Source organism: Choloepus didactylus, chromosome 8 (genome assembly GCF_015220235.1).
Source record: "Choloepus didactylus isolate mChoDid1 chromosome 8, mChoDid1.pri, whole genome shotgun sequence".
Classification (NCBI taxonomy): domain Eukaryota; kingdom Metazoa; phylum Chordata; class Mammalia; order Pilosa; family Megalonychidae; genus Choloepus; species Choloepus didactylus.
This window is the reverse complement of record NC_051314.1, coordinates 5,596,910-5,879,399: the sequence shown is the minus strand read 5'-3', so window position 1 is coordinate 5,879,399 and position 282,490 is coordinate 5,596,910. Positions and strand designations below refer to the sequence as shown.

At 41.8% G+C, this 282,490-nt stretch overlaps 1 protein-coding gene across 1 annotated transcript; it reads left to right on the top strand.

Annotated features, from left to right (window-relative positions):
- Positions 1–51,288: 51,288 nt before the first annotated feature.
- ATXN10 (ataxin 10) lies at positions 51,289–276,938 on the top strand. The gene is made up of 12 exons (XM_037847617.1): positions 51,289–51,451; positions 79,955–80,146; positions 85,563–85,645; positions 95,410–95,506; positions 97,446–97,604; positions 125,895–125,975; positions 135,611–135,776; positions 153,366–153,474; positions 155,179–155,348; positions 245,587–245,650; positions 273,629–273,816; positions 274,188–276,938. Exons 1-12 carry the CDS (start codon positions 51,336–51,338, stop codon positions 274,188–274,190), a joined length of 1,428 nt encoding a protein of 475 aa, XP_037703545.1. The 5' UTR covers positions 51,289–51,335; the 3' UTR covers positions 274,191–276,938.
- Positions 276,939–282,490: the final 5,552 nt, after the last annotated feature.

Here is a 282,490-nt window from a genome sequence, read left to right as displayed (position 1 = left end):
TGGCTTCAGCAACTGCCTCATGACAGCCTACTGTTATGAATGGAATTGTATCCCCCAAAAGCATGTTCAAGTTCCAACCCTGGTCCCATGATGAGACCTTAGTTGGAAGATGTGATTAGTTAAAATGAGGCCACCCTGGATTAGGATGGGCCCTGCTCTAATACGACTGCTGTCTAGAAGAGAAGGCCCAGGGAGATGTGACCACGTGAAGACAGAGGAAGCCGAGGTTGGAGTGATCCACAAGCCCAGGAACACCGGACGCTAAAAGGGGCAAGAAGGGATTCTCCTCTAACATTCCAGAGCGAGCGTGGCCCGGCCAACACCTAGATGTTGGACCACTGGCCTCCAGAACTGTGAGATCAAATTTCTGTTGTTTTAACCACCAGTTTGTGGGTACCACGGGAAAGTCAAGCAGCCTCCTTGGTAGACAGAAGAGAGAGTGAGAAACAGCCTTGCAGCAGCTCCCCAAAAGGCCCCCATGTTCTCACATTCCAGGAGGATCACAAGACACACAGCCAAGACCAGAAGCTGTGTTTCCAGCCATGCACCCATGACCTGTGTTGGATATGCACACAGGGGCCAGCACAGGGCTGTTCCCCTACAAGAACATAAGCAACTACGATAATTTCTTAAAAAGATAACTGCTACACTGGGTCTTAGTTTTTTTTTTTTTTTAATTAATTGAGGTTTAACACGCATAATGAAGCACATAAATCTTAAGTACAGCAAATGTTTATATTTGTATAATATACTGCAATAAACACACACGTATAGAACCTTTCCAATACCTAGAAAACTCCCCTGTGGTCCTTCCCTGCCAGGAACCCAGCCGCCCAGAGATAACCACTGTCCTGACTTCTGCCACGATTTTGCTTGTCCTTCACCTTCGTGTAAATGGAATCATATAGCATGTCCTCTTCTGTAGCTGACTTCTTTTTTTCAACATTATGTTTGTGAGATTCATCCATATTACCAGGTATAGGGGGGACGTCATTCTTTTTTATTGCTGTATAGTATTTCATTGTATGGATAAACCACAATTTATTTATTATAAGCGGCCATGGGCTTTCTTGTCCATGTCATTTGGTGGCTGATGCACCCATTTCCGTTAGGTATATATTCAGGAGCGGAATTATTCACTCCTAACATAGGCATATGTTTACTACCAAACAATTTTCCAGTTTATAATAACATAAGGACTTCAGCTACTCCACATCTTCACTGACACTGGTACTGTCAGTTATTTTCATTTTAGCCATTGAAGTTGGCTACATGACTTTGCGTACTGTCTTACCCTCTTTGAGTTGCATCTCATTTTTTTTAATGGCTAATGAAGCTTTGTTATACTTACTTTGTTATACTTACTGGTCATTTGAATATCCTCTTTTGTGAAGTGGTTGTTCAAGTCTTTGCCCATTTTTAATCAAGTTGCTTGTCATTTCTTATTGATTTGTAGAGACTCTTTATATGTTCTGGATATGAGTCCATTATTGGACAGAGGTAATGTAAACATCTCCCAATCTGAAACTTGCATTTTCACTCTCTTAATGGATTGTCTTGACAGAAATTCTTAATTCTGATGAAGTACAATTTGTCAATCTGTTCTTTTATGATTGATGGGTTTTGTGTCTAAGAAATCATTGTCTATCTAGAAGTCATGAGATATTCCCCATGTTTTCTTCTGGAAGCTTTATTGATTTTCCTTTTCACATTAGGAATAGGCTCCATCTTGAATAAATATGTGTGCATGGTATGAGGTGGGGTCAAGATGTACTTTTTTCCTCATTGATGGCCAATGCAACATCATTTATTGACAAGACCATCCTTTCCTCTACTAACTTGCTCAGGTAACTTTATTGTAAATTAAGTGACCATATATGTATGGATCTGTTTCTGAGCCTCTATTCTATTCCGTTGGCCTATATGTCTATTCTTATACCAAATCCACTGTTTAAATACCACAGCTTAACTATGGTTTCTTTAGAGTAAGTCTTGATATCTAGTAGTGTCTTGACACTTTGTTCTTTTTCCAAATTGTCCTGATTATTCTAGATTCTTTGAAATTCCTTATAAGTCACTATGTCACTATTCATTACAAAAATGCTGCTGGGATTTGGGTTGAGATTACATTGAATCTATAGGTCAGTTGGGAGAATCGGCATCTTAACAATGTTGGGCCTTCCAGTCCATGAATAAGGTATATCTCTCCATTTATTTAGGTCTTCTTTACTTTTTCTTGGGACTGTTTTATAGTTTTCAGTGTAGAAGTCATGCACATCTTTCAAAAGATTTATTCCTTCAGAGTTAGTATTTTATGCTATCATGAATTTTTAAACATTTCATTTTCTAATTGTTGCTAGTATGTAGAAATCAACTTAAATTGCATATCGACATTTTATCCCATGACTGCTAAACTCATTTACTAATTCTAATATTCTCTGGATTCTTCTGGATGATCTGTGTACATGATTATATCATCTGAGAATAAAAATGCTTATTTTACTTTCTTTTTTTCCAACCTATATACCTTTTTATTTTTCTTGCCTTATTGCACTGGCTAGGACCTCTAGGACCATGAACAGAAATGGTGATAGTGGACAACAGGGAGAAAGTGCTCAGTAGTTTCATTCACAATAGCAGTAGGCCTTTTCTATAGAAAATATTTAGTGGATTAAGGACATTTTTTAAAATTCTCAATGGGAAGAGGGTTTTTATCCTGAATAGGTGTTGAATTTTATCAAATGATTTTCTGCATCAAGTGGCAAGATCATATGGTTTTTCTCCTTTATTCTATTACTATGGTAAATCACACCAATTTTCAAATGCTAAACCAACCTTACATTTCTGGAATAAACTCTCTTGGTCATGAAGCATTATCCTTTTAATATACTTCTGGATTTGATTTGCTAGTGGTTTGTTTAGGATTTTTCATCTATATTCATAAAAGATATAATAAGCCTGTAATTTTCTTTTATTGTAATGTCCTTGTCAGGTTTTAACATCAGGGTTCTGCTGGCCTTGTTAAACATGTTGGGAGATGTTCTGTCTTTTTCTATCCTGTATAAGAGCTTGCGTAAGATTGGGGTTATTTCTTCCTTAAATATTTGGAAAATTACCAGTAAGCCATCTGGGTCTGGAGTTTGCTTGGTGAGAAGGTTTTAATTACAGATTTAATTATTTTTTGACAGTATAGGATTCTTTGGATTCTCTATTTCTTCTTGGGTTAGTTTTGTTAAATTGTAGTTTTAAAAGCACGAGTCCATTTCATCCAGGTTGGCACTTTTATTGGCATAAAGTTGTCCATAATATCTGCTTCTTACATTTTAAAGGTGAATTGGATGTATAGTGATGGCCCCTTTTTGTTGTTGTTGTTTTTTTTTTTTTTTTAATCATCATTTTATTGAGATATATTCACATACCACGCAGTCATACAAAACAAATCGTACTTTCGATTGTTTACAGTACCATTACATAGTTGTACATTCATCACCTAAATCAATCCCTGACACCTTCATTAGCACACACACAAAAATAACAAGAATAATAATTAGAGTGAAAAAGAGCAATTGAAGTAAAAAAGAACACTGGGTACCTTTGTCTGTTTGTTTCCTTCCCCTACTTTTCTACACATCCATCCATAAACTAGACAAAGTGGAGTTTGGTCCTTATGGCATTCCCAATCCCACTGTCACCCCTCATAAGCTACATTTTTATACAACTGTCTTCGAGATTCATGGGTTCTGGGTTGTAGTTTAATAGTTTCAGGTATCCACCACCAGCTACCCCAATTCTTTAGAACCTAAAAAAGGTTGTCTAAAGTGTGCGTAAGAGTGCCCACCAGAGTGATCTCTCGGCTCGTTTTGGAATCTCTCTGCCACTGAAGCTTATTTCATTTCCTTTCACATCCCCCTTTTGGTCAAGAAGATGTTCTCCATCCCACGATGCCGGGTCTACATTCCTCCCCGGGAGTCATATTCCACGTTGCCAGGGAGATTCACTTCCCTGTGTGTCTGATCCCACGTAGGGGGGAGGGCAGTGATTTCACCTTTCAAGTTGGCTTAGCCAGAGAGAGAGGGCCACATCTGAGCAACAAAGAGGCATTCAGGAGGAGACTCTTAGGCACAAATACAGGGAGGCCTAGCCTCTCCTTTGCAGCAACCGTCTTCCCAAGGGTAAAACTTATGGTAGAGGGCTCAACCCATCAAACCACCAGTCCCCTATGTCTGTGGTCATGTTAGCAACCATGGAGGTGGGGTAGGTGAATACCCCTGCATTCTCCACAGGCTCCTCAAGGGGGCACTACATCTTTTTTTTTTTTTTCCTTGTTTGTCTTTTTTCTTTTTTTTTTTTTTAACTTTCCCTTCTTTTTTAAATCAACTATATGAAAAAAAAAGTTAATAAGAAAACAAACATACAATAAAAGAACATTTCAAAGAGACCATAACAAGGGAGTAAGAAAAAGACAACTAACCTAAGATAACTGCTTAACTTCCAACATGTTCCTACTTTACCCCAAGAAAGTTACATAATATAGCAACATTTCAGTGAACTTGTTCCTACTACATCCATCAGAAATTAACAGACCATAGTCATTTCTGGGCATCCCCAGAACGTTAAATAGCTTATCTGTTCTTCTTGGATTATTGTTCCCCCTTCCTTAATTGCTCTCTACTGCTAGTTCCCCTACATTCTACATTATAAACCATTTGTTTTACATTTTTCAAAGTTCACATTAGTGGTAGCATATAATATTTCTCTTTTTGTGCCTGGCTTATTTCGCTCAGCATTATGTCTTCAAGTTTCATCCATGTTGTCATATGTTTCACGAGATCATTCCTTCTTACTGCCGCGTAGTATTCCATCGTGTGTATATACCACATTTTATTTATCCACTCATCTGTTGAAGGACATTTGGGTTGTTTCCATCTCTTGGCAATTGTGAATAATGCTGCTATGAACATTGGCGTGCAGATAACTGTTCGTGTCACTGCTTTCCGATCTTCCAGGTATATACCGAGAAGTGCAATCGCTGGATCGAATGGTAGCTCTATATCTAGTTTTCTAAGGAACCGCCAGACTGACTTCCAGAGAGGCTGAACCATTATACAGTCCCACCAACAATGAATAAGAGTTCCAATTTCTCCACATCCCCTCCAGCATCTGTAGTTTCCTGTTTGTTTAATGGCAGCCATTCTAACCGGTGTTAGATGGTATCTCATTGTGGTCTTAATTTGCATCTCTCTAATAGCTAGTGAAGCTGAACATTTTTTCATGTGTTTCTTGGCCATTTGTATTTCCTCTTCAGAGAACTGTCTTTTCATATCTTTTGCCCATTTTATAATTGGGCTGTCTGTACTATTGTCATTGAGTTGTAGGATTTCTTTGTATATGCAAGATATCAGTCTTTTGTCAGATACATGGTTTCCAAAAATTTTTTCCCATTGAGTTGGCTGCCTCTTTACCTTTTTGAGAAATTCCTTTGAGGTGCAGAAACTTCTAAGCTTGAGGAGTTCCCATTTATCTATTTTCTCTTTTGTTGCTTGTGCTTTGGGTGTAAAGTCTAGGAAGTGGCCTCCTAATACAAGGTCTTGAAGATGTTTTCCTACATTATCTTCTAGGAGTTTTATGGTACTTTCTTTTATATTGAGATCTTTGGTCCATTTTGAGTTAATTTTTGTGTAGGGGGTGAGGTAGGGGTCCTCTTTCATTCTTTTGGATATGGATATCCAACTCTCCCAGCCCCATTTGTTGAAAAGACCATTATGGCTCAGTTCGGTGACTTTGGGGGCCTTATCAAAGATCAGTCGGCCATAGATCTGAGGGTCTATCTCTGAATTCTCAATTCGATTCCATTGATCTATATGTCTATCTTTGTGCCAGTACCATGCTGTTTTGGCAACTGTGGCTTTATAATAAGCTTCAAAGTCAGGGAGTGTAAGTCCTCCCACTTCGTTTTTCTTTTTTAGAGTGTCTTTAGCAATTCGAGGCATCTTCCTTTTCCAAATAAATTGATAACTAGCTTTTCCAAGTCTGCAAAGTAGGTTGTTGGAATTTTGATTGGGATTGCATTGAATCTGTAGATGAGTTTGGGTAGAATTGACATCTTAATGACATTTAGCCTTCCTATCCATGAACATGGAATATTTTTCCATCTTTTAAGGTCCCCTTCTATTTCTTTTAGTAGAGTTATGTAGTTTTCTTTGTATAGGTCTTTTACATCTTTGGTTAAGTTTATTCCTAGGTACTTGATTTTTTTAGTTGCTATTGAAAATGGTATCTTTTTCTTGAGTGTCTCTTCAGTTTGTTCATTTCTAGCATATAGAAACATTACTGACTTATGTGCATTAATCTTGTATCCCGCTACTTTGCTAAATTTGTTTATTAGCTCTAGTAGGTGTATCGTTGATTTCTCAGGGTTTTCTAGATATAAGATCATATCATCTGCAAACAATGACAGTTTTACTTCTTCTTTTCCAATTTGGATGCCTTTTATTTCTTTGTGTTGCCAGATTGCCCTGGCTAGCACTTCCAGCACAATGTTGAATAACAGTGGTGACAGCGGGCATCCTTGTCTTGTTCCTGATCTTAGAGGGAAGGCTTTCAGTCTCTCAACATTGAGTACTATGCTGGCTGTGGGTTTTTCATATATGCTCTTTATCATGTTGAGGAAGTTTCCTTCAATTCCTACCTTTTGAAGTGTTTTGATCAAAAAGGGATGTTGGATTTTGTCAAATGCTTTTTCAACATCTATTGAGATGATCAATTGATTTTTCCCTTTCGAGTTTTTAATGTGTTGTAATACATTGATTGTTTTTCTTATGTTGAACCATCCTTGCATGCCTGGAATGAACCCCACTTGGTCATGGTGTATGATTTTTTTAATGTGTCTTTGGATTCGATTTGCAAGTATTTTGTTGAGGATTTTTGCATCTATATTCATTAGGGAGATTGGCCGGTAGTTTTCCTTTTTTGTAGCATCTTTGCCTGGTTTTGGTATTAGATTGATGTTAGCTTCATAAAATGAGTTAGGTAGTGTTCCATTTTTTTTTTCAATGTTTTGAAAGAGTTTGAGTAAGATTGGTGTCAGTTCTTTCTGGAAAGTTTGGTAGAATTCCCCTGTGAAGCCATCTGGCCCTGGGCATTTATTTGTGGGAAGATTCTTGATGACTGATTGGATCTCTTTGCTTGTGATGGGTTGGTTGAGGTCTTCTATTTCTTCTCTGGTCAGTCTAGGTTGTTCATATGTTTCCAGGAAATTGTCCATTTCTTCTACATTATCCAGTTTGTTGCCATACAGTTGTTCATAATATCCTCTTATAATTTTTTTAATTTCTTCAGGATCTGCAGTTATGTCACCTTTTTCATTCATTATTTTGTTTATATGGGTCTTCTCTCTTTTTGATTTTGTCAGTCTAGCTAGGGGCTTGTCAATCTTGTTGATCTTCTCAAAGAACCAACTTTTGGTGATATTTATCCTCTCTATTGTTTTTTTGTTCTCTATGTCATTTATTTCTGCTTTAATCCTTGTTATTTCTTTTCTTCTACTTGGTTTAGAATTGGTTTGCTGTTCATTTTCTAGCTTCTTCAGTTGATCCATTAGTTCTTTGATTTTGGCTCTTTCTTCCTTTTTAATATATGCGTTTAGTGCTATAAATTTCCCCCTTAGCACTGCTTTTGCTGCATCCCATAGGTTTTGGTATGTTGTGTTCTCATTTTCATTCGTCTCTATATATTTAGCAATTTCTCTTGCTATTTCTTCTTTAACCCACTGATTGTTTAGGAGTGTGTTGTTTAACCTCCAGGTATTTGTGAATTTTCTAAGTCTCTGATGGTTATTGACTTCTAATTGTATTCCATTGTGGTCAGAGAATGTGCTTTGAATAATTTCAATCTTTTTAAATTTATTGAGGCTTGTTTTATGTCCCAGCATATGATCTATTCTGGAGAAAGTTCCGTGAGCACTAGAAAAGTATGTGTATCCTGGTGATTTGGGATGTAATGTCCTGTAGATGTCTGTTAAATCTAATTCATTTATCAGATTGTTTAGGTTTTCAATTTCCTTATTGGTCTTCTGTCTGGTTGATCTATCTATAGGAGAGAGTGATGTGTTGAAGTCTCCCACAATTATTGTGGAAACATCAATTGCTTCCTTTAGTTTTGCCAGTGTTTCTCTCATGTATTTTGTGGCACCTTGATTGGGTGCATAGACATTTACGATTGTTATTTCTTCTTGCTGAATTGCCCCTTTTATTCGTATGTAGTGGCCTTCTTTGTCTCTCAAAACATCCCTGCATTTGAAGTCTATTTTATCTGAGATTAATATTGCTACACCTGCTTTCTTTTGGCTGTAGCTTGCATGAAAGATTTTTTTCCATCCTTTCACTTTCAGTTTCTTTGTGTCCCTGTGTCTAAGATGAGTCTCTTGTATGCAACATATTGATGGTTCATTTTTTTTGATCCATTCTACGAATCTATATCTTTTAATTGGGGAGTTTAATCCATTTACATTCAACGTTAAAACCGTGAAGGCATTTCTTGAATCGGCCATCTTATCCTTTGGATTATGTTTGCCATATTTTTCCCTCTCTCTATTAATATCCTTTATTGTACCCATACCGAATCTCTTTAGTACTGAACCTTTCTCCAAGTCTCTCTGTCCTGTCTTTGTTTCTCTGTCTGTAGGGCTCCCTTGAGTATCTCCAGTAGGGCAGGCCTCTTGTTAGCAAATTCTCTCAGCATTTGTTTGTCTGTGAAAAATTTAAGCTCTCCCTCAAATTTGGAGGAGAGCTTTGCTGGATAAAGTATTCTTGGCTGGAAATTCCTCTCACTCAGAATTTTAAATATATCGTGCCACTGCCTTCTCGCCTCCATGGTGGCTGCTGAGTACTCACTACTTAGTCTTATGCTGTTTCCTTTGTATGTGGTGAATTGCTTTTCTCTTGCTGCTTTCAGAACTTGCTCCTTCTCTTCTATGTTTGACAGTGTGATCAGTATATGTTTCGGAGTGGGTTTTTTTGGATTTATTCTATTTGGAGTTCGCTGAGCATTTATGATTTGTGTATTTATGTTGTTTAGAAGATTTGGGAAGTTTTCCCCAACAATTTCTTTGAATACTCTTCCTAGACCTTTACCCTTTTCTTCCCCTTCTGGGACACCAATGAGTCTTATATTCGGATGTTTCATATTATCTATCATATCCCTGAGGTCCATTTCGAGTTTTTCAATTTTTTTCCCCATTCTTTCTTTTATGCTTTCATTTTCCATTCTGTCATCTTCCAGGTCACTGATTCGTTGTTCAACTTCCTCTAGTCTTGTACTATGAGTGTCCAGAATCTTTTTAATTTGATCAACAGTTTCTTTAATTTCCATAAGATCATCCATTTTTTTATTTAGTCTTGCAATGTCTTCTTTATGCTCTTCTAGGGTCTTCTTGATTTCCTTCATATCCCGTACTATGGTCTCATTGTTCATCTTTAGTTCTTTGAGTAACTGCTCTAGGTGCTGTGTCTCTTCTGGTATTTTGATTTGGGTGCTTGGGCTTGGGTTATCCATATCGTCTGGTTTTTTCATATGCTTTATAATTTTCTGTTGTTTTTGGCCTCGTGGCATTTGCTGAACTTGATAGGGTTCTTTTAGGGTTTGTAGACCTATTGAAGTCCTTATCTCTAATTTATCAGATCTACAGCTTCGTGGAGTACACTTTCTCTAACTAACCAGCAGGTGGCGTCCACGAGCCACCTGTTCTCCACAAGCCAGATCTCCCCTGCTTAGCCTTTTTGGTGAGTGGGGGAGTGAGTCTTGTGGGGCCCAATTGGTGTACCAAGCTTGCGTGTGTAGTTGGTGTTGCCTGCCCTGTATGTGGGGCGTGTTTCTGGGCAGTCGGGGAGGGGGGGTGGCCCTAACAATCAAATCTCCCTGATGATCCTAGAGTTTTAAAGCTGCTGCAATAGTCTAATCCTTCAGTTCAGTCCTGCCACAGTTTGTCTCTGCCACTGACCCACAAGTCTTTGGTATTGGCGTATGGCTCCTGGGACTTGCAAGTGGGCCCCTCTTCCAGGCCGTGCACCCCGGGTCCTCTGTTGAGGGATGACTGTGCTATGTCACAGGTGAGTGCCGTCCCCCCAGGGCAGTTCTGGGCTGCTGGGCTGTGTAGGGAGGCTCCCAGTCTGCTCAAATGATGGCTGAATGGGGCTTTGTTAATTCACACTGCTCCACCTTCCCAGCTCTGGGACATTCAGCTGAGGTTGCACAGAAGGCTAATGTCCACGCCCAGTTTTGTGGTGTGTGCCTGTTATTTGAAGCACTTCCGTCACACTGGGTTGTCTGGGGCAGCTCTGGGCTTTGGGGCTGGCGATGGGCAGGAGTGTTTCCTGTCCACCAGGATGGTGGCTGTGAGCGGACACCCCCCTTTTCTTGGGAAGTTGTGTTGTTTAGTGAATTTTCTCAGCCACTGGATTATTGCCTTTTGTCTCAGAGCTCTCTTAGTTCTGCTCTTGACTTGACGTGCCCAAATTGCAATTCTTTGAAGCTTTCTGTATTGAGCTTCTTAGAGTAATTGTTTTAGAAAAAGCAAAAAAGGATTTAAAAAAAAAAAAACGGCCCTCCTCAGAGATCTAATGGGTTATTGAAATGCTAATAGACAAAGCAACCAGGGCCATTAAGGAAAGGTGCACAGGGCAGAGAGATCAGGTTTGCTTCGGGATTTGCATATGCGCCTCAAGGCCTGAGCTCCGCCCTTCCCCTTTCTGTGTTCACCAGAACTCCAAAAATCCTCTGCTTTTATTTTGGAGTTTTTCGTGTTGTTTTTTTTCTATGCCTGTCTCCTCTCTGCTGGGCTGGCTGCTCTCAGAGTCTCTGGTGTCTGGTCTCAGTCTATCTATGGTTGGAGTTTGAATCAGTAGAATGAGTTTCCGATAAGAGCAGCCACTGCAGTTCTCCCTTCTCCTTCCCGGAGCTGACAGCCCCTCCTCCCCCGGGACTGAGCCTGGCAGGGAGGGGCGCGGGTCCCCTGGCCGCAAAAACTTACAGATTTCGCTGATCTCAGCAGTTCCACGTTTTCATGAGTGTTGTATGAAGTATGCCCAAAGACAGATTGCTCTGTGGTGTCCAGTCCACGCAGTTCCTGGCTTTTTACCTACTTTCCTGGAGGAGTAACTAAAACTTACAGCTCACCAGTCTGCCATCTTGCCCCGCCTCCCCCTTTTTGTTTTTGATATTGTAATTTTTAAAATGTAAGTTTTTTTCCTGTTTCTTTTTCTTAATCAGTCTTAATGTGATTCTCAATGTTATCAGTCTTCTCAAAGACCTCACTTGGCTTTGTTGATTTTCTCTGTTGTACATCTACTCTCTTGTTCAATGATTTCTACTCTTACAAACTTCCTTCCACTTAGTTTAGGTTTAATTTACTGGGCTTTTTCTAGCTTCCTGATATACATGTCTAGATCATTACTTTCCAACCTTCTTATTTCTAATATATGCATTTAAAGCTAAAATTTTCCATCTAAGCACTTCATTAACTGCTCCCCACAAGTTTTGATATGTTTATTTTCATTATCATTCAGTTCAAAATATTTTCTAATGACCATTGTGATTTCTTTTTTGACCCACGAGTGATTCAGAAGCTTGTTGCTTAATTTCCAAACACTTGGGGATTCTCCAATTATCTTTCTGTTATTAATTTCTTGTTTAATTGCACTGTGGTCAGAGAACACACTCTGTGTGATTTCAGCCCTTTGAAATGTGTTGAGACTTGCTCTAGGGCCCAGCAAACGGTCTCTTTTGGTAAATTTTCCGTGACTCCCTTTATCCCCTGCCCACCCTTTGTGCTCTTGAGAGCATGCATTTTAGTATTTATTTACGTATTATTGCTATAAATAGTTGATGTTCTTTGATATTTACCCAATAGTCACCCTTTCCAGTGTCTTTGTTCCTTCCTGCAGCTCAGTGCTTCCTCCTTGGGCCTTTTTCCTTGAGTCTGAAGAGCTTCCTCTGGGATTTCTTGTATGTGGTTCAGCTGGTGATGAATTCTCTTAAGTTTTTGTTTGATGACATTTGTATCTAGCCGTCAATATTGAAAAATATTTTCTTCAAACAGATGGGCAGGGGTTTTTGCTGTTTTTCTTCTTTCAGCAATTGAAGGATATTATTCCACTGTGCCCTGATTCCAAACCCACAAAATGCTTCACAAATTTGCATCTCACCCTTGGAGACCATGCCGTCTTTTGCATGTCATTCTAATTGCAGTATATGCATCACCAAAACAAGCAGGTGACAAGGGTTTAAAAACATTTGCATCTGTTCTTAAAAAATAACCCAGCCTTTGCCTTCAGCTTCTCTGTTAGCCCCCTCTTCTAAATGAGGGGCAGAGAGGGACAGGACACACACACTCTGGGGTGTGGGGGTTTGGAGCTCTGTACCCCAGAAAAAAAGTTCTTAAACTTAATCCATTCCTGTGGGTGTGAACCCATCCTAAGTGGCACCTTTTGATGAAGTGACTTCAGTTAAGGTGTGCCCCCCCACACCCCCATCAATCAGGATGGGTCTTAATCCTATTACTAGAGTTGTTTATCAATAGAATGAAATTCAGAGAGAGAGAGAGAAAAAGCCGTGGGAAGCAAGAAGCTGAAGGCTAGTGGAACCTGGGAGGGAAGGGAGAGGCCAGGAGAGGCCGCACGTGCATGGCCGTGTGACAGAGGAGCCCAGGGCCAAGGATGGCCAGGAGCTAGCTCCGGAATGCCAGTCTTTGGAAAGAAAGCATCACTCTGATGATGCCTTGATTTGGACTTTTTCCTAGCCTCAAAACGGTGAGCTAATAAATTCCCATTGTTTCAACCAATCTTTTGCACGGTTATTTTGGGAAATGCAAGATTATTTGAGCATTTATATATAATTTGGGAGAGCTACAGCTTGCTGGAGTGCAGTTTCCCAATCCTACCAGCAGGTGGTGATCTGGAGGCACCGCTTGTTGAATGCAGTTTCCCTAACCTGCCAGAAGGTGGCCTCTCAAACCGGTCTTCCTCGAACTTCTGTGCGGTGGGTGGAGTCCAAACTGGATGGGAGCCAATCAGTGCACCGGCTCCCCTTCTGCTCTGGAGACTGCCTGCCCTGGGGCTGTGATGTGGGCCCTGGTCGGGCAGGGAGTCCGCTCAAGGGCACCTGCAGATCAAACATGCCCGGCATGGATATCTGGAACAGGGAGAGTTGTGACATTCGATGAGAACTTGCCCTGGCTCCAGCATCATCCTTGGCCTGTCCCACCCATGATCTCATTCAACTCAGAGCCCCTTCCTCCGAGGCAAGTGTGGTTAACACCACCTGACAGATGAGAAGACCATAGTTCTGAGAATGAAGCCGTGTTCCTACCCAGCTCACGAGCCACCAGGCCAGGATTCAGACCCAGGCTAATCCCAGACCTTGCTGCAAACAAGTGAAATGGATCCCGGTTCCCAACCGCGTGCTCGCCACCCGGAGTAGAAGATATTAGATATTTATGTAGGGAAACACCAACATCGAGCCCTCTCCCCCTTGCCCACAATGCTTCAGATCCATGGCTTCCCGTCATTCCTCAAACATTCCAAACACTTTCCCACCTCGGAGTCCCTCTGCACGCTGTTCCCTCTGTTATCATGCTTTTCCCGTCACTCTTCACCTGGCTAACACCTACTCTTGCGGGTCGTTGTTTAAATGTTGTCTGTGTTGAACACTTCCCTCCCCCTCCCATTTAAATCAAGTTTCCTTTAAGACCTTTATCAACCCCCTATGTGTTTTCTTCCTAGAGTTAGCATAATTTATAATGATAGAGGGATTCTCGCTGCTATTTGTGGAATGCTCGTCCCCTCCTTTAGATAAGAAGCTGGGGGCCTACTCCCAGCCCTCAGCGGCCATCAGGGGCACTCTGCTTGTGCCAATTGAATCTCCCCTCCTCCTCCATCCTCTTTTCACAACTTTCCTCTTTCTCCTTCTGGGGTGGGGTGGGAGGTGGGATGGGGGCTATGCCCCAGGGTTCTCTCCTTCTCTTCCACCCCGATTCTAGTGGAGACAAGCCAGGGAATTTTCTAGAAGCCGCCCAAGTGAGGAGACAGACAGCTGGCATGACTGAACTAGCTGGATCACCGCTCAGCCTGATAACATATTTACCTGAGTCATCTTTGGCCAAGGTGGCCAGACTCCGGGATGGAACACGCGCGTGCAAAACGCCTCTTGCCGGACACACCCACCTCTCTTCCGAGTTAGATGGGGGAGGGCGGGTGTGGCCACTCGGCACAGCAGCCTGGAGCACCAGGGTTGGATTCCTGTGCCAGATGTGGAGCCGTAGTAGAAAGTCCTGTTCTGGTTATAAGACTTCTGCCTCATTTGTCCTCTTTTATTTGCATCTCATCGCGTCTTCACCACTGGTTTTGACTCCTTCGGCATGAAGATGATGTTGTCGTTTTCTTTTGTCTCCCCCAGACCCCCAGCCCCATGCCAGGCGGAGTGAGAGCTCAGTGGAACAGGCCTTCCTTCCCCTATAAGAAGGCTGCTTGGTAAGTTCAGCAACGCGAAAAATCAGAACTGCTCGGAGCCCATCCCTGCAAGCATCTAGATACAGCGTCTCTCATCTTCACAGCAAACGAGTGCCTTTTCAAATTTCACTTGACAAATGAGGAAACCGAGGCACAAGCCTTGCCGTGCTCACACCTCCAGTAAGGGGAGCAGCCAGGATGCCAGGCCTCTCCCCTGGGCTACCACGGGGGAAGAAAACAAAACAAACAACTTAACGGCATGGAAACAATTACTTAAGATATCGAAATATAAAATTTTTTAATTCCTCACTTTTCTTTGCAAAGCCCGAGGCTTGCTGACAGCAATGAGGTCAAGTTTGTTTTCCCGCTGCCGTGGTTTGCTTATCTGCAGGTGCATCAGGCACAGACATTTCAGCGTGAGGGAGTGGCGGGCCTGGTTTTGCTTATGCTGGGTGGATCTCACCCTCGAATTCCTTTTCTTGGTCTGTATAAAACAAAACAAAACCCCAAACGTCTAAAGAAACAGGATGCAACTAATCCATGTAAATTCGGCAGCAAGGGGCGTTTGCTTCTGTGAAATACTTCCAGAAACCTGGGCCACTCACGACCCAGATGACTAGTTAACCACTGGGTAGGTTGTCCCGGCAGAGCTAACCCAAAAATGACTCGGGAACCAGTTGAGAAAGACTCATAGGTGAGCACTCTAACTTCAGCAAAGCAGATCTGTGACAGGTTAAGGAACCATGCTGGATGGTGGGAGTATATATTTAGCAAAATAAAAAATAATAAATGATGATTTATTAAATAATTATTAGTCAATAAACCATGACTTGGGTCGAAATGAATTGCCCCAATGTCCTGCAGCAACGGTGTTCGGAGCCCATCCCCAGGTGGACTCTTTTGCATCCTTAAAAGAGTCCTATTTTATTTGTTTTTTCAGATGCTGTTAGAGGCCCAGCTAGGAAAATTCAAAGCGTCCCTTTAGGAAATTCAGCATGCGTTGTTCAAAAATAGTGGCTCCAAGCAGTAACTTTCTACAGTGGAAAACACACACCCAGGCATCAGGGTGAGGCAAACCTGAGTCGGGGTGGCCGCTTAATAGCTGTGTGGGTTTGGGGCAAGTCGCTTCAACTCTCGGGTCTGTTTCCCGGTGGGTACGGTGGAGAGCATGATACATGCCCTTCCTGGGGCGAGGCAAATTGGGAAAACAGTGTGGCAAGGTGGGGAGCATCTACTCCACGCAGCACAGTCAGTGTTTTGTGAACACGAGCTGGCCGTGGTGATGGCCCTTTCAAGCCATTGGTATGAAACAATTCATTATATGATCTTCTCCATCTTAACTATAGATCTGTGTCTGAACCATACGTGTAGCAATGAAAGGAGTTAACATTTTCTGAGAACCTCCTAGATTCTCAGCAAGAGGTGGGAATACATCTTAAGGAGGTTAACTGGCTTCATCATGGTCTCAAAACTGGTAAAAAGCTGAGCTGGAATTAAAGGAGAGATCATTTCTTTTCCTTCCTTCCTTCCTTCCCCCCCTCCTGCCTTCCTTCCCCTCCTTCCTTCCTTCCTTTTTCCCTTTGCTTCCTTCCTTCCTTCCTTTTTCTTTCTCTCCTCTTTCTTTCTCTTGCCTTTCTTTCTTTCTTTCTTTCTTTCTTTCTTTCTTTCTCTCGCTCTCTTTCTCTCTTTTATGTTTAAATTCCGCCCCCCCCCTCCACGGAGTGTTAATGAGCTCGACTCTTTGAAATGTGACCCTACATTTCAGACAACTCTCAGTTTTTAGCATGAATAATTATTAGAAGGCGTTTTCTCACCCCCCTCCCCCCAATTCCTTCTCTGCCCTAGAATTTGTGCTCGAGGCAGATACTCTGGGGAAGGCCGTGTGCCGTCAGGTGACCCTCTCTAACTAGTCCAGCCAGGTGAGAGTGAGCTGGGTTTCTACACTTGACCCCCAATGCCTTCCTCATGAATTATGTTCTTCCCTGTCCCCACTCTGTTAGTCTCCTAACACATTCACACCTCCTCCTGGGGGTGGGGGGGTCTGCGGGGTAAAGTAAGCCATTGGGCAACTTAATGACCACAGGGGAAAGAGTGGGGCTCAGGGTCCAAAGTGACCAGAGCCTTATTTGGGGCCCTCCTCACCGGGGACTCCTACTAAACCATGAAACAGACTGTCAGTGTGCACGTGGGGAGGGTCCCACATCCATTCACTGATTCATTCCGCTGAGCGCATCAAGAACCAGGGATGGTAATTGTGCCACGGTTCATTACATGCACCTGAGGTTCCAATTAAAACTATAAATCAAAGCAAGGAAGCAGAAGGCGGCAGGTTAGGAAGCATTTGCAGTCCCCAGGCTACAGCTCGAGTGACTCAGGGAGGCTGGGCGGGAGCGAGCAGGCCTGAGACCCGAGCAGGGGCAGGTGACGAGTCTTGGTGATTCAGCAAATGTTTTCTGAGTGGCCGGCAGGTAGTGGCGGCCGATGGGAGAATACAAGCAGGTCAGCATCTTAGCCATTACCGAGGGTCAGGCACGTCACTTCATTTGGCACCACAAGGTCCCAGAGGCAGCCCCAGCCGAGGGGTCGGGGCTGACAAGGCCGGGGTCATGGCACCGAGGAAGGATGCAGGACCCTGAGTTAGCCAGGAGACATGGCACGAGACTGGGGACGGTGTAATGGTCTCCGCGACCCTGTGGAGGGAAGACAAAAGAAGCAGGAAGAAGCTGCAGACTGTTTGCCTTCCCAAGCGGCTGAGAGCTCCGCTGGAGCCAGACCAAGAAATGCTGGGGCCTCCCCGACAGCAGGCCAGCTTGGGGTGCCAGCTCAGCTCTCGGTTGCCCTGGCAACGGGGCTCCCTTAGGCTCAGGGCATCATAATGAAAAGAGCCACATGCAAATGAGGTAAATTGCAATTAGGGGGAACACCACGTGTTAGGTCCTCGAGGAAGGGCTGGGGAGGAGTCTGGGAGGGATTTGTGCGGCAGACAAAGGATGAAACCGTGAAAGGAAGAATTTCTCTTTGTGTAAGAGGGTCCTCCGGGGCCCTAACTCATGTCGCGGAGCCCATGGTCACCCCTGCTCTGTATAATGTGCTTTTGCTCCAGAGACCACAAGGTGCAGGGTCAGCAACTCTGCAGCCATTTGACTTACCCCAGAAAACTGAGACCTAAAGAGATCAAGGGACTTAGCGAAAGTCGCGAACTGTATGTGGTGGAGGCAGATTTGAACAGGGATCTTCCCGAGATGACCTGAAAAGTAGGTTTCTGGGAGGAACAACCAGCCCACCAAGAATCCCGGGTGGTTAAGCATTTGCTCCATGCCAAAAAAAATTCTCGAAAGAGAAGCTCCCATATTCTGACATTTGGGAAGCACTGCCCACCGGTTCCCTTCGCCACAGCACACCGATGCCCCAGTCCTGCCTGCTCTTAGAGAGGTGTGGATCAGCTCATTTTTGCCTCATAACAAAATGTGAGCAACCACCCAGGAGCATCAGACCTTCAAGGAAAGCCTCCAACCCTCGAGACCAAAGTAAACAAACAGAAAGAAACCATTACTGAGAATTAAGGGAATAAGAGAGAGCTTCAAAAACCACACTGATAACAGCCACAAAAACCTGTCATCAGATCCTTAGAAAGATTGAAAGCTGCATTCATAAAACAAGAACAGAACATTCTGAGAAAGGAACGTTCAGAGAACAGGAGAGAGATTCTGTCTACAGTGATTAGCAGAACAAGAAAGAAAAGAATAGAACTAAATAGAAAGTGTCAGCAGCAGAAGAGGCAGAGGAGAGAGGTATTAGGAGAAGGAAACTCCAAGCAGAAGAGAGAGCAGGAAATAAGATTTTCTGGGCACTTCTGGTATGTCTTTGGTGACTGACCCAGCAGCCCCAGCCTGGCTCCCTCCGCCAATCAGAGCGGACAGAGGCTCACGTGCCCCCCAAAGCCCCCACCCACAGAGCACACAGTCTGTTCTTTCCCCATGGGTCAAGGGGCAAGTTGTCTAATTTTCCTCTGGGTAACCTCACCTTGAAAGCAACTCCTTATCCCCCAAACAGGCAATGGAAAAAAGGCGGCATTGTGCTCAGCTTGGCAGCCTGGAGTCCCTGGCGTGGTGAGGGGCGGGGGTGGCCCAGTGTTTGTTTTCTTAACTGATCAATAGCCTGGGATGATGACCTAACTTTAAACCACCCAAGCAAGAATGCACTTCTATTGTTTTGTCTCCAGAAGTTACCTTAGTGTGTAGTTCAGGGTCGACCTGGAAAATGTAAGTCACGGAAACTCAGCCGTGGTGAGGGATGGACTGATAAACAGCTCAAACTCGAGAAGGAGCCAGCTCATCACTGGCTCAGAGGAGCAGAAACTCCGATCCCCACTGAAGAGGCTGAGGCTGGAGAAAAGCTGACGATGAGCCCAGCTTGGCCAAGCCTGGGGACAGCCGGCCACTGGGGTGAGGATGGGAGGGCCAGGCAGGGCCGAGACAGTCAAAATCCTACAACTACAGACAAGCACCCAAAAGCAAACTGCCTCTGGGGTCAGCGCTTGCTGATGCAAATTGCATCAGGCTGCTCTAGCTGACCGGAATGTTTTCCCGTGACCTCATGACCTGAATTAGGAAAGATTGTCTTAGATTCCTGAAGGGCAGCTGTGTCTTGTGTGCTGCTAACGTCCTGTTTCCTTGGGCAGCTGCGTCCCTTGGTGAGAAACGGGCACTGGAAGAGGCAGTCGTATTTATTGTATTTGCAATTGGCTTATTGTCCTTTCATCATAGATCGCTGTGTGAGCTGAAATGGGAAACAGTCATAGATACTTCCAAGTCACAGACTTGGATTTAATTTCTGAAACTGCCGCGAAGGGGCTGTGCGATCTGGGATAGAGCTCTGTTTTCCTCTAGTGCAAGAAGGGACACTGATCTCTACCCCACAAAACTGAGGTGAAGGTCAAGCAAATCTCCCTTCTCTTGTCCCTGTGCTCGAAGAGATCTCCCCTCCTCTAGAGAAGACCCTGTGCTTGAAGGATCCTCATTCCGATGACTTAACACCTAGAAGAGGCCGTGCTTCAAGAATCAGCTTTGTGATCACAGCAGACACCAAAACCCTTCTGATGTGTCCCACAGGCAGGCACGGTTCTGGGTGCGTTAAAGACATTCGTTCATTCAATACTGGCCGGTACTCTTCGCACCACCCCCTTTCACTGATGGGAAACTGAGGCACAGAGAGGTTGTGAGTGGACAGCCAGTGAGAACAGTGCGAGACCCTGCTCTAAACTTTACCCTGTGTCCCGGGGCCTCTTAATCCTTTCGGAAAAAGGTATCTTCTCAGATGGGAATCCCCCGTGTAATCAAGAGACTATATTCTAAAGTGACCTGCTTTGATTACATCGGATCATTCCTTCTTCAAAGGTAAGGTTGAAGTTTGTGTAACTGGAAAACCACAGGTAAACGACTTGGGAACTTGAGAGAAATCTGCAGTGAGGTCTGGGGTAGTGCTGCTCACAGCTGCAGCAGTAATTGTGAATTGCAAACTGTAAGCCGCCTTTGCGAGTGGAAGAAGATGACAAAGCTGCTTGATGTGTGTGTCTGCACGAGCGACAGGAATTTATAAACCCCCTCATTCCATGCATTTAGATGATTGAGTTAACATATTCTAATGGAGCCATCAGACTGCGCCACTGATGGAGTGATTTTAAGTGAGGGCTTTGGGCTCCTCTTTATAAACCCTTTCGGATCTGATCGCATCAACCCCGCCATGGCGGTCTTTCCAAGACGACACAGAGATGAGGTGCATTTGACAGAGTCGCAAAATAAGTTTGGAAGCCGGGGCCGTTGTCGGCTGCAGGAGCTCCTGCGCTGTGCCTGTTTGCTTGGTAGGTGGCGGGTCAGACGGGGAGAGGGGGTCCGGCCATGTTTGTCAAGGAGAAAGGGGCAGAGGTTCTGGTTCCTCCTTGTTTCCAGCCAAGCGTGATTCCCTGCTCCTTTGGCAGGCACCTGGCTGCAAGTAGGATGCCCTAGCAGGGGAGCAATTTCTAAAAAGCGTCGGTCACATTTGTACAGGAAGATCCGAGACCGCAGGAAGCACCACCTCTTGATTTCTCGCTCCCCCAAGGACTCGAGTCAAGCTGGGTGCATAAAAATTTCCACTGCCTCAAAGCCTCGGTCACATTTGAGACAAGCAAGGGCTAACTTTGGAAAAACAATGGAAAATGTGGATGGTTTCTTGTGGCTTTGGTCCCAGCCTAGCCCGATTCCACTCGGGAGGTTCTGACATTCCCAGTGTGAAGTGTCACACTCCCAGGGAGTTACCAAAAAACGTGACACCTGGCCACTGGCGATATGGGTCATTTTAAATGTAGCTTTCGTTGCTCCCACTGTGTTACCCCAATCATTCTCAAAACAGAAAAGGTGATATTTGGAACTCCTTTCCTCTAAATATATAGTCCAAACCCTCTCGACTGTATTTAAGACGTGAAACCTTCACTGGCCTTTACTGGTGTATCGGGAGAAGAGCAAGTGGGAGCTGAGGGCAGAAGGGTTAGTGCTGGCGAATTGGTGCTTCTAGTGGATCCCGCTCTCGGAGGAGGGAAGGGATTCTTTTGGAAACTGAAATTTGCCATCAAATGATGTCTTCTCCCTCCATCCGTGCCCCTGCCCAGACCTGCTCAATCACTGTGTCCAGGTAATGCCTTTCCAACCCTTCAGGCAGAAGGGGCTTCTCCTTCCTCTGCTCACCATCCTGCATTACAGACCCCCACTTCGTTGCTGTCGTATGTCTCTGTCCCACTAGACCCAGGAATGCGTCATACCCTCCTCTCCTAGGACACCCTCCTTTTGTCGAGTGAATAAGCAAACAGTTCCTTCCTCTAGCTGCCCTGATCACTCAGCCTCACCTTGATTGTGATCAGTGCTTCCCAGGCCCAAGATTAAGGCAACTACTGCAGACAAGGGACCTCAATAAAAATTAGATGTTCAGTGACATGGGGGAAAACCCTACCTCCCAGTTTTCTACATGGGGCAAAACATCAAGGTTCCCTTTTAGTTTTTCCTTGGCAAGAGGATTTCCCATCTCGTGTCTTCTGTTTCTTTTATAACCTATCCCCAAAAAGGAAAATTACAAAATCCTCTTCCAAGAATATTCTCAGCCACCGTAGCAAAGAAAACGTTGTTGAGTTGGGTGTGAGTCTCAATCTATATTCCTTCTGTTCTTAGCCATCTGTATTTATTGGTCTGACCAAATTCCTTTATAAGTATTTGTATGAAGGAAACTTGACCTGCTGCCATTTGAGCTATTGTGGGTAAATGGACTTTTCCTCGGCAAATCCAGAACCTTCCATCCTTGTCACCCAAGGTACTTAATAAGCCTATGACATAATCCCAAAGGTGGGCAAGGAGACATCGTAAGCCATGAGGTTACTAAAGTTTTAAAGCCAACTAAGAAAATAAATCAACATTTTTGTTTGTTGGTAAGAAGTTGGTGTGCGTGTGTGTGTGTGTGTGCACACACACATACATAAGTAAGTGATACACGTTGGTGAAAGCAATGTTATTTGGTTAAGGCTGAAGGTGCTGTTGGGAAGGAAAGTGGTGGAATTAGATGTTGATACAGTAGGTGTTTCAAATGTCAGATCTCAATGGTAATGGGAAGGAAAGGAAAGAAGAAAAATGGCTCCTTTAGAATATATCAATTCATCATTTTCCCTTTGGCAAACATTGAAAGAAGCGAGCGAGGCTGTGTGCCTTTCCTTGAGAGTGTGCCCTTTAGTTCCCAGATAGATGAAGTTGGATCTGATGTTTGCGTTGCTAAGGCAACAACGTGGGCATATGAATAGCAAAGCAAATAGACATAAAACTCGAGTAAATCATTAATTTATTAATATTATAATTGATGGGGTCTGGAGAGACTCACATATTCCTTCTTTATTCCAACTCCTCGAGTTTTCTTTCATCGCAAAGCAAACACTTGGACGTCCACTTTATGGATAATTATCCCCTTTCTGCCTCACACTCTAGAAAGGAAGAAGGGCTCACTCTCAAATTTTAATGGATCAAAGAAAATGGCAAAGCAGGCAAGAGAAGTGGGCTTCGTGTGTTTATCGGCGGCAGTGGTTTTTGTAGAGAATGGAAAATGCATTAAGGAGAGTCCAGCTCGAAAGCAAGGCACCTTTTTCTTGGACAAACAGATTTGAGTGGAGCCAAATCCCTGTTGTCCAACACACAAATTTCCTCGGGCCTTTTGCGGTGGGCAGATTTCGTGGGAAAGGGGCAGGGCTGGGAGGAGGTGGCGAGGCCCGGGGTGCTGGTGGGGCCCAGAGTGACAGGCCGGGGAGCTCGATGCCACCCGGAAGGCAGGCGGGCCAAGGCACCCCTGGGCAGGAGGCTGTTGAGCAGCAGATGTGGCAGAGAGAGTGGCCCAGCTCCTGACTGGGAGGCTGGACTGGGGAAGTCAGCATCTTCTCCTCTGCTAGCCCTGGGGGTGACTGCCGAGGGTCGGGAGCCGTGAGCTGTCCCCAGAGCATCATTCCCTGTTGCCTCGGCCCTCTTCATCGAGCCAGCCTGGCATTGCCAAAACCCTCCCTCCAAGAGGGCCTCTTCCTGCCCTTTTGACTGCAAACGCCAGGTCTGAAACAGGTTGGAGATGGCCCCTCTACTGCGTGGCCAGGCCTGGTGTGGCACAGACCACTGGCCAAGGACACACCGGCTGCCTGGGGTGGCTGGCCTTTCCAGCTGCGTCCCTGGGCAGGTCATGCAGCCCACCTGTACCCTGGTTTTCTCACCCATAACCAAGGGTGGTCGTAGCACGTGCCCCGGGGGCTCTCGAGAACATCGTAGGAGTGGATTTTTGCGCACAGTTAACATCACCACAGCGAGGGCAGCAGGGCCAAAAAAATGCACCCTGGGTCACAGTGCATCCTCCTCCTGGCCCTGCCTGGGAACCAGGTGCCTTCGAGCCTCCCCAGAGCATCCCCCAAGGAGGGCCTCAGGCTCACACCCCCTCCCCTCCATTTAGGCCAAGGAGCATCTCTTTGTCTCCGCTCACCACACATTTGTAGAGAATTCGCTGCTGTGGTCCCTTTCCTTCTGGTGGCTGAGCTTGCACGGGTCGGCGTGAGGCTCCGTGGGAGACACTGCAGAAGGAATGCCTAATAAAACGCCGGCTAGGCAAGGAACAGAAAGAATGTTTGTTGAGCGAATAAACGCAGTCCTGGCAAGGATGTGATTTTGAGACGGGAGATCCCAGCTGGAGGTGCTGGGCCACAAGATGGGAGCAGAGAGGCACGAGCAGTTGATACCGACAGAGAGCAAGGGGCAGAAATCAGGGAGAGCTGTCTGGAGGAGGTGGCTTTTGAAGTGGGTCTTGAAGATTTAAATGAAATTTGACAGAGGCTAAGGAAACCTGAAGGAACAAACGTTTCAAAGTGTGGGAGTGCAGGGGAGGGCAGGCAAGCAGTTCAGCATGGTAAGAGGCAGTGGAAAAGTGGTGAGGCCAGCCGGAGGGTCTCGGAAGGTGTGTGAGGCTCCTCGGGGACAGCGGGCATGGCTACTCAGTGGAGTTGGCGTCAGAGCCCATCTGGGAAGGATGACGGTGCCAAATGGCCGGGGCTGGGCTTCCTGCTGGGTCTGGGTGCGGAGACCACGAGTCTGGGTGCTGAGGGAGCAGGGGCTTTGGAGATGTGGGCAGGCGTGGGGGCTGCACCCTCTTGGCTGGAAATCCAGCACTGTCTGGGTTAAAAATAAAGTGCCCCTTCCATTTGCTGTGAACCAGGCCACCGAGCACATCCTAAGACATTTCAGAATCATCGAGTGACAGGGTTCAAAATCCAAATCCAAACTCTTCTCTCCTACTCTAGAAAGGCCAATCTGAGCGCAAATGTGGATAGAAACAGGTCTGTTCGGATTTGTTGCAATGAAACACTTTTTGCTTTGGTTTACGTTTTTAGGTTCGATATTTCCATTGTTCTGTTCATGGAAGCAACACATTCCACTCTGTGTTACGCTTTTGAGTGGCCCAAACTCCCCTGTGGGGAAGCCCTGTGTTTTCTTGGCTCGGCCACATGCCAGCTGGGGTCTGAGAGAGGGCCAGAGTGGGAGAGCCCTTTAGGGACAGGTGGGTAAACCGAGGAAGTGCCACGCAGCTTCCTGCACAGACGTTCCTACCCTCCAGGTAGATTACTACCTTCCCCTGCGTTGCCGAGCGCCCAAACAGATTCTTTCCACGGGGAATTAGCCCTCACACGACATGAACGGGCTCGTTTTATATCACAAGACTGAATTTTGACTGACAAATTGGACAGGTTCCCTAAGGCAAGGGTTACTAAGCTGTGTCATTCTCGCTAAAAATGTGATTTATAATATATTCCTATTTGCTAGACACTCCTTTCCCCAGGAATGAAGACCGAGCACAAAAACACGAGGTCTGCTTAATTTCTTGATCCCATATAAAAATAGGCTCCTCGAGACTCTTCATTAACATGTAAACAGATGTCCATAAATCAGTGTTCGGCACGGCCACGTGAGCGTCATTTCATCAGGTTTTAACGATATTTTAAGCAAACACTTAAAATTCAGGACAGGGCAAGGATAACCCACAATTTACTTTTGAGATTTATGTCTAAAGGAAAGACCTAAGGGTCTGATGAAAGAAATTTTATTGTGTAGCACTTCGTCCTGTTTATCAAATAAAAATAATATTCGTCATTCCCGAAATACTCTGATATTTATGAATGCAGAATACATCAGCTCTTAAGGCTCAGTCCCCACCTTCAGCCGAGTGCCTAGGAGATCCTTTATCAGAACCACACACACAAAAGCAGGTTAAACCATCTGACTTCCTAAAAGTCTCAAAGTTGCAAATTCATTTTGCCCAAGATAACCAGAAATCCTCTAAGCTAGGTTGGCAGAAACGGATTTGATCTCTGTATCTGATTGCCTAGCAGAAGTCAGGCAGCCAATTTTTAAACAATGTCTCCGTATCATGAAACTTCCTAAAAATCTTCAAGAGGGTAACCTGAGCTGGTGAAAAATGATCCTGAATGTCAATAAGACAAAGCTTCCCTTCCAAGATATAATTAGGGGAGCTCTGAGCACGCCTTTCATATTTTACTTGAAAAGCATCTTTTCCCTTTGTTCTGCCTGCTCTGGAGGGCTTTAGCAGGGCTTCGCTGTTTCTTTGTTAAGAGGCATGCTTAAAAAAAAAACACGTATGCAATAGTAACCATTTAGAATTGAATTCATCTGATAGGCATGTTCATTTCACCCAATATTTTTTGTGTGTGAAAATAATATTAGTTTCCCTAGGTAAGATATCTCTTATTTAATGAAACGCATGCTTAAGCTTATAAAGTTTTTGTTCAAAAACATTTATTCGGGGCACACAGACCACATGAGCAAGGGGCAGCTAAGGCGGCCGATGTGGTCTACAGGCTGCTCGGAGCGTCTCTGGAGACCAGCGAGGGCAGTGGACCCCACAGTGTCCAGGCTTGTGGGAGCTGGGCTGGGGTTCCGGCACGTCATGATGGAAACGACGAAGGAGCCGCGTGCAAGAAGGGGCCAGGGTGCTGAGAAGCCTTGGAACTCGAGCTCCCAACGCTGTCGGCATTTGGGGCCAGATCGTTTGGGGTCGCGGGTTGGGTGAGTGCCATCCTATCCATTGTGGGGTGTTCGGCAGTGTCTCCCGCCTCTGACCACTAGATGTCAGCAGCACCTAAAATGTCCCCGGGGCAAAATCGCCCTCGGTTGGCTCTAGAGGATGAAGGAAACTGGGCACATTTAGCCCCAAGATGACAAGGTTTACAAGGAGCACAAAAATTGTTTGCAGGCATCGAGTTAGAAAAGAAAAAGGAATGAAGTTATTCTGAATTGCTTCAGAAGGCAGAAGAACATGGACAAATGGGACAAAGTTGTAGAAAGCTGATTTTGACTATGGGAGAATTTTCTAGAAAGACCTCTGAGCAGGGAGCCCCCAGTCCCCAGGGTTTGGGCAGGGCTGGAATCTGACCCAAGACCCAGGGCTCTTTCTGCGGGCACTTGTGTCCATTGCTTGGCCTCCGTGATCTAATTTTGTAGTCCCCTGAGAGCAACAGAGAGCTTTAAAGACAGGGCCTCGTCGCCAGGGGCTCGGAAGTCACCTGTCCTCCCAGCTCACCCCGCTTCTGCCGGGTAGCAGATGGAGCAGCGGAGGCAGGTGTGGGCGCGGCGGGGCCAAGGGCAAGCGGAGGAGGGGAGTCACGGTGTTGGAGCAGAGAGAAGAGCCATCTCCCTGCAGGCTGAGTGAGGGTCTGGGCCCGGAACAGAACCCCAGTCCTTATGCAGAGCTCTCTCCAGGCCTGTCCAGGAGGGGAGTGAGCTGAGCTGCAGGAGATAAATGCCTGTTCCAGGTTCTCCTCGTGCTGGCGGCCCCTTCCAGAACCAACACCTGCACCCACCTGGGCTGACCGCATTTGCAGGCTGCATTTCCACGAGTGCCCACGAGGTGTCACTCTGTGGTCTCAGATCACAACTGGCAGGGGCTGCAGCCTTCTGCAAACTCACATCTTCTCTCTGCCTCTGAAAATAATTCAAAATTTTCCATGGCATTTATTTATTTTCTGCTAAATGGCCTTCCCTTTTTTCTCCCTGTCCCTGCTCCTCCATGAACTCCCTCCCCATTCCATGGACCCCATCATTGGCAACAGCCAGCTCCAGGGGCCCCTGGGGTTGAAAGCCCTTTAGAAGAACTCCATGGAAATGACCCACCGTGAGTGCCCAGAGGGTGCGGGAGAGGCAGCTGCCTGGCGCCCCCCACCCCAGGAATGAGGGTGTCCTGTCCCAGGCGCCCATGCGCGTCGCTCGTCCGTCCACACCCTCTTACGGTCGGCCTCGGGTAAGGCCTGCATCTTGGGCTGTCTCCCCTTCCGTTTCATGAACCTGTGCCTCTTCCATCTTTTTATTCCCTGCCAAGCATAAGGTAGGGTGCAGAGTGTTTGGGGTTGACATCACTGAAGAAGGAAGAAGAAGAAAAGAAACCTTTTTAAACATAGAAAACTGAAATGAGGAAGTACTCAAAACCAATCATGGCTCTAAGCACAAGAGTGAAGAAAGCGAGGAGGTGTGTGTCCACATGTAGGGAAAAGATAGGCTCTGGACCAACTCGGGCTGGGGGTGGTGGCTGGGGAGGCTCAGGCGTGGGGGCCAGCCTGGGCTTGCTTTGGAACAGAGGCCTTGGCAGGGTGCAGGGAGGGGATGGGGGGCCCTCCAGGTGCAGCGAAAGGGGTGCCATCGCCTGGAGGCAGGGGCGAGAGGAGCCTGGGTGGGAGCAGACAGAGCCTTTTGGCTGCAGAGGGGTAGCCAGGAATTTCTGCACCCCTGTGAGTTACAAGAGCCGTTCCAACACCCTTCCTGCCTCTGGCCTTGCTTCCCATTCCAGGTTGTGGATAAGCTTCTCCTCTCCTAGATGCCTAAGTGGGAAAATGTCCGAACCATCGATTAGTTAACATTTTTTCCATGATGGCACCACTGTGTGGTGGGGTGTGTATGTGGGGTAAAAGGTATGTAGGTTTAGAAGCACCGGGGAAGGGGGTGGGTGGTTGGTGGGTGAGAGGCTATCATGGGCTGGGGGGCAGGGACAGCCCAGGACATCAAGTCATGTGACCATCCTGAGAGAGAAGATGCCAGAGATCACCAGGGACTGAGGGGAAAAATGTGGACAACTGGGTGGTCGGTGAACTCACCCAAGGTCTGATGGCAATGCGAGCGAGCGTTTATCGAGCACGTACCACGTGCCAGACGCTGCTCTAGGAGCTTCCCTCGCCATCTCATTTAATGCTCACGATTGCTCAGCAAGATGGTCCCATCACCCTTTTCTATCCCACCCGTCAGATGCGGAGACCGAGTCCCACCAAGGCCATGTGGCGTGCCCAGGCCATAGGCCGCCGGAGCTGGAGGCAGGGATCTGGATCCCGCCTGGCCCTGCCCATCTCAGCAAGCCGCCATCATGGTGGTTCTGAATGATGCGAATAAAACAGCATTTAAGGCAGAGTTTTTGCCTTTGGACCCAGCTGGAGGGGCACGTGTTGGCGGCAGGTAAGTAAAAAGAGACTGGGATACTCTTTCTCTAGCTAAGCCAACTCAGCAGGTGAACTCACTGCCCACCTCCCTACGTGGGACCTGACTCCCAGGGGTGTAAATCTCCCTGGCAACGCAGGATATGACTCCTGGGGATGAATCTGGACCCAGCATCATGGGATTGAGAACATCTTCTTGACCAAAAGAGGGATGCAAAATGAAACAAAATAAAGTTTTAGTGGCTGAGAGATTTCAAATGGAGTCAAGAGGTCACTCTGGTGGACATTCTTATGCACTATATAGATAACGCTTTTTAGGTTTTAATGTATTGGAATAGCTAGAAGTAAATACCTGAAAACCAGTGGCCTTGACTCTTGAAGACGATTGTATAATAATGTGGCTTGCAAGGGGTGACAGTATGATTTTAAAGCCAGGTGGATCACACTCCCTTTATTCAGTGTATGGATGGATGAGTAGAAAATCGGGGACAAAAAACAAACTAAAAAATAGGGTGGGATGGGGGGGGTGATTTGGGTGTTCTTTTTTATTTTTATTTTTTATTCTGATTCTGATTCTTTCTGGTGTAAGGAGAATGTTCAAAAATGGATTGGGGTGATGAAGGCACAACTATATGACGGTACTGTGAATAGTTGATTGTACACCACAGATGATTGTATGGTATGTGAATATATCTCAATAAAACTGAATTTAATTAAAAAAGAGCCTGGGATGAAAGTTTGCTACCTTTCTCAAGACTAAAATTTCCAATTGCAAAGTATCTTCACATCCCTAATCACCTGGTTCTCCCACCAGGCCCATGGAGCAGGCAAAGCAGGTATTAGTTGCCCCATTTTACAGATGGGGGGACTGAGACTCGGAGGCTGTGGGAGGGCTGGCCCGGTTGGCACCTCATCCTGGCACAGCAGACAGGTGAGCCTCAGCTGGAGTTTCACAGGAAGGGGACTCAGGGGCACTTTAATAGCTCACCTCAGCTAACGGTCACAGTTTCCCTCATTCCGTAGCTAATGGTCACAGTTTCCTTCATTCCTCATTGTTTCCCTCAATTTATGGAGGCCTAGAGACGTGCCTCGCGTGCAGTCCCACCACCAGTGCTGGCAGAGCCACGCGGACGACCCGCATCTGTCGGACTGCAAAGTAGTCTTTCTGCCCCATCCGGGGGCTTCTTGCTCTTTGTCCTGCACTTGCCACCACTGACCCACCCATTTCCCCACCCTCACTCTTCAAATCTGTGATGCCAATTCATTGGTTGGATTTTAGCTCCAAAAACAGAAAGAAAGGGGCTTGGCTTGGAAATGATATGGACAAAATAATTCATGGGAATCTATGCTAGACTAGATGGTAGGAGCCAAAAGAGCGAAAAAGGAGAGGAAATGAATGACATAAAAATTGGGGGATTGGGAAGACAATGATAGGGTGGTTAGAAATGGAAGGGATTTGGTAATAAAGAAAATAAGTTCAGTTTGAGAAATGTTTAGCTGTGAGTGGTGTGTTCACACATTAGGTAGGAGTCCAAACATGAAAGACGGGGTCAGAGTGAGAGGTGAACGCCGGAGAAGCAAATCTGTGAGTCAGCTAGAAGACAGACGAGACCCCCAGAAACATGAGCCAGAGCCTCCAGAGAGGAGGGAAAGAAGCAGGCACAGGAGACGCAGAGGGGCTGCCAGATCGGTGCATCCTCCCCATGCCTCCTCCTCGGCCCGGTGACCTTCACCTCCACTCCACTCCAGCCGCCCACACCCTGGACCTTGTCATCACTCGGACGGTTCCAACTTAACAGCAGGATCCCACTCCCTGACCACAGCTTCCTATGCTGCCCGTCCTCTCACGCCTCCATCCCACCCTGCCTCCTCTTTGACCTCATCCTGAGCAAATCTGCCTGGACTTTTCCATGGGGAGCGGCCCCTCCTGCTTTCACAGCTCCAGACCTCCCAACCGCAGAAGCCATCATCTCAGCCCTTCGCTTGCCAGTACCCTCAACGGCTTGGCCCCTTCGCCCTTCCGCCCTCCTCATCCGGCATAACCCCAGCCAGGGATTTACACAACCACCTGTCTCGTCCACCCCTACAGCCAGCTTCTGCAGGCTGACGGAAAAATCCCCACGCTCAGGGTGTTTGGTGCCCCGACAGGGCTGTGGTGCCTGGAGGCAGCTGCTCCCCCACACGGCTCTCCCTCCTCTCTTCTTGGCGTCTATTCCAAACATCTTCCGCTCAGCAGATGGCCCCACCTTCCAGCTCACAGAGAAGAGAGAGGGTCTTCGGCATGCATGCCATTAGCTTTGGGCTCTTCTGCAGTAGGGCTAGGATACAGCCCACAAGACCACCCTCACTTCTGACACCAACTGCAGGTCCGGGGGTCCCAAAGACCACCTTTAGTTCCATAATTCATTAGGTGGACTCAGAACTCACGGAAAATCCTCCATTCTGGTGGTTATGGTTTAAGACAGGGAAAGGGTACAGATCAAAATCAACCGAGGGAAGACAGGCATAGGGATATGTGACAACATGCACAGAGTATTGCCAACCGGGGAAGGTCATCCAAGCCTTGGTGACTCGGGAGTCTCCTTGGGGCTCCATGACACAGTCCTGGTTGGCCACCCACATGGCTGACCTGTCTCCAGCCCCTCCGGGGGTCGAGTGGTATGAGCTGATACTCTAAACCCCCCACTCTAAATCCCACTGTTAGACAATCCGATGAGGCCAGCTCCACCCTAAACAAAGACATTCTATCAGGCACAATGTTCCCAGGGCTTAGAGACGATCTCCCAGAAGCAAGGGCAGAGGCTACCTGACCTCTTTGGACAAGGTTAAATTCTTCACCACACTTCTACCTATAAATGCCTATTTCTGCATGTATGCACCATGCTACATGCTTTATTGTTGTTATCTCATTCATCACCACAACAACCCTCCTTTATTCACATTTTACAGATAAGGAACCTGAGGCTCAATGAGATGAAGTGGTAAATGGTAAGGACATAGCGGTGAACATACTAGACAAATCTCCCACCCTCATGAAGCTTAAGTGTTAGAAGGACAGACAGACAATAAACAAGCAGTTGAATGCCGACATTAAATAATCATAGGCTATGTAAGTGCAGGCCAAGGAATTTGCAGAGCAGAGTAGATAGCACATAGAGGAGACAGGCTCAGAGAGGATGGTCAGCAGAGACCTCTCTGAGAACCTGACAGATGGTATGCTGGTTTGAGACCATTGTGTACCCCAAGAAAGACGATGTTCTTTTGACCCACTCTGGTAGGTGCAGACTTACTATGGGTGGGATCTTTCGATTAGGTTGTTTCCATGGAGATGAGACCTACCCAAGTGTGGGTGGGACCTTTTGATTGGATTATTTCCATGGAGGTGTGACCCCGCACATTCAAGGTGGGTCTTGATTAATTCACTGGAGTCCTTAAGAGAGCTCAGGGGCTGACACAGACCCAGATGCTGGGAGATACAGACAGAAGAACATCTGAAGATGCTAAGCTAAGAGATGAAGCCCAGAGTTTGCCCCAGAGAAGCTGAGAGGACCCCCAGATGCTTAGAAAGAAATGCCCTGGGAGAAGAAGCAAGGACACACAGGAGCTGAAACAGACAGAAGCTCAGAGACATTTTGGAGAAAGCCATTTTGAAACCAGAGCCCAGGAGCAAAGGACCAGCAGATGCCAGTCACATGCCTTTCCAGCTGACAGAGATGTTCTGGATGCCATCGGCTGTTCTTCAGTGAAGATACCCTCTTGTTGATGCCATAGTTTGGATACTTTTATGGCCTTACAACTGTAAATTTGTAACCTAATAAATCCCCTTTTTAAAAGCCAATCCATTTCTGGTATTTTGCATAATGGCAGCTTTAGCAAACTGGAAAGGATGGTTACGCTGAGATCTATGAAGGGAAGGCATGCTAACAGCCCCCATCCTTTCTTGCTGTCCAGTTGTCTCAGAAGAGACACATCCACCCATTCAAGGATGGTGCACTCACCCGTGCCCTGAAACCATCGTTAGCAAAATGGTCTCACCACCACTGTGAGCAGGTTATCTTTTCTATTGAGGATTAGCTTAAGGGGTTGAATTACTGGCACCCAAAGATGGGTGGATAGGAGGGTATTTCAGGGGTCAATCATTTAGGGAAGAGATGGGGCCTTGGAGAGGGGTCCAGGACAGGGACCATTAGCCTTGGGTTTGGATCTCAGGGGATTCCTCCACGGTGGGTAGAAGGATGGACTCACCACAGTGAAGGCGGTTTTGTTCAATTCCCTTCAACAAGTCATTGCTGAGCATCTTGTCCCAGGTGGGGTTCCCTACCTGGGGTTCCCTTGCTTCCCCAGGTGGGGCAGGAAGTCTACTGGAAAGCACTCTGGGAATCAACACCTGTGGGGAGCAAAGGAAGCAGGACTGGGCAGTGGGAAAAGCTGAGCTGGGGTGCAGTCCCAGCAGAGGCCCCACCCAACCCCACAAGGTCATCAGGAGAAGGTGGGGCACACAGACTTACCCCAAATTGGGGCAAGGGGATGGGCCTTCATAACCCTGTTTCAACCCCTCATTGGATGCTAACTGCTCCCATGGAGGGGCCCGGACCAGGGACTACAAGCCTCTCTTTGGCTGAGGACAATTGCTGGCGGTGCAGTTCAACCGCGAGCTGCCAGCTGCCAGCACTGCCAGCGGCTGCCTAAATGAGCGCTTCCGCCCTGAAAGGGGGGGGTGGGGGCTGGGCAGCGGGCCACCCCATGCACTGCTTGGATCTGACTGCTTTTAATTAACCCTGGCGGGAGATTCTTTATGACTCTGTTGGGTCTCCACTAGAGGACACCTGTAGGAGAAGGTTAGTGGCGGGAACTTCAGCCTGTGCCCCACACCTGCAGTCGGTCCCCAGGCAGCAGCTCACCCACATTGCCTCCTTCCTCTAAGGGCTGTCCTCGATCCCCCAGGCCCCCGGCTGGCCCTGCCGTCTTGGGTGGCTTACCTGGTGGAGGGAGCTCCCTGGTGCCCAGGTCAGTCTTGGGCTGTGGCTGTGGTCCATTTCCATCAAATTTGAAGTTCCAAGCTTGCTTAATGGATCACCTGGGTGCCAAACACATTTTTCTTCTGTCTCCTTGTGTCATAGTAGCCCCACTCGGGGTCAACCATCAGTAGGCTGACTCCTTTCCTTGCTTGCTCATCTCTTGGCACAAGTTGTTGGAAGTGTCCGGGTGGCAGTCACAGCTTGAAAGCCAACATGACTCCTGCCGTGTGCCCCAGTGTGAGCTTTCCCCTCAGGGAGCCAAGGCCTCTAACCATGCAAAGCCCAGAGCTGTGGGTCAGAGAATGGAAACTCCTTGGATAGTAAGAGGGCCACTCCTACTTCTCTGACCCCTTGGTCACCAGATCCATGTATTCTATCTGCTGGGGACAGGAGACCAGATAACGGGCACTGATTTAGATCCATTGGTGGTTAGAGGATGCTCAGGGCTTCGGGAGGTTTGTGAGGTTAGAGCTATTTTCCTGATAATGCCAGGACATTTGCCTTTTTCTTTTTCATTTTTCATTCTCTTATAAATGTTAAGGGTTAGATGGCATGTGATATTGCAACAAATTTAATGCAGAAGCAGATAATAGAATCGAACAGTCTTCTGTTAAGTTAGACATTAAAGATATTTGAAAAAAAATGCTTAGAAATGCCACTCTTCTCACTAATTGTTTGGTATTCAAAAATTTAATTATTTTTCATTTCAAATATATTGTTTATGTAAGCATGTAATAGGATTATTGTCATTTTTAAGTGAATTAAATTTTTTTCTCAGTTTTAATTTCTAAAATGGTAAATATTGATAAATACACATCACATAAACAGAAGCTCTTTGAGATCCTCAGTAAATTTTAAGAACACAAAGGGGTCTGGACCCCCAAAATTTCAGACCCACTGATTTAGACTATTTATTGCACCATTTCCACCGGCTGTAATCTGTGAGCCGGCACGTCAGCTACGCTTTCCACAGATGGTTCCATCGCCCCTTCAGGACAGCAGGATGAGTCCACCGCTACACCTCCCATGCTTCAAAGTGAGTCTCTTAGTCTGATCGATGTAAACTCTCAGATAGTGATGCCGACTGAGAGCTGATGGATAGGAAAAGCAAATCCATCATTGGAACATGTGTTGATTTAGTCAAGACAGACGGCTGCCTCTTCCAGTTGGATGGGTTCCAGTGGCGTCTCCTTGACAGCAGATGCCCAGTGGGTCTCCTCGTGGGGCTTTGCTGGGAGCTCATCACGGGTCTCGGTTGCCAGCAGCTTCAACACTTGACAGTGGCCGTAGGCAGATCAGCGTTAGGGAATGGGAGCCCCAATGCTGAGCCCTCAATCCCACTGCCCCTGCTGCGATGGATGAAGCCATTCATGAGAACACCGTGCCAGTCCAGAGTGGCAGGTGACAAAGGCTGGTGGCTTCAAGTCACTCTGCCTCCTTCGTTGCTTGGTGCCTCCTCTGAATTGTGTACGGTCTCTGATGGCCACTGACATGGGATAAAAGATCTTTACTCTTGTTGTCCATTCTCTTAGGTTTCTCTGCCTGCCTCTTCCCCAGATCTTTTTCTTCAAAGATAATTTTTTAATTCAGTTTTATTGAAATATATTCACACACCATACAATCATCTATGGTGTACCATTAACTGTTCAAAGTATTATCATATAGCTGTGCACTCATCACCCCAATCCATCCCTGAACATTTTCCTTACATCAGAAAGAAGCAGAAAAAGAATAAAAATAAAAGTGAAAAAGAACAGCCAAATCATCCCCTCTATCCCACCCTATTTTTCCTTTAGTTTTTGTTCCCATTTTTCCACCCATCCATCCATACACTGGACAAAGGGAGTGCGATCCACAAGGTTTTCACAATCACACTGACACCCCTTGTAATCTATGTTGTTACACAATCATTTCAAGAGTCCAGGCTACTGGGTTGGAGTTTGATAGTTTCAGGTATTTACTTCTAGCCATTCCAATATACCAAAACCCAAAAAGTGTTAGCTATATAGTGTATAAGAATGTCCACCAGAGTGACCTCTCAATTCCATTTGAAATCTCTCAGCCACTGACTTCACTTCACTCCATTTTGCACCACCCCCCCCCCCACCCCTTTACCCAGATCTTGTTTTCAGTCTTCCAGTATTTCTTCTTTTGGGCCAAGCTATTTGCCACTGCCTGTGAGTCTCTGTATATTCTACCTTTGGGCCACTGTCTTTCTACAGAAAGTGGACGACCAGGCACCCCTCTAGGCTCTGCCCCTTCAGACTCCCCTTCATTGCTGGCTTTCAGAGCCATCCCTGGATGCAGCCATAGTGCCGCCATTATCCACTTTGGACTTGCACCCACATTCCAAGTGTGGTAGGCAGAACAGTGGTCCCACAAAGCTGTCCATTTCCAAATCCCCAAAACTTGTGGATATGTCATACTATGTGGCAAAGAGAAATTAAAGTTGGGATGGAATGAAGGTTGCTAATCAACTGACCTCAAGGAGGGGATATTATTCCAGATTATCCAGATGGGGACAATAGAATCACCAGTGTCCTTACAACTGAAAGAGAGAATCAGTGTCCGAGTCAGAAGGAGATGTGAAGACAGATGTAGAGAACAGAGAGACAGTGGCATGGGAAGAACGCAACCTGTTACTAGCATTGAAGACGGAGGAAGAGGGCCACGAGCTGAGTAATGTGGGTGGCCTTGAAAGCTGGAAAAGCCAAGGAACAGATTCTCCCCTAGGTCCTCCAGGAGGAATGCAGCCATGTCGACACCTTGATTTTAGCCCAGTGAGACCCATTTTGGGCTTCTGAACCCCAGAACTGGTAAGATAATAAATTTGTTTTGTTTAAGGCCACTAAGTTAGTGGTAATTTGTTATAGCAGCCATCAGAAACTAATATGCTCAGCAATCCAATCTGTGAATGAAGCTTGCTCTGTGTCCTTCTCCATCTGATCATGGGTGACTCTGGTTCAAGGGGCCACAGGAGAGAGCTGAGGGACATTTGTCAGAGCAACTGGGTTGGATGACATGAGAGTTTGGCCACTTGCTTAAACAGCTTCCTCTTGCCCTCTGGCCCTGCTAGAAATCAATCCCAGATGAACCCAGACTCGGGGGCCCTGACAGAATCCAGCTCATGATGGGAAGTTACGGTCACATGTTCATTTGATGTCATGGTCAGGTGTGCCACAAATACCAGGATCAGGGCATGCCAGGAGCTTTATTTCTTTAATAGGTTTGATGAGTTTTGGTAAATTTATTCAATTGTGTAACTGTCACAATAATCTAGTTTTCAAGTACTACTGTCATCCTGCAAATTTCCCTCATAGAAAAGATATTTTCAGATTACAGGACAGTCACAAAAAAATACAAACCCCATGCAGAGAACTCCAACACACCACACCCTTACTCACCCCCAGATACCCACATCCACCAATTTTAACATTTTGCCACATATGCTGTATCATTTTATCTATCTATCTATCTATCTATCTATCTATCTATCTATCTTCTATCTCATCTAGATGTTAAAACAAATTCCATACAATGAGTTGTCTTAAACAATGGGAATTTTTGGCTCACCATTTTGAGGCTAGAAGTAAAAAATTCAGGTGTCACAAGGCAATGCTTTCTTCTTGAAGACCATGGTATTCTGGGTCTGGCTGCCAGTGATCCTTGGTCTTTAGCTTTTTTGTCATGTGGCAATGCACATGGTGACCTCCCTGGCTTCTCCGTCTATCTGACTTTCACTCTGCCTATAAAGGATTCCAATAATCTGAACTAAAGCCCAAGCTGATTCAGCATCTCTTGTATGGCTGATCTAGTGGTGACGAACTTCCTCAGCCTTTGTTTATCTGGAAATGTCTTAATCTCTCCCTCACATTTGAAAGACAGTTTTGGAAGATATAGAATTACTGGTTGACAACTTTTTGCTTTCAGCACTTTAAATATGTCATTCCTCTGCCTTCTTGCCTCCATAGTTTCCAATGAAAAATCAGCACTTAATCTTATTGAGGCTCCCTTGTACATGACACAATGCTTCTCTCTTGCCACTTTCAGAATTCTCTTTTTTTCTTTGGAATTCAACAGTTTGATTGCAATATGCTGCAGTGTTCTGGTTTGCTGAAGCTGCCACTATGCAAAATACCAGAAATGGATTGGCTTTTACAAAGGAGATTTAATAGGTTAAAAAGTTTACAGTTCTAAGGACATAAAAGTATCCAACTATGGCATCAACAAGAGGATACCTTCATTGAAGAAAGGCCAATGGCATCTGGAACACCTGTGTCAGCTGGGAAGTCATGTGGCTGGCATCTGCTGGTCCTTTGCTCCCGGGTTGCATTTCAAAATGATCTTCTCCAGAATGTCTCTGGTCTTCTGTTTCTCTTATCTTCTCTCAGCTCTCTGCTTTGTTCTCCTGGGGCATTTCTCTCTAAGCATCTGGGAGTTCTCTCTTTCCTTCTCTGGGGCAAATTTTGGGCTTCATCTCCAAATGTCCTTCTGTCTGCGTCTCCAAGCGTCTCTAAAGCATCAGCTTCTGTGTCGGCTCTTGAGTTCTCTCAAGGAGTCCACTGAACTAATGAAGACCCACCCTGAATGGGTGGGGTCCACACCTCCATGGAAATAACCCAATCAAAGGTGTCACCCATAGGTGGGTGAGTCACATCTCCATGGAAACACTCAATCAAAATGTTCTACCCAACAAGATTGGGTTAAAAGAGCATGGCTCTTCTGGGGTCCATAACAGTTGCAAACCAGCACATGCGTTATAGGTCTATTTGGGTTTATTGGAGTTCTTTGATGGTCTTGAATGTGTATATGCCTGTCTTTCATTAAATTTGGGGACTTTACAGTCATTATTTCTTTGAATATTATCTCTGCCCTGTTCTCTCTTTCTTTTCCTTCTGGGACTCTCACAATGTGTATGTTGGTGTGCTTGATGGTGTCCCACAGGTGACTAAGTTTCTGTTCACTTTTCTTCATCCTTTCAAATGTCTTGTCTTCAACCTCACTGATTCTTTCTTCTTCCTGCTCCAATCTTCTGCTGAACCCCTCTAGGGAATTTTATTTCTTTTACTGTGGTCTTCAGCTCTGCTTGGTTCCTTTTCATAATTTCCATCTCTATTCTCTTTGTATTCATCTATCATTTTCCTGATTCCTTTTAGTTCTTTGTCAATGTTTTCCTTTAGCTCTTTGAGCATATTTAGGACCATTAAAAATATTTCTCTGGTATGTCCTAGATATGGTCCTCCTTAATGATGGTTTCTAATGCTTTAATATTTTCCTTTGTCTTGGCCATCACTTCCTGTTTCTTTGTATGTTTTGTAGTCTTTTGTTAAAACCTAGACATTTTAATATTTTAATATTATTGCTGGAATTTAGACTCTGAAACCTCTGTTCCTTAAGCTTGTATCCAGCTAGTGTTATGACAGAGCTTTCTTTGAATGCCAGGAGCTAATGAAGAAGGAGAAGGAGAAGGAGAAGAAGAAGTAGTAGTAGTAGTTGGGGGGAGCAAGAACCTTTCCCAGTCTTTGCAGATTGACCTTTTGGAGTGCTCTCCTTCAGAGCTTATCCTCACAATGAGTTTAGAGACTAGCTTGAGGCTAAAGCATAAGGTCCTCTCTGCTCATGCTCTTGTCCTGTGCTTGCCTGTGTGGCTCCAGGAATTCCCTTGTTTTCATGGATATAAATGTCCCTCTTTCCCAGGAAAGAGTTTCCTCACAGTCCTGGGCACTGCATTGCATATCCTACAGCCAGCCATCCCTTGCCCCAGGCAGCCATGACTTGACTACTCTCCTATAACATTCTGTAGAACAGCTCTATGAAATGCCTTCTATATGCAGGGCAAGTCTGGGAAGGAGAGCCTGTGGCAAATGTCCTGGTTCAGTCCCTCAGGCCACCACCAGAGAGATTTGGCCAGACATACTTTCTTCCAGTTACTCTGCTCCCTCTGGAACCAGGACCGGGGTCCCTCACTGGTGAGCATGCGCCAAATCTGAGGCAGTAGGGGGTGAGTGATGAGCCTCTAGGACACCACAAGGGCCTACTGCTTTGAAGTTGCCTTCTTCTTGATTTGGCATTTCCCCAGTAACTGCCATCCTTTAACTGTTCCCTGGAGCTTTGAGAAAGATGTTTTTGCCAGTTCCTGCTGGTTGGTCAAAGCACTTATGGAAAGATGAAGCCCTGAAGCTTCTTACTCCACTATCTTGATCTGTCTCTTCCTTTAAGTTTTTATTCATTGGAGTCATATTGTGTTTTGTCTTTTTTTTTTTTTTTCATTAAGTTTAGTTATAATAGTTGTTTTAAACTCAATTTCTGTCAGTTCCAGCATCTGGTTCATTCTCAGCCTAGGATTCAATTGATATTATTTTCTTTTAAAAACGTGTTCTGTGTTTTTGTTTCTTTGTATTTCAGGTAATTTTTAGATTACACAATTATATTATGAATGGTAAATTGCAGAGATTATGGATTCTGTTATTGTCCTCTGATGGGTTTTGTTTCTTTTGTTGCAGCAGATAATTTTCTCAAGTAAGCTCTAATCTTACTTCCAATCTTTTGCTTTTAGCTTCACCATTTCAAGTCTGTAGGACATCTATATGGTTCAGTGGGTAGTCAAAGATATGGATGGAAGGAATTTGGTGATTCTCTCTGTCCTCTTTTGGGGTTCTTCCAGTCTCTTCAGTGCTTACAGTTTCACACATTACTTTTATGTTTCCCCAGGCCAGAAAGGATGCAGGTTTTCCCACATGCATCTCCATCACTTCCATTGAACCAATATATGACAATCAATCCGAAGCTAAAAACTATCGAGATGTGTGCTTTCTTATATAGTTCCCCATATCCCCCCCCCCCCAAGCAGGCATATACATATTCCTCATCAGAGTCTATCTGTTTCTGTTCACTCTCAAGAACCCTCAGGTAACGGCTTTTTTGTATTATGTCCAGGTTTTATGGTTGTTTCTCTCTCTCTCTCCCTCTGTCTCTCCCTCCCTCCCTCTTGCCCTCTGTGTGTGTGTGTGTGTGTGTGTGTGTGTGTGTGTGTGTGTGTGTGTCTTCTGAAAGGGTCTTAACCCATCTTACTGGGAAGTAAGACTTCAGTTCTGGTCATGAATTGCTTCACTTTGCCAAGCACAGGCCTAAAGTGCTTCCCATTAATGGCTCCATTCAGCACGGCATTTACAAATTTCTCTTCCAAAGCATTTTGCCAGATGTTTTATAATTGAAGGCTCAATACCAGACAATATCAATACTAGTGGAGAAATTCCAAGTTCAAACAGAGAGGGAAAAGGACTAATAACATCTGAATATTGCTTGATACTGACTGACTCAGCGGAGCTCACTTTATATGATGTAGTTCTGATCTTTAAGAATGTTCTCACTATGATATGTCTATGTGGGTTTCTTTTTATTAATCTTCCTTTGAATTCATTGAGCTTTTTGAATCTGTTGCTTGGAATCTTATTTTACCAGAGCTGTTATGACAGATACTACACAATGGATTGGCTTTAAACAACAAGCATTTATTGTTGGATAGTTTTGAAGATTAGAAGTCTAAAATTAAGACATCAGCAAGGCCATGCTTTCTCTTTGGGTTAAAGCCTTCTGGTGATGGCAGTTCTCTGTCAAATGGTGATCTCTTTCTCTTCTGACTTCTGACTTCTGGCTTCTGGCTCCCACTGACTGACTGCATTTCAATTTCCTCTCTTTATAAAGCCTTCAGTCATATGGACTAAGAACATCCTTGTTCATTTTGGCCATAATATCTTCAAGTTCCTATTTACAAATGGGTACACACCCACAGGGTTGCAGATTAAGATGTGAACATTTTAGAACATTTGGTGGGGTGCATGATTCAATCCCCAACAGAATCTTTCAGCAATTTTGGCAAATTATTAGCCATTATCCTAAATACTGCTCCTGTCCTATATTCTCCTCTCCATCTCATTCTATTCTCTGTCTCTTAGTTTCTTCTGTATTTTTCATTTTAAAAATTTCTTCTTACTGGATAATTTCCTCTGATATATCTTCCAGTTTATTTATTCTCTCTTTAGGTCTCTCTAAAATGCTATTAAATTCCATCCATTGAGTTCTTACTGTGCTGTTCTATTTTTCAGTTCTAAAATTTCTGTATAGTTCTCTAATAAATATGCTATTTCAGTTTTTATATTTCAGTTCAGGATTTTTGAAATTGTGTTTTATTTCTCTGAACATTGTACACATTGTTGTTTCATTGTCTATATCTGATAATTCTAATACCTGAAGTCTTGTGGGTCTGTTTCTGTTGTATGTTGCTTCTGCTGGTGTTTCTCTTAGTGTTTTGTTTTCTTGTAGATCTAGTTATTTTTGTGTTGGTCACTGTATTTGAGAATTATTTGAAAGAATAATTTGATACGTAGGATGTTACATTCTTCCAAAGATAGTTTTCATTTGCTTCTGCGGTATGTCTACATGCACTACCATTCTGAGTCTGCCTTAATCTCAAAGTGTTTTGGTTGCCAGAGATTTTAGAAAAAGCTCATCCTTTTTTCCAGAGGTTAGCTTTAATATATGCGTTTAATGCTATAAATTTCCCCCTCAGTAATGCTTTTGCTGCATCCCATAGGTTTTGGTATGTTGTGTTCTCATTTTCATTCGTCTCTATATAGTTAGCAATTTCTCTTGCTATTTCTTCTTTAACCCACTGATTGTTTAGGAGTGTGTTGTTTAACCTCCAGGTATTTGTGAATTTTCTAAGTCTCTTAGGGTTACTGACTTCTAATTGTATTCCATTGTGGTCAGAGAATGTGCTTTGAATAATTTCAATCTTTTTAAATTTATTGAGGCTTGTTTTATGTCCCAGCATATGATCTATTCTGGAGAAAGTCCCGTGAGCACTAGAGAAGTATGTGTATCCTGGTGATTTGGGATGTAATGTTCTATATATGTCTGTTAAATCCAATTCATTTATCAGATTGTTTAGGTTTTCAATTTCCTTATTGGTCTTCTGTCTGGTTGATCTATCTATAGGAGAGAGTGGTGTGTTGAAGTCTCCCACAATTATTGTGGAAACATCAATTGCTTCCTTTAGTTTTGCCAGTGTTTCTCTCATGTATTTTGTGGCACCTTGATTGGGTGCATAAACATTTACGATTGTTATTTCTTCTTGTTGAATTACCCCTTTTATTAGTATGTAGTGACCTTCTTTGTCTCTCAAAACATCCCTGCATTTAAAGTCTATTTTATCTGAGATTAATATTGCTACACCTGCTTTCTTTTGGCTGTAGCTGGCATGAAATATTTTTTCCATCCTTTCACTTTCAATTTCTTTGTGTCCCTGTGTCTGAGTCTCTTGTATGCAGCATATTGATGGTTCATTTTTTTTATCCATTCTGCAAATCTATACCTTTTAATTGGTGAGTTTAATCCATTTACATTCAACATTATAACCGTGAAGGCATTTCTTGAATCAGCCATCTTATCCTTTGGTTTATGTTTGTCGTATATATTTTTCCCTCTATCTATTAATATCCTTTAATGTACCCATACTGAATCTCTTTAGTACTGAACTTTTCTCCATGTCTCTCTCTCCTTTCTTTGTTTCTCTGTCTGTAGGGCTCCCTTTAGTATCTCCAGTAGGGCAGGCCTCTTGTTAGCAAATTCTCTCAGCATTTGTTTGTCTGTGAAAAATTTAAGCTCTCCCTCAAATTTGAAGGAGAGATTTGCTGGATAAAGTATTCTTGGTTGGAAATTTTTCTCACTCAGAATTTTAAATATGTCGTGCCACTGCCTTCTCGCCTCCATGGTGGCTGCTGAGTAGTCACTACTTAGTCTTATGCTGTTTCCTTTGTATGTGGTGAATTGCTTTTCTCTTGCTGCTTTCAGAACTTGCTCCTTCTCTTCCGTATTTGACAGTGTGATCAGAATATGTCTTGGAGTGGGTTTATTTGGATTTATTCTATTTGGAGTTTGCTGGGCATTTATGATTTGTGTATTTCTGGTGTTTAGAAGATTTGGGAAGTTTTCCCCAACAATTTCTTTGAATACTCTTCCTAGACCTTTACCCTTTTCTTCTCCTTCTGGAACACCAATGAGTCTTATATTTGGACGTTTTATATTATCTATCACATCCCTGAGGTCCATTTTGATTTTTTCGATTTTTTTCCCCTTTCTTTTGTGCTTTCATTTTCCATTCTGTCATCTTCCAGGTCACTGATTCGTTGTTCATCTTCCTCTAGTCTTGTACTATGAGTATCCAGAATCTTTTTAATTTGGTCAACAGTTTCTTTAATTTCCATAAGATCATCTGTTTTTTTTATTTAGTCTTGCAATGTCTTCTTTATGCTCTTCTAGGGTCTTCTTGATGTCCTTTATATCCTGTTCCATGCTCTTCTTGATGTCCTTTATATCCCGTGCCATGGTCTCATTGTTCATCTTTAGTTCTTCAATTAGTTGCTCTAAGTACTGTATTTCTTCTGATCTTTTGATTTGGGTGCTTGGGCTTGGGTTATCCATATCGTCTGGTTTTTTCATGTGCATTAAAATTTTCTGTTGTTTTTGGCCTCTTGGCATTTGCTTAACTTGGTAGGGTTCTTTTAGGATTTGTAGACCAATTGAAATCCTTATCTCTAATTTATCAGATCTACAGCTTCGTGGAGTACACTTTCTCTAACTAACCAGCAGGTGGCGTCCGCGAGCCACCTGTTCCCCTCAAGCTAGTTCTCCCCTGCTTTGCCTCTGTGGTGAGTGGGGGAGTAAGTCTTGCGGGGTCCAGTTGGTGTACCAAGCTTGTGTGTGTAGTTGGTGTTGCCCACCCTGTATAAGGGGTGTGTGTCTGGGCGGTCAGGGAGGGGGGCGGCTCTAACAACCAAATCTCCCTGGTGTTCCTGGAGTTTTAAAGCTGCTGCAGTAGTCTAATCCTTCAGTTCAGTCCTGCCACAGTTTGTCTCTGCCACTGACCCACAAGTCCTTGGTATTGGTGTGTGGCCCCTGACACTTGTGAGTGGGTCCCTCTTCCAGGCCTTGCACCCCCTGGTCCTCTGTTGAGGGATGACTGTGCTATGTCACAGGTGAGTGCCTTCCCCCCAGGGTGGTTCTGGGCTGCAAGTCTGTGTAGGGAGGCTCCCAGTCTGCTGAAATGATGTCTGAAGGGGGCTTGTTAATTCCCACTGCTCCACCTTCCCAAGTCTGGGACAACCAGCTGAGATTGCAGGGAAGGCTAATGTCCACGCCCAATTTTGTGGTGTATGTGTGTTATTGTAAGCACTTCCATCACATTCGGTTTTCTGGGGCAGCTCTGGGCTATGGGGCCGGTGACCGGCAGGAGTGTTTCCTGTCCACCAGGATGATGGCTGTGAGAGGACCCCCCCCCCTTTCTTGGGAAGTTGTAGTGTTTAGTGAATTTTCTCAGCCACTGGATTATTGCCTTTTGTCTCAGAGTTCTCAGTTCTGCTCTTGTCTTGACCTGCCCAAATTGCAAGTCTTTGAGGCTTTCTGTAATGGGCTTCTTAGAGTAATTGTTTTAGAAAATGAAAAAAAGATAAAAAAAAAAAAAAAGGGGGCCCTCCTGGCAGATCTAATGCGTTATTGAAATGCTAAGAGACAAAGCAATTAGGACTATTAAGGAAAGATCCAGGGGGCAGAGAGATGAGTTTTTCTTCAGGTTCTGCAAATGAGCCTGCGGGCCTGAGCTCTGCCCTTCTCCTTTCTATGTTCAACAGAACTCCAAAAAGCATCTGCTTTTATTTTTTAGTTTGTCTTGCTGTTTTTTTGCTATGCCTTTCTCCTCTCTGCTGGGCTGGCTGCTCTCAGATTCTCTGGTGTCTGGTCTCAGTCTATCTATGGTTGGAGTTTGGATTAGTAGAATGAGTTTCCGATAAGAGCTGCCACTGCAGTTCTCCCTTCTCCTTCCCGGCGCTGACAGCCCCTCCTCCCACGGGACTGAGCCTGGCAGGGAGGGACGCGGGTCCCCTGGCCGCAAAAACTTACAGATTTCGCTGATCTCAGCAGTTCCACGTTTTCATGAGTGTTGTATGAAGTATGCCCAAAGTCAGATTGCTCTGCGGTGTCCAGTCCACGCAGTTCCTGGCTTTCTACCTACTTCCCTGGAGGAGTAACTAAAACATACACCTCACCAATCCACCATCTTGCCCCGCCTCCCCCAGAGGTTAGCTTTAAATAATGTAGCCTGACAGTACCAGAAGTGAACCTTTTTCCAATTTCTGAAACTTCCTGCATAAGACAGGGATTATATCTATCCTCAGTGCTTGGTAGAATGCAAATATAAAACCATGTGGTCTTAGGTCATTTTTTAAATCATTTTTTATTGTAGAATATAACATATATACTTAGAAATAATAACTTTTCAAGTGCAATTTAACAAGCAGTTAAGAGAACAAATTTCAAAGAATGTTATGGGTTACAGTTCCACAGTTTCAGTTATTTCCTTATTGTGAAATATAACATATATGCAAAAAGGCAATACCTTTCAAAATATGATCTAACAAGTAGTTATATAGGAAATTTCCAAAAATGATATGAGTTACAGTACTATAGTTTCAATTATTTCCTTATCGTGAAATATATAACATACATATAAAATGGTGATGACTTTCAAATTACAATTTAACAAGTAGCTATACAACAAATTTCAAAGGATGCTATGGGTTACAGTTCCACCATTTCAATTCTTTCCTTCTAGCTCTTCTAATACCCTAGCAACTAAGAAGAAAATTATATAGCGATTCAGTGTTCATAATCCTTTGTTAAATTCCATCTTGTCTGTTGCTACCCCTTCTTCTAGTGTCATCACTTTCCCAATCTTCAGGGATGTCTAGGGAGTGACCACACTAACTTGTTCATGTTGAAAAGGGGTGTCGACATTATGGAAAAAGGGGACACATCTAGTTGATGTTCTTGAATAGGCTGTTGCCTCTGGGTGTTGGGACTTAGCTGGCATAGGAGTTCTCTGGAGGATTTAAGTTTCTGAAGAATAAACTTAGTGAGTGAAACTTTTATAGCATCTCAGATAGGGATCTGGGTATTCTTTAGGGTTTTTGGGACTTCTGTTGACTTGAGCTTATCACACTGTCTGTGGTCATTTGGCATATCTAGCTGAAGCTTGCATAGGCGTAACTTCCAGGACAGCCTCTCAACTCTATTTGAATCTCTTAGCCACTGAAACCTTATTTTGCTGGCTTTCTTTTCCCCCTTTTGGTCAAAAAGGCATTCTTAACCCATCAATGCCAGGGTCAGGCTCATTCCCACGTCAATCCATGTTCCACGTCACCAGGGAGACTTATTCATCTGGGGGGTTCTGTCCCACTTTGGGGGGAGGGTGATGAATTTATTTGCAGAGTTAGGCTTCAAGAGAGAAAGTCCATATTTGAGCAACAAAAGAGGTTCTCTGGAGGTGACTCCTAGGCATAATTATAGGTGACCTTAGCCTCCCCTTTACAATCGTAAGTTTTACAGAGCAAGCCTCAAGATTGAGGGCTTGACTTATAAAGCAGAGGGTTCCTAAGTTCACATAGCGTACGTCATGTTTAGGTCATTTTTTGATGCTCCATTTTCTGGAATGTTCATCCACCTTTTACCTACCTAGTGCTCATCTAGTCATTTAATATTCAAATTAAATGCTTTTTCTTCAGAGTAGTTTTTCTTCACCTCTCCAGATCTCTAGCTCTTTGTACATCTTTTGCTGGTACTATTTACTACATTGTAGAATCAGTAGATGGTTCTATGTCTACATTCCCTTAATATACTGACAGCTTCTTGACAGTTGAGGTAATATCCTATCATCTTTGTAATACTAGATTTTAATATAGCCCATAAAAGGTGGTCAATAAATGTGGGCTAAATTGAAATAATATGAAAAATAACATTAAAAAATGGATTGGTAGCAATCATAAGGAATTAGGTTCATAACTTTATGAACTATACAGAAATTACTGTTCCCTACAATGCCAACTATTACTAGTAACATCACAATTAATGCCTTGAATCCTATAAGTCTATTGCCAGTCACTTACTACCAATTCTATCTTGAGCCTATCCACAATTTCCTACTTATTCCCTAGTGTTTGTAATTTGCTCTACCACTGAACAGCTTTCTACCTCCTTGTCCTCTTTATTCCTCCTAATCACTCACTTTCATACCATGCATAGATCAGTGTTAGCATTAATTGAGCTAAGCTAAATATACAAAAAATATTGAATTAACATAGATTTTCCCAGTGAATCCTCCCAACAACTCAATGAAGTAGGTACTGTTATTATTCCATTTTACAATGCAGAAAAAAAAAAAAAAAAAAAAAAGGCGTCGAGAGATGATTACTTCTCCAAAGTCAGGTGCTAAGAGATGAAACCAGGACTCACAATATCCAGATATGTGTGTCTCCAGAGTCCATGCCCTTAACCAGACATTGGCAGATCTTTTTGATAAAGGACTGGGTGATAAATAATTTAGGTTTTGCATACTACACAGTCTTTTGTCAAACTAATCCACCCTGCTGTAGTAGCACCAAAGCAGCCATAAACAATATGTAAATCTATAAAAAAAGTGACTGTTTCCAAAACATTTGATTAACAAAAATAGGGATTGGGCCAGATTTGGCTTGTGGGCTCCTGCTCTTAACCATTATGCTGTTCTGTTATTTTTTTTCTCTTTTTTTCTCAATTTCCAAAGTTTTCAGTTCAATAAATATGAATAGCATTGCTTCTAAGCACAAGGCAACATGGAAGACAAAGTCCCTGCCTCGAGGGACCTCAGATGTGGGAGGATGGGTACACAAACATGGGCCAATAGTACAAGGGTGACTATGGAGAGTCGGTGTCACAAGAGAGGTATGAACTGAGAAGAGCTTTTCCTGATGGAGATAAGAAGTTCTGCCGAGTAGGTGGCGTATGACAAACCTTCTAGAGGGAGAATCATAGGCCTGGATGGTAAGGAGAACGATTCAAAGAGAGGTGCCAGCACCAGCAAGAACTTTTCTACCCATCTGCTACTCTTCTTCCTTTCTGTTTGACCAGTTTTCACTCATTTCCTCTCCTTTCCTTGCCCAAACCACGTGCACTTTGGTCCAAATCTGTTTTTGCCTTGCATCTGCCCTACTTTTCTCCTTTGCTTTCCCTTATTATTTTACTACTTCTTTCTTTTTCACTGACTCATTGCTGATCCAGTTCTTCTGCCATGGGCTCAAGATACAAATTTATATCATAAATGTCAACTGAAGTTTAATTCACGTCCATCGGTTCATCTGGTTCATCCTGGGCAAACAGCTATATAACAAAAAACGCCATTTAGTCCAAGTGAAATATTAACTTGGTTTTGTCAACTCAGCCAAGGTTGAAATCCTCTAGTTGTTTCTGAGCGGTCAATAACACCCACTGTTTGACCAACTTAATTTCCTTTTGTTTCTTTCATTTGTCCTTCTACTTCTTGTCTGTCCTGTTCATGTCTTTCATTAAAAAAAAATCTTCTTCCTCTTAATATTTTTCTTCTTTTCTCCCTCTTTTCTGCATTTTCTGGGTTGTTGTAATTCTTGCTCTGAAGGCATGTTATTTCCTTTCTTCTCTAAGAAAATATATTTTAAGAAATATTCTTTGTTCATTCATTCAATGGTATTTATTGAGCATTTCCCACATCCTTGGTCCTTTTCTAGGTGCTGGAGATCAAAATAAACAAAACAGAACTGTTTGCCCTCATGAGCTAGCTTACATTCTGGCAGGGGAAACACAATAAACAAAATAGACATGTAAGCCATGTAATACAGAAAGTGCCAAATGCTATGGGGAAAATCAGGAATTTGGATGGTGTGTTACAATTTCAAGTAGATTGATCAGGGAGCCTCATTAAGAGGGCGTTTGGGCAGGCAGGGAAGCAGCCATGCAGGTACCTGGAGGGAGAGTGGTGAAGGTGTTCCACGCAAGAGGAACAGTATGTGCAAAGCTCTGAGGCAGGAGGGTTCTTTGCCTGGTGGAGCACAACAAGAAGGCCGTGTGGCTGAAGCACAACGGAGGAGGAAGAAACTGGGAGGAGATTTGACCACGGTAAAAGGGGAGAGCAGGGAGGAGGGTGGCAGAGCACGTAGGAGCTTTGTTTTGGAAAGATTTTGGCTTTTACTCTGAGTGAAATGGAAATTCATTAGAGGGACTTGATCAGAGTCTAGTGTTGACTTAATTTTTAAAGCATCTGTAAAGGAGGGAGGTAAGAGCAGAAACAAGGAGTCTAATCAGGAGCATATTGCAATATCCCAGGAAAGGAATTTGAGTATTATGGGGAATGTTTTCTGTATGAATCAGAGTGCTTACTTTTGTTTCACACTTGAGGATAGAACACCAATGGTCGAGGTCTCAATACATGATAATATATAAAATATATTTTACTATCCCCTGATTTTCCAGTTCAGTGGGAGATTTTTGCCCTGCTAGCCTCAGGGTTGTTAAACATTGGGAATTGTCTTGGCACTGCCAGGTAATCTAATATCCGGCACAGACTAGGCAGTCAAAAATGTCAATTAAATGGATGAGACTGAATGCCAAAATCGAGTAACTTCCTTGTCCAAAATTCATTTCTCTTGAATACTCTAACTGGTGATGTTCCTGTTTTAAAACTGTATTTAGCAAAGAGCTCAAAAGGCTGTAAAGTGTACATGTGTATTTACATATTTCAAATGGTCCCACAGCAATTTGCACAGCAAATATGTGTGCCTCTCTCATGGTCTGTGAGCTCCTTCAGGGTTGGGATCATCTCTTACTGATCTCTGTATCTCTAGCGCCTGGCACAGGGCTTGGCAACAATACCTGCCCAAAGTCTATACCATACGATAAAGGCCAGTGGAAAGAAAAAAAAGTGAGTTACCAACACCAGCCAGAGAAGCCTTGTCTGATCCTGTAAATTAAGATCCTCATTTTCCTTAGAAAAAAACAAAAAACAAAAAACAATTTTTACCCTAATGCTGTGGAATTTAGCTTCCGGACTTCTAATTGTGTTTTAAATCCTTAATGGGCTGAAGCAATGCATTCTGTCACCCTAGGAAGAGTGCCTGGTGCTCGGTAAACCATCAGTTAAGTGTTAGGACCCGAGCCATCAGGGTCCAAGACACACAAGCTGGTGACAGGCAGTTCCCAGGGGGCCAGGCGGGCGCCCTACTCCACGCACTCCCACTGCAGGACCCAGGTCTTTCATCCTTCCCCTCAGGGGGCCCCTCTGCCTTCGGTCACCCCTATGGTCAGGGACACCCTCAGTCCCGCACTTACCCTTCTCCAGGTGAACCTCAGCCCCAAAGGCTCTCTCCCCTGGGGCCTGAGTTCTCACAAGCGCCCCTCCCCTGGGGCCCGGCCTCCTACAGGCGCCCCCTCCCCTGGGGCCCGGCTTCCTACAGGCGCCCCCTCCCCTGGGGCCCGGCCTCATACAGGCGCCCCCTCCCCTGGGGCCTGATTTCCTAAGGCGCCCCCTCCCCTGGGGCCTGACTTCTTACAGGCGCCCCCTCCCCTGGGGCCCGACCTCCTACAGGCGCCCCCTCCCCTGGGGTCGAAGTTCTTAAAGGCACCCCCTCCCCTTGCGCCCGGCCTCCTACAGGCAACCCCTCCCCTCGGGCCGGGCTTCCGCCGGCGCCCCCTCCCCTCGGGCGGGACTTCCGCCGGCGCCCCCTCCCGTCGTCGCGGCGTCCCCTCCTCCCGCCCGAGGCGCTCGGCGGCTCAGCCTCGCCTCTTCCTCTCCCACCTCCTCCTCCTCCACCTCCTCCTCCTCCTCCTCCTCCTCCTCCTCCTCCTCCTCCTCCTCCTCCTCCGGCTCGGGCGAGAGCAGCGGGCGGCAAGATGGCGGCGCCCAGGCAGCCGTCGGCCCGCTTGTCCGGCGTCGCGGTGCCGGCGCCCATCCAGGACCTGGAGGCGCTCCGCGCGCTGACGGCGCTCTTCAAAGAGCCGCGGAACCGGTAATGCCCGGCGCCCGGGCGGCGGGAGGACGGGCGCGGGCCCGGGAGGCGGCGCGCCCGAGAGGAGGGGCCTGCGCGGCCGCCAACGTCTCCCGCCGCGGGCGGCTCGGGGTTGGAGGGCCGCTGCGCGGGTGGGGAGGTCGAGCCTTCCGGGTCGCGGGCGCTGCCCGGAGCTGCGCTGCGTTCCCACGGGTCCCGGGGGCTGACACCGGCCTCCCACCCGCCGGCACGGGGGTGGAGCGGGCGCGGAGGGGAGAGCTGCTACCCAGTGAGCCCGGGGCCGCGCTGTGCCCGTTTATTGACTGGCACCGTTCTCGGCCCTGGCTGGGAGAGACCGACAGGGCCTCTGTAGGCGTAAAGCCGTGATCGTAGTCGGGGGGAGACGGACACCCATTCCCGGGCGGCTGCGCGAATGGCCGCGACGCAGTGCGGGCGGGGTGGGAGCTCCATTCAGTGTCCCGACGGAGCTCGGGCTTTGCCATCCCTGAAGGTGGAGGCAGCCTTTTGTGCAGATAGCGCGGCCACTGGTGAGCAGAGGCCAGTTCCATCCTGACCCTGCTACGGAGAGGCAAGATGGTGAGGCCAGAAGATGCCCAGAAGTCTCACAGTCCTGGATTTGGTTCCTGGGCTTATCCACTCACAAGCTGTGTGTTACTGGGCAGTTTCTCCAAGCCTTAGATTTCCTGCTTGGGAATACAAAATGGGAATAGAATACATAACTTTATCGCTGGATTGTGCAGAGGGACGAAGAAATAAAGCATGTAGAAATATAAAATATGCTAGGTCCTCAGCTAGTGTGTGTTCGATTTTATTCTGTTCCTCTCTGGCCCTCGATTTCCTAATCTATTTAATGGGAATAATGTGGCACAGCACTTCCCTCATGGGCTTGTTGTGAGGATTAAGTGAAGTTATGTCAATTAAATCCATAGTAGGAATACCTGAGACATAGAAAGTACTAAATAAGTGTTAGCCAGTTTTATTATTTTTTTAATTTATTTGTTGGTGGTTCACCATGGGCCAGGTATTGTGCTGGGTGATAGAGTTGAAAAGTGAAAAGTCTGTGTTTTCCCCTGGACTGGAGAGCCAGCAGATCGCTGTAATGCAATCATTGGGGTATGTACAAAGAGCAGAGGGCATGAAGAAGAAAGCGACTCGTAGATGTGGGTTAATTGGGATCATGGGTGGAGGGTCTCCTTTCCAAGTTAGACTCTTTGGTCTGAGCACTTCCTCCACCTCAAATCACAGTAGGAAGTGTGGAGATGCTGAAAGCCCAGGGCACTACTCCTAGGAGATATGCTAACTGACTTAAAACTTAGATATGTCTCTTCCGTGATGGACCCTCCTTTTAGTGTATAATCTAGTTATCAATCATTTTTTGGGCATCTACTGTGAAGCAGGCTCTTTGCTAGGGGCCAGGGGTACAAAGATGAATGTCCTGATCTTTTTATTGAACATGTTAGGGAAGTTGATATATAAACATTAATTGTAATGGAGGTCTGTACAAGAAGAGGTGGTGATATAGCAGGAGCACGTGGATCTGTTGCTTGGGGTACAGGTGGAGGGGGGGAGGCTAACTAGAAAGACCAGTCTGTACCAAGGGGCCAAATACCGATTTTGCAGAGCCGTTGAAAGGATTTAATGGAATAACACAGGTAAGATGTCTGGTACATAAAAGATATTCAAATATTAGTTCTCTTATAACCTGTAGGAAAAAATCCAAGCTCATAACCTGTTCACAAGGCCCTTCTTGACTTGGTCCTTTGTGAGTTTTTTTTAATCAAGGAAGTGATGGGAAAAGATTGGAATATTAGAGACTTCTCTTTGGCTGCCAGTGTGGGGGATAAATTAGAATGGAGCAGGAGGCAAGGGGGCTTTTTTTTTTTTTTTTTAAATTCAGTTTTATTGAAATACATTCACACACCATACAATCATCTGTGGTATACAATCCACTGTCCACAGTATGATAACATAGTTATGTGTTCATCACCACAATCTATCTCTGAATATTTTCCTTACATCAGAAGGAACCAGAACAAGAATAAAAAATAAAAGTGAAAAAAGAACACCCAAATCATCCCCCCATCCCACCCCATTTGTCTTTTAGTTTTTATCCCCATTTTTCTACTCATCCATACACTAGATAAATGGGGTGTGATCCACAAGGTCTTCACAATCACACTGTCACCGGCAAGGGAACTTTTAAGAACCTGCTGTAGAAGCCCACATGACAGAGAAAAGTGACTGGATTAGGACATTGTCTGTGGGGTGCCGTAGGATAAATACTGAAAAAATATTTACCAGGTTGAATGGACTGGGCTCAGATCTATTGGATTATTGGGGGAGAGTGAGGAAATGAGGATGCTTCCCAGATTTGGCTGCAGTTCCTTTGGTGCAGTTATCCTAGCTTCCAGGCAGGGTTTGGAGTCCGGGAAGGGAGAGCTGATGGGCGGGTCCTGGGACGGAAAGACATAGTTGTGTGGTGGTGCAGGGGGCTCTTGCTGTGGGTTTAGAAGAAGCCCAGGCTTCGTTTGGGTCCTGTTCCTGCCACTGCTTCTCTGTGTGTCTTTGGGTGAATCCTTAGCTCTTCCTCAGGGGACTCATGGGGTTTGAACCAGACCCCTGAGAGGGCCCCTGACGCTCTGGGTTCCAGCGTTTTCCTTTGTGGGGCCGCCTCCTTGGTTTACTCTCTTGGAGTGCCTAGTGCAGTTGAGCGGGTGCGGGATACTGATTACGTGCTTCGACCTGGCGGGCCTGGGCCAGGGGACCGGATCCGCCCCTGGGGAGGGTAGTGGGCACGGGTGACAGCGCCCTCCACAGCCCCCCGGGCCTGAGAAGGTGAGGCCGGAGGCAGGCCCCGTTTCCCCACCTAAAGCAAACGCTGGAGGAGGCTTGCCAGGAGGGCCGTTTCCCTCACCCTACCCCCACATTACCCGTTGCTGGTGCAACTTCCCCCACCACCGGCGCGCACGCGCCACCATCATAGCCACTCCCACCTGCTGCCTATAGCTTCTCAGAACCAATCCAAGCCTTTAACCTCTACAGCTACCCCGCCCTCTAAACCGCCCGATATAAGCTTGTACTCTCCCCTAATAAGCTCTCTCTTGGCTTCTTCACCCAAAAAGAAACGTGTCCTGCCTGTTCATTCTCGCCGCCCTTTACACCTTGCACGCCCCCGCCGGAGTCCCCCGCCTCGCCCTCGCCTCCGGGAAAGAGCCCCCGCCGCCGGTACCCTCCGAGCAATCCTGAGAGCCTAGGATTTAGCAACCGGCCGCCACCTCCCCCCAGACGAGTCAACTGCGACCGCAAGCGGGGCCAGGCAGGCAGAAGGACCCAGAGGGAGCACGGGCCAAGGTGCCAGAAGCTGGGTGGGACAAAAAGTGAAGCAAAATGAGGCCCTAGAGTAGCAAAGAGACACCAAAGGGATAGACTGAGGAAAGTAAGAAGCTAATTTGTGAAACAAAAGGTAAGACTTGTAGATGAAATAATGTATTTTGAGATTCTTCCCATATGTTTATTTCTACCAAACACACTTCTGTATGGGGTTGCTAGAATGATGGGAGTGTCACATAGTAGAAAGAACAGTGGTTCTGGAACTGTGTAGATCTGCCTGTGAATCCTGCCGTAGTCTCTTTGGGCTTAATGGTTCTCATCTTGTAAAGGGGATGATAATACCCATTTGGATTAAGGATTGCCTTCTTTCCAGTTGGCAATGACAAATTCATCATTTCTGCTCAAGGCCTCATCAGAAGTATCCTTAGAGTCCAAATTCCCATAAACAGTCTCTTCAGAGCAATCTAGGCCTTTTCTCTCAAGCTCCTCACAGTTCTTCTAGAATCTTCCCCTTATCCATTTAAAAAGCTGTTCCAACATGTTTTTACATGGTATTTACAAACCATGTATTTACAAACTCAGCAGCACCCCACTTCTCTGCTACCAAAATCTGTTCCAGTTTGCTAATGCTGCCTTTTTGCAAAATACCAGAAATGGATTGGCTTTTATAAAGGGGGTTTATTTGGTTACACAGTTACAGTCTTAAGGCCGTAAGTGTCCAAGGTAACACGTCAACAATCGGGTACCTTCACTGGAGGATGGCCAGTGGTGTCCGGAAAACCTCTATTAGCTGGGAAGGCACGTGGCTGGCATCTGTTCCAGGGTTCTGGTTTCAAAATGGCCTTCTCCCAGGATGTTCCTTTCTAGGCGTCTGCTTGCTCCTGGGTCGCTTTCTTTGTAAGCTGCAGCTCTTCCAAAATGTCACTATCAGTTGCGCTCCAAAATGGCACTCACAGCTGCGCTAAGTCTGGGTCTTTGTGGCTCTTTTAAAGGTACTTGAGTGATCCAGTCAAGACCCACCCTGAATGGGTGGGGTAACACCTCTAAGGAAAGAATCCAGTGAAAGGTCTTGCCCACAATTGACTGAGTCAATCTCCATGGAAACACTGAAACAATAGGTTCCAACATAATCATCACTAATAAGTCTGCCATCACAGGATTGCATCAAAGATAATGGCGTTTTGGGGGATATAATACATCCAAACTGGCACAGTGTGAAATGGTAAATGTTTATCATTGCTTCACATTTCTAAGTTGGTTAATTTGTTATGCAGCAACAAATCATTACACCAGTCTAAATTCTTCATGCTTTGGATTAAACTTATGCCTTGAGGTCTGTCTTAGACACTAAAATCCTTAAAAAATTTTCTTATTGTCATAAAATGTCAGTATTAAGAGACTTCTTAACTATTTTTTCTCTGTGTAAGATAATTCCCTTCTCACTTATTTTAAATTGTTTTATACCTTTTGTTTAATATAGATAACTGCATTTTCCACATTTATTTAGTAGTTAAGTGATTTTTTTTTTTTTTTTTTGCTGTGCTGTGACTCCTTGCAAGTCATGTTACATCTTTTCTGGAACAAGATAAGCTATAAATACATTAAATATTATATTTTTGGCCTTTTCCATGGGTTGTATTTTCCAGCTCTTTACTTACCTTTACGACATATCTCTAAGACCTCTTCAGACCCCCCAGTTAAAGTATGATGCCAAGTCAGCATTGGCTACTGTGCTCTTAAACCAGTGCTGTCCACTGACTGCTACATATGGCTATTTAAATTAATATGAATGGAAATTAATAATTCATTCTGTTGCACTAGCCAGATTTCAAGTGCTCAATAGCCACAGGTGGCTAGTGGCTAGTGTATTTGACAGCACTGATATGGAACATTTCCATCATTGCAGAAGGTTATCTGCGACAGTGCCGCTCAGTTTATTCATTTCTATAGGGAAAATTATGTTTTGGCTCTTGTGTTCATGAAATAATGTAACATTTGGATACTACTTTCCATGAATTCTTCTTATAATTAAACAGATGCCTCCTTGCTTCTCCATTTCATAAGCTTAAGTGAGCCAAAGGAATGAAGCCCTGATACATACAACAACATGGGTGAACCATGAAGGCATCAAGTTGAGTGAAATAAGCCAGGCACCAAAGGGCAACTATTGTATGATCTCCCTCATATAAAATAATTAGAATAAGCAAACTCGTAGAGTCAGAATCTAGAATATAGGTTAACAGGAGATGGGGTAAGGATAGGGAATGGGAAGTTAAGACTTAAAATGTACTGAGTTCCTATTTGGGATGATGGAAATCTTTTGATAATGGGTGGTGATGATGGTAGCACAACATTGTGAACATAATGAACAGCACTGGAATATATACCTGAATGTGGTTAAAGGGGGAATGTTAGGTTATGTATATGGTAGCAGAATAAAAATTAAAAAAAGAAAGAAAAAATCCATGGAATTGCAGTACACAAACAGTAAACCCTAAGTTAAACCATGGGATATAGTTATAGTAAAATTATAAAAATGTGCTTTCATCAATTGTACCAAAGTTTCCAAACCAATGAAAGGTGGAATATGGGAATCCTGTATTTTATGCGTGATTACTCTGTAAACCCACAGTTTCTCTAATAAAGAAAAAAAAATGTGACAAGGAAAAAAAGTGGGCATATCTCTTATATATCACTTTCACATCTGTATCTCTAGCATCTGGCATAGAGCCTGATAATAGTAGGTTCTTAACAATTTCTTGTGGACTTGCTGCTCTTTGTATAGCTTGTGCACACTTGGTTTCTGTGCACACTTGGTTTCTTCCATACTCACAGAAACAATGGTTTTGTTTTTTTTTTTAAGCCTATTTTTTCTCTTTAATCTCAGATTAGACAAAATTGTTTTCTGTTTACCTACTTCAAGTTTTCATACATTCTACTTAATAGTGCAGTCTACTTCTCTCTATCCTTCTGAACACTTTTACTGTGAAGCTCTATTTTCCGTTTTTTGAAGCACTTATTACATTCCAACATATAATTTAATTACTTATAGTGATTTTTGTATTTATTATCTTTCTCTTTCTAGAATGGAAGGCCCATGAGAGCAGAGAAATGTGACTTCTTTGTAATTACCCTGTTTGGATAATGCTTCTTGAATTTGTGGCTTGATGTTTTTTATTGCTTAGGGAACTTAGCCAGTATTTCTTCAGCAATTACCTTTGCTCCATTCCTGCCTTTCCTCTCAGACTCCAGTTACATATTATATCTTTCATTACCTTCCATGTGTTCTATAGGCTCTTTTCTTTATTTTCCATTCTTTTTTCTCTCCAAGCTTCTGTTTGAAATTTTTCTACTAACCTGCCTTCTAGTTCTCTAATCCTCTTTTCTGCCATTTCTAATCTGCTGCCATCTAGTGTGTGCTTAGTTTCAGTCAATTGTATTTTTCATTTTTTGAATTTCTATTTGATTCTTTTAAAAATAGATTCCTGCATTCTGTTGAAATTCATCTTGTCATTTTTCTTCTTGAGCATATTAATTCTAGTTATTTTATGAAATGTGCTGGATGATTGAGTCCTGGATGATCACCTGTGGGTCTGTTTCTGTGATCTCTTATGTCTTTTTTTTTTATTTTTTTATTTTTTTTATTTTATTGAGATATATTCACATACCACGCAGTCATACAAAACAAATCGTACTTTTGATTGTTTACAGTACCATTACATAGTTGTACATTCATCACCTAAATCAATCCCTGACACCTTCATTAGCACACACACAAAAATAACAAGAATAATAATTAGAGTGAAAAAGAGCAATTGAAGTAAAAAAGAACACTGGGTACCTTTGTTTGTTTGTTTCCTTCCCCTATTTTTCTACTCATCCATCCATAAACTAGACAAAGTGGAGTGTGGTCCTTATGGCTTTCCCAATCCCATTGTCACCCCTCATAAGCTACATTTTTATACAACTGTCTTCGAGATTCATGGGTTCTGGGTTGTAGTCTGATAGTTTCAGGTATCCATCTTATGTCTTTTTGTGTTTGGTCCTTTGGGCCAATCTTTTTTGTTGGATGCTGAATATTGTATATGGTATATTGAGGGCATTTCCAGGTATTTTCCCTTTGCAAAATATTTGCAAGCTTAAGACCAAAATCATCCTAAAAACCTTATGTACTACCAAAGCAGTTCAATGGGAAAAGGAAAATTCTTTCAACAAATACTGCTAGAACAACTGGCTGTCTAATTGGAGTAAAACCAACCTTGATCCATACCTCACACTTCAAGATGGATTATAGACCAAAATATAAAAGTTAAAACTATAATGTATTTAGAAGGAAATCTGGGAGAATATCTTTGTGATCTTAGGTGTAGGCAAACATCTTATCCAGGACGCAGGTAGCACTAACCACTCAAGAAAAACTGATACATTAGGCTTTATCAAAATTTTGAAAATTCTCCCTATCAAAAAACAATGTTAAGAAGGTGGAAAGGCAAGCCACAGACTGAGTACAGGTGTTGGCAATACATATATCTGACAAAGGACTTGTTTCAGAATGTATAAAGTACTCCTACAACTCAATAATAAAAAGAGAATCAAATTTTAAAAATGGGCTAAAAACTTAGCTTTACAAGAGAAGATACATCAGTGATCAATAAATACAAGTGCTCAACATCATTGGTCACTTGGGGAATGCAAATTAAAGCCACAGTGAGATCCTGCTGCACAGCCATTAGAATGGCTAAAATCGAAACAACTGCACTGAATTTTGGCAAGAGTATGGAGCAGCTGGAACCCTCATATACTGCTTGTGGGAGTGTAAATGGTACAACTATTTTTGGAAACATTTTGGCAGGTTTCTTTTTTTTTTAATTTTTATTAAGTTAAACATAGCCTCCACCTGCGAGCCTAGGTATTTCCACAAAAGAAGAATGTATAGACTGGTACAGGAATGTTCTTAGCAGCTTCACTCATAATAGTCAGATACTGGCAACAGCTCCTATCCATCAGTGAGTGTGGATAAAACTACTCAGCAGTTAAAGTGAATAAACCACCAATCATACATCAACCTGGATGACAGAAGCACACAGGATGAAAGAAGCTGAACTGAATGCGTACATACTGTATGAGTTTATTTATGTGAAGTTCTCCAGTGGGCAAAGCTAAATATTTGTACACAGTGATATGAGTCTGAACATGGTTATCAAAGGAGAGTGGGGATTGACTGGAAAAGAGCATGGGGTAAAGAAATGTGTTCTCTGTTGATGGGGGTACTGGTTGCTTGAGTGTATGCGTTTGTCACAGGTCATTGAACTGTACCATTTAATTTGGTGTCATTTTACTGTATATAAATTATACCTCAGATAACTGCATGTAAATTATTACCAAACCTGCCCCTCCCCCAAAATTTTTGTGTGTGCTAAATCTCAGCCAGCATTGTTCAGTACTTTGAAGAAACATCATTGGCCTTTTCTGCACACTCATTGAAAGATATCATTGGTAAAGCCATATTTTTTTAATAGAGTTTTATTGAGATACATTCACATACCCTACAATCATCCACAGTGTACAGTTATTCATAGTACCATCATACAGTTGTGGATTCATCACCAGAATCATGTTTTGAATGTTTTCCTTACTCCAAAAAAAAAAAAAAAAAAAAAAGTGAAAAAGAACACCTAAAACATTCCATCCCTCCCATCTCACCCTATTTTTCATTTAGTTTTTGTCCCCATTTTTCTACTCATCTGTCCATACACTGGATAAAGGGAGTGTGAGCCACAAGGTTTTCACAATCACGCAGTTACACCATGTAAGCTACATAGTTATGCAATCGTTTTCAAGAAACAAGGCTACTTACTGGGTTGCAGTTTGACCGTTGCAGGTATTTCCTCCTAGCTATTCCAATACACTAAAAACTAAAAAGGGATATCTATATAATGCATAAGAATAACCTCCAGAGTGGCCTCTTGACTCCATTTGAGATCTCTCAGCCACTGAAACTTAATTTTGTTTCATTTCTCTTTCCCCTTTTGGTCAAGAAGGCTTTCTCAATCCCACGATGCTGGGTCTAGGCTCATCCCCGGGAGTCATGTCCTGCGTTGCCAGGAAGATTTACAACCCTGGGAGTCGGGTCCCACGTAGGGGGGAGGACAGTGAGTTCACCTGCTGGTGGTAAAGCAGTATTTTTCATTGTAGAATTTGCTGTGAGAAAAGAAGGGAAGTGTGGGTATTGGGTTCTCTAATGTTTATTAGGATACTGGGGGCTCATTGAGTTTTGTTCATGTTTTCTTCTACGCCAGGCAGTGCTCGTCTCTGCTTCCGGAGCCTGGCTGAGGTGATTAACTATATGAATGAATAGATGGCCTGAGGTCTAAATCTGGAAAAAAGACAGAAATAATCTTGGAAGGATGAGGGAAGCAAGTGGAAGATGTGGCCCAGGATATTTCCACTTAGAATTGCAGTTTAAGGGTGCTTGTATAATCTCCCATTGCAGATTGACTGCATAGCTTTTCTCATCTGATGGGTTTGTGACCTTGGAGGGGAAATTTGCCTCAGCACTTCATTCTTTCCTGACCTCAGTAATAGGGGCCTCCTGTGGGTTCCTTTTTCAGAGTGACTGAAGTGTGTGTGTGTGTGTGTATTTTTGTAACAATTTGTTTTCGGGAGCGTCTCCCCGCCACCCTCCGCCCTTTTCCTTGAAATGAACCAGTATGAAGTATCAGTGCCTTTCTGGATTCAGGCAGTGGGTTTTTAGCTATAGACTTAAGCACATACTGTAACCTTATTTTCTCATTGGTAAAATGGGTCTACTCTGTAGGGTGATTGGGATCAGGGTCTGTTCTGGGTGGTGACTGAAGTGTGCCTGGCACACACCAACAACTGTGCTCAGAGCAGGCGCTGGAGTTGGAGGCTGGAGTGAAAAGAACCAAGACTTTTGGTCCTGCTGGAGAATTTGACATAATTAAAATAGCGCTTGCGCAGTCTTTAATCTCAGTTCCATGATGGAACCGTCTCCAGAACTTTAGCATAAGAAGCAGATATAATAACTCAGTCAGTGAAAAAAAAAATGGTTTTTCAAATCCAAAAGAAGTGGACAGTAATTTCTTACTGGTTGTAATTATTTGGAATAAAAGTAGTTTAGCAATATTAAACAATTTTTAAAAAGCTGTTAGAATTCCCAACTAAAAATGTGAATGCTTGAAAATAACTTAATGTTCTGACTTGAACAGGAGGAGGAATTCAGATGTCTTTGCACTGAATGATGGTACACTAAGGAACTGTTGTGTGAAAAAAGCCTTACTTGCGTACTTTGAGGAAATGGAAACTTCTCATTAGCTTTCATCCCAGTGTTTGTTTGCTTACCTTTAACATCTCAACAAATCAAAACCACAAGTATTTATTAATGTTAATGCCTTTACTGGGGATGGTATGACAGATAATGTAACAAGTTCCCATGGATTTGACTCGCAAAATCAACAAATATTAAAATTTTGTCTTGTTTTCTCAAAATGTAAAGCATTACTGACACCATTACTCCACGAGTTAGCAGCTTAGAACCCCCATCCTTTATGATCTCACAGAGTCTTGAGGGCCAGGAATCCGGAGCTGCTTAGCTGGGTGGTCCTGGGTGGTCTCTGAGGCCTGCCTGGGGCAGAAGGCTCCACTTAGGGCTCACCCACGCGGCCATTGGCAGAGGATTCCAGAACCTCGCGGTGTGGACCTCTCCTCCAGCTGCTTGGGATCTGGCAGCTGGCTTCTCTTAGAGCGAGTGATCCAAGAGAGTGTGCTCAAGATGGAGTGCTCTCCTCCAAACCTGGTCCTGGAAAGGACACCGTTACTGCTGCTGTAGCTGATGGTTGCTGGAGGGGACAGTACGGAAGAGTGAGTACTGGGGATGGGCAGCATTAGGAGCCCTCTTGGAGGCCAGCTGCCGCGTCTCTGTGTCCTTCCCCAACCCCATTCCTCTCCCTTCTTACCCAGGAGCAGTTATCTGTCTGGCCCTAAAGGTAGATTGTTTTAAAAATTTTAGCTCAATGGTGTGCATTCTGTTTTATGCATATGTTCTGCAGTTTGCCTTTTTTATTAAACGTTTTTTGAGTGCTACCAGTACTCATAAATAGAGAGCTAGATTATTAACTGTTGGGAAATATGCCATCATAGGAGTACATCATAATTTATCTACCCCTTTCCCCACTGATGGATATTTGGGATGTTTTGAATTTTTTTGTAATTTAGGCAGCGCTACAGAGACACTTTACACATCTCCTGGGATACTTGATTCTTAGTTTGTTTTTTCCCCTAAAGCAAACTCTGAGGCAAGGACTTAGGTGCAAGTGGTTTACTTGGAAGTGGTCCCCAGCAGTCAGGATTGTGTGACAATGGGAGTTGGTAATAGGGACCTGACAAGGGTGCCATAGGGAGCTGGAACTGCTGTTACTCCCACACGAGATCCCTGAGGCACAGTGCAGACTGCCCTTCCAAATTGTCTCTGGAGAATGTGTGGCTGGGTAGCATGTCTATTAACCTGCTGCCCACTGGTTGAGAATTGTCCCTGGGGTCATTAACTAAGCAGGCCAAAGGGATGGGCTGTGGGCCACCACCAGCGTTCGGTGTAGTCTGCCCTTCCACTTCTTAGACCTGCTCTTGCCTGATACTGTCCACTCGGACTGACTCTTCAAGGTAGTAGCCAGTTGCAGTCTAGAAGAAAAGACCTAAGAGGGGAGTATTAGTGGAACCAGCTTCAGTCCCTACTGCTGTGGCCTGTCCTGAAACCAGAATTGATAATTATCCTGTCTACTATTCATTCTAGATTTCCCTTCCTTTCAGCCAGCATTTTAGCTAGGCTGCATTGCTAAGGGGTCTGAGCCCTTGGTCACTTTGTTCTGGTCAGTCTGTGGCTGCTGCAGGTGCCTATTCCTGGTTTTCACCAGGCCTGGAAGTACCAAGAGACCTCCTAAGGAATCCCCAAGTTCTAGATCTGTTCCTCCCTGCCCTTCATGATCATCAGAGTTGATCACCCCTTCTGATGCATTAACTCATTTCTTTGCCTGCTAGTTTGCAGATCCCAAAGTGGCCACTCTGTATGTAGGTAGAGTTCATGGTGCAGTGGAACCCTTACTGTGCCCCCCAATGGAAGTGTTCTTCTTCCGGACCCAGGACTTAGTCCAGCACGACCTGGAGTTGTGGGATTGGGAGTGCAGATTCTGCAAGTGGGTCCCTGGGAGTGATGATGAGAGCGGCCAGTCTTTCTTACTGTTAGTTGTTCTCTGAACCTTTAGTTTGCTGGCTCACCTGGAGAGGTTTATGATATTCCCCCGCTCCGGGCTCACTCCTCACAACTGATGGTTTTGTCTTTGTCTCTACTCTTTCCCCCAGTGACTCTAGAATAAAGTCTGATACTGATGATTTATATCATAGTGACATTGGGGATACTGCATTTCTGGTCCCCAATCTGCCAAGCATCTTGGTTCAGGTCCTACCTGTGAAGCTCTTTTGGCTTCCTCCTGAGGTGGAGGTGGACAGCTTTGTATACAGCCTATCCTCAGGGCTGTGTTGACAGCAGGTCTTCTCACTCCTTCAGGTGCAGGGGTCCTGCCCTCCTGCTGGATCCACGTGATGGCTCTGATCTCTGCAAGGTGTTGGGGGCCTTTGGTTCCCTTCGTCCCGTCAGGCTGCCCCTGCCCATTCTGAACATGTTGGGCTCTTTGGTTTCAAACGTGATCATAGCTGAGTGTTTCCATTTAGTTTCTGGTATTTGGAGATAGTTATTTTGCTTTTGTTTTGGGCTTTATTTGTTTATTGGTTTGTCTATTTATTTATTTATACATTTATACAAAACCTTACCATTGCGTTGCTTGTAATAGGGAAGGTGTTTAAAGTGTTATCTCTTCCCTCACTGCACTTTCCATTTCATGATGTGATGGTCTTCACACGTCTTTCTTTCAACTAGATTGTGACTTTATGGAGGCCAGGGGCTGTCTTCTGTATGCTGTTTCCTAGCACACTTCCTGGCCTGTTTTGGGTACCCAGTAAATGTTGGACTGAATAGAGCACTGAGGAGCCAGGGGCTGTACTGAGACTGTCACTTCTTTGTGCTGACAGAGAGCCCATCAGTGATAATTACTCAAAAGCTGCTAAATTGCTCTAGCATGTAATTTGTTCATTCATTTATGCACTCTACAAATGCCATGTGCCAAGCTCTGTACTAAGTGCTGTAACTGTAGATTACATGATAAAATTAACTATATTTAGTTTATTTTGAACCACCAACGAAGGAATAGCTCAAATGCCGTAATGTTAAATTTATAGATAAAAATGTCTTCTGCCTTCGTTCTTTGCTCATAGACATGCTCCTGGTCTTCCCTCAAGATTTAATTACCATCTCACCTCTTAAGCCTTTTCTGACCTAAGTGCATCTCCTTTATATTCCCTTGGCATTGTGTGCTTAAGTCATTCAAAGAACCTTGGTATTGTCATCCCTTTCTTACCTGCCAGTCCCGCTAGAATGAGAGCGACCTGAGGGCAGGATTCTTATTTACTTCTGTATTCTCAGTACCTAGTTTAAGACCTAGCACATAGTGAGCACCCAATACCATTTTTGTTGTTTCCTTGAATATTTAAATTTCTTGTGTCCTTAGATACAAAATGAGAGCATAGAAGAAAGACTGGTAGAAAGGGCATAGAAAAATTATCAGATATGACTTCATAAAGAAAGTGAACTGATGAGATAATTTAGAGGTCAGAGTAGCACAGAACTAAAAACTAAACCTATCCTTCTGTGTATATACACATACACGTAAGTTTTCCCCAACATTACTAAGTCTCTGGCCACCAGAAGTGTCTGGCTGCACCAAAAGAAAAAGAAAAAGAAAAAAAGAAAGTGAAAAAACCCAACCCACATGTCTTGTCTGCTTTGCTAAGGATGCCGTGTGGCATCTTGACTCAAATGTGATTCAGCCCCCCTTGGTTGCGGGAGAGCCTCAATTAAGTCACCCTATAAAAAGAGCCTCTAGGGAATGTGATGGCCATTTCCTTTAGTTTTACCTTTGCCATGAGCTGGAATACCACTTGGAACTATTTGGTAAGGTGTTCTGACTCAACTTCAAAATACAGAAGTGGTCAGTGTGAGCCACCCCTCATATTCAATTTTCTTAAATGGATAAAACAGGAAAAAGTCTGAGCCAGCAAATCAAAATAAATAAATAAGGTTAGAACTGTGACCGGCAGTACCCTCAAAGGAGACTCTCAACTCTTTTGTGCTTCCAGCCTTGTGTAGTGGTCTGTCTGGACTCAAGGGCTTGATCGCTGGACTGTGGATATGTGCACTCGCTCAAAGGCAGAGGAATCCTGGGACAAACTCAGGACCGAGCCAACCTATCTGTTGGTCACAACCCTAGAGAAGTCACAGTAGAGTTAAGCAGATGATTTGTAAGCAAGTGTACTCATGACAGCCACTGAGGAGTTTATATAGTGCTTAGGCAAATATTAGGCACAGTTTAAGTGTTAACTGCTGTCATCATCATCATCGAGAAGATTATAAAAGTTTATTGAAAGACATTAAAGAAGACTTAAATGGGATGATACACCGTTACATGCATAGGCAGTCCCAGTAACATAAAGACATCTGTTCTCCCCAGATTGATCCATAGATCCAATGCCATACGAAATAAAATCTCAACAGGGTTTTTGCTAGAACTTCACCAGCATGTCTTTCCCAGAAGGCCTTGAAAGTCGGAGACTGTTTTCTGTCCTATGTACTTAATATGAGTTCTGTTTGGCTCAAAGATTTGGTAACTGTTCCTTCCTTACCACTGCTGCTTTCAAACCTTTTCCCTCCACAATCCCTTCTGATATTTAATCTCATGCCATCAGGCTGTGCCACGTATTCATCACTTTTGCAGTTGAAGGAGATGTGTGGGTCACTCCACCTCATTTCTTGGTTTAGTCCTAGTTCTTTGTTACTCTGCATTACTTCTCCTGTCTGAAATCTTGATTATTTCAGTGTTTACATAGATTATCCTTTCATTACGCTGGCCTCTTATTTCCTTGACTTTCTCTCCTTCAGTGAGCTTGACCTCCACCCCATCTCAACCAAACCCTGCCAGATTCTACCTAGATGTTGCCATTAACTAGATAGCTGTGTTCCCCCCACAGTCTCAATTTCAGGCTTTCCACTCTCTAGCTACCCCTCCTTTTATCTTCCCTGCTAACTCTCTACAATCCCTACTCCAACAAGTATTTGGCCCCACCATGACCTATAATCTGTTAATCTTGCTTCCTGTTCACTGTCCCGTTTGTCTCTCGTGTTGACATTTTCCATCTTAGTCCAGTTTAGATCCATGGATCAGTATTAAAAGCATTCCCTTGCATACATCTTCAGTTCCCTTACCTCCTCTCTCACTTGGTTATGTATTTACCTGGCAAAACTCCAACTTTGGTTAAACCCAATTTTCTGTTTCTTTTATGCCTACACCCAAGTAGCTGAATGAGGCTGAAGAAAAACATACAACCATGCTGTTTGGTCTTACTTTAAATAGATGATGAACAACACTGGGTGGGGGTGGGGGTGGCACTTAGTGCTGCCTGGCAATCCTACTATATTTCCCTGACCCATTTAAACTCCTGCTCTCCCAGTCAGCTATTTCATACCTCCTTCCTCTCTGTAAATCTTCATTTCCTTTCCCTCATTCTCACTCTCAGTTTTCTGTTTTACTGAGAAAATAGGAGCAACCAGAAGATAATTCCCTGGAACCCCCCCATCACACTGTCTACCCACAAATTATATCCATGTCCACACAACCTGCTTTCTCTTTTATGGAACGGATGAACTGTCCTTTTTTCCGAATGCTAGACCCCATCAGTGCTGCATTAAATTTCACTCCCTTTTGCATGAGTTGCTCTGGCAATTCTCTTTTCTCTGGTCTTAAATCATCAGTTTTTGGCTTTCTATTGCATTATTCTCATCAGTTTATAAAGTTGCTGTAATTTTGTCTCTTCTCTGTTAGAATACAAAGTCCATGATGGCAGAGATTTTTTGTCTTTTTTCCCAGCAACCAGAACTGGGATAGCTTAGTACTTGGTAGGTACAGAATTAACATTCATTGGATGAATTGAATTATTATGAAAGAGTTAAGGGTCAAGAATAGCTGAAACAATCCTTTTCAAGGTTGGAGAACATGCCCTGCCAGATATTAAGACTTATTTCAGAGCTATAGTAATTAAGAAAAGGTGAAATTGGTAGAGAGATAGAAAAGTAAGCCATTGGAATAGACTCGAGAGCCCAGGATCAGAACTGTGCATTGTGGAAACTGCATCAGTGCCTGCGGCACCCAGACCCGCACGGAGGGTGGGCCACCTGTGGGACGTTCTGTGACAGTTCTTATCCATATGGACAAAAATTCAGTTGGATTCCTACCTGTAACCATATGGATTTAGAAATATGTAACTGGAAGAACTAAAACTTTGGAAGAAAATATATGGAGAATACTTTTATATACTTGGTAGAGAAAGGTTTTGTATACAGGACACAAACATGGGAATCTCATATGGGAGATTTTGACTAAACCAAATACATTAAAATTAAGAACTTTTTTCATCAGTAGACACCATGAAGTGAGTGAAAAGACAAGTCACAAATTGTGAGAAGATTTTTGAGACAGATAACTTCAAAGAGTATTAGTATATTGATTATATATAGAATACCTCTGCATCAGTAAGGAAAAGACAAACCTCCCCAGAGGAAAATGGATCAAAGACGGCAACGGCATTCCACAGAAAAAGAAACAGTCAGAGTCAGTAAACATTGCATAGTCTTGTAAGTGATCAGTGAAATCCAAATTAAAGTCACAAATGAGATACCAGTGTGCATTGATCGGATTGGCAGACGTTATGAAAGGTCACCTAAGAGTCGGTGAGGGTGAGGAGCCAAGGGAACTCTTACACAGCAACTGGTGCAGCCACTTGGGAAAACAATTTGGATAGTGAAGTTGAAGATGCTCGTTCATCACAACCCCGCACCCCTCCTCGGCACACAGGCTGAGGAAACTTGCTTATAGGCACCCAGAGACTCGCATTGTGTGTCAGAACAAAACTCTGCAGTCACCCAGATGTCTCACAGTGGTGGGACAAATAAATGGTGGAGTCTGCATTCAGTGGAACATATACAACAGTGAAAATGGATGCACTGCTGTTACCTCTGTCATCACTGATGAATCTGAAAGGCTTAATGTTCAATTTAAAATGTGGTAGAAACACGGTGGAGAATCCATTCTGTTGAAAAAATTTTTTTAGCAGTAGATCTGTCTTTTATGATTTATATCTGCACCTCTGCAGTGCTTATACATTTTCTTTCTCAATTCCAGTCTCTTCCTACTGATTTGTTAATGTTAAGTCATTTTTAAACTCATCCTAGTAATAACGTAATTTAATAATAGACTTTAGATAACATATTTATGACAAAACTCATTATCGTAATTATTATTATTATTTTTTTAAATGTAACATATACACATGTATTATTTTAGGCTTTTTTTCCCTATTCTAACTTACTATTTTCACTTAACAATACATCTTGGGTATCTTTCCATGTTGGCACATATAAATTTACTTCATTCTTTTTTAACTGTTAGGTGTTATTACAAAGTATGGATATAGCATAATTTATTTAACCAATTTACGATTGATGGATATTTAGGTTTTCAATTTTTCACCACTGGAAACAATGATGTGATACACATCCCTATACATAAATCATTCTATAGCACAGATTTGTGGAAATGGTGCTGCTAGTATTTCCATTATAAATTTTTTTTTGTTAATGCCATGAACATATTTCTTTTTTTTATCATAATTATTTTAAACTTACTATTATAAATGTTAGCCATAACATTTGTAATTAATTACAACTCTACCTTTAGAAATTCATTCCTTTGGCAAATAAAGTAGTGATAGTGGGTAATGTTTATTCAAACATTAGCACCATGACATGAATTAATTTAATGTGTTAGACTGTTAAGCCAAGATGATAGAAAAAGTAATGTGACAGATGGCTTTTTTAACTTAAGAAACTTATACACAATAACCCTTATATAAATATATATAACATATATAGTTGTTACCACCATCACAATCAAGAACAGTTGGATCATCCCCCAAATTTCGTAGTATCCCTTGAATTCCATCCTTCCCACTAAGCCAGGCAACCATTACTCTGTCTTCTGTTCCTGTAGTTTTCCGTTTTTCCAGAATGTTGTATAAATGGAGTCATACCATGCCCAACCTTTTTTTTTTAAATTCAGTTTTATTGAGATATATTCACATACCATATAGTCATCCATGGTGTACAATCAGCTGTTCACAGTACCATCATATAGTTGTATATTCATCACCCCAATCTATTTTTGAACACTTTCCTTACACCAGAAAGAAACAGAATAAGAATAAAAAATAAAAGTAAAAAAGAACACCCAAATCATCCCCCCATCCCACGCTATTTTTCATTTAGTTTTTGTCCCCATTTTTCTACTCTTCCATACACTGGATAAAGGGAGTGGATCCACAAGGTTTTCACAATCACACTGTTACCCTTTACAAGCTACATTGTTATACAATCATCTTCAAGAGTTAGGGCTACTGGGTTGTAGTTTGATAGTTTCAGGTATTTATTTCTAGCTATTCCAAAACATTAAGAGCTAAAAAGTGTTATCTATATAGTGCGTAAGAGCGTCCACCAGAGTGACCTCTCGACTCCATTTCAAATCTCTCAGCCACTGAAGCTTTATTTCATTTCATTTCCTATCCCCCTTTTGGTCAAAAAGAAGTTCTCAATCCCACGATGCCAGGTCCAGATTCATCCGCAGGAGTCGTATCCTGCGTTTCTAGGGAGATTTACACCCCTGGGAGTCAGGTCCCATGTAGGGGAGAGGACAATGAGTTCACCTGCCGAGTTGGCTTAGCTAGAGAGAAAGGGCCACATCTGAGCAACAAAGAGCATGCCCAACCTTTTGAGTCTGGCTTCCTTCACTTAGCAAAATGCATTTGAGACTCGTCTGTGTCGTGTGTATCAGTAGTTCATTCTTCTTTATCACTGAGTAATAGTCTATTTTATAGGCATGCCAAAGGTTTTCTGTTCATTAGTTCAAGGTTATTTGCATCTAGTGATTGGCAATTATGAACAACCAAAATTTGGTTTGGACGTTGATACTGACGATGCCACGTGCACGCCAAGAGGTTTTGAGAATGTGTATTGGTTACCTAACGTCAACTGACATCTATGGGACACTCCGCCCAGCCCCAGGGAAACCCGGGGCCTTCTGAGGTGTGCAGGGCTTTTCTGGGGAGGCAGGGCAGGACTCTGAGCTGGTCTGTCGTGGCTTCAGGGAGCACAGAGGAGACTGACTGGCTTGGAGCCTTTTTTCGGGATGAGCTGGGGTGAGGGTGTGTGCACGGGAAGCAGCTTGTGTCGTTTGATTCTCCCACCAGTGCCAAAGGAGGGAGCACCCAGGCTTTCTTATCAGAGTGCCCAAATGTGGGGCTGAAGAGGGAGAGATGAGGCTTAAATGTTGTCAGCAGCCTAACATCAAAAAATGGAGTTGGACTCTTTATTATGTGTGTGAGGTGAGTTTTTGGTTCTCTTCAGTAAATGCCCAGGAGTTGCACTGCTGGGTCACAGCGTGTGTTTAATGTTACAGGAATTTGCCAGACTGTTTTCCTTCCAGCAAAATATGAGAGCTCTAGTTGTTTGACCTCCATCTTGGCAGCTCTTGGTAGTGTTAGGTTTTTGTGTTTTTTTTGATGTCAGCCATTCTAATAGGTGTATGGTGGTGATTTCTGTGGTTTTAAGTTGCATTTCCCTAATGGCAAATGTGTTGAACATCTTTTCATGCCTTACATGCTATCTGTGTATCTTTTTTGGTGAAGTGTCTGTTTGGATCTTTTGCCTGCTTTTTAAAATTGGGATATTTATTTTCTTATTATTGAGTTTTGAGAGTTCAGTATTCTGTATGCAAGTCAGATAATGATTTGCAATATTTTCTCCCAGTCTGTGGCTTGTTTTTTTATTCTCTCAACATTGTGTTTTTTTTTCCAGAGCAGAATAGTTAAAGTTTGATGAAGCATCATTAAAAGAGTTTTAATGGATCTTGCGTTTGGTGTCATTTCTAAGGAATTTTGTCTAATTCAAGGGCACAAAGATTTTCTCTTAAACTTCCTCATAGAAGTTTTATAGTTTTAGATTTTTCATTTAGGTTCGTGGTCCATTTTGAGTTAAGTTTTATAAGGTGTGAGGTATGGGTCGAGGTTCATTTATTCTCATGTGGCTATTCAAAGACTGCCTTTCTTCATTGAATTGCCTTTGCACATTTGTCAAAAATGAGCTGACCAGGCAAGCATCTTCTGCCCTAGGCCTGGAGGGCTGACTTGGCTGGGGCTTCACCTGCCTCCCTTGTCGGCCATTTTCAATTTTCTGACCTGATGCTGCCTCCTGGACTGGGGGGTGTGTTTTGGAAGTGTGCTGTGTGCTGTGCAGGGACGGCCTTAGCTTCCTGTGCACACAGCCGCTTGGAAAAGGGCCAGGATTTAATTACCATCAGATTTTAGTAGGAATGGAACTTAACGGCAGAGAATAATGGAAAGAAGTTTTTATCTCTGAACATTGAATGAGATAAATTCCCAGCTGCTGCTCTATTTTTATGCCTTTGGGGCAGATTTCTTTATGAATAAGATATAATCATTTAATACTGAGAGTTTAAGATGTCTGTAACTGTCAACCTCAGTACTGTTACTACAGTATTACATTCTGCAAATGCCCTTAAGGTATATAGTAGAACATAAAATTGGTAAATAACTCAGGTTCCATTCACTACGATTTGGAAAAGATAAATATTTATAGAATGAGACCTCTTATTTTGGACTAGCTTTTTTTTTTTAATTTAATTTTTTTTTTATTAAATTCAGTTTTATTGAAATACATTCACACACCATACAATCATCCATGGTATATAATCCACTATCCACAGTATGATAACATAGTTATGCGTTCATCAGCACACTATCTCTGAACATTTTCCTTACATCAGAAAGAACCAGAACAAGAATAAAAAATAAAAGTGAAAAAAGAACACCCAGGTCATCTCCCCATCCCACCCCATTTGTCCTTTAGTTTTTATCCCCATTTTTCTACTCATCCGTACACTAGATAAATGGGGTGTGATCCACAAGGTCTTCACAATCACACTGTCACCCCTTGCAATCTACATTATTATATAATTGTCTTCAGGAGTCTAGACTGCTGGGTTGGAGTTTGGTAGTTTCAGGTATTTACTTCTAGCTATTCCAATACATTAAAACCTAAGAGGTGTTATCTATATAATGCATAAGAATGTCCACCAGGAGTGACCTCTTGACTCCATTTGAAATCCCTCAGCCACTGAAACTGTTTCGTCTCATTTTGCATCCCCCTTTTGGTCAAGAAGATACCCTCAGTCCCACGATGCCGGGTCCACATTCATCCCTGGGAGACATATTCTGCATTGCCAGGGAGATTTACACCCCTGGGAGTTGGGTCCCAAGTAGGGGGGAGGGCAGCGAGTTCACCTGTCAAGATGGCTCAGGTAGAGAGAGAGAGGGCCACATCTGAGCAACAAAGAGGTACTCAGGGGGAGACTCTTAGGCACCATTACATGCAAGTTTAGACTCTCCTTTGCGGTAATGAGCTTTATGAGGGCAAGTCCCATGATCGAGGGCTCAGCACATCAAACTGCCAGTCCCAATGTTTGTGACAACATCAACACCAGTCCAGGTGAGGATGTCCAACACATCTGCACCTTCCCCCAGATCCTCGGGGCTGGGGAGGGGGAGGCTGTAAATATATTTTTTATTATCTGCCCAAATTACTCTGGGATGTGTCACTATTTCACTCCAGCCTATACTAACCTACCGTATCTCACTTCCTATCCAAAGTTCCATGCAGTTGTGGAGTTTGAACAAATCAACTGTAGAGTTGTAGTGTTTAGAAAATTTAGATCCTGTACCAAATAGATATCTCTTCCCTTGGTCTCATATGGAAGTTGAAGTTTTAAAACACAATCAGTTTCAACCTTTATCCTTTGGCCTGGCTTGCCCTGGTCTTAACCAGACCTGCTTCATTCATATCACTAATTGAAGTCTGGGCTCTTTTTCAGCTTTTTTTTTTTTTTTTTTTTTTTTTACAGTGGCTGTATGCACTAATACTGACATTCATATCTGCCGAGCTCTAGCTCTGAGTTTCAGGTGTCTCAGAGATATGCATTGTTCCAGAGACCAATCAGGTTATACGCTAGGGGATCAGCATCTCAAAGTTTAGAGATAGACATTATAATTCAGGGATAGAGTTAACTGCTGTAAGAGCTTACAATCTAGGGACTGTTACAATTATTATGTCCACGTTAGGCTATGTTCTAAGATTCAATTCTGAGTTTACACATTGTAGTTCGTCCATATTGGTGAGGCATCATCCCTCTCACCATGTTTTCTCCAGCACTTTTACTCCTATATATATATTTTCCTACAATTTTATAGAGTTATATTCACATACCATACATTTATCCACAGTGTACAATCAGTTGTTCATGGTATCATCATAAAGTTGTACATTTATCACCACAATCAGCAGTTGAACATATTACTACAAGAAAAATTGTTTTTTTTTTTAGCAATGATAAAAAGAAAAATAACATGTCATACAATACAATATACTAGTAAGGACAGCAAATAACATCACTACCAAGAATCCCATATTCCTCCCCTATATCCCCCTCTCATATACATTTAGCATTGGCATATTGCCTTTGTTACATTTAATGGAGGTATATTACAATGTTACTGTTTATAGACTCCAGTTTGCTTTGATTATGTTTTTTCCTGAATACCATCCCCTTTTCAACTCTCTACATGGTTGACATTCGTTTGCTTTCCCACATGCAAAAACATTTTTATATTTGTATATTTAGTAACAGTCATTGGCTGCTCCAGTTTTTGCCACATTATACAGTCCCGGTCTTTATCATCTATCTTTACCTCTGGTGTCATACATTTCTCCTATTCCACCTCTTTCAGCTTTACTCACAGACATCTTTGTTCAGTGTACTTGGAATACTGTGCTACAATCACACAGTATTATGCTATCTATTTCTGGATCTATGCAGTCAATCCTAAACATTCTGTAGTTGGACTAGCTTTTTGGGAGGGATGGGGGAATATTTGTGTTGGTTAAATATGTTTGGGCATTTTCTAGATATCCTTTGGCTACTGATTTCTAATCTCACTGTTATGGTTGGAGAACATTCTTTGTATTATTTCAGTTCTTTGAAAGTTAAGATTTGTTTTATGGCCGGAACCTGGCCTGCCTTGGGGGAACGTGCCCTGTACACCTCAGAAGGCCCCGGGTTTCCCTGGGGCTGAGCGGAGTGTCCCATAAATGTCAGTTCGGTCAAGTTGGCCAGTGCTGGGGCTCCGGTCTTCAGAGCCTTGCTGATTGGCTGTCTATCCTCATGAGAGATGAATTCTAAAGTTGGTGTGGACAGTGGGGCGGGGGTGGGGGGGTGTTTTTTTGGGTAGGGAGATGACCAATATGTTTGGAACCTTTTAAAGCAGGTGCCAAATCTGGCCCACTACCTGTTTTTCTTATGGCCTGCGAGATAAGAATTGTTTTTACATTTTGAAGTGGTAAATCAAAACCAAAAGAATGATAATATTTTGTGACACATGAGTGCCACGTAACTTTAAGTTTCAGTGTTCATAAATCCTTTTTCATTCGCTTAGGTATTGTCTCTGCCTGCTTTCACCCTTCCGCAGCAGAGGGGAGAAGTTCCCACAGACACCGAATGGCCCTCAGGGCCTGAAATACTGACTCTGCCTTTTATAGTAGAAGGTTCTCGACCCTGCAGGATGGAGTGGTCTGGGCTGTTGGGGTTCGCTTGAAAGGCCTGGACGTCCAGCGTTTGAGACACAGGGGTGCAGAGTGTGACGTGGAGAGGTGGAATCTGCAAAGATGGATTTCAACATTTTGCCCTAGGCTGGTTCTGGCAAGAGAGAGAAACATTTTTATTTTCTGCTTTTGTTCAGTCCAGCCCAGTCAAATCAACAAGCAGTGTTTATGGTTTTATGTAACAGCCAGTAATTGTAATTTTAATCTCTGAACTTGTGTGTATTTTAATCATTTTTCTCAATGATAGCGGTTAAACTACTCTGAACCACATTGTGCCAGTTTTTAATTAAATTTAAGTTATTAGAATAAACATTTTAACAACTATGAAAGTCTTAGCTGTAGCATTACAATGACTAACATTTAGTTTCCTTTTCAGTAGGAGGTCCCACCTGATGAATTAACTGTAAAATGTGTGTACATGTAGTATATTAGACATAACTAACCGGTTATATATAATCACTGATAGTTTTCTTTAATTTTACCCAAATAGGGCTTGCCAAGATTAAACTTACAGATCTGTCCAAACATGAAGGAAATGAAATTCTACCTTTTGTATAAGTCAAAGAATTTTTTTTCCCTGTAATGTAACATTTCATTTATACATTGTCTTCAGGGTATGCATTCCTATCTAATAGGAATGTCTAACGGTTGAATTTTAATTGTCCTTGCAAGTCCTTTCTGCCTTCTGTGAATGAAGCAGCTAAGCTTTTTAAAGTCTTTGTGAATATTTTTTGTTAGTTTGGTTAAAGCAGAAATTGACAGCAATTATTATTAATAACATTTGGAGCATAGGAAGGATTGACTGTTCTTTACTATTTCATTGCCGTTAATCATTACACATATTTAGCTGAGCGGTCTTGACAGAGAACATAGAATTTGCAGACAGAGTCAATTAGGGCTACTTTGGATCTGTAATGCCAAATAGTTTTCTTTCAAGGCTATAGAGAAGGTAAGGGAGTTACATGTTTTCATAGTATTTACCGTTTTTGAAAAAAATCTTCCTTGTCTTCATACAGTGAAAGTTGTTAGTGTATCATATCGTTTAAAAATATGGTGAATAGAATCTACAGCTATTTATTATACAGCTCTTGAGGGAAAGGTTTCTGCTGGTCTATTTAGAGGCTTATAGACATCCAAGATATGTCCTCTATTCTCAAGAAATTTAAAATATAGCTAATTGGGTTACAGCTCTTCTCCTATCCCCTGCCCCAAACTTAGCCATTGTTTGCTTTAGTAGAAAAGACGAAATTAAATTTTTGTTAAATATCGAACATAAGATGGCTTCATGATATCCACTTCTTAAAATATGACCATTTTTCAAGTTTCTGAGTTGGGGATAAGTAGATTCCTTAGTGGCGGTGAGGGAATTGGGCGGATACCTCATATTTCCCTTTATTTGCCTGCTGCCTTAAGGTGCAGTTTCACCGCCCACAGTGGGCAGGTGCCTGGCTCAGGGAGCACGCTCAGTAGGCGTTTGTCAGCAGAAGCCATTCAGAGTTGCGAATGCTCTCCGCGCTGAACAAATGCAGTCACTGGATGCCAATTCTGGGCCCTAGAAATGCAGGAAAGAATAAGATAGCCTCTACTTTCCGGGGTCTTTGAGTCTAGCTGGGGCGACAGACAGGATGTCTGAACATGCTCTGATGTGAGGAGGGGTTGTTTCGTCTTAGGGACCAAGTTCTCTGGGGCGTGTTGACGGGGAGCCATTCTGCCTGGAGCTGGGGACAGGGCTCCCCAGGGCTGTGGTTTTCCAGTAAGGCCGAAAGGGAGGCCAAAGGAAATGGGGTGGGGATGATGTAAAGGGGCACTCTGGTGGAGGGGTTAAGTTTGAGCAAAGGTGCAGGATTGAAAGTGCCCAGTACTTTCAGGAATCCGTGGTGTGCAGTCTGGGAGAGCCAGTCACCAGTTATTTTCTCTTTATACTGCAAACATGAATTATTGTGTACCTGATAGATTCTGCCATGATTACTCTAGTAGCTATTAATAGTTACTTGGATTTCAGGAATCTTTTGATTGGCCTTAGCTCAGTTGCACATTTTTCTTTTGGTTAAAAGTATAATAAAGGGTAAAGGCATTGTGCATAGATGACAAATGAACATGTAAGTTTGGAAATTAATCAGGATAGTTCACAAACTTACTAAGTGGTGTATGTTCAGCATGTCAGTTATCTAATCTTCCTCAGAACAGTGCTTTTCTTCTATCTTGTTTAGTTTGATTCCAAAACTTGCTGTGCTACATATCACTTGTGGTAAAACAGATGTTAAGATTTCAAGGAGTGACATCAGGGAAAACTGTTCTTAGTGGGAAGGGAGTCCCCTGGGTGAGATGTGGAGTGCTGAGTACCGGCCGAAGGAAATCACACTGACTTACTTATCACAGGCATAAATACGCATGTCTTAGCCATCTTAATAGAAAAAACGGGCATTATTGTAGACTAGTCACATTGTCAGAGCTCTCCTTGTATTTGACTGTAAGATTAAATAATAAATGTGATCCAAACTTCACGTAGATTGGATGGAGAGAAGTAATTAGATGTATTCTTTGTTGTAGGAATTGCAATCCCTTTTGGCATTTTTTGCAGTCTTTTAAGCTCTTGGGTCTTTTCTCAGCATCCTAGTGTTTGTAATATGTTTAGTAGTAGTTAAAGCGCTCTCGAGGGTGTCTGTGAATGTCCTTTTCATTGCAGAATTGTCACTGAAAATGGCTTCTATACATGGTTGTTTCGTATGATTGGCAAGGCAGGGTTAAAGCTGTACCCTTGAACCTCTCTTTTATTTGGCCACTTGATCACTGAAATACCGAGTCACAGCTTCACAATCCACGTTTAGAGAGGGCTGAGTGAGGGGAGATGGACAAATTATTTTATTTCACATCTGGTTTCATAACTTGTAATTAATTAATTTATTCTCTGCCTCCTTCCAAAAGCAGATTTGAGGTATCTTAAAAAATAAATACAATACAATAAAATAGGCAAGTGAAGTAATTGGGGAGAAGGGAAAAGTTGGATAGGAAAAATAACTTTTGCATTTAAAGTCATGCTGTAGGATTTGGGTTATTGTTAAAGACGGGTCATAAATTTTGCTCCAGGCTTATTAAAGGCCCAGGCAGAGAGGGAAGCATGGTAAATAATGTGACTTACATTGACTGTTCGTTAGATAAAAACATGCCACTTGGAGTACAAGTGCTCATGGGACTGAGCCCAAGGGAGCTCCTTGCGAGGGGCCTTCTGCAGAAGAGCGCAGCTCCCTTCTGGTCTGGCTTCATCCAGGATAAAATGTGGGGGTGCGGCGCTGCATGTTACGCCGTGCTCAGGTTCTACAATGAGAGCAAAAGGGGGAAATTAGTATGGTTAGATTTATCTGTGAGAATCTCTTAAATTGTCTCACAGCACTTTTTCTTCGAACATTAAAACAGATTGCCATTTCTTGGGGGGGATTCACGGAATGAGGGAGTTGGCTTGCATTTAGGTGCCATGTTGCACCCAAAAATTCTTATCTTCATTGCTTGGAATGCTATCCAGTGCAGGCGCTGCTTCTGGTGTGAGAGGCATGTGGGAACTGTGGTGCCCCGAGGGAAGAGCCACAAGTTCGTCTTTCTCCCTGGCAGGCACTGAAGTTCTCGCTTTCTCTTTCTAGCGCCTAGGAGCCAAGTGCACGTGCTGCCCAGCTTTGCTGCTTCTAGGGGTCTACTTGTCCCTCAGGCATGATGGTTGTTTCTCTTAATTGAACTACAGTCACATACTGGGTGATAGAGGACAAGGCTGTGTTCTTGGTCTACAATGTGAACTGCAGGTGCTCTGCTCTGATCTGGGGCAGGTGGGATTTAGGTCGTCCTGGGGAGTGGAGTACTGAAGTCAGAGAGCTTGGGTTTTAAGTGTGGCTCTGCCGGTTACCAGCGGAGCAAGATATGGGTAAGTTACTTAAACTCTCTACTCAGTTGTCTCATCTGTAAAATGGAGATGACATTATTGATGCTGAAAAGGTTATTGCGAAGATTAATCGACATACTCCATGGAAAGGTATAGAAACAACACTAGGTGCACAGAAAGCACTCAGTGGCTGCAGCTCTTTGCTTTTGTAAATGAAGGGGCTGGAACCTTAACCCAGCCCAGTCCACCTCCCACAGAAGTAGGTGCAGTTGGTTTTCTGAATAAGACATTTGGAAATGAGGTTGTGTTTTTTCTGGTCAGTAACAATTTTATCCTTTTTCAGAGAGACAGCACCCAGAACTATCTTCCAGAGAGTCCTGAGTATCTTAAAGAAAGCTTCTCATGATGTTGAACTGGCCTGCAGAGATTCCTACCAAGTGGAACATCTGGCCTCCAGTTTGCAGTTAATCACAGAATGCTTCAGGTGTCTCCGAAATGCTTGTGTGGAGTGTTCTGCGAACCAAAATTCAATCAGGTAGTATTCTTGGTAGTTACACAAGTGCTTTTGCTTATATTTCTTGGTATATGTGCATGCTGGTTCTGTCATATTGTTTTACCTGTTAGAAATTGTTTGGGCATGATGGCCTCAACCATTGTCATTTTAAGACTGTCCTTTATATATTCAGGGAGAAGTCTGCTACGCATCTTACCCCTGGAGCCTCATAGATCAGTATATAATGGTACAATTTATAGTACTGTGTTTTACATTAGGGGTTATTTGGATTTCTTATTTGTATTTGTAATGAATTTTAAGGTATTTGTTTTTGTACATAGCACAGTGATTTGACCTGGGTTTCTATTCTTTGATCTAGATTGTTCCTGCTTAAAAATGCATACACAGTTCTGGACTTTTTTTTTTTTTTTTAAGTTCTTAGTGTTTTAGTTATTATCTGTGTGTCTGTTTTGAACAAGGAGTATGCTTTATAAATGCATAAGGTGACCTACCTTTTCTTAGGATTGTGGAAAGTTCCAAGCTTTACTACTTCCTCTCTTACAGTGCGCACATTTTTAAAGACAGTTAAGGAATGAGCAACAGAGCTGCCCAGTGCTGTTCTTTCTTTTCCATGTTATTGTCTCCTCCAAGAACCCAACACCTTTCCTCTTTGATTTTATGGAATCTGCTTTGTTTTGAATTTTTTTTCTTGAGAAGAAGTCAGAAGCCACAGAGAGGATGCTTCCTTATACTTTCCTGCACTTGCCTGTTGACAGAGCCTCCAGGCCTCCCTGTCACTGCGGTGATGGGAGAATTGGGCTGGTCTAAAGCCCCTTGAAGCACTCCTTGCCCGCCTGGGCAGTCTTGTACCTTAGGCTTGGATATGATTAATGAGATTTTTAAGATCAAAGGGAAGGGGAAAAAAAAGCTAGGATTATTTAACTTCAATACCGGGCTGAACCTGCCATCCATTTGCAGACAAATGTATAGAAACAAGGATAATCTTGATAATGGTGAACATTTTTTGCCTGTTGCCTGTATGTTAGTAGCAGGGCCAGAAGGATCGCTTATTTGTCTCTTTCCCCATGTAGGGAGGCCCTCTAGGGTGGGGGAGGGAAAGGGGCGCTTACACAGACTTGACCGCGAGCTGGCACGCTCCTCTGTGCTCCGCCGGCTTCGGTGGGGGCCGAAGGGAGCACTGGGTGAGCCCATCCTAAGCAGCGGGCTTTGTCCAGATGCTTTACTTGCAGTATCTTGTTTAATCCTTGGAGCAAACCCATGAGATCGTATGCTACTGTTTTTCCATTTTTCACAAAAGAAGGAACTGTGACTCAGAGAAGTTAAATTCTTGCCCAGAGTCGCTCATTTGCTAAGTGATAAGCCTTGGAATGTTGTCTCTCTCTCTCAACTATCTGACTGTAAAGCCGAAGCTCAAAAACAGTCGGCCCTAACTATTCCGAGACGTACACATTGGCCCTGGATGTGTACAACTGTTCCATCCTTAAATAGCCACATGGCCCTGGACAAGCCAGTCAGCCTTCAGATTATCGTTTTCTTGTCTGTAAAATAGGGTAAACAATATCTTCCGCACAGGATTGTTGTGAGATTTAAATGAGATTACTTATGTAAAAATGCGCAACAGTGCCTGGGCACATGGTATGCTCAGTAAATGCTAAGTGTTTCTGTCTATGCCTCAGTAATGAGAGTGGAATAAAAGTTTATGATAATCTTAATTTTCTTTTTTGAACAGTTTCTTTGTATTTACTTATTTTGATTGCAGAAGTAATATATGCAAACTAAAAATTCAAATATTACAAAAATAAATGCTATGGCAAATAAAATCCCTCCTTTCAGTTCCCGTCTTACCTTTCTTCCATCGCCTGCCTGCCTTTTGGCCATGGCGGTGCTTCGTGGCATCTTTTTGTTGCACGCAATTCATGGTTAGGCTAAAATGGGCATTTAAGGGTGTTCGTTTTTCTTCCCTTCACCCTCTAGGATTGTATTTTGATGCGCTGTTGATTTTCAAAGGGAAATTCCAACCATTTAGGGGATTGGCTCCTGGAAAAGGCATTTTCTAGTTAGAAATGTAACAAAGATTCTAGCTAAGAAAGGACTTTGTGGCCAGCCTTCACTAAAGCTAGTGTTTGTGAGCCAGTCAAGATTCAGATTGCAACCAGTAGATACTTTTTTTACTGTTTGTTTTAGGTTTTCTATTAAAGAGTCATTCCACAGGGCTGAGACCATCAAGGCCTGGTCTTTGACGTCTTTGGCCCCGGCTATTGTACTTTGGATGTCCTGGGGTATGTTTTGCCAAGTAAATACAGAATGGGATACACTAGGGCAAAGTGAAAAATCTGAGGCACATGATTTTGGGAAATACCCACAGACAGTTCTTTAAAGCAGTTGGCTCTGCGTGTAACTGTAACCCCTAATATGAGGTTTGGTAAACTTTCTCAGTCAAGTGCCAAGTTAAATATGTTGGACTTTGAGGGTCCTGTGATCTCAGCTGCATTTTCTCAGCTCTCCCGTTGTAGCATGAGAGCAGCCATGGACGGTATGTGAAAGACTGAGCACAGCTGCATTCCCAATAAAACTTTATTTTTGGAAATGAAATTGCAATTGCATAAAGTTTTCATGTGTCACAATAAAAAATATTTGTTTTTTTTTTTCCAACCATTTAAAAATGTGAAAATCATTGTCAGCTCATTGGCCATACTGAAATAGGCAGCAAGTCCAGTTGCTTTCTGGTAATCATATGTATGTGTAGAAGCAAGAGTGAGAGGAGGGAGTGGTGGAGCGGCCTCTTTCCAGGGAGGTGGGCGTGGAGCCACTTTTTCCACTGGCCTGGAAGGAGAGTGCAGGAGAGAGAAGGCGTGGTGCCTCTCTGACCATCTGCCTTTGGGAAGGCCGACCCTGACCCTCTGAAAGCTCCTTTTGTTAGCACTGGGGCTTAACACAGGTTCTAGAATTTGACCCTTTAAGATCAGGAGCCTTCTGAGATTAAATGTCTCCGTTTGATTCCCATTCTTCTTGAGAACTGAAGAAGACAGGGAATTTACTAGTGTCCTGTTGCAGCTGTAACAATTTCCCCCAAATTCAGTTGCTTAAAACAGTGGAAATTAATTACCTTACAATTCTGGAGATCAGAAGTCCAAAATCAGTTTCGCTGGGCTAATGTCAGTGTCAGCAGGGCTGGTTCCTTCCGGAGACGCCAGGGGAGACTCTGTTTCCTGGCCTTTTCTAGGGGCACCTGCACTTGTTGGCTCCTGGCCCTGTCCTCCATCTTCAAAGCTGGCGGTGTAGCATCTTCGAGTCACTCCTCTTTTAAGGGCCCTTGTGATGACAGTAGCACCCACCCCACCCCCCAGCTAATCCAGGATCATCTGTTTATCTCAAGCTTTTAACTCAGTCACATTTAAAAGCTACTTTTGCCAAGTAAGGTGGCATAATCACATGCTCCAGGAGTTAGGATGTGGGCATCTTTGAGGAGCCATTACTCAGCCGACCATAGTCTTCCCTCTACCTCCAAAGATTCATGTTTATGCCACGTGGAAAATAGATCTACCCCATCACACGGTCTGAGAATTTTTAACCCATTTCAATGTCAACTCAGGTCCGAAATCTCATGTAAGTCTCAATGGCTAAAAAGTCCCAAATGCCATCACTAAATCATCTAAATTATTATGGGTGAGACTCTGAGTGGGATCCATCCTGGGGCAAAATATCTATCTGTGGACCTGCGAAACTAGAAAACAAGTTGTTTGCTCCTAAAGCACAGTGATGGGACAGGCAGAGGGTGACAGTTGGAGAGAGATAATCCCCTTCAAGAGGGGATAAAAGGGAAGGAAAAGAAGCCACACACAGTCCCAAATAGTTTCAAAATTCCATCAGGCAAACCTGCTTAGGTTTCCCAGCCTGGAATCATGTTCTGTGGCTGGTGGCTCTGCCTTCAGAATCATTGCTTCCTATTTCTTGAAGGCAGCACATATTTGCAGCTGATACGCTTTATTGCCTGTGTTTTGCCTGTAGAAATTTGGGAGTTTGACAGCCTTCTTTTATTCCGTCCTTTCTCTATCCCTCTCAGGCCAAGCGGGCAGCGTTTCTACTGCTGTAACTTTGTCAGAGCCCATGTGGGTCCCCTATGTGTCTGCTGGAGATTCACGTCGTTGGACAGGAGGGTCCTTCACTGGCCGCTCCTGGGTGATGCCATCTCTCCTCCTGGCTTCGGCTGTGATCGCTGAGGGGCCTACGAGTCGGGGCCTGATCTCTTCAAAGGGCCTTCCCTCTGTGGGACCAATAACTGACCTTTTGCTCCTTCTGAGGCACTAGCAAAAGGTTACCCAGCCACACCTTTAGTCCTCTCTCCACAGCAGGCTTTCTTGACAGTGAATCTTCTAGTTTTAGCATCTTTTATGATCTGGATAGGTTGAGAATTTCCCGAATCATCAAGATTTGGTCGTGTTGTTCCCCCTCCCCCCGCCTTTTTTTGACCTGGTTCCTTTTTAATTAACAGTTTTTCCCTCAATCTTTCTCTTTCCTTTTGCATTTTACTATAAGCTGCAAGAAAAAACCAGTACATACCTTCATTTTGCTTGGAAATCTCTTCACCTGACTATCCAAGTTAATAATTTCTGTGATTTCCGACTAACTGACAAAATTCAGCTAAGCTTTGTGCCACTATGTAACAGGGTCGCCTTTCCTCCAGTTGCCGATCATGTGCTTCTCATTTCCTTCTGAGTCCTTCCTGGCAGTGCCTTCAGTGCCCATATTTCTACCAACAGTCTTTTCAAGGCAGTCTAGGCTTTTTTTGTTATGCTTCTCAGAATTCTTCCAGCCTCTGCCAGTTCTCCAATTCCAAAGCCACTTCCACATCCTTACGTATTTGTTCCAGCAGTGCCCCACTTCCCGTACCAGAATCTGTATTAGTTTCCTGTTTTTGCTGTAGCAAATTACCACCAACCTCTTGGCTGAAAACAACACAAACTTATTGTCTTACAGTTCTGGAATTCCGAGGTCTAAAATGGGTTGACAGGCTGCACTCCTACCAGAGGCTTTGGGGAGAACCTGTTTCCTCACCCTTTCTAGCTTCCAGGGGCCACCTGCCCCCAGCAGTGGCCTCACTTCAGCCTCATCACCATCTGTCCTTCCCCGACCCTGACCCTCCTTCATCCCTCTTGGACGAAGTTTTCTGGGTACATAGGACACACCCAGGTAATCCAGGACCATCTTTCCTTCTCGGGATCCTGAGATTAATCCCACCGTAAACTCCCCGTTGCCATGGAAGGTAGCACATGCACAGGTTTTCAGGATTCAGAAGTAGACTCAGCCTCCCCCAGGAACGCAGGAGCTGTTAACCACAGATCTTAGCACCCTGCATTGGTTCATCATTTGAAATGCAGTTTTACGAAAAAGAAAGTACTGAACTTTGTCTTTTTGTTTCCTTTTAAACATGATATAGGAATTTGGATACTATTGGTGTTGCTGTTGATTTGATTCTCCTTTTTCGTGAGCTGCAAGTGGAAGAGGAATCCCTCATGACAGGTAACATGCAGTATTTTTTATAGATTAGTTATATTTTTGAAGAGTGTTTAAAGACCAGTACTTGGAGTGTTGTATCATTCATGGAAATAGATGTATTTCATGAGATAGGGGAATGTCAACTGAGAAATATTATAGAATTATCATAAAAGAAAGTTGCAGCAACTTCCTTTTCTCCTTCCTTCAATATTCATGGATGTGACAGGCCCTGTTCTAGGACATGTGATCAAAACAGTGACCAAAACAGACAAAAATCTCTGCCCTCAGGGAACTTATATTCCAGTGGAGGGAACCAGACACTAAATTTGATGAATAAGGCATATATATAGGATGACAGGCAAGGAAGTCAGCTCTGATTGCTTAATGGCTGTTGATAACAGGATTAAGAGAAAAACCAAGCTTCTTAATTAGAAGATCAGGAAGCTTTTCTAGATTTTTTTAGAAGTTTATGGTCCTTGCACTTCTGGTATCAACATTATTACTTCGAAAAGGGGTTGTTATCATAACATTATATTTAAAAAATAGAATTTTAGTATATGGTCTTCTTATCCAAGAAATTGAAATACTTTATCAGGTACACCGAAGTCATACGATAAGAAAATCTTGATGTAAATGCCCAGGTTTATAAGTTGATGTACTAGAGAGCATAGGTTCAAAAATTTTTTTTTAAATGAAGTCTTTATAAAATAATTCAATGAATACTTCCTTTAAATGACTGATCTCAAGCTGTATTTAAAATATGATTGGATTTATAGACTGATTTATATTCAGTTCTTAATGCCTGTAGTGATTATATAAAATGAGGCATAGCACCCATGCTTCTGCTGGGAGGTGGAGAGGGGGCTGGGGGTGATGGTTTCTTTTCACAGGTGTAGAGGCTGAAGCACAGAGGTGAAACAGGCTGAATTGCTGAGTTAGATGTGCTCCCGGCTTGGTTCCATTCTTATTTACTATTTAATGTAGTTTGTGATTTCTTAGTGTTTTCATTTTAAACCCATTTGTGAAAATCATGGATCTTCTTTTTGATTTAGAAATCTCCCTTTGGGAAATGGTCATTATTTTTTATTATATCCTCTTAGAATCTGCACATGAAGTGTTTGCTCTGAGTCTTTTTGAACAGCAGTAGTTTCTTGAGTATTTTCAAGAAATTACTTGGGTGTAGGATTTGGTTGTACAGTGCTTTTAAGAGATATTTTTGGTAACATTTTATAATAAAATGGAAGTCTTACTACTCAAAATTGGGGGATTAAAAATCAGCAGTAAGATGTATCTTTTACTCTGTTGCATGGAACAGCAGCTATTTTTGACGTGTGTGTGTGGAATGGTAATTTAGTAAGAAAGTTCAGAATGTACTACGTCTTATAATTGCTGAAAATACTGATGTGGTGGATAGTGTGTCACTGGCAGAAGCTGAAGAGCTGTGGTGTGCAGAAGGAGGTTTCTCTCTTAATGATGTGTTCCTAAATAAAGAAGCAAAGAGGAAGTGCCGTATAAAATACTGTGATTAAATGACTATTAGAGTGGAGCCAACCCCCCGCGTGTGCGTTGGATCCTGTCCTTGCTCGCCTACTCAGGAACCTTCCTCTCGAAATTACCCTTTTTCTCTCCTGCATCATAAGTTTTTCCCTCTTTACGCCGTCATTTTCATCAGCATAAAATGTCCTCCCTTATTTTCCATCTTAAAACCATCTTCCCTTGACTCCATGTCCCTCTCAATCCATTTTCCGTTTTCTCTTTTATCCCAGGTTTGCTATAGATGATTTGATATTTAGTTTTTACAAAATATGATAGAAGATTAATTCATTCTTTCCTCACAGTGTGAATTTTCTATTCACTCTAGTAAGTAGCTGATACAACAAAAAATTCAAAAACACAGATTTCTGAAACTGCTTTTATTAACCATTTTGTCATTGATGAGTAAACTTGTTGGCTATTCATTGATCATCATCAGGGAGAGAGTAGATCCTTACAGACCCTTTTTATGCTGGTGGAGTAAGAACTATATTCATAGTTTCAGGAATTGTGGTTTATCAATTTACTTTTTAGCAGATTTGTAAGGCATAATTTATATTACATACATAATTTACCCAAATTCACACAATTTGCACAAATTACATAAAATTCTCCATCTTTAAGTGGACAATTGAGTTATGTTTGGTGCAGGTACAGAGTTTTGCAACATCACCACCATCTAATGTTAGAGATCACCTCACAGAGGCCCCTTGTGCCCGTTTGCAGTCCAGCCTGTTCCCAAACCCCAGCACCAGGCAGCCACCAGCCTCTGCTGCTTCTAGTAACATGCCTTTTCTGGCTGCTTCATATAAATGGAATCAGGCTGTGTGGGGTCTTTTGTGTGTGGCCTTCTTTTAGCTTTGCACCAGGTTGTTGAGGTTTATTCCTGTTGCTCGTTCCTGTTTCCTGCCACGCAGTGCCCGGTCACCAGTTGATGTCGGGGTTGATTTTGCAGGGGCTGTTAGGGATTGGGCTGCTGGGGGAGTTCTCACACGGGTCTTCGTGAGAACGCATTTTCATTTTTCTCAGAGGGATGCCTGTGATGGGACTTGCTGGTCGTATGGCGTTACCACCCTGTGCTGAAATGGCTGCACCATTCTACCTTTTCACCACAGTGTGAGGGCTACAGGCTTTCCACATCCTCAGTGCTGCTTGTTACTGTCTGTCTCTGAGTATCCCTGTTCTAGTGGGCATGACTAATGATGTTGGGCAGTGTATTAGTCAGGATTTTCTAGGGAAACAGAATCAACAGGAGATACCTGTAAACATGAGGTTTTGTAAGTGTCTCATGCAACTGTGGGGATGCACGAGTCCAAACTCCATAGGGCAGGATGCGTTAGTCCAAATTCCGTAGGGCAGGCCGTGAGCTGGCAACTCCGATGAAGGTCCTTGATGGACTCCCCGGGGAAGTCTGGCTGGCTGAAGAAGAGAAATTCCGTAGGGTAGGCTTGAGCTGGTACTCAACTGAGGGTCTTCAGTGAACCCCCCAGGAGAGGCTGGCTGGCTAAAGAAGAAAGGAAAGTTCCCTCTCTTCTCCCTTAAAAGTCTTCAACCGATTGGATTAAATCCAGTTGATTGAATTCTCTCATTGCAGAAGGCACTCCCTTCATTGATATAATCAGCCACAGATGCAGTCTGTTGACTGATGTCCTTGCAGTATTGATTAAGGCCAGTGCTTGCTTGACCAGACGCCTGGGCACCATCACCTGGTCAAGTTGACACATGAACCTAACCATCACAGGCAGGGTTTGTTGTGTGTGTGTGTGTGTGTGTGTTTTGTTTTTGTTTTTGTTTTTAATTTTAAACTTTGCTTTGGAATAATTTCAGATTTATAGAAAATTTGCAAAAAGAGTACAAATAGTTCTCAAATACCCTTTACCCAGCTTCCCATGCTGTTAGCATCTTATGTAACCATAACCATGGTATGTTTATGAAAACTACAAAAGTAACGTGGGTACAGTATTATTAGCTAAACTATAGGCTTTATTCGGATTTCACCAGTTTTTTCACTGATGTCATTTTTCCTTTCCAAGGTCCAAGCCAGGACACCACATTGCATTTGGTTGTTATGTTGATATTGACTGCCTTTTCATGTGCTTATTAGCCATTTGTGTGTCCTCTTTGATGAAATGACTATCCGTATGTTTTACTCATTTTTTAATGGGGCTGTGTGTAGTCCTGTTGAGTCATTAGAGTCTTTATATATTCTAGATATAAATCCTCTGTCAGCTGTGATTTAGGAATATTTACTCATGGATTGTCTTTTCATTTTCTTAATGAACATTATTTCTTAATGGTACCTGTTGTAAATAACAGCTTTATTGAGATATAATCTATATACCATGAAATTTGCTCTTTTAGAGTGTATGTTTGCGTGGTTTTAGTATATTCACAGTTGTGCAGCTATCACCACTATCTAAATCCAGAACATTTTAATCACTCCAAAAAGAAACCCTGTACCATTAGCAGTCACTCCCACTCTTCTCCCTCCGCACCAGGGCAACCGCGCATCTCCTTTCTGTCTCCATAAATTTGCCTGCCCTTGGACATTTCATGTAAATGGAATCATACAAGAGGTGATTTTTTTTTTTTTTTTTTTTTTTTTTTAGAATTCTCTCCCATTCTGTGGAATTTTCATAGGGATTATGTTGAATATATAGATCAATTTGGGAGAATTATCATCTTAACAATATTGTCTTCTAGTCTGTGAACCTGGAACAGCCTCCATTTATTTAGATCTTTACTTTTCAGTTGTGTCAATTTTAAGTAGGTGCCTTGTGTTTATACGCATAGTTGGAAGGGTATTACTGAGGCAAGAGAGAAAGTGGAAGTTAAGTGATATTTCTTAACAACTTGGAAAAAGCTAGGGAAATTATTTAAATTTTAGCAATGGAATTTGGATTCAACAGTGAAACGTGAAAACTTTTTTCAAGCATGTTAGCTCAAACCTAATATAATGTTTTAAAACATATATTGGTTTTAATAAAGTGCGTGTACTATCTTTTTTTTTTTGTTTTAACCAGAGTGGTTGTAGGTTTACAGAAAAATCAAGAAGTACAGCGTTCCTGTCAATGTCTCCCCCCTCCCCCCAGTTTTCCCTATTAGCAACATTTTGCATTAGTGTGGTACCTTTGTTACAACTGAGGATACATTATTATTATAGTTATAATATTAACTGTAATCCATGGTTTACATTAGGGTTCACTCTTGGAGTTGTACATTCTGTTTTGGTCACATATCTACTGTACCATCATTTGGCTGTTTCTCTGTGAGAATCATATTCTAGGTAGATTTTTAGCTGAGTTTCTGTGCTAGTTTTTTGTTACCACCCTTGAGTTAAGAACTGTAATTACTTTGCCAAAATAATATTTAGAGTATTATTTTCAGGGAATAATTGCAGTGGTGTGACGAATATATTATGCTCATCAAATTTTATGTAAACACAAGCATGAGTTATTTTAATTGAGTTATTGGTGTTGTTTTTGGCCCTTACTCTTTTCTAATCTGTAAAAATAATGTTGGGATTTTTGAGAGGCTTTGTAGCATTTGCAATATTTACATAAAGACCAGTTGATAACCTGTTTGGTAACAGTAAATTATCATCTGTGCTTGTCTGGGGTTTTCCTTTATTGTTTCTGGGACATCTTTAAACCCTTTTCCTTTCCAGAATTGTGCTCTGATTCAGAGCACAAATTTTTAGTTGCTTGATGGATTGTTGGGCCATTTGGCTTTCAGACCTACTTATATTGTTTGCTTTTTTGTGTGTTGAATTAAATTTTACAAGGATTTGAGTGTTAATATTCTAAAATATTCAGTAGAAACATAGAAGTCTTTTTAAACTATGGGTTATTTGAATAAAAATGAGGTTATTATTTTTCCATTATAAATATTCTATATTATTTTATTACAGAAATTCAGAAAAGTGAAAGAAGAAAAATAATCATTACTCTGTACATATGCCATATAAGATGAACACTTGATTATTTTGGGGTGTCAGTGGTCATTTTTCAGTATGTGTGAGTAACGGGTGTGAATATGTACTTACAGAATCTTTCTTTTAGATTATAAAATTAACTTAATTCAGTTTTCCAGTTGTTGGCTCATTGTTTTCTTTGCATACCCTCCCCCCTTTTTAAAAAAAATTTCAGTGTTTTGATTTTTTACCATAATTTCACAATTCTTCGAGAAACTGTTTGTTGAGTTCCTGTTATCAGTGGCTGGCTCAGGCACGCTCCACACCTTGTCCTTTTCAGCCCTCATGGCCACTTTGCCTTTCAGGTATTGGAGCCATCTTCACGCACAGCCAGGGCCTGGGCATTATCACTAAGTGGAAACTGAGGTGGCGAAGGATGGGAACTGGGGGCTGGCTCAGCAGGCTTGCCCCCTTTTTAGAAAAGCAGAGACCTCGAAAGTTTAAGGGATTTCAGTAGCACACACGTCGCTCCAGCTTCCTGGTGGGAACTCCTTTAAGCTGGGCAAAGCCTTTCATTGCAGCTCACGCTCTGGTTACTTTTTATCTTTCTTGCTTTGCCTTGATTCCTGTTCTGGAGGAAGAGTCATCTCTGTTTTGCTAATCCTGGTTCTGCCACTCAACAGACTTTATGACTGTGGGCAAGTTACCTGGCCTGTCTGGGCTGGGGTTTACTCATTTGTAAAACGAGGATAATATTAATACTTCGTTAGGTTGTTAGGGGAATTAAATGAGATACTACAACTGGAACACAGCGGGTAGCATGCAGTGTATGCTCAGTAGATGTTGGCTTTCCCATTTGTAGTATCGTCACCACTGTGTCCTAGTTACTCTTCCCAGTGCTGTGTTCACTCTGGTGGTTTGTTCTCAGAAGTGTCACGCTGTCTCCCTTCCAGACCTTTCCACGTGATGTTTCCTCTGTGTGGAGTACAGCTCTGGCCCCAGCACTAACCACTTTAAAAACTGTTGGCAAACAGAAGGTCCCGGGCACTGACCCTTCAGGATGGACTCCAGGGGTGGTGCTGCCGGGCCTGGTGGGCTGAGGCTTGGTCAGGCATTGGCCTTTCAGTTGTGGGTGTGTGTCCTGAGGCGGTCATCGGGGTCGCGGTGTCAGAGCTGCCGGGTATTGGCTGTTACCTCGGGGTAGTGTAGGACCTTATGAACTCTGGGTTTTAAGCCGAGCTGCCTGGTTTGAATTTTGACTGGCCCTCTTACCAGCTGCTTGACCTGGGGCAATTTCCTTAGTCATTGTCTCCATTTTCTTACCTGTAAAATGGAGATAAATGTACCTCATTGTGAAAATTAAATCAGGTCATTCACATAAAGCCCCTGGAATGGTGCCTCTCCAGTGAGCACGTCATCCACGCTCGCCCTCTGTACCCGGCGCTGCGATGCTGGGCCGGGGGTCCACAGGCGACACTGCTGCTCTGCGCTCAGCTGGAAACTGGAAGGGAGGCAGGGAAATAAGGGCTTGCTCCCCATTAGTGTTTCCCTAGTGACAGCCGCTCATCCCGGGGAGCTGCAGCTTCTTCCACCACCGCCGGAAAGCCTCCTCGCCTGCACTTAGCAGTGTCAGGAGCAGCCGGAGCGGGCCTTCCTCGTGCTTCAGGGGCGTCCTCAGTAACCGGGCAGCCCCTTCCCCGGAGAGTGGCTTCCGGCTCCCAGGGTCTCAGAACTGACCTTGGACTTTGAGCCGCAAGGGCGGCCGCTGCTTCCTAGAGCCTCGAGCTCAGTATTCTCTCAGAGTTGCTTTTTCAATTCAACCAATTCCTGGGATTAAATTTTCTTTGTTAGAAAACTAGTTTGGCTTCTCTTTGCGTGACTTGGTCCCGACTAATTGGGCTATTGTTTAGTCTCTTCTAAGGCTTGTCCTTCCTTGCTGCCATCTTCTCTTGATTCTACTGGGACCCTCCTTCTTCCTTCTCTCCTTCTCTGTCCCTCCGTTCCTCCCTTTTGTCCATCTACTCTGCACCAGCTACGGTACAACCAGGAGAAGGAAACTACAGTGTAATTTGAACAGGGAAGATTTAATATAAAGAAGTATTAACCGTAACAAGGGATTGCAGGAGCTAGGCACTGCACTTAAACTTATTTTAAATGCCCTCTATCTAATGGAGGACCGGAATCTCTGGAATATAAGGGATTTTAAAGAACCTTTTTTTCCTGTTTTATTATATCCTCACAAACACTTCGTTATTTTCTGCCCTAAATATTTGCTGATCTGGTGGGTGTGTAGTAGAATCTTATGGTTTTCCCATGGGGATGTGCACCTTTTCATATGTTTTTTGGCCTTTTGGATATCTAATTTTTCAAGTATCTATTCAAGTTCTGTATTCAATTTTTATATTGGTTTGTCTTTTTTTGATTTATAAGCGCTCTTTTAATACATTCTATATGAGTCCTTTGTCTGTTAAATGTGTTTCCCATGTATTTCCTCTTCTTTGGTGGCTTTTTTTGTTTGTGCTTTGGCATTTTGCAATCCTTGTGGTATCTTTTGAGAATAAAAATGTTATTTTTAATTAAGTCCTTTTTATTAATATATATATTTTTAGTTTTTAAGGGGAGAAACTTAATTTCAATGAATATATTTTTCTATCAGTAGTGTTTTTTGTGTCCTCTTTAAACTTTTTTCTTATTCTCCTTTGTTGTTTTCTAAATGCTTTCTGTTTTTGCTTTTTGTATTTAAGTCAGTTATTGGGCTTAAATTTTCTGTCATGTGAGGAAGGAGTCCAATTTCATTTCTTCCTACTGATACCCAGTTGTTCCAGTACTATTTTTGAACACACCATCTTTTCCTCAGTGATCTGCTGTCCCACCTTTCTCATTATCAAATGTCAATATAGTTTTGGTTCTTTTCTTGTTCCAGTCTATTCTACTGGTCTTTTTATCTATTCCTGCTCCAGTACCACACTCTCTATCTATAATTGCTTACTGTCTTGGAAAAACAAATCCTTTTTTAAAGATACTGATTTTTTTGTCTGCTTGTTTTATAAATTATAAAAGGTCTATTTTAATTGCCCATTTGATTTTGCATTTTTCTGTTTCTTCTATACCTTTAGTAATTTTTCCTATATGTATTTGAGACCATGTTATTAGGTACATCCCAATTTAAATAATATCTCTGGTGAATTAATCATTCTGAATTACTTTTTAAAAAATCTCAGTGATACATTTTTTCTTCAGTTTTTTATGTCTAATTTTAATGAATTTTTGGCTTCCTTTTTAGGTTGGTATTTGCCTAGGATATCTTTTTTCTGGTCTTTACCTTTTAATATTCTGTAGCCTTAAGTTTTAGATAGGTCTGTTTAAATAGCATGTGGTTCAGTCAGGAAGATTAGGACTTGCCAGTCGTAAAGCAAACCTGAGTACACTGGATGTATATACCAGCACCTATTAAATTTAATCCTGCTGTTTTCAGGAAGGTAAGAATAGATGTATATTGCCTACTGGTAATTATAGAAGGAAATCTTCAAATTTAAATTTTTCCCAGGAGGGCACTCAACAACTTATGTAGATTATCACAACTATAGAAGATTTAGTCTGAAGCACAGTTGTGCTAAAACTGGTTTTATGGCTATAACCCTGACCACAAAGAGCCAGTGCTTATTCTGAAATCTGTACAGTAAGAAAGTTGCACATTGTATTCCAAACAAGTATTGGTTTTACTGGTATCTTAGAACCTTACTCTGTTGAAGTGATTCTTAGCTGAACATTATGTCTGTTGTAATACTGATAAACGTTTCCACTTTTGTTATTTATTAGTGGTATCTTTTTTTTGAAGTGTCAAATCTTGTGACTTTAAAGTAAAATATTGCAATTAAAATGACATCATTTATGAGAATTCCTTGAATAACATTTGAAACATTAAGGGTTGGTTTTAAGTCAGATCAAAGAATCGATAAACGGTAAATTTATTGTAACTGAAAAAAAAAATAGCATGTGGTTAACGTTTTAAAAATCTGTCTAAAAGTAACTATCTTTTAATGGGAGCACATATACCAATTATGTTTAATGTAATTACAGGCATATCTGTGTTTACTTTTATTATCTTATTTAAGAAGTTAATTAATTTGTATAGAGTACATTGTTTTGGTGTGGCATTTTAGTATTGTTGTCATGCCCAAAGTTTCATTGTGGAGAGACACCTTTATGTTAAAAGAAGCAAACAAAAACTTCCTCTTTAATAACATGGGGCATATTTTTTCTCAAAATGCAACTATTCATTTTGTATTTAAAAGATACTGTTTTAATCATATATTTCCTTTTTGCTTTGGTACATTCTCAGCTTTTCGCTGTGGCCTGCAGTTTTTAGGCAACATTGCCTCACGGAATGAAGAATCCCAGTCTGTTGTTTGGGTGCACGCTTTCCCAGAACTCTTCCTGTGAGTATATTGTTACAGATTTTTCTAACTTCTGAAAAGATTGAGATTGTGTTATTATATTACTTTGCAGTTCAAAAATAGGAGAAACTAACCTTTGCTGATAGCAGTCAGGATCCTGGTTATTCTTGGTGGGTGGTGGCGGTATGCACCCAGGTGCCGACTGGGAGTGAGCACGGGGGAGCCTTCCTGGGCAGTGCGTACACAGCTGCAGCCACACCTGCAGATTTGTTTAGCTGTACACTGAAGATGTGTGCCCTTTATTGTATGTCAGTTTTACTCAAATTAAGAAAACAGAGGTTGTGGTTAAAGTAGGTAATACTGTCAAGGACACTGAAATTGATAAGGAAAAATATTAAGCATAGAGCACCGGATATGGCAGAAGTATGGACAGTTAATTTATGAGCACTTTTTGTATGCTCAGCACAGTGCTATATGTTTTGGTAGATGTGGAGAATTGTAAGATGTGGTAAATCAACCCATTTAGCCACAATGGATCGTGGTAGTTTTCCTGGTGGTTTGCTACCTTTTTATCTGGTTCTGTTGGTTCACAAGAAATTGAGCATTGAGGTAGAAGGCGAGCAGGTAACGGAGGCAGGATAGTGTCCCGGAAGAGGCCCCGTCTGGGAGTGGGAGCCTGGCTTCTAGACTGGGCTCCGGTGCCAGCAGATGCAGTGACTACTGGTGGCAACAGTGATAGAAGCACAAAGCAGCAGCTTTACTTGAATGCCCTACATTGGGCATTTTATGTCTGTTTTCCCTGTTTCTTTCAACAGCCCTGCAAGGTAAGTGGCATTGTCCCGGTTTTGGCAGATGAGGGAATTGAAGCTTGTCACTGACCAGTGGCCTGGCTGGAATATTAGCCTGGTGCTCTCTAGAGCCAAAGCATACACTCTTTCTAAGCACCAGGCTGCCGACACATCTGTCCAGTGCGGTGTTAGGGTCAGGGGAACTCTGCTGTCACTTCGAGCTTCAGATTCCTACAAATATTAGAGTTGGTGGTATGTAAATGCCTATTATCCTTATGAATAATAATAATTGAAGAATTATGGGATTCAAGCTGCAGAAATCGCAGTTGCTTGTATTTGAGAATTCATCGCTTTAAAACATTTTGGGCACTTATTCTCTGTCAAGTTCTGTGCTAGATGATTGGAATGCAGGTGTAACTTAGAGATATTCACTGCCCCCCAAAGAGCCCATATATCGATGGGGGAGATAAAGGAATGGGCAGGTACCTTATACTGTAACATCTGGTGTAACCAGGGTAAATCCAGGGTTCAAAAGAAAAACGGAGGAGAAGCTGACCCCGGAACAGGTTCTGGGACTGCAGGAGCGGCAGCAGTTTACCTCGTGGGGCCCCTTCCACTCATCATCTCATTGCATCCTCACAAAAGGTGGGAAGGGCTTGTGGTTGTATTTCGTTTCTAATATCAGAAAACATACTGACAGAGGTTATGGGACGTCCCTCTTGATGTGTTTGTGAGACAGATTTGAATTCCAGCTCTGGCAGTATGGGCTTGGCGCCCTTGGGCAGTAAAGTTACTTTGTCTCTCTGAACCTCGGTATCCACCTTCCTAATCTGTACCATGAGGATAGTACTTCCCCCAGAAGAGGATTATGAAGTTTAAATGAAAAAATGAAAATGAGCATTTTAATGCTTTATAAATTAATCTTCTCATCTTTTTCATGAATCAAATTTTGTTTTTTTTCTTCTTCTGGTCATATTGGGTACGTTTTTAATATAACTTTTATATTTTGCTCTCTTCAGTTGTTTTTTTTACAGTAAATTAGGTACTTGCTTCAAAGTATTGCAATTTTTCATGAATCCTTAAAAATAACAGTATGTATTGAATTTGTTAACCGGATTATTATTACTTGTTTTATAATCCTATTTTGTCATGTTACTAACTTAGGCTAACAATGTCATTTCTTTATTTTGAAGGACTTGCTTAAATCATCAAGACAAAAAAATTGTTGCCTATTCTTCAATGATTTTGTTCACATCCCTTAATCCTGAAAGAATGAAAGAACTGGAAGAAAACATCAATATTGCAATTAGTGTCATAGAAGCTCACCAAAAGCAGCCTGAATCAGAATGGCCGTAAGTGTCTTTTAAAAACTTGAATTGCTTAAAAACATTCTGATAGGTCACTTTCCTTACAGATGGCTTTAAAAATTACATTTTTCATTCATTTCTAAAAAGATCACTGATTCTTATTCCAGTTCACGTGAGTGAATTTGTGTAGTAATTTCTTCATTCGAAAAATACTGAGTGTCTACTGAGTGCAGTGCAAATTGCCAGAGGTTACCCTCAAATTGCTGATAGTCTCAGGGAGGTAAGACCCAAGTAAAGAGTTGGATTACGATAGGAGAGTTGAATAGTTAAAGCTTAACACCTATTAACAGAAGAAGAAAAGTTGCTTGGCAGAACCTGGAGACCTTCAAAAGAGGCGCCGTGAGGTTTGAGATGGGCCTTGAAGGACGAGGAGAATTTTTTAAGATGGTGAAGAGGAGGGGAACAGTATTCCTAATGTAAGAAAAAATAGTGTGAAAATGTGCAGGGGACTTTGGAGTATACAGATCTTCCTAGTGTAAGAAAAAATAGTGTGAAAGTGTACAGGGCACCTTGGGGTATACAGCTCTTCCTAGTGTAAGGAAAGATAGTGTGAAAATGTGCAGGGCACTTTGGGGTATACAGATCAGACCACTGTGGCTGCTGCAGAAGGTTCATTGAAGATTGGAGGTTGATATGTGTCTCGTGGCCATTCATTCAGATGAGAAATTCACTGCCGTTCAAAATGTTTTCCCCCTATAACTCTGCTTGCTTTTAAGTTTTTTTCTTTGGCTTTTCAGAAGTGTAATAATGATGTGTCTTACCATGAATTTCATTGGGTTTATCCTGTATGGGGTTCCCTCAACTTCTTGAATCTGTAGGTTTATGCCTTTCAACACATTTTGGAAATTTTCAGCCGTTATTTGTTTGAATAGTTTTTCAGCCCACCTGCTTTGTCCTCTCCTTCAAGGACTCCGTGTCAAGCAGGCACACAAGGAAAGGCAAGGCCAAGGCGAAGGCTTGACTGATTTGACCAGTAAAAATACAGTGAGATACTTTTAGACTTAGTTTATTACTTGCTTGGACAGAGAACAGTATAAGCTAAAGAGACCAGCTCCTGTGATCCTTGTCTCATGCACCGCAAGGGCCAAACTGAAACCAAATGGGCCGCATGACCTTCTTGGAAATTGTGAGAAACTCTGTTGCTAATGAGCCAATTCTCAACTGCAGCTGAGTGGTTCTATGTCCTGGGGAAGGACGGGCTAGAATCGGAACCTGTCCCATGAGAGCCTCTCAGGGAGATGGAGAGGTCAGGAGGGGAGAGCGCAGAGGCTCAGCTCAGGCCTGCCACCGTCTCTTGTTCCGGGAGGAACAGGATCACAGAGCATTCTGCCCTGGCTCAGACTGGCTGCGGTTTCAGCTTTTGCCTGCCTGGCCTGTGCGGAGATGTGTGAGGTCACCGGGGCACCTGGTGGAGCCGCTCTCCAGCACTCTGATGATACAAATGTTGGTCTTTTCTTGTCCCACAGGTCCCTGAGGCTCTTGTGTATTTCTTTTTCCCCCAGTCTTTTCTCTTTCTCTCTTTCTGATTGGGTAAATTATATTGAACTTTCCTTAAGTTCACTGTTTCTGTCATCTCCATTCTATTATTGAGATCATCCAGCAAGTTTTTTTATTTCATTTATTAGATTTTTCAGTTCTGTAACTTCCATTTGGTTCCTTTTTCTAACTGCTATTTTTTTTGCTGAGGTTTTCTGTTATTTCATTTGTTTTGAAAGGATTCAGAATTACTTGTTAAAGCTATTTTGTGTTGACTACCTTAAAATCTTTGTCAGGTATTTTTGACACTATCTAATTCCAAAACACTTTTATCTCCTCAAAAAGAAACCACTTATTCATTTGCTGGTCACTCCCCACTCTTCCTTCCCCCAGTACCTGGTTGTCACTAATCTACCTTTTGGCTATTATGAATAATGCTATAATGAAAATTTTATATGTGTTTTTGCATGCATATATGTTTTCATTTCTTTTGGGTATATACCTAGGAGTGGAATTGTTGGGTCATATGGTAACTCAATAACTTTTTGAGGAACTGCCGAACTATTTCCAAAGGGGCAGCATCATTTTACATTCCTACCAGCAGTGTATGAGGGTTCCAGTTTCTCTGCATCCTAAATCAACATTTGATACTGTCTTTTTCATTATAGCCCTCCTCATGGGTGTGATATTGTATCTCATTATGGTTTTGATTTGCTTTTCTCTGGTGACTAATGGTGTTGAGCATCTTTTCATGTGTTCATTGGCCATTTATGTATCTTCTTTGGAGAAGTGTCTGGTCAGATCCTTTGTGCATTTTTAAATTGGGCTATTCCTCTCTTTATTGTTGAGTTTTAGGAGTTCTTTATATATTCTTGATTGTAGTCTCGTTTTAGAAAAATGACTTGGAAAAATTTTCTCCCATTCTGTGGGTTGTTTTTTCACTTTCTTGATGGTGTCTTTGGAGCACAGTAGTTTTAAATTTTGATGAAGTCCAGTGTATCTGTTTTTTCTTTGGTTGCTTGTGTTTTGGATGTCATGTCTATGAAACCATTGCCTAATTCAAGGATGAAGATCTAAAAGAGTTTACAGTTTTACTCTCATTTTTAAGTGTCTGAGACATTTTGAATTAATTTTTGTAAATGATATGAAGTTGGATCAAACTTTATTGTTTTGCATGAGCATATCCAGTTGTGCCAGCATCATTTGTTGAAGAGACTATTCTTTCCTTCATTAAATTGTCTTGATGCTCTTGTTGAAAGTCTGTTGATCATAAATATAAGATTTTTTTTCCCCCTGGACTCTCAATTCTATTCCATTAATCAATATGTCTGTCACCTTCACTCTTCTTTTTCCAAGATTGTTTTGGCTATTTGGGGTTCCTTGCATTTCCTTGCAAATTTTAGGATCAGTTTTTAATTTGTGCAAAAAGTCAGCTGGAATTTTTTTGCATTGAATCTGTGGGTCAATTTGGGGAATGTTGCCCAAGCTTAAGTTTTCCCATTATGAACAGGCAATATCTTTCCATTTTATTTAGGCCTTTTCTAATTTCTTTAGTGATGTTTGGTAGTTCTTAGGGTATAAGTCTTGGATGCCTTCTGTTAAACTCATTCCTGAGTATTCTTTTTTTATTTTATTGTAAATAGAACTGTTTTTGTTTGCAGATTATTCATTGCTAGTGTATAGTTGCAGATTGATCTTTGCTGAACTCTTATGTTATTAGTTCTAATAGGTTTTTTTGTGTGTGTATTCTGTAGGGTTTTCTATATACAAGATTATATCATCTGCAAGTAGGTATAGTTTTACTTCTTTCTTTCTAATTGGGATATTTTTATTTCTTTATCTTGCCATTGGTTCTGGCTAGAACTTCCAGTACAGTGTTGAATGGAAGTGTCCAGAGAAGATACCTGTTTGTTTGTTTTTTCTGATATTAGAGTGGAAGCTTTTGGTTTTTCACCATTGAGTATGAAGTTAGCTCTGGTTTTTTCATAGATTAAGATAAGGAAGGTTTTTTCTTTTCCTAGTTTATTGAGGATGTTGGGTTTTTCATGTGGTTTTTGTACTATAGTCAATCTGGAGTATTACTAGTGATTAATTTTCTTGTGTTAAACCCAACTTTGCATTCCTGGGATAAATCTCACTTGGTCATGGTATAGAATATTTTTTATTATATTGGATTTGGTTTGCTAATATTTTATTGAGTGTTTTTACATCTATATTGATTAGGCATACTAGTCTGTGGTTTCCTTTTCTTGTAATGTCATTGTCTGGTTTTGGTATCAGTTTAACCCTGGCCTCACAGAATGAGTTGGGAAGTGTTTCCTTGTATTCTGTTATTTTTGGAAGAGTTTGTGAAGAATTTGTGTTAATTCTTCTTTAAGTGTTTGTTAGAATTTACCGGTGAAGCCGTCCAGTCCTGGGTTTTTCTTTGTGGGAAGTTTTGTTTTTTTTTGTTTTTTTCAATTCAGTTTATTGAGATATATTCACATACCATACAGTCATCCATGGTGTACAATCAACTGTTCACAGTACCATCTTATATAATTGTGCATTTATCACCCCAATCTATTTTTGAACATTTTCCTTGCACCAGAAAGAATCAGAACAAAAAATAAAAATAAAAAAAGAACACCCAAATCACCCCTCCATCCCACCCTATTTTTCATTTAGGTTTTATGCCCATTTTTGTACTCATCCATCCATACACTGGATAAAGGGAGTGTAATCCACAGAGTTTTCACAATCACACTGTCACCTCTTGTAAGCTACATTGTTATACAGTCGTCTTCAAGAGTCAAGGCTACTGGGTTGCAGTTTGGTAGTTTCAGGTATTTACTTCTAGCTATTCCAGTGCATTAAAACCTAAAAAGCATTATCTATATAGTGCATAAGAATGTCCACCAGAGTGACCTCTCGACTCCATTTGAAATCTCACAGCCACTGAAGCTTTATTTTGTTTCATTTCAATCCCATGATACCGGGTCTAGATTCTTCCCTGGAGTCATATCCTGCGTTGCCAGGGATATTTACACCCCTGGGAGTCAGGTCTGTGGGAAGTTTTTTTATTTAATTTATTTTTATTTTTTGTTATTAAACTCAGTTTTACTGAAATACATTCACACACCATACAATTATCCATGGTATACAATCCACTGTCCACAGTATGATAACATAGTTATGCGTTCATCACCACAATCTATCTCTGAACATTTTCCTTACATCAGAAAGAACCAGAGCAAGAATAAAAAATAAAAGTGAAAAAAGAACACCCAAATCATCCCCCCATCCCACCCCATTTGTCCTTCAGTTTTTCTCCCCATTTTTCTACTCATCCATACACTAGATGAAGGGGGTGTGATCCACAAGGTCTTCACAATCACACTGTCACCCCTTGTAATCTGCATTATTATATAATTGTCTTCAAGGAGTCCAGGACTACTGGGTTGCAGTTTGGATAGTTTCAGGTATTTGCTTCTAGCTAGTTCCAATACATTAAAAGCCTAAAAGGTGTTATCTATATAGTGCATAAGAATGTCCACCAGAGTGACCTCTCGACTCCATTTGAAATCCCTCAGCCACTGAAACTATTTCGTCTCATTTTGCATCCCCCTTTTGGTCAAGAAGATACTCTCAGTCCCACGATGCCGGGTCCAGATTCATCCCCGGGAGTCATATTCTGCATCGCCAGGGAGATTTGCAACCCTGGGAGTCGGGTCTGTGGGAAGTTTTTGATTACACTAATTTGGTCTCTCCTTGTTCTAGGTCTGTTCAGATTGTCTGTTTCTTTTTGTTTCAGTTTCCATAGTTTTATCTTTCTAGGAATTTGTCTGTTTTGCCTAGGTTGTTAAATTGGTTGGCCCACAATTCATCATTATTTGCCCTTAAATTCCTTTTTATTTCTGTGAAATCGGGTGTAATGTTCCCTCTTAATTCCTGATTTTAATCATTTGAGTTTTCTTTTTTCTTTGTTGGTCTAACTAAAGGTTTGCTGGGGTGCTTTGCTTTTTTCAAAGTACCAACTTTTTTTTTCCCTCTGTTAATTTTCTATTCTCTGCTTCATTTATTTCTGCTTAACCTTTACTGTTTCTTTCCTTCTGCTTGCTTCAAGTTTGGGATTCTCTTTTTTTATCCTAGTTTTCTGAGTTAGAAGGTTAGGTTATTAACATAAAATCAAATTCTTTTTTTTATATAGGCATTTATATCTATACATTTTCTTGTAAGAATGGCTTTAGCTGCGTCCCATAAGTTTTGATACACTGTATTTTCATTTTCATTCAACTCGAAGTATATTTTTATGTGCCTTGTGATTTCGTCTTTAATTCATTGGTTATTTAGGGGTGTGTTGTTTAATTTTACATATCTGTGTATTTCCTACATTTCCTTTTGTTTTCTATTTTCCTTCCATTGTGGTAGAGAATATACTTTGAATGGTATCAGTCTTTTAAAATTTATTGAGACTTTGTTTTTGTGTCCTAACTTATGGTCCATCACAGAGAATGTTTCATGTGCACTTGACAAGAATGTGTGTTTTGCTATTGTTGGGTGGAGTGTTCTATGGATGTCTGTTAGGTGTAGTTGGTTTATAGTGTTTAAATATTCTCTTTCCCTTTTGCTCTTCTGTCTAGGTGTTCTATCCATTACTGAAAATGGATTATATTCTATTTCTTCTTTCAGTTCTGTTTGTTTTTGCTTCACTTATGATTAGGCTCTGTTTTTAGGTGTGTGTGTGTGCGCGTGTGCGTGTGTGTGTGTGTATGTATATATATGTTTATAATTGTTATGTCTTCTGAATGAATTGACTCTTATCATTATAAAATGTTATTTTTTGTCCCTGGTAACAATTTTTGTCTTAAAGTTTCTTTTGTCTAATATCAGTATAGCCACTGCCTTTTTTTGGGTTATTGTTTACATGGTGTGTCTTTTTCCATTCTTTAATTTCAACCTGTTTGTATCTTTGAACCTAAAGTGTGCCTCATGTAGACAGCATATACATGGGTTGTGGTTTGATTTTTTAAAATCCATTCTGCCAATTTTTGTCCTTTGATCAGACTATTTAAACTATTTACACTTAATGTAATTAATAATATAGGATTTACTTATCATTTTGCTATGTCTTTTTAATGTCTTGTATCTTTTTTTCCTCTTCTTTTGTGTACCATTTCAATTCTCTTGTCTTTCTTTTACTTCTTTTGTTGTTGTTATTTTCTTAGTGGTTGCCCTTGGGATTACAATTAACATATTAATTTTTAACAATCTAGTTTAGATTATACCAACTTAATTTCAATAGTATATAAAAACTTTGCTCCTATGTAGCTCCATTTCCTTTATCCTCTGTGCTATTATTGCCATACAAATCACATTTTTATACATTGTAAGTCTATTAACACAGCTTTATAGTTATTCTTTCATGTAGTAATATTTTAAATCAGGAGAAAAATTTATACCAAAAATTCATTTATGTTGACTTTTATATTTACTTATTCATTTATGTTGAATTTATTTATTTATTTATTTATTTAGATTGTTCATATACCATGCAGTTGTCCAAAGATCCAAAGTGTACAGTCAGTTGCCCATGGTACCATCATACAGCTGTGCATCCATCACCACAATTAATTTTTTTTTCAATTTTTGGAACATTTCCATTACTCCAGAAAAGAAATAAAGACAAAAAAAGGAAACTCAAATCCTCCCATATCCCTAACCACCTCCCCTCCATTATTGATTCATAGTTTTGGTATAGTACATATGTTAATGTTGATGAAAGAATGTTAAAATACTACTAAGTGTAGTATATAGTTTGCAATAGGTATAAATTTTTTTCCTATATGCCCCTTGTTCCAGTTTGCTAATGCTTCTGTAATGCAAAACACCAGAAATGGGTGGGCTTTTATAAAGGGGGTTTATTTGGTTACACAGTTACAGTCTTAAGGCCGTAAAGTGTCCAAGGTAATGCATCAACAATCAGGTACCTTCACTGGAGAATGGCTGATGGCATCCGGAAAACCTCTGTTAGCTGGGAAGGCACGTGGCTAGCATCTGCGCCAAAGTTCTGGTTTCAAAATGGCTTTCTCCCAGGACATTCCTCTCTAGGCTTCAGCTCCTCAAAATATCACTCTTAATTGCTCTTGGGGCATTTGTCCTCTCTTAGCTTCTCTGGAGCAAGAGTCTGCTTTCAAAGGCCATCTCCAGAATGTCTCTGTAAGCTGAAGCTCCTCTCTCAGTTCCAGTGCATTCTTCAAAGTGTCCCTCTTGGCTGTAGCAAGCTTGCTCCTTCTGTCTGAGCCTATATACTGCTCCAGTAATCAAGGCCCAGGCTGAATGGTTGGGGCCACGCCTCCATGGAAATTATCTCATCAGAGTTATCACCTACAGTTGGGTGGGTCACATCTCCATGGAAACACTCAAAGATTCCAATCTAATCAGCACTGAAACATCTGCCCCACAAGATTGCATCAAAGAATATGGCTTTTTCTGGGGGACATAGTACATTCAAACCGGCACACCCCTCTATTATTAACTTCTAGTTATAGTGTCATACATTTGTTCTAGTTCATGAGAGAGATTTCTGATATTTGTACAGTTAATCATGGACATTGTCCACCACAAGATTCACTGTTTTACACATTCCCATCTTTTAACCTCCAACTTTCTTTCTGATAACATATGTGACTCTGAGCTTACCCTTTCCACCACCTTCACACACCATTCAGCATTGTTAGTTATTCTCACAATATGCTACCATCACCTCTGTCCATTTCCAAATGTTTAAGTTCACCCTAGTTGAACATTCTGCTCATACTAAGCAACTGCTCCCCATTCTTTAGCCTCGTTCTATATCCTGGTAACTTACACTTCATGTCTATGAGTTTACAGACTATAATTAGTTCATATCAGTGAGACCCTGCAATATTGTCTTTATGTGTCTGTCTTATTTCATTCAATATAGTGCCCTCAAGTTTTCTTTATCAACCCATTTTTTTTTAAGATGGTTTTGTTCACACACCAAACATTCCATTCTAAGTAAACAATCGTTGGTTCCCTGTATAGTCACGTATTTATGTATTCAGCACCATTGCCACTATCTATATAAGGATATCTCCATTTCTTCCACAAAAAAGGAAAAGTCAAAGAAGGTAGAGGGACAAAAGAAAAAGAAACAAGAAAGAGAGAGAAAAACAAAACATGACAGCTAGAAAGCAACAAAAGGAAAGATATTATTAAACTGAAGTAGAATAAAGAGTCAGACAATATCACCAATGCCAGGAGTCCCATACCCTTCCCCTATGTACCCTGCCCCCCCGACAAATGCATTTAGCTTTGGTATGTTGTCTTTGTTATATTAAAGGAAGCATAATGCAGTGTTTCTGTTAATTATAGTCTCTAGTTTGCATTGATTGTATATCCCCCCCAATCCCACCCTATTTTTAACACCTTGCAGTGTTGATATTCATTTGTTCTACCTCATGTAAAAACATATTTATACCTTTTATTACAATCTTTGAGCACCCTAGGTTTCACTGAGTTATACAGTCCCAGTCTTTATCTTTCGTCTTTCGTTCTGGTGTCCCACATGGTCTTAACCTTCCTCTTTCAACCATGCTGACAGTCATCTTTGTTTAGTGTACCCACGTTGCTGTGCTACTGTCTCCCAAAATTGTGTTCCAAACCTCTCACTCCTGTCTTTTCCTTTCTATCTGCAGTGCTTCTTTTAGTGTTTCCTGTAAAGCAGGTATCTTGTTCACAAACTCTGTCATTGTCTGTTTGTCAGAGAATATTTTAAGTTCTCCCTCATATTTGAAGGACAGTTTTGCCAGATATGGGATTCTTGGTTGGTGGTTTTTCTCTTTCAGTATCTTAAATATATCACCCACTTCCTTCTTGCCTCCATGGTTTCTATTGAGAAATCCGCATAGTCTTATCAAGCTTCCTTTGTATGTGATGGATTGCGTTTCTCTTACTGCTTTCAGGATTCTCTGTTTGTCTTTGACGTTTCATAATCTGATCTTGAGTGTCTTGGTGTAGGCCTATTCAGATCTATTCTATTTGGGGTACGCTGTGCTTCCTGGATCCGTAATTTTATGTCTTTCGTAAGAGATGGGAAATTTTCATTGATTATTTCCTCTATTATTGCTTCTGCCCCTTTTCCCTTCTCTTCTCCTTCTGGGACACCAATGACACATACATTCCTGTGTTTCATTTTGTCCTTAAGTTCCTGGAGATGTTGCTCATATTTTTCCATTCTTTTCTCTGTCTGTTCTTCTGTGTGTAGGCTTTCAGGTGCCTTATTCGCCAGTTCCCGAGTGTTTTCTTCTGCCTCTTGAGATCTGCTGTTGTATGTTTTCATTGTGTGCCTTTCATCTCGTGTTGTGCTTTTCCTTTCTGTAGATTCTGCCAGTTGTGTTTTTGAACTTTTGATTTCTACCTTATGTATGCCCAGTGTTTTCATTATGTATTTCATCTCTTTTGCCGTATCTTCCCTAAATGTTTTGAATTGATTTAGTATTAGTTGTTTAAATTCCTGTATCTCAGTGGAAGTGGAAGTTTGTTCCTTTGACTGGGCCATAACTTTGTTTTTCTTTGTGTAGGTTGTAGTTTTCTGTTGTTTAGGCATCTGGTTTCCTTGGTTGCCCCAATCAGGCTCTCCCAAACCAGAATGGGCTCAAGTCTAGAGGGAAGCAATAGTATCTTTTTTCCCTGAGGGTGTCTTAGAAGATTGATGCACCCTGTGTGACCTGTGCTTTTTTGCCCAGCAGGTGGCGCCTGTCAGCCTGTCACTCCAGACTGGTGTAAGGAGGTGTGGCCCATGGCTGTTTTCCCCCAGGCTCTGGGGTCTGGTTCTGAATGGTAGTAGAGCTGGTCCCCACCTTTTTCCTCTTAGGGAAGATACCTCCCCTAGGGAGAGGTCATTAGCATTTGAATAGCCTTTCTGTCTGTGCTGTCTCCATCCTTGTCTGGGTTAGAGCACTGAGAACTGAAAATGGCTGAGGCTTTCTCCACTGAGCCGAAAGGACAGAAAGCCCCCTACAGGACCAGTCCGTGTCCACTCTCTGGCTCTCCAAGGTCAGTTGTCACCAAAAGTCTCCGTCTGCTTTTTGGGGATTCATAGCTTGAATTGAGCAGTCCACGCTTGTTAATTAAAACCCCAGGTGGAGCTCAGCTGAGCTATATTCGCTTGCTTGGAGAGTGCTGCTCTCTAGCACAGTAAGGCTTTGCAGTTTGGGCTGTGGGAAAGGGGGCTTCCTGACTTGGATTCGCAGTTTTTACTTACAGTTTTTATGCTGTGATCTTGGGCATTCCTCCCAGTTCAGGTTGGTGTATGATGAGTGGACAGTCACTTTTGTCCCCTGCAATTATTTTGGATTATTCCTGGGGGACTAACTAGCTTCCACTCCTCTCTATGCTGTCATCTTCTTCTATCTCCCCTATGTTAACTTTTCTGTTTACTTATATAGCTGCCTTAACTAATGTTCTTTGTATCTTCATGTAGATTTGAGTTACTGACTAGTGTCATTTCATTTTGGCCTGAAGGATTCCCTTTAGTATTTCTTGTAGGGCAGGTGTAGTAGCAACAGATTCTCTCATTTTTGATTATCTGGGTTGGTTGTCTTAAGTTTTCTCTCTGTCTCTCTCTTTATTGATATATAATTTACATAGCATAGAAATACTTTTAATATGAACAATTCAGTGATTTTTAATATATTCACAAATATGTGTGACCATCACCTATATTGAATTCCAGAACATTTTCATCACCTCCAGAAGAAACCCTGCGTCCATTAGCGGTCACTGCTTCCTCAACCTTCCCCCAGCCCCTGGCAACCACTAATGTGTGGGAAAGGCATAAGGGAGCTTTCAGGGTTCAGGTGGTTTCCATTTGTTGACCTTGGTTGTGGCCATGTGGGTGTGTTCCCTTTGTGACAATTCACTGAGGTATATTGTGATCTGTGTGATTTTCTCTATGTATGTTTTAGTTTAATAAAAATAAAAAAAAATCCAACCCATGAAAGCAGCTTTAAAATAATTAACAGTTTTATCATAAAATTGAGAAACTGTTCAGTAGTACAACATCAACTTCTGGTGGATTTTTTGCATTCTGATTTTTTCAGACTTGGCTGAGCCGGGTACTTTAGTTTTCTCTTCATTTATTTCCAAGCTGAAGTGATCTTTTTTTTTTTCCTGAAGTCCTAACACAACATTATCTGTATTTTAACAACCTGTCAATGAACTATATGTCCGTCTCATCCCTTCTATCATTGCTTTCTTTGACTGTTAGTTTTTATTTTAAAATTATTTTCATAGTCTTATGTCCCTCTCACTCAGTTGTCGGCTCCATACAGCAAGAATCATGTTTCATCTTCATAGGGCCTGAGGTTCTCAGGGCAGCAGGGGCTTGTACACTAGAGTTTTTACCCTTGTACTCCCAGTGGCTCATATTTCATAAAATACCTTTACTCAGAATTTGGAAGGTATTTTTGGTAGGTTCTGCATATGAGATGGTTAAATTGGCAGTTGTTTTTCTTTTAAAAGTTGACTCCCCCTGTTTTACTTAAAATCTGTTTTTGCATATGTTTTCCACATAATGGCTAGTGTGTTTAGGACACGGATTGTTTCCAAGTGTGGACCTCGAGCTGCGAGTAATCCCACTTGGATTTCACAGGTGAGGCATGACCTTTTTCAGTTTGGCCTCTTTCAGTATAAACTTTTATCATCCTGTTGAAATTAGACCTTATTTTCAACTTCTTATTTTTCTGAACCTTCATTTGTATTTAAATTTGCATTTGCACACAAACAGAAGTTGGTACATGAAAATATTATGAAATGCTTGACTTAGAAACCTCCATCAGTATGCAGTTCTTTCATAAACATGAAAGATGAATCATTGGAGCCAGCTCACTGAGAGAAATTTCCTGTAGCTGAATTCTCTTTTGTTTGTCAAGTTCCTGGAGTCTATGCTTTAACCATGTGCAATTTTTTAGCGCATTGAATAAAGGGCCACAAGTCATAAAGGGCAAAATATAAAATCTACTTCTGGATAACTCAAATCAAAGTTGTCAGAGTTCACTGTTCCGGTTTGCTAATGCTGCTGGAATGCAAAACACCAGAAATGGATTGGGTTTTATAAAAGGGGGTTTATTTGGTTACACAATTACAGTCCTAAGGCCATAAAACGTCCAAGGTAACACGTCAGCAATAGGGTACCTTCACTGGAGGATGGCCAGTGGTGTCCGGAAAACCTCTGTTAGCTAGGAAGGCATGTGGCTGGCGTCTGCTCTAAAGTTCTGGTTTCAAAATGGCTTTCTCCCAGGACGTTCCTCTCTAGGCTGCAGCTACTCTTCAAAATGTTACTCTCAGTTGCTCTTGGGCTTTTGTCCTCTCTTAGCTTCTCCATAGCAAAAATCAGTTTTCAACAGCCGTCTTCATACTGCCTTTCATCTGTAACTCCTCTCTTAGCTCCTGAGCGTTCTTCAAAGTGTCCCTCTTGGCTATAGCAAGAGTCTGGGCCTGTGTGGCTCTTTTTAAAGTACTCCAGTGATCCAATCAACACCCACCCCAAATGGGCAGGGTAACACCTCCATGGAAATTATCCAATCAAACATTTCACTCACAGTTGATTGAGTTGATACATCTCCATGGAAACACTCAGTCAAAGGATTCCAGTCTAATCAACACTAAATACATTTGCCCCACAAGATTGCGTCACAGAACATGGTGTTTTGGGGGACATAATACATCCAAACCAGCACAGTAACTATATGGAATGAAGACAAGAAAAAGAATGGAAAGGAGTAGTGGTAAGCCAGATTTATGTGAGATGAACTTTGCATTTGTAAACAAATAGTGAGATCACAAAAAATCCAGAGGCTTCTAACAAAATGGTTGTTTTCCAGTGTTAAATATGAACCCATCACTTAAAATGAGAGAAAACCCATGTTATGTCCTCCTTCCCCAACAATATGAGATAGTCGATAGAGTACAAAACTATATGGGCTTAGAATCCATGGGTTTGTTTTCATTTCTTTTCTTCTTCCTCCTCTTTTATTCTTGGAAAGAAAGAAATGTGAGATTTCAGTAATGTTTGGTCTTTTTGTTTAGGTATACCAGAGACAGGAATGTATAGTGAGAAAGCCTTTGGCAATTTGAATTTTTGGAATAATGTTCCTCTAAAAATGTTTTCCTTTGGTTTGCAGAAGTTAGAAACATGTTTTCATGCTCTTAGATAAACCTAGGTGGATCCAAGCGTAGAATTTTGGCTTTTGAATTCATCTAAAGTCAAAGTTGTGTTTCACCACCTTTTATAGGTGAGAAACCTGAGATTTAAGCAAAGTAAACCAACTTGACCAAGGTTACACAAGTGTTGTGTAGCAGAGAGAGGCTTGAAAGCCATGCTTAACTTTTTTTTTTTTAAACAGGTGAATTTTATTGCATCTTTAAAATCACAAATAGGTCTGCATCTTGTTGTTTCCATTGCTGCACAACTCTTATATCTTATTCATCAGCCTGCTGAACTGTTCCTTTATCTAAGACATAGATACCGTCCAAAAATTTTATATCCTTGTTTTTAACTGTGTGGCTTGCTGAATCAAAGCAGCTGAATTTGATATAAGTTCAATGTCATTTCCTTCAAGAATTAACTCATCTTTCTGGGCTTGAAATGCTAAACAGGCAACATCTGGCCTCATTTGAACCCTGCGTATATATTTTTTCACCCAGGAAATTTCGGATTTCAACCAGAGACCCACTCTCCTGAATAACAGCGTTGATGCGGAAGTGAGCACACACAGACCTCATCTTGTAACGGAACCCCAGTGTAACACCCTTGATCATGTTCGGTACATGACTATAGATAGTGCAAACTGTAGCCAGCTCCTTTCTATTTCCCCACCATTTGTCAATCTGAAGCCTCTTCTTTTTCTTCCCAGGTGGACTGAGTTCTACACTGATATGATGGAAGTCCCTCTGCAGGGTTCCTCGGGGGCCCTTCACAGTAACTGTGCGTCCCTTTGGCCTGATGTTAGCCTTTTCTGGAATGTTGACAGTCTGCCTGCTGAGAATGGTCTTCATTCTTGCAGCAGAGAGCCCATGCTTCACTCTTAAGTCTTATCCTCCCCCTTCCTTTTTTTTTTAAACTATATTATATATTTTAAGAAACATCGCTAATTTTCAGGAAGGGACAGTCCACACTACAAAAACGAAGTCATAACTGTGAATAGAACATTATTTTAATTGTTCGTATTTTGATTATCTAGTTGACTTATTTTCCATGCCAAAGCTCACTCCAGGCTACTGTCCCCTAGGCTCCAGGGATGTTTCTTGCCTTGTGCATACCACTTTGGCTTAAGTATAAAGACATTAGGAAAATAGACATAATTGTCTTTCCTCTTGCAGTCTGTCCTGTGCATTCTAATATCGTAGTACTGAATGCCCCGTGTTGAAATGTGTTAGGCTGTGAGCTCTCTGATGGCAGGATTCAGTGCTCTTTGTTACTGTGTTCTTAACGGGATACTGTCTGGCCTGTGTTACTACATCAGCCACGACTCTTCTGAATCTAAGTGACAGAAGCCTAATTCAAATAGTATATGCACGAAAGGGAATTTTTTGGCTTACTAATTGAAAAGTCTTAGGGTCATCAGATTTAGATACAGTAGATCCAGGGTTCTCATTTTTCATCTCTTGTTTTAATTCTCAGGGAGAACTTCTGCCTCCTGTTGTTTGTAGCTTATGGTCATAAGTTGTTGTTTATAACTGCTAACAGTTGGCATAGCCCATGGCTCAGTCCTCAGCCCACGTTTCTATCATTGCTTCTTTCCTGTGTGACCTCATCTCGTTCCGCTACTTAAAATACCATTTCTGCATCAAAGATTTTCAAATTTATATCTCTGGCCTTGACCTGTTGCCTGAGCTCAAGACTGGTAATATTCAACTTCTAGTGTGTGCTCCTCATTGGCATCTAAAACTTACCAAGGCTACAGCTAAAATTTTGATTTTGCCCCCTGCTTAAAAACTTGCAGCTGTTCCAGCAGTCTTTATCATCTCAGAAGAGGGCCCCACCATTTACCCAGTTGCTCAGACCCAGCACCTGCTCAGCGCCTGCTCAGCGAGTCGGGTGGGTGGTGGCACTCCGGCCTCACTGTGACCTTCCGGCTTTGCTGCTGCTTTGTGCCTGTGCAGAGAGGCCCCTGGAGGGTCCTCGTCCATCTCCTCGAAGAGACTTCACAGGCTTCTGCCACCCAACAGCCATCATCTGTTCCTGAAAATCAGTCTGCAGTTCCTGTATTTTAGCCTTTAGAAAATAGTATTCTAATATGAGTAATTAAATTTTTTAAAATTTATTTTTAGTTTACCTTTATTTCTTTTATTAGCAGACTTTATTATTTAGAACATGTTCTGATTTCAGAAGAGTTGAGCAGATAGTACAGAAAATTGCCATTTATCCCCTCTCCCCTTTGTACACAGTCCCCCCTGTTACTAACATCTTACACTATGGTACATTTGTTACGAAGAATGAACGAATGTTGATACAGAGCTATTAGTCCATAGTTAATTCAGATTTCCTTAGTTTTCACCTCATGCCCTTTTTCTGCCCCACATCACATTTGGTAGCTGTGTCTCCTCAGGCTCTTGTCTGCGACGGTTTCTCAGATGTGTTTGCGATGACCTTGATGGTTTTGTGTAGGACTGGTGAGGTATTTTCTAGAATGTCCCTCTCTCGGGACTTGTCTCATGTTTTTCTCATGACTAGACTTGGTTATGGGTTTTGGGGAGAAAGATGAAAGAGAAAAGTGCCATTTTCATCACATCCTATCAATGGTGCCTCCTGTGAACATGGTTTATGCCTTGTTGGCCCCGATTCACTTGGCTGGAGTAGTGTTTGTCAGGCTTTTCTGCTAGGAAGTTACCCTCACCCCCCAGTACCGTCCTCTGTGGAAGGAAGTCACTTTGTGCTGCCCACGTTTAGAAGTGGGGAGTTCTGCTTCCCCGCCTTTAGGGTGGAGGAGCAACATAATGTATTCAGAATTCTGCATAGAAAGGGATTCTTACTTCTCCCTCATTTATTAATTTATTCACTCATTTATTTTTATCAGTAGAGACCAATGATGGATACTTATTTTATAGTTCAGTCTTGCTTTATTTATTTTGTTGGTCCTTGAGGGCTCTTTGGTTTGGTTCCTGCATCCCGTGTGGCGGTGGCAGTGATGGTTTGGGACAATTCCTTCCTTTCTGACACTGAGGCTCATCTTGTCAATTTCCAGTCCTGTGTTCCTTAAAAGGAGAATGGTGTCAGTAACCAGGTCTGGGTGCTAAGTATGCTGATGGCGTGTCTTCTAAGCCCTCTCAGCTGACAGAGAAAAGAAATATATGTGCATGTACTAAATATACACACACATTATATGCACATATCTATAAATATTCCCATATGTAACCATCTACTATTCCTGTATGTAACCATCTACATCTATATTAAGTTAAAAAAATGAGTTTTTACAGATGTGTCCAACTCTAATCCGTCGCCACATGGATTATTCTAGCCTCCTCCCCTTATCTATAAATCCCCATTTCAGCAGTGATAAATAATAATTAAATTTTGAAACTCAAAATCTACATTTACTACTTCAATGTATTACTTAAAAGGAAAATCATCATGTATATGTTTTCAAATACCCGTAAACAGATATTCATGATTTGGGACTGATATATGTCTCTTATTGAAATGAATCATTTTTCCCTATGTCATCTTCTTGCCTTAAAGTAAGACTCAGTTGGGATTTCCTCCTGTGATATCTTAATACACATTTGTAACGATTTGAGGAAGTGAATGTTAACGAGATACTATAGCAGAGAATTAAGATAATGGTTTTGGGGTCAATAAGACATGAGTTTAAACCTAGCTTAACTCCTTGGTTAGTAATGATAATAAATGTTGATACCAGCAACTACCATTTTATTGTTTATTTTATGTCAGTCACCAGGCTGAATACTTCTCATACATCAGTGTCGTTTAATCCTGACATCAATTCTGTGATAAAAGCAGTTGTATTGTTCAAGTCAGACTAGATTATCCTTTTTTAAAAAAAATTGAGGTAAAATTGGCAGTCAGTGAAATTCACTCTTGTTGGCATACAGTTGTAAGAGTTTTTACAAACTCCTTCAGTTCTGCAGCTAACCACCGTACTCAAGATAGGGAACAGTTCCGTCACCCCCAGCCTCAGGCAGCCACTCATCTGTTTTCTGTCCTAATTGTTTTTGCCTTTTCCTCAATGTCATATAAAGGAAACATATGGTTTTGTAGCGTTTTGATTCTTGCTTCTTTCACTTAGTGTCTTAGTGTACTGAATTTGAGCTTCATCCGTGTTGTTGAATTTATCAGTAGTTTGTTCCTTTTTTTTTTGGATGTTTTCCTGCTGAATAGGTAGATATATCACTGTTTATCTACTCACTAGTTAAAGGACATTTGGCTTTTTGGCAATTATGAATAAATGTGCTGTAAACATTTTTATATGGGTTTTTGTCTGAAAATAAGTGTTCATTTCTCTAGGGTAAAGATTGGTTTGCTAATGCTGCCATTATGCAAATATCAGAAATGGATTGGCTTTTATAAAGGGGATTTATTGGCTTACAAATTTACAGTTCTAAGGTCATAAAAGTGTCCAAACTAAGGCATCAACAAGAGGATACCTTCACTGAAGGAAGGCCAGTGGCGTCTGGAACACCTCTGTTAGCTGGGAAGGCACGTGGCTGGTGTCTGCTGGTCTTTTGCTCTTGGGTTGTGTTTCAGAATGGCATTCTCCAAAATGTCCTGTGCATCCTTGCTTTTTTCTCCCAGGGCATTTCTTTCGAAGCGTCTGGGGATCGGCTCTTAGCCGCTCTGGGGCAAACTCGGAGCTCCATCTCTGAGCTTAGTATCTCCAAACGTCCTTCCTTCTGTCTGCATGTCTAAGCATCAGTTCTTTTTAACTTAACTTTATCTATTCTAATTGGTGAGTAGTGGTATATTATTGTGGTTTTAATTTGCATTCCACTAATGACTAGTGATGTTGAACACTTTTTTATTTGCTTTTTGCCATCCATATATCTTCTTTGGTGAAGTATTTGTTCAAGTTTTTGTCTATTTTTAGAATTGTTATTACTGAATTTTGAAAGTTCTTTATAAATTCTGGATACAGATCCTTCGTCAGATATATGTATTCCAAATTGTTTCTCAGTATACGGTTTTTTCCATTCTCTTTACAGTGTCTTTTTAAGAGAAAATTTTCATTATGAGAGTCTAATTTATTGTTTTTTTCCTTTTTATGGAACACGGTTGCAGTGTTGTATGTGAGAAATCTTTGCCCAACTCAAGATCAAAAAGGTTTTCACCTGTATCTTTTTCTGGAACTTCTATAGATTTAATTCTTACATTTAGCTCTGTAATCCATTTTGAGTTAATTTTTGCATATAGTGTGAATATTAGATCTAGGTTCTATTTGTTGTTTTTTTAAATTTGGATTCCCAGTAGTTACAGCACCCATTTAGTTTTCTTTCTCTGTTGAAATGGTGTTTGTCAAAAATTTACTGACCACATACGTGTGGGTACACTTCTGGATTCTTCGGTTTGTTTCATCTATCTCCTGTGTCAGTCCTTTTGCCAATGGCATATTGTAGCTCTAAGTCAGTCTTGAAATCAGGTAATATGACTCTTCTAACTTTGTTCATCATTTGTTTTAGAAATTGTGGCTCTTTTCCATCCTCTTTGCTTTCCATATAAATTGTTGAATCAGTTTATTGATTTCTACAAAACATCTTGTTTGGATTTTGTTGGGATTGCATTGAGCCTGTGGGTCAGTTTGGCGATGTCATTTAAACAACTTCGAGGTTTCCCATTCATCAACACAGTATTTCTGTCCATTTATTTAGGTGTTTTAAAAACTTCTCTCAGCAGTGTTTAGGGGGATATAGCATTCAGGTCTTGCACATATTTTGTTAGGTTTCTATTTCAGTATTTCATAGTTTTTGGTGCTGTAGTAAATGGTACTTTAAAACAATCAATTTCCTATTTTTCATTGCTAGCATAAGGAATAAAATTGATTTTGTTTATTGACCTAGTATCCTCAGACCTTGCTAAACTCACTTATTCTGGTAGCTCTTTAGGAGATTCTTTGGGATTTTTTTTACATAAACAATGATGTCATCTGTGAATAGAGAGGTTTATTTCTTCTTTTCTAGTTTGCATGCCTTTTACTTTTGAGTATCTAGTACAATGTTGAGTAGGCATCCTGAGAGCCAACATCCTTGCCTTGTTCTTGCTCCTGGTGGGAAAGCATTCTGCCTCTCACCATGAGGTGCAGTGTTAGCTACTGGGGCTTTCTTTTGTTTGACTGTATTTTTTTTTTTTTTTTTTTTTTTTTTGTATACGCACTGTATGAATGAAGCTGAGAAAGTTCCCTTCAGTTCCTACTTTGCTGAGAGTTTTTATCAGGAATGGATATTCAGCTTTCTCCAGTGCTTTTTCTGTATCTGTTGAGATTATCGTTTTTCTTTAGTCACTGATTCAGTGAATTACACTGATAGATTTTCACATGTTTAAGCAGCCTTACATTCCTGGAATGAACTGAGGATATGATGAATTATCCTTTTTAGATATAGCTTGTTTCCATTTGCTAATTTGTGGAGAATTTTGTGTTTTATGTCTGTGCTGGACATTGTTTTATAGTTTTGTTTTCTTGTAGTCTTTGGTTTTGGTATCAAGGTAATGGTGGCCTCTTAAAATGCTTTAGGAAGTTTTTCTTCCTGGTTCAGTTTGCTAATGCTCCGGTTATGCAAAATACCAGAAATGGATTGGCTTTTATAAAGGAGGTTTATTTGGTTACAAAGTTACAGTCTGAAGGCCATGAAAATGCCCAAATGAAGGCATCAACGCAAGTATACCTTCACCAAAGGAAGGCCAATGGCATCCGGAAAACCTCTGTTAGCTGGGAAGGCACGTGGCTGGCATCTGCTGATCCAGGTTGTGTTCCAGCTCCTCTCTCAGCTCCTGTGCATTCTTCAAAGTGTCTCTCTTGGCTGCAGCATCTCCTTTTATAGGACTCCAGTGCTTCAGTTAAGACCCACCCTGAATGGTTGGGGTAACACCTCCATGGAAATTATCCAGTCAAAGGTCTCACCTACAGTTGATCGAGTCACATCTCCACAGAAACATTCAAAGGATTCCAAACTAATCAACACTAATACATCTGCTCCCACAAGATTGCATTAAAGAACATGGTGTTTTGGGGGACATAATACATCCAAACCGACACACTCCTCTTTTTCTGGAAGATGTTTCCTAATTTTCTGCCCATCACCATGCTAGGTGCTTCGTATGCATCAGCTCATTTAATCCTGACAGCAGTGCTATGACATAGACTGTTGTATCTGTCAAGATAGTGTCTGAAACAAACAATTCCCAAGCCCTTAAGGCTGGGGAACAAAAGTTTGTTCTCACTTTTCTACTTGCCCAGTGAGGTCGGGGGGTTGGGATGGGACGAGGTGCTCTGTTCAGTTTAGAGCCGATTCTGAAATGGACCCAAGTCTTGGGGGGCCCTGTCTTCAGCCCTTGCTTCTGCGATTCCCAGGGCAGTGAGTAGGGACCTTAGGAGGTGCAAGCTGCTCTGAAAGTCTTCTGCCCCAACAGTGACATGTTATTTCTGCTCACATTTTAGCATTCACAGCAAGTCCCATGGCTCTGCCTGGGCCAGGGGGCAGGGAGTGCCATCCTGCCGTGTACCCAGAGGCAGGAGAATCAGCATCTTCTGAGGTCCAGAGGCTGGATGCCAGGTCTCACGCCACCCTGGCAGCAGGCTCCCTCTGAGGCCAGAATGTGCGCTCTTACCCTTCACAACTGCTTCATCCCCACCAGTGTGACACTGAGCAAGGGGCGCTGAGAGGCCCACGTGTGTGACGGGCCCAGTTCCTGGCTGGAGGCATGCCCAGGAAGTCCTAGCTGCTGTTAAGTTTATTTTCAGAGATTATAATTCATTACTTTCTAGAAGAAGCATCACTGTTGAATCAATAGACTGGTATTTTTCTTTCTATCTTATTTAAATTTAATCAGTTGGAAGCCTTATGTTTTAAGCCCTGCAAAGGAATCCAAACTTTCCCTTTCTCTATTTAACAATTTAAAAGAAGAAAGAAGGTTGTTTTCTATATAGGAGCTTTGTAAGCTTTATCCAGATCACTTTATTAGGCAACTACGTGTTAAGATTTCCCACATCTCAAAACAAGTAAGAAAGAGAGTAACAGTTTTCCGGAGCATGTTTAAATGAAATTATTCATTTTAATCATCGAAACATAAAAATACTTTCTGGGTTTTTGCAGTCAGTGAAATAGCCATTGTAGAAAAATGATGTAAAAATGTAGTCAGTGCTTTGGCATCAGCAACTTGATTTGTGTATGTTAGCTTTTCTTTAAGCACGTTTAAATGATGAATTTTAATATTAAACTGAGGCATTCCACCCCTGATGTTGCCTGGGGCGAGTTCATGCTGGCCCCAGAGGCAGAATGCAGTTGCAGAAAAGCCAGGCCACCTGTGGCAAGCCTGTTTGCCTCGTGCACACGAGGGAGAGCATCTGGGCTGTGAAAGGTTGTGCATGTGAAATGTAGGATATGTGCAAGTACTGCATTTCAAGGTTTTCTTTTTTGGAGATTTTTTGTTTGTTTTTGATGCCCTTTCTATTACCGCTTCTTTAGCTGATAGCACATGAAAACTTATACATAACTGACAACCAGTTAAATTACTGTTTGCAATTTTCATGGAAAACATCTGCCTTCCATTGGCATTTCATCGGAATGGTCTTTGTGTTTAATATTATTTGCAGGTAGTGTCACGTATAAAATGTTATGCCATAAGGTGGTATGGCAAAGAATGCCGATGGTTTGTATGGACAGTGTGCCGGTCTGGATGTATTATGTCCCCCAAAATGCCATGTTCTTTGATGCAGTCTTGTGGGGGCAGATGTATTAGTGATGATTAGGTTGGAATCCTTTGACTGAGTGTTTCCATGGAGATGTGACTCAGTCACTTTGGGCGAGACCTTTGATTGGATAATTTCCATGGAGTTGTTACCCCAACCATTCAGGATGGGTCTTAATTTAATCACTGGAGTCCTTTAAAAATGCTGGCACAGATCTTGACGTTAGCTGGCATAGCTCAGAGATGCTTGGAGTTGTGGACCCCTGATGTTGGCTGCAGCCAAGGGAGACACTTTGAAGAACGCACAGGAGCTGAGAGTGTGAAGAACGTGCAGGAGCTGAGAGTGGGGCTGGCACACAGCCTGGAATCAGCAGATGCCAGGTATGTGCCTTCCCAGCTAACAGAGGTTTTCCTTCCGTGAAGATGTACTTGTGTTGATACCTTCATTTGGACATTTCATAGCCTTAGACTGTAACTTTGTAACTAAATAAACTCCCTTTATAAAAGCCAATCCATTTCTGGTATTTTGCATAATGGCAGCATTAGCAAACCAGAACAGATAGCCTCACAGAACACTCTTTTTCTGCCTATAGCTATATACTGAACATGAGTAACAGTTCTTATTTCTCTTCAGGAGTTCTAATGTTGAAATAAAAACACCTCTGTCTTCACTCACGAGTGGCTGTTAACCATCTATTGTTTGAATGAAAGAATGGCTGATTGAATTCCATCTCTGATTAGCTTGAATTAAGGTGAAATGAAGAACTAGACTCCGACTCAGATTTGTGAGTTCACCTGGAACTTCTTTCACACACCCTCTCTAGGGGAGCGTTCTAGGAGGAATCATGGAAGATCGGAAACCGAGTGCTCGTTTTGACTGTTCAGGTAACCAGGGACCTTCACTACGACACTACACTTTTCTGGGCCAATTCCTCATTGCTGATTTCTTAACTAAGTGATGGATTTAGATGAGTAGTTTGCAGACTTTTGAATTTCATGCTCCATATATGTTTTTAAGGGCATGTGGACATAGCTGCAAATTCTCTAGCGTGTTTAGAGCATGCTCGGGCTACAGGGTAGCAAAGCTGCCTGTTCCGCTGTCTCTTTCTGAGCCTCAAACGCGGGTACTTCTTCAGCCCCCTTAATGTAGCATCAGAGAGATATCTTCCTTGGCCCTCATGTCGACTTTGCCTTTTTAAGTCTGGTGTTTTCTTTGGTTAAAGTGAGTGAGCCAGTGTTCGGGTACGGTGACTTTGTGAGTGTGTGTTTTTGCACCTGACTGGTAGCCAAGGGAGCGTGATCTTGGAGTCATTGCCAGTGGTTACTTATCTGAATATTCAGAAGTGCAAAGTGATATTTAGGAGATTTACCTGAAGAGTGTGCAGTCTGTGCTTTTGAAGGTGCTTTCGCATCTTTTCTTGGGCTAGTCCTGACTGTCAGAGAGCTGGACGTCTAGCTGTCATTGTTCGGGGCTGCAGAGGGTCGCCTCCTAGCCGTGCCTGGTGCTGAGGAATGGGACACGGAGCAGCCGCTGTGTTGCTGCGGCGTTGACTGCGGCGTTGACTGCAGCGGTGCTGGCGACGGCGCCGCTCTCCACACACGCGGGAGGAAGGGCTCTTTGGTCTCTGAATAAGGAATATTCATACTTTTCATGAGGACTTGATTTATCTTATCTTTCGGAACCTGTGAATTATGAAACTGCTCCCATTTTGTTCAGGCTTCTAGGAAACTCAGACAATTTACAGATCCTCCCTGAATTAACTAGCTGATTGGGTGATTGTTGAGTATTTGCAGTGTGTCAGACACTGTTTTTGGCATTGGGGGCTTCAAAAATCAATACGATATTACATTTTAGAGGGGGAGACAAATAATGAACAAGAAACCAGATATATAAAAAGTGTCAGATAAGTGCTTTGAAAAAAAATACACAGCATGTTTTATGTACTCAACTGTCCCTTAGAATGGTGCTTGACAGGTAGTAGACAGTATGTAAGTATTAACTGTTATCATTAGTCATAGTTTTAACATGATTGGTTGGGAGGACAGACATTGTGAAAAAGAAGAAAGAACATCAAGTCTTGGGTACTGTGGTGAGGTTGTGCGATTTGGAGTGACTGGGTGCTACTTTAAAATCTGGTGGCCATAGCAGTGCTCTCTGAGTTGGTGACATTTCAGCTGGTTACTAAATAGCCAACTCTTGGGAGCTCTCTGGGTAGAGGTGGGGACAGGCTGGGAGAAGAGTCCAGGCAGTGGACGCATGGCAAGCAGAGGCCTCTGCTGCAGGTGATCATCAGAAAGCCTGCGTGGTTCGTTACGGTGGGATGGGTGTGGGGGGCACGTCGTAAGACCCACCCATGGTCAGAGAGGTAATTGGAGGCCAGTTTGCAGGGCTCCGTAAACCAGGATAAAGAGATTGGACTTTACTCTGTGTACAGTGGGAGTCCCTCGGAGAGTTTTTAGCACTGAGTACAATGACCTGGTTTACGTTTCACTCTGGCTGCTGGACAGAGGTTGAACTGGAGGTGGGGAGAGAATGGAGGGTGGTACCCCAGACAGGAGTTGCTGTGGCAGAGATTAGGTGGTAGCAGTGGGGATGAAGAGAAATGAGTAGATTGAATATGTTATGCAGGCTGAGTTGATGAGACTTCCTGATGGATTAGATTTGTGGAGGTGAGGTGGGGAAAAGAAAGGCAAGGTAGGAGCTAGGTTTTTGGATTGTATTGCCAAGTGGGATGGGTGGAACAGTTTGGGGGTGGGAATGGGGAAATCAGCATTCTGTTTTGGTTATTGTAAATTTGAGGTGCTCCCTCTGCATCTAAGTGGAGACATCTTGTATGGGTAGGTAGAGACAGAGTGGAAATTAGAGACGAGGGCACACAGGGGGCGATGGAAGTGTGTGTGGGGAGGTGACCTGGTCTGGGGCTAAGGGAAGGCCTTCTGGAGAAGGTGAGACTTAGACCGAAAGTTGAAGGGTGGGTTTGGTGGGGGTGCGGGCATGGTAGTAAGATTGTGGAGAGAGAAAAGACATGCACTTTGGCAGTGTTTAGTCTGTGGCATGAATTGTGTGCACAGTTACCCTTTCCCAGGGTAGTCTTTACTACTGCATTTCTGGAAGATTTTGATCTAGATTTTAGAAAACTTGAGTTATTGTGTCACTGAGTTGCCGTGATAGAGAGGTGAAGTCCATCTTCACTTCTGCCCTAGCTGACAGCTGGTGGTGGCAGAGCACCTCCCTCCCTGCCCCTTTCACTGCAGTTTTCACTTCTTAAGCACACATTCCAGTGTGAGAAACTTCCTCCTTCCTTCACGAAGGGCACCTCAGTTCTGCTCTTTAGGCCTTCGGGGTTTTATAAAATAAACATATTGAATTGTATTTATCAAGCATTTGTTGGTTTTTTTTTGGTTTATTTGTTTAAGAAGAAATTCTCCAACTTGCCTTTTATTCCCACAACTTGATTGCTCAGTCGTCTTTGTTGTCCGTTGTCTCAGTGTGAGGTTTGAGGTAGGAAGGGTAAATTGTTACTCCATTATGCTGGAAGTGGAAATGATGGTTGGAGATTTTAATACACGCTTTTCAGCTATTGATAGAAGAAGCGGACAGAATGTCAGTACAGACACAGCTGCTCAGTAGGGTTTCTTGGCACCTTCGCTGGGGTGAGGTTTGTAGAGAAATTTACCCAGCACCTGCCATGTGTACTGCACGTTAGGGTCACCAGAATAGACCATATGCCGGGCTGTAAAATAGTCTAGTAAATGTTAAAGCTGTTGAAATTATACAGAGAATGCTTGCTGAGATTAAATTAGAAAACCATAACAGTAAGCTATGTAGAAAAATTCCAAATTTTTGGAAATTAAAATATCTAAATGATTTGTCAGAGGAAATCACAGGCAAATTAGAAAATATTTTGAACAAAATGATAATGCCAATACAATGTCAAAATTTGTGGAATAAAGCTAAAGTAGTGCTTTAGAGGGCAATTTATAGTTTTAAATGCTTATAATAGAAAAGAAAGTTTAAAACAGTGACCTGCAATTTTACTGTAAGGTAGAGAAAGAACAGAATAAATCCTGAGTAAGTAGAAAGAAGGAAATAATAAAAGATGAGGGCAGCAATCAATGAAATAGAAAACAGAAAAACATGAGAAAAAATTAGCAAAGACAAATGTTGGTTCTTTTAGAAGAGCCCCACAATTGATAAACTCCTAGCTAGACTGATCAAGAAGAAAGAAAGAGAACACAGACGATCCGTGTCAAGAAAGCAAGCATGTTCAGCGCATCAGTCTCCAGCCAACCCCAGTCGCGGTGGAGGGCGTCCTTCAGCCCGGACTGTTGTGCAGGAGCACCTCCAGCTTTGGGGATGTGAATTTCTGGCCCTGAGTCCCTCTGTTTTTAGGTTCTTGAGCACACTGCTATTGTTTTCTCATGTTCTTTTTCTGAGTCCTTTTTTGTCCCCTAACATAAATGCTCCGTTGTCCTTCACCTGGACTTCAGGGAGCACCCGCCAGCCTCCTGACCTTTACCCCTTTCCCCTCTTTACGGCTGATGGGATAAACTTGGTTGTTTCCATAATCCACAATGTGTGTCTGCATATTGCACTTCACACATTCTTCTGTAATTGTCTTGTCTAGACATATCTTGCTCCACTGTTAGAGTTTGGAAATAAGGCTTGTGAACCAGTCATCTCTATATCCCTAGCCCCTGGCCCAGAACTTGGCATATTGGGTTTCTGAATGAATGGTCTTATGGGAAAATGTTTTGAGTCCCGAATGTCTAAATAATGAATGAGGTTTGGGATCACAAATTTGTTTGTATCTCTGGCGTGGAATGCCTGAATTCCTGTTGTTGCAGCTTCATAACCCACCAAATTGATATGAAAATTGGTAGAGATTTAAAATATTATCCACATTTGTTAAAAATATTTTACATCAAATTGTTGCCCAGCTATTTTAGAGTCTGTAGAAGTGTAGAACATGTGTTTAGATTTTGTTTTTGTATGAAGGGACAATGTGTTGTGGTAGTTAATATGCTTCATTTGGTTATTGTACTGAAAGACATACTTTTATTATATTATTTTGTTAACAGGTGATTAAATAAGCTGTGTCTGTAAATATCTCTATTTAATGCTTTACAGTCAACTCTTGTTACTGAAACCTTGGTTATAAATGGTGTATTCTTTAGTTCTTAGGTCTTTCCCTCAGATGCCCTCTGGCAAATATGATTCAGAGTTCAATAATGATACTACTCGGTCTTTTCAGTTGTTCCAGTGGTACTTTGAAGAAATATGCCTGTAATCTTTGCCTCAGGCTTTCATAAGTTGATCTCTAAGTTTAGCTGAGGGCATTGCGTGTTAATGAGGATGTTTTCTCAGAAACTTCAGAAATCTTCAAGGGTGAGATGATCAAGCCCCAGTGTTCATTACTGTGTCGTTGGCATGTATTTAAATAAAAAGCATGATGTGACCATTTCTTTGGTTAATTTTAGCACTAAACTTCTGACTAAAACAATTTTTATTTTTTATTTATACCTGAACTTGTAACTAAATTTCATTTTACTGTTTAAACTGTAGTGAAGTATTTTCGTTTCTCAACTTAAATAAAATCTGTAGTAGGCTCTTTTCTTCAGTTGAGCAAATTTGAATTATTTCAATAAATTTTCAGAAGTAAAATTAGAGAAAAATATTTTGAGGTTTTTTTTTCTTTTAACTGTTACTAGAGAACTAGTAAGTGAACCTTTTACCACATTTAAGATGACAGCTAGTCAAATATTCAATCAGATTGCTTTCTTTTATGTGTAAGGTGTGCCTCTAAAGTAGATAAGGTCATGTCTGTTTTATTATGTGTCTAGTAACCAAACTTTTTTCCCTCTTTTCTTAGGTTCTTGATTATTACAGACCATTTTCTGAAAAGCCCGGAATTGGTAAAAGCCATGTATGCCAAAATGAGCAATTCAGAAAGGTAACCCCAGAAACCAATGTGGTTTTGAGTATTTAGCATTCCATATAGAGTATCCTGTACACATGATTGAAAAACTGTGTGGTTTCGTAGTTGGCACAAAATCTCTAAATACATGTTTGTGTCGGTAATGGTTTTAAGTTGGTTGGTTAACATTGCAGCCTGGCCACAGCAGGCTGTGATTTATGTGGGGTTGCAGAATCCAGGTTGGCGCCATTATTCAATAAAGATGTACTAAGAAAAATATTAAGAACAAAATTCTATGCTTGTCCTTTGATTTTATAATGGTAATTCCCTCAACTGTCTTGCAGCAGTATATTTGAGATGTGCTCATTTGTACGTATCACTGGTATGATGATTTGAGATAGATTGTGCCAGGTTTGTAGTTTTTCTATAGCTAAGTCAGACTAAAGGAAAGTTAATCCCTGCCCGTGGTCTCCGTCCTGTCGTAAGGGCAGTGACCTGGGAGTGCAGAGGCGCAGCGTTGGCCTCCCCTCAGTCAGTTCCTTGTGGGTAAAATGAGGGGATTGAACGCGATAACTCACAGGGCTCTTGACATTCCAAGAGTGTGTTTTCCCTAACCTTGGGAGAAAAGTTGCCTTAGGAAAGTAACCATTTATTCAGAAATCACAGATGTAATTATCAAAAGCTTAAAAGTTAATCTTTTGAGTGTAGTCACAGATTTATAATTGTGATGGTTCTGAAATTCTTTCTATATATTTGGATTCCTATAATTAAGCTTTATGAACTCCTTTGTGGTGTTTTGTTTTGTAGTTTTTAAAAACAATCTTTTTAGCAAAAAGGAATAGTTGATTTTTTTTTTTTTTTTGGTGAATATCTTTTATTGTATTGTTGATTACCTTTAGGATGCTCATACACTAAGAAAACAATGTCAAGCAGAGAAAGCCGTTTATAATTATGCTTGTGAAAAATAATTAAAAATTATAAGAAATTATAGAAAATTGTAAGAACAAAGAAATGAGAGCAACAGAGGCAGGAAACGAAATGGCATGAGTAGCAAGACTGCAAATATAGTTGATGTTTTAAAGTCAGTTAAATATCAAGTTTATAAATCCATTTACTCTCCCATTCCTCATATGCATACTTCTATTGCATAAAATTAATGATTTGTAGTTTTTTGAACCCAAATAAATGACATGATGTGCAGTGCTAAAAATTAGTAAATTGTCTTGCAATAAGGAACACCTAAATACAAGAATGCACAGTTAATTGTATTTTAATATTCAAGTTTATATTTTTCATATTCCTACCAAGTCATCTATTTTTAAAAACCAATCCATTACCTAACCAACTAGGGATGATAGACTATAAATCCCCTGTTGTTGTTTATAAAAAATTGTAGGTGGTGCTGCCCTCCTTCATGCCAGTTTCTGTGCCAGTGTAACATCCTTCCCTGGCTTTTATTTCCTTCAAAAGGAGGAACAAGGACCTCCTTTCAGAACAAGGACCGAGTGTCTTGTTATTGTTAGTTCTCTATCCTTAACACCCTGCAGAACCACTGTGGGAACTGATAACAAGCACTGCTGACAACTATCTCTGAGAGGACGTCTCTGATGAGGGCTGAGACGGCATGTGTGTTTGGAGTCTGGGTTGGCGGGCAGGGTGCTGTAGCGATCCTGCTGGGCGGACCGATCCAGACACTCATCCCCGCTTGTCCTACTCAGGGGCAGTACTGCGCTGGTGGCAGTGTTCTTTCTCAGCTGTAGCAGTTGGCCCACGTTGGCTCTTTGTTTCACTTGTGTTCCAGGGGAGAATGTGTCAGGTAATCAGTGGAGACCTCTGGGCCCCTGGCATCCCAGAAACGCGTCTAAAGAGCCACCGGGCCACGGGAGGGCAAGGAGGAGAGGAGCCCGCACCCCCTGTGCCCGTCTTCTGGCTCATGAGGCTGCTGCCCTGCATTTGTCGGCAGACGCTGTCCTATGGTTGCTGGACTACAGCAATAGCCTCAAAGGGGAGTGGGCAAGAAAATATTGGAACATATATTTATATTTATTTGTTGTCTAAAAAATAAGCTTTCTATGTAAGTTACATAAATTGGGAGTGTGTGATGAAATTTTTTTATTGATCAAAAATGTTTGACGAATTCCTAGACTGAAGCATGCTGTCGGGAGATCATTTGTTCCTGTGCACCTTCATTCTTTAACGATTTTTAACTGAACTTACATTCAGTCGGTCCCTGAGGGCTGCTAAACCCTGAGAACACCCAAGCTGCCCAACACACTAGCGTTTAAGAAGGAGTGCTACTTTTTGTGGCGTCATTTGCCATGTCAGGAATCATAATATTGTCATTTTGGACTATGTCAGTCAAAAGCAATTTTTATAGTCCTGGTATTTTCAGGGGCCTCTGTCCATGTCTGTTGTGCGTGAGGGCAGGTGATCAGAACCCCAGGACACACCTTGAGGCCCTTTTGGGGATGGAGGGTAGGGGAAGGGACTGCTGTCCTTGGGTGCCAAGTAAGCATAACCCTTCCAGGTGTGAGGAGGTGTTAACGTGGTATTCTAGGACAGGCCCCTCCTCTTTTCTAAATGCTTGCTTTATATGAGGATATGTGGTAAGTCAGACATTTAATTGACCACACCACATCATAAGTCTAAAAACTGTCACTTAACAACCAGCCTTAACTTTGCTCTGCATTTTGTGCAATAGATTTTAACTGCTCTTACTATGAATACATTATCAGTGAAAATTTTTATTTAACAGACCTGTGCACATGTCTTGCCGTGTAAGCCAGGCGTTATCCTAAGCCCTCCTTAAACATTAACTCGGTCGTCAGATGGCCTGTGTAAGGTCGACACTGTCCGTTGCCCCCGCCTCATCGCCGGGCGCGCTGAGGAATGCTGGTCGGGGAGCTCACCAAGGCCACGCAGCTTGCCAGGTGGCCGAGCGGGGTGCAGCAGGCCCTGGCTCTGGAGCTGGCACTGGGAACTCTGGGCCACGCTGCCTGCAGCTAAACCCTACCTAGGGTAGATGCTCTGTGGTAGTGTAAGACCCTCAGAGCACCCATAGCACACACTGTGAGGACCAGACCGATCGTGCCCTTTTAAGAAGAGAGTGATCGTTCTCTTCTGTGTGGTGGGTTTTTTCTCCTGAAGGTCCATCGATCAGTGTATTTCTCTAATATTGATGAAATGCCAGGCGTGGTGTTTGCATGTCATGATCAGTCAATAAAGGTTAGTTTAATTAGTGAACGAAGAAAAGAAAAGAATGACGGCAGAAGCCCTCAGTCTGCCAGAGCCAAATTTTACTGGAGGTGGGTCTTTGTCATTTACACGATGTATAGTATTATGGCAGATTTATAGCTGCAGCAAACTTCTTTTTCAAGGAACCAAAAATATTCTGGCTCAGAATTTGTACTTTTGTTTCTTATGTCCTCTAAATTGCACACATACACACATGGAAGCAATTTAATTATACCAGCAAATTTGGGGGTATATTTGACCACTTTAGGATTGAAGAAAATGAGGCCTAAATGCAGGATTTGGTACTTTACATGGGCGAAAAGAACAGGCTACAAACACTTTTCAGCCCTCTAAGGTTTTAGTTACAGCAAAACATCTTTCGTTTGATTCATTTTATTAAGTGCTGTGTGCAGGGTTCTATCCTAGGTCCTCTGGGAAGATGCCAAGGTTAATGGGACACTGTGCCCACCTCGGGACCCTGCAGCCTCTGGCAGGGTAGAATAAGCATCCGTGTTGCTGTAACGCCAGGTGGCACAGAGCCTGTGCTGCAGGGATGCACCGGGTGGGGCACGGTGGGCCGGGAGGGGGGAGGGAGCTGTGCAGAGCTGCCGCGGGGTGCACTAGGTGATGGCTTTTACGCAGGAGGAGCTCTGACTTGATCCTGTGGGCTGGGTAGGATTTCACCAGGCATGTGTTAAGAAGAGAGTGTGGGAACTTTCTAGTTGAAGCCACACCAGGAGCGTGCACAGGTGCAGGAATCTCTGGAGGTGTTTTGGCAACGTTGAGAAGTCCAGTTTGATGGGAATAAAAGATAAATGAGAGCAATAGGAGGAGAGCATTGAGCAGGGCGGCCAGGGTTGGGCTTTATTTTGGTGGCAAAAGTCTTGGTTCATTCAACAAATATTTATCATCAGACAAAAATACCTGCCTTCATGGAGGTTTTATTCTAGGGGTGAGAATGACCCAAAAAGAAGTGAAATGTAAAAATGCCCAGAGGTGACACACATGAAGAAAAGTAATGCTGGGAAGGGGAGATATTGGGTGGGTAGCCGAGGCCTGGGGTCGAGGATGGCCGGGCTCTCGGAGCTGGTGTGGTGCCGCCCAGCGAGATGAGAGCTGCTGGTGCCGGTGCTGGTGGCTGGTGGGTGGGGGGAGGGCCCGGGGGGCCCTGGCGGAAGCATGTGGGTCCTCTGGTGAAGTGAAGCTCTTGGGTTCCTTTTAGGCAATAGTGGATCATGTTCAGGGTTGTACTTTGGCAGATTAATAGGATTTAAAGGAATGTAGAGCCTTCCTCAACAGGGATATGTAATGAATTAACTTCCCTGTTTGCATCCGGAATGGTGCTGTGCGCCACCCTTAAGAGGACTGAGGAAGCAGCCACTCGGAACATTGTCCAAGTTCTGGGGTTCAGATGAGCACCTGTGCTAGGGAACCCGGGTGAGACGGGACAGTGCTTGAGAGCATGATCAGAATCACCTGAGGAGCTTTAAAAAAACGCGGTGTGCAGGCTGTGGCTCGGACTCTTCAGGAGAATATACAGCTGGGTTGGCGGCTGATGGACTGGGAACGTTGAGGATTGGGATGCAGTGAGTATTAACAAATTGAATTAGCTGCCCTGGGTAATCAACTTCCGAAATTGTAGGTTTGTCATCTGGTTATATAGCCTAGTCAATAAAACAAACACTGCATTTATTAAGCACCTGGCGGTGGCCACTGGGGCTCATGGTGGACGACAGCCTGGCACAGTCCCTCTGGAGGGGGGTCTGTGGGTGGGTCCTGCCCTCCCGGGTTCACGCTTGCCCTAGAGTGTTGTGTAAGTCCTGGAGCTCTATGCTGGTACTACTTTTAATTGTTGTCAAAATTAGTTGACTCCTTCATCCAGGGCCTGGTAGCTTGTTTGGCAGATCACTTAGTGAGGAAATTTTGAATATGGATGTGCATCTAAACTCAATTCACACGGTAAGATTCCACAATTTTCTTGTCTCCCTTCCCAGTGAGAGGGAATGAGTATTAACAAATTGAATTAGCTGCCCTGGGTAATCAGCTTCCGAAATTTCAGGTTTATATTCTGGTTGTATAGCCTAGTTGAGTAAGACAGGATGCCAGTTATGCCACTCACCACTTTGGAGAAGTTACCTAACCTTTCTGGAACTCTCTTTCGTCTGTAGAATGGGAATAATAGTAGTAGCCACTGTAGGAAATTGTTGTGATAATGAATTGAAATATACACACAAGCTCTCAGTGTCTTTCATAAATTATCACTCAATAAATTATACTTATATCATTACATAATGACAAATGATCACATTCAGTAAATATGAACTGTTGCTGTTTATGCTTCCGTGCTGCTGCTATCACCATCACCAGTCTCACTGCCACCGTCGTCACCTCCTCTCACTGCCACCATTGTCACCTCCTCTTACCACCGTCATCACCTCCTCTCACTGCCACCGTCATCTGTTCTCACTGCCACTGTCATCACACACTGTAACCACTTCCTCTCGTCTCACTGCCACCGTCATCACCTCCTCTCACTGCCACTATCGTCACCTCCTCTCACTGCCACCGTCACCTCCTCTCACTGCTACCATTGTCACCTCTTCTCACTGCCACCATCATCACACACTGTCACCACCTCCTCTCACTGCCACTGCCGCCACCTCCTCTCCTCTCACCGCTGTTGTCACCTCCTCTCACTGACACTGTCATCACCTCCATTCCTCTCACTGCCACCGTCATCACCTCCGCTCCTCTCACTGCCACTGCTGTTACTGCCTCCACTTTTACCACCGTTTTGATGACCTTGACTCTTTCCTCAGGTAGCATTACTGTTCCATGTAGATCAGCCCGCACAGCCCTCATCCCTTCGTCTTTGCAGTGACCCTGTGGAATGCAGTAGATACTATTCTTGCCATTTACCAAATCAAGGCTCTGAAGCTGAATGGTCCAGGTCTGGGTTGCAAAGGTAGCTGAGGTCATATTTGATCTCAGTTTGTTTGATGCCAGAATTAGTGCTCTTTTCCCCTGAAGCACACTGACTTCTTAGATCTCTCATTTATTAAGAACTAGTGAGGTTAATTCAGCAACAGCTGTATCCTGGACCCTGGTCACCTTGTTGTGCAAGGTTAATAAAATTTCTAGTGTTTGTGACATGCCATTTAACAAATTATAAATGTTGAGTAGTTCAAGTGTGAATTGAAATTTATTGGAGATATCAGTCCTTGAAGTTGAATTACAGATATTTTATTTCTAGAATCCTGCTGTAGAATGCTCATAGAACTCAGTCTTTCTCCCTCCTTCTCTGTTCCTTACCCCTGTCCTTTCATAAAAACTTAATTATTTCAGGATGGTGCAAGTATGGATTTAAAAGTGTGTCCTGCATCAATTTAAGCATAAATTTAAAATATGAATTTTTGCTACAGTATTTTCCCTAAAATCTTTCACATGCACATTGCTGTCATTCTTTTCATAAAATAGAAGTCATAAACTTTGAAGACAGAGTGTATAAATATTTAATCAGACATGAATTAGAAATAGAATATCAGTGAGAGTCAGTGGATATGATGTAAATTTGACTCTGAGATGAGGGTGTGGCGGCTGCCTGAGTGTGCCCAGCTGACAGGGATGGGTCCAGGGAAGCAAGACTTATCTGCTGGTGTGCAGCAATTTTATATGACCAGTCTCTTTAACTGGGTCTCTTTTTTTGCTTTTGCCTCCTTTGTACCTGAATGAATAAATCAGTGTGTGAATAACATTTGTTAAATCACTTGTGTTCTGTAATGTTTTCAAGGAAGTATTTGGTGTGGTTTCCCTCCTGACTGGAAGTAAGACATCACAACTTTCCATTTCTATAAACTATTTTCCCTGTCTGCTCACTGCAGTTTAGCACACACATTTTCCTGCATTTAAAGGAGAATGGCAAATGTAATGCACAATTAAATGATTTTGAGAACTTTTCCTATTTGACTTATGAATAGATAAAATTGTCCTGTGTGTGGTTCTTCATCTGAAGAGAAGGGTATCTCAGGAAGGTGACCCCAGAGTGACTGGGATAGCTGGGGGGGCACCAGGCGTGGAGCGCCCATGGGCCAGCCTGGGAGGCTTGCAACCGGTTTCCTAATAGTGGGAGCCATTAAAAGGGTTATTGGCAGACAGCTTCATGTAAGTAGGATCATTTAATGAAGCAAAGTATTCTGAGGAGATACTCAAGCTCAGTTTGCATTTTTATGTTTTAAGGATGCATTTCTGATCCCCCCCCCCCCTTTTCCCTCCAAATCACTCACTGCCTATCTCCTTAGAGCTCCCGACTTGTAAGAGATCTCCCCTCTCCTTAGGGTATGATAGAGTGTGGAGGTGCATTTACTAAGCCAGGGAGAAGTTGGGGAAAGGATTGCCTCTGGGTAAACTCGTAAAGAAGGCAAAATCTGTTTTTACCTTTCCTTTTAGCTCTTCTGAATTTCCCTTCAGCTGGTCCAACTTGGGCCCCTATTGCCTCCCTGAGGCTGCCACCAGGCCAGCGGCTGCACTTTCATCCTGACCTCACAGGACGCCTCGTTCAGCATTTGCCTCATTTTTTCATCCTTTCCCCAGGCATAGCCCATCAGTTTTGTTCATCATTCCTCTACACCTCTACCTGAGGATACTTTGGATTTAATCTGATAAAATTTACTTTATTTTATTATATTGCCTGCTTTGATCACAGTCAGCTAGATGCTAAATTCCCTGAAGTCAGGGTTCATACTTATCAATGACTGCCATTGCTAATCTGATGCATTTGAAATCTGAAACAATTTTTAGAGCAGACGTTTGGGTTCCTTTTGGATTACATGGATTAGGTGGCCTTTCCCTAGCAGTCGTGGGAAGCGGTCCTGCTTTGGGAGACTTGGAAGCGTGGCCTCATTGCCTGCCAGTGCCCCATCTGTTTTCTCAAGGTTATATATGAATATGGGAAAACACATATATCCTAATACTGAACTATTTGTTCTTTTATGCTCTGCTGAGGGAATTATTTGATTGTCTGTTTTATTTTGGATTAATATTGCTATATAAAATCCAGGGTTTGAGGAGTTTTGAAAACTGCTAAGGTCTTGGGTGATTTTTCCAGACTGATGACCTTTCCCATCATTAGAGCAAAACACAGGGAGCTTTTGGTTTACTTTTGCTTCTTACTTGAAGAAGTAGATATTACAATTTTCTTTTGGTAAGAAATGCTCCGTGTCTGAAGTAAGTGTATTTTTCCCCATTTGTTAGGCATATTAGATATTCATATCCTTTTTTGGTATAGGAATAAATGAGAGTTAAACGTATAGCCTCAAATCAAAAAGTGATTTTTGAGCAGCTATCCTCTTTGATACATGCTGGCTAGATTGCCCTGTATGTGATTCATTCTTCTTAGGAGAAGGAAAGAGATTGCCACATAGAAATATTGAATTGATAATTTAAATATTGACATAAAAACTGGCATAGGCTTGGTCTTCACATTTGTGTTTCTGTAAACCAAGTTAATTAAACGCAGAAAAGTCAACCTTTGTAAGAAGAAAGACAAAATGAGTGGTTAAAGCACTTGGCCCAGCTGTCAGAGACCTGTGTTTGATCCTGGCTTGACTCTGAGCAGTTGTCTGACACAGGGCAAGTCAGTGAACCTCGCTAAGCCTTATTTGCCCACCTTGAATGTAAGGCTAACAGCATTACCTGCCTCCTGGAGTTGTTTGTGTGGATTAAATAATGCATGTATAATGCTTAGCTCAGCGGTGAGGATTGAATACATGTTAGCACAGTTGAGTTTGCTGTTGTTATTCTTGTTGTAGATGTTTTCATAAAACTGTGATTGACAGATCATTTCTGAAATGTGGAATTATTTCAGTACTGAACGGAACAGTATATAAAAGGCAAGTTCAGCAATTCTAATTTCTGTAGGCAAGTGACATCAAAGAAGCCAAGGTTAAAAAAAAATAACAGGTGATTTGAAATATGCCAGATGTAAAAGGACAAATATTTTATAACGCCACTTATATGAGGAATCTGGAATAGGAAATTCATAGTGGCAGCAAGTAGAATAGTGGTGGTTACCAGGAACAAGTTGGGGATTACTGCTTAATTAGTTGCTATTTGGGATGATGAAAATGTTACAGAAATACTTAATGGTGGTGTATACATAACATTGTGAATGTACTTTAATGCCACTGAATTATACACTTTAAACTAGTTAAAATGGTAAATTTATGTAATGTTTATTTTACCATGGTAAAAAATATTAAAAAATAGGGTATCAATGAAGAATGATTTTATTCTTAAAGTGTGTTTTCTTAGCTAGACATTATAAACAAGATAAGGAGTAAAAAACAAAAATTTTGCCTTAAAATTGTCTCCATAAATGTTTTTAGCATTGTACAGTTTCAGTAGTACTTATTCATGTAGAAAACTTTCATGTTTTACAGGGTAACATTGTTAGACCTTGTAATAACCAAAACAGTGGGTGAAGAGCCACTCACTAAAGATGACACCCCTGTGTTCTTGAGCCACGCAGAGTTGATTGCGAGCACTTTTGTGGATGAAGGCAAGACTGTGCTTAGATTGGTGTCTGAGCATCATGCTGGGGACAAGGTAAGGGGGCAGCTTCCCAATTGTGGGTGAGAGAATTGTCAGGTTTTGTTACTCGGCGTGGTCCTCTATAGGAATTCTTTTTTAAAAGCCCTTAAAAATATTATATAAGTAATGCATATTTATTTTAGAATTGTGAGAAAATATAGCCGAGAAGGAAATGCCCTTATTCCTACCGTCGAGAGTTAATGGATTAAAAGAAAAATTCTGGTTAATACATTTTTCCAGCCAGATAACCTCACTTACATGCTTATGTACAAATGTGCACACATGTGTATTTTAAAAATTATATCATTCTGTGTGGTCTGTTGGAAGTTCTCTCTTTTATTTTCCTATTTAACAGAATGTCAGCTCCATGAGGGCTGCAAGTTGACCGTTATGTTCGTAGAAATAATGTGCATAGTAGACACTTAGCCAGTATTTGCGGAATGAATATATAAACAATAGATTATGAAGTCTTTTTAAAAAGGCTACACTAGCATTCCATATTAAGAATTTACCATAATTTATTTTTCCAACTCCCTATAGTTGGACATTTAGGTTGTTTCTTATTTTTACTTAGGTATGGCTCTAAAATATCCATCTTTGTAGGCAGGCCTTTGTACTTTTCCATAGTTATTAACCTGGGGCACAACCTTAGAAGTGGAATTGCTGGATAGAAGGGGATGTACATTTTTGAAGCTTCTGATCTGCATCTCCAAATTGCCTTTCAGAATGTTTGTTTCTTCTATTGGTTAGAGGAGCTTTCTAATCATATGCCATCCTGGTTAACCACTTCAGATAGTGTTTTCTCCTCAAGCCTGCTCTAGATCATTCAGTTTTTTCTTTCCAACAGAGATGAAAGCTAGTTTAAAAGAATTCTATTTCCTTCCTCTTCATGTCAGAGTTAATCTTAATTTTTATTGTTTTCTATTTCTTCTTCTTTTCCTACTGCTTACAGTTAGAATTACTCTTTCTCCTTCCTCTTGGATCCCTGATGCCATTCCTTCCTGTTTTCTCCAGGACAGTATTTTATCCATTTTAGTTTCTCTTGCATCTTTGTTCTTTTGATTTCTTGGAGAAGCTTCTGTTGGAAGCACTAGTAGTCATTATCACCCTGAGAGTTTATGTGGTGGACCCCACACTAAGTAGTTTATGTGCATAACCTTCTTGCTTTTTTGAACCATTCCTCACATTAATTTCTTTCCTTTCCCACATAGCTTCTTAAAACAATAGGCATTCCTCAGTACTTGCTTATCCCTGTGACTCTGGCTCTGGTCCCCTGGTAACTGAAAATGATTGCTCCAGAGGAACTTGTGAGCTTCTCAAAGCCACGTTCTTTCTCAGTTTGCATCCTCTTTGATCTCTTTAGCAGTTAACTGTATTGGCTGTGCCTTCGATATCAAAACATTCTCTTCTCCCTTGACTTTTTTTTTTTTTTTTTTTTGCTGTTATATGAAATGTGGAATTTTATTCCGAGGAGTTTATTGGTCCCTAGTTCTCCCCACTCTCCTTCCTCCATGCAGCTCCCACTACTTTGTGGAGACAGTCTGGATGGAACGTTTTGCTATTTGTGGAAGGTGTGGGGACATTTTGAAAGGTAGACAAGAGCAGATGCCCTGCAGGAAACCTGGGAAATTCTACAGCTTCTTGCTACTGGAGTCAGGGCTGTTCATTCAGGGTGGAAATGTGACACTTTCCTGAACGCTTTTCTGTCCTCATTCCCACCCCCACCCTCACACAAACAACAGAGGGCCAGCCTTGGGGAAGGTGTTGGTGATTTACTTTTGCCTCATGGAGGACAGCGCCTTGCAGCCATGTGACCGAGGCAGGTGCAGGGAGGGGCATTCAGTCCTGAGAATTAACCAAAGGTCCCTGATGAAAACTAAGTCTGCAAGATATATTTCAATAAGTGTACTATTAAAGATTTAAGTGATAGAACATGTGGCATAGTTTAATGGCAGCATTTCTTTTCCTTTTTTAGTGATACATACAACAAAGGTGCATCTTTAAAATGATAGTGTCTTCAATTTGATGAAATATGGATAATTATCCCACCTAGTACCTTGAGTTTACTTCTTTTTTGTTTTTTAATTATTCATTTTATTGAGATATATTCACATACCACGCAGTCATACAAAACAAATCATACATTTGATTGTTCACAGTACCATTACGTAGTTGTACATTCATTACCAAAATGAATCCCCGACACCCTCATTACCACACACACAAAAATAATCAGAATAATAATTAAAGTGAAAAGGAGCAACTAAAGTAAAAAAGAACACTGGGCGCCCTTGTCTGTTTGTTTGTTTCCTTCCCCCACCTTTCCACTCATCCATCCACAAACTAGACAAAGGGGCGTGTGATCCCTGTCCCCCACCCCCAATCCCACTGTACCCCCTCATAAGCCACATTTTTATACAGTTGTCTTCAAGATTCGTGGGTTCTGGGTTGTAGTTTGATAGTTTCAGGTATCCATCACCAGCTACCCCAATTCATTAGAACCTAAAAAGGGTTGTCTATATTGTGTGTAAGAGTGCCCACCAGAGTGACCTCTCGGCTCCTTTTGGAATCTCTCTGCCACTGAAGCTTATTTCATTTCCTTTCACATCCCCCTTTTGGTCAAGAAGATGTTCTCCATCCCACGATGCCAGGTCTGCATTCCTCCCCGGGAGTCATATTCCACGTTGCCAGGGAGATTCACTCCCCTGGATGTCTGATCCCACATGGGGCAAGGGCAGTGATTTCACCTTTCAAGTTGGCTTAGCTAGGGAGAGAAAGAGGCATTCAGGAGGAGGCTCTTAGGCACAATTTTAGGGAAGCCTAGCCTCTCCTTTGCAGCAACAGTCTTCCCAAGGGCAAATCCCGTGGTAGAGGGCTCAACCCATCAAACCACCAGTCCCCTATGTCTGTGGGCATGTTAGCAACCATGGAGGTAGGGCAGGCCAATACCCCTGCATTCTCCACAAGCTCCTCAAGGGGGCTCTGCATATTTTTTTCCTTGTCTTTTTTTTTTTTTTTTAACTTTTTTTTCCTAAATCAACTGTATGAAAAATAAAAAAAATAAGGAAAAAAAACATACAATAAAAGAACATTTCAAAGAGACCATAACAAGGGAGTAAGAAAAAGACAACTAACCTAACTACTTTACTTCCAATGTTTTCTTACTCTACCCCAAGAAAGTAACCTAATATAGCAACATTTCTGTGAACTTGGTCCTACTATACCCATCAGAAATTGACAGACCATAGTCATTCCTGGGCATTCCCAGAACATTAAATTTACCCATGATAGCTTATCTGGTCTTCTTGGATTATTGTTCTCCCTTCCTTAATTGCTCTCTATCCCTAGTTCCCCTACATTCTACATTATAAACCATTCGTTTTACATTTTTCAAAGTACACGTTAGTGGTAGCATATAATTGTCTTTTTGTGCCTGGCTTATTTCGCTCAGCATTATGTCTTTGAGGTTCATCCATGTTGTCATATGTTTCACAACATTGTTCCTTCTTACTGCCGTGTAGTATTCCATCATGTGTATATACCACATTTTATTTATCCACTCATCTGTTGAAGGACATTTGGGTTGTTTCCATCTCTTGGCAATTGTAAATAATGCTGCTATGAACATTGGCGTGCAGATATCTGTTCGTGTCACTGCTCTCTGATCTTCCGGGTATATACTGAGAAGTGCAATCACTGGATCGAAGGGTATCTCTATATCTAGTTTTCTAAGGAACTGCCAGACTGACTTCCAGAGTGGCTGAACCATTATACAGCCCCACCAACAATGAATAAGAGTTCCAATTTCTCCACATCCCCTCCAGCATTTGTAGTTTCCTGTTTGTTTAATGACAGCTGTTCTAATTACTGTGAGATGGTATCTCATTGTGGTCTTAATTTGCATCTCTCTAATAGCTAGTGAAGCTGAACATTTTTTCCTGTGTTTCTTGGCCATTTGTATTTCCTCTTTAGAGAACTGTCTTTTCATATCTTTTGCCCATTTTATAATTGGGCTGTCTGTACTATCGTCATTGAGTTGTAGGATTTCTTTATATATGCAAGATATCAGTCTTTTGTCAGATACATGGTTTCCAAATTTTTTTTCCCTTGAGTTGGCTGCCTCTTTACCTTTTTGAGAAATTCCTTTGAGGTACAGAAACTTCTAAGCTTGAGGAGTTCCCGTTTATCTATTTTTTCTTTTGTTGCTTGTGCTTTGGGTATAAAGTCTAGGAAGTGGCCACCTAATACAAGGTCTTGAAGATGTTTTCCTACATTATCTTCTAGGAGTTTTATGGTGCTTTCTTTTATATTGAGATCTTTGGTCCATTTTGAGTTAATTTTTGTGTAGGTTGTGAGGTAGGGGTCCTCTTTCATTCTTTTGGATATGGATATCCAACTCTCCCAACCCCATTTGTTGAAAAGACCATTATGACTCAGTTCAGTGACTTCGGGGGCCTTATCAAAGATCAGTCGGCCATAGATCTGGGGGTCTATCTCCGAATTCTCAGTTCGATTCCACTGATCTATATGTCTGTCTTTGTGCCAGTACCATGCTGTTTTGACAACTGTGGCTTTGTAATAAGCTTCAAAGTCAGGGAGTGTAAGTCCTCCCACTTCGTTTTTCTTTTTTAGAGTGTCTTTAGCAATTTGAGGCATCTTCCCTTTCCAAATAAATTTGATAACTAGCTTTTCCAAGTCTGCACAGTAGGTTGATGGAATTTTGATTGGGATTGCATTGAATCTGTAGATGAGTTTGGGTAGAATTGACATCTTAATGACATTGAGCCTTCCTATCCATGAACATGGAATATTTTTCCATCTTTTAAGGTCCCCTTCTATTTCTTTTGATAGAGTTATGTAGTTTTCTTTGTATAGGTCTTTTACATCTTTGGTTAAGTTTATTCCTAGGTACTTGATTTTTTTTAGTTGCTATTGAAAATGGTATCTTTTTCTTGAGTGTCTCTTCAGTTTGTTCATTTCTAGCGTATAGAAACATTACTGACTTGTATGCAGTAATCTTCTATCCTGCTACTTTGCTAATTTTGTTTATTAGCTGTAGTAGCTGTATCGTCGATTTCTCGGGGTTTTCCAGATATAAGATCATATCATCTGCAAACAATGACAGTTTTACTTCTTCCTTTCCAATTTGGATGCCTTTTATTTCTTTGTCTTGCTGGACTGCCCTGGCTAGCACTTCCAGCACAATGTTGAATAACAGTGGTGACAGCGGGCATCCTTGTCTTGTTCCTGATCTTAGAGGGAAGGCTTTCAGTCTCTCACCATTGAGTACTATGCTGGCTGTGGGTTTTTCATATATGCTCTTTATCATATTGAGGAAGTTTCCTTCCATTCCTACCTTTTGAAGTGTTTTTACCAAAAAGGGATGTTGGATTTTGTCGAATGCTTTTCAGCATCTATTGAGATGATCATTTGATTTTTCCTTTTTGATTTGTTAATGTGTTGTAATACATTGATTGATTTTCTTATGTTGAACCATCCTTGCATGCCTGGAATGAACCCCACTTGGTCATGGTGTATGATTTTTTTAATGTGTCTTTGGATTCGATTTGCAAGTATTTTGTTGAGGATTTTTGTATCTATATTCATTAGGGAGATTAGCCGGTAGTTTTCCTTTTTTGTAGCATCTTTGCCTGGTTGTGGTATTAGATTGATGTTAGCTTCGTAAAATGAGTTAGGAAGTGTTCCATTTTCTTCAGTGTTTTGAAGGAGTTTAAGTAAGATTGGTGTCAGTTCTTTCTGGAAAGTTTTGTAGAGTTCTCCTGTGAAGCCATCTGGCCCTGGGCATTTATTTGTGGGAAGCTTTTTGATGACTGATTGGATCTCTTTGATTGTGATTGGTTGGTTGAGGTCTTCTGTTTCCTTTCTGGTCAGTCTAGGTTGTTCATATGTTTCCAGGAAATTGTCCATTTCCTCTACATTATCCAGTTTGTTGCCATACAGTTGATCATAGTACCCTCTTATGATTTTTTTAATTTCCTCGGGATCTGCAGTAATGTCACCTTTCTCATTCATTATTTTGTTTACATGGGTCTTCTCTCTTTTTGATTTTGTCAGTCTAGCTAGGGGCTTGTCAATCTTGTTGATCTTCTCAAAGAACCAGCTTTTGGTGTTATTTATCCTCTCTATTGTTTTTTTGTTCTCTATGTCATTTATTTTGGCTTTAATCCTTGTTATTTCTTTTCTTCTACTTGATTTAGGATTGGTTTGCTGTTCATTTTCTAGCTTCTTCAGTTGATCCATTAGTTCTTTGATTTTGGCTCTTTCTTCCTTTTTAATATATGTGTTTAGTGCTATAAATTTCCCCCTCAGTACCGCTTTTGCTGCATCCCATAGGTTTTGGTATGTTGTGTTCTCATTTTCATTCATCTCTATATAGTTGGCAATTTCTCTTGCTATTTCTTCTTTAACCCACTGATTGTTTACGAGTGTGTTGTTTAACCTCCAGGTATTTGTGAATTTTCTAAGTCTCTGATGGATATTGACTTCTAATTGTATTCCATTGTAGTCAGAGAATGTGCTTGGAATAATTACAATCTTTTTAAATTTATTGAGCCTTGTTTTATGTCCCAGCATATGATCTATTCTGGAGAAAGTCCCGTGAGCACTAGAGAAGTATGTGTATCCTGGTGATTTGGGATGTACTGTTCTATATATGTCTGTTAAATCTAATTCATTTATCAGATTGTTTAGGTTTTCAATTTCCTTATTGGTCTTCTGTCTGGTTGATCTATCTATAGGAGAGAGTGATGTGTTGAAGCCTCCCACAATTATTGTGGAAACATCAATTGCTTCCTTTAGTTTTGCCAGTGTTTCTCTCATGTATTTTGTGGCACCTTGATTGGGTGCATAAACATTTATGATTGTTATTTCTTCTTGTTGAATTGCCCCTTTTATTAATATGTAGTGACCTTCTTTGTCTCTCAAAACATCCCTGCATTTAAAGTCTATTTTATCTGAGATTAATATTGCTACACCTGCTTTCTTTTGGCTGTAGCTGGCATGAAATATTTTTTTCCATCCTTTCACTTTCAATTTCTTTGTGTCCCTGTGTCTAAGATGAATCTCTTGTACGCAGCATATTGATGGTTCATTTTTTTTGATCCATTCTGCAAATCTATACCTTTTAATTGGGGAGTTTAATCCATTTACATTCAACATTATAACTGTGAAGGCATTTCTTGAATCAGCCATCTTATCCTTTGGTTTATGTTTGTCATATATATTTTTCCCCTCTCTCTATTAATATCCTTTAATGTACCCATACCGAATCTCTTTAGTACTGAACCTTTCTCCATGTCTCTCTCTCCTTTCTTTGTTTCTCTGTCTGTAGGGCTCCCTTTAGTATCTCCAGTAGGGCAGGCCTCTTGTTAGCAAACTCTCTCAGCATTTGTTTGTCTGTGAAAAATTTAAGCTCTCCCTCAAATTTGAAGGAGAGCTTTGCTGGATAAAGTATTCTTGGTTGGAAATTTTTCTCACTCAGAATTTTAAATATGTCGTACCACTGCCTTCTTGCCTCCATGGTGGCTGCTGAGTAGTCACTAGTTAGTCTTATGCTGTTTCCTTTGTATGTGGTGAATTGCTTTTCTCTTGCTGCTTTCAGAACTTGCTCCTTCTCTTCCGTATTTGACAGTGTGATCAGAATATGTCTCGGAGTGGGTTTATTTGGATTTATTCTATTTGGAGTTCGCTGGGCATTTATAATTTGTGTATTTCTGGTGTTTAGAAGATTTGGGAAGTTTTCCCCAACAATTTCTTTGAATACTCTTCCTAGACCTTTACCCTTTTCTTCTCCTTCTGGAACACCAATGAGTCTTATATTTGGACATTTTATATTATCTGTCAAATCTCTGAGGTCCATTTCGATTTTTTCAGTTTTTTGCCCCATTCTTTCTTTTGTGCTTTCATTTTCCGTTCTGTCATCTTCCAGGTCACTGATTTGTTGTTCAATTTCCTAGTCTTGTACTATGAGTATCCAGAATCTTTTTAATTTGGTCAACAGTTTCTTTAATTTCCATAAGATCATCTATTTTTTTATTTAGTCTTGCAATGTCTTCTTTATGCTCTTCTAGGGTCTTCTTGATGTCCTTTATATCCTGTTCCATGCTCTTCTTGATGTCCTTTATATCCCGTGCCATGGTCTGATTGTTCTTCTTTAGTTCTTCAATTAGTTGCTCTAAGTACTGTATTTCTTCTGATCTTTTGATTTTGGTGCTTGGGCTTGAGTTATCCATATCTTCTGGTTTTTTCATATGCTTTCAAATTTTCTGTTGTTTTTTGCCTCTTGGCATTTGCTTAACTTGGTAGAGTTCTTTTAGGATTTGTAGACCAATTGAAATCCTTATCTCTAATTTGTCAGCTCTACAGCTTCGTGGAGTACACTTTCTGTGACTAACCAGCAGGTGGCGTCTGCGAGCCACCTGTTCCCCTCAAGCCAGTTCTCCCCTGCTTTGCCTCTGTGGTGAGTGGGGGAGTAGGTCTTGTGGGGTCCAGTTGGTGTACCGAGCTTGCGTGTGTAGTTGGTGTTGCCCTCCCTGTATAAGGGGCGTGTGTCTGGGCGGTCAGGGAGGGGTGCGGCTCTAACAACCAAATCTCCCTGGTGTTCCTGGAGTTTTAAAGCTGCTGCAGTAGTCTAATCCTTCAGTTCAGTCCTGCCACAGTTTGTCTCTGCCACTGACCCACAGGTCCTTGGTATTGATGTGTGGCCCCTGAGACTTGTGAATGGGTCCCTCTTCCAGGCCTTGCACTCCCTGGTCCTCTGTTAAAGGGTGACTGTGCTATGTCACAGGTGAGTGCCTTCCCCCCAGGGTGGTTCTGGGCTGCAAGTCTGTGTAGGGAGGCTCCCAGTCTGCTGAAATGATGTCTGAAGGGGGCTTGTTAATTCCCACTGCTCCACCTTCCCAAGTCTGGGACAACCAGCTGAGGGTGCAGGGAAGGCTGATGTCCACGCCCAATTTTGTGGTGTATGCGTGTTATTGTAAGCACTTCCGTCACATTCGGTTGTCTGTGGCAGCTCTGGGTATGGGGCCGGTGACCGGCAGGAGTGTTCCCTGTCCACCAGGATGATGGCTGTGAGAGGACGCCCCCCCCTTTCTTGGGAAGTTGTGGTGTTTAGTGAATTTTCTCAGCCACTGGATTATTGCCATTTGTCTCAGAGTTCTCAGTTCTGCTCTTGTCTTGACCTGCCCAAATTGCAAGTCTTTCAGGCTTTCTGTATTGGGCTTCTTAGAGTAATTGTTTTGGAAAATGAAAAAAAGATACAAAAAAAAAAAGGGCCCTCCTGGCAGATCTAATGCGTTATTGAAATGCTAAGAGACAAAGCAATTAGGGCTATTAAGGAAAGATCCAGGGGGCAGAGAGATCAGTTTTTCTCGGGGTTTTGCAAATGAGCCTGAGGGCCTGAGCTCTGCCCTTCCCCTTTCTATGTTCACCAGAACTCCAAAAAGCATCCGCTTTTATTTTTGAGTTTGTCTTGCTGTTTTTTTGCTATGCCTTTCTCCTCTCTGCTGGGCTGGCTGCTCTCAGATTGTCTGGTGTCTGGTCTCAGTCTATCTGTGGTTGGAATTTGGATCAGTAGAATGAGTTTCCGATAAGAGCTGCCACTGCAGTTTTCCCTTCTCCTTCCTGGCGCTGACAGCCCCTCCTCCCCCGGGACTGAGCCTGGCAGGGAGGGACGCGGGTCCCCTGGCCGCAAAAACTTAACAGATTTCGTTGATCTCAGCAGTTCCACGTTTTCATGAGTGTTGTATGATGTGTGCCCAAAGTCAGATTGCTCTGCGTGTCCAGTCCATGCAGTTCCTGGCTTTCTACCTACTTCCCTGGAGGAGTAACTAAAACGTACACCTCACCAATCCACCATCTTCTCTCGCTTGACTTTTATGACTTTGTCTTGACCAGGTCTTCTTAATGATTGTTCCATTGAATTATTTTGTGAATATTTTTCTTTCTTCTTTTATTCTGCATGGGCTTCTGCCAGAGTTCTTTTTTTTTTTTTTCCTATGTGCTCTCAGCGATTCTCATGTGGGTGCCTCCAGAGGTCTGTATTTCTCCAAGCTATCTCTCAAGATTCACTGTCTGCTAGATGTATTTAATACCTGGCTCTGCTATCATTCAGAGCTCAATATGCCTATAATGGAACCCATCATACTAACTGCTGAAACAAGTTTTCATACTGACTTCCCAGTTTTTCTTGATGTCCTTAAATTTGTGTTCATTCTGTCCTCCAGGACACAACCTAGATGTCATCCCTGACTTCTCCCTTGTCCTGGTCATTTATCTCTAAAGAGTCCAGTCGTTTATCAGACACAAAGATAGTGGACTTGACACAGGAACTGTAGATACTACCCAGAGAGGAAAAAACGCCGATAAAATATAAACTTTGCAGTTACTTTTTGGACGGTATCAGACAGTCTCTAGCATATGTGTAATTGGAATGCCACAAGGTAAAATGGGACAGAAAATTATTTGAATATTTGATGCTGAAAAAATGTTAAACGTGAACCTCAGTGAACCTTAAACGGGAGAAATGCAAAGAAAATCACAGTAATGCACCTCACAATGAAATTGTTAAAATCCAGTAGTCAGGAGAGAATCTTAAAAGCAGCTGGGATATAAAAAGACGCCACAGCCCCACTCAGATCAAGATGGTAGGGTGAGGTGCTTCAGGGATCCTCCCCCCATGGAAGCTTTGAACGACCAACAATAACTGGTTTCTCAAAGCTCCAGAAAACAGTGAAAGAACTGCAGCAACAGGGAGAGTGCCGACTCAAGAAGGCGGCCACGTAAAAATGGTGGGATCTGGTAGAACCCTGGCTGGCCCCTTGCCCACCCCTGAGGGACTTGGCATGGAGCTGACCCTTGCTCCCCGTGCAGATGCCTGGTCCGGGGTCTGGAGGGAGCAGAGGCATCCTTGTGTACCCACTGGGAACATGTGTGTCTGGCCACTCTTGTCTCCTAGTGGCCTAAGTGACTCCCTGTCCCAAAACTTGTCCTGTGTATAGAAGGCAGCTCGCTGAGCTCTACTACAGAAGTTTGTGGGAGAGCAGTCAAGTCATGCTGCCTGGGACAAGGGATTGCTGACTGTGGGACATACAGTCCTTACAGGACTGAAAGGAAACTGTTTCCGAGGAAGAGGGGACATTTGTATCCCTATAAAGGAGGTGTATTAGTTAGGGTTCTCTAGGGAAACAGAACCAACAAGAGATATCTATAAATATAAGATTTTATAAAGGTTTCTCACACAGCAATGGGGATGCATGCGTCTAAATTCTGTAGGGTAGTTAGCGAACTGGCAACTCCAATGAAGGTGTTTGATGAACTCCTCAGGAAATGCTTCACTGGGTAGTCAAAGAAGTGAAGGTCCTCTCTCTTCTCCCTTAAAAGTCTTCAACTGATTGGATTAAATCCAGCTGATTGAATTCTCTCATTGTGGAAGACACACCATTTGTTGATGTAATCAGTCACAGCTGTAGTCAATTGACTGATGATTTTATAAACCAGCCTTCTGGTTTATTAACCAGCCACAAATGTCCTTGCAGTCCACAGTTAGGCCATGCTTGCTTGACCAGAGACCTGGACACCTTCACCTCACCAAGTTGACACATGAACCCAACAACCATCACAGAGGGAATTCTTAGGGCCCATGCCATGCTCCAGATGAGATACATGGGCACAAAGGACCAGGGAGGCCCCTATGCTTTGGCCTGGAGCTATTCTCCAAAGTCATTGTATGAAAAAGCCCTGAGGGAGAGCTCTCCCACAGATCAGTTTGCAAATGCAAAGACTGGGAAAGTTGTTTTCTCTTCTCTTCTCTTCTCTTTTCTCTTGTCTTCTCTTCTCTTCTCTCCTCTTCTCTCCTCTTCCTTCTCTTTTTTCTTTTCGTTGGCTCCTGGCATTCAAGGAAAGGTCTGTTATAATGTTAGCTAGATACACACTTGAGTAACAGATGCCCCAGAGTCTACTTTCCACTGATAACACATTGAAATATCAAAATATCCAGGTTTCAACAAAAGATTACAAAACATACAAAGAAAAAGGAAGTGATGGCCCTGGCAAAGGAGAATATTAAAGCATTAGAAACCATCAATGAGGAAGACCAGATTGGGACATATCAGACAAAGGCTTTAAAAAAAAAAAAAAAAAAAAAAGGGAATGATCCTAATTATGCTCAAAGAGCTAAAGGAAAACATGGGCAAAGAACAAAAGGAACCCAGGAAAGTGATAGATGAACACAAAGAGTGTCTATAGAGAGATGGAAATTACACAGAGGAACCAAATAGCTGAAGACCACAGTAACAAAAATTTAAAAATTCCCTAGAGTGGTTCAGTAGCAGATTGGAGCTGACAGAGAAAAAGTCAGACAACTTGAAGATAAGACAATTGAAGTCATTCAGTCTGAGAATAAAGAAGAAAGAATGAAAGTAAACAGAGCCTGTGGAACCTGTGGGTCACCATCAAGCATACCAGTGTGCACAGTGTGGAGGTCCCAGAAGATAAGAAAGAAAGGAGCAGAGAGAACATTGCGAAAAAGTAATGGCCAAAGACTTGCCAAATTCAACAAGACATAATGAATATATATAAGATGCTCAATGTACTCCAAACAGGATAAACCCAAATAGACCCATGCTATGGCATAGTGTAATCAAACTGTCAAATGCCAAATATAGAAGAGAGAATTTTGAAAGTGGCAGTGGAGAACCAACATGCCATGTACAAGGGAGCCTCAGTAACATTAAGTGCCAATTTCTCATCAGAAACCATTGAGGCAAGTTTCCACAGGAAGCCTTTTTCTCTGGGCATTTGTATGTGATACAGCCAGTCCAGCCTGTATCCATGATGTTTTCATAGGTTATGGCCCCACGGAGGGGCATCCTAAATCAGCAGCAGTCCTGGAGTCTGAAGCCTGTGGATTGAGTTTAGCCATTTCGCCTGCCTTTAGTTCAGCACATGTTGTGCTGAGAAGAACCAGTCCGTAACGGCCAGTAACAGAGTTTAGCTGAGAGTCAAGCCTAGGCAATTATAGGATTTGTAAATTCAGGAGTCTTAGAAAGCCAGTGGCTTTTGTTTGGCAGCAGCAAAGCCAAGATGCTGCAGGGCCATTTGGCCATGGTCCAAGTCCAAGTGACAAGCAAGACCTTCCTAAGCACATTTGCCTTGTCATTCTCAGGGTCTGAATTAACCCATTCAGAAAAGTGCACATCATGCCAGAAAATCATCAGCCTCTACGGGTTGGGCATTCATTTTACAAGATCATTAGCCCACTAAAAACTGCTTTTTAAAACTCAAATCTCTGAAGATAGACTCTCTTCTCATGTGTTCTCCCTTTTTCCAGAGGCATAAATAGGCAAAAATCAGCAATTATACAGACGTGTTGTGTTTCCGGTACTGAAAGAGTTTGAATTTGAACCCACCCACTGGTGGCAAAAGCAAAGGAGATTATGTCCCATGAACACTTCTGTGCAGATTTTCCTGATTGGGACAATCCCACTAGCATTTTTGAAATTACAAACATACAACATTTTACTTCAGTTTTTACCATTCATCCAGTTGAAATAGCAAAAAAACACAAAACCGTTTTTTAGAAAATTAAATTTCACCCGTTTTTCACATTGCAAATTTATTCAGACCTCTGCTCTTAAATTTATTGGGTTTTTAAGGGCTAAGATTACCAATCCAGGGAAAAGCCAGGCTAGAGGAAGGGGGACAAGAGGTGGGAGGCTACTGCTGCAGCTCAAGTAGCCAGATTGAAGAAATGGCTGCAGTGTTACCACCTTCCACCCTTTCCCAGTTTAAACAAACTTTGCTCCAGTCCTGGGAACTGATTTAACTTCTTTCTTCCTACATGAAGGAGAGAGCAGTACAAATGTTTAGCATTTTTGGCTTATCCATAATACAACCTTTGCAAATCTTGGGGCCCTTCCTCCTCCCCCCTGAAGGAGAAGATGAAAAGGAATCACCCAGACTGTACTTTTGCCCCTCACTTTGGCCAGTGCAGCCAGAAGCAGGCAGGGGATCCCGTGAGCCAACTCTCCTGGAGTTGGTGCCATCCTTTTCAAAAATAATACAAAACCTGATCATGAGGGGCAGGGCAAGATGGCGGAGTGGTGAGGTGTGAACTTTAGTCTCTCCTCTAGGGCAACTGGTAATTACCCAGGAACCATATGAAACAGGGTTTTCGGGGTCTGCACTGACCAGTCACATGTCATACACAAGTTTGGAACTGGTGAAAAAGCTGAAATCACAGCAAAATCTGTAAGTTCCCCCAACCAGGGGTCTGGTGCCCCTCCCTGCACAGACCCCATGGACTGTCTTGTAGCTGATTCCCTGAAAGGAAAAAAAAAAAACAGTAGTCTGCTGGGAGCAAGAAGGGGGCCTCAACCCAGCCTCAACTGTAGAATTAACAAATTAACTTTTGGAGCTGGGGGTGCTAGAAAAGGGCTGGCCTCTGAGAAGGAAGGGCACATAAAAGCGGGTACCCATTACCTGGCTCCAAAAACCCTTGTTTTTGTTATTGTTTGTTTGTTTGTTTGTTTCCTACATTTTGTCCCTTCTTCTTTTTCACTGGCTCCTTATCTTTTTACACTTCAATAGCTCCTAACAAGGGCGGAATTAAAGCTGATGGAGAGCACATACTAAATTATTACATGTTTTTGGGTGTATTTCTGGATTTTCAGTTCTGCAGACGGAACCAGTAAGATGTCAACAACTGGTTGAAAGGAGAATTCATAGAGCCACCTATTTTTATATGGTAGAGGAATGCTGAATTGAATTTACATATATATGCAAAAACTGTTCTATCCATAAGGCAGTAATTAATGTTATTTTAACTGGGCATGACTAATTTGCATTCATATGGATCAGAGTAATTGGCATTATCATGAGTTTTCTGCAACTTACAAAAGTTAAAAAATAGTTAAAAGATACTAAAAGGGGCCATTAATCCAGACAGGTGAGCTAGACTGAGACTAATTTTTTTTCCCATTTTAAAATCTTTCACAGTTCTTCCTCACACAATTTTGTTCCTTTGATTTGTCTGAAACTCTTAAAAAATTTTTTTTTGCCCTACTCCCTATTTTTATTAATATTGTTTTATAATACTTTTAAGTATCTGGAAGGGCATTTCATTCATTACCCTTATTTTTCAAAAGATCAATCTTTCCAGCTATTCTTTCATTATTAATTTTAAGATGATTATTAGAAACATTTTATTAATAAGATTTTATTGATTAAAGTTGGGAGTGTGTCATGTAAGGGTAGATTAAATTTTGGTTTTTTTAATTTCAGTTAATATAGAACTTAAGAATTGTAAGAAAGTTCTAGATCATCTCTTCCAACGCTCTAATTTTATTTTTGCTTTTGTATCATGGAAAGACAGAGACATAGGAAAAAGTATACTGAAATTCCATACACTGTCACTCAATTTCAAGAGTTACCAATTTACTGCCATTCTTTTTTCATCTACAGCCCACCCATTCTTATGCCAGTTACCCAGGGTTAAGTCAAAACTCCTACATATATTTAATCAGTAAATATTTTGTATGTATCCCTAAAAAGATAAGAATATCTTCAAACATGAGTACAACTAGTACACCTAAAAATAAATAATTTTTCATATGAAATAAACAGTATTCAAATTTTCCCCATTGCCTAATATTTTCTACAAGTTTATTTCGTTGAATCAGGAAGCCAGTAAAGTCCATACATTGTAATTGGTTGGTAAGTCTTAGATCTCCTTCAATACATAGGTTCCCCTTTCCTTTCCCCACCAACCACTTTTTGCTGTTTGTTGAAACTGGATTGTTTTTCCTGTCGAGTTTTTCACAGTTTGGATTTTGATGAGTACACCTCCATACTGGAGTATTTTAATGTAGTCTTCTTTCCTTGCCTTTCCAAAGTTTGTTCAGATTTGAGTCAAATTTCTTTGGCAGTGTTGTTTTCTTGTTGGTGATACGTACTTTCAGCCAGAGGCTCGTAATGTCTGGTTGTCTCTCTTTTTGTCACATTAGCTATGGTTGATAATTATTATCTAGATCCGTTAATTATTTAGGGGTTACGAAATGATGGTACTTTGATTCTGTCATTCCTTGTTCATTTATTACCTGGAATATTTTATAAAGAAAAACTTTCCCTACTCAACTATTAGGTTATTCATGATACATTGATTAAGAAAGGCAGGATAGTTGCTTGATTTCCTTCCCATCCGCCTGTGATTACCAATTTTCAAAAAAATGAGTTGGCTTTGGGACATCACCCAAAGATGACCAGTTTTTTGCTTTGTAGCATTACATAGTCATGGGTTTAAAATCACTTGCTTTGTTTTCAACCCGTTCCAGTTGTTGTTTTTCCTCATGTCCTACTGAGCCCTCCTTGGCCAGGGGAAGCGTCTTCTAGTTGCTCCCAGCACGGTCCTAGGGGCCTTGGGGAGCTTCGCTGCCCATGGGAATGACGATGCCTAGGATCATCTTGTCCGTGCTCTTTTGGACCTAGAATCATTTCTTGAAGGATGTATGGTGTCTAGAGATGGCAGTCTGGGCATCAGGTGTGCCCATTGCCATTGCTCAACTCCCTGTTTAAGAGGAGCCATAGGAGCCCCCGAAGCTAAAGGATTTGCCCAAGCAAGAGTCCAGTACTCATCTTAGACTTATAATTCAGATTTTCTTTCCTAATGTTTAAACTAGCAGGGGAAAGTTACTAAATAAAATTAAGGATCTAAGACAGTTAACTTGTGTTGTTTCTTGAGATTTATTTTGAGATTTCAGAATCTAATTCCAAATTAGAGAGAAATGACTATACATTTAGAATTAGCAAAAGGATGTGTTTTATACTTCCTTTTGAAGAAAGCTATCTTTATGACCAAAACTGACAGTTACTACCACATTTTGTCAAATAATGTATAAAGATGAAGTTCAAAATCTATGCAAAAATTACATTTTTGAATTTTGTGTAGACTACCTCATGCTATACAGTAGATAGTTTCTTGATCAGGTAGCCTATTGGTAATAAATTATTTAGTAGTCATGTGAATCAATGTTTTCAAATAAGATTATCTTTTCCAACCCACCTATATATTGCATAGGGTTTATATTTACTCAGAAATAATGCAGGTTCTTCCAGCAAGAGTTCTTTCCACCACAGCATTTTACAGGATTCCTGTGGATAGAAATTAATGTATTTCTTGGGATATTTGCATCTTTAAAGTGGAACTTGCATGCTGGGAATGCTTTAAAAGGAAAGTGTTTGCATAAATGTTATGTACGTAGCTAGTAATTTTGAGCATTTATTCCACTGTTGGAAGATATTTTTGCTTGAATCAGAACTTTTCCCGACTCTTTGCTCCAAGAAGACACATAATGACACATAATCTTGCATTTTTGATGACAGATATCTGCAGTTAGTGAAAATGACTGTTCGTATACAACTTTAATACTTCTGTTTTGTTCTCCATAGTTTTGTTTCCCTCCTTAGATGTGTTACAAGCACTGGCTCTTTCATATCTATCGTAATCTTTCATTCTCTTACAGTTATTTATGACAGTAAAATCATTTAACTTAAAATATACTTAAAAGTTATGTTTCCTTTTCTTACTAGGAGGCACTGGTCATAGTCAGACTCCTTGATGTCCTTTGTGAAATGACTACCAACACTCATCTGCTCAGCTATTTGCAGGTTTTTCCTGGCTTGTTGGAAAAAGTAGTCGGTGAGTGAAATGTTACATGCATCATTACTTTTAATTAAGAAATCTTTGATTTGTCATACTGTAAGTCCAAGTGCAAATCCTTAATTTTCAGTTTAGTGATATATATGTTTTTGAGATTTTTGAATATTTTTTCTTGAGATAAATCATGGTATTGTGATAACAGCTCAGGCTTTGGAGCTAGATGAGCCCTAGCCCACATCCTAATTTTGCCAGTTAACCTGGTGTTTGACCCCGGGTACTAATGAATAAGATGACGATAATAATGGCTGTTACGCAAGATGCACAGAGTAGATATTTCACCAGGAGTGGTTTTGACAATAGTGGTGGTGGTGGTTGTGTTTGCAATGATGATGGCTATTTTTATATTACTATAGCTTTCCAAAATTTGTAAATAAACTTTTCCCAGTTACATCTGTTGGTCATGAAAGTAGTGCCTGACAGATAGTACTTAATGTATTAGATTCTTATCAAAAATGGGTTTTAACAGTAAAACATTGTTTGAAACATTAATAGTAATCTTTGCTAAGGAGCTGTTTGCAAAATAATTCAAACTGAACCTTTTCCCTGTGGTTAGCCAGGTTTATGGTACTGCTAATCACTGTCCACTTTTTTTTTCCTTTAAAAAAGATAGATATTTATTCTGGTAACCCCTATAGTAAGAAAGATTTATTTTAAATTTAAAGCAACATTTAAAAATATTTTGGACTCAGTGTTAATGCCATTTTGCCATACCCCTTTTGTAATTTTTAATATAATTAATACATTTTTAATTCTGTAAGTGGAAGAAGTAGAGGCACTGTGTGCATTTCCCCTTCTGAAGACACTGTCTTTACCATAAACTGTGGCACCAGCTATGGTTTAGCCTCTGATGACTTTGTATCTAGATCAGTAAATGAGTTGGCAGTGAATTACAGAAGACATTTAGAATCTTGGACCAGTGTTTTATTTTGAATGCAGTATTTTTAGTGATAATTAAAATAAAACACCAGGAGCCTGGGAAACTCTTTACGATAGTGGAAACAGCAAGGAGCCAGGGTGGACTGGTTGACATCCCAACTCTACCAAATTACTAACTTCTCTGAGCCTGATTTCTTCATTATAAAATCAATTCTGATATCTGCCTTTAATATGTTTCTTGAGAGGGTTAAATGAGGTAATGTGAGTACTTAAACATAGCTCCTAGAAGATTATCTATTTTTATAGGTTGCCTAGAGGCTTTTCATAGAGTGTAACAGTGTTAATTTATTTCTTCTGAATGTAACTAAAATAGATCTACAAGGAACACATGATTTCCTCTGATTGACCGATGAGAAAAACATAAGCACTCAGTTTCTGTCATAAGGGTCATTACAAATCGTTATTCTATTTTAGACTTAGCTGACTCTTGTCTCAGCTGAGTTTCTCAATAAAGAAGTTGGGATTGGAAACCTTTTTGTTATAAAGATGTGGTGGAAAATTTTTAGCTAACTTTTTAATGTCCTAGTTCAGGGTAATCATTATGGCTTATACCCCCAAACTAGAATAGCAAAGAAATTTGAAAGCAAAACAGAAGAGTCTTGTAATAATTATGTAAAGAAAGCTTTCCAAACTCTACCTTTATTTTACTCTCTTAAAATAAATTAAATTTGTTTATACAGGAAAAATATTAGAAAATATTAAAAATAATCTTCCTATGGAAAATGAGGTTTATTCTCTTTATTATAGATCTTTTACGACTGATTCACGTAGCTGGAAAAGACACCACAAACGTCTTCAGTACCTCTGGTTGTATAAAAGCAGAAGGTGACATCTCAGACGTAACTGAGGGGTTTAAGTCTCATCTCATTCGTTTGATTGGAAATCTGTGTTACAAGAATAAAGATAACCAAGACAAGGTAAGATTATTTCTTAATAAGTATCATATGTGTGTGGCTTCGTTTAGAATACGGTACAGTATTTAGAATTTAGAATACATTGACTTCTTTTGGAGTTGAAGATTGAGGTTCTTTGAAAAGTATCTTGTTAATTATATGTCTATTTTTTGATTCCTGCAGACAAACATAATGTGTCATATTTGCTTGTATTAGGCTTTGAATTTCTGTAATTTTTCATTGTTTTCTACCATTTGTTAGTGTGTTTGAGCCAGTCTCCTTTTTAAAAAAAATTGTCAATGTTTGTCCTTAAGCCTGTGCCTTTTAAAGGCATTCTTATATGGAGGGCAATTATTAAAAAGATATTTAAAGAGTCTAGAAAAATAAACTGTCACATAGTAGACATTTAATAAGCAGCAGTTATTATTGACCATTACCTTAAGGTAAAACAAACCAAAAAAAAAAACCCTTAACTTACATACATAGCCTCTGTTTATGAATGATAGCATCGTAAGCCTTTTCTTCCAAGTGTTTTGAAATGCACTGAATAACACTTAAGTCTCTAAACTCCATAGAGTGCCATTAGAAACCCATTTTGTTGAAATAGCTTAAAGGCATTGTTATTGGTGATGTGAAATAACTTAAAGGCATGATTATTGGTGATGTGAGAGGGTGGTAACAAAGATAGGGCAGGAGAATTGGACCACCTGTTTCACATTGCACCAGCCTGCTTTGAGTTCTACTTTGGGTGGCCTTTGTTTTGCCTCATCAAATCTTATGTATATATGTGGCAGATTATGATTTCCAAAGATGGCTGCAGAAATATCTGTCATTCTACATGTTTTTATGCAGTGTGACTTTGCCACTTTCTCATCAGGGTTTACTATCTGTTTCTCCATGCCCTTGAATTTGAGTAGGTCCTGTGACTGCTTTGAACAGTAAATTATGGTGGTAGTAATCCTGTACCATTTCTGGCATAGCCCTTCCCTGGCTTGGCAGATTCCATTTCCAGCTTCATAGAAGCTGGTGATGGTAAGAAGTACAGAAACCCTGAGATCACCATGCTGTGAGATGCTGAGTCCATGTGACAAGGAGGATGAGATGCAATGAGAAGAGAGAGGGGTGAGTCAGGTACACCAAGCACTAGGTATGAGAGTGAGAAGCCATCTTGGAAGTGGGTCCTTCAGCTTTGTGAGGATACTCACGTTTGACACAAACAGGTAGGCTCTGGAGTTGAATTGATACTTGGAGGAAGGGAATAGCAAAGTGTAAGCTATGCAGGGCAGTTAAAACTCTTGATAGAAACTTGAGAATCGAAAAACAGTGTTTGGGGTTTTTTGGAAGTTGAGGGGGGAATCCCAGCCCCAAATTCTATGTATCAACTACCTAAGTCTCTTTTTTTTTTTTTTTTTTTTTTTGGCTTTTATACAAGGGATTTATTAGGTTACAGATTTACAGTTCTAAGGCCATAAAAGTGTCCAGACTAAGGCATCAATATGAGTATACCTTCACTGAAGAAAGGTCATTGGCGTCTGGAAAACCTGTTAGCTGGGAAGACACATGGCTGGCGTCTGCTGATCCTGGGTTGTGCTCCAGCTCCTCTCTCAGCTCCAGTGCATTCTTGGTTCTCTGTCCCAGGACATTTCTCTCTAAGCGCCTGGGGGTACTATCTTAGCATATCCTGGGGGAAGCTCTGGACTTCATCTCTTAGCTAAACGTCCTTCTGTCTTCATCTTCAAGCATGTTTAAGCATCAGCGTCAGAGTCAGCAAGCGTTTGGGCCTGTGTGGCTCTTTTTAAAGGACTCCAGTAAACTAATCAAGATCCACACTGAATGGGCAGGGTCACACCTCCATGGAAATAATCTGATCAAAATTATCATCTACAGTTGTAGTCACATCTCCATGGAAACCTAATCCAAATATCCCACAAGATTGGATTAAAAGATCATGACTTTTTCTTGGGGGACATAATATCCAAACAGGCACACTGTGCTAAGCCCTTCACAGTACAATAGCCCTGAAAGATAATGTTATCTCCATTTTATAAATAAAAGAAATCACAAAGTCCAAGAGGCTGAGTGAGCATAGTGGCAGAGCCTGGATGTGAGCCCAGGTCCATTTCCTCCAAAGCCCTTTCACTCCCCTTTCTGCTACAGCCCTTGCCTTTTATGCAAACTGCCCCTTTTCTTCTTCTTTTTTTTTTTTTTTTATTTTGAAATAAATTCAAAGTTATAGGAACAGTTGCAAAAACAATACTAACCCCATACCCAGAATTCCATCATACCCTGAGCCCCCCGATAGCTCAATCCACCAATTTTAATATGCTATCACATCGCTGTTTCTTTCCCTCCCTCCCTCCCTCCCTATCTATAATCCATCATGTGTTGCTCTGTTTTCTGAACATATGAGTGCTAGCTGCACACATGCTTGAACATACACTATAATTCACGTATACACTTCCCATGAACAAGAACATTCTTTTATGCAATCCCATTAAGCGCTGCTACGAAGTACAAGAGATTCAACAATAATACAAAGCTTACATTCTATATTTCCTTTACCTTATGTCTCAACTGTGTCCCTTTGAGCCACCTGTCCTCTATCCTCCAATCCCATACAAGTTCATCCTTGGCATTCAATTGTCATCTATTTAGACTGTACTTTTTTTTTTTTCAGTTGTGGAAACATATATACCGCCTAAATCTTCCCATTCCACCCCCTCCCTAGCCTTCCATTAGTGGGATTAATCACATTTAGAATGTTGTAATGCTCTTTCCCACCGTCCATTACTAGAAATTTCCCTTCACCTCAAACAGCAACCCTACACTCATTTCTTAACTCCCCATTGCCCCTTCCCCCATTTCTCTTTACCCATACTCTACTTTTCATCTCTATGGTTATATTCTCTGATAATTTCTTTGTGTTTACTGTGGGGCTTAAAATTAACCTCTTAAATCCATAACCATCTTGTTTTTCTTTGCTACCACCTTCACTTCAATAGGACACATAAGCTATGTTCCTATACTCCTCCATCCCCCCACCTTTATATAATTATCTAAAATTACATATTTTACATTGAGTTCAAAACCACTGATTTGTCATTAGAGTTTGTGTATTTTATATCATGTAGGAAGTAAATAGTGGAGTTACAGTTCAAAAATTACTGACTTCTATTTGTATTCCATTGTGGTTGGAGAATGTGCTTTGAGTATATTCAAATTTTTTCTTTTTTTTTTTTTTTTTAAATTTCTTGAGGCTTGTTTTATGTCCCAGCTTATGGTCCCTTCTGGAGAAAGATCCATGATCACTAGAGAAAAATGAGTGTCCTGGTAATTTGGGATGTAAGGTAGTATATATGTCAGTTAAAATTCTGTATATCTCTTTCTCCTTTCTTTGTTTCTCTGTTGATAGGGCTCCCTTTAGTATCTGAAGCAGGGCAGGTCTTTTATTGGCAAAGTCTCTCAGCATTTGTTTGTCTGTGAAAAATTTAAGCTCTCTGTCAAATTTGAAAGAGAGTTTTGCTGGATAAAGTATTCTTGGTTGGAAATTTTTCTCTTTCAGAATTTTAAATATGTCATGCCACTGCCTTCTCGCCTCCATGGTGGCCACTGAGTAGTCACAATTTAGTCTTATGTTGTTTCCTTTGTATGTGGTGAATTGCTTTTCTCTTGCTGCTTTCAGAAGTTGCTCCTTCTCTTCAGTACTTGAGAGTCTGATCAGAATATGTCTCGGAGTGGGTTTATTTGGATTTATTCTATTTGGAGTTCGCTGGGCATTTATGCTTTGTGTGTTTATATTGTGTATAAGGTTTGGGAAGTTTTCCCCAACAATTTCTTTGAATACTCTTTCTAGACCTTTACCCTTCTCTTCCCCTTCTGGGACACCAATGAGTCTTAAGTTTGGATGTTTTATTTTACCTATCGTATCCCTGAGATCCATTTTGATTTTTTCAATTTTTTTCTCCATTCTTTCTTTTGTTCTTTCATTTCCTGTTCTGTGGACTTCTAGGACACTGAGACGTTGTTCAGCTTCTTCTAATCTTGTATTGTGAATATCTAGAGTCTTTTTAATTTGGCCAGCAGTTTCTTTTATTTCCATAAGATCTTCTATTTTTTTATTTACTCTTGCAATGTCTTCTTTATGCTCTTCTAGGGTCTTCTTTATGTCCCTAATATCCTGGGCCATGGTCTTCTTGATGTCCTTTAAATCCTTTGCCATGCTTTCGTTCCTCGATTGTAGTTCTTTGATTAATTGTGCCAGGTACTGTGTCTCTTCCGATATCTCGATTTGTGTGTTTGGAGTTGGATTCTCCATATCGTCTGGTTTTATCAAATGCATTAAGATTTTCTGTTGTTTTTGGCCTCTTGGCATTTGCTTTGCTTGGTAGGGTTTTTCCAAGTTGTAAAAAAAAGATACCGATCTAATTTTTCAGAAACACAGTTTGGTGGCATACACTTTCTCTAACTAACCAGCAGATGGCGTCTGTGAGTCACTTATACCCCTCAAGTCACTTCTCTGCCTTGTCCCTGCGGTGTGTGGGGAAATGATTCTTGTAGGGTTCAGTTGTAGAATTCAGTTTGGGTGTGTTGCTGGAGCTGTCTGCCCTGAATGTGGGGTGTGTGTACTGGTGGCCAGGGAGGAAGGGCAGCTTTAATATTCAAATCCCCCAGGTTCCCAGAGATTCAAGGCTGCCGCAAGAGTCTAAGCCTTCATTTCATTTCAGCCCCAGACCCTCTGTCTTGCTGTCCCACAAACCACCGGACTTGGCGTAGTGTCCCTGGGTTCTCCGAGCGGGCCCCCCGCCCAGCTGCGATCCTCTAGGACCTCTGCCGAGGGAATGCCATGCTATGTCACCAGTGCGTGCCGTCCCTCAAGGGAAGCCCTGGGCCACCGGGCCGTGCAAGGACGCTCTCAGCCTGATGCAAAGATGGCCAAACGGGGCGTCTCAACCCCCCCTCCTCGCACAGTTCCTCCTTCCCAGCTCCGGGACAACTTGCGGGGCTCTGGGCTGTGGGCATGGCCCCAGGCAGGAGTTTATCCAGCCCTCCGGGGAGCCAGCTGCTAGCCGTGGGGTTTCTTTCTGCTTCCGAGTCTCCCCTCCGTTCCCCCAGCCCCGAGGGTATCTACAGTGGGCTGTCTTCCAGGCCAGACACCAAGAGGCCGGCCCAGCCCCCTCTCACCATGTTTTACTGTGTGGTTCCCACTATCGCAACTGCAGCCGCTCCTGGGTCCCCCCCCCCCTTTTTTTTTTAAAAGAGCCAGTTGGTCTCCAAATGCCAAGCCCTGACTTCCCCAGACCGCCATGCGGCTGCGGGTCTTCCAGCCAGCTTACTCACTCGTTTCAGAATGCAGACTCCCGGTTTCACCAAGTATACGGCCCCTGTGGAACTAGCAGACCTCATCCAGCTGGCGCATCACTGTAACCAGTATTCTGGGTCACTTTCTGGTTTTTATCTAGTGTTTTTCACGGAGGTGTTTTTTTGCCCTGTCTCACCTAGCCGCCATCTTAGTTTCTCCCCTAAGTCTCTTTTTAATGCTGGAATCACACGTTTGGGGCAGGCTCCAAGCAGTTAAGCTAAGGAGAAAATAATTGAGCTGAGATTTGAGCTCCCATCCCAGAGTTTAAAATTTAGGTCCATTCAGAATAATTGTCTGCTGAAACGAAAATATCAATACTCTTTAGAAGAATATAGCAGAATCCAGAGTTTCCATAGAATAAAATCACAATGTCTAGAATACAGTCCCAAATTACTTGAGATGCAGGAAAATATGACCCATTCTCAAGAGCACAGATTAATCAGTGGAGATTGAATTTGAGGTTATTTAGATATTTTATTTAGCCAGGATTTTAAAGCAGCTGTTAATAACAGTGCTCACAGCTGTAAAGGTCAGTATACTAGTAATGAATGAAATTTCAGCAGAGAAATAGAAACTGTAAAAAGCAACCAAAGGGAAATTTTAGAACTGAAAATTACAGTAGCCAACATAAAAACTTCACTGAATGGGCTTCATTGATGACAAATGACAGTAGAGTCAGTGTACTTGAAAATAGATCAAGAGAAATCATCCAGTCTGATGAACAGAGGAAAAAATATATCGAGAATAAAATAGTCATTTTGAGATACTAAATTTTGGGGTAATTTATTTTGCAGCAACTGATAACTGGAATAATTCCTAAGAGATGTGCCACAGAGCCAAAGTTAGATGACTTATTATACATGTACACCATTTTTGCACTTCCCTTCCTCTTCAAGTAGTGTGTGTAAGACTGCTAATCCCCCTTGGAAAATTACTGGACTGGTTCTTGTAAGAGAAAGTTGGTAGAAAATAGAATACTTTACCTTTTTAATGACCAGGTCTACCTTTCTTGAGAAACACAAAAAGAGTTGTTTTTTCTTGTGTTTAACTATTCTTTTGTTGCTAATTTGGATTGGCCTCTTACAGGAACAAAATATAGTAACCCTTAAGAAATTTATGAAATCACTCACTGAAGTCAGGATCAGGTTGCACCAAGTAAATACGGAGTGTGCCCGAGTGCTGCTGTGTAGAGGTCACTGGGCTTCCAGGAGGTCGACGGTGTGGTCCCTCCCATGCGCTAATAGCTCTGCTTATTTCTGAGCAAACACTCTAGAGGGGATGAAGGAGTTCATTCTTCCAGGATGAGAAAGCCTCTTTCTTACCTATTCAACAAAAGGCCTGAACCTGAAAGCATAACCTCTGGAATTTTTTCTCCTTCCTAGGAATCTGACACAAATTACAGTCTTATTCTGAATGTGCTCATGCTTCTTAAGTCTTGTAATTAAATGCTGATTCCAGCTGGGTGCTCAATTTTGCCTCCAGAGATGGACTTCACTAGCTCTCAGAAGACTTTAGTTACAATTGTGGGAAAATGGATGGTTATACACCGTGGTCTTTATCACTGGACCACTTATTCTCATTGAATTGTCTAGATGGGTTGTCCCACTTTTACCTAAATTGGATCCTAAAGGGACATTTGGCTGTCTTTATGCCCTAAGACCAAAGATCTGAGTTAGGGTAGATTTTTATAATCATCCAGCCTACCTTGGGTTCATCTTTCACCCAGAAGAAAAAGAGGACTAATCTTTTATTTAGTGTCTCCTGTGTACCAGCATTGTACTTAGTGAATTGCATGTATTATCAAATTTAATCTTTGCATCAGTCTGCAAAGCAGGTTCCGTTAACCACATTTTGAAGAGAGGCCGTGCAGTTAGTGAGTTGCAGAGTTCGGGATAGAATTTGGATTTGTATGACCCTGAACTCCTGAGTCTGTGCTCTCTGCTCTGCACCATAGTACCTTTCATTTGGGAACTTTCCAAGAGTTTGGGGGTAAAGGTTTAAGATAGATTCCCTGAAGGACCTTAGATGAAGATGCCAGAGGCTGGTTTATCTGGGTCTTCTGGGCCCCTCTTTGTTTCAAGTCTGCAGTTCTGGTGGGCCTCTTGTCTCCGTCTCCGATTCCTCCTTTTATCAAGCGCAAGTGTTCCCGGCCTTGGGAACCTTTGCTGAATAAGACAGACGAGATGTCTCCTCCTTGTGAAGGTTTCGTTTTAGGAGCTTCTAGGGACCATTGTTGCCTCTTTGAACCAGAATCCTCAAACTATTAATGTCACAAATTTTCCTAGAATCTTAGTTTGCGCACTACCTGGTTCCTTTGAGGTTTGATCAGAAAGAAGCCTTTTAAACCCACCCATGTCTGTGCTTGTCTGTGTAACTTCATTCATTGCTGTGAAAGTGAGGTAACCACACCAGGTGGTTTACATCCGTTACATTTGGGTGGCCTTTTCCATTTTAGAAAGCTCTTTTCGTCTGTATTAGTTCATTGGAGCCTCAGGACACCTCTGAGGAAAAGGCTGAAAAGATTATCATCATCATTTTACAAATGACAAAACCAGTGCTCAGCGAGACTAGGTGTGATTTAATTCAGCTAACGTTTATTGAATGAAGATGATTATGTGCTTTGTGCTCTGGAGAAGACAAAGTCGCTTTGGCAGGGGAGGTAACGCACACGTGCTGGTAGCCCTGATACAGTCAGTGTGGTACGGTCTGTTGGAGAGGGGCCGATGCATGATCCCGTGCTCTTGGCTGGCTGTGCCAGGGCAGGCCTGTCTCTAAGCAGGGATGGGAGCTGGGCTGCCAGGAGCGTGACATTACAAGGAGGGATAATGATCTTCCTTTTAGCTTTGTATCTTTAGCTTCTGTTTAAGACAGTCAAGGTGTCTGGCCTCAGATAGAAAAACTGCTGAGAAGTGTATTTGACCTAGTCTTCTCATGCGTCTGCCCTGGCAAAACTTGAACTCTTAAATCCCTCCAGATGATGGATTGTAGTATTTCCTGATTTGTAAAGTAATTGCTAGACTTCCCTTTGCCAAATCATGGTGGGGAGGCATTCTCAAAAACTTCCTGACTTCTATTCTTACCTTGTTTTTTGTGCTCTACTTGCCTAGTATTTTCTTGCTATATCTGTAGTGATTAGTTTACTTTTAAACCTTTGTGGACTTGAAACGAGATTCTGTTTTGGTTTCTATTGTGCAAAGCACATGGGTATTAATGTTGTAAACATGAAGAAAGCATTCCTTGGCTGCTGCTTTGTTAGGACAAGGAATGTATAGGTAACTTTTTTTCTTCCCCATTCTTCTCTGCTTCACTATTGTCATAAATTCTTTAAGTGAATGCTGTATTAGGAAAACAAACATTTTTTATTCCATAAAACGAAATGATTTTGCAGACTGGGCAGGTAGGTGATGTAGTTTATCTACCTTCTTTCTGCCCAAAGAAACTGTATTGGATAAAGATGGGCCAAATGCCGTTTTGGTCATGGAATCCATTTTGCGAAAGGTTTGTGGAAATACTGTTCAGTTTCTTTTCTTCCTCCTCCTCTTCCTTGACATAAAAGATTCCTAGCATTCACACAGTGGGTGCAATCCCATGTGTCCAAGCATATGTGCATATAAAGCTTTCATTATAGGCACAGCTTCATTTTAAAAATAAGTCATTACTCCACAGAGAAGTTGTGCATGTAAAGACAAATAAACATTATTTGACCTCTCCGATTCAGAATTGTCTTACTCAGAAGGTAGGTTTCATTTTTATACATCATTCTTATGAAGTAATTTAACAACTCCTTGTAGTAAAATTTTCATTAAATTTGTTTTGTTCATTTTGTTATCTCCAACTCCTAAATTGTACCTGGCACCTAGTCAGCATTCCATAAATTTTTCCTGAATGAGAATTTATTTTAAAAATATTTCCTAAGTATTCATTATGTACCAAGCCCTGTTTTAGGTTCTAGAGATACAAAGCAAATAAGACATAGGTCTCATCTTCAAGGAGTCTGTGGTTTAGTGTAAAATCTCTTACAAACAAAGAAGTACATTAAAAATAAAACTTTTTTTCAAATGAAAGTGAATGTTCCCCTAAATTTCAAGTTTTTTAGTCATTTCTGAAAGTCTTTTGTGTTTAAGATATGTTTGAATATATTCTAATTTATTGTAATTTGTCTTATTTTTATTTGACTTATTCATATCTCTATATTATTTATATTTATATCTGTCCATATTTATATGTCTTAAGAGAATCTACATAGTGTAATATTTGCAAGTAATTAAATAATATATTTTTTTAAATCCCAGGTTTAGACTTTGTAGATCTGAATGTACTTTTTCATTAATCTTAAATAAAATTTTAGCATAAATTAATAGTTGTTAAACTTTCATATTATGGTTATTTTATAGGGTTTTTTTTTGGGGGGGTACTTTTACCTTTGTTTTTTAATAGTTTAATGTATTTTAAAAGCCAGTGTATAGGAGCAGCACAGACGACAGGCAACATTAAAAACATGTACTTGCATGTTGGACAACTCAGAAGAGGGTAGTGAATGGATGGAATCTACTGTATGATAAAAATGCTACAAACATTATTTAGTTGCTATCAATAAGAAATTTACTTGTTTCAAAAATACTGGCATTGTCTAGAAAAATTTAAGAGGTTCATTTGAAATTATTATAAAGTCAAACTGTTGAGACTTGTTCACTGAAACATTTTGACTTGGATCAATGTTTTATGTCCCTACATTTATATTAAGAATTCACAAATGAATGAAAATGGAAAAACTGACAGTACCTGATTTCTGTCACCTATTTTTTTCTATTTGCATTTGGGTACTTAGGTACCTTTTGATGCATACGGAAAAATATTTAGCATTCAAAACTACCAATAATAGGAAGAAGAGAAAAATTTTGTTTTGAGAATGAATTGTTTCCCAGCACAGTGGATTGCTAAGCACATTCCGCAGACGTGCCCACTGGATGTCTTGACATCGTTATGTGTTTGGCATGGGTGGCACACAGTGTAAAAGGGGTCTTCGCAAAGGCTGGCCAGATGGGCCTCCTTGCCTCCTGCCGAGCAACAGGAGCTGTGCTCTGGAAGTGCAGATCTGCTTAGAAGTCCTGAGCAATCTCTTGTGCCAGACGCTGGGAGGGAAGTTTGCGAATCATTTGTTCCGTGGACCCCTGCTGATGTCTAATCTCAGTAGTCCCACAGCACCAGGCTTCTTCACCCCCCACCCCAGGAGAGGGTGCACTCTTGCGACCAGCTTTTGTGGCCGGTTGCTTCCTGGGTGCTCACCAGTCTTTTGTGGATGGTCTGCTTTGTTCGAGCTACAGGTTAGAGCCCCCTCACGTGCCCCTTCTCCTTTGGTGGGAGCTGGGCAAGCTAGAGGCAGTGCTGGCATTAGAAAGTGGCAGAGGTGCAGCGGTGGCTGCGAACACCATTGAGAACCCTTCCATCTTTTCACATCTAGGCACGAGGGGCCAAGGGCAGGCAAGCTAAAGTTATGCATTAAATCCTTCTTGATGAATTCCTCCTATCTGAAATGTTTGCAAGCAGCATATCTGTCTATTAAATCATGAAACTTAAAAAAAAGTCTGTTTCCTAATTATTTCATTTAGGATGTTTCTCTTAGTGAGGGTTAGTACTTTTTTTGTACCTCAGTCTGCTGACTTGTTCAGTTCCGGCATTATAGAGTGACCATCCGGTGGAGCCGGCTGGTCTTCCACGCCAGGACTTGGCGCACTCCTCACGCGGGCTCAGCCCCTGCCTCCTTGGCGTGTTCCGGCACGTGTGGGCCCCCCAGCCTTCATTCTTTACCCGAGTGCCCTTAGCTTCTGCGGTATCGTTTAGAGCTCAAGTCACAAGGTGCCTGTCTTTATAAAACCCTCTCAGGTCAATGCAGAAATGCTTTCCACCATGAAGTCTTCCATTTACCCTTCCTATCTACCCTATGCCCTCCATGCTCCACCATGATCTCAGGTTCTGAATATAAATATATTATTGATTGTTGATTCTGGTGCATATTTTCATCAGTGTATATGCACTACACATACATAAACGAACCACAAAACCATGACATGGGCAAGATGCGATCCGGGTTTTTGCAGTTTTTTGTTTTTCTCATAGCTTTGGCTAGTCCAGTTCCTGTCCCATCGGCCCCCCACCCCACCTTTTTCATTTCTTCTCCCTTTCTGGGTGGTCTTTCATGAAACCCCGCTCCCCATCTAATTCACACTAAGCTGTTGGGTTTCTGGGTGATCACTGTTTTACCTATTCTCTTTCTCAGATAGATATTTTTCTATTTTTACAGAAAGCTTCAATACCATAACTCTATGCCTGGCTAATTGGAGAAAGTGAAAATGTTTGAGCAGTAGATTCTCCTGTTACTGGCTCTTCTCGTCTTTGCTCAGCTTTTAACATTTAGATCCATAAATATATATAATGCTGATGGAGGAACCTTACAACAGGGAGAGAGCTTGGAATAGGGCAGAGTATCCAGACAGGACTTCAGAGTTAAACCCAGATTTGCCTCCTAGTTTTGCCAACTATTAGCTCTGTAAACTTGGACGAGTGAATTAGCCTCTCTGAAACTCAATGTTTTTCACCTTATGGGGTTGGCAGGATGAAATGTGATAATGTGTATAAAACATCTAGTGTACCACCTGCTGTCTCTCCCCACCTCCCTCTCTCACCCGCCCCTCCCCTTTTCTCCCATCTCTCCAGAGATGAGTAGCTCTGTTGCATTGTAGAGTCTCTACAGTGTATCTATTTAAATAGAAATTTGTAGACAACAGGTGTTTACCAAGTTTAGAGTTACCCTCATATGCTGCATTCTGTGGACATCACTTTTCTAATAGATGGGACTTTGGGGAGGAGGTAAGGTGAGTGTGAATATGAGAACTCTCTTTAGGACCAGGATCGTTTTCTTCTCGTCAGTTTGACCACAGATGCTGAGTTGAATTTCTCTTTTTTTATTACCTAGTAAAAATCTGAAGTGTTTTCTATGTGTATACGAAAATCTGAGAATGTCTTAAGGAACTTTTAAATTATAGGTATATGGCCTGTCTCAGTTGGACCATGTGTTTTTCCTCTTTCAGAAACAAGTTGCACAGAATCCAGGTTATTGATTTGAAGATTGTGTCGGCAAGCTCTGGCTTGCTTAGAATTCCACTTCTTTGTAACATAATCCTGGTTCAAGAAATATGTCAAAATTCACAAATCAAGCTGTCACCATTAGTTTCCAAAACTTATAGTTCCTGTTACAGTAAATGAAATTAAAATTCCTATCCAGAGGACACATAGCGTGGTTTGGTTTGTTGCAGCTGTAATTTTTTTTTAAAGACGTAGAGGATGTTCTACTGTTTACTGTTCCCAAACTCCTTTTCTGTGTCTGTTATAGGGTACACATCTCATTCTTTTGCAGAAAAGGCTTAACATTATTTAAAAGGAAGAATTAAAATAATTATGTAATAATATAAAAATTATAGTGGTTATTATTGCTATTAAGTAGACTGCAGACACCATGCCATGTACTTGGTATGCGCTTCCTCCTGGGATTCTCCCACCTCTCTACTCCTCAGCAGACCTCCAGCTCCTCAGGGCAGGGCACAGCGCGTCTGGTTTGAAACAGAACCTCCCACCAGTGCGCAGTGTACTGAAGCTAATGGATGATGGGTGGTCATCTCCGTTTTCTTGATGGGTCGAACCTTAAAGTAGTTAAGTTACTTGCTTAAAGGGATAAAAGGCCGAACTGACTTCATCGCCTCAACTGTTCCCACTGTGTTCACTCTCCCACATTCACCGAAGAAAGAGACATTTGAGACTTGCACTTGGATGTATTTGACCAATTTCAAATGGCTCCTGAGAGTGGGCAGCATGTCGTGGTGCAGTGCCTGTGGACTGACTTCCACAGCAGTTCTTGACTGGTCTCAGATCCCTTTGTTCTTGCTCAGCTGTTTTCCATATTGTCTGAGGTGTTCTAGTATTACAAGATTTCTCTTGAGATTAAGGGAGAAAAGTGCATTTCAGGAATACACATATTTCTGAGAAGCATAATTTACCCAATATTCTAGATCAAGGAAGGTGAGGCCTTGGGGATGCCGTTTGCCAGGGGTGGCCAGCAGTTTGTAAAAGCCTAGAGTCCAGTTTTTTTTTAACTGGTCCTGTAGTTTTCATTACTGTGCCATATGATCATTTCCAGAAAATAGTGATTTTAAAAGAATTGAGTCTTACAACAAAAATAACTATATCATAGCATCCATACTAGGAAATATATGGGACTTAAGTGGGAGAAAACCCACTACAGAAACTGAGAGATGCAGCTTGTTCCTGCATGGAAATAGGGACTCTTGTAAAGATAATAGTCGTTTTAAAAATCATTCATTTGTTAGAGTAATATTTAATTGATTTTCAGAATAAGCAAGGATATTTTATCGCTTAGAAATAATGAAAGCTGTCATAGATTTAGCAGCAAATAAATGAGGAGTTCAGGCTCTGGGGCCAGCCTACCTAGGCTTAAGCCTGGTGTATTAGGGTTCTCTAGGGAAACAGCATCAATGAGAGATATCTATGACTATAAATTTATAAAAGTGACTCATGCAACTGTGGGTATGCATGAGTCCAAATTCTGTAGGGCGGTCAGCAAACTGTCAACTCCAAGGAAGGTGTCCGATGAACTCCTCAGGAAACGAACCGGCAACTTCGACGAACTCCTCAGGAAATGCTTCACTGGGCAGCCGAAGAAGTCCTGAAGGTCGTCTATCTGTCTCACTTATAAGTCTTTAACTGATTAATTGGATTAAATCCAGCCAATTGCATTCTCTCATTGTGGAAGACACGCCCTTCAGTGAGTCATCAGTCACAGCTGCAGCCAATTGACTGATAATTTAATAAACCAACCTGTTGGTTTATTAACCAGCCACAAAAGTCCTGCCAGCAATTGTTAGGCCAGTGCTTGCTTGACCAGACAGCTGGGTACTATCACCTGGCCAAGTTGACACATGAACCTAACCATCACACCTGGGTTCTGCTAAATAATATCTGGGTGACCTTGGGCAATTTATTTAACTTCCTTGTGACTCCGTTTACTCAACCAAAAGTGGAATCAGTACTAGTGGCCTAGGGTGGTTGTGAGGAGTAAGTCTGACAGTGAATTTAAGATATATAGCGCTTGTAAGATGTTAAAGTCAGGGCGAGCTGTATTCCTGACTATGCTCATCTCAGCATTACTGCTAACGTTAGGAGCAGTCAGCAGGAAAGGCGTAAGGAAATTATGACAGTATGATGCACATCCAAAGGGCATTGACTGCAGTGCTGACGAGCATCTCCGAGCAGGAAGCAGCACCCTGCAGCTCCTGAGCCCCACTGGTGCAGTTCACATCCGTGTTATGGTATGTTGGAGGCACTTGAACACATGTGTGCGTGGCACAGGGCCCTGAAGGAAACAGGCGTGAAGTCCAACACCAATGGCAGCCATCTCTGGTTGGTGGGATTAGGATTTCTTTCATGCTTTCTGTGTACTCTTAAACATCTTTCTGGTGACCCTTCATTACTTGCAGGATAAGAATAAGAATGAGAAACTATTAAAAAGGACAGGTACATGTGTCTAGAATTTCTGGTTTTCTCCATGAAAAGAAGAGAACATGCTTAATTCATTAGTGACTGAAGCAATCCTTTCATTCTACTTTATATTCCTTACCATCTGAACCCCTGGTCATGGTCTGGGGGCTTTAATAATTATATGTTCAGTTACACTTTTAATTGAAAAGATTCTAAAGGTAAAGCATTAGCACTGGATCTAGAGAATTTTGCTAACTGAAATAATAGCTGGGATAGAGTGGGTAGGTGGTGTGCTTTTATGTGTAAATATACCTATGCATGAGTGTGAGAGGAAAGATGAAATTATAAAGGTCATTCTTCCAATGTGTTGAACATTCTTTTTCTCACCCTCAGAGGAGTAAGAAATTTGAATTCACTCTCTATGAAAAATTTATCCCCCTTTTTATCACCAGCAAGGAACCTATGGTATATTAGGTGTTGTGATTTGGGTTCATTAGATTTTGCTGAGTGCATAAATTTCTATTACAAAGCTCAATTGAATGAAAATCTGAGTGCTTTTGACATTTTATGAAATGTCGATATCTCTCCTCAGGCTTGATTTCTTTGGTTAAATGAGAAAGGTGCTCTTAATTCAAATGTTGCAGAGTAGCTCTATACTTAAAAAAAAAAAAAGATGTAACTGCCCGTCACACATCTAAAGTAGTTTTGATCTTTAGTATATTTAGTTGTTTTTCTTCCTGGTAGCACCTGAAAATTAAGAGGATCAAATATACGTTCTTATAAAATACTTTTTTTCATCAGCACTTAAAGTCACTATTTGACTTCTCCCCAAGTGCTGCCTTTTGAAAGTCTATAACTTATCTGGTTCTTGGAGGACTTTAATTTCATACCCATCATATTTTAATGGTACAAGAGTGATACTTAGTTTAGTTTCAAGCTGTGTTTTTTAGTTTGAACTTAAACCTGCTACTACATTGCAGTTAAACTCAGTAATTTTTTTGTTGTTCTGTTTGTTTTTATAAATGTTTTTTTTTTTTAAATTTTTATTTTGAAATAATTTCAAACTTACAGGACAGTTGCAAAAATAATACAAAACCAATATGGAGAACTGCCATCTATCCAGATACTGAGATTCACCAGTTTTTTTAACCAGTAATGTTTTTTGCTCCAAATGTGGACAAATGTGTTATTTTGGCTTAGTGATAAGAGCTTTCAGTTCATTTTCAACAAGTATGTATTTGCCATATGCTGTGTACCAGCCAGTATTCTAGACACCAGGAATTCAGGAATAGATTTGACAGTCCTTACTTTTAAGGAATTCATGGTGAAAAGGGGGAGACAAAATTAAAAACGGATCAATAAGTGGTATGTGAAAAGTATTTAGAGAGATCAGTAGAAGCTACTCTCGGGGTAAATGGCTCAGTTTGGAGATCCACAAAAAGCTTCGTGGATCAAAGCCTTGAAGGATAAATTTAGGCACGTGAAGGAGAGGGACGGCATTACCAGCAGCGAAGAATAGCTCGTGGGGCAGCCTGCTGTGTGTGGGGCTCCCCGAGTTGTGGTGTGAGGCAGGGGGTGGCAGGGGTGGCCGGAGGGGAGCTGAGAGGAGGGCCGGCAGACTATGTGGGCATCTGTGAGCTTTGAACTATCTGAAGGAGTTTGAAGTTGTAGAACAGATCCAGATCCAGCCTTAGTAGAGTCTTTGATTATATTTTTTGTTTCTGAAAATTATCTTTTTTCACATTCCACCTCTTCTTTCACTATGCTGTCTGTATGCATTTTATTTTCTCCTTCAGACTGTTTTATTATTTCTATTCTTGAGGTGCATTTTTTCCCATTTGGGTGTTCCGGCTTATTCTTACCTGTGCTCTCCTTCTCTCTCTTTCCCAGTGATGGTAACTTTTTGAGTGAGCTCATCTTTGGTAGGGGTAATTTTTTGCTGGGGAAGTCCCATGGTCCCTGGGTTGTGGACTTGTTCCCACAGAGCAGTTTGCTTTTGCTTCCATCTCTTAGGGTCCTAGAGGGTCGTCCACCAACCTCTGGCCAGATTTTACATTAATATATAATTTCTCGACTTGAGATTCTGGTGCCACCCTGCCTCCCTCCCTCCCCATAGACTTATTTGTCTGTGCCCGTGGAGTTTTTCATGAAGCAGCAGCCTGTGATGAGACTCTATTCTAGACTGGACTTTTTCTGTCTCCCTGCCTTTTGCAGGCCCAAGGCCACAGGCCTTGTTTGCACTCTAGCGCTGGTGTTAAAAGCCCAGCCTCCAGGGAGCTCATTCTGTTGGACCGGCTACCTCCACTCCTGCCTCCCTCCCCGACTTGTACTTGCTAGTATCTCAGGATGATGCAGATGCTGCTGAGTAGTGGGATGACACCCGGGTCCCTGGGGACCCCCGAGGCCGAGGCACACAGGCGAGTCCTGACGTGTGGGCAGGAGCTGCTGGGCTCCAGGGCTGAGGCAGGAATCTTCCCCCGGGTCTCCCTGCTTCTCGCTGTCTTGGCACCTTTACCGTCAGGGTAGCTTTAGGAGGAAAATGATTTTTAGAGAATAAACACAGCTTAAATTCCAGTTTTCTCGCTTACTACCAGGCAACCTTGCACATGTTAACTTCTCAGAGTCTCAGTTTCTTACACTATGAAGTGGAAATAACATTACTCACCTTTTGTGTTTGTTATGAGAATTAAATATTATTCTTGACAATAATATTAACAAGTGCCTTCTGTGAGTGCCTTCTGTGTGTACTTGAGTGAGGTGTTTTATAAATAGGTTTCATTTCATCCCATCTCCCTTCAAAGCCCATATTCCACTGGTCCTTCTGCCTCTTAAACTGAATGTATGGGGAAGGCCAGGCCCCGGGCCTGGCTCACTCAATAGCAGTCATCATCAGGGTGGCACTGCTTCCCCCCCACATCCCCAGTCCTCGGAGCCAGCTCTTGAGCAGGCAGCACCCCTGAGCAGGTGCCAAGGAGTGAGAAGACTGGGGTCACTGCCAGTTCCTCCTCTGCCTGAGAGCTGCCAGGTTGCTGCTGTTCTCCCTCTTAGGCAAATGACTGACTCTCTCTCTCTCTCTCTCTCTCTCTCTCTCTCTCTCTCTCTCTTTTGTTAGAGAAGTTGGGGGTTAACAGACCAATCACGCAAAAAATACGGAGTTCCCATATACCGACCCATTATTAACACCTTGCATTAGTGTGGAACATTTGTTACAACTCATGAAAGCACTTTGTTATTATTCTACTGTTAACCATAGTCCATGGCTTTTCTAGGGTTTACTGTTTTATGTTTTTTTTAAATTTTTATTTATTCTAGTAAATATACAACCTAAAATTTCCCCTTTTAAACACATTCAAATATATAATTCAGTGCTGTTATTTACGTTCACAATGTTCTGCTACCATCATCACCATCCATTATGAACACTTTTTTATCACCCTAAAAAGAAACTCTACAATTTAAGCAGTAACTCCCCGTTCCCCCTACCTTAGCCCCTGGTAACCTATGTTCTGGTTTCTGACTCTATGGATTTGTTTATTCTAATTATTCCATATCAGTGAGATCATGCAGTATTTATCCTTTTGTGTCTGGCTTATTTCCTTCAAAATGTTGTCTTTCAAGGTTTGTCCAAGTTGTCACATGTATCACAACTTCATTCCTTTTTTATGGCTGAATAATCCATTGTATGTATGTATGCCACATTTTATTTATCCATTCACTGGTGGAGGGACACTTGGGTTGCTTCCATCTCTTGGCACTTGTGAATAATGCCACTGTGAACATCAGTATGCAAATATCTGAGTCCCTGCTTTCAATTTTTGGTTGTATATACCTTGAAGTGGGATTGCCAGCCCATGTGGTAATTCTATCCTTAACTTTCTCAGGAACTGCCAAACTGTCTTCCTCAGTGGCTGCACCACTTTACATTGCCACCAGCAGTGAATGAGTGTTCCTATTTCTCCACATCCTCTCTAACTCTTATTTTCTGTTTTTTTAATAGTAGCCCTTATAGTGGGAGTAAAATTGTATGTCATTGAAGTTTTGGTTTACATTTCCCTAATAGCTAATGATGTTGAACATCTTTTCATGTGCTTTTTGGCTATTTGTATATCTTTGAAGAAATATCTATTCAAGTATTTTGCCCATTTTTTAAATTGAATTGTCTTTTTATTGTTAGGTTGAAGATACATGGTTTCCAGATATTTTCTCCCATTTTGTAGGCAGTCATTTTACTTTTGTGATAAAGTCTGTGAGGCACAAAAGTTTTAAATTTTGATGAGGTCCCATTTATCTTTTTTTTTTTTTTTTTTTTGGTTGTGCTTTGGGTGTAAAGTCTAAGAAAACATTGCCTAACACAAGGTCCTGAAGTTGCTTCCCTGCATTTTCTTCTAGGAGTTTTATAGTTCTGGTTCTTATATTTAGGTGTTTGATGCATATTGAGTTGATTTTTGTATATGGTGTGAGGTAGGGGTCCACATTCATTCTTTTTCATATGGACAGCCACTTTCCCAGCACCGTTTGTTGAAGAAACTATTCTTTCTCAGTCGAGTGGGCCTTGCTTTATTGTCAAAAATCAGTTGGCCATAAATATCCTGGTTGATTTCTGAACTTTCAATTTGATTCCATTGGTCTATATGTATTTACTTGTGCCAGACCATGCTGTTTTGTTTTTGTTGTTGTTTTTTTTTACATTTTTTAAATTTTATTTTGAAATAAATGCAAAGTTACATGAATAGTTGCAAAAACAATACTAGCCCCATACACAGAATTCCATCATACCCTGACCCCCCTCCCCCAATAGCTTAATCCACCAAGTTTAACGTGCTGTCACATCATTGTTTCTTTCCCTCCCTCCCTCCCTATTATTCATCATGTATTTCTCTGTCTTCTGAATATATGAGAGTTAGCTGCACATATCCTTGAACATCTACTATAATTCATGTATGTACTCCCCATGAACAAGAACATTCTTTTGTGTAATTCCATTAAGCCCAGCTAAGAAGTATAAGAGATTCAACAATGATACAATGCTTACATTCTATATTTCCTTTTCCTTATGTCTAAACTGTGTCCCTTCCAGCTACCTATCCTCCACCCTCCAATCCCATCCAAGTTCATCCTTAGCATTCAATTGTTGTCTAGTTAGACTTTTTTTTTCTTTTTTCAATTGTGGAAACATATATACAGCCTAAATCTTCCCATTCCGTCCCTTTCCTAGCCTTCCATTAGTGGGATTAATCACATTTAGAATGATATTATGCTCTTTCCCACCATCCATTACTAGAAATTTCCCTTCACCTCAAACAGCAACCCTACACTTCTTTCTTAACTTCCCATTGCCCCTTCCCCCATTTCTCTTAATCCTCTACTTTTCATCTCTATGGTTATATTCTCTGATAATTTCTTTGTGTTTACTGTGGGGCTTAAAATTAACCTCTTAAATCCCTATCAATCTTGTTTTTCTTTGATACCACCTTCACTTCAATAGGGCACAATAAACTATGTTCCTATAATCCTTCATTCCCCCACCTTTATATAGTTGTCTAAAATTACATATTTTACATTGAGTTCAAAAACCACTGATTTGTCCTTAGAGTTTGTGTATTTTTTATCGTGTAGGAAGTAAATAGTGGAGTTATAGTTCAAAAATTATTGACTTCTATTTGCATTCCATTGTGTTTGGAGAATGTTCTTTGAGTATATTCAATTTTTTTTTTTTTTTTTTTCAAATTTCTTGAGGCTTGTTTTATGTCTCAGCTTATGATCCCTTCTGGGGAAAGATCTGTGATCACTACAGAAAAATGAGTGTCCTGGTGATTTGGAATGTAAGGTACTATATATGTCTGTTAAAATTCTCTATATCTCTTTCTCCTTTCTTTGTCTCTCTGTTGGTAGGGCTTCCTTTAGAATCTGAAGTAGGGCAGGTCTTTTATTGGCAAAGTCTCTCAGCATTTGTTTGTCTGTGAAAAATTTAAGCTCTCCGTCAAATTTGAAGGAGAGTTTTGCTGGATAAAGTATTCTTGGTTGGAAATTTTTCTCTTTCAGAATTTTAAATATGTCATGCCACTGCCTTCTTGTCTCCATGGTGGCCACTGAGTAGTCACAATTTAGTCTTATGTTGTTTCCTTTGTATGTGGTGAATTGCTTTTCTCTTGCTGCTTTCAGAAGTTGCTCCTTCTCTTCAGTATTTGAGAGTCTGATCAGAATATGTCTTGGAGTGGGTTTATTTGGATTTATTCTATTTGGAGTTCGCTGGGCATTTATGCTTTGTGTGTTTATATTGTGTAGAAGGTTGGGGAAGTTTTCCCCAACAATTTCTTTGAATACTCTTTCTAGACCTTTACCCTTCTCTTCCCCTTCTGGGACACCAATGATTCTTAAGCTTGGATGTTTTATTTTATCTATCGTATCCCTGAGATCCATTTCGATTTTTTTGATTTTTTCCTCCATTCTGTCTTTTGTTCTTTCATTTTTCTGTTCTGTGGACTTCTAGGACACTGAGATGTTCTTAGCTTCCTCTAGTCTTGAATTGTGAGTATCCAGAGTCTTTTTGATTTGGTCAGCAGTTTCTTTTATTTCCATAAGATCTTCTATTTTTTTATTTACTCTTGCAATGTCTTCTTTATGCTCTTCTAGGGTCTTTTTTATGTCACTTATATCCTGGGCCATGGTCCTTTTGATGTCCTTTAAATCCTTTGCCATGTTTTCATTCTTTGATTGTACCTCTTTAATTAATTTTGCGAGGAATAGCATTTCTTCCGAAATCTTGATTTGTGTGTTTGGAGCTGGATTCTCCATATCATCTGGTTTTATCATATGCATTAAGATTTTCTGTTGTTTTTGGCCTCTTGGCATTTGTTTTGCTTGATAGGGTTCTTAAAGGATATCAATCTAATTTTTCAGCGACACAGCTTGGTGACATGCACTTTCTCTAGGTAACCAGCAGATGGCATCTGTGAGCCACCTATATCCCTCCAATCAGTAGTGTGAGGAAATGATTCTTGTATGTTCAGTTGGAGAACTCAGCCTGGGCGCGCCGCTGGAGTCGCCCACCCTGAATGTGGGGCGCGCGCACGGGTGGTCAGGGAGGAGGGGCAGCTCTCTCTCGATGTCCCATAAACCACCAGACTTGGCGTAGCGCCTCTGGGTTCTCTGAGCGGATCCCCCCTCCCAGCCGCGATCCTCCCTCAGCCAAGAGAAAATGCCGTGCTACGTCATCAGTGTGTGCCATCCCTCTAGGGAAGCCCTGGGCCACTTGGCTGTGCCGTGGGGCTCTCAGCTCACCTCAGAATGCAGATTGTGTGAGGCTCTCTCCACTGCAACTCCTTGTGGGCTGAGAGCAGCCGAGGTTTTCTCCACAGAGAGAGAGCGAGAGACAGAATATTTCCCCCTATTCTCCCAAGATCAGCCGTCACCAAAAGCCTCTGTCTGCTTGTTGAGGATTCGCTGTCTGTATTGAGCTGTTATCAGTAAAGCCTCACTTGGAGCTGGGCTGAGAGAGTGCATGGCATGGCTTCCATGAGGGAGGGGCTCCCGGCTCTAGGTTCTCAGCTCTCAGCGCGGGTCTGCAATTTTACTTACAGATTTTATGCTGTGATCTGGGGCATTCCTCCCGATTCATGTCGGTGGATGTTGAGTGTACTGTCACATTTGTCTCCCTACTACCATCCCAGGTTATTTACTGGTTTTTTGTTCATTTATGAATTGTTCTGGGGGAGACTAGGTCTTCCACCTCTTTCTATGCCACCATCTTCCCAGAATCCCCCCCAGACCATGCTGTTTTGAATGCTCTGGCCTTGTAGTAAGTTTTAAGATTAGGAACTATGAGTCTTCCCTCTTCTTTCTTCTTTTTCAAGCTATTCAGGTTTTAGCTATTCAGGCCACTTACCCTTCCAAATAAATTTGATGATTGGCTTTTCAATTTCTGCGAAGAAGGCAGTTGAAATTTTGATTGGGATTTTGTTGAATCTGTAATGTGCTTTGAGTAGCATTGATGTCTTAACAATAATCTAATCTTCCAATCCATGAACGTAGGTTGTCCTTCCATTTATTTAGGTCTTCTTTGATTTCTTTTAGCAATGTTTTATAGTTTTTGGTGTACAAGTCCTTTATGTCCTTGGTTAGATTTATCCCTAGATATTTGATTCTTTTAATTGCTATTTTAAATGGAGTTTTTTTCTTGATTTCTTCAGATTATTCATAACTTGTGTATGGAAACACTACTCATTTTTGAGTGTACCCTACCAGTTGGCTGAATTTGTTTCTTAGTTCCAATCGCATTGTTGTGGGTTTTTCAGAATTTTCTGTATATAGGATCATGTCCTCTGCAAACAGGGGAAGTTTTACTTCTTCCTTTCCAATTTGGATGCCTTTTCTTTCTCTTGCCTAATTGCTCTAGCTAGAACTTCCACTACAATGTTGAATAATAGTGGTGACAGTGAGTGTCCTTGTCTTGTTCCTGAACTTAGAGGGAAAGTGGGGTGCTTTGTTGCTGCATGTACCCCAGAAAAACATGTCTGTAAGCTTAATCCATTCCTGTGGGTGTGAATCCATTGTAAGTAGGATCTTTTGATGAGGTTACTTCAATTAAAGTGTCACCCAGCCCCATCAGGGTAGGTCTTAATCCTGTCACTGGAGTCCTTTATAAGCACAATGAAATTCAGACAGAGGGAGAAAAAAACATGCGAAGCAAGAAACTGAAATTCAGCAGAAACCGGAAGGGAGAAGAGAGAGGCCAGGAGAGGCTGCCATGTGTGTTGCCATGGTCCAGAACAGCCAACTACACGGATCACTAGGAGTCAGCTCCAGAACCCCAGTCTTTGGGAGGAAGGCATCACCTTGATGACACCTTGATTTGCAGTTTTTCCTGGCCTCAAAACTGCGAGCCAATAAATTCCCACCGTTTAAGCCAACCCATTGCATTATATTTGCCTGAGGAGCCAAGGAATCCAAAACAGATTTTGGTACCAGGAAAGTGGGATGTTATTATGGCAAATACCAAAAATGTGGAAACAGCTTTGGAATTGAGTAATGGGTAGAGGCTGGAAGAATTGTGAGGAGTTTGATAGAAAAGGCCTAGATTGCCTTGAAGAGTTTGTTGGTAGAAATATGGATATTAAAGGTACTTCTGATAAGGCCTTAGAAGGAAATGGCACATGTGTTATTGGAAACTGGAGGAAAGGTGTTCCTCATTTTAACATGGCAGAGAACTTGGCAAAATTGAGTTCTGATGTCAGATGGAAGGTAGGACTTTGTTCTAGTTTGCTCATGCTGCCAGAATGCAAAACACCAGAAATGGATTGGCTTTTATAAAGGGGGTTTATTTGGTTACAAAGTTACAGTCTTAAGCCCATAAAGTGTCTGTCAACAAAGGGTACCTTCACTGGAGGATGGCCAATAGCATCTGGAAAACTCTGTTAGCTGGGAAGGCACGTGGCTGGCATCTGCTCCAAAGTTCTGGTTTCAAAATGGCTTTCTCCCAGGACGTTCCTCTCCAGGCTGCAGTTCCTCAAAAATGTCACTCTTAGTTGCTCTTGGGGTGTTTGTCCTCTCTTAGCTTCTCCAGAGCAGGAGTCTGCTTTCAACGGCCATCTTCAGACTGTCTCTCATATGCAGCTACTTTCTCAGCTTCTGTGCATTCTTCAAAGTGTCCCTCTTGGCTGTAGCTCCTCTTCAGAATGTCACTCTCAGCTGCACTGAATTCCTTCTGTTAGTCAGCTCATTTATATGGCCGCAGTGATTTAATTTAGACCCACCCTGAATGGGTGGGATAACTCCTCCATGGAAATTATCCAATCAGAGTCATCACCCACAGTTGGGTGGGGCGCATCTCCATGGAAACACTCAAAGAATTGCAATTGAATCAACACTGATACAGCTGCCCACACAAGATTACACCAAAGATAATGGAGTTTGGGGGGACATAATACATTCAAACCGGCACAGACTTGGATATTTAGCTGAGGAAATTTCCAAGCTAAATGTGGAAAACACAGCCTGGTTTCTCCTTACAGCTTCTAGTGAAATGTGAGAGGAAAGGGATAAGCTAAAAACTGAACTTTTATGACTTTTATGCACAAAGAAACCAGAAATTGATGATTTGAAAATTCTGAGCCTTTCTAGATAGTGTATGCTGAGACGAGGGCTAGAAGCGGCTCTATCAGGAACCTCCTGGAGTTTCTGAAATGTGAGTTCCTGGAGAATAGTGTTCCAGGTGAGGGTTTCACTGAACATGGATCCAGTCATGCATTTCGGTCAGGACTGGAGATGCAGTTATCCAGGAAGCATCTGTGGAAAGTCCTTCCGTCTGATGGTTTCAACCCTGTGAGCTACATGCAAAGCCAACAAGTTTTTTTCTGAAAAATGTATGAATGGAACCACTGCCAGCCTGGGCTGAAAGATGCAGGGAAGAGACAAATTGAAGTAAGAATGACTTCAGAGGCAGAACCATGGACACCGAGATCTGAACTGAAGAGATCACCTCAGGCCAAAAGAGTGGGCCCACACACGAGAACGGAAAGGACGGGTCGCCCCTGTGCTTGGAGGGGGCAGGTCTCTAGGCGGTTGTTCTGGAAGAGTGCTGCCACACCAGTGCTTCCCTTCAGATGTGTCAGCATTTGCTTTGTATATTTTTGGGCTCTGCTATTAGGTGCATATATATTTACAATTGTTAGGTCTTCTGTTGACCCCTTTATCAGCATATAATGACCTTCTCTTTCCTTTGTAACTCCTTGACTTAATGTCTGCTTTATCTGATATTTGTATAAGTACCCCAGCTCTCTTTTGGTTACTATTTGCCTGTTATATTTCCTTTCATCTTTTCACTTTCAGCTTACTTATGTCTTTGAATTTAAGGTGAGTCTCTTGTAAACAGCATACAATTAGGTCATGATTTTTTATTCATTCTTCCTTTTGACTGGAAAGTTTAATCCATTTACATTTAAAGTAACCTTCATTTCTTCTGTTAATACTGACTTCCGTATTTATTTTTTTATTGTTTTGTTTTACATTTAAAGTAACCTTCATTTCTTCTGTTAATACTGACTTCCATATTTATTTTTTTGTTGTTTTGTTTTGTTTTGTACCATTTTGAGTTCCTTTTATTTCTTTCTGAATTTATTTTTTCATGTATTTTCTTTGTGGTTACAATGGAGTTAAAATTTAACATCCCAAATTTGTAACAATATTTGATTTGGTACCAACTTATTTTCAGTAGCATGCACGTGCACTGTTCCCATCCCCATCGGTCCACCCTGCTTCTTCTTGTACTCGTAAATTATATCTGTACATTGTATGTCAAAACCATCAGTTTATCATTACTTTTATGCATTTAAGTCATAGCAGTGCATGGAAGTATGAAGTCGAGTTACATAAAAAATACAATACAGTAGTACTGGCATTTATATTTACCCAGATGGTTACTTTACTAGAGGTCATTTTTTCTTTATGCTGCTTTGAACCACTGTCTAGTGTCTTTTCCTTTCAGTCTGAAGAACTCCCTTTAACATTACTTGTGGGACAGATCCAGTGGTAATGATATCCCTCAGCTTTTGTTTATCTGGAAATGTCCTAATCTCTCTCTCATTTTTAAAAGACAGTTCCACCAGATATAAAATTCTTGGCTGGCAGTTGTTTACTTTGAACACTTTAAGTATTTCAACCCACTGCCTTCTTGCTTCCATGGTTTCTGATGAGAAATCAGCACTCAATCTAATTGGGTCTCCCTTGTGCATAACTCTCTGGCTTTTCTCTTGCAACTTTCGGAACTGTTCCCTTGTCCTTGGCATTGGGCAATTTGATTACTATGTATCTGGCATGGTTCTCTCTCTCTCTTTTTTTTTTTTAGGTTTTATAATTTTATTCTTCATCACATTGCCAATAGTATGAAAACTCCACTGTAAGTAACACTTTAAGAATGCTAGACTGGAAGTACATACAGAGCCAGAGTTCATTTGCAAGTATTTATACAAGTGTAAAAAGAGACTACAACTTATACATACTTTACTTGATTGAAACCTTTCTTATTGTACATAAAATGTTTTATATAGTTGATGTCAGTTTTGTTCAACTGATTTCAGTAAATTGTATTTTGTTTTTTTCTGCTCAAGTGCTGCTGTTGCTGTTAGTTTGTTTTCTTTCAGGATCTAGATGGGTGCTTTCATATAAAATCTTATTTTTAATTCCTTCTCTGGTAATTCTTTCTTTGATTCTTAACTTTGCATAATTATACCTACAATGGACCAGCATCCTAAAGTCACCAAAATAAATCCTCCTATTCCAACATCACAGGATCTTCTAATTCTACCTTCCCTTTCCCGGGCTCGCCAGGCTCCGGTTCGGCCGCCATGGGGATGAGCAGCGGCTCCGGCCCTCCCTGCTGCCTCCGAGGGCCTCCCAAAGTGGAAGCCCTGGCATGGTTCTCTTTTAGTTTATGCTGTTTGGAGTTTGTTGGACTTCATGAATGTGCGTGTCTTTTGTTAAATTTGGTAAATTTTCTGTCATTATCTCTTTGAATATTCCTTCTGCCCCTTTCTCTCTTTCTTCCCCTTCTGGGACACCTCTAATGTTTATATTGGTGTGCTTGAAGATGTCCCACAGATTTCTTAGACTCAGTTCATTCTTTTTTATTTTTGTTTCTTTCTGCTACTCAGCCTGAATCATTTCAGTTGTCTTGTCTTTGAGATGAGATCATTGATTCTTTCTTCTGCCACCTCCAGTCTACTGTGGAAACCGTTGAGTGAATTTCTCATTTCAGTGATTATCTTCTTCAACTTCAGGACTTCTCTGGAGAGATTCCCATGTTGTTCATTCATTGTTTGGTTCTTTCTCTGCATTTTCCTTTGTCTCTGTTCTAGTTTGCTAATGCTGCTGGAATGCAAAATACCAGAAGTGGATTGGCTTTTGTAAAGGGGGTTAATTTGGCTACACAGTTATAGTCTTAAGGCCATAAAGTGTCCAGGCTAAGGCATCAGCCATAGGGTACCTTCACAGAAGAATGGCCAATGGCATCCAGAAGAACTTCTGTTAGCTCAGAAGTCGCATGGCTGGTGTCCACTTGCTCCCAGGTTGTGTTTCAAAATGGCGTTCTCCAAAATGTTGCTCTTGGGGCGTTTTGTCCTCTCTTAGCTGCAGCTTCTCTTCAAAGTATCACTCTCAGTTGCTCTGAGGTCCTTCTGTCTGTGAATTCCTTTATACAACTCCAGTGATCCTGTTAATACCCACGCTGAATGGGCAGGGTAGCACCTCCATGGAAATTATCCAATCAAACATTTCATTCACAGTTGATTGAGTCACATCTCCATGGAAACAAGCAAAGGAGTCCAATCTAATCAACACTAATACATCTGCCCCAACAAGATTACATCAAAGAACATGGCGTTTTGAGGGATGTAATACATCCAAAATAGCACAGTCCCCTTGGTCATATTGAAGATTATTTTTGTTAATTAAATTCAGTTTTATTGAGATATATTCACATATCATACAGTCATCCATGGTATACAATCAGCTGTTCATAGTACCATCATATAGTCATCCATTCATCACCCCAATCTATTTTTGAACATTTTTCTTACACCAGAAAGAATCAGAATAAGAATAAAAAAAAAAAAAAAAAGTAAAAAAGAACACTCAAATCACCACCTCCCCATCCCATCCAATTTTTCATTTAGTTTTTTGTCCCCATTCATACACTGGATAAAGGGAGTGTGATCACAGGGCTTTCACAATCACACTGTCACACCTTGTAAGCTACATTGTTATACAGTTGTCTTCAAGAGTCCAGGCTACTGGGTTGAAGTTTGATAGAAGGTATTCACTTCTAGCTATTCCAATACACTAAAACCTAAAAAAGGTGGTCTTTGTAGTGCGTAAGAATGTCCACCATAGTGACCTCTGGACTCCATTTGAAATCTCTCAGCCAGTGCAACTTTGTTTAATTTCATTTCGCATCCCTCTTTTGGTGAAGATGATGTTCTTAATTCCACGATGCTGGGTCCAGATTCATCCCTGGGAGTTGTATCCTGCATTGCCAGGGAGATTTACACCCCTGGGAGTCAGGTCCCATGTAGAGGGGAGGGCAGTGAGATCACCTGCCAAGTTGGCTTAGCTAGAGAGAGAGAGAGCCACATCTGAGCAACAAAGGTACTCAGGGAGATTCTTAGGCATAACTGTAAGCAGGTTTAGCCTCTCCTGTGTAGTAAGGAGCTTCATAAGGGCAAGCCTCAAGACAGAGGGCTCAGTATATCAAGCCATCAATTCCCAATGTTTATGAGAACAACAGCAACAATCCAGGCGAGGAAGTCCAACACTTCTGCATTTTCCCCCAGCTCCTCAGGGGGGGCTCTGCATATATATTTTTATTCTCTGCCCAAATTACTTTGGGATGTGTCACTATTTCACACTAACCTATACAAACCTACCATTTCTCACTTCCTATTCAAAGTTCCATGTAATTATGGTATTTGAACAAACTGACTGTAGAAGTTATATTGTTTAGAAAATATAGATCCTGCACAAAATAAACATATCTTCCCTTGGTCTCACATGGAAGTTGAAGTTTTAAAACACAGTCAGTTTTGACCTTTAACCTTTGGCCCAATTTGCCCTGGTCCTAGCCAGATCTGCTTCATTCGTGTCTCATTGAAGTCTGGGCTCTTTTTCACCTTTTTTTTTTTTTTTTTTTTTAACAGTTGCTGTATGCGCTAATACTGACATTCATATCTGCTGAGCTTTAGCTCTTAGTTTCAGGTGAAGATTATGGTTTCGTTATTGTTTCTTTTTTTTATTTTTTTTAAATTTTGCATAAAGTGAAGATTCAATTTTGATATTTCCTAAATAACTAATGATTCCTCTAATTATAATTTAATAAGTGTCTTTTCTTTATTCACAGATGTGTTCCAACACAGAATTATTATATCCCATTATATTTCTGTGCTGTTAATCTAACTTTTAGTCTTTGCGCCAGAATCACACTATTTTAAGAACTGAGAATTTATGTACTAATTAATATTTGGATATAAAAATTCCTTTATTGAACATGGTTTTTTTTTGTTTTTTACAAAATTTAAGTCAAACTCACATTTCAAAAAATCTTAAATTAGTTTATGTGTTCTAACTGTTTTAGTTTAGGGACTTTCATTTTGTATTAATATTTGAAAAGTCACTCTTGGTATTTCTCTCCCTTCTCTTTCCTCAAAATATATTTCCAGGAAATGTTTGTTATATTCTTCACATAGGTATTACAGTTCTGATTTATAGTTCTTTCTCTATGTTTATGTTTTTGTTGTTTTAGGTTGTAATCTAAATTGGATTCTTGATTTTATTTCCTAAATTTTAGCTGCTTGAAGGTCAGTCACTAATTTTTATATCTAATAGATAACACTTTACTGAATGCTTTTTTTTAAAAAATTTTTATTGAGATTGTTCACATGCCATACAATTATCCAAAGATCCAAAGTGTATAATCAGTTACCCCCGGTACCCTGATACAGCTGTGCATCTATCACCACAATTAATTTTTGTTCAATTTTTGGAACATTTGCATTACTCCAGAAAAGAAATAAAGACAAAGAAGAGAGGCAAAAGAAAAGGAAACTCAAATCCTCCCATATCCCTAACCACCCCCCCTCCATTGTTGACTCATAGTATTGGTATTGTACATTTGTTACTGTTTATGAAAGAACGTTGAAATACTACTAACTGTAGTATATAGTTTGCAATAGGTATATATTTTTTCCCTATATGCCCCTCTATTATTAACTTCTAGTTGTATTGTCATACATTTGTTCTGGTTCATAGAAGAAATTTCTAATATTTGTACAGTTAATCATGGACATTGCTCACCATGGGATTCAGTTTTATACATTCCCATCTTTTGATCTCCAGCTTTCCTTCTGGTAACATACATGACTCTGAGTTTCCCCTTCATGCACCATTCAGCACTGTTAGTTATTCTCACAATGTACTACTGTCACCTCTGTTCATTTCCAAACATTTAAGTTCATCCTAGTTGAACATTCTGCTCATACTAAGCAACTACTCCCCATTCTTTAGCCTCGTCCTATATCTTGGTACCTTATATTTCATGTCTATGAGTTTACATATTATAATTAGTTCATATCAGTGAGACCCTGCAGTATTTGTCCTTTAGTGTCTGGCTTATTTCACTCAGTATATTGCCCTCAAGTTTCCTTCATCAACACATTTTTTTTTTTTTTTAAGATGGATTTGTTCACATGTCATGCATTCCATCCTAAGTAAACAATCGATGGTTCCCTGTATAGTCACATATTTATGTGTTACCACCCTCACCACTGTCTGTATAAGGGCATCTCCATTTCTTTCACAAAGCAGGAGGAAGAGTCAAAGAAGGTAGAGAGGCAAAAGAAAAAGAAAAAAGAGAAGAAAAAAAAGCATGACAGCTAGGAATCAGCAAAAGGAAAGATAACCTTAAATCAAAGTAGAATAAAGAGTCAGACAACAATACCAATGCCAAGTGTCTTACACCTCTCCCCTATACCGCCCTCTAATCTGCATTTACCTTGATATTTAACCTTTGTTACATTAAAGGAAGCATAATACAATGATTCTGTTAATTATAGTCTCTAGTTTGCATTGATTGTATTTTTCCCCCAATGCCTCCCTATCTTTAACACCTTGGAAGGTTGACATTCATTTGTTCTCCCTCATGAAAAAACATATTTGTACCTTTTATCACAATTGTTGAGCACCCTAGGTTTCACTGAGTTACACAGTCCCAGTCTTTATCTTTCCTCTTTTCTTCTGGTGTCCCACATGCTTCTAACCTTCCTCTTTCAACCAAATTCATAGTTATCTTTGTTCAGTGTACTTACATTGCTGTGCTACCATCTCCCAAAATTGTGTTCCAAACCTCTCACTCCTGTCTTCTCCTGTCAGTCTGTAGTGCTCCCTTTAGTATTTCCTGTAGGACGGTTGTCTTGTTCACAAAGTCTCTCGTCTGTTTGTCAGAGAATATTTTGAGCTCTCCCTCATATTTGAAGGACAGTTTTGCCAGATATAGGATTCTTGGTTGGCGGTTTTTCTCTTTCAGTATCTTAAATATATCACATCACTTCCTTCTTGCCTCCATGGTTTCTACTGAGAGATCCGCACATAGTCTTATTAAGCTTCCTTTGTATGTGATGGATTGCTTTTCTCTTGCTGCTTTCAGGACTCTCTCTTTGTCTTTGACGTTTGATAATCTGATTATTAAGTGTCTTGGCGTAGGCCTATTCAGATCTATTCTGTCTGGGGTACGCTGTGCTTCTTGGAGCCATAATTCTATGTCTTTCATAAGAGATGGGAAATTTTCATTGATTATTTCCTTTATTATTGTTTCTGCCCCTTTTCCGTTCTCTTTTCCCTCTGGGACACCAGTGATACATACATTCTTGTATTTCATTTTCGTCCTTAAGTTCCCAGAAACGTTGCTCATATTTTTCCATTCTTTTCTCTATCTGCTCTTGTGTGTGTAGGCTTTCAGGTGTTTTGTTCTCCAGTTCCTGAGTGTTTTTTTCTGCCTCTTGAGATCTGCTGTTGTATGTTTCCATTGTGTCTTTCATCTCTTGTGTTGTGCCTTTCATTTCTGTAGATTCTGCCAGTTGGTTTTTCAAACTTTGAATTTCTACCTTATGTACGCCCAGTGTTTTCATTATATGGTTCAGCTCTTTCACCATATCTTGCCTAAACTTTTTGAATAGACTTATCATTAGTTGTTTAAATTCCTGTATCTCAATTGAAGTGTAAGTTTGTTCCTTTGACTGGGCCATAACTTTGTTTTTCTTAGTGTAGGTTGTAGTTTTCTGTTGTCTAGGCATCTGACCTCCTAGGCCACCCCAGTCAGGTTTTCCCAGATGACAACAAGCTCAGGTCACTGAAGATTATGTTTTTAAGGTCTCTGTCCAGTAAGTCTAAAGTCTGGTCCTCTCCATTCATGGTTTCTGGATTTTTTTTCTTGTTCCTTTGGATGGGCTACCATTTCCTGTTTCTTTGTCTTTTTATTTATTGCACACTGTAGATTTGAATATTTTAAGAATTAGTTTGGGATTGGGTCCCCATGCTGCTGTTCTTAAGTTTGTATCCAGTTAGTGACATGTCAGAGATTTCTTGAATGCCAGGAGCTAATCAAAACAAGAAGAATCTTTCACTGCTTTTGCAAATTGCCTCTACTTTGGCTGGTGCCTCCTTCAGAGCTTAGCCCTCCTATGAAGATCAGTGCGAGGCAGATGAGAAGTGCAGTGGCCTGGCCTCGCTGTCCTATCTGAGTTTGAGTGGAGCTGGAGCCGCGGAGCCTGCTTTGCCTCCTGGGCTTGAGCTTGCCTGGGAATTCCCTGTTTGCAGTTTACAGGAGTTACGGTGAACACTTCTTCTCCTTTTGAAATAGACCTCCTCCCCATCCTGGGTGCTCTCTTGAGTGACTTCATGCTGGTAGTCCTTTGCCCCAGGCTGTTTCAACTTAATTGTTTCTCACACTGTCTCTGCTATCTGTAAGCTGTTCCTCTGCTCTCAGAACAAACTCTGGGAGGGCCAGCCCAGACGAGTTCAGCCCAGACGAGTTCCCAGGCTCTGTGTCTCAGACACCACCTGAAGCATTGGCCCTGACATACCTTCACCCCTTTATGCACCTGGGGGCCACTCAGCTCCCTCTGTAACTCAGCCATGGACCCACAAAGGGAGTGCAAGCTGGAGCCACCCTGTGTTGTACAGGGGTAAGGAGGGGCCAGCAAGGGCGCCAGGGGCTTCTTCTGTGGCTTTTGAAGCCCTGTTTTCTTGATCCAGCACCCGCCTGGTTGGTGCAGCCTTTTAACTGTTTTCTCTACTTTTAAGGAAGGTTACTGTCTTTTAAGATTCTTCTGCTGCCTTTGGCCAAGGAGGAGTCTGAACAGTGGCCTCCCTCAGAGCAGGCCCCCAGGGATCTGAAATAGCAGATCAAAGTTAGAGATCTGAGATCAGAACACTTTCCCCTGGAGTTTGGGTACTAGGTCTTTATGACCCATCTTGGCACCAACAAGCTGTACCATGGGCCCAAGCACCAGTCCCCACTGCTGCCCACCTTGAGGCTGGGGGAAGAAGGGGGAATGGGAGCCACTGCAGGGAGGGTATTTAATGGAATTTACCAGCCTCTTCCTCCTGCTTCTCCCTGGATGCTGCCCAGTGTTCCACTAGACTCCAGAGTTCCAGCAGAATTGATTGACACAGTTCCTGCCAGTTCAGTAGTTGCTCTGGTGGAGGGCCTGATTCCTGGAGCTTCCTGCTCCGCCATCTTCCCACAGTCCTCCCAGCATAATGAGGGTCGGCTCTCTCTTGCAAGCCAGCATCCTGGTACCCAGGAATGTTGGTGGCAGGGCCCTAGGCAGGAGGTCTACGTGTCCTCTGCTGCTCAGAGCATATAGTCTCCAAGGTCATTGCAAGAATCCTCAAGCCTGCTCCTGGCTCTGCAGCAGGGCAGACAGCCCGCCATCTTCCCAGTGTTTTCCATCATGCTAAAAATTTCCCTATTAACCTTTTGTTTCCTTTAGTTCCATTTATATTGAAATGCAAATACACCTTGGAGGAGAAACATTTTGAGCCCTCAACAGTCTTTTTCCTATTTGTGTGAATGCATTTCTTGTCTTTTCCCAAGAGTGAACTCTGATAAAATGATCAGAGACGCAGATGGAAGGAGGAGCAAGAAGAGGTGCTACAGTTGCTTGATCCTTCCACCTTTTCCCAGCCTCTCATGCTCCTCCTTCTTTCACTCCCCTCCTTATCCAGCCTAAATGCTATGGTCAGATTGGGAAAAAAAAATTTTAAACCTTTGTGAGGACCTTGAAAAGATTAACTTCCAAAATGAGCAGCAGCCGTTCCCATTACAGAGGCCAGCGTTGTCAGTGCCTGCTCTGCCGGGCCCTCGGTGAGCCCTGGGCTTGCATCAATGCACCTGCCTCACGGTATTTCATGGTGGAAGCGATATCATTATCCCAGGTTTATAAATCTGCAAACTGAGGCACATCGAGGTTAGATAACTCACCCAAGGGCACACAGAGCTGATGAGTGGTGGACCCAGACTCAAGGCCGGGGCCAAGCTGCCTCAGCGACGTGCCCCTCTCTCCCAGTGGGCCCAGACCCAGCATCGGCCAAGGCTCTGTAACAGAACACTAGGGGCATCCTCAGCCAGACATGATTCCTCTGACTTCCTAGCTTAAAATCACAGGCTTGATTTGTATTTTGCAAATGCAATGCAGAATATCCAGTTCAGTTTTTCAGATATAGGAGTAAAGGTGATTTTTGTAACTTAAGTTTAAAATATGAAACACTTTGCTTATCCAGATTATTTTTAAGTAGTTAACATTCTGAGTGCAGACTTGGAAGACACTAATAATTTCCTAAAAGGGATCTTTAGTAAAGAAAATTTTGTCTACTTAGATATAGTTATATGTTCACCTAATCAGAGAGAATGTGTGTTTTTAATCACTTAAGAAATATAAACTATTGCACTAAAAGAAAATGGCTGTGATGAACTTTTTAAAGGATATTTCCAGTTATTATTTGACAAATATTTTCTGAGGCAGCTGCCAGGAAACCTGGTGTCCTGGGAGCTGGCCCGCAGAGTGGGTGCTGCTTTGTCATCCTCACCCTGAAGTGTTTGCATTGTTGTGCATCTTACGTTACAAATCCTTCCACAAGGTGCACTCAGCTTATGTTATTCAAAGACATTTGAATAATTGGTTTAATGTGAGACTAATTTCTGGGAATGATTCATAGCTATTTACTTGGTATATTTTAGTGAAAATATTGAATTTACCTGCTGGAAAAATACAAGAGGAAACTTGAAAAATAAGTCACTTATGTGGCAGAGGTGGGGGCAGGAGTGGAGTTGAATTTTCATCTTTCTCATCCGAAAAGGTCAATGCCTGGAAATTGAGGAAGAGGTATAAGGAATAGACTCAGATGAGAGCTGCTGACACACATAGATCCCTCCTCTTTTGCCCAGAGTTACTTGGGTCTGCACCTGAAGCTCCCTAAAGGACAGCCTGGGGGCTCGGGGTGTGGAGGAGGAGGGCTGGGGAAGTCTGAGCAGGCAGGAGCGTGGCAGTGGCAGGGGTGTTGACAGGAAATTCCAACTGGCAGGCCTCGGGGGCAGGAGGGGAGAGGGCAGTCCCCAGCCTGCTGGAGTTTCAACCCTGGCAGCTTGCAGCTCCCTCCTCCCGCCCCCAGCCAGAGGGCACAGCTGCCTGTAGCCTCAGCGCAGAGGGCAGTGCCACCCTGGTAATGATTTAAGAGGCAGGTGAGCAGCAGCAGGCCCTCCTTCCTCTCCCGCAGCACAGGGAGCAACCCTGCAAGCAGGCTGCCTGGGACTGAGGCCAGGGGGTCTGGCCCCATCTGGAATTCGGTGGGATTTGGAATTTTACAGATCCCCCTTGGAGGACTGCTGGAGAAGGTGCTCCAGAAGGGAGGAGGGGACGCTTCAGCACACTGAAGAGGAAAGAAGTCGGTCCTCTTTAAGTAGATTTGTTTTCAGTCTTGAAAAATAATTTCTAGCTGTTTTAGAAGTAAGCAATCACTGGTAAATATGATAGGATACAATTTTTTTTTCCACATATATGTAGGATTAGGCAATTTTTAGTGTGTGCATCTTAACAAATCAAATTGTTTTGGAATTTTAGTTAAATCAAATTGTGATTAGAATTATAAGTCAGTTAATATTTTATTCTCCTCTTTTAATAGTTCTCATAAACTATTCAACGTGGACTTCTTAGAAGAATAATCACTGATATATTGTCTCCAAACAATCATACTCATTTAGGCTACATTTATTAAATTAGCATTTTTTGGACTTTTACTATTTGCAGTTTAGTAATTTTAATTAAAACTTTAATTAAAATTGTATAGGAAAGAAAAACAAATTTTAGCCTTCAAAATTTTATAAAACAGAGACTGAATTTGCTGTTTTTCCTGGATCAGTGAGTTGGGAAGGCTCAGTGAAGTGGTTAGGGGACCCTGTAGCTACTTCAGCAAACCAGGGTCCCCCCCTGTGGTCCTGGGCTTTCTGGCTCAGAGGGTCATCCACCCTGCCCCCGCCCTCACCTGTCAGGGGGCCGCGACCTCCCCTAGAGTTGTTGCCGCTTGTGTGAAGCTCTGCCTGGGAAGCACAGGCCTACGATGGACCATCAGCACCCGCGCGGCCTCCACGTGGTGTTACTGTTACTTCTCGTTTCCTAGCCATTTGGGATCCACAAAAAGGCTCAGAAAAAAACAGTTTTACCTTTACAGTATGAGAGTGCGTATTTATGGGTTAGGATATACCCACTTCAGTGTTGTGTCGGAACAAAATACGTGTCTCTGTTTTTTCTTTTTCTCTTTTTGTGGTTTGAAACATTAGGTTCCAATTATTGATCTGCAAAAACTGAAGTTCCCCAAGGAATGTCACACATAATTTCAGGATTGCTTTTGATGTGTAATTGTACCGGCCCACCACCTTGGAAGTTCTTGTCTCCTACAGTGATCTTTATGATGTTGTTTTCAGGTTGCCAGGCATTCACTTAAAACACCCGCTGGGCCGGGCACTCGCTCACACACGCGTCACAGACTGCTGGGAGATAGAATTTAGAGTGGAATTGATAAGAGCACTGTGTAATGCTTTTATCTTTAGGGCAAGTTCCTGATGTACAGCTTCATGTGACATCTCGTTTTTTAAAAGCCTGAGGCATCAGTAATCTTTATAGCAAGAATTTTAGTGCTGTGTTATGCATTCCAGGCTTACTGTCTGTTCTGCCCAGTAAATATATGGCTTTTATGGATTCATAAATCATGACAGTAGAAGTTGTATGTATCCAAAAGTGAAGAGATTGAAATCTTTACAGAGTTAGCAAGATTTAATGTAACTCAGACATTATTCTCACTTGGAGCTAACATTATTACTTAAAGGCAGTATATTTCATATCTTTGAAGGTAACTTTAAAAACATTGCCAGAGAAACAAGTATTACTGAAGAGTATACCCTGCTCCAAGCATTATGCTAGGTGCTGGAGATAACGTGAAAGAAAGGGTCCTTGCCCTTAAGTAACTCAAAGCCTAGAGGGAGACACTAAAAAATAAAACGTTGTAATGCTCTTTGGTAAGTTGTGTTTTTTTGATAGAGGTAAGAAGGCAGTACTGTGGGAGTGGGATGGGGAGTGGGCAGAGAACGCTGCCCCTGCTCCTGCCGGAAGCCTGGAGGAAAAGCTTCTCCAGGGAGTAGACCCTGGACACACTTTCACGGTGAGGGGTGTTGAATGCCGCACCATTTCCTTCACAAGGAGCTCTTCACAGGGGAAGGCGGCATCACCCCTCATCTGCTGGCCTGAAAGAGCTCAGGGAACCAAAAAGGAGTCTAGAACGGGGTTGTGGCCATGGCTTGCTTCTTTCGCTCTCTTTCTAGTTTACATGCAGTAAAATGCACAGATTTTTAATGAACAGTTCACTAAGTTTTGGCAAATGTGTACAGCAGTGTACCCGTCACCCCAGGGAGGATGTCCAGAACATTTCTGTCTCCTCAGAAATGTCCGTGGTGTCGGGGCTTTCACGTTCCCAGACAGCATCATGCAGGGGTCATGGACCTAAAGAGAGGATGAGGAACAGGGCGGATATGTGCGCTGGTGTGTCCACCATCCTCTGCTTGGACTTCCCGGCGAGCAGCAGCCGCGTCCCAAGGGTCCTGGCTTCTGTGGCAGCTTAGTCCAAGGGCCTTAAGAAGCAGCAAGGCTTTTCCATCGACAGATGACCTTCCTGACCCATCCTGTGGTTTTAGTTGGGTTTCTTGCAGGCCTGATGCATCTGTGAGTCCTTGTTACCCTCATACTCTATGTCCGTATCCAGCACATGCAGGGTTTGTTCAAGCAACAGAAATTATTGTTCCACAGTAGTCCCTTTAGGTTGGTAAGACTTTGCTGAGTGCCTCCCACATACTGTTAAGTTCTGGGATCCAAAATCGAGTCAGATGCCATCCTTATTCTCAAGTAGCCTGTGGCCTAACATGGGAAATAGTTAAACAGAGAACCACAGTATGCTGTGGTCAGAGCTGGGAAGGGGAGCCTTGGGGAGCAGCAGGAGCTTTCTGGGAAGAGTAGTAACACCACCAACAGTAGTTAACACCTACTGGTGCTGGCAAAGTGCAGCTGGTTCTCATTATTTTATCTCCTTGCTGTTATTTTCTCCATTTCTCAGAGAGTATGGTAGGGTGCCCAAGGTCACATAGCTGTTAAGTGGCGCAAGCAAGAAATATGCTTTATTTTAAGCCACTTAGATTTCGGGGTTGTTTGGGCTGCAGCGTGAGCAACTAATCCTCTCTGAGGAGTGGAGAGGAGAGACACTGGGGAGGGGGTCCAGCTGGATCAAGGCGGGGTGTGGTAGGGAGACTGGAAATACTGGGACAGATCTGCAAGGCACTAATGTGAAAGAGGGTATGCAAGAAGGGGTGTTTTCTTTTGGTCAGCTACGGTATTTGATTGTTGGTGTCCTTTGGGAAAGAAGTGGCTTTACCTTGTGGCCTTCCATTTTCAAGGACCATCTCAGTGTTTTAACAAATTTATGTTGGTGATTTTGAGTGGAGATTAAAATACCATGCAAAATACAACTGTGTGTGAACTCCGTGTCTGTTTTGCTCTTCACTCTGCCCTCAGCCCCTAGCAGTGTCTGGCCCATGACAAGTGAGCCGTAAAAAAATTTTTAAGGGTGAACAAATGAATATTCTTAAATGCAATTATTTTACTATAGTAAAACTTTTCTAAGTGCTTATATAATGCTACAGTTTCCTATTTTTAATTTCCTTCTAACCTTTATAGGAAGAATAGGTGCAAAAAGGTAGTGGATTCCATTGTAATGTACTATAACAGGTATAAAACTTCTTTGAAAATGTAGAAAGTTCAGTGTCATATAGCATTATAATACAGCATGTGCTAAAAAAAAATATTCTTTGTTCATCTTCCATTTTGAACCTTCTGACTTCAGCAACAACAGCCTTTCACACAGGCCTTTGCTCTGTTTTCCTTAATCATCCACTGCTCCCCCTTTTGGTCAGTCATTATTAGTAATTACATAAAAATCTGTTTTAAGCTACACCCCAGGGAATAGCAAAAGTTGGTTGCTTTTAAGTCGAAAAAAAAACTAGATTGTCATGCTAGAGGTATTTTTAAGTTGTTGGCTAAAACATAAGAGGCCAGTTGACGTGCACGCAGATGACAGTGGTCTGTACTGAGAGGGCTGGAGGTGCACCCTGGCTTTTTACAAACCTTGGCTGCCCCCGGTGCCACAGGTGTGGCCCTGGGCTGAGACCAGGAGTGACCCGGGGAGCTCTGAAGAGTTTTCTGATGCCAGGTTTTCTCCTGGGAAAAAAAAGTTCCTATTGAAGCTTATGTCACTTTATGGCATAAGTGAGCTGATCGACAAAATTAGTTGTAAAAGATAATATTCTCTTAACAATTATAAGAAAATTAGAAAGTAGCTCCATGATGTGACTTTGATTTTTGAAATGAAAGGCTTGAAGTTTGTTCTGGTTTGCTAGTGCTGCCATTTTGCAAAACACCAGAAATGGATTGGCTTTTATAAAGGGAAATTTATTTGGTTAAAAAGGTACAGTCTTAAGGCCGTAAAGTCTCTGAGGTAAGGCATTGACAATAGGGTACCTTCACTGGAGAAAGGCCATTGGCATCTGAAAAACCTCTATTAGCTGGGAAGGCACGTGGCTGGTGTCCGCTTGCTTCCAAAGTTATGTTTCAAAATGGCGTTCTCCAAAATGCTGCTCTTGGGGCGTTTTGTCCTCTCTTAGCGGCAGCTGCTCTTTAAAATGTCACTCTCAGTTGCTCTGTGTTGGGGCCTGTGTGGCTCTTTTTAAAGTACTCCAGTGATCCAATAAAGATCCACCCTGAATGGACGGGGCAACACCTCCATAGAAATGATCCAATGAAAGGTCTTGCCCACAGTTGATTGAGTCACATCTCCATGGAAACACTGAACTAATAGGTTCCAACCTAATCAACACTAAATACGTCTGCTGCCACAAGATTGCATTAAAGAACATGGCGTTTTGGGGGACATAATACATTCAAAACAGCACAAAGTTGTAGGTAAAAAAAAAACATAAATTTCCTCTGTTCTCTGTGTTGGCTTTTGTCATGGCGTTTCTGAAACTGCTTTTGTCATTATTTTCTGTTCCTCTGTTTGCTCTGACTAGCCTATATTTCTTTCTTGGGGGGCAGGTAACTTAGCTTATTTTTATCTGTATCTACAGTGCTTAACAGAGGGCCTGACCCAGAGTAGGTCCTTAAATATTTGATAAATACTTACCCCTGCTAGAGAAGGGATGACTGTTTCTTATTTATCTTTGTTATAATAATAGCAGATTAAATAGATTATTTCAGTCAGAAACAATTGTAATCAGTAAAATCCATTTGACTATTGTATGTTCTTTGCTTAATAGTACTCATTATATATGTTTGCTTTGAATATCTCTTCTAGTATATGTTTATAAGCTCAACATATTCTTTAATAAAATCACGTTTTCATCTCAGTTGGCTCATCAGTAATCAAATGTGCCCTCAAATGTGGGTCTTCTTTGTGGCTCACTCCCAGACAGACTCCTGGTCTGGCCAGAGCGTTTTCTTCTGTTTCTCTCATGCTGGCTCAAGAGAAGCTCGTCTGGATGAGGTATTGTAAGGACATAGCAGTGACCTGGAATCCTAGAGCCCTTGGGGCCATCTAGCCTGCCTGTGTCCCGTGAGAGCTCCTCCTTCTGACTCTGCCTCCTGCTCTGCAGCCCACCGCCTCAGGCACCTTCCCTTTGTGCTTGGTGCCAGGTCCCGAGAGAGTACTTGCTTGGCTTCCTGTGGGGAGGCTCCCCCCGTTGGAGTGTCAACCTGGGCATCACCAGGGGCTTGTCGAAAATGCAGAATCTCAGACCACACTCCAGACTCAGCAAATCGGAGTCTGCATTTTGCAAGATCCCCTGGTGATTTGGACACACAGTAAAGTTCATGAAGCACCTGCGTAGTCCACGGCCTTTCCTGCAGAAGAGCGTGGTGCTGTTTCTTGGAGTAGGAGGTTGTGGGTGTGCATTTTAGTCTGGAAGGAGGCCTAGAACCTGGCCTTGCCTGTGGTCATCCTTCCCCATCTGCTGCACTCTCCTTACCCTCAGCTGGGGAAAGTTGACCATGGGCAGAATATCACGGGCCGCAGGAGGATGGCGAATGAGCATATTCAACCTGGCGAGTGACTGGTGCAGAGGTGTGCTGGCGAGGGCGGGCCTGTCGTGTCTGCACGAAAGCAAGGAGGTAACTGGCTGGAAAAGGAGATTTTGGAGAGGGCTCCAAAGAGATAAGGTTGGGAATAAAGGTTTGGTCAAGATCATGGGAAGTCTTTGAGTATCCAGCTAAGGAATCTGGGCGTGATCCCTCCCGCCCCCTGTGCTCTAGCCTCCCTGCCTCCCTTCACGCCCAGAGGATGTGCTCCTGCCAGGGCTTTCCCACACTTGTCCTTCTCCTGCCCGAGTCTGCAGTAGCTACGAGGCTCACTCCCTCATTTCCTTCAAGATTTTGCTCATCCAATCACAGGACTTTTCTGCCCTCCACCCCCCACGCCTTAAAATTGTTGTCTTCTCCCACATCCCAGCCTCCCTCCTACACCGTTGACACCCTCTTCCCCCCAGATCCTGCCTCCTTTTTCTCTGCAACACTTACATACCACACACTTACTGCTCACGTAACTGTCAGACTGTGTTGTTTTCTGGTCTGCTCCCCGCTCTGACGCTCACTGCTAGAATGTAGGCAGACGAGGGCAGACAGCGAGCACCTTCGTCTTCTTCCCTGTTCGGTGCCTCAAAAGTAGGCTCTTGGTGAACTTAGTAAGTAAATAGGCCTGGGGAGGAGGCGTCGAAGGGCAGGCAGCCTGTGGCTGCTTTTCTCAGGCTGCTCAGTGTGTCTGGAGAAAGTGGTAATACTTAACAAATGAGTTCCATTTCAAAATTTTGTCCACTGGTTTTTCTTAGGCCCTTTCCAGCCGCCTTTGATCCTGTAGTGCTTGAAATCTTTTCCTCTTTCTCAAGTTCTGCAGATGAGCCAGGTCATTATCACTTTGCAGAGCACCCTACTTCAGGCCTGAAGCCATTTGACCTGAACTAGAGACCCGTCTTTCTCTCCAAATCCCTGCTGTCTGCGTTGCATCACCCACCCCTTCTCTCCCCTCCCTTGTCAGAGGCCCCTCCTCCTCCTCGAGGCCGGGCCCGCCCCCCTCCCTGGGCAGCATCCCTCTCCCACCTGCGCTGGGACCTGCTCTTGCCCTCCACTCGGCTGTGCCGTGCAAACTCGGGGCCTCCGGGAGGATTTGGTAGAAGGGTTTCTCTCAACAAGAGTTTCTTCATACAGAATGTTTACAGCCGCCCCCTCCCCCTGCGTCTGTCACTTTTTCCTGAACTCAGAGACATCTACTTTATCTGCTTTGCATGTGGGTAATCCAGGTTTGTTTTGCTTTGTCTCTTCAGACTTTGAAATCTGCCTGGCTGTTTATTATCCTTTGTCTTTTACGAGTGACGGTTTTGTTGGATGTTTTTTCTCCATCATTCTTTGTGGGTAGATTTCAGCTAAGATAGGGTTTTCTTTTCTTTTCTCTTCTTTTTTTTTTTGTATCATAGCCCTGCATGCTTTGGTGAAGAAGCGCGAAACAAGCTTTTAAGTAAGCAAGGAATTTTTTCAAAACTATGTTGAAATGAGACTCTCTTGAGGGAACAAATAACAAAATTCCAAAACCACATATATATTTAGTAAGCCGTGTAGTTATTTGAAATTCATGGGCACTACTACTGACACATTCTGTTGGGTTCTCAATGATAAACAGCTAGAATGTCAAGCCCATCTGCTGGCATACTAGTGACCATAGACACTCTTGATAGGCTTTTTATTGTGAACTGCCTAATACTTGTGTACATACTACTTTTTTATCATTCATTCATTCTTTTAATTCTCATCAACTGTTATTCCAGTAACCTGATTTTTTCACAGCTTAAAGAATCATGTGACAAACCTCTTATTTTGTAAACGATAAAAGTCCTTTTCAAGAATTCTAATGAAACATGTTTGAAGAAACATCCTTATAGGAAAGTAGCATAAAGGAATGTGAGCCCATATGGAAACCCTAAAGGGACCCAAGGTGACCCTCCCGTCACTAGGCTGATCCTGGAATGCCCTTCTTCCCAGAGCAGTGGCAAAAGGAAATGTTTGACCTAGTGCAGGGATGATAAACAGTAGAAGTTCGCAGTGGACCCTCAGAGTAATATATAGAAATGCAGAGAGCAGAAGACAGGTCTGAAAGCTGACAGGAGGGAGATGGTGCGAGCTGCAGAAACCTGGGAGGCTTTTTAGTGAATCCAACCTTGGTCAGTAGTTATGGAGAGGGAATAATTCACTGGTGCACAGGCTTATCTTCAGAGGTTTTGGAAGCATTTTATCTCCTCTACAGCTCATTCCTAATTGCAGTAGATTGCCCTAGAGGGTCAGAGTGGGATGGCCTGTTGGAACTCTGTTGTTTGCTTCTTCCCTGCACTTGCACGCTAGCATTGCCCAAGTTCTTCCTCTCGCTTACTCAGATCTTAAGTGCAAATGTTTTTAAAACCTCTAATATCACAAATCACTCCTCCAATATAAATTATGTCCTAAAAAATGTAGGTCTTATTCATGCATTCAGAAAATTGGTGGTTTTCCTGAAGGCACCACTGCGAGGAAAATATACTATGTGAAACTTGTCCCTGTTAATATCATGTGCTCAGATGAGAAGATTGATTTTCATGCAAATGTCCTTTTTCCCTAAGTCATGAATTTAATGATTCCATTTTTTTCCTAGAGCTGCGTAAATTTTTACAAGAAAAAATGAGCAATAACAGCCAGAAAACTCCCTGGAAAAAAAAGGCTAGTTTTACCAGATATTAAACATGTTACAAAGCTTCCGCAATTACAAACAGTATTGACATATGAATAGACACATAGGCTAAGGGGATAGAGTAGAAAATTCATATATACCCTCAAGTATTTTTGGAACTCTAGTATATGATAAAGGTGGCGTCTCAGATCATCTTGTAGCGACAACTGGATAGACATTATCTTTTTTCCCTCTTTATTAGAGAAGTTGTGGGTTTGCAAAACAATCCTGCATTAAGTACAGGAATTCCATATGCAGCCCCACCATTAACACCCTGCATTGGTGTGGAACATTTGTTGCAATTGATGATAGCACATTTCTCTAATTGTACTATTAACTATATAGTCCATGGTTTAACTTAGGGTTCGCTGTTAGTGTAATGTAGTTTAGTTCCATGGATTTTTTTTTTTTCAATTTTATTTTGTTACCCTATATACAATTTAACATTTCCCCCTTTAATCACATTCAGATATTATTTCAGTGCTGGTAATTACGTTCACAATGTTGTGCTACCATCACCTCCATCCTTTACCAAAACATTTCCATTGTTCCAAAAGGGAACCTTGTATATTTTAAACCTTAACTTCCCATTCCCTCTCTCCACCCTGTCCCCTGGTAACCTTTATTCTAGATTCTGAGTCTCTGAATTTGCTTATTCTACTTGTTTCAAATCAGTGAGATCATATAATATTTGTCTTTTTGTGTATGGTTTATTTCACTCAACATGATGTCTTTAAGGTTCATCCATGTTGTCACATGTATCAGGACTTCATTTCTTTTTATGGCTGAATGATACTCCATTGTATGTATATACCACATTTTATTTATCTCTTCACCAGTAGATGGACACTTGGGTTTCTTCCATCTTTTATCAATTGTGAATAATGCCACTATGAACATCGGTGTGCAAATAATCTGTTCGCGTCCCTGCTGTCAGTTCTTTGGGAGTATAGAGCTAGTATTGGGGTTGCCAGGTCATATGGTATTCTACACTTAGCCTTCTGAGGAACTTTCGCCTTCTTCCACAGCAGCCGCACCATTTTACCTTGCCACCAGCAATGAATCAGTGTTCCTATTTCTCTGTATCCTCTCCAACACTTGTTATTTCGCCTTTTTTTAAATAACAGCTATTCTAATGGGTGTGAAATGGTATGTTGTGGTTTTGATTTGCATTGTCTTGATGACTAATGATGTTGAGCATCTTTTCACATGCTTTCCATTTGTATATCTTCTTTGGAGAGATATTTATTCAAATCTTGAGCCCATTTTTAAATTGTGGTGTTTGTCTTTTTCTTAAGTTGAAGTATTTCTTTATATATTCTGGATATTAAATTTTTATCAGATACATGGTTTCTAAATTTTCTCCCATTGTGTAGGCTGTCATTTTACTTTTGCAATAAAGTCCTAAGAGGCTCAAAAGTTTTAAGTTTTGATGAGGTCTCATTTATCTATTTTGTTGCTGTTATTTTGCTTTAGGTGTAAAGTCTAAGAAATTGTTTTCTAACATAAGGTACTGAAAATGCTTTCCTACATTTTCTTCTAGGAGTTTTATGGTCCTGGTTCTTATATTTAGGTCTTTAACCCATTTTGAGTTGATTTTCATGTAAAATGTTAAGTAGGGGTCCCCTACCTCTTCCTCCTCCTCCTTTTTTTTTTTTTTTTTTTTAAACAAACGGAGATCCAGTTTTCTTGGACCATTTGTTCAAAGGAATATTCTTTTCCAATTGAATGGTCTACCCCCTTGTCAAAAATCAGATGGCTATAAATGTGAGGGTTGATGTCAGAGCTCTCAGTTTGAGTCTGTTGGTCTAAATGTCTGTCCTTTTGCTAGTATCATGCTGTTTTCATTATTGTGGCTATGTAATAAGTTTTAAGATCTGGCAGTGTAAGTTCTCCAACTTCATTCTTTGTTTTCAAGATGGCATTAGTTGTTTTGGGTCCCTTACCCTTCCAAACAGTCGATGATCAGCTTTTCCGTTTCTGCAAAGGAAGTTGTTGGAATTTTGATTGGGATTGCATTGAACTTATAAATTGCTTTGGGTAGTATTGGCAGCTTAACGGTATTTAGTCTTCCAATCCATGAACATGGAATGTCCTTCCATTTATTTAGGTCCTCTTTGACTTCATTTCATAATCATAATACACAAATTTAGGAAGCAATACACAATTTTAGAATGTGTATTCTGTTTTTGTTAGGTGAAGTATTCTGTATATGTCTGTTAGGTCTCGTTGGTTCAGAGTATTATTCAAGTCTTATATTTCCTTTTTGATGCTCTGACTAGATGTTCTGGCCACTATTGACAGTGGTATATTAAAGTCTCCTATTAATGTAGAACCATCAGTTTCTTCCTTCAAATCTGTCAGTGTTTGCTTCATATATTTTTGGGCTCTGCTGTTAGGTGCATATATATTTATAATTGTTGCATCTTCTTGTTGAATGGTCCACTTTATCAGTAAATAATGACCATCTTTGTCCCTCATAACACTTTGTGCCAGTTTGAAGGTATTATGTCCCCCAGAAAAAGCCATATTCTTTGATGCAATCTTGTGAGGCAGACACAATAGTGGAGATTAAGTTGGAATGTTTGGATTCGGAGATACGCCCCACCCAACTGTAGATGATAACTGATGGGATATTTCCACGGAGGTGTGGCCCCGCCCATTCAGGGTGGGCCTTGATCAGTGGGGCCATATAAATGTGCTGACTCAGAGACTGAACAGAGTGCAGCTGTGAGTGACGTTTTGAAGAAGAGCAAGCTTGCTAGAGAGGAATGTCCTGGGAGAAAGCCATTTTGAAACCAGAACTTTGGAGCAGATGCCAGCCACGTGACTTCCCAGCTGACAGAGGTTTTCCGGACGCCATCGGCCATCCTCCAGTGAAGGTACTTGATTACTGATGTTTTACCTTGGACACTTTATGGCCTTAAGACTGTAACTGTATAGCCAAATAAACCCCCTTTTTATAAAAGCCAGTCCATCTCTGGTGTTCAGCATTCTGCAGCATTAGCAAACTAAGACACACTTGTTCACTTAAAGTCTGTTTTATCTGATATTAGTATAGCTATCCCAGCTCTCTTTTGGTTACTACTTGCATGGTATATGTTTTTCCATCTTTTCATTTTCAGTCTACTTTTATCTTTGAATTTAAGGTGAGTCTCTTATAGATAGTGTTTGGATTTGCTAATGCTGCCATTATGCAAAATACCAGAAATGGATTGGCTTTTATAAAGAGGGTTTATTTGGTTGCAAATTTACAGTCTGAAGGCCATGAAAATGTCCAAATTATGGGATCAACACAAGTATACCTTCACCAAAGGAAGGCCAGTGGCTTCTGGCAAACCTCTGTTAGCTGGGAAGGCATGTGGCTCACATCTGTTGATCCTGGGTTATGTTCCAGCTCCTCTCTCATCCCTTGTGCATTCTTCAAAATGTTGCTTTTGGGGTATTTTGTCCTCTCTTAGCTTCTCCAGAGCAAAGTGCAGCAAAAGTCTGTTTTCAGTGGCCGTCTCCAAAATGTCACTCTCAGCTGCTCTGAGGTCCTTCTGTTTGTGAGCTGTCTTGTAGGACTCCAGTGATTAAATCAAGACCCACCCTGAACGGGTAGGGTCCATATCTCCATGGAAATAATTTAATCAAACATTTCACTCGCAGTTGATTGAGTCACATCTCCATGGAAGCAATCAATCAAAGGATTTCAACCTAATCAACACTAAAACATCTGCCCCACAAGATTGCATTAAAGATAATGGCATCTTGAGGGGTATAATACATTCAAACCGGCACAGATAGCATATGGTTGGGTCATGCTTTTTTTATGCATTCTGCCCATCTCTGCCTTTTGACTGGAGAGTTTAATTTATTTACATTGGAAGTCACTACTAATAATACTGGACTTTCTTCTTTATTTTGCCTTTGTAAGTCTTATACCTTTTTGACTCTCATTTCTGTTAATATTTATTTGAATTTTTTCTGTGACATACCATATTGAGTGACTTCTTGTTTCTATCAGTATATATTTTTCACCTATTTTCCTTGTGGTTACCATGGGGTTAAAATTTAACATCCTAAATATATAAAAATTATTATTTTTGGTTTAATACCAACTTAACTTAAAATGCATGACATTTACTTTTCCTATATCCCTCTGTCCCACCTTTTTTTTTTTTTTTTTTTAAGTACTTGTTACCACTTCTGTCTTTGGCCATTGTATGTCCAAAACCATAGATTTATCATTACTTTCTAAGCGTTTGCATTTTAGCACCTCTAGGTGCTAATCTTCTCTTGAAACACTCCTGGGAATTTGTCATTTCGTTTTTTGTGGTCTTCAACTCCTGTTTGGTTCCTTTTTAAAATTTCTATCTCTTTACCAAGATGCTGATATTGCTCATTCATTCTTTTCCTGATATCCTGTAGTTCTTTCTCTGTATTTCACTTCATCTTCTGGAGGGTTTTAAGATTATATTTTTAAGTGTTTGTCTGATATGTTCACATTCTGGTCTTCTTGGTTGGTGTTTTCTGGACTTCTGTCCTCTTCCTTTGGATGGACCTTCATTTCTTGTGTTTCTGTCTTGTACTCTTTTGTTGAACACTGTACGTCTTAATATTTTAAAATGTTAGCTCTGGGATTTATTCCCTGAGGTGTCTGTTTCTTGATTTTGTAACCAGCTGGTGATAAGACAGAGATTGTCTTGAGCTTCAGCCCCCCTGTCAGGAGAGCCTGCACGGGGTGTCTTTCTAGCCTCTGTCCTGTCCTGGGCTTTTGTTTATTAGTTGTTTTGGAGTCCCTGTGTTTAACAGGAGTTTAGTTGTCCCCTCTGCCTCCCAGGAGGCAGACTTCCCTCTCCTGGGTGTTTGAAGCCTGCAGGCCTGTGCCCCAGACTGTCTATCTCTAATTTTTTGCACTCCTTTTGTTGTCTCAGGCTGCTTTTGCCTGGAGGGCAAATTCTGGGAGGAGGGGCGCATCAGAGAGGATTTTCCCAAGTCAGTTTTTCACAGCTAAAACAGGGAAGGGTCCCAGGAAGGGGGCGCAGACCGGCTCCAGAGTGCCAGAGCTTCTTCACCGGCTCCCCAAAGCTGACGTTGCTGGCCTGCCCAGCAAATTCAGCTGTCCAGCTAGCTGTCCTCCGCATCCCTAAGGAAGTGCAGTGTCCCATGTCCCACCGCCACAGCCCCTGATCAGGGCAGATGGAATAATGGCTGCCCTCAGATCCCTCAGATCCGCAGCGATCTACATTTGTTAATGAAAAGCCAGGATCGGTGATCAGCTGTGCCCTGCCCTGGTCTTGGGGAAAAGGATTTTTATGCCCCTTTCTGTCCCCAGTGAGCTAGCCAGCGCCTGGGCCCTGTGGTGGCCTGCCGGGAGAGTGGTGTATAATTGCCAGTAGCTGCTGCGTGGAGAGAGCAATTCACTGTTCTTGACTGAAATTTATCAGCCTCTTCCCCGCCTCTTCCCTGGGTGCTGTACAGTGTTCTTCTGGCCTCCAGGGTTTCAAAATAGTTGATTCAGATAGCTCCTTCATGTTTAATAGTTGTTCTGGTGGAAGGTCTGAGTCCTGGAGCTCCTCCTCTGCCATCTTTCCACAGTTGTCTTCCACATGTTGTCTTTTGATGAAATTGGATCCATGCCTTACACCACACACCAGATGGATTCCAAATGGCAATACACGTAAAGGTAAAAACACCTGAAACTATGCAAGTCTTAAGCTAAACATGGATGAATCCTGTTCCGACCTGAGAGTAGGGAAAACTTTCCTGTCGGAGTCAGCATTCCCGGAAGCAAAAAGATTGAGAAATTTAACTACATTAAAAAAAAGCCAACAGCAATTTGTGTGACACAAGACAAAGAAGCAAAATAAAATGACAAATGGGGGCAAAAATTAGCAACTTAAATCACAAACAGAAACCAAATCCATAGTACTGTATATAGAGTTACAAAAAATTAAGAAAAATACCAAAACCAATAGAAAAATGGATAAAAGATATGAACAATTTACAAAAGGAAGGAAGGAATCTAACTGCATATCTCCCAAAGAGAATTATTTGAAGTGACTTTAAAGTATCATATTTTCACTGTGTAGCTCCATTGGGTTATATCTCAGAAACAAAAAGAGCCACAGAGAAATTATAAACTGCATTCGATTGTTAGTAGCAATGTTGATATTGTTACTCTGAATTTTTAATTTATACATATGTACATGCACTTAAATATCTACACACACACATACTTCACATTCAGGATAAAGAAAATAATTATGTTAATGGTGTTAGAAAGCAAGATTTTCAGCCTAAGAGAAAAGAGACACAAATATAAAAGTAAAGAGTTAAATTAAAAAATCCTCAAACTAACATTTGTGAAATAGCAGTATGAATTCATGGGTTGTTTTTTTTTCTTTCTAGAAAGTACATATTTCCTAGCTTTATTTACTGAAAAGCCTTTAAAAAATGAGCACCCATAACATCCAAATTGTGTGATTGTAATACTGTTTCTCTCTTGGAGAGCTCCTTGGAGAAATGGCTGATTCTCTGTGGGGCAGGAAAGACAAGGTGTACCTTGGACATAAAGATGCAGAAGACAGTTTTTCCAGACCACCTGGCATTATGTCGTAAGGACACAGGAGCCTGCTTCAAGGGCTGTCTGCTGGCCAAAGATGGGATAATTTGAGGATGTCAAAGAAAAATGACTGCAAAGGGTCAGAAACACATCAAATATGTATAAAAATCCATTTTTTTCATAATGATACTAAGAATGAAAAAATAAAGTCAAATTTTGAAGAGAACTAGGGCACCAGTTAATTATTCAAAAAATAAAGGGAAAAAAAACAAGCATTTTCTTTTGAGTTTAAACTGTATTTCAGGGTCATCAGAGAGTTAATGAAGGAAAGTTTTTTTATAGAAAAATGTTAGAAAATCACCATTCCACTTCAGGTTTTGCAACCCTTAAAGAAATAATGGATTTTTTCTGTCAGTGGCTGCTGGAAGCCGTCAGGGTGGAAGGTTGACCAGAACCTCCCGCGTGGTCCTCACAGAGCCCACCACCTCGCGCCGTAGGCCCTGCGCTGCCTGGAGCTGCCCCGCGGGAAGACACACCACCCGTGACACTGTCGCGCTGGAGCAGTTCATCCAGATCAAATCAAGCCCCTCAGCTCAACCACAGGTTTACAGAAGATGTGGGTGATGGGGGGCTGCTAAAGACATTGGAGTACCTTCATTCAGTTCCAGATTGTGAGAAAATACACAGAATTAGCCGGTTTCCTCAGTGGTGTAGGACGTGAACCTGAGCAGCACGTCAAGGAAACGTCACATGTCAGTGTTGTTTCAACACACCAGCTGCGGAAGGTGTGGTTTTGAGATGTGTAGGGGTATTTGAACGTGGACTAGCTTTTAGGTGACGTTAGGAATTAAGTTAACCTTCTAGGGAGAATAATGGCATTGGGTTTTTTTTTTTTTAAGGAGTTGTGTTTTAGAGATATACACTGAAGTATTAGCCAGTGAAGTGATACGATATCAGAGATTTATTTTAAATATTCTGGGGGAATGGAAGTGTGAGTAGAGGGCAGATGAAGTCAGACTGACAGAATGTTGGTAATTTTTGAAACTGGGTAATGGATGTATGGGCACTTATTATACTTGTCTTTGTCAAAAAACCCGGGTGTATGTTTGGAAATTTCCATCTTAAAAAAGTTAGAAAAACAAAAGTCTGTTTCTCGTGTTGTCAGTCACATTATGAGCCTTTGGCTGGTGGGGAGAATCACCGTGGAATCAGAAATACAGCTTCATCAGTAGAGTGCCGTGTGCAGATAGGTGCACACACACACGCACACACTAATACACCCATGTTTTAAATGCTATATGCATCGATGCAACAAATACCTCCTCACTCCCTGTGTGGTACGGGACGCTGTATCAGGTTCACAGGGGGGCTGGGTAGAGTCCTGCTCTATGGGTAGGACAAAGGCCACCAGCACCACAGAGTGGGGAAAGTAGAGGTCGCTTGGAAAAGGAGGCAGGGAACCCGGGCTTTGAGGAGCGGCGGGTAACAGTTATGTGGCTATGAAGAGAGTCAAAAGGAATGAATTCTACCAAGAAAGATACAGAGGAAGAAAAGTCAAGAGTGACTGAAGTTTGGCTGCAGCCAGGGAAAATCTTGCATAGATTTGGTCAAGGAAAGTGGCCCAATGCCAGATTCCTTAGGACAGGGAAACTGCCTCAGAAGTGTCTCCTGGTCAGGAGCCAGGCCTCTTTTATCTGGTCTCCCTGCACAGCCTGGTTCAGTGCCTGCTAGTTGCTCAGTAAATGTTTGGTGAATGAATTCACTCTGCATGAGGTAAGGGAGCACTTAAAAACTTGAGAACAGGAGGGTAACACGATCTGAACAAAAATCCTAAGAGCATCATGAAGTTCAAAAATGATGAAAAGATTTCTGATGAAACACAAGATAGTAAATATGTTGGTTGAATAAAAATTAAACTTTGCCTCAACCAGTCTGCCACTATAAATAGATTTCTAAATAAGGATGCACAGATGTACAGTTTCACGGAGTGGGCTGTCTCCCACGTGGTAAGATGAAGAGCTCGTGAGGGTGGCGTCCTTCCGGTGGCTTAGTTTCTGGACTAATTCATCTTGGCTGCTCTCTCTTGAGGGCTTACTGTGCGTCAGGCCCCGTGCTAAGCCCTTTGAGGATATTATGACATTTATCTTTCACAAAGCCCATGGGGTAGTTGTTATCCCAGTTTTATAGATGAAAAACCCAAGTCGTAGAAGTAATTTGCCCAAACCGATTTAGTAAAGTATACTTGAAACCCAGCTCTGTTTGAATCTCAGCTTAACCAGAGTTTCAGAAAATATGTGGGTTGCAACTGATTAATGGGATATGAAACGAATTGAATTAGTCATGACCAGAATTTTTTAAAAATTAGATAGGATTGGCTAGAATAGAAAACGTTATCATGCATCATGTGAGTCCTTGGCAAGAACTATACACATTGATAAAAAAAATATTGTGGCCAATTGGGACAATGAGTCGAGAAAGGGAGATTATGGAATGAGTAAATGCATTGGCTGGGCATACACACACACACACACACACACACACACACACACACACACACTTTTGTACATGTTTGTATATATGTATGTGTATTTGGTTACAGTGTAAAACCTATTTCTTAGTGTGGGACATGTTCTTATAATATTTAAAGGAGATTGCAGAGGGCTCTCCATGGAGCTTATATCCAGAAGTGGGAGAGACACACCTGAAGAAGCTTGGCTGTAGCGGGATGGCCAGTCTGTGTCCGAAGGGGTCACTCCTGCCAGGCCCAGCCCAGGTTCAGAGAGGGCTTCCTGAGGAAAGGGAAGTTAAGAGCCAGGGTCTGGTCGCCTTCGACTCTCCAGCCCGTGCCTTGACTCCAGCCATCAAAGTCTTTCACTTGATCGCAGGCCTGGGAGTGTCTCCCTGCCTCCTCATTGCTGCCTGTGTGGCCTTTCAGAAACCACCTGGACAGAGAAGACAGCTTTTCCATAGAGAAGAGCTTCAGTCCCAGGCACTCTTGGTCAGCTGCTCTGGCTCTCCAGGGCTGCCTTCCCCCGTCCCTTTGCTGGCACAGAATTGGACCACCCTCGGGACCACAGGTCTCCCAGGACTGCTGCTCTACAGGGCAGTCAAGGCCCATGCCACCAGCACTGCCACCTTTTCCCGCTCGGCAGCCCCATGGGCCACTCCAGCTGCTCCAGCGGCTCTCCCGAGAAAGGCTTCCGAGTCAGGAGGGCCACGGGCGCTTCCATTTTCTCCATAGTCTTCCCCGGGACTTCTTTCATTTCCCCTTCTTTCCTGATACCGGAGTTTGAGAAGTTTCTATGGATGATTTGCCCTGAGGGCCCTTCCTAGCAGGAAGGAGAGAGCAGAGGCTCTGCTGGAGGGATAATACCCACTCAGGGAAAATTCCAGCAGCACTGTTGGAGACTTTCTTCTGCAGATGGACTTGCCTTCTGACTGCCCCAGAATGTCTGGCACACCTCCTGGCAACAAGTAGAGTAACGAAACACAGAGGTTCCTCTTCCTTCATTGCCTTAGAACTCTATATCCTCTGAGCCATTTTTTTTTTAATTATACAGTAAAATCATTTTTTTTTCCGTATACAGCTCTATGAAAATTTTTTTAAACACATGTAGAGTCATGGTAATTGGATTATTTGTTTTCTTACTGTTGAGCTTTGAGTTCCTTATATATTCTGGATACAAGTCCCTTGTCATATATGTTGTTTGCAGTGTAGTCTCCCAATCTATAGCTTGTCTTTTCATTCTCTTAGCAATGACTTTGGCAGAAGAAAAGTTTTTAGTTTTGATGTTCAGTTAATCAGTTTTTTTCTTTTATGAATTACAGTTAACCGTTTGATGTTGTCCTAAGAATTCCTTTCCTAACTTGAAGTCATGAATATTTTCTCATATGTTTTCTGAAAGTTTTATAGTTTTTTGTTTTACATTTAGATTTAGAATCCAGTTTTAGTTTGTCTTTGTACAAGGTATGAAGTTTAGGTCAAGGTTTGTTGATTTGCACATGGATGACTAGTTATTCCAGGACCATTTGTTTAACACTGTCCTTTCTTCGTTGAATTGCTTTTGCGTCTTTGTCAAAGATAAGCTGGCCATATTTGTGTGGATCTATTTCTGGGCCCTATTCTGTCCCATTCATCTATCTCTTTACTGATACCATGCGTCTTAGTAACTGTAGATTTATACTAAGTTTTAAAATTGAAGAATTATAAAAACCGAAGAGAAAATTTAAAAAATCACATGAAAAACAAAACCAAAAGGAAAAGAAAGAAGTGGACAAGGGGAGTGACCTAACAGTTGGAAGAGCAAGATGAGAGGAAAATAGTTCCATTAATACACAGGTATCTATTCTGTCTTCATTGCCCTAGAGCTCTGTATCTTCTGACCCCCCCCCCGCCATTTTTAAATTATCATACAGTAAAATTGACCTATTTTGGTGTATAGCTATATGAATTGAAAAAAAGAGTCTAGATTCTGGTGTAACCACCGCTATAATCAGTGTAAGAACAGTCCCATTACCCCCAAACTCTCCCTGATGCCTTCCCTTCATAGTTTTGTCGTGGGTCCTTTCCCCGTCCACAACCCTGGGGGACCCCTGACTGGCATACTTCTAGATACAGATTTCTCATCCTGGAGTGGTACTCACGGAGATCCCTTATTTCCAGTCCTTGCTGGGTAGAGAGAATGGCCAGGAAAACTGAATGGTAAAGGCACACAAAACCAAAGCAGCAGAACATCTTATGATCTTTTGGGCAGAAAGGGCATTCCGGACCACATGCTCCAGCTCCCCTGCCTGGAACAAACACTCTGGCGAGCCCCTGACAGCCTGTTAAATGAAAGCCATGGGCCTTGCCCATGGGATCACGTTGGTAAACACGGCGTGTTCCTTGCCTCCTACTTGGCGTTTTGTCCAGGCAGTCTTTGGCCCCCGTACCTGTGTTCGTCCGCCGTGGCCATCTGTCTGGTGGATGGAGAGAGCAAGTGCTGTGCTCTCTGCAGTGCCTGCCTGTTTCTTCTGGTGCATCCCAGTGTTCAAGTTAAGGGAGTATGGAGACAGTGCGAGAACAAGCCGTCCAGCGGGCTAGGTCTCAGCGTCTGCTACCTCTGACTTGCCAAAAACAAAGCTGCATGGAAGAAAAGAATGACTATTTTGTTGAAAAAGAAGATGTGTAGGACGAGGCTCCAAAAGTCCTGCTCACGCATCTCCACCTCTCCAAATCCTGACAAGGGGTGGACAGCAAAGGATCCCAACTCCGGGAAATCTTCAGTGTGAAATTCCTGAAAAGGAAAAATGAAGTTTAAATGGTTTTTACCAAAAGGGGGCGGGGGGAAACAACACTAAGTAAGATTCCTGCTGTTCGCCCCCACCCCCCTCCTTGGTGTCATTTCTCAAACCTTAATGTATTACCTGAAGCATTTATTGAAGATGCAGATCTTAGGTCCTCACAGTTTCCAGAGCTTCTAATTTTGGCCTGGGGCCACCTTTGAGAAACCCCACCTTTAGTCCTTACCGCCTGGGGCAGGGGAAAGAAGATGCATGAGCACACAGAGAAGAATGCTGGGGTCTGTGACACATCGGGGTGCCTTGTTCCCTGGGGCTCGCTGGCTCTGAGTGTGGGCTCCACGTCCGTCCGCTCCTGTGTTCACACCCTGGACCTCACACAGGGCTGTAGGGGAAGCGCTCCCTTGGTGTAGTGGCTTATTTGAGATTTTATAAGAAATTAAGACTAAAGTTGGAAAACATAAACCTTGTGAGATTTGTAGAAGAGGCTTGTGCTTGCTGAAAGTTTATGTTTAGTCAATATTAACTGCCATTCTGTTCAGACATTTATTTATTTGCTTGTTGAATCATATTCAGAAATAGTTATTCTGTAGTGTTTTCAGTTTTATTAAAATACAGCTAGTGTTAGAAAGTATGGTTAGACTTAGATGGCTGCCAAAATGGCTTTGGGCAATTTTAGTTCTGAGTAATAATACTCTTTTTCTTCCTAATGTGGCTTTTTATAATGAAGTTACATATTTGGAGTATTGTTACCAAGGAAAGTTTTATGAAACATCAGTTTGAGTAGTTTCCATGCTCAAGGATTTTTTCTCTTTAGTGCCTTATGTGGTGAACCTGGATCTGCAATTTAGTTAACGCAGTAATACCAACAGCAAGTCTGTCTGTGTCTTTAATCTGTTCTATCGTTCCACCCCTCACAACAAGCTTGTAGAGTAAGATTAATAGTCCCTCGCTGCTGGTTGGAAACCTGGCGCTCCAGGAGATGAAGTGGAGCTGCCTGGTGCTGACATCCGGCCACTCCTTGGCCATTTTGCCTCACCCCCTGGCCTTCAGCTGACCCGTCCCCTGCAGGATGGTCTGATAGAGAGCCCAGGGCCGGGCTCGTCACCCTGGAGCATGGCACGTGACCCTCTGAACTTTGGTTGGCTTGTCCTTAAAATCAAGATGGTGAAATACCCTTCAATCTTATGGTTAAACAGAGATAATATTTTGCAGAGGTTATTAAAAAAACAAAAACATAAAGGCTGCAGTGGATTTTCCCATTTTTTCCATCTAAAACTTAAGAAATGTAGACCTTATTTTACCTTAATCTTGTCACCCATTGGCTTGTTTATTAATAACAGCTAGCATTTTCACAATATTTTGAATTTTGTAAAGTGCTTACATACATACATCACTCAAAAAAGTTTGCAAAACAATCATCTTTGCTTAAAGCACTCTTTCATCGTGTGTGAGAAGAAATCAGCAGTATTTTAAAGTGGTTCTGAAGTGCTTCAGTGCATGGTCAGAGATGGCCCTTCCAAATAAACTCCTAGAGAATCACAGAACGGATCTCCTCTTTCTAGGAAAGCGAAAAGGTTTTCCAGATAGTTGAATGTTTGCAGTGGCATTTGTCCTGGGATTTGTAACTAGTGCCTGTTACTGATTTCCCCAGGTGAGCGCAAGAGTGGACAGCTCCTGCCATTCGGATGGAGAGTCCCTGGCATGTCCCATGGTGTGTCACATGACTCGGGTTCTCATGGTCAAAGAGGAAAGGATAAATTACTCTTCTTTCAGAGTTGCACACACAGGTGGAAGCAGGAGGTTTTCGAAAGGTCTCCACCAGACAATGTATTTTGCTGGTGTGAGGCATGCTAGGGATATTTAGTCTGACTGTCCTTCATTTGTTCTTCCTTTAACTTTTCCCTTCCAGAAAAGTTCACATATCCCTGGCCATACAAAATTATTCATACAATTTGTGGAGGTTTCTGAACTCCCAGAGACCTACCTATGGACCTCAAGGTTAGAACCCTGCTTTGAGGGCATTAATCTAAGATGAGGCAGAAAAGTATGGACATGAGGCCAGGTGGACCTTGTTCAGCATCCTGCAGGCTCCCGGCTCTCTGGCTTGAGACAAGAATTCTTGTGCCCCAGAAAATTACGTGTGCATTGTATCTTGCAGTGTTGCTGAGAGCAATGGAAGTAATGTATGTGAAGGACACCAGTTGAGGCTTGGCATATGACAGTCACACCAAAATATAACTGCTTCTTCTGTGTTTTAAGCATTTAGATTCTAATTAAATTTGTTTTTATACCAGTGATTCTGAGACAAATGTGAGCTTTTTAAAGTTTCTTGGGCATGGAGCACACCTTTCTCAATTTTTTACTTCTGCATATCATTTTGCACATAATTCCTCAGTAAATGTTTTAAGTTGAACTTTTTGAGCCAAATGATATTGGTCAGTTGAATAATGGATACCAAGAATCAGTGTTCTTGCAGCTTCTCTGCTTGAATAATTTTAGATACATATGTGCTATCATCCTAAATAAACCTGAGAGTTACTTTTATATTTTGAAAATTCATTTATTTTGGTTTTCCTATTCAAACTTTTCCTTGTTGCTCTGAAGTGATACTTTAATGAAATTGGTCAGCCTTAAGGAGAAGCTTGTCATACTCTTATATACCAAATAGCCTATAATTTCAAGATTATCCAGTTAGCAAAGAGTGCTGTTTAGATTTTGTTATGTAGTTGTTACCATAGCTGGAGTCCAGTGGGTGTATAAAACTTTGTGAACTCAAAATCTTTTTATGATGATGGAATATTTCATGTTTTAATACTCTTGATACAGAATACGTGTTCAAATGTTTTACCAGGTATGTGTTTTTTACAGGTTCATATAATATATAAAATGCATTTCTGTTCCAAGAAAAATATAAGTGGTAAACAGTTGGGAGAGAGCTTGCATATTTTCCTTTCTTATCCTGTCTGATGATTAATGCGTTCAGCTATGTTCAGCCTCACGTTTAACCTGGTTAGTGTTTAGTTTTGGTTAGGCTGTTTTCCTTAAGAGAACAGAAAGGGCCAATCCTGAGCCCTGCCTGTCTCCCACATGGAGTCTTTGCATTGTTTCCAGATCACGTTGCTTACTGTAAGGTCAGATTTTCTTGTGAAAACAGATTTTGGATTAACTATACCTGAGCACTTGCACACACCCCTCCACACCTGCCTGTTCGCTTAAGCTTTAGCAACCTGCTGAGGTCAAGGCTCTAATTTCAAGATGCAGAAGAGAGTTGAGGTTCTGCTCTATAGCATAAAAACACAAAAGCTAGTTCTGAATGCACAGTAAGTCTGTAAATCCCCTTCAGAGACACCGGGGCTGTAGTGGGAAGAACATGAACTTTCAGCTCCAGTGTGTGACCTTGGATCAAACCCTTAACAGCTCACTCTCTGCCTCATTTGTCGCTTTGCTTGGTTGTTGTGAGGATTTAAGGTAGGGGTCAGCAAACTACGGCCTGCAAGCCTGTTCTTATAAATAAAGTTTTACTGGAACACAACCTTGTCCATTCCTCTAATATTGCCTGTGACTGTTCTCACAAGACAGCAGCGCGGGTTAGTGGTTAAAGACAGAGACTGTATTTCCACAAAGCTGAAAACACTTACTCTCTGGCCCTCGACAGAAAAGCTGGCCAGCACTGATTTAATGCAGCCAAAAAATAGTGGTTGGACTCCCAGCTCTGCCATCCACTAGCTGTGTGACCTTAGTCACGTTTCCTAACCACTTCATACTTTAATTTTTCACTTATAAATGTCATTTATCCATCCATTCACAGAATGTATATTATGTACTTAGGCTGTGTCGGACATTGTTCTAGCCTAGGCAGTATAGCTGTGAATAAAATAGGCACAACCTCTGCTCTCGTGGAGCTTGCGTTCCCAGGATGCGTGTTCTCCGAGGGTAGTAATAGCACATGCTTCTGGGGAGGCCTAGGGAGTGTGTGCTTATAAATGCACATGTAGAGCAGGGCTTGGCCTAGGCAGCCCCACGCAGGGCACACGCAGGGTGTTAGCTCTTAGTCTCGTGCTGAGTGTAGGGTGTTGATGTGCAGAAGAAAGTAGAGCCTCCATTCAGGATTGGAACCCTTATTAGAATTCCATTTTCAGTGTCCCCCAGGTTTTCACTGAAGGGATGAATGGCTAGTAGAAATGGGGAGCCTGTCCAGTGCAGTTAGCCTAATGGAAGGAGAGCAACTTGTGCAAAACCATGATTCTCCACTGAGTGACAAAAAAGTGTCCTGGAGGCCACGGGGTCAGAGCATGCAAAGCTTATGGGTTGTTCTTGGCACAGAGGATGGCTGAGACAGAGAAGAGGAGAGCAGGGAAAGGCTAAAACCCGAGGCCTCCAACTTCCTAGTTCTTATTTATGGAACTTGGAGTTAATTCAAATATGCTCATGCCATATTTTAAAATACTCAGTAGACATTTTGATAGATACAAGATCCCTTGGACTTGTAAGGTTCTTTGAATCCACGTATGAAGAGCGAGAAAAAAGTCTTCGGGAATGCAAGGATCACCTTGGGCTAATGTTCTATGAAGTAGCAATTGTGTTTAAGAATGAAGATTGGTATTTCAAAATACAAAATTAATAGTAGTTTCTTTATATACCTTAAATATTGATAATCTAAGGAAACTAGTGTTTGTATTGAGGACCATAAGACCTGAGCAGGTTTACTTCTCGGCATTAGGCGTGTGTAGCTGGGGGTGGAGACAATAACTGAGTCCATAACCATGGGTAGGAGATCAAGCACACAGTGTCAAAGGACCTAGAAGCCCTTTGCTGTATGACTTGGGGAAAATAATTTAATTTTGCTTATTTTCTCATTTATAAAGAAAAACAGTTGGATAAGGGTTTTCCAGGCCCTTTTCAGCTCTGCTTATGCAATTCTTGAGTTTTCTCTTACCTTAACCAGATGCTCCAGAGCAAAAAGCCTTGGGTTGTTTTTCTTTACTGCTGGAAACTGCCACTGTTTCCTCATATACAATGTGACCCTGTGGCTCTTCATGTTTCTAAGTATGGAAAGCATAATGTTGGAGTAACAGGGCCCTGCTCTTGAGAATTGACTCGTTTCCTCAGCTTTTTATTCAGGGTAATTTCCTGTAAGTCATTGTGTAAGTTTTTTGGATCCCATAATCTCCTAAGGTAGTTGCCAGTTCTAACATTTTAAGATTCCAGAATAAAATTCAGATGATTAAAGATGGGCCCGAAGAAGAGGACTGTGCCTTGCTGAGATGGAAGGAGGTGACGCCTCAGCAGCTGGGGGCTACCAGATCCCGGAGTCCGTGTGCGGGCCGGTCTTGTCCTGGGGAGCATGCAGGGCTGCTTCGGCTGCTCGGTAGGCACCCCTGTTGCTTTTCTTTTGTACTTGGGCAGCGTCCTTTTTCCTATGAAGCTCTCCCTTCAGCAGATAACTCTGAGTTGGCCTCTCTGTAGGAATGTGTATACCTCAAAGTGTATATAATGTGAACAGTCGGTTCAAGATTGCCTTGTGCAATTATGGATTTGAAAACTAGGGCTTGAAATTTTATATCTTGTGTTTTGTGATCTGACAGAGATTAAATAAAATTCATATGCTGCCTATACAAAGCTTTTGAAAGTACAAAGAAAAAGTCATTTGTACTTTATTTAAAAACATGCCATTCTTCTGGAACTTTCATTTCCATGGTATTTAGTAATTGGTAGTATGCTTTTGAAAATCATTGGCCAATAAAGAAGTAAAATGGAAAAATATACTCCAGTAACTTTCTTAATCAGGAGTTATTGCCCTTAAAAATATAAAGTTGATATTACCTATGATGTAATATTTATAAGTGTTAGAAATTCATGAAATTCCAACTAAAATGACATTGGGATAAATGCTCAGAGTATACAGTTTTAAGCGGCTGATTATTGGCCTGTGTTTTTGTCTCATTTCGAAGATGGAGAGTAGAGTGTGCCCAGAGGCCTCCTTGCTCTCCACTTCAGAGTGCGGCTCACCGGGAGAGGCATTTACATGGAGTGGTGGTGAGGAGCTCTGGCTCAAGGGTCAGACAGACCACGGTCCAAACCCTGGCCCCACTGTGGACCAGCAGGTGCTTGTGTGAGCCGGTTTGCTGGTTTCTGTCAGGAAGATGGGATGAGAATTTCACCCCAGAGGCTGGTTGGGAGGATTAGATCAGATAGTTCACATGAGGTGCACAGTGCTGGGCCAGGACATGGAAAACACTATTTAACTGCTGTTGATTTTGTTTGCACAAGTGCATCCTGATCTTATGAAATTTAAACCTGGATCATCAACTGTCCTGTGGTACCTTAAAAACAACAGGTTGGGAAAGGGACTTCTGGTTCTGAATCAAGATGGAGATGCACTTCTCCCTAAGTGTAGCCACAGACCCGAGACATTTTATATCAAACAAGCTTAAGAAGACCGAAAGGGGGAGAGAGGCAGAACTTAGATGGTAAGTTCCCTGGTTTTCTTTCCTGCCTCATATTTTTCAGACCAGGTGCTGGAGAAGGCTACAACCTGAGACTCCAGGGGTGCAGATGAATGAAGCTCAAGAGAAGCCTGCTCTCTCTAGCCAAAGGACAGGGAAGAGGCAACTAGCAGGGCAGGAAACTTTTAAACAGTAATTGCTCCACTCCAGCCAAACAACATAGAAAAAAACATGTGGCCCTGCCCCTCACCTGATGTCAGCAAAGGCCGAGTGGGGAGCCTGGACTCCACCCTCACCTGGATATAACGAAGCTTTGAGCCCCCACCAGATGGTGTCAGAGAAGACTGGTGGGGAGCCAGGACATCCATCCCTGCTCAGCAGTGACGAGGCATTTCCCTCAACCACCTGCTGCACGTTAGTGGAGATCTTGAAGGCCGAGTGGGGAACCAGCTGTCACCAGCACACAGCAGTGATAAAGCCTAAGGGAGTCTGAAGTCCCATCTCCGCCCAGCACTAACGGGGTGCCCCCTACATCCCCAGTGTGTTAAAGAGGCTGAGGCCAGAACCTGGCATTAGCAAATTGGTTCCTCGCCTTCCCTACCCCCACCCCGTCATGGTATCAGAGCCGCATAACATATAATACCCAAAACATTGAGGGTACAATTGAAAATTAGACCTCATACCAAGAACCAAAGAAATCTCAACTTGAATGAGAAAAGGTACCAATAAGATGGCACAAATGTTGGAATTATCTGACAAGGATTTTAAAGCAGCCATTGTAAAAAGGCTTCAGCAAGCAATTACAAACACACTTAAAATGAAGAAAAGAAAGTCTCAGCAAAGGAATAAAGATGTAAAGAAGAACCAAGTGGAAAGTTTAGAACCAAAAATTCAGTAACTGAAATAAAAAACTCAGTGGATAGGCTGAACAGCGAAATGGAAAGGATGGAGGAAAGAATCAGTGAACAGAAGGATGGAACAATAAAAATTATCTAATTTGAATCACAGCAAAAGATAAGACTGGAAAAAAATTAATAGAGCCTCAGAGACATGTGGGACTCTAGTAAAAGATCTAGCATTTGTGCCATTGGAATCCCGGGGGGAGTTCCAGGGGGAGAGGAGAAAGAGGACAGGGCTGAAAAAGTATTCCAAGAAATAATTTCCCAAATTTGGCCAAAAAGCATAAACCTGCAGATTCAAGAGGGTCAGGACTGGGTCATGTTTCCTTGGTGTAGATGATGGATAGGAAATGATTGACCTCTCTCTGGAAATTCTCCTGATCCCATTAACCCATCCATCCTTTTTATAAAGAAAGGATCTTATGTGGGTCTTTTATTCTTAATGACTAAGACCTGTTTGCCTTATCTTAATCCTGGTTACATCAACCAGCATTTCCAATAAGAGTTTAGAAAGATGGTCTTTTTTCTAAATAAATTATGTTTAGCTACACCAGCAATTATCTGGGTATATATCCAATGGAAATGAGTGTGTGTGTCCACCAAAACACACGAACAAGAATGTTTGTGCAGTCTTGGTTATAACAGTCAAAAAACTATAAACAATCCCAATGTCTAGCAGTGAGGGAGTAAATGCATTGTGGTATATTCATACAGTAGGACGACACAGCAGTGAGAAAGAATAAGCTAGTGTTACATCAACAGTTAGCAGAGGAACCTGCACATGAGAGAGTACGTATGGTATGTTTCTATTTATATGCCATTCAAGAACAGGCAAAACTAACCTGAGATGATAGAGGGTAGACTAGTAGTTACTGGGAAGTCATTATTGACTAAGAGGGTACACAAGGGAGCCTCTGGGGAGCCAGAATGTTCTCTCTCTCGATCTGGGTGATGGTTACACAAGGGCATACACATACATATACACACATACACAACGTGTACAACTATACACTTAAAGCCGTGCACATTACTGCAGTAAATTTTAAAATAAATTAAAATGTGTATATGTTCTTTCCTAAAACACGAATCTGGTATAAAGTCTTTCTACTGCCTTTAGGACAGAGCTGAAACTCCAAGGCGCCTCTAACTGGCCGCGCCTGCCTGGGTCTCCTGTCGCGTCGTGTTCCTTCCGGCACTGGAGCGTAATGGTGTTTCTGCTGGTCTGGTCTCTAGGATCTTCTCTCTCCCTTATCCTCACCCCTGTCCTGACTTTGGTAAGGGCAGTAACTCTTTTTGATTCACCTTTAATCCCCATTGCAGGGTTTGTCACAAGGTAGCTCTCTTTTAAATGTTTGTTGAATGAACAGCGAGATAATAGCTTGAAACAGTTTCATGTTTTCAGGTATTAGCATACAGAAGTGCATGCTGTGGGGAGGAAGGGAAAAGAATGCTGCTGTTTCATGGGGTCATGCTAATGCGGAGATCGCTGAGGGCACCGGGCGGGGGTCGGAGGCCTTTCCTGCTGGCCAGGGGCTGGGGGTGAGGATTGGGCTCCAGCGGCTCCTCCGGGACTGCTGAGACGGAGATGCGGCCTCATGAGCGCTTCTAGGGCAAGCCTAGGCCGGTGGAACTGGCCCTTCCCTTTCCCCCTCTCCATCCCTAACACGCTTAGCTCCACAATTTGAGGTTCTCCAGCACATTTAATGCTGTTTTAACCCTTCTCTTTTCTGAAGACCAGAAATACTTTCTTGGCGTTCACACAGTGAGGTTAAAAATGCATGGATTTTGGAATTAAACAGACCTTGGCTTTGCCACTCTCCAAGCTCTGTGACTTGGAACAAGTTAAGTAACCCTTACAAATCTCATTTTTTTTAATCTGAAAATAAGGCCAATAATTCCTACCTTGCAAAGCTGTGATGAACCTCTAGTTTTTGTATATAAAAGGTATTTGGCATGTAGGAAGATATTCAGTGCATGCTCGTCCCCTTCCCCTTCCCAATTAAACTCTGTAACAGAGCTAAGAAAGTTTCTGGCAATAGGCTGTGTGTCTGAAATACGTCCTCTCATTTCAGGGGTTTATTGCCCTAATTGTGACGTGTCCTGAGCATCTCGTTGTGTACAGTCTCTACTTCAGGAGAAAGTGTGGCTTCCAAGTGACCCCCGCAGAGGCCGGCCAGTCAGGATCCAGAGCCAAGGGTGCAGGCAGACCTCCCCGCATTCCTGCCTGCTCCCTTCCTCCCTGCCTGGAGGGTGGGCGCTTGGAGACGGCCCAGTGGAGCTCACAGCTCTCTGTGGCCTCAGAGCTGTTCTCACACATGAAAACTGTTCATTTCAGGGGCCAGTGTGTGGCATAATTTCAAGAGCTGCTGGGAGACTTAAGCTGCCTGCTAGTTTTGTTTTTGGTGTTGATGGGGGTTTTTGTTTTGTTTTGATTTTGTAGGGTTTTTTTTTAGTTTGGTTTGGTTCTTACACCATGAATAAATTGATAAAAGAGTTTCCAAGGCTATATCTATTAACAGCAAGGAGCTCATAATAAAATAACAGTTGAGATTCTTGTCCACAGGTTAAAAATTAGACCAAATGTGTTGCGGACAGAATTATGTTTGTTTAGGCACTGAAGTGTGGCGTTACTGGCGATGCATTATGGGTGGGAGTTACACCCAAGGAGCAGAGGTAGAATGCACAGTCTTCAGAACTTGCTGTATGGGTTATTTTTGTTCTAAATGTAGTTGTGCGTGTTAGTGCAGATGTGCCGAGACAACTTTTCCAGCGCTGCTTTGTTTTCTCTGCTTTGACACGGTTTACCGATCCCCTTCTGGTGTTGATACTTTCACAAGTCATATCTTGTGGTGCTTTAATGAGGCTGCTAAATAGAGTGGAGTTTTAAGTGATGTGTTCTCAGGTAGACTTGAGATAAATTCATTTTTTGATTGATATTTTCCTCTCCTGCTTAAAAACTGAGGTCTTTCATATGTCTCTTCAGATATCTCACTGGTCAACTTAGGACATTTTGCTTAAACTATTTTAAAGAAACACCAGTAACAGAAAAATAACACTGTGCTTATACTTTTTTCCCCTTATGATTCATCTAGTTTTAAAGTTGTTTTCAAAGAATCCAACAAAAATGCTGTCAGTAAAATGATAAATAGTAAAGATTACATTACTATCTACCATTTTTTATTGAGCACTTTTGTGAAGCCAGGTGTAGTACAAGACATTGTTTTCTTGCCATCCACTGAAGTGATCCCCGTCTCCTTGCAGTGGAGCTTTCTTGCGTTTTTTGTTCACATGAGACCAAGGTGACTCACCTCTCTTCACGTGGCTGAGCAGGTGGCAGTGCCAGGGCCATTGTTCAGTGCTCCTGGGTTCACTCCTGCTTTCTTGCCCTTGCCTCTTGTTACGTAGGACATGAAAGTCTAAAGAAGGTGAGAGCCTGGGAACCGGGGACAGTGCTGTGCAAACAGTGTGCTGCCTTCTTGGAAGAAGGATATATTCTTGGCAGCCTCTTAACCTCATTCTCCTGGACCAAACAGTTGAAGATGTTTTGCATTCCAAGTCAGTTAAAAATACCTTTTTGACATCTAGCCCTAAGGTTTCTGGTTGTTTTATAATTACTCAGTGTAGAAGCAGACAAGCTTTGTCACTATGCAGTGATTTAACATTCATTCACCAAATATTTATTGAGTTTCTGCCATCTGTCAGGCATATCCTTCTTGCTTAAAAAACAGTTGCATTCTTTTTCAGTCTTGCAAGCAGATATATTTAACTTCTTTAAAATCAGCTAATTTTATTCATTATTTAACCAAAGTTTTCATCTGGTAGATGAAGAATTCCTGAGAAAATTGCACAAAATTCAGATGCAGGTGTTTGCTAAAGAAAAGTTAGTTATTGATCTTCCTGGAATTTGGTAGTCAACCTGGAAAATATTTTTATGAATCACATCATCTGTGTACTTCTGGGTACTTTTACTCCAACTTGTTACTATTCTTGTAAAGCATCTTTGTCAGTAAAAGCTTTCAGAAATTCCTACTTTGCCCCACTGAGTTTTACTGTGGCATTTCGGTTATCTTTCTTCTCTCTGAATTCTTCTCTTTTTTTGCAGGTACCTGAGATGAGTGGCTTTTACTGTTTTATCAGAGAGCACTCAGCCTTGCCGTGTCACTGAATAGAGAAACAGGATTACTTGTGGGGTGCAGTCCCTGAATGAGTCTGAGCCCAGCCTTGGCTTGTCAGTGTTAGACTTCCGTGATTTAACCACAGAGCCACTGGGCAGTACCCCAGTCCTCTTGGAAAAACCTGGTGGAGGCTTATCCCTAAGTTTATCATCACTCCCGCCTGCTCATTTGTTGGTGTGGATGGAAGAGCTGTGGATTCTTCCTTACGCAGGTTCAGCACCCACTCAGAGTGCAGCCTGATGGCATGTTTTACCTGTCAACAGAGCTCTTTACCCTTAGGAGCCTTTAACTCCTGAACTTACAAGACTTAGGTGGGCGAAACATGTTTACCCTTTGTAATAAGAATAAGGTGAAGTAAATCCACAAAATAATATTTTCTTCCTATCAAAAAGCATCTTTTCTTTTTTTAATTATGCATTCAGTAAGGATAAAGTGAGATGGGCAGTTCTGGTGGTTGTATAAATTGAGTTGAAAGAATCTTTCAGGGAGCAGTTTGGCAGTGTGGGTCAAAGAGATTTAAACATGTTGATACTTTTTGATCCAGTATTTCTTCTTTTGGAACTTTCAAAGGAAATAATCAGTGTTGTAGTAAAAATTTTGTATATGTTGGTGTTCATTACATTATCGGTGAAAATTTAGAAATGATCCAATGGTCCTGAAAAGGAGAATGGTTAAATAAATTATGGTAGGTTATAATAATGGAATAGTAAACAACATAATTGCATTTTCAAAGAAGTGTTATATAGAAAGACAAAATAGTGTATATGTAAAAGTAGCCTCTATTTTTGAAAATGTGTATGTACAGATGTGTACAATGTACATATGAACATTGAAAGAAAAGACTGGAAAGGTATACACCAGATTGTTCACAAAGGGGGTGTGTTCCTTTCTGGGGTTGGGGCTTGCCTGGGGCCATGGTGAGACTGTAGAGTGATGATCCTCAAACTGAAATGGATTGATTCTCTTGGGCTCTAAAACTGGAATTCAGATCTTTTTTCTGGTTCTTCACCAAATCTGCTGCCTGACCCCTTTGCCATCAAGGCCTCTGGGGTAAACTGGAAAGTAGTGAATCCCTGGTTATTTCAGGCCCAGCTCCCAGCCTCCAGTTCCCGAGGCACTCAGGAAATTGCAGCGGGAGTGCTGTGCACCGGTCTCCTTGAAGTTGAACTTCCCACCAGAGTCATCTTTGCTTTTCCCATGTCCTGGCCGGGACAGATGAGGCAGTTGGAGTTAGAATATCTTTTTATTCAGTTTAGTGAGGTATTGATGTGTATGTGCCTGTGTGTGTTTGAGGGTGTCTGTGTTATTTCTAAATAATTTTAACAGTCTGCAGTAAGAAACCTGGGTATTTCACGACCCATAGTATAATTTGGATTGGAAATAAGTTTCTAAAAGAAGTTACCCTGAAAAATGATCAGTGGGGAAATCATCTAAATAATCTGATGATCACTGCAACTTTTAAAGAAAATCTTAAAACTGCATTTTCGATTATTGATTATCTCCTTCCAGGAGAAACAAAATTCACGTCATTTACACATTAACCTGTTGGGAATGAAGTGCTCGCGGTTGCCTGTAGTATCTGAGGTTGGCTCACCCCAGCCTCTGGTTGCGTGCTTTGGCGATGATGCCAAGGTTTTAGAGGGGCCGGGAGGGTCCTCTTGCGGGACTTCGTGTTCCCATGCCTCAGGACTTGCTCCCGACCGAGCCCTTCGCTGGCTCCATCCGCCTCCTCTGTGTAATGTCCTATTCCCTGCCATAAAGACTGTCTGTGGCAGGTGACTCCAGAGTGGCTCTGGAGCCCAGACATTCCCCAGGGGCTCCACAGTGCCGCACATAACTGCTCCCATTCTCTATCGAGATGAATTCGAGAAAATACCCAGCTGCTCGCATCCACTTGATGTTTCCGTGACCTCCCACTGACTGTGATACGTGCAACGGTTTGCGCTTCATTTCTCCCCTACCCCAAACCTTTCCTTCCCCTAGATCTCCTCAGTTCAGTGAATGATAAGCCCACCCATCCTGTGCAACCAGAGTCTTAGAACCTGTGAGTCATCTTTTTCTTACTACCCACCATCCTAGAGAGCACTTCCTATCTGATTTACCTCTAAAGTATATCTTGCGTTAGCCTATTTCTTTCTCCTACCACCTCCACCTCGGTGGTCCTGGCCAGCGTCGTCTCCTCAGCCACTGCGGTCGCCTTGTGACAGGCCTCCTGGGCCACCCCTCTACAGCCAGCTCTTTATCTGGCTGTCAGGCTCGCCTTTCAACCATCCGAACTGGGTTATGTCACTCACCTACATACAATCTCCAAAGGCTCATTTTACACTTAGAGGCAAGTGTTTTATTCCTGGCCTTGAAGACTTTCCACCTTATGTTGTACATGTGAATTGCCTAGGGAACTTTTATATAGGTTTAAATGCCTGGACATCACCCCCAAGATTCACATTCCATTGGTGTGCATTGAGCCCAAGGCATCAGTACTTTAAAACGTTCCCCAGGTGACTCATATGCACATGAGGATTGAGATCAGTGGCTCTTAAAAGTTCGCCTGCATCATAATTGTCAGGAAGATTTGTTAAAACTGGGTCTGGGGTGGGGCCCACCATTTGCATTTCTAGAGAACAGTTTCCCAGGTGATGCCCATGCTACTGGGGCAGGGATCCAACCCTGCCTGCCCTTCCAGCCTCCTCTGTGCCAGCCTCCCTGTGGCTCTCTGCATGTGGCCAGAATCCTTTCTGTGGCTCACACGAGCTCACCTCTTAGCACCCCAGAGTCTCTGTGCTTCTGGTTCCCTTTACCTTAAATGGTTTGGGTTCCTTCTTCCTTAAGTGATCTTTTCCTGGAGTCTCTGAATGTCTGGCCCCCTTTCCTGGCTAGATCGTTCTCATCTTCCAGCCCTCAGTTTACATGTCACCATTTTAGAGAAGTCTCCCCTGACCATGGTCTGAAATAGGGCCTTGTCAGTTAGTCTCTAGTCTATTGTCCTATGTATTTCTTTCATAGGAATTATCATACTCTCTAAATAAAATTTGATTGACTTGTTTATTTTTCTCCCTCTCTGCTGAGTTGCTTGAGCAAAAGGACCTTCTTTACCTGTGTTTAACCGCACCTCACTGTTAGAACGTAACCGTTCAACAGTTGACACTTGGCTTAGTTAGTAGGTGGGTGGCGTGGGTGGGAAGGTGGGGTGGACAGAATCAGTCAGCAGAGCTGTTTTGCCACCCTCACTCTGTGCATTCTTTCAGCAAAGAATTATTGACTACCTCAGGGCAAGGCACACCATGCAGGAATGAACGATTACAGTTCTGGCCGTTGAAAACCCCAGGGTCTTAGGAGAGAAACAGGCAAATCCCTGCCATGTGACCCTGAGCATTACATATCCAGATTCTTCAAGCAGCTTCCCAGGCCTGGTCGCCACTGCCTGGCAAGGAGCAGGTAAGGAATCTGGAGAAGCCGAGGAACACGATGTTAATGCAGCTCTCTGCTCAGCCTTCCGAGAGGGGAAGTCTCCTACTGTCTCGGCACTCTTTTCTGCCCTGTGCTCATCTGCTAGGCGTTCCCTTGGTTCATCCAGGTGTGTGCAGCCGTCCTTTGGGGAGAGGATGAGTTTGTCCAGACCATCTTGCTCCAGCCAGTCCCTGCCCCTTTTGTAGCTCCTGGACCACTGGTGGGGAGTGGGGGTTTCCCCCCAGAAGACTCTTAAGTGGGTCAAAACGGCACAGAATCAAATTAACTCCAAAGTTACTTTGACCTAAAGGCAGAAAATTCACTCCATATTAAGATGCTCCAGTAAAAGGCCTGAATTCACTGTGATAATTAATTGGCTGCAGGAGATGCTCCACATTTGGATATCAATTCTGTTTCTTTATCAGTTTCCCAGGAAGGTATTGAAATCTAACAATTAAATTTCATTTTAAATGAAAGTCCAAAGATATTACAGTCAAATTCTCTTACCCATATGAATAAAAATTCAAAGAAATTGAAGTTCAAAATGTGTCCTCCTTGATTTCTTACTCTGCTCAGTCCTTGCTCAGGGGCTAAAGTCCTGAGAGGGTCAGCATTCTTTTAGCAGCTGCAGCCTGGGCATCTCTCGCTACAGTATGTGTGGTTATTTCAGGAGTACCCAATACCACGTCTCTGATGTGCCCCCTTCTTCAAAGTAAAAAAGGTTAATGGGGCACAGGATTATCAAAGCTCTGGCCCCTACACACCAAATTTAGAAAGCAAGCCGATTCCCAGTCCCCCGGCAGTTACCTCCAGCACAAGCTGTCCCCAGAAAGCAGCCCTTTGTTGCCAAGGACCACGGTAGAAAGTTGTGATATCTGGAAAAAGTGTCGTTTCCACAGCACCAGGATACCCATTAGTCTGCGCTAGCTGGCGGGGGCGGTGTCGTTTGGGAGCGATACCCTTACTGATTTTTGGCTCCCACTCTCCTTTGTGTGAGTAACTCCAGTGAGCCAAGACCCTGCCTCTCTCCCTCTAGAAAGAGGATGTGGTCTTGCTGCAACACAAACATCTACTGCCCCTTTTCTGAAAGTCACCTTATGGGCAGAGAGAACCAGGTGCATTTCCATTTCCCTTTATATATTTTTCTCCTGAGCTTCTAATTCTTATTTCCCATTTTATACGTGTGGTCTGGACCCCTCTGATTTCATTGTTTTCTCCTTAAAAATATCAGTCTCTTCCTTCAGCTTAATCAGCCTGATGGTGTTTTCGTTCTTCCACTGTTCTGTTCTGATAGTAAGATTGAAACACTTGGACTTGCAGCACTGCCTTTGTCATTCAGTGCTGGGATTCTGTAATCGCTTTATGGTTTCCTCTCCTAACTCCAGAGAGTGTTTTTTAGTTTCTAGACATGACAAATTATTTTAAATTATTTAACTATCTTTTTTTAAATTTCCTTGTGCAGCTGTCAAAGACTAGTTCTGTATTGGCTTTTAGATTTTACTAAGGCTTCTTTTTAAAGCTAGCACGTGTCAGAGGGCCTGCCCTTCTCCAGCCTTTATGTTCACTACCTTGAGTTTTATAGCCATCATCCCCTTGCTATTATAAAAAGTAAAAAAAAAAAAAAAAAAATTCAGCACATAGATAGAATTCCCTAATTAATATATGCTCTGGTTTGCTTGGTTTGGGGCTTTAAATAAGTGTTATGTTGTCTGTAGAATTCTGTAACTTGCCTTTTTTCAACAGTCTTTCTAAAATTAATTCATATTTTTCAAAGCACTGCAGTTCATTGACTAGATGCAGGAGAACACTATTATGTGAGTGGACCAGTTTGTTTACTTATTCATTGGTCACTGTTTCATTTGGATTGCTTCTAGTTTTTTGCCGTTACTTAACAAGCACTGTTCTGAATCTCCTCGCACTTGACCCCCGGTGCACGAGTGCACAAGCTTCTCAAAAGTATATTTCTAAGAGTAGAATAATTCAAAATTCCAAAATGGTTATACCAACATACATTCCTCCCAGCCAGTGTATGAGAGTTCTTGTTGCCCCCCATCTTGTCGACACTCTCAGACTTAGGAGTTCTTGTAGTCTAATAAATGGTTTTTACTTGCATTTTCCTGATTGTGAAATTGAACATCTCTCTCTATATTGACCATTCGTGTTTACTTATTCTGTAAAATTCTTAGAGCCTAGTTTCAGCCCATTTTCCTATTAGGTTGTTTGTCTTTTTCTTACTGATTTCTAAGAATTCTCTATATATTCTAGATGTTAGTATTTGTTAATTATGGCTTGAGGATTCTTTTTACTTTCTTTAAGGTATCTTTTTAAAAATTTTTATTTTGAAATAAGTTCAGACTGAAAAAAGTTGCAAATGTAGTACAAAGAGTTGCTTATTTAATATAGAATCTACATAAAATAATTACAGACTTACTAACTCTTAATCCTGTGATAAACAAATTTACTAAATACAGTACAATATTTGTATACAGTTCTTTTGTCTTTGGCCTTGATGGTATATCTATATACAAGACTATTGGCCAGACCTACTTAGATTGGTTCTTTCCCCCAAACCTTCAGTTATATTATTTATTTGTAATATGATTAGGCTCTTTTGTTACTGCTTGCTTTCCATTTTGTGTTTCCCCCAACATCCTAGTTTGTTTGTTTATGGTGGGAGGAGGTGCTTTGTAACACTTTACTGTAGTTATACAAGAACTATACAAAACAGTATACTTAGCAAAGCACTATTCCCCCTTGTCCCTTCTCCTTTTTCATTCCCCCAGTCTTTCTATTCCATTTCTGCATACTTGCTTTAGGCAGCCAGTCTCATTAGAAACTGAGCATATACATGGTATAATCTCAGGTTTTAATTTTTGTGTATTAAAATGCTCATCACTAGTCCTCTTCAGAGGTTTTCCCTGTCATCTCTTGGCTGGACAAAGCTCATAGCCTAGTAGATTCCTCAAGAAAGGCTCATAGGGACTGAATTCCCTAAGTTTTTATATATTTGAAATGGTTTTCTACAGCCTTAATACTTGAAGGACTTCTAAGCTGAATGTGAAGTTCTTGGTTCATACGTTCTTTGACCTTTTTGAAAATGGCATTCAATTCTTGCTTTACTTCAGTCTCATTCTTTTGTCCCTGTAAGTTATTTGTTCTTTTTGTTTGGCGGCCCTACTGGATTTTTTCTTTATCTTCAAAATCTAATAAATTTACTAGGATATGTCTCTGAGTTGCTCTTTCTGTGTTAATGTTACCAGGTGTCTGGAGACTTGGAGGAAGCACTTTGAATGTAGAAATCCAGGTTGTCTTTTATTTCTGGAAATTTTTCTTTGCTTACAGTTTTAAATATTAGCTTTAGTTCCATTGTTTTATTTTTCTTCAGGTAATCCAGTAATACAAACGTTAGTCTTTCTTTGCCTGTCTTCCATTCCCATCACTTGTTCTCTGACCTTTTTACTTTTTTTCATCCCATTTCATTCTCGTGGTTGTTTGCCTGCATTTCTTCAGTGCCTTTTAATAAATTTTCATTTGAGTCTACATAGGCACTCGGAAATTTGGTCTTCAGTTTGAGATAACTGTGTCTTACATTTTTTCCTGTATTCAATCCTCTTTTTTTTTTTTCATTTCTTCCCTGTTTATGGTTCATTTCTCTTCTCAGTTTTCTAATTTCTCTGACTCAGGATGGTTTATCGTGTCCCAGAATGCTTGCTGAAATATGTTGAACTCAGTTTGGAGTGCTGTCTTACAGTTTTCTTCTTCTCCTTGTCTCCCCCGCCTGCCGCCTCATTAGGAAGAGGGTGGGGGTTAAGGGGAATGAATTTTTCCTCAGCTGAGGTGTGTTAGTCTTGTTTTCTGTTCCTGTTTGTTTTCATAACTCTATGGATTTCTTTAAACCTTTTGTGGTACTGTGCTGTTTCCAGCATTTCCAGTTTGGTTATTCCCTCTTTTGTCAGTGTTGCCAAGTCCTCTGAGTATTATTTATAAGTTGCAGTGTCAGCAGACTCAAAATTTATCAGGCAGATTTGAAGGGCAGTAGAGTTATCCACATACTTCTGAAGGTCTTTTTTCCTGCCCTATTGAAGAAAACATAAAGAATTTTCTGAATGTTTGGGTTATTTCAAAATTTAAAAAAATCATTTGTTAATAAAAGCCTGCAGAACTTCACTTCCATCCATGACAGAAATAAGTACCATAGTCCTATAAATGTAAACAACTAGAAAGCTAAACAAAATAGTTTGAACAACTGTTTTCAGACATTGAATGACAAGCAGTGTGCATTTTTTAATTCCTGAAAGAGCTTCATTGACTTATGGGTCAATATTAAGCAGTCTAATGCATGTGTAATTAACATTCAAAAAAGAGGGGGGGTGGCAGAAAAATATTTGAAGAAATAATGGCTGAAAAATATCCAAATTGGACAAAAATTATAAACCCTGCAACCTAAGAAACAGAATAATCACAAAGAGAAACACACCGAGGATCATCGTAATCAAAATGCTCAAAAGGAGTGGTAAAAAGGAAATCTTAAAAGCGGTCATAGAAGGAAAAAAGACATATATAGAAGAACAAAGTTAGGAATGATAACTAGCTTCTCCTTAGAAATAATGCAAGACAGGAACAATGGAATGACATCAATAAAAACTTAAAGAAAACTGTCAATCTGGAATTCTCTGTCCCGCCAAAATATCTTTCAAAAATGATGCAAAATAAGGACATTTGTAAACAGATAAAAGTTGAGAGGATTTGTCACTACAAGAACTGTGCAATAAGAAATGTTAAAAGAAGTTCTGCAAGCTGAGGAAAAATGATGCCAGATGGAAAACTGATTCTATACAAAGAAATCAAGTGCACTAGAAAAGTTAAATGTGTGTAAAAATAAAATGTTTTCTCAAGTTTTAATTTCTTTAAAACATAATTGACTCTTAATGCAAATATAATAGACTGTATTTTGGGATTTATAATGTATATAGAAGTAAAATGTATGAAAATAGTTGCTCAAAGTTTGAGTAGGATAGACAGTTGGAAGATTCTTACTGTATGTGAAATGGTATAATGTTAATTGTAGCTACAGTGCAACAAGTTAATAGATGCCTATTGTAAACCTTAGAGTAACCACTTTATAAAGAAGTGTAGTTAACATGCCAATAGTAGAGTAAAAGTGGGTACTAAATAATACTTCCCTTAAGAGAAGACCAAAAAAGAGGGAAAAGAGGACAAAGAATGATAAACTTAAACCCAGCCATATGTATAAGTACATTGAATGTAAATGGCTCAAATATTTCAGTTAAAGGAAAGCAAGACTCAATTGTGATGTCTATAAGAAATGTACTTTGAATATAAGGATGAAGATAGTTTAAAAGTGAAAGAATAAAAATCAGATGCTATGCAAACACTTATCATAAAAAAGCCAGAGAGACTACATTAATATCAGACAAAATAGACTTGGGAACAAGGAATGTTCCCATAGATAAAAAGAAATATTTCATAATGATTCAAGGGTCAACTCATCAAGAAACATGTATGCTAATAGCAGAGCTTCAAAACATCTGAAGCTAAAACTGGTGGAACTGAAAGAAATAGCTCTACATCACATAATTGGATATTTCAACACTCTTATCTTAATAAATTGTAGAACATATGAAAAGAAAATCAAGAGGAATATAGAAAACTTCAATACCATCAGCCACTTTGGCAGATGACATTTATAAAACACTGAACTACCACCCACAGAATATTTATTCTTGTGGTACACATGCAGCATTCACCAAGATACATCACATGCTGATCCATAAAATAAGTCTCATTGGATTTAAAAGAATTGAAATAAAACAGTTTAGGTTTTCTAGCTACAACTGATTTAAATTAGAAATCAACAACAAAGATATCTGTAAAATCCCCAAATGTTTAGAAATTAAACAGCATACTTCTAAATAACCCATGTTGAAGAAGAAATCATACTGAAATTTAAAACATATTCTGAACTGAGTGAAAAGTGAAAACATACCAAAATTTGTGAGATGGGACTAAAGTAGTATTTAGAGGCAATTAATAGCTTTAAATAAGTACATTAGAAAACAAGAAAGGTTTAAAACCATTGCTGTTAGTGTCCACTTAAGAGTCTAGTAAAACCAAGGGCAAATTAAACCAGTGTAAATAGAAGAATATAAATAATAAAATTAAGAATGGAAATCACAGAAGTGGAAAAACAGACATACAATAGAGAAAATCAGTACAACCAAAAGTTGGGTATTTGTAAAGTTAATAAAATCGACAAGTTGGTCTAGCTGTTGAAAATAAAAGAGAAAATATAAAATTACCTACATTAGGAATGAGAGAGGGCACATCACTACTTAGCCTACAGTGATTAAAAGGACAATAAGGGGATATTATGAACAACTTGGTACCAAAAATTTTGACAATTTAGATGAGATGAACAATTTCCTTGAAAGACACAAAATTCCAAAATTGAGTTAAGGATAAATAGAATATCTGCATAGCTTATATTTATTTTGTAAAACTGAATTTTTAATTGAAAGCTTTCCCACACCAAAACCTCTGGAACAGCATGGCTTCCATAGTGGATTCTGTCACACATTTAATGAAGAAGGAATACCAGTCTTCCTCAAAAAATAAGGAGGGGGACACTTTCTGCAGTCGATTGATTCACATCCCCCAGTTTAAACATGTGCTTAATGTAAATCCACACCCAGGTGGATGTGAGCCCCATTGTAAGGAGGACTTTTTGAAGATGCTAATTTTAGTGAAGATGTCCCCTAACTGAATAAGGGTGAGCCTTAATCTGGATTTCTGGAACCTTTTATGAGGGAGAGAAATTCAGACATAGTGAGAGAAAGCCACGGGGAGGAGTTGGAAGAGAACCCGAAAGACATGGGAGAGGATTTTGCCATGTGATGTGAGGCAGGGTTACGAGTCAAGGAGCCCCAGGGATCCTGGCAGCTAGGACCAGAATGTTATAGAATCTGTGGAGAAAGCACTGCCTTGCTGATGCCTCCATCTGGTACTTCCGTCCTCAAAACCGTGAGCCAATAAATCCCTGTTGCTGAAACCTACCCACTGTGAGGTATTTGCAATAGCAGCTGGCAAACTAAAACACTTTCCAACTTGTTTTATGAAGCCCATATTACTCTGATACCAAAAGTAGACAAAGGCAGTACAAGAACAAAAACTACAGACCAATATCCCTCACGAACAAAAACACAAATATCCTTTTCAAAATATTAGCAAATTGATGATTAGCCAGTTTACGCTGGCCCTCTTTCTCCTCCCTGGCTGCCATCATGAACAACATGGTAACCATGGTAACTCTCTGGACTAGGAAGTTTATGACCAACTGATTACTTCGTGGAAACAAATGGTCATTACTGACCTTCACCCTGAGAAGGCAACAGGCACCTAAGACAGAAATTCAGGAGAAACTAACTGAAGTGTTCACCAGGTATCATCTTCGTATTTGGATTTAATGCCCATTTTGATGGTGGCACGACAACTGGCTTCAGCATGATTTACGATTCTTTGGATTATGCAAAGAAAAATGAACCAGACACCTTTTTGCAGGATGTGGCCTGTCTGTGAAGAAAAAGAGCTTGAGAAATCAGCAAAAATAATGCAAGAACAGAATGAGAAAAGTAAGGGGGGCTACAAAGGCCAGTGCTGGTGCTGGCAAAAATGCAGAGTAAAGATTCTACAGTGATTTGATCAGGATCAGTGATCATGCAACAATATAGAAACTATAGAAACTTTAAAATATATTAGCAAATTGAATCCTGTAATATATAAAATGGTAATGTATCATGAACAACAATGGTGTATCTCAGCCATACTGTTGGTTTAACATTAGAAAATCAAATTCTTTAACTCCCTCATGTTAACATTATAAAAAGGAAAAAGCTATATGATTATCTCAAGAGATAGAGGGAAAGCATCTGACAGAATTCAATACTCATTCGTGATAAAATTTTCAGCAAACTAGGAGTAGAAGGAACTTGATAAAAGGCATCTATGAAAAACCCTGGCACCCAATTTCAGATGTTATGATGAAAGACTGACTGCTCCCCCCTCAGACGGGCAAAAAAGACAGGAATGTTTGCCCTCCGCGTGCTGTTCAGCAATTGAATGGAGGGTCTAAGCACCGCACCCATTATGTCAGGCAAAAGAAACAAAAGGCTTACAGATTGAAAAGACAAAGAACTGAAACAAAAGAATAGCTGCCAGTGGAATTTCTGGGAAAGATGGCAGAAGATGGCCCCTGGACTCACTCCTCCTCCAGAACAGTTAGTGGACAGGCAGAGACTGCTGAGACAACTGTCCCTGCTCAGCACCCAGGGAAGAGCCAGGGGAAGAGGTGGGGAAACCACGGTAAAGAACTCTTGAGGTGGCTGCCTCGGGTCCATCCCTGGTCGGCTACTGCGGGCTCAGAGGGACGAGGAAGTCCTCTGCCCCAGAAAGGGGGCCACGACCGGGCACTGATCACAGCTTTTGATCGGCGAATTCGGATCCCTGGGTCCAGCTCTGAGCTGCTGTTTCAGCCCTGCCCCTGACAGGGGAATAGGGGGCACAGGTTTAAAGACACAGTTTGCCAAAGGCGCCATCTTCTGGGCATGCCTGGAAAGCACAACTTCAGGGAGCTGTCAAAAAGCCTTTGGGGCCTTTTTCCTGACCTCTCCCCAGGCTCTTTGGAGCTATCTTGCACCCCCTTTGGTTCCCTGGCCCTGTTTTGGCTGGGAAATACTGACTTGGCAAAGTCTTCTCTAGGATGACTCTTCTCCCAGAATTTGCCCTCCAGGCAAAAGCAGCTGGAGGCAACGAAAGGAGTGTAAAAAAAACTATAGAGGGAAAACCAAAGCAAACAGAACAGACCAAGATTCCCCGAGAAGAAACAGGAAAGGAAAGGGGGTGAAACCATTGCACAAACTGTGCGATCATAAAAATTCTACCACTTTCCCAGGGCAAGAAGCAGATGAAGAGCTGAAGAAATCTGATCACGGATAATTCTATAGATCTAGTATAAGTTGAACCAAGCCTCAAAGAAGAGCCTCAACACAAAGCCAGTAACAGAACACCCTAGGCAAGAGAGAGAAACTGGCCTTCAGCATAAACTCACCACGATAGATGGCTAAACATCAGCAAAAAATTACACCCCATACTAAGAAACGGGAAGATATGGCCCAGTCAAGGGAACAAATTAAAACTTCAGGGGGACACAGAATTTGGAACAGCTAAACAAATCTCCTAAATCAATTTAAGGATTTGAAGGAAAATATGGTTAAATATGGACTATGGTTAATAGTACAAGTATAAGAGTGTTCTTTCATGAATTATAACAAATGTTTGGCACCATTACAAGGTGTTAATAATAGGATGGTATATGGGGGGGAAATGCACCTAATATAAACTATGAGAAAAAAAGGGGGGGGGCTGCTAAAATAAAAGGTTTGGTAATGGATGGTGGTGATAGCACAATATTGTGAGTGTAATTAATATAACTGAATTATATACTTATAAATGATTGAAGTGGGATATCTATGTTATCACAATTTAAAAAATGACAGAAAATAAGAATAACTGCCTTCATAAGTAGCATGATCATGTATGTTGAGGAATTTATAGGAAAGTTATTTGGCTTAGGATAAGTGAGTTGTCACAAAATATAAGTTGTCATAGGATTTAAGTTCCATATGCAAAAATTAATTCTGTTATCTAACAGCAATGAATAATTTGAAAGTGAAATAAAAAAATACAATTTAGAATGGCATCACAAAAGTTGCAATATTTAGGGATAAATTTAAACAAAATATGTGCAAGATCCATACTCTGAAGAATATAAAACTTTGCTGAGAAGCTGGTGGAGTAGATGAGGTGGAACGGGCTTCTCCTCTGTGAAAGAAACTAGAGAGGGGCTGGAGGACGCCCAGGACCGCAGTTTTGGAGTGTGACCGGCCATAGAGGGTCCCCCACAGTATGTGGAGGGTACGTGGACAAAAACGTGAGAAAGGTCGACTCAAAGAGACGGCATGAGTGTGTTCCACCTCCTGGGGCCGGCAGCACCAGGATGGCCGCCAGGCAGCAGAGTCAGCAGCGGCTCTCCACTCCCGTGCACTCACCTTGGCAGTTTGCTTGAGCGGTGAGCCTGCACAGCCAGACGGCCAGGAGCTCCCGTGAGGGAACCTGGTGGGCTGCAATTGCTCTCCCCCCAGGGAAGTCCAGGGGGTGCACCCGCGAGAGGCGGGGAAAGGAGAGGGCTTCATGCCAGCACATCAGGAGCCCTTCCCACACCCCAGAGGTTTGTGGCGCCCAGCAGGCAGGGAGAGAGGCACGTCTGATCTGCAGGTGCCCTTGAGCAGACTCCCTGCCCGACCAGGGCCCACGTCACAGCCCCAGGGCAGGCAGTCTCCAGAGCAGACGGGGAGCCGGTGCACTGATTGGCTCCCATCCAGTTTGCTCTCCGCCCAGCACACAGGAGAAGGAGTATGAACACTGAATCCCTTTGTAATTTTCTTCTTCTTAGTTGCTAGGGTATTAGAAGAACTAGAAGGAAAAAATTGAAATGGTGGAATTGTAACCCATAGCAACCTTTGAAATTTGTTCTATACTTGTTAAATTGTAAGTTGAAAGTTATCACCTTTTTGTATATATATTTCACAATAAGGAAATAATTGAAACTATGGTACTGTAACTCATAATATTTTTGGAAATTTCCTATGTAACCACTTGTTAAATCATGCTTTGAAAGATATTACCTTTTTGCATATATGTTATATTTCACAATAAGGAAATAACTGAAACTGTGGAACTGTTACCCATAACATTCTTTGAAATTTATTCTCTGCTAGTTAAATTGCACTTGGAAAGTTACCACTTCTATGTATATATGTTAAAAAAAAAAAGATTTAAAAAAAAAAAAACCATTGCTAAGAGAAGTTGAAGAAGACCTAAATAAAAAGTTCTCCCATATTCATTTATGGGATAACTTGTTGTCCAACAACTTAAGACATCATTTCTCCCCAAGTTGATCTGTGGAGTCAACGCTATACCAGTCATAATCCCAGGAGGCTTTCTTGTAAAAATTGATAAGATGGTTTTAAAATTTACATGGGAATGTGAAAGACCTAGAATAGACAAAGCAATTTTGAAAAACGAAAACAAAGTTGGAGAACTTAAACTTTTTCTCTCCTCACTTACTCAAAAGCTAGTTAAGGCAGTGAGGTGTGGTGTGGGGAAAGGTGTATGTATCATTGGAACAGTAGATCTAATGGGGAAAGGATAATCTTTTCAACAAATGGTACTGAAACAATTATATATCCATATGAGGGAAATATAGGAACCCTGTCTCTTATCTGACCGCAAACTAAAAAGTTGATTTAAAATAGAAATGTAAAAGAACTGCAAAAGTTTTAGAAGAAAACATTGGAGCTATTTTGAATAGACCATGATTTCTAAGGACATGAAAAAGCATTAACCGTTAAAGGAAAAAAATTGATAAATTATTCCTCACCTAAATTTAAAAGTTATGCTCTTTGGGGTACACTGTGAAGAAAATGAAAAGGCAGGCCACAGACTTGGAGAAAATATTTGCAATACATATGCTTGGCACAGGACTCGCTCATATTTAGAATATGTAAAGAACTCTTACAATTCATTAGAAGAATACCACCCAGTTAATAACATGGACAAAATGTTTAAACAGCACTTCACCAAAGAAGAGATTGGAATGGCCCATAATCACCTGAAAAGATGCTCCACATCAAATCATCAGGGAAATACAAATTAAGGCCACAATGAGATGTCACCTAAAAAGCCTGGTGACTCTCTCGAGTCACTCAAATACATTGTTGTAGGGAATGTACAATTGTGCAGTCACTTTGGAAAATAGCTGGGTTGTTCTTACAGATTTAAGCTTACACTTAACATATGATCCAGTGATTTCCTCTTAGGTATCTCCTCAAGAGAAATGAGATAGTCAGTAGAAAGCATGGCACTGACTTAGAGTAACCCATATCTACCAAATTTCTTGTGATTATGGGAGTAAATGTATATATACAAATTTGGCTTTAGGAACAACTTGTGGTTGGTGAAGGATTACTGTGTCCAGCTCTTTTCAAGTGTGGGTGTAAAGGAATTCTTGCGAATCTCAGAGCCAAGGGAGCATAGTATTACAAATACTTGTCATTTCTTGTGTCCTGATTATGTGTTGGGCATCGTGCTGAATGCTGTCTCTTGTAACCCTCCCTATAGCCTCATGAGGTGGGCATGTGGGCCTCTTTACATAAAAAAGAAAACCTGGATTTAATGATATTCCAAAACCTCCCCAAGGTTGCTCAGGTGAAAGGCTGAGCTGGAATTCACACATGGGTCTGTCTGGCTCCCAGAGTACCCCTGTTCTCTACAGGCAAGGGTTGGTGATTGAGGCCCCTGGGGGCATGTGCTTCTCCATCTCCTGCAGGGTGGAACAGCCACCTCTGGGCTTCAAGTGTCCTCAGGGTTGGCCATCAGTGTGCCTGCGGATGTCTTAGTTTCATCCCTGAACAGAAACCTTGTGTGAGCACGGCCACGCCTGGGCGGCTTGCTTACTCACTATGAGTGAGAACTCCGGTGGTCTTTATCTTGAGGAGCTATGTTATGAACTCATTTTTACCACCAGTTAGATTTGGCTCAGTACATATTGAAATATGTGATGCTACCCCACTTTGGTGTTGTCCCCTGCCTTTCTTCAGGTGTCTCTAGTTCCGCTCAGCATCAGAGTAGCCAGTGTAACCCAGGCTCTGTTTTCGGCCCATCTACTAAACTGTATTTTCCCGCCAGTGCTTAAATACAGTGATCTGGGTTGGGCCTGTGCATTTTGCAGAGTTCATTCTCTGAGATTATTGGCTAATGTAGGAGACAGCAGTTAGCACATCAATTAGTTGTCCTTCTCCTTATGATTTATTTCCAGAGGCTAGATGTTAGTTTGTTTAAGCCAGGCTTATTGTCTTGTTGAGATGTGTTACCACGTGAGAGCGTTGACTGAGCTTAGCTCCTTGGTAGGAACTGTAGTTTGTGACTCATTTATTATGGGTCTAGAATCCGTTTCTAACATGTTAGACTAAAACAAACAACTTCCTTGTTTTATGAAGTGTGAACAGAAGAAAACTTGTTAATTTCCTATTTGTTCCCCCCTGCCCCAGACAATAGCTCAACACATGTAGCTACAGCAGTAAACTTCAGTTTTGTAATAACACAATTATTTTATTGTCAGCCATCCCACTGGAAGGTGTTGCATTTATGTATATTTTTCCTAGTGACCTTAACTTGTGTTCAGTCATTAGTGAATAATTATGTATTTGCCTCAATGCCACCTTCATCCTTGTCTAAAATAGGTCATTTATGTTTTAAGATTTAGTGAATTTCTACAAAACAGTTCACTTGAATCATTTCACAGTGCAGCTGTATGAATTTATCTATGAACTCATGCCCTCAGTGCAGCTTCAATTTCAGTATAACAATGATTTTCAAAAACTCTTTTAATTCATTTTTCTTGCCTGCCTCAATCCCAATATTTAGAGTGTGATTTTCATTGCCTTCAAAGAAAATCTTACCCATTTAACATCCCTGAGAATTCTGCTTTACTCAGGGGATGAGGTGTTTTTCTTGAATTGAATAATAAATTCTGAATACTTTTCTCACCTTTCAAAAGCTCTGGCTTTTAAGAATAAATTCGCAGTTTTGTGTACTGCGCTTAGAATTCTAAACACGGCTGTGTGGGAGTTGCCCCCAGCTGCCTCATGCTCCCTGGAGCTGCCTCTCAATGCCTCCCGCTCCAGCCAGCTGAACTTGGCCGCCAAGCCCTCCCCACTGCCGCTCCTTATTGGGGTCCACTGTGCTCGCCACGTGTGGGAGCATGCTCCAGTCTCACAGTCCCCTTTGAGGGCGGCCAGGCTTGGCCCCGCCGACCCCTGCGCTGCACTGGGACCCAGGCCCTTGAGCTCTCTGTGTCCCTTCCCATCACCCAACTTTTGCAAGAGCTTTTCCTCCTGCCTGTAAAGCTCTCCACAGCCCACATTTTTGGTCTGTTTCATTCCTGTTCATTCGTCTCATCTCAGGCTTACAGTGACTTTTTCAGAGACGCCTTCCCTGTGACCCCGTGACATACATTTTCCTGGCTAAACCACCCTCTGAGCACAAACACCAGGCTCGGTCTGGCATGGACATGCACTAAGGTTAGAGAAGGATCTAGAGCATACATTCGCAGAGAGGCAGGGAGGATGTGTTGGTTTTCTCTGGGCTGGTCCCCAGGACCTTGCTCCCCATTTCTGGATCTTTCTGCCTCATCACATCATTATTGGCAGGGAGGCACACACATGTCCCAGAAGCTCTTTCCTATCCAGAGGCTTGCTTGTTGGCACCCCATCCTGCTGGTAGGTGCATGGCAGGCTGTTGAAGAAGGGGGTCTGCGTGGGAAGCTTCGCGTGCAGTCTCAGCTGTGGCCACTCTGCTTCCCAACCCAGAGGCCCTTCACACCGACCTCCTCTGGGCTCACCCCTCTGCGCAGTGCTTTTCAAATGGCCCGTGCTGAAGAACCAGTTTTTACCCCAAACCATCCTGGGCCAGCTTTTTTTTAAGATATAATACAAATGAATTATTAGAAAAATGAAATTTAAAAAAAAAAGGCGTAGAACATTCAAGTCCACATTTCACTATGAGATTCAGCAGACACAGCATACCACCATCAAATGACCAGAAGAGTTTCTCAGCTCTTCCTCGCGAGGTCTGTGCATGCAGCCTGAGGGGTTCTTGGGACCTCACTTTGGCACTCACTAGCTGAGTTGCCACAGGCAGGGCACTTACCTCCTGAGCCTCGCTGCTTTTATCTGTACAGTGGAACCAGTCGCACATTGGCATTGTCAGAATTAAGTGAAATCGTGGGAGTGTGTGTCATTGCCTCATGGTACTAGCTGTCTGTAAATAGAAGCTCATTTCCCACCCCACCTCCAGTGCTAGAAAATGTGACAGAAATGAGATGACGGTCAACGGATGGATTCTCTTCATCTCTGCCTTTTGAAACTGGACCATTAGGAACAGTGATTCTCAACCAAATCTGAGCATCAGAATTGACTGGAGTGCTGGTTTCTTTCAATGGGAAGTGGTATTGGTAAATCTGGTATGGCAGATGCTCATTGCCATTGGGCTGTCTTTGTTTCTATGTCTCTTCAGTAAACAAATCTAGGAAATATATTTTTGGAAAGAGAAAAAAATAAATCATGAGTTTGTACTAGTATTTCTCATTGAAGTGTAAAATTAACTTCTTTGATTTGATACCTCATTTTTAATGCTGAAACGTTGGTTCCTAATGATATTAACTCCCCATTTGTTTTAAACTAAATATATAAGTAATGGTTCAAAATGACATTACCGAAATTACTAAATGCAAGGTAACTGAATGTAGTTTAGGCTGTTTATGTAGTTCTCTTTGATCTTGGCATATTTATCATTAGGGATGTAAAGTCAAGATACTGTGTTTTAATTCTGTGAACTAGTTTTTCTATGTTTAATATGCCATCAAATTAGTTTCCATTTGTTTTCAGGTTTTATGACTTAACATTTAATTTTTAAACACTGTATTAAATGTGTACAGGATTCCAAAGTCAAAACCATAAAACTGGATATCATCATACAGCTTCTATACTTTCTACCACCCCCTTCTTCCCCCCTATAGGATACAATTATTAGTTTTTAGTTTAACTCTTCATTGTTTCCTTTTTGGAATTTTAAGAAAATATGTGTATTTCTTCTTTGTTACACCAAAAAGTCCACATAGAAGCCTGTTCTGCACTTTGTGGTTTTCACCTATGAAGGGATCTTGGCAATCCCTTTGTAGCAGGGTATTAGTGTTATTCCTGTTCATTTTCACAGCTCTGTAGAAGTCTATTGTATTTATGTCTCAGTTTATTCAACCAGCTTCCTGTTGTTGGGATTTGAGTTGTTTCCAAGATCTTTTGTTTTTATAAATTGTGCTCACTCAACATCATTAGTCACTAGGCAAATGAAAATCAAAACCATGAGATACCATTCACACCCACTAAAATGACTAAAATAAGAGGCACTAACCAGTGTTGGCAAGGATGTGGAGAAATTATGACCTTACGTTGCTAGTGGGATTGTAAAATGGAGCAGTTCCTCAAAATGTTAAACATAGACTAAACCATATGACCCAGTATTTCCACTCCTAGATATATACCCAAGAGGGTTGAAAACATACATCCACACAGAAACGTTGCAAGAATGTTCCTGGTGGCACTCTACACATAATAACCAAAAGCTGGAAACAACCCAAATGTCCATCAACTAATGAAAGAATAAAATATTTCTACGCAGGAGAATATTATTCAGCCATGAAAAGGAATGAAGCACTGGTGCATGCTACAGCATGGGTGAACCTCGAAAACATTATGCTGCATGAAAGCCAAAGACAAAAGGCCACGTGTTGTAATGATTCCACTGATATGAAATGGCCTGATAGGTAAATTCATAGCAACAAAAAGTAGATGAGTGAGGGGAGGAAGGAATGGAGAGTGACTACCAATAAGGTACCAGGTTTCTTTTTGGGATTATGAAATTGTTCTAAAATTTGAAGGTGGTGATGGTTACACAGCTCTGACTATACTAAAACCACTGAACTGTATAATTTTTTTTTTCATTTTTATTGAGATTGTTCAGATACCATACAATTATCCAAAGATCCAAAGTGTACAATCACTTGCCCCTGGGTACCCTCATACAGCTGTGCATCCATCACACTTAATTTTTGTTCAATTTTTAGAAACTTTTCATTACTCCAGACAAGAAATAAAGTGAAAGATGAAAAAAGAAAAAAAGAAAAGGAACTCTAAACCTCCCCTATCCCTAACCAACCCCCCTCAGTTGTTGACTCCTAGTATTGATATAGTACGTTTGTTACTGTTTATGAAAAAATGTTGAAATACTACTAACTGTAGTATATAGTTTGTAATAGGTATATAGTTCTTCCCTATATGCCCCTCTATTATTAACTTCTAATTGTATTGTCATACATTTGTTCTGGTTCATAAAGTGATTTCTAGTATTTGTACAGTTGATCATGGACATTGCCCACCATAGGATTCAGTTTTATACATTTCCATCTTTTGACCTCCAACTTTCCTTCTGGTGACATATATGACTGAGCTTCCCCTTTCCACCTCATTCACACACCATTCGGCACTGTTAGTTATTCTCACATCTTGCTACCAACACCCCTGTTCATTTCCAAACATTTAAGTTCATCCTAACTGAACATTCTGCTCATACTAAGCAAAAGCATCTACATTTCTTCCACAAGGCAGGAGGGGGAGTCAAAGAAGGTAGAGAGGCAAAAGAAAGAGGAACAAAAAAATGACAGCTAAGAAGCAGCAAAAGGAAAAATAACCTTAAATCAAAGTAGAATAAAGAATCAGACAACACCACTAATGTCAAGTGTCTAACATGCCTCCCCTATCCCCCCCTCTTATCTGCATTCACCTTGGTATATCACCTTTGTTACATTAAAGGAAGCATAATACAATGATTCTATTAGTTACAGTCTCTAGTTTATTCTGTGAACTGTATACTTTTAAAGGGTGAATTTTATGATATATGAATTATATCTCAGTAAAACTTTTAGAAAAATAAATTAATTGTGCTACAATGAATATGGCCTTGTGCACATAATTTCATTTGGAGGTGTACTTGTGATCTAGATTCCTGGAACTGTCATTACTGGGACAGAGTACACACGCATATGGTTTTGCCACATGTTGCCAAATTTCCTTCCGTAGGAACCATGCGCTTTAGCATTCACTTCAGCAGTGTGTGGAGCACCCGCTTCTCTATAGCTTTGCCAACAAAGTGTGTTGTCACATTTGGTTGTTTGCCAATCTGATAGGTGAGAAATGTTATCTCAGTATAATTATAATTTGCCTTTCTCTTATTGTGAGCAAGGTTGAACATATTCTGGTATCTTTATTGTCCATCTACATTTCATTTTCTGTGGCATTTGTTCATATCTTTTGTCCCCTTTTTCTATTAGGTTGGCCTTTTCCTTCTCAATGCTTAGAACTTCTTTATATATTAAAATATTAACCTATCACCTGTGATACCTTACAAATAATTTTCCAGTTTTCATTTGTTTTTTTTTTAATGTAGTAAATTTTAAAACCTTTTCCCTTATTGCTTCTGAATTTTGAATCAGATCAAAGAGGAATTCACGTAGGTTTTCTTCCAGTACTGGTATATTTCCGTTCTTTAAGTTTAGATCCCAGATCCCTTTAGAATTTATTCTGGTGAACAGTGTTAGGAATGGATCCACTTTTATCCTTTTTCATAAGCTGCCCACCTGCCCCAATATTCCCAGCATTTTTGAGGAAGGGTGAAAACTAAAGCATCACTTTGTTTAAATGTCTGTTTTAAATGTTTCTGGGTTGGTATAGGTGTGTCAGATCCTGGCACAGACAATGCTGTAACAGTGAGTAAGGAAGTACAAGGAGAGACGCAAACCTGCTGTTGTCTCTGACCCTCACCGGGTGTTTTAACGTAAGCTCTAACCTTGTTGTCCTCTTTCTCTCTAGGTCTGTGAGCTGGACGGCATCCCCCTGATCCTGGACAGCTGCAGCCTTGACGACAGGAACCCCTGTATCCTTGCATCTCATCACTGAGCCTGATTCCCAAACATGGGCCCTGCTTCACACGTCCCTTTCCTGGCTGTTGCTCAGTGTGTCGCTGGCTGGGGTGCGGGTTGCTGAGAACTAAACCACTTACCTGAAGGTGTGGTGCTGGAATACCACTCCTGTAACCTTTGCAGTGTAGGCAACTAAATTTTTCAAGGTGACCAGTACATTCCGTAGCAGCGTGCTATGAGAAAGAGCCCTAATCCCTGGGCAGAAACAGCTCGTCCACACCCTCGTGCTGTGTGTCTCCACCTTTCCACACTGCATCCGCGGCCCCTGGAGTCAACATGATCCAAGTTCACATTCTTTTGCAGTGGAGATTCTGCGTATGCAGTCCTTTGAAGAGCTCTTTTTAAAATGCTCTGGCAACATGGAAACCTAAGGGCCTCCTCATCCCCAGCGATAGGGAGAAGCATTTCAGTGGCGCTGGGCCCTTGCTTGGTGAGGATCTATATTGTGACCCGCTGTCGGAGCTCAGCTCGAGCTCTTGCCCTTCCTTGGCGGATTGGCCACCCTTGCTGGCGGGTGTTCTGCAGGGAACATGCTTACTTCCTACCACTGCACCAAGTAATTGCCCTGTTTCTTACAGGAATGAGTAACCAGGGACCGAATCCAGCCTGTTTAGTTTGAGAGAGAGCCCCCTGTTTAATTTCAGGAACCTCCTTGGTTAAAGCCAAACTCAGCCCGGCCCATTGTGCTGGTCGCTGTGTGGCCCTGCGCTGCTTGCACGGGGCTGTGGGTTTTGAATAAGGTTGTTGTAAGGCCTCTAGGACTATAACCCTATGGGGGACTGAGGAGGAAGAGGAGGAGGGCCTTTACAACTAAAATTCCCCTCACTGTTGCTTCCATCAAGAAAAGGACCTGATGAAAATCGTGTTTCAAAGTAAGTAAAATGCAAAATGCTTATTATTTGTGCTGAAGATATTTGCATTTGTCTAATTAACAATATTTTTTTAAAAAATCTTATTTTAAAGAGCACAGTGTTTATCAGATCAGTCAGGGAAAGACAAATAAACCAGCCTCAGAAGACTTTTCTTCAAGGAAAAACAAGTTGGTGCACTGCATTGCATTATGATCATTGTTACCGGCCATGCTTGTCATAGAGATTATGAAATTTTTAGTCCCCCAAAAAAGGAAAGGAAAAAAAAAAAAGAAGAAAGCCTTCAGTCCCAGGACTGAAGTAAAAGAAGGTTCAGGTGCAATTGCGGATGTTGCATTTCCTGATTAAAAAGAGGATTTATTATGAGAAAAGAAGCTCACTTACAGTTTTACTTTTATCTTCCCAGTTTTCCTCACTAGTCTTTGGCTTTTAGCAAAGACCAAAAAATGAAGAAGCTGTTACACCCAGGCAGAGTGTCAGTGTACAGATAAACCGCATGTGCTCCATGCTTACAGAGCCTGTCCTTTGGCATCGTCCTTGCCTAATGCACAGTCCCTCGCTCATGCCATCCTTCACGAAGCGTTTATTCAGTCCCTCTGTGTGCACACTGCACCTTGTTTCATCCCAGCAGCACCATGAAGCAGATCCTGCTGTTGTCATCTGCATTTTATAGGTGAGGAAATGACTCATCCAAAGGATCAGAGCCAGAATGTAAACTTGCTTTGCCCAGTTCTCAGCCACTCTCCCTGCACTGCCTCTCCACGAGTCACCGAGAGGATGCCAGGCAGTCACAGAGGAACCACATTAGCATATTCACAAAGCAGAGAAATTATGCAGAATTATTAACTTTAAAGAGTTTCATAGATAAATTTTGCAGATAACTGGTTTTTATGATGATAATATAGTGCAGCATCACAAGATTGCAGAATCTCCTGTGAATCGAGATAAAATAAAATATTACTAGCATGGTTTAGAGTTAGGTGTATTCAGTAACTCTTCAGAATTGTATTACTAAATGCTACCAAGTTTTGAAAGCGTATCAAATATGTATAAGAGGATAGGAAAAACATACTAAAATATCAGAGCAAAAGGAGAATGATGGCTGAATGATCAGGAAAAAGGAAGCATTGTAGCCTAGAGAAACAGTTTTTAGACCTGAGCTATAAATTAAAATGTGGGCTTCATAGGAGCCAAAGAAAACAGGTATGACAAGAGGTTACAAAACTCACCTTGTTTCATAGATAAAACAGCATCGATGTTCCTTCCATGTGTCTTTCTCTTCTCCTGCTCACAGTCAGGTTTTCCAAGAATTATCTAATTATCCTAACTTTACTTCCTCACCTCCCATTCGCTCATTTTTTTCTTATACTTTTCCCCTTCTATACATTTTCAGTTTTTTAAATTTATTTAGATTTAATTGTGGTAAAACATACATAAAATAAAAATAATTTTAACCAGTTTTAAGTGAAGAGTTCTGTGACATTAAGTACATTGACAGTGACATGTAACTTTCACCATTATCTATTTCAAGACTTGTTTTCATCATCCCAAACAGAAACACCCATTAAGCAGTAACTCCCCATCTCACCCCCCCCCCACCATCCTTGAAAACCACTATTCTGCATTATCTCTATGAATTTGCTTTTTCTTAAGTATTTCATGTAAGAGAAATCTTACAATATTTGTCCCTTTGTGATTGGCTTATTTGACTCAACGTGGTATCATCAGGGTTCGTCCACATTGTACCATATATCAGCTTTTCATTTCTTTTTATAAATGACATATTCATTTGTATGGATATACCACATTTTGTTTATGTGTTAATCTGTTGCTGGACACTTAGTTTTTGAGTGTCTTTATCATGAAAGGATGTTTGAATTTGCCAGGTATCTTTTGAGAGAATCATGTTGCTTTTTTCCTTCATTCTATTATTATGATGTGTTACATTGATTGGTTTTCTTAAGTTGAACCATCCTTGCATTTCTGGAATAAATCCCACTTGGTAATCGTGTACCATCCTTTTAATGTACTGTTGGATTCAGTTGCCAGTATTTTGTTGAGGATATTTTCCTGTATATTCATAGGGGATATTGTCTGTAATTTTCTTTTCTTATGCTGTCTTTATCTGGCTGTGGGATAAGGGTAATGCTGACCTCATAAAATGAGTTAGGAGGGTTCCCCAGTTTTCTATTTTTTTGAAAGAGTTTGAGGAAGATTGGTATTAATTCTTCTTTGAATATTTGGTAGAATTCAGCAGTGACATCATCCAGTCCTAGACTCATCTCTGTTGGGTTTTTTTAAGTTACTGATTCAATCTCTTTACTTGCTGTCAGTCTGTTGTGATTTTCTATTTATTCTTGCATCAGATTAGGTTATTTGTATGTTTGTAGGAATTTGTACCTTTCATTTAGGTTTTGTACGTTATTGGTTCATAATTGTTCACAGTATCCTCTCATAATCCTCTTTGTTTCTGTAAGATCAGTAGTATGCCCCCACTTTCATTCTTGATTTTAGTTATTTGTGTATGCTCTCTCTTTTTCTTTGTCAGTTTGGCTAAAGCTTTGTTGATTTTATTGATCTTTCTAAAAATCAACTTTTGGTTTTGTTCCTTCTCTTATTTTTCTATCTTCTGTTTCATTTATCTCTGCTCTAATCTTTACTATTTCCTTCGTTCTAACTTTGGATTTAGTTTGCTCTTTTTCCAGAGTCTTTAGGTGAGAAATTAGGTTATTGATTTGTGATCTTTCTTCTTTTTTAATGTAGGCATTGGATCTGTAATTCACCCTCTGAACACTGCCTTTGCCACATCCCATAAGTTTTGGTATGTTGTGTTTTTGTTTTTGTTCATCATTGAGTAGTTTCTAATTTCCCTTGTGATTTCTTCTTTAAACCCATTGGTTGTTTATTAGTGAGTTGTTCAATTACGACATACTTGTAAATTTTCTAGTTTTCCTTCTGTTATTAACTTCTAGATTTTTTCCATTCTGGGCCAAGAAGATACTTTGCATGATTTCAATAATTTTAAATGTATTAAGATTTAATTTGTGGCCTAACATATGGTGCATCCTGGAAAATAATCCATATGTACTTGAGAAGAATGTGCGTTCCCCTGGTGTTCTGATTGGTTAATAGTGTTGTTCAAGTACTCTTTTTCCTTACTGATACTCTTTTTGGATGATCTACCAATTACTGAAAATAGCATATTGAAATCTCCAACTGTTAATGTAGAACTATTCGTTTCTCCCTTCATATCTGTCCATTTTTGCTTCATATATTTTGGTCCTCTGTGGTGAGGTGCATATAGTTATAATAGTTATATCTCCTTGCTGGATTAAACCTTTTATCATTATAAAATATCCGTCTTTGTCTTTTAATCTTTTTGGACTTAAGAAAGATTTTGTCTAACAGTAATAATGGCTATTCAAGCTCTCTTTTGATTACTGTTTGCATGGACTATATTTTTTATCCTTTTACTTTCAACCTGTTTGTGTCTTTGTACCTAATGTGAATCTCTTATACTCAGCATATTGGATGCATTATGCTTTCTCATCCAATCTGCCAATCTCTGCCTTTGATGGGGGAGTTTAATCCATTGACTTTTTTTTATTTTTTGGCTTTTATAAAGGGGTTTTATTTGGTTACAAAGTTACAGTCCTAAGGCCATGAAAGTGTCCAAATGAAGGTGTCAAGAGGGTACCTTCACTGAAGTATGGCCAATGGTGTCTGGAAAACCTCCATTAACTGGGAAGGCACATGGCTGGCATCTGTTGATACCAGATTGTGTTCCAGCTCCACTCTCAGCTCCTGTCTGTTCTTTGTTCTTTCTCCTAGTATGTTTCTCTCTAAGCGCCTGGGGGTCCTGCCTTAGCACATCCTGGAGCAAACTCTGGGCTTCATCTAGTAGCTAAACATCCTTCTGTCTCCATCTCCAAGTATTTCTAAGCATCAGCATCACCAAGCATCTGGGCCTGTGTGGCTCTTTTAAAAAGACTCCAGTAAACTAATCAAGGCCCACACCGAATGGGTGGGGCCACATCTCCATGGAAATAATTCAATCAGTGTTATCACCTACAGATGAGTGGGTCACATCTCCATGGAAACACTCAATCAGAAGGTTCCAACCTAATCAACACTAATACATCAGCTCCCACAAGACTGCATTAAAGAACATAGCTTTCTGGGGTCTGTAATACATCTAAGCTGACACAATCCTAAAAATCTAATTTATCAACATGCATTCTATTCCTCTTTGCTTTTTTTTTTTAAATATATTTTTTATGAAACATTTCAGGTACAGAAAGTTGTAAAGGATATAGTACATTGAACATACACATTCCATCTAGTTTCATCAGATTTTGACATTTTAATGACATTTTCATTATGTATTTTTTTTGTTATTTTAAATTCAGTTTTTTTGAGATATATTCACATACCATACAATCATCCACAATGCACATCATATAGTTGTGCATTCATCACCTCAATCTATTTTTGAACATTTTCTACACTCCAGAAAGAATAAAAATAAAAGTAAAAAAGAATACCTGAATCATTCCATTGCTCCTTCCCATCCTACTTTTCATTTAGTTTTTGTCCCCGTATTTCTGCTCATCCATCCATACACTGGACAAAGGGAGTGTGAACCACAAAGTTATCACAATCACACACACACTCTGTAAGCTACGTAGTTGTGCAATTGTCTTCAAGAATCAAGGCTACTGGGTTGCAGTTTGACAGTTTCAGGTATTTCCTTCTAGCTATTCCAACACAGTAAAAACTAAAAAGGGATATCTACATAGTGCATAAGAATGCCCTCCAGAGTGACCTCTCGACTCCATTTGAAATCTCTCAGCCACTGAAGCTTGATTTTGTTTCATTTCGCCTCCCCCTTTCGGTAAAGAAGATGTTCTCAATCCCATGATGCTGGATCCAGGCTCATCCCTGGGAGTCATATCCTGCATTGCCAGAGAGATTCACACCCCTGGGAGTCAGGTCCCACGTAGTGGGGAGAGCACTGAGTTCGCCTGCCGAGGTGGCTTAGAGAGAGAGAGGGCCACATCTGAGCAACAAAGAGGTCCTCTCAGGAGATTCTTAGGCATAACCACAAGTAGGCTCAGCCTCTCCTTTGCAGTAACCGGATTCATAAGGGCAAGCCCCAAGGTTGAGGGCTCGGCCTACTAAATTGTTCGTCCTCAATGTTTATGAGAATATCAGTAATAACCCAAGTGTATCCCTCTTTATTTTAAAGTAGCTTTTTTTTTAATGTCTTCTTTTTATTATTATTATTATTAAATTCAGTTTTATTGAAATACATTCACACACCATACAATCATCCATGGTATACAATCCACTGTCCATAGTATGATAACATAGTTATGTGTTCATCACCACAATCTATCTCTGAACATTCTCCTTGCATCAGAAACAACCAGAGCAAGAATAAAAAATAAAAGTGAAAAAAGAACACCCAAATCATCCCCCCCATCCCACCCCATTTGTCCTTTAGTTTTTATCCCCATTTTTCTACTCATCCATACACTAGATAAAGGGGGTGTGATGCACAAATTCCATTGATTTTTTAAGTAATAACTGAGAAGGAAAGATATACTTCTGCCATTTAGCTATTTGCTTTCTTTATGTATTATATGTTTTTTGCTTCTCGATTACTCCATTATTGTCTCTTTTTTGTGTTTAATTGCTTTTTTTGGTAGTGTACCATTTTGATTCCTTTCTTCTTCCCTTTTCTCTATATTTTTCGATTATTTTCTTAGTAGTTAACCTTTTTCATTACAATTAACAATTTAAACCAGAAACAGCCTAGTTTGACTAATACCAATCTGCTCTCCGTAGTATACAAACAATACTCCCTATTGCCTTTCCTCCTTTATTTTGTTATTGGCTGAGATTAAATCTATGATATTCCCATTATCATAGTGTTTTGTTTTGTTTTGTTTTACACATGTCCCCTTAAGTCATATGGGGTTAGGAAAAGCAGTGAAAACAAAACTTATGATAATACAGGAATTTATATTTACCTATGTAATTACCTTTACCAATGTTCTTTATTTCTTCTTATGGCTTTGAGTTACTACCTAGTGTTTTTTTACTTCAGCCTAAAGGACTCCCTGTAGCATTTCTTATAGGGTACATCTTCTGGTAACGGACTCCTTCAGCTTTTATTTATCTGTAAATGTCTTAATTTCTCCTTTATTTATGAAGGATGATTTTACTAGATATGGAATTCTTGGTTGACAGTTTTTTTCTTTAAAGACTTGAAACATGTCATTTCTTGGTCTTCTGGCCACCGTGTGTCTAAGTGTAGATCTCTTTGAGTCTCTCCTACTTGGGAGTTTGTTGTATTTCCTGGACATATGTATTCATGTCTGTATCAGATATTGGAAGTTTTAAGTCATTATTTCTTCAAATACTTTTCTGTCCCTATCTCTTAGTAGTCTTATGTTATGTACAATAGATCAAGTTTGTAAAAGGTGGTATTTAAAACATTTACCCTTTTGCTTATTTGTATTTAGTTGGATTTATCAATTACAGAATGAGGAATATTAAAATATCAGATTTGTCATTTCTGATTACAGATTTGTCTGTTTCTTCTTTTAGTAAAGGAAAGTTATTCCTTTATACATATTTTGAAGCATTGTTATTAGATGCAATAAGATGCCTAACAGTCCTGAGAAATGACTCCGTTATCATTATGCAATGATCCCCCTTTTCTCTAAAAACACTTTTTCCCTTAAGGTCTTTTTTGATTAATACTAATGTAACTGCCACCAGCTTTCTTTTGGTCTGTGCTTACATTGCATACCCTTTCCAATCTCTCTGTATCAGATATGTCTCTTGTAAACAGCACATAGTTGTGTTTTTCTTAATCCAATTTGAAGTCTTTGCCTTATCTCTTGCAATTTAGCCCATTTACGTTTAAAGTTATTACAGGTATATTTATGTTTCACTCTCTATTTGTTCCTCCTATTTTTACTTTTCTCTCCTTTCTTGCTTTATTTTGGATTATATTTGGAATATTTTTAATCATGCAGTTTTTACCTTTTACGAGTTTAAGCTATTCTTTTTCTTCTGTGTTATTGGTTTCCTCAGAAATTATAACATGCATCCTTAACTGAGCAAAGTCTGATGTTTTGCGAACATTTACCCTCTTTCTAGATAATACAAAGACCATTTAGCTTCTCCATCCCACCCCAACTTTTATGTGTTTGTCGTTATGTGTTTTTATTCTGTGTTTTAAACCCCATATTATTTTTGTCCTGTGTAATCAATGTTTGTTTAGCTCTGCCCACATAGTTACCACTTTCTTTGCCCCTCTTCCCTAAATCTCTGTCCATCTGTCTGGGAACATTTTCCTTCTTCCCAAAGTCCTCCTTGTAGAACTTCCTTTAGTGAGAGTCCTTTAGTGAGAACTATCTTTGTTTGTTTAAGGATGTTTTTCTTTTGCCTCATTTTTTCTAATCTCTTGGAGAGTATATGCCTGATGCTGACATTTTGTTGGGAAGACTGTAGTGTCTCAGCATTTTAGCACATATACTTTCACTTAATTCCACTACTCCTAGCTGGTATCTACCAGCCTCAGATGGGCCTGGTCCTCCTGCCAGAAAGTCTCTGTTTCACGAACTTCTTCATTGAATTAATGAATCTCCTCATCTTCTGCTGAGGCACAGGAGAGGACCGGGGAGGGAGCACTTGCTTCTTAAACAAATTGCCAAACAGCACTTCTATTTAATTTTTACTTTCACCTTCCTTTAAAGAGGTACACAGCTCACGAACACTTGAGTTTTTTTAGAGGGTTCTGCAGGGCAAATTGAATTGCTTCTCTGTTTTTCTTACTCCTAGCTTAGGATCAACTAAAAGTAAGCTTCTAGAGCCCCTTAAACAACTATAAGCCACAGCCCTGTCTGTTACTGCTTTTCTCTCTGCCTCTTAGCTTCTGAAATTCCTTTTGTCTTTGTGGATTTGTGCCTTTCACAGAATCCCTTTACTGTCATTTTAGTGGGTTTTAGTGGGGCTGTGACTGAAGTGAGTGAAGATAAATGTGTATGCTCATAATTTTCTTCATTTGCTTATGGTCACCAGTTCCCACCATATTGCCAAAATCAGTGTATTTTTCAGTTCTCATCTTACTAAAACTCAGTGGCATTCAGCAAATTTAATCGCTTCCTCCTTAACATAGTGCTCTTTTCTTGGCTTTTATGGGGGTACATTCTTTTGCTTTTCTTCATGTCTCTTTGGCTCCTCCTTCTCGGTCTCCTTTGTTACTTCCTCTTATACATAACTTTTAAATGTGGAAATGTTCCTAGGCATTCCAGAGCTCAGGAGCTCTCTTCTCACTTTACATTTTCTCCCCCAGTAATTTCAGCAATTCATTCCTTTATTCACTTATCCATTCAATGTTTATTGAACACCCGATCCATCCCAGACGCTCCTCCAGGTCTGCAGAATGACAGGAAACCAAAGATAGGCTACTGCAGTCACTCAGGCTGCTAGCGGTGGCAGTGGTGCAATGGAGTGCATCCCAGGTAACTCCTGGCTTGAAATGTCACCTGTTCACCTGTGGCTCCCAAAGTTATGGCTCTAAAATAAATCTTTCTTCTGCATCTCAGACTTGTGTATCCAACACCCAACTTAACATTTTGCCTGTCTATCTTACTGACGTCCAAACTTAATTTGTCCAAGTTAAACCATTAATATCTCGCCTCCAACTGCCTTCTCTTTCTCAATAAATGGGGACTGTCTCCATCCATCCAGTTGCTCTGGCCAGAAGAAACCTGGGAGTTTTTAATGATGCTCTCTCTTTCTCATTTTCCCACATCTAAAGCGTCACTGAGTCTTGTTGATTCTACATCCAGAACATATCCCAAGCCCATCTGCTCTTCTCCTCCAGCACACGTTTTGAGTCCAGACCTTCTTCATCTCCAGCCTTCCTAACCCATCCACTTTCTGCTCTCCATCCATTCAGTGTGAGCCTTTAAAACCAAAATGAGATATTTAACTAGCACCATTCCTCTCTGTCCCTGACTTTTCCCCCCAGCCATCACCACCACCTCACATAAATACACCCGTTTATAGAACCTTCAAGGTTGTCTATAAGATTTAGAATAAATTCAAAGTCTGTCATATCCTAAAGTATGGTCTTCTTACCCCTCCCTATCCATCCTTTTCATTTCTTGTCATTCTCCCCCTTATTCAGCATCCCCCAGCCACACTTACTTTTTTGTTTCTCAAGTATGTCAAATTTGTCACCTCTGAGTTGTCAGCTATGCTAATCTCTTTTTTTTTTTTAGTGTTACCCTCACTCGACATGGGCGATTCCAGCTGTTTCTTCTTGCTGAGGCCTCCCCGAAGGCCCAGTTTGAGGTAGATCTCCCTGTTCCACCCCTCTCCTAGAACCTCTTCTGTTCTTTCCGCTTGTCAAAGTTTGAAATTAAACATCTGTGCATTTGTGTCTTAATTACCATTCTAGACCAAGTTCCATGAGGGGAGGGATCATGTTTTTTTGCTAATCATCTCAATATAATTTGCCACTGTCTGGCACATAGTAAGTGCCAAATAAATATTCCTTAGATGACTAGTTAAAGGAATAAAGGAATGAACAAGTAAATGAACAAACAGGAGCTTGGTGAGTTGTTTATTTGGAGGATTCTAAGCACAAGAGAAATTTCTTCCTGGATTTTTGGATTCATTTGTGAATTGAGTAAACTTTGTATGGTAATGATATCATTCCAGATTTGTTTGATTTAACCTGTTCTTTCTTAAAATAACGCTAGCCAAGATTTTATCTAATTTTAATTTCAATATTTCATGTTAAAAAGCAATCAATATTTAGGATATACTCAGTCTAGGAATCACTGCTTATATAAAATGTCAGTTAATAAAAATCCCTCCATTCTCTGCTTACTTGGGATAAATTGCTCACGCCCATGCACATTAGCATCCTGCGTGGGTTGGGAAGCTGGAACTTGTGATACCTTAGGATCGTAATCCTCTTCGCCATCTGAAGTCCGTGGTGAGGACCGTGTGACATGCTTCCACTGTGCCAGGTGTCAGAAACTTCAGGCTGCCACATCAGGGCCAGCTGGAGCTGAAAACTCAACCAAGGCACAAGGCTGGAAGGCCGGCTTTTCCATTTCTTGGACGCAGCTTCTAAAGGCCAACAGAGATTTCCAATTCCGAGGAAAAGGCAACATCTTAAAAGGGAGCTTAACTCCAGAGGTTGGCCCTGGGCTGCTGTTCCTGCTTCGGGGACACGACCCACAGGGCCCAGCTGTCCCCTCACCCTGCTCCCTTTCGGATCACCCACAGTAATGACACAGTGGCAGATGCCATCGGAAAATTCCAGCTCCACTACCGCAGAGTCAGTTTCTTATTTGTCAGTTTATTGTGGGAAGTGGGATTTTTTGTTGTTGTTTCCAAATAGAAACAGCTGAACTTTATTTGAAATGTTTTTCTTGCATTCTTTTTTGATCTATGTTTTGATTGGTTGTTCTTGATGTGGTTTTTCTTCTTCTTTTTTAATTGTTTTTATTGGGGGAGAAGGCAGGGATAGAATGAGAGTTCAAATAGGATTTTTTTTCCCGTTCTTTTTTCTTTTCTTTCTCTTTCTTGTGTGTATGTGTGTGGAAAGTCTTCATTTGTAAGAAAATAAAATTCACTTGCATGCAGAAATGTAACAGGTTGTAGGAATAATAACCATCAGTGTTTTTCCCAATAACTGTGTGTTGAGGAAGTCTGGTATAGTGGAACGAGTATTAGCTCTGGGACCAGACAGCCCAAATTCAAGTCCTGCCACTTCTTAACTTCTGGGCAGCTCAATCTGTGAGTTCTAGCTTCTTTATTTGTAAAATGGGACCTACCCCCACAAGGTTATGATAATAGTGAAATGTCACAATTTCTCAATAATTAGGTGTTCTTGTACCAATACTGCATTATTGTTGTTAATCCTCAATAGAAATGTGCATTTTCATCTGGGATTGTGCTGTGAATCAGTGGTAGAATTCAAATAATAAAATCAGAGAAGAGAATAGAGTTCATAATCAGTTTCAAATATATACAACAAAGGCACTACTGCAGTTCAGTGAGAAAAGGATGGTTTTTTCCATAAATGGTGCTGGACCAATTGAATATCCATAAAGGGAAAAAAATGAACCGCAACCCCTACCTCACACTATTCGCAAATGTTAATTCAAGATGAATCATAGACCTCAATGTGAAAGGCAAAACAAAAAGAGCTTCTAGAAGAAATCGTGGGAGAATATTGTTATTATTTTGGGTCAGACAAAGATTTCTTAAGCAAGACACAAAAAATCTAACCCAGAAAGCATAAACCATAAAAGGAAGACTAAAAAGGTATTGTATTTGCATTACATATATCTGACAAAGGCCCTATATCCATAATATATAAAGGATTGCTATAAAACCACAAGGAAAAGATGAACAAATCAAATTTTTAAATGGACAAAAGACTTACATGGCTCTTCACCTGGCCAGTAAGCATATGGAGAGAGCTCGCCATCATGAGTCGTTGGGGAGGTGCAAATCTAATCAACCAGAATGGCTCATAAAAGGAGTGATGATACTGAGTGATGTCAAGTACGTGGAGCAACCTGAGCCTTTGTACATTGCTGGTGGGGATGTCAACTGGAATAATCCCTTTGGGAAACTATCTGGCAGTGTCCACTAATATTAAATATACAGTGACCCAAAAGTTCCACATCCCAAAAGGAATGAGCGCATATGTCTATCAGAAGATAGGTACAGGAATGTTTACGATAGCTCCACACTGGCAACAACCCAGATATTCAACAGTAGTAGAATAGATAAGTAAATTGTGGTTTGGTTATACCATGGAATACTACACGGCAACAAAGACGAATGAACTCTTGCTATAAGTAACAGCGTGGGTAAATCTCACTAACATAATGTTGTGTAAAAGAGGCCAGACTAACAAAAAAGAGTAGATACTGTGAGGTTCCATTTTTATGAAATATAAGAACAGGCCAGATTAACTTAAGGTACCTAAAGCGGTTATCTTGGGTAGGAGGGTGAAGACTGTTAGGGAGGGGCAGGAAGGCCTGTGAGCTCCTGGACGTGTTCTAAATCTTGATCTCATTGGGGGTCATGTGGACCTACACATATGAAAAAATTCATAAAGACTTTCACTACAGATGTGGGCATTCACTCCTAAACCTCCATTAAAAATATTATTTTAAAAAATAATTTGTTGAGTGCTCTCATCCTGTGCTCTACCTACCCTTATGCACATGATCTTGCAGTTTTCATGACAACCCTCTTTGTGGGGAATTATTATTACCATTTTTGAAATGAAGAAATTCTGCTCTGAGAATTGAAGTAGCTAGTCCACGTTCTCAAAGCCTGTGAGTGGCAGGGCCAGGAGGCAAACCAGGTTTGGCCAACTGGAGGACTTGTGCTTGGATCTGCCCTGTCGTCCTGTTCAAGTGTCCAGACCTCCGCTGGGTGCTTTATCATTCCCCGTAGTTTTCTTTCAAAGATATTTTCTTAAGGGACAGGTGGGTACACAGCTGTATCTGTAATTAATCTTACTTGAATTAATCGTGAATCAGCCTTTCTGTAGTAACCACTCAATGAAATCCGTTGTTCTGATTTGACCTAAGATGATAGTCACGGCATGAAAGAGACTTTCGATTCCTGGGCACTGAGCCTTTTGGGAAACAGATCCACTCATTCAAACTTTTAAGACTTCAGTCATTTTTCTGTCATATGTTAATAGCTATTATATAAGAGAAGGATTCTAAAACAAAAAAATGTTGGAAGGCTTGTATTAAGCACGTGTCTATGGCAGGACTTCATGTGCATTTTGGAATTCCAGCTTGGGAAGTTCTGTCCTGTGGTGCCCCATCTTGGGAGAATGCAGGAATTTTAGAGTAAACATAGGACCACCTTGCATACTTTTATGAATGGGGGCTCCTGCCTGTGGCTGTGCCCACCCAGCAGTAGCCAGAGGGAGGCAGCTCAGGGAAGTCGATGTGGCCGGGGCTGAGCGACGCACTTCTGCGTTTACTATCTCACTTTGTCCAGTCTAATATTCAGTGCAGCGGACATCAGTCTTTCCTCCTCTCAAGGGGAGGATCTGTCTTTTATTTATTTCTATGTCCCCAGGATTAAACACCTGATAAACACTCAGTGGTCATTTGTTCAGTGATTGAAATTACATTAATTAAAAATTATAAAACCTGTTAATGCTGTTTTGCTTTAAAAAGATGAAACCTTCTGGTATAGTTTCCCAACAATTTCCTTTGTTTTTAAAAGCCTCTAGTTGAATCTTACCCCTCCCTGGTGTAACTGAAGATGTGTAAACCCAGTATTTCTCCCCAGCAACGCAAGCAAGTGCAGCCACACCAAGCTGTTTCCCAGGCTCGGAGCCCGTGGGGAGCGGGGCGGGTGTGGGCTGCTGATCGGGAGCTGCGCTGGCGCCACCCCGAGGCTGCCGGGAGCATAGCACGCTGCCACCGAGGCCCTCCCCCAGGCGCCGGCGTCTGCACCCCAGCAGAGCCATTCACGGTGAAGGCCTGAAGGAGACCTGCTTGGCATGGGGTGCACGGTATCCTAGCAAGGGGCTCTCCAGCCTAAAAGCAGAAAGTTTGAGGCGTCAGACAGTGTCATGAATGGGGCTTTCACATGAATGTTCCTTGCTCAGGGGTTTTAGCAAACAGTCTTCAATGAGACCTTGAAATTAAATACTGCAAATGGTGCTCCTTCAGAATTTGTCTACTAGCTGTTAGTTCCGTTCCCTCATTTTCTTGTATCCCTAAAATCGTAGAGGCTGAGACTTGGAGATGTTGTTGTATTAGATTAGCCTTTCCTAAAGGCTGGAGTGCGACAGGGCCAGTAACACATTTCGTGACCCTAGAGCCAAGGCGGCTCGGCCCTCCCTCCCAGCCCCAGGATTCTGCAGCCCCCACGCTCTCCTGCCCTTGGGGTTTCTTCTTGCCCAGTCTGGTTGCTCAGCCGCCTCTCTGTCCCTTGAAGTCAGTGTGCACTGGGCTCTGCATTCCCTTGTCCACTTGCACCGAGAGCAGGACTGCTTCCGATCTATCTCCCTTAGGTCAGACGGTGGGGGCGCACCATCCCCAGGGGCCATGAGGGTGTCCCTTTGTGTCTGCAGGTGGCAGCCCCACTCCTGCTCTCAGCCAGTTTCTCTGCAGGAAGGTGCATGCAAGTGCCCTTGGAAGCACCTTCCTGGGAGTTCCTGCCCTTCACTTCAGCTGCCTTGCTTTGAGATGACGCAGTTTATTTTCTTGATTTTACTTCTCAGTGGTTAATAGTAGCTGTCAGTAGTAATGTTTTCAGGACCACCATGTAAATTTCATTTGACAATGGACATAAAACTTCATTCAAACATTTATTGCCACTGATTCTTATTCCTAAAAGGAAAGGACCATCTTTTGGATCTGCTCCTGGTCAGTTTCACTGATGCAGTTTGCTGAGTGCAGCTCTGGGACCTTACCTTTGACACTGTGTATCCCTAGCTTCCTTTCATTCCTGAGAGATCCATGCTAGTTAAGTAAACAGAATCTGAATTCTGCAGAAAGTGTGTCACTGCGGAAATACGTTAGAACTCTCTGGCCAAATAATCTTGCTTTAATAGTCTCCAATAGCTTTTGTAAGTTTACTAGTTTAAGAAAATGTTTTTAATTTTGAAACTGTAAAAAACTGTGTGAAATGTTTTACAAAATCATTTTCTCAAATGATCTGTCCATCCAGCCATCATCCTGCACAGTTAGGTCGGAAAGCGAGAGCACACTGTCGCAGGGGCCATCAGGCTGTCCCTCTGGTCTGCAGGTGGCTGCTCCCCCCGTGCTTTCTCTACAGCACCATGGCACTGAGTTGTGTGAAGAGAGCTTTCATAATCCTCTGCTTTGTTCTTCAGAATTTGTGCATCACAGGTATAGGATTAGCCCAGAAAGTAATAAGCCTAAAAGATGAGCTTAGCGTTCACAGGGCCGATGGTTCCCTTCAGACGCTGCCTCTCGGGTGGCTGCACCCCAGTCCCACTGTGCCTGCCTGTGCAGTGAGCACTCGGGAGCCCCTCTGAAAATGTGCTCAGCACGGAGCCTACCCGTCTCGCCCCCATCCCCGGGGGCATTGCCCACTGCGTCCCTCAGCATGTCCGTGGTCGCGGAGCTGCAGTCACTCGGGCAGTTCCGTGATCAAGGCAGTCCTCGGGGTGCGGATTTGCTCTTGGCTGAAAGTGTGTCTTCAGGAGAAGGTGCTGTGGGCCCTAAGCGTGATTCTGTGAGCTGGGCAGGTCCAGTGGCAGCACCCGCTCTCCCAGGGCACCGCTTCTGAGTTTGGATGTATCTGTTCCCATAGGATTGCATTTTTTAAAACATTCTGATTCTTTGTGGTCACATCATGTGAACTAATAGGATTTTTACAAATATCCAATTGGTGTTTAAAAAAACAAAGACAATAAAATGCCAGCTGTGCCAGAGATAACTTGCCTTTTGCTTGGTTCGGTGTAGCCCCCCCAGCCCGGGTCACCAGCTGTGTGAGCTTATCCTCGGGCAGCCTCTCTGTGCCCCAGCGCTCCGACAGGCCCTCACGGGGGCCTGTGACCTGTGCTGCCCTGCGGGCTCCCTGAGGGCAGGCATGTCTACTTTCCCTGGAGGCAGGGAGTACAGAGCATCTCAGGCTGCCCTCTGTGCTTCCGCCGGTGTCTCACCCCACAGAGTACTGCCGGCCGCAGCCCGGCCTCCCGCTCTTCCCCCAGCACGTCTCATCTGTCCCGCTCCGGGGCTCTCACACTGTTCGTCCACCTGGGGTCTCTCCTCTTACCTCCATCGTCCTTCCAGCATGGTTAAATGTTATTTATTCAAGAAAGGTCTTCCATGAGCCTCATTCAAGGAAGGTCTGCCTTCTATTGTTTCATCTTGACCTGTAATTTAACAGTGTAGCTGTTCTACCATCTTATAATTACACATTTATTTCTCTCCATCAGATGCCCCACAAAGATCAGGGCTTTGCCTCGTGTTCTGTGGCATCTGGCCTGGCAGCCAGCACTGGGCCTCTCACGGAGTGGGCGCCGGGTCGTCACTTACTGAATAAGTAAAGGAGGCTGTGCGCACACCACACACCATCGCACCTTCCTCCCTCCATGCTTTGGTAAAAAGTGACAAAGGGAGAGTGAGAAGGCTTTAAGAAATTGAGTTGTATTTAATGAAATCTACATGTGGCATCAGTTGCTGGCTGGGAAACAGCTCATCATCCTGGGGTGGAACAGGGAGATGCTAGAGAACAAACTATGATATGATATGATAACTGAGTATTGATAAACAGGGTTTTTTCCTGTTGACAGAGGTGATCTGGTCTGGCTTTTTCTGTGATACCCCAAGTCTATAACCTTACTCCATCGACCTCTGGTAAATACCTAAAATCGATAATAATAATAGCTGACATTTATTGAGAACTCTTTGATGCGCTGTGATCTTATTCTTCGCTATGAGACAGATATGATTATTATTCCCATTGTAGAGAAGAGGAGATTGAGGCACGTAGGTTCTGTAACTGGCTGAGTGCACAAGCTGGTGAGCTGCAAAAATGCAGAGTGAGCCCAGACATGCTGCCTCCAGGGCCCTTTGTCTCTGCTGTGCAGTCATTTGATGAACTGAGAGATCGTTTTGTCTCTCCTTATTTTACGGATGAGGATACTGAGGCAAAGAGAGAGGAAGCCACTGGGGCAGAACCATGAGGAGCCTGGTGCTCCGTAGCCCCTGGCCACCGTGCTGGGCTGGTGCTTGGATGGCGCCAAGGACTGGGCAGGACACGCAGCAGACGTCATCACTTGTGATCCTTCAAACCTGCCCAGGTTCGCACGTGGAGAAACAGTCCAGTCTGGAGAGGTCGGCCCTGGTCCAAAACCTTGCTCTGGCCACTGTCCCTCCTGACCGATCCCCACTTCCACTCTGGCCCCCCTGCAGGCTCCTGTCCACCCAGCTGCCGAAATGCTGCTGCTTCCAGTGGATTCTCATTAGAACAGAAGACAAATGCCTTCCTGTAGCCTGAAGATCCCTCACAGACTTGGCCTTGGCCTACCCCTGCCTCGTTCCACTGGACCGCCCCTGCCTGCAGTGGTGGCCCTGCTCCTCGAGTGACCCGTGTCCTTTGAGCCTTTGGGCCTCGTTCTAGCACGACCTCTCAGAAGGCCTCCCTGCCCACCTTGTCGCACGTGGTCCTCTGCAACTGCTCCTCGTCCCCTTGTCCTCTTCCATTCTGCCTGTCGGCTGGGTGCCTGCCGCCCCGGAAGGCCCCTCCACGAGGGCAGGGCCCGGACTCTCCTGACGTGTTTTCCCACAGTTGGCCTCGTGCCTTCATGCCTGTAAAGTGAAAGTTGTTCCACAAGATGCAAGTTCTTGAGAGACATTCAGATGCGCGTTCTCAGTTTCGGGTTCTGTCTTATATTTAATTCCCTTACTCTAACATTCTCAGTATCAGTACCAAGAAGCATATACTTTAAGAGAAGAGGAAAAATTGTTAAAGCATCAAATTTCTATAATTGAATTAGATTTTTTTCCCCTAAAAGTGAACTATCCAGTACTCACTTTTTAAATTTTAAGAGACAGATGTGTCAAGAAGGTTTTAGAATTTCATGTCACTGCCACAACTTGGCTTTTAAATAGTCTGGTGTTATTGTTTTGTTTCAATTAATGTTGGAGTTATATGTGTGCTGTAAATTACTCAAAGTTGTCCTGTCTTTAAAATGGATAAAGCAGTGCCCCTCCCCTTACGAGGATAAGCTAGAATTGTAGGTCTCCATGGTGAAAGAGAGAAAGCAGGCCATACTTAACTGTTGACCCGCCACTTGCTAGCAGAGAGGGAAGCAGATGCCACGAGATGGGAATGACAGACTTTCCTGTGATTGCAGCATGGACGGACGTGTCAGAAATCCTTGTCTCTGCAGAGCCATGCCTGTCAAGCTCGGGGGCCACCCCCAGCCCCTCCCGTTGACTTTGTGGGAGCTGCCTGGGTGGGGCAGGGAGGGGATGGGAGGTGCAGGGCTGAAGAGGCAGCCGGCACGGCCGTGGGGACCTGTGGAGCAGGTGCTCCCAGGCGCTGGTGACACTGACCCAGGATGGTGGCGCAGACGCCCGGCCATCCAGCCTATGGTGCACCGCCCGGCTCTCTGCTGTCTGCCTCAGACCTGCCAGAAGCTCCACAGCTTGTGTTCCTCCTTTAATCCTTTGTATCTCAGAACTATTTTTGACCCTTGGCTATACCTTTATTAATCTTGGAATGCCATTAGTGCCAGACCAACAGTAATCTTCTGTGATTTACAAGGGATTATTTTTTCTATTCCAAATGTTCATTTCATTTTGAACTTCTAGTTCCAAAGGTATTTTGCAGAGATAGTCCCTCTGCCTGGTGTCTGCAAGTTTATTTTGTCCTTTGGAGTTTCATAAAACCTGCCCTACCTTTTGCTGGTTGGTTGATGGAAATAGCCTGGAAGGGCCGGGAGGAAGGCTGCTCTGTCCCTCCGGCGGGGTCTCTTGGTTGACCGTGGCGCAGCGGCTGAGAGGGCAGACGCTGGGGCCAGCTCCCCACCCCTGCCCCCCCCCTTTGGGTTGTGGGACCTTAGACCACTTCCTCGGCCTCCTGATGGCTCCCTTTTCTCTTCAGCAAAATGAGATTAATAGTCTACGCGTGGGGTTGAGTGAGGCCCAAATCCTTTATATGACGTGTGTAGACCAGTGCCTGACATGCTATCCTGGGATGGTAGCTGCTGCTGTTATTTTATTGTATATTATTATTATCACCGTTGTTATTTTATGCAGGTAAACTGACAATACGATTTTCAGTTTCGGCTTACACGAGAAACTAATTCCTCTTACAAAGCTTTGCTTACTCTGAATTCAGACAGTAGTGCCCTCCATAAACGGAAATTCAGTTGAGCCAGCTTGTTATTTGATAATCCCTTTATCTCAAATGGAGTATTTTATAAATTTTCTCTTGACCTGGCGGACAGGGCCTTGAGCTTCCCGAGCGTCCCCAGGCTTCCATTTGTGAGTCCCCGTGCCCTCAGCACCCAGGGACCCAAGAGGCTACTTTGCATCTCCCCTCTTGCCTGCCTGGCAGTGACCTTGGATGTGATTTGGAGCTCGGAGCCATATTGCTTCCATCAGGAGCCTGTTGTCTGCAGAGGGCCAGGGGAGGCGGTGCCCCAGATTTGCATGCTTGTGTCCAGTGACATCTCCCTCATGGCCGGACGTGCTGGGGGCACTGGTGCTGCCACTGCCCCCAGGGGCATTCGTCCAGCAGGTACTTTAAAAGGAGGCAGAGGGCCGAGGAGACTGGATTCCAGCCCACAGGGGAGGAAGGGCGTCACTGAGCAGAGGACGTGTCCCTACCGGTGAGCTTCTGCTCCGTGCCGCCCCTCTGTGACACGCTGGCAGCAGCTCATTCCGAGTTGGGCAGGGATACGGCAGCAGAGCATCCAATGTGCTCAGTTCCCCGGCTGCCCCAGATACAACGGGACGACTTTGTGGCCCCAAACCCTTTACTGTGGTCTAAGTTAGAAGTGGCATTGGTTGTTTCTGATTCCGAAACCTGTTGTGGTGCTGATGCCAGACTGTAACTGCTTTGTACCAAGCTCTGCTTTCAAGTGGTTAGTAAAGTGATTCCAGAACATGTCATGTACAAAATTAGTTGCAGGGCTTTAGGATCCTTCACCACCAGAAAGCCCCGTGGACGTGAGGTACCTGCGAGTGCGGCCGTGGCTCGGCCACAGGAACTTTGGAGTGGGAAGTACTTGTGATGACTCCATCTGGACAGGGCCCAGGGAAGGGCCGTCTTCCCGGCACTGCCCTGCGGGGTGGACCGGCCCAGAGGAGTGGCGGCGGCAGCAGCATGCCATCCTCTGCTAATCTTAGATGCCTGGGCTTTGTACATCTGGGACTGGCAAAGGGCAAGAGCCCCAGCCCACCGGGGGCCGGTCTGAGGGCACACGGTGGCCAGGGCACTGCCGAGCCCCTTCCCGCCCATGCCCCCGGGTGACGCAAAGGACAGGGCACTGGGTGAGGTGGGTGGCGGGTCAGGCTTCAGGGAGGAGGCCTGGGGAGCTGTGGCTCCCAACCCCTCCTTTAAAAGGTCCACAGTTCATTGGGCACCCAAGGACAGGGAGCGCAGCCTTCGTTTCCTCATCTAAGAGTGCTGATTTGAGTGAAGCCCAGAGGTGAAGTTTCTCTAGTTGACAGTTGTCTGTTAAGTACTTTTGTCGAAACTCAGTAGGGCCTTGCGCCCTTTCTTTTAATGCTCTGTTTCCCGAGAGATTGAGAGGCTAGAAAAGCAGCCATAACTTTGGAAGCAATGGTGTTTTTGAGGCGACTTTTCCTCAATAAGATGGAAGCACTTTGCTCCTTCTCTTAGCACATCTTAAATACAAGGATTGCTTTATATTCTTCAGATTGTGACCTGAGTTTTCAAATCTGACACTTACTTGTTTCCTCACCCTTTTATTAGTGTTGGATTTTTTGTTTTGTTTTCACCACTTTCAGTATTAGCAGTTAGACATTAATTGGTAAATCGGAGGGTACATACACTCATGATTTTAGCTTTAATTTTTAAATGTTGTTAAGATATAACATACTGCAATACACAGAGCAGTACATATTAGCATTGCATGGAAACAGCTGAACCACAGATGCTCCTTCGTCTTCAAATACAAAACGCGGAGGGAGATCAGATCCCAGGTAGACCAACAATTTGGAGAAGGAAGCAGGGGCCAAGGCGGTGGTTTGTGGTGTTACTGAACCTACACTGGCTTCCAGCACATGCAAATGTGCACAGTAAAGACGCGCACTCAGATTTTCTGAAGGGGGAGAGTGTGGAGTTGAACAGTGCGGAGATGAGGATCAGGAGTGCAAGAGAACTAAAACAGATGAAGGCAGAAGTCAAACGAACTCTAAAATGAAAGCAATGAAAATATCTCTTGACCTCTGGAAATAGAATTAACATATGCAGGAAAAGCTCGTGGTGCTTTGTGAAGGGACAGGGACGCTGTTGTCAGCTGGATTTCCTCCACAGGAACCTTCCCTCTGTGGGCCGCCGCACTCGTTCTCCGCACGCCAGTGGCCACCCTCTCGGGCCCGCAGCTCACGCGGCCTCTTCTCTGGAGTCGGGACGAGTTCTTCATCCTCGGGGCAGCACAGGCCTCGGTGAGGCCCAGGCATCTGAGGGCTACAAGTGGGAGGTCCTTTCTGTTCTCTTGGACTCAGGAACACGGCAGCCGTCTGAGGACTGGGTCAGGAGACACGGGGCACCCTCCCCAAGGCCCCGCGGCGGCTCGACCCGTCCCGGGGAAGGTCATTTCAGCAGGAAGAGCCCCACTCTTTCAGGGCCACGTTCTGTGCTTCATCTTCTTTGGCTGCCAGAAATTGGCATATTTGGAGTCTTAGCAATGCAAACCATTTTCAGAACATAAAAACTGAACTACTTGTTTGGACCCTGAAAACTTCTGCAACTTTACCGTAGTCTGAGAAAATGTTCGTGTAGTACTGCACAGCATGTATTCAGCATCTCCGTCCTTAGGAAAACCCTTTTATGATGTGGCCGATAGTTGCGTGGTTTTGTAAAAGCCTGGTAAGGAGGGTTGCCTGCTGTGGCAAGCCCCGTCCTCACACCAGCTCTATCAGAGGTTTCTTGGGGGTGGTACGTAAATCCCTTCACAGATTCTTTTCTGTAAAAATGATTTCTAAAATATTCCAGAAACAAAAGTTAAATATATATATAATACACGCACACACATGCATATCCCGAAAAGTCAGTACAAAACATTTAACATTTAATTTGTACTGTAAGTTTTTTCAATGCCAGTACTTTTTAAAGTTTGTTTGTTTATTTATTCATCCAGTATTTGTTGAGTGCCTTCCATGTTCTAGGCCAGAGGTTGGCAGAGTTTTCTGTAAAGAGCCGCGCAGTGAGTATGTTGGGCGAGGTGAGCTGTGCAGTCTCGGTCGCAGCCCTGACTGCCACTGGAGCACGAAAGCAGCCAGCGACGGCAAGCAGAGCAGGGGCCCATAAAACTTGTATATGTGCACGCTGAAATGCGAATTTCAAATAATTTTCATGTGTCACAAAATAGTATGCTTTTGATTTGTTTTTTTCCCAACCACTTAAAAACGTAAAAACCACTTTTAGCTTGCAGCCTTACAAAAGCAGACTGTGACTTGCTGACCCCTGTTCTCTGCAGTCCCCTAGACCTAGAGCAGTGGCCCGAAGGAAGCCCCCGCCGTCCCGGGGCTTCTGTTCCAGTAACCTGCGGGGGCTGACATCCATGGAGTCTGCTAACGGGAAGGGTGTTCTCTTCAGTTGCTTGGAATCTTACTCGTCACATGATTCCAGTTTTAGAGCTTTAACTCACCTGGATTTTCCTTAAGGTGGGATTGGCACATACGTCTCCTCAGAAATACCCAGAACCTTCTGTGTCATCTTTTCCCCACTGCCCTGTGCTGCCTTCCTGGTACGTCAGCTCACCTGCATGAGGCTGCGGAAATGCCCCCGCACCTGCGAGCGGCCCCGTCTTCCCTGGCAGGGCAGTCTGCGGCTCACCGGGGCCACGCCACCGACTCGGTGGCCGGTTTCAAGACGCCAAAAGGCCCCGTTGAAGAGCAGCCCAGCCCTCTGGAATCCTCCGGCTGGTGCTGATTGCAAGGTACTTTCAGGCAGTTTTGTAACAAACAGGCCCACGCCTTCTATTTGTAGTAGCTATGGAAACTTTAGAAGCTCTCTTTCTAAAGCTAAGCATACAATAAAGCACTTCGAGTGTTGGTAGGATTAGAGGCTTTAGAAGATGTTTAATTTTCTCCCCCACTCTTTTCTTTCTGTCTGTCCCCACAGAGAGGGAACAAGAGGGCAGTGTGAGTGTTAACTGGGCCTGGCTTTAATCTCCCCAGGACATGTCAGGCTGCCCGGAGGCTGTGCCCCCTGCCCCCCAGGCTAAGCCTGCACTGGGCACTGAGACACTTCTAAGAGCCATATTGTAAAGTGTTTTTCTTTTCAACTCAAATTTGTGAAAGGACCAACTATAAAAAAATCGATTTTTAGGTTATTAGTAAGTCTGAGGCCCTAGACAGCAGTACTCAAGTGCTCAAGTATTCTCACTGGAAATAGGGACAAATTGTATGGTATTTAATTTACAGCTAAACAATATGAATGCCCAATATTGGTGCTCACTTAGGGGAAGGATGTGGTGCAAACTTTTCCTGTCTGCCTAAGAAGAATATCTAGCAGCACATGGTATTCTAACTTCATGAAATAATCCCTCCTTAAAGAAGAAATGAAAGTTAATTTCACTTATAACATGTAAGAGTATTAAGAACACATTTAAATGAAAAGCATTGGGGCTTTTGTTTTTGTCCATTTAATTTTTTGTTATTTGTAATTTTCAGGGTACTGGAAATGCACACTGATGTGGTCTCATGGCCATACTTCTTTTCTGCCCTGCCATTCCCTCTACAGATACATCTTTTTGCCCCTTGCATACCAGTTTTAGAAAAAAGAAGACAAAAACATGTTGTCCATTTGTTAGCTAGGCCCCAAATCTGCTCCTCGTGAAATTCTGGACTCTCCTACTTTGTTCATGAAGTTGTGAGCCTGGAAACCGACTGGCAGCTCGGACCGATGGGCTCAGCAGCGAACAATGCCGTTACTTAAACGAGGCGCCGCGGATGCAGGAATCATCGAGAGGGTTATTCATTAATCACATTCTCTTTCTGTGTTCCTCCTTTCTTTTGTGTAAAATGGGCATCCTGCAAGTTTTCTCTGCAGAAATTAGCTGCCAAACACTTTGAGGGTGAATTGCTATTAAAATACCACGATAATAGTGTTTTCACAAGTGTGATAGAAAAGTTGCTTCCCAAAGATGCACATGATTAAGACCCATTCTTTCATCCCATCCACATGGGAATTGTCCTGGTATTTTGTTGTCATGGACCTTTTATTTGCACAGTCTGGCTCCCTTGCCTGGGTTGCGTTTTTACTGGTTTACTTTCATCTAATCTCACAATGCTGCAGAGCCCTGAGTCAGTAGACCATGCAGAGAGCAAGGAGGAGAAGCCCAGGCCTGCGTGGGCCACTGCGGCACCACAGGGCAAGTGGGAGACAGTGTCCACCCATCTGTGCATTCAGCAAACAGTGCCCAGCCCTGCGCCAGTCAGAGGGCAGAGACACGATGAAGATGTCATTCTTGCTCACGGGGAGTTCTCAGTTCATCAGGGCGGACAGAAATATAAACATCTGGTCAGAGTTTACGTAATTCCAGAAAACACATAGTGAGAATCCATTCTGCTGGGAACTGGACGAGATGCTAGGGGTAAGGAGGTGAGCGAGGTATGGTTCCTGTCCTCGATAAGCTCACGGACACATAAGCAGCAAAGTACGGTGCGACGTGGTGTGAACTGTAAAATGAGACCGAGGATGTTCAGCAGCTCGCAGCGGGGGCACCTCACTGAGGCTGATGTAGAGGGGTGGGGGAGGCAGGCTTCCCCGAGGTGCCGCCTGAGCTGAGCTTGAAGAGGTGTGCCCTGGCCACAGGAGGGGGCAGGTGCAGGCCAGGCCCACCCCAGGTGAGGGAACTGCCTGTGGGGAGACCGAGGCAGGGCCCGTTGTGATGTTGTATGGGCCTCAGGTGAGGGCACCTGGCGTGAGGGTGACTTGTTTGCTGAGGAGTAGCGGTGATTTGATAATGTAAGGCCCGGGATAATGGTACTTTCCTCCACAGACACTGCATTTGCTGCTGCCAAGTGAGAGGCTGGCATCAGAGCCTGCGACTACCAAACCTGCCAGCCCTCCCACTGGCAGTGGCTCTCAATGCACTTATGAGAATTTGCATTTTCCTCCCTTCGATTATACTTAAAGAGTAACCAGGAAGCTGTGGAAGGAAGTGCTTCTGTCGCTTTCCATGGAGAGTCACGCATGGACTGAAGATCCCCTGTGACACGCAATCCCACACCGTTTGCTTCTTCAGTCGGTTCTCCTTTCAATCACTGCCTCCATGCTACAAAAAAAAGTGAGAAAATAGATTTGTAGGATGTCCCTGGAAGTGAAATCTGTTGCAGCAAATAATTCCTTACTCACAGATCCACTAATAGGTTGGAAGTTTTTGACACCATGGATCATTATTTTTATTCTTTATGCTCACACAAAGTGGGGCTTCAATGATTGTGGAAAAGAGAAGGAAAGTTAAAGCTTAGGTTTTTTGCATTTGAGTATTTGTACAGATTCTGCCTGCAGAAAAGAAATACAGACTTACAAAGGAACTGGAATTTATCATGAAACAGTAATAGGTAACTGCAACCTGAGAACATTTTCTCCACCAAAGATGGATGACTAAGTGTAGAATCAGCATCAGCCTGGCACTGACAGTGCCTGTTCTCGGCCATCCAGGGAAAGGTCAGTCCTTTATATCCACAGGTAGTTGCGACCAGCTGGTCATTCACTCAACAAACATTTGTTATAGTGTCTTCTTTGTGCCAGGCTGTCCCAGAGGTCCCAGAAATAAACGACCCCCTGTTTCTGCCCTGGAGCAGCTGGCAGAGACAGGCCAGGCAGGAGCCGGGGGCAGCAGGGGTCTCGGGCTGGCAGGAGGCCCCGGCCCACCATGGGGAGCCAGGGAGGGCTTGTCAGGGTAGAGCACTGACTTGCCATGCCTTAGAGGGTCTCTCTGAGATGGGCAACCTCTTAAAGCCCTAATAAACACTTCTGGACAGAAAACTACTCATGCTTTCACATCTCCATTGTCTAACCTTCATGGACAGGTTCAGTTTTTCCTCTTCTGCTTTGAGGTTGTTGAACTAGGAGAAGTAACTGTTTGATTCATTTTCTTTCCCAGTACTCCAAGAGTGAGCCGGGGGCTTTATGGGTGTTGTGGCTTTCTCTTGAGCTTCCAGTTCCCAGCTGGGGAACTGGCCTCGCCGTTATGGGGAGTCTAGAACAGGATCAGAAACACTGATTCCTTAGCTGAAGGAAGCGGTGCCTTGTGGATGCACAAATGCCCTAATTCTGGCATTGGAAATGCCTGGGTGGGAAATACCTGGCAATCATCAGGGAAGATGTTTTTCCTGCTACCTTCCATCTGCTGGTGGGGAGGGAACCTTTGGGGAAAGCATCTGTTCCAACCTGGGCTGCTTGTTGCTCCCCCAGGTGGTGTGCCCGGCCCACTGAGGGCAGACTGAATAGCAGTCTCGGCGGCAGTTCTTACGCAGGCTTCTGTAAAAAGGTATAGTCATAACTCGTTTTTGTGAGGCTTACACTGCTCTTAACTAACTCACTCCGTAAGTAACTCAGTGGTGCTGTCGTGTTCTTCCTTCGCTGTCTCTGACTTGACAGATGCCTTGGAGAGCGTTTGCAGTCAGGGCCCCTGGCTCACAAAGATGAGTTCAGCTCACAGACCCTCTGGAGGGGGCGTGTGTTCAGACCAAGCACCCCAAATCCCTCAAAGGTTTGCCAGCTTCGTCTTGAAAACACTGAATGAGGGAGATTCCACAGTGACTCCTAGGAAACAATTATTTATAACTGTGCTCGCTTTAAACAAGATGATTTTCCCGTCGGATTCTAACCTGTCATCTTTTTGACTGCTTCTGTATTGTTCCTCTTTTTCTTTTCTGATGACACAATAACATCATTATCTAGCAGAGATGAAGAGTTTGTGTGTGTGTGTGTGTGCGCGCGCACGTTCCCACATGCTTGTGTTCAGAAGCCTCAGTGCTCGCTGTCCTGAGCCTTTGCTTCCCCGTTCCCCTGCCCCCAGTAGTGACGATGCGCCCAGCTACCAGCTTCTGGGCCTGATACCCCCCGCTGGGCACACCTGAGTGTGTGCCTGCTTACAGCGTTTTAATTTTTTTCTGCTTCGAATGCATATCCATAGTATGTCCTCAAGAAAAGCCTGTTAACTGGTTCTGGATTTTCAGTGTGGCTGTACTCCTCCACCCCTTTGCCTGTAATTTGGCCCAGTGCTAACCAAAGTTATAAAGCACGAAAGTATGTCGGCAAATTCCTTCACTCTGGCTCCAGTTCTGACGCAGTGGGTGGTGTACGCAGTCCGAAACCTTACCGAAGACAACAGCCACAACCGGGACCTGATCGCCAAGATGGAGGACCAGGGCCTGGCAGACCCATCCCTACTTAAAAAAATGGGTTTTGAAGTCGAAAAGAGGGGAGAAAAGTTGATTCTGAAGTCCACTAGTGAAGCCCCTCAGCTGGTGAGTATCCTAAAGGGAACTGGGAGACAGTTGAGAAGGTTGTTCCCTCTTCGTGACCGTACGAGTGAGGAGGTCCTTTTCTCTTCCAAAATCGTTTCTTAAAAGAGTTAAAATTTCAAATTCATCCTGGGGGAGAAGTATAAACACATCAAAATTTATACATGGTCTAAAAGTAAGCTTCTGACAGACATTAGATTTTCCTTAAAAGGTAGATGGTCTTCATTGCCATAAAAAGAACGGAGAATGTCCTATTTAATAGATGAGTGTTTTCAGGTTTTGATCACTGACCAAATTCTCTGTATTTTCTCCCTTTGTCAGATGATTTTTGTAAATAGACTTGTTAATCTGCAGTTTTGTTTCTGTTTTCTTAGTGAATGAACTCTCCATCCAAATATCTGAATTTTTGGAATCTGTTTCATGGATTTTTCATCTTCTGAAGTATGTGAAATCACAAGTATTTGAAGATCTATAAGTACAAATTCAGTGACACATGAATCTTTTAGATAATTAAATTAAATGCATATATGCACCCAAATGAAAGTACCCAAGTATTCTGTTGTTTCTTTGCTTTAAAAACACAACTGTCTGATTTGCCTTTGTCCCTGTGGATACGGTGTGCACCCAAGTAGTGTATTGTACGTACTGTGGCAGCAAATAATAAATTCTCGTTGAGGGTACGTCCCATGTGTGGCAAAGGCTTGGATGTTTGCTTGAATTCTGTTTGTCCCTTCAGCTGGCAAGTCAGCTTCCTTCCCTTTATTTTCCTCTTCTCTTTGGGTTTCCTGAACTCTGGCAGGCAGTTGAAGTAGTTTCTCACCGTGATTAATTCCAGCAATCTCTTTTCACCTCTTCTGCCTTTCCAAAACATTGACAAGACTCATTTTCAGTTAATTAATTCAAGATGCTGAAGAATAGAGAGCCGTAGCTCTTCATTTTGGGTATTCGGCTGTGTTGTCATTGAGCCTGTTCCTTTGGAATGTGGCAGGGAATGAGATGGGTGAGAGAAAATTGAGTAATTGAATCTTCTTGTTCCAAATAGCCTAGAATTATACTTCTCAAAATACGTTACATTTAAAGGCGAATGCCTGCATCTGACATACTTCCATGCTTCTGTTGTGGAGGAGGAATATTTTATAGTCTACTCTGTGCGCAGGACCAGATCATCAGAGCTGTGTCCATATCTTCTTCTGTTTGAAAAGCGCCAGTCTCGGAAAGGCGCCACTCAGTTTTGTCCATGGCTTCACTGCAACTGCAAAAATAGTTTGAGGCAGGGGCAATTCATTTGACCTGTGTCTCTGTCTGCATATGTCTGTCATTACCATCTGCCTACCTGCCTGCCTGCCTGCTAGCCACCTGCCCACTTACCTACCTGTATCAGAAGTAGAACTGGATTCACCGGACACAAAATCTTACAGCCACCAAGATCATTAATGTAATTGTCAGAACGTTTGCAAAGTTCAGCACGTTGTAAATCTTGAAATCGTATTATCTTGTTGAACCACCATGTTACTAAACTAAAATATCTAGAGACTTTGCACAATTCATGTTGAGTCCTCCAAAATAAAAACGAAGACCCAGCCAAAAACTTTACAAAAATACTGACTGTTCCAGAGAGATGTGCTTCTATTTTATATTGCCATCCTTAAATTGCTCTGTAAAAACAGCTTAAACATGTTGCAAATGAAATAAAAGTTTTCCCCTATGCTATCTAGTATCTTCTATATAACTTAGAAGAAATTTCAGCTTCTTTCTAGGACTGTGGTTTATCTACAGATAATTTTTTTTTCTCTCATTTACAACAGTCCATTGGGAAAGAAGCCATTGTAAAATTTAAAATGCACAAAGAAGTCATTCTATTCCAAGACACAAAGAGTTAAAATCCTATTCTCCAAATAGAGGCCTGGCTAGAGGAAACAGTGGGGGTCCTTTTTTCCTTTTAACAAGTTTGCAATAGACACTTCTTTTTTCCTCCTCAATGGATGTGTGCACACCAGTGGAATCACACAAACACGGCAGTATAAGCTGTATAATAACAAACACAAATAAATGAAAGGGGGCTTGTGAGAAGACAGAGTAGTCAATAGCCGTGTGCTTTCCAAATAGGAAATGTGGGGCCTGCACTGTGAGACACGCTGATGGCTGCATGGAGGCAGAAGAGATGAATTCCTCCGGTGCACTGGGAGCCTCTGAGAGCCTTGTTTGCCATGCCATAGAGGATTAAATCACCACCTCAGGCAGTTGTTTAGGGAAAAGAAAAAAGCAAGCCAGCATTACAAAATTTGAAAAGAGAAAAAATGGTCACAGCGAATTTTGTGACCATATTATTTCTTTCAAGAGCAAACTGACAAAGCAGTTCCCTTTTTGTTGGCTTCATTTTAAAAGATGGCAGGGGAGAGGCTTTTCTCTTGATGTTGAGTCTGTTTTTGCAGAATGATTTTTTAATATCTTAAAAACAATAGATGTTAAGATTTCAAAAACACTTATTTTCATAATTTCAGTGCTGTAATATTAGAACTTGTCCATTATATATATACATGTCTATCCATTTTAATACATCTTTTTTTTTTGAAAGCTAGTATTGAGATGTATCTTTGTTCAGTAACTTCAGAATCTAAATTCAGAGCTTTGGGAACTACTAAAATGTGTCCACTGTGCAAAATGGTATATAGAGAAACAATTTAGGTGATTTGGGCTACCAATTAGTAAATTTTAAATCAAAATTTAATGCTTTATGTATGTATATATTGTCAGAATTTTTTAAGGCATTGAAATTGTGCTCTTATAACAGCCCCCGGGGTCTGGGTGTTATTTACTCGTTTTCTGCCCATGAATGAACAGACAAAAATGTTGGAACAAAAATTCCCATCTTTGCAGGCGGAAGATTTGCCTTAAAAAGTTATATTCCGTCATCAGATAGTTGTGCAAAGAAAGACTCAGTTGTGACATGTGAAGCAGAGAAATTGCAGCAGAATTTTAAAATGCATAGAAGTTGGGGAAGAACCTTAATGTGATACAAAACCAGTGCTTTGGAAAGTCCTCGGTGCTGTCCAAGGTTCTGATCATTTTAGCTGGAATGGTTTGTATATAGAAAATAAATTAAAAACCTAGTTTTCAAAAATGAATTCAGGGTTTTTGCTTGCATTTGTACAACACAAAATCTGTTGTCCTCTTCAAAATGTAAATATACACATTTTTATCTATTTATTTGGATTTTTCAGGCCAAATTCTACTTACGGTGATATTCTACAATATGAAATTGATTTACCATTTACAGTATATATGACTTTTTAACCTAAATTTTACCTGTAAGTGCAGTGGTTCTAGTATTAACTCATTCGTAAGACTTCCCTCATCACAGCCAGAGAGACAGTTATTTCAATGAGAAGTGATTTTTTGAAGGTTTTTAATAACTGTTTATTGTTGCTTAAATTAAACCCTTAAATTTTCTTTTTGTATGAATAACATAATATACTTGTTGCATTATGCAGAAAGTTGTCATAAGCGTATTTTATATAATTTAAGCAAGAACTTGGGTAATTTTTTATAACAGGGATACAACTTTTACCCCCACTTTGTAAAGTGTAATGGTTTGCAGCCGGAGTGCCTGGGGTCCAGTGCCTGTCCCCCCGTGTAATCTTGGGCAGATGCCATGAGTTCTCTGTGCCTCCATGTCTAAAATGGGGCTAATAATAACGATGATAACAACTTCAGGGGTGTCATGAGACTAAAAATGAAGTGATATATGTAAATCTCTGGGACCGTGCCTGACAACCTGTTATGCGTCCATTAACTGTTGGTTATTCGTATTGTCATGGCTAACCTTCATCATGAATGGATCTGATAGAAGCGCTTAGACATCAAGAGTGGAAACGCAGCTTTTCTCCTGCATCTCCCATCATCTGCAATTCTGGGCATATGGTAGGTGCTGAATAAATGTATTTCATTCAGTAAACAGGCATTTAGTTGTCCTTAATGGGTACGAGGCAGTGTTCTCGCACTTCAAACTGTCAATTATTTAATCCTTACAGCAGCTACACAGTGAATTACAGAATTAATCCCATTTTATGGATGAGGAAGCTGAGTCACAGATTAATGCTCAGAGTTGCACAGTCATAACTTCTTAGGGATTGATTGGGATAGTTAATTGGAAAACGATCAATGAGGAAAGAAATTATGGTTTCTTTTCCCAGAAGCGTGGGAAGAAACAGCAGAAATGCCTGGACCATGGTTCTGGACGAAGTGGGAAGGGGGGCCCATGAGAGAAGTGTGGGCAAATTGCATCCTCTTCCCAGCTCTGTGGCCTTGAGTAAGTTCCTTAACCACACTGAGCCTAAGTTTCTTCTTCAAGCATCATACTGGGTATTCAGTGCCTGCTCTCGTGAAGCTTGCTTTCTGATGAGGATGGCAGAAAATTAACAAGTAAATGAATATGTAAACCAAGAGCATCAGGCATTGTAGCAGTGCCATGGAGAAACCAGTAGGGTGAGCATGGAGGGTAACCGGGGTGGAGGCGGTCATGTCTGAGCCACAGCCAGGGGGTCCAGAAGAAACCAGTCATGCAGGGAACCACGGTGAGAGCATTTAAACCAAGGGACCAGCAAGTGCAAAGGCCCAGACTGGGCGGGTGGCCAGGGGCCGCAAGCTGCTGACTAGGGGAGAGTCGAGGTCAGAGGGGCACCCGGGTCGGGTCATGCAGGGTCTTGTAGGCCTGGGAACACACACGAATTTCATTCAAAGTGCATCGGGAAGCTTTTGAACAGTTTTAGGCCAAGGAGTGAGAAGATGCACTTTACATTTTTAAAAAGACCACTCTTGATGCGGTGTGGAAAGTGGACTGGAGAAACAATGGGAGTAGAGAAATGACGTGTGGGGCTGATGGCACTGGCGACTTAGACAAGCATGGAGGCAGTGGAAATGGAGAGGGAGGCAGTGGAAATGGAGAGGGAGCGTTGGACGTGATAGGGATGTTGGAGATAGGACCCTCGGGTTTGCTCACAGATTTGTTGTTGTGGGTGGGGGTAAGTGAAGGAAACGACCACCAGCTGAGGTTTGGGTGAACACCTGAATGGATGATCATGCCATTCACTGAGGTGGGCAAGTTTGGTGTAAAGAATAGTTCTGACGTGTGTTTGTTTGGCATAGGCAGAATCAAGAATTCTGTTTTGGGCAAATTAATTTTGAGATGCCTTTTAGACATCCATGTAGAGATTTAAAAAGAAGTAATTGGATATACAAGACAAGCTCAGAAGATAGATCTTTATTAGAAATAGATACTTGGTGTCATTGATTTTACATGCAGATGATATTTGAAGCCATGGAAATTAATGCGATCATTAGAGAGAGAGTAGATGGAGAAGAGGGCCTGATGCAGACATACAGCCTACGTTTCACTTAACATTGTAGCCTAAGATTTTTCCAGATATTAAAAATGCTTCATAAAAAGAATCTTAATGGCTGCATGGTTAATATGTACCTTAATGAGCTTAACCATCCTCTTCTCATTAGGCATTTTGAGTTCTGTTTCGCATCATTGTAAATGCTGAGTGAACATCTTGGCGCCTAATGCTTTGTCTGTGTATTAGGCAGTTTTGGTAGAATAGAGACTTGTTTTTATCTGGTATGTGGAAAATACTTTGTAATCTATGAATCATGTAGAGAGAGAGTACTATGTTATGTTCTATATTTTGTATCTTTGAAATGTCTCGGAAGGTAAAAGTTAGGCTGGGTTTTTTTTCCAAGTTGATTTCATACTTGATACATAAACACCCAGGTGAGCCACGAAGACCTGGGTCACCGTGAACCTGTCACCTCCCGAGTGCTCCCGAACGGGAAGGGTGGTCGGTCTCAATCTGTCCCAAGCACAGTGTGCGATCTGCAGTCACTTTTTTGGAGAGTAGATGTGGGAGTACTCATTCTTATTTTATTTCAGTTAGTGAATGGCCTAAAAATCCATTCTTCTTTTATGGTGATTCTGACCACAGCCAGCTGCAGACTAGACCACTGAATTCTGGGCAGCCAGGGCAGATGACCAGTTATGACCGGGTAACGGTCAGGAAATGGAGAGGCTCACGAGGGCTGCAACAAAAAGGTGGTTATCTTTGCCAAATAAATCAGCATTGGTGAACTTTATAAAGCACAAATTTTTAAAAAGAGATTGATAAATACATGCACATGTCAGACACTGTGAGTTTAATATTGTGCTGTGTTCTGAAGGAAAAAAAAAAGAGAGATGTAAGACATTATCCCTTCCTTTAAGGATATTTTGGTTCAGTGGTGGTAAGACAAGTCTAAAATATAAAATAGAGACTAGTAAGACCAATTCAAAATGAATGGAAAAGAATATTAATACTATGGGAGATCAAGGAAGGAAGATATGATCAGGGACTAAAGATTATTTCCATAGAAGTATTAAGTTAAAAGAGAGATCCAGTAATGGTTGACTTGGTAATTCTGACCACATTCACCTGTAGCCAACTGAGAAAGTTCCTGCTTGGAGGAGCTAGCAAGACAGTGAAGTGGCTCAGGGCCGGGATCTGTGGACAGGCTCTAGGAGGTGAGCCTGGGGTTTGGGGTGCGTCCCGGGGTGGAAGGGTGAGGGGAAGCCTGGTGGCTGATTTCAGACGGGACCCCAGGGGGCTGCAGCAGTAGAGGAAGAGGGAGCCACAAGTAGCCCTCCCCAGGGACTTGGCTCAGATGCAAGTCGTTTCAGTCCCCAGAATTGAATTGAGGTGAAGCCGGTGGCCTGTGACATAGGCAGCCCAGAACACTCCTGTTTCCCGGTGGCTGGGAGAAAGAGGACTTCATGCTAGGTCTCAAATTATTTCTACAGTTTTTCACATATGTTCTCTAGGATTCAATCAAAAATAAAAAGAGGGGACGAGACAACATGATATGAAAATCAAAAGAAACCATATCTAACAGAAACAAACTTGGAGGACCACCAGCTAATGGAGTCATCAGAAATCTAAAATAACCTTCCTCAATATGTTTAAAGAGAGAAAAATAGATTGAAAAATCTCAGCAACAGATAGGACACACTATGAAAGAGGATTGAATGAAAATTCTTTTCACTTAATTTTTTTTTTAATTTCCAAAATTTATGAATATTCTGTACCCACTAAGCAACAGCTCCCTCTTCCCCATTCCCTCCCTTTAGAACCAATAATCTACTTTCTGCCTCAGCTGTTTCTAGATATTTCTTACAAGTAAAATCACACTGTATTTGACCTTATGTGCCTTGCTTATTTCACTCAGCATGTTTCATGGTTCACCCATGTTCAGAACTCCATTCCTTCCTGCAGCCGAGGAATATTCCGTTGTGTGTGTGGGCTGCATTTTGTTTATGCATTCATGTTGGTGGACACTTGAATTGTTTTCACCTTTGGGTGGCTGTGAGTCATGCTGCTGTGAACTTTGGCATACAAATACCTCTTTGAGCCCCTCTTTTCAGTTTCTTTGAGTATATACCTAGAAGTGGAATTGCAGAGTCATATGGTAATTCTATATATTTAACTTTTTAGGGAACTGCATACTGTTTTTCCACTGTGGCTGTACCGTTTTACATTTCCAGAATGCAAGTACTTGAACTGAAAAAAAATGTAACCAAAATTAAGAACTAATGTATGGGTTTAGCCACACAAGAGAAATAGTAAATGAAAGATAGGCCAGTCAAAAAGAACCAGAATGAAGCACTGAGAGACAAAATGGTGGAAAATACAGAAGATAGGGTAAGAGACAGGGGGACACAGTTAAAAGGTCTAACGTGTGTAATTGGAGTTTGTTTTAATAACACCTCAAAGTCAAAAATAATCCTTGGGTTTGGTCACGACTAAGAGGCAGTATCAAGAGGAAGTTGCACACGGCCACCACTCAGCTCAGACAGGTCCTTCTTCTTGCCCTCCGATGGGTGAACAGCAGTTGCTGCTAAGCAGAGCGGAGGGCCCCACAGCCGGGCGCCAGTCTGTCCGTCTGTCTCTGCGTGTGCCGAAGCAGAGCTCGCTCCAGGGACCCCTGCTCCAGGTGTTCTTGCCTCATTTGCCCAAGGGGTTGGACTCGCCACCTAGCATGCAGGGGTCCATCAGCCAGCTCCGGGGGGCACGGTGAGCGAGGCGGGGGGTCGATGCTCAGTCAGCACTCGGCGGTGCGGCAGGCTGTGCCTGTGTGTACAACTCTACCTCCCATTCCAGTAGCTCTCAGGTGCGTCCTCCATGTTCTGGTTGGTTTCAACCACACCTACCTTCTCCATTACACCATGGGTTATGAACATTGCAACTTTGGTGTATGGCAGGTGTTTGTCTCTTTTGAGGGTTGTAACCTTATGTTTTATCTCAGCACACAAACAGGCTCTCAGAAGCAACGTATGCTTAGCACAACAGGGTAAACATGTTTTTGACAGGGTGTATTAGTTAGGGTTCTCTAGGGAAACAATGAGAGGTGTCTCTGACTATCAAATTGTAAAAGTGACTCACACAACTGTGGGTATGCACGAGTCCAAATTCTGTAGAGCAGTCAGCAAACTGTCAACTCCAAGGAAGATGTCCGATGTATTCTTCAGGAAACGAACCGGCAACTTCAATGAACTCCTCAGGAAATGAACTGGAATCTTCAACGAACGTGTTCAATGAACTCCTCAGGAAACCAACCAGCAACTTCGACAAACTCCTCAGGAAATGCT

Bases quoted from the DNA above. Each gene is read 5' to 3' on its own strand.
- ATXN10 (XM_037847617.1), top strand. From the start codon at position 51,336: ATGGCGGCGCCCAGGCAGCCGTCGGCCCGCTTGTCCGGCGTCGCGGTG. The intron at 85,646-95,409 runs GTAACATGCAGT...GTACATTCTCAG, and splicing joins AGAGGAATCCCTCATGACAG to CTTTTCGCTGTGGCCTGCAG. The intron at 245,651-273,628 runs GTATCCTTGCAT...CTCTGGCTCCAG, and splicing joins CCTTGACGACAGGAACCCCT to TTCTGACGCAGTGGGTGGTG.